General features: G+C 41.4%; 9 protein-coding genes across 20 annotated transcripts; 7 read left to right on the top strand and 2 right to left on the bottom strand.

Annotated features, from left to right (window-relative positions):
• Positions 1-35,771: 35,771 nt before the first annotated feature.
• Positions 35,772-43,797, top strand: TMED7 (transmembrane p24 trafficking protein 7). The gene is made up of 3 exons (XM_063320646.1): positions 35,772-36,113; positions 38,808-39,053; positions 41,398-43,797. The coding sequence occupies exons 1-3, from the start codon at positions 35,940-35,942 to the stop codon at positions 41,632-41,634; spliced, it is 657 nt and encodes a 218-aa protein (XP_063176716.1). The 5' UTR covers positions 35,772-35,939; the 3' UTR covers positions 41,635-43,797.
• A 13,533-nt stretch (positions 43,798-57,330) lies between these two features.
• On the top strand, positions 57,331-69,733 carry MARVELD2 (MARVEL domain containing 2). Its single transcript, XM_063320746.1, has 6 exons — positions 57,331-59,364; positions 61,505-61,537; positions 62,647-62,783; positions 63,630-63,801; positions 64,209-64,259; positions 65,996-69,733. The coding sequence occupies exons 1-6, from the start codon at positions 58,279-58,281 to the stop codon at positions 66,110-66,112; spliced, it is 1,596 nt and encodes a 531-aa protein (XP_063176816.1). The 5' UTR covers positions 57,331-58,278; the 3' UTR covers positions 66,113-69,733.
• A 3,503-nt stretch (positions 69,734-73,236) lies between these two features.
• On the top strand, positions 73,237-85,661 carry GTF2H2 (general transcription factor IIH subunit 2). 2 transcript variants are annotated; one of them, XM_063319312.1, is made up of 16 exons: positions 73,237-73,984; positions 74,073-74,150; positions 74,902-74,938; positions 75,566-75,652; positions 76,461-76,511; positions 76,981-77,035; positions 77,854-77,959; positions 79,296-79,386; positions 79,541-79,628; positions 80,178-80,285; positions 80,994-81,041; positions 81,461-81,524; positions 82,410-82,513; positions 84,473-84,575; positions 84,881-84,920; positions 85,334-85,661. In XM_063319312.1, the coding sequence occupies exons 1-16, from the start codon at positions 73,929-73,931 to the stop codon at positions 85,451-85,453; spliced, it is 1,236 nt and encodes a 411-aa protein (XP_063175382.1). In that variant the 5' UTR covers positions 73,237-73,928; the 3' UTR covers positions 85,454-85,661. The 2 variants fall into 2 exon arrangements, with proteins under 2 accessions (XP_063175382.1, XP_063175383.1); XM_063319313.1 differs by lacking the exon at positions 80,994-81,041 and having other exon boundaries at positions 73,246-73,984.
• Positions 85,662-85,790: 129 nt separating this feature from the next.
• On the top strand, positions 85,791-105,631 carry NAIP (NLR family apoptosis inhibitory protein). 2 transcript variants are annotated; one of them, XM_063319310.1, is made up of 15 exons: positions 85,791-87,739; positions 89,327-89,909; positions 91,786-91,885; positions 92,365-92,446; positions 93,344-93,395; positions 93,886-94,005; positions 94,539-94,638; positions 94,942-95,017; positions 96,205-96,262; positions 98,065-100,182; positions 100,827-100,994; positions 101,931-102,092; positions 102,221-102,307; positions 102,971-103,135; positions 104,275-105,631. In XM_063319310.1, exons 2-15 carry the CDS (start codon positions 89,330-89,332, stop codon positions 104,637-104,639), a joined length of 4,233 nt encoding a protein of 1,410 aa, XP_063175380.1. In that variant the 5' UTR covers positions 85,791-87,739; positions 89,327-89,329; the 3' UTR covers positions 104,640-105,631. The 2 variants fall into 2 exon arrangements, with proteins under 2 accessions (XP_063175380.1, XP_063175381.1); XM_063319311.1 differs by having other exon boundaries at positions 89,308-89,909.
• Positions 102,139-111,236, bottom strand: SMN2 (survival of motor neuron 2, centromeric). 5 transcript variants are annotated; one of them, XM_063319317.1, is made up of 9 exons: positions 111,085-111,235; positions 110,929-111,000; positions 110,716-110,841; positions 110,243-110,443; positions 109,715-109,858; positions 108,600-108,671; positions 107,973-108,083; positions 106,979-107,064; positions 102,139-103,122 (listed from the first exon to the last, which is right to left on the bottom strand). In XM_063319317.1, exons 1-8 carry the CDS (start codon positions 111,121-111,123, stop codon positions 107,008-107,010), a joined length of 822 nt encoding a protein of 273 aa, XP_063175387.1. In that variant the 5' UTR covers positions 111,124-111,235; the 3' UTR covers positions 102,139-103,122; positions 106,979-107,007. The 5 variants fall into 5 exon arrangements, with proteins under 5 accessions (XP_063175387.1, XP_063175386.1, XP_063175388.1 ...); XM_063319316.1 differs by lacking the exon at positions 102,139-103,122 and adding an exon at positions 105,646-106,249; XM_063319318.1 differs by lacking the exon at positions 102,139-103,122 and adding an exon at positions 105,646-106,245.
• An 890-nt stretch (positions 111,237-112,126) lies between these two features.
• SERF1B (small EDRK-rich factor 1B) lies at positions 112,127-118,136 on the bottom strand. The gene is made up of 3 exons (XM_063319320.1): positions 118,021-118,136; positions 113,164-113,272; positions 112,127-112,629 (listed from the first exon to the last, which is right to left on the bottom strand). Exons 1-3 carry the CDS (start codon positions 118,025-118,027, stop codon positions 112,557-112,559), a joined length of 189 nt encoding a protein of 62 aa, XP_063175390.1. The 5' UTR covers positions 118,028-118,136; the 3' UTR covers positions 112,127-112,556.
• Positions 118,137-118,138: 2 nt separating this feature from the next.
• BDP1 (B double prime 1, subunit of RNA polymerase III transcription initiation factor IIIB) lies at positions 118,139-171,458 on the top strand. 6 transcript variants are annotated; one of them, XM_063319309.1, is made up of 42 exons: positions 118,139-118,781; positions 122,821-123,373; positions 124,030-124,133; positions 125,139-125,198; positions 125,560-125,703; positions 126,565-126,698; positions 127,694-127,788; positions 129,595-129,649; positions 130,348-130,491; positions 132,144-132,428; positions 133,115-133,286; positions 134,285-134,444; positions 136,828-136,904; positions 137,299-137,440; positions 137,608-137,684; positions 138,259-138,418; positions 138,820-138,902; positions 139,683-139,908; positions 140,404-140,591; positions 141,324-141,540; positions 142,035-142,213; positions 142,776-142,986; positions 144,470-144,585; positions 145,280-145,499; positions 146,031-146,218; positions 148,802-149,018; positions 150,396-150,613; positions 151,627-152,023; positions 154,965-155,063; positions 155,350-155,386; positions 156,704-156,787; positions 157,449-157,680; positions 158,685-158,842; positions 159,479-159,620; positions 160,198-160,378; positions 161,536-161,596; positions 163,139-163,328; positions 164,752-164,968; positions 165,856-165,898; positions 166,806-167,094; positions 168,414-168,651; positions 169,001-171,458. In XM_063319309.1, the coding sequence occupies exons 1-42, from the start codon at positions 118,630-118,632 to the stop codon at positions 169,127-169,129; spliced, it is 7,074 nt and encodes a 2,357-aa protein (XP_063175379.1). In that variant the 5' UTR covers positions 118,139-118,629; the 3' UTR covers positions 169,130-171,458. The 6 variants fall into 6 exon arrangements, with proteins under 6 accessions (XP_063175379.1, XP_063175374.1, XP_063175377.1 ...); XM_063319304.1 differs by having other exon boundaries at positions 154,965-155,081; XM_063319307.1 differs by having other exon boundaries at positions 133,112-133,286.
• A 618-nt stretch (positions 171,459-172,076) lies between these two features.
• Positions 172,077-212,258, top strand: MCCC2 (methylcrotonyl-CoA carboxylase subunit 2). The gene is made up of 17 exons (XM_063320334.1): positions 172,077-172,278; positions 176,561-176,627; positions 179,629-179,713; positions 179,967-180,068; positions 180,643-180,770; positions 182,824-182,936; positions 187,958-188,071; positions 194,373-194,437; positions 195,378-195,477; positions 196,379-196,474; positions 197,736-197,808; positions 198,017-198,093; positions 199,814-199,880; positions 200,151-200,307; positions 201,113-201,227; positions 202,506-202,591; positions 211,160-212,258. The coding sequence occupies exons 1-17, from the start codon at positions 172,147-172,149 to the stop codon at positions 211,275-211,277; spliced, it is 1,695 nt and encodes a 564-aa protein (XP_063176404.1). The 5' UTR covers positions 172,077-172,146; the 3' UTR covers positions 211,278-212,258.
• A 7,609-nt stretch (positions 212,259-219,867) lies between these two features.
• On the top strand, positions 219,868-221,296 carry CARTPT (CART prepropeptide). The gene is made up of 3 exons (XM_063320434.1): positions 219,868-220,029; positions 220,128-220,211; positions 220,291-221,296. The coding sequence occupies exons 1-3, from the start codon at positions 219,883-219,885 to the stop codon at positions 220,396-220,398; spliced, it is 339 nt and encodes a 112-aa protein (XP_063176504.1). The 5' UTR covers positions 219,868-219,882; the 3' UTR covers positions 220,399-221,296.
• The last annotated feature ends 27,761 nt before the right edge of the window (positions 221,297-249,057 follow it).

The following is a 249,057-nucleotide window of genomic DNA, read 5'->3' as shown; positions in this document are numbered from 1 at the left end:
TTGGCATGGCTCAAGTAGTTGTGGGAGTGTTGCAGCACCAGAGATGAGCTGAGGCTGGCAGTCCGGCTGCCCTACTCATGCAGGGTCACCTGGAGCAGGTAGCTCAGGGCTATGTCCTCTTGGGTTTTGAGTATGTTTTGAGTATGGAGCCACCACCGCCTCTCCGGGCACACTATTCCAGTGTTTGACCACTCTCCCAGTAAAAGAGCCTTATGTTTGGACAAAATGTCTTGTATTTCAGTTTGCACTCACCACCTCTTGTCCTCCTCCCCCTTCTCACAGGACATGAGCCGTTTCACTTAACTTCAAATACAGCGTATTCATCATACCTTTGCTCCCTAGGTAAAATCAAAGGGCAGACCCTACAGCTTGTAGATCACAGGTTCAGTCAGGGCAGGGGAACTGAAAAGATCAGAGAGACAGCCAAGAAGCACGTCAGCAATGACAGCAGCTAGCTGTACCAAGATCCATTGATACAGAAACATAGGCAGTACTCCAGCTACTACGCACATCCCTAGCCAGTGAGGCAAAGAAAAGATAACAACTATCTACACAAATTGTCCAGACACTGTTTAGCCACAGTAAACATGGTATCATACACGGCATAGGATAATACAGGAATTTCAGTGTTTCGGAACAAGGTATGTGCCAGGTACTTTTGCCCTCAATACCAGAAACATAAGCAGGTAGCCTATCCAACATAAAGGTCACTGATACAGGGAAACTCAAGAAAAATGATTAATTGGGTTCAGAGTCCTTAGAAAACATACCATAGCCACTTCAAACCATACCTTTGCTACTTCCTAAGCACTAGCAATGCATCTTGTGCTCTGTATGGCACAAGCATAAAGCCAATACCAACGAAAAGCGATATTTATTCAATAAATATCAAGTGATATAATGAAAAAGAGAGTCACCTTTTCACTTACACAAACATGTTCACATAACCTGGGCTGGCTTAAAGCACAGAAACCAGTAACGACAAAATAGCATTTGCCCACTATTACGGCTGAAAAGCCAAGGCATTAAACTTTCTAGCATATGAAAGTACTTGAGCTTTGGAGTAGTGCTAACTGGCCAGCTGATGAGGTAGCAATATGCTGTAGGATGACAATTAGCTTTCATTGGGCAGTGAACAGATTTTTAGTGTTTCATATGCTTTCGACTGGGAAGGTGCTATTGATCAGTGTCACTGTAAATGGATGAGAGTTTAACATTTACTGGGGTTACAGCTAAGACCCTTAAGTGGTAAGAGATACTGCCCTAAACTATTAATACTAATAAATTATTCAGGCTGGCAACGGCAGGAGGAACTCAGTGTAACTATGGCTTGATGCATTAACTAAGATTTCAGTGAAGGAGCTTCAGCAGAAAGACACAGGGAGGGAAAGTAATGCCAGGAGGGGAGTGGAGGGCAATATTTACATGAATGCAGCAAATTGCAAGGGTTTGGTGGTTTTGTTGTTGTTGTGGAGAATCATTATTAGAAATTTTGCTAGAAAAGAAGTTGTTTATCAAAGACATGTTTTACATGGGAAGGCTCTGTAGCAAACAGTGCCTGGGAAGGCATATGCCATGTGCAATGGAAAAGCTGACAACAGGGGCTCTTCCAGGAATGGAATTTATATCCCTGTCTTTGTGTCTGTGGCTGACGAGGACTGGATTCACAGAAGCTCTGGACATGTGTTCTGGGGGGTTTCCACCTACGTATAACCAGCAGGTGAGCAGATCCTTTTCTTCTCGTGCTCAGGTGTGGGAGCTCTGAAGCCTCTAACAGGAATCGTTGCTGGGAAAGGGTTCCTTGCTGCGTAAACACAGTTTCTTAATGTTCTTGTGGATAATTGAGCCTAGAGTTGCTCTCTGTCTGACTACAAAATTTTAGCATACTTGAAGTAGTTTAATTTGTTATTTAAGCCTGAGTGACACTTAGTTAAGTCTGTTGATGGTTGAGCATTATTTGTCTTATTCTGTTGTTGATGTAGAGAGGAACAGAGCAGAATCAAAGTCCACCCTCTACATAACCCCGCTTCCATTACAGTTTTTTTCCGTAAACCACAAAGATACAACATGTGCTATTTTCTAGCTAATCCTTATAGTTTTTCGCACTCCTCTCATGGTCAAGAGAAAGCTGTGTTGCAAGAATATAGCCTTCCCAAGGTTAAAAGAGGTGACCTTACTTACAGTGACTCTGTTTGCAGAGACAAGCAGAATGACGTGAAGCTCAGTACTTCTCAACCATACTATATATTCTGCTCCTGCTGGTTTAGCTCATGAAAGACACTGCTGTTCTTAAATGTCAGACAGTCTTATGTTCCAAGCATGGGCTGTAGCTCCAGCCTCTCTGGATGGTGAAGGAAGCAAAACCACCATGGGCTGATTCTGCAGGCCTTCAAGACTAGTTTTGACCCTTGTGGCTCGTACAAAGATTTATTCAATAATTAGATCTCAAATCTTTGGATCCTGTGGGTACTTTACACTACATTGCATTTCTTCAGGGATGAATGACCCTCAAAATAGGGACAGACAAACTCTTCTAACATAACTGATGATTTCTGCGTGCTACACAAGAAATATTTGGATATTTTTAACAAATAAGGAAACATGTCTTTTCCAGACCTGTTTCCTCTTTGTTTTTACTCTCCAATTCACTAAAAACCTTTGGTACAGACAAATGAGTGCATTATTTTCTCCTAAAGCCTAACTTTTGAGATCTGAGGTGTGCCTCCTTTCTGCCTCATTGGAGGTTGAGAAGAACACATAATGTCAAAATCAGCTCTATTTGCATTTCATTTCCCAGTAGGAAAAATAAATCCTTTTCTGAACCACAAAGATAAAGTCCATTCGCTGTTCATGGGTTTGTGCTTTAGTTTATTTTTCATGCCCATCCTGCCCTTGGTTTTAGATTTATATTTTTTCAGGACCCTGTGCCCCCCCAGGTTTATTTTAGCCAGCGGTCTGACCTATGGCCAATGGTGGTGAAGAACATTTTAAAATGTGACAATTAAATGTGAATTAATGTATTTCTTAGGGGATGAAACTACATTAGCCTGCTTCCTTAACTCGTAGCCACTAGAGAAATGACATAAGAGGATTGTGTGGCATGAGCTACACCGTGTCCCTGAGATCTGGCCAGGGTCCTTGAGATCCACATGAATCACAAAGCTACCATGAGCAAAACATGTTCCCTGACCAGAAAGCAAAACTTCTGCTCCAAAAGGCAGCTACATCCTGTTGTCTGCTCCCACTCAGTGTTCAGATTCAGACCCTCTGTACCTCTGTTTTTTCAGTTTTGTTTGTTTTTTTCAATCACATAGTGATTAAAAAGTGTTTGATTTTCTTTGTGAGTCACTGCCTCAGGAAGCCCTGAGAGCAGCAGCCAGAAAAATGAACGTCCTCTTCTCTCCTTAACTGAAAAAGATGCCCCTACAACACATCACCTTTTTGCTATCAACACTCTGATCAAATAAGCATGATGAAAAATTTTTCTCCCACTGACTCCGTCTGCAGGCAGGCACAAAGCTTTGTCCTTAAGAGAACTGCAAAACAGCTGTGTGAGCGCTTGGCCCTACGTGCAGAAGCCTCCTGTCGATCGCTCGCTTCAAGGATGGCCCTGAAAGTGCATGTCCTAAGCATAAGAACAGACAAACCTGAGGAGCAGGAATAGCTCTGGAGATTAGAGAACTACTCTATAAATGCTAAGGGTCTGTTGCTACTGCAAAGACCAAGTTCATCTGAGGTCTGGTTACCTATGGTTATAGAAAACCTGGTTTGAACCTTACGTTGAAATATTGAACAACCTGCTGGGAGGCGTGTGGACCTGTGACATACAGCTATTCTTTTGTCATAACTAGGGCTCTGAATGGGCCTGGCATTGCTGATATGAGAATATTTACCGAACATATTCATAGGGAAGAAAACAGCATATGTAAAAACTTGCATCAAAGGAAATGTGCAAGATAGCCCTGTCTAAACTCAGAGGCTGGAGAAAGCCTTATCACCTTTTGGGGCTAGATCTTTATTCAACATAGGTTGGAATACCAATGCAGTCGTCAACTGACTTGCAATGCTTTGCATTGGCTGAAAAAACCAGTTCTTATTTTAAGCCTTTATTGCGACTCAGTGCTTAATTCTGCTTACATTTATCACCTGAGACTCCAAACCGTGGCCCTCCCTTAACATGGTACTTATGAGTGAAAAGGTACTCCCTCACTGCTTGAGAAAAGCAGTTTCATATCAACCAGGAGTATTCAGAATTAGACTCTCTGGACAAAAGGCAGACGTGAAAGGAAAAGCCTCTTCCCACATCAGTGCATCAGATAAAACAAATAGCACAGCTCCCTGCTTTTGCACTTCACTTCATTGCCTCATTGCAACATAAACTCAGATTAAGGAGGTCCTCTCATTTGTAGTCCCTACTTTGGGGTTCTGATATCTTGGGAAAATAAAACCCTTGGGCTAAGGTTTATGGTCTGAATTCTGGCCCCTGCTCTGTTGGCACAAAGCACTTGAAAAAACAGCTCAAGTCATCGTCAGGCTCCCCAGACTTAGAATTTTTGTTAACATAGTGGTTAGGGCATTTTGCAGAGCAGGGCAATGTTCCAATTGTAAACTTGGAAACCAGGCAGGAAAAGTACTCAAGGTTCTCAATGAAAATGAAATGTATAAGGTACAAGAATGTAAGTTACTGTTGTCTTCCTACATGCATTGTAATGTCAATAGTGCCATTCCTCTATGGATCATAGAAGTATGTTATAGGTATCAGAGAATTAGACTGATACACCAAATGAGTTAAATTGAGCTTAAGAAACTTGTATAGCTTCAACTGCAACAGCATCTGAGCTCCTAAAAATATTTATTCCTACTGTATCAAGTTTGTGGCAGGTGAGTAATATTAAGTTCTTTAATAATAAGGGAATTGAGGTGCAGTGAAATCGGTGACCGTCTGTCAGACAGAGCAGATGGCTCTACGAAAGTGTTGCAAACCTCATGCCAGTTTCCAATCCATTTAGCTAGTCTGTATTTCTGTTTCTGCCTAAAAAATTATCATCTCCAATGGAGAGCTAAAATATAAGGTGAGTAGATGTTCTTATAGAGCATTTATAATTCAGTTACCTTGCACTTCTATTGTAAGGCTAAAAAGTTGAACTAAGACCTAGAAATACCAAATGCTCCTTTACAGGGAAAGCCCACTCCCAAAGGACATAACACTAGGTATTTTGTAGCAATCTTTGACTGTGAAGTCACAATCATAACATTAAATACAACCATCTTTCGTAATCAAAAAGTCCCAAACACTTGTGCAGGTCTTTTCCACAGAGCTGAAAATGATTCAAAACAAATGGAAAATTCTTTCCATAGACTCATGCTAAAATAAAGGCGGGGTTTTGGAAACCAGTTAGTTCTAAACAAAACAAGACCCAAATGTTGACTTGCCTTTGGAATTCCCTTATTTGCACCTGCGGAACAGCCAGTAAGAGAATACCAAGTAAATGAGTGAGTCATGGAGTCACTGCAACATTAAATGCTTACCTTAATTATACGACATTTCTTTGATACGGTTGCTTCTCTCTATTATTTGAATAGCTGTAATGGATATCTCACTGTCAGTTGATAAAAATGAAGCAATTGCAAAGGACTGCATGTACACAGTACCACTAGCTCAGCCTTGCAAGCCCTGCTGAGAGCCAGCTACACCGTGTGACAGGGAGATTCCAAAGCTCAGGCTTTGCCACGGGCCGCAGGCTCCCTGGGATTAACTGTGTGAAAACATTTGTACAGCTCAGTGAGGCACACTCGGGACCAAGACTCACCAGTGATTTAAAATGGACAGGCCAAGCAGTCGCTCCCTGCAGCCATCTATCTGCCCGTCTATTTTCCAAATAGCCTCACAGCAGGCTCGAGCTGCTTCTGAGCCACCACAGTCTGCAGCTTTGCATATTAAGACACACAGAAATCAGCACCAGATTTGTTACATGCAGAGCAGTAAATTACCAAATTTCATGGGGAGCTACACTTACTTTCATAGAATCATAGAACGTGCTGGGTTGGAAGGGACCTTTAAAGGTCATCTCGTCCAACCCCCCTGCAGTCAGCAGGGACATCTTCAACTAGACCAGGTTGCTCAGAGCCTCATCAAGCCTGGCCTTGAATGTCTCCAGCGGTGGGGCCTCCACCACCTCTCTGGGCAACCTGTGCCAGTGTCTCACCACCCTCAGTGTAAAGAACTTCTTCCTAATGGCTCATCTAAACCTACCCAGCTCTAGTTTAAAACCAACCATTGCCCCTTGTTCTATCACTACATGCCCTTGCAAACAGCCCCTCCCCAGCTTTCCCGTAGGCCCCCTTCAGGTACTGGAAGGCCACTATAAGGTCTCCCCGGAGCCTTCTTGTCTCCAGGCTGAACAACCCCAACTCTCTCAGCCTGTCCTCATAGGAGAGGTGCTCCAGCCCTCTGATCATCTTCGTGGCCCTCCTCTGGACCCACTCCAATGGGTCCATGTCTTTCCTGTATTGAGGGCTCCAGAGCTGGACACAGTACTCCAGGTGGGGTCTCACGAGAGCAGAGTAGAGGGGGAGAATCACTTCCCTTGACCTGCTAGCCACGGTTCTTTTGATGCAGCCCAGGATGCAGCTGGCCTTCTGGGCTGCGAGCGCATATTGCTGGCTCATGTTGAGCTTCTCATCCACCCCTAAGTCCTTTTCTGCAGGGCTGCTGCTCTCTACCACGTCATCCCCCAGCCTGTCTTGATAACGAGGATTGTCCTTGGTGCAAGGTAGAAAGGAAAGTGTGGCCATCAGGTCACATTCAATAAACAGTGAAGCAGCAACCACTTCAACTGTCACCTACCTCCTTCAGATTAAGGATGGGAAGTAAGAAAACATTTTTGGGTTGTACCACCTCTACTCACTGACATGACCATTTGGAACTACTAGCGGTTGATTTAACCCTCTACACAGATTCTCTAACCTTGTTGTTAAATACAGTAGCCTGAAGCATCTTCAGCTTGGTTTCTCACACAGCACTAATGAAGAGCAGCAACGCATTAAGTTAGCACACAGATACACCTAGATACTGACCCACGCTCTGGGTTCATGGAAGTGATCCCATGTTCAAATAAACAGAATTTAAATAGCCATGCATGAGGAACCATGCAGCAAAGAAAGAAAAATTGTAACCTTGGACCAAGAAGTCCCACTAGCATTAATCAAGAGGTTCTAAGATTAGAGTTGCCTACACAAACCAGATCTCAAATAAATTTTTTATAGAAGTCTTCAATCAACTCACAGTCTTTGCTTCCTAAGATCCCATAAGATCTCCCCATGTAAAATTTCCTTGAGGACTCTTGGGAAACCATTCACAAAATCACAGAATGATAGGGGTTGGAAGGGACCTCTGGAGATCATCTAGTCCAACCTCCCTGCCAGAGCAGGCTCACCTAGAGCAGGTTGCACAGGAAGGCATACAGGTGGCTTCTGAATGTCTCCAGAGATGGAGACTCCACCACCTCTCTGGGGAGCCTGTTCCAGTGCTCTGCCACCCTCACAGGAAAGAAGTTCCTCCTCGTGTTGAGATGGAACTTCCTATGTTCAGGTTTGTGCCCGTTACCTCTTGTCCTGTCCCCGGGCACCACTGAAAAGAGCCTGGCCCCATGCTCCTGACACCCACCCTTTAAATATTTATAAGCGTTGATAAGATCCCCCCTCAGTCGTCTTTTTTACGACACAAATGCTTCAGCCTTTCCTCCTAAGAGAGATGTTCCAGTCCCCTCATCATCTTGGTAGCCCTTCGCTGTACCCTCTCCAGCAGTTCCCTGTCCTCTTTGAACTGGGGAGCCCAGAACTGGACACAGTACTCCAGATGTGGCCTCACCAGGGCAGAGGAGAGGGGGAGGATGACCTCCTTCGACGTGCTGGCCACACTCTTCTTGATGCACCCCAGGATGCCATTGGCCTTCTTGGCCACAAGGGCACATTGCTGACTCATGGTCATCCTGTTGTTCACCAGGACTCACAGATCTCTTTCCACAGAGCTGCTCTCCAGCAGGTCAGCCCCCAACCTGTACTGGTGCATGGGGTTATTCCTCCCCAGGTGCAGCACCCTACACTTGCCCTTTTTGATTTTCATAAGGTTTCTCTCCGCCCAGCTCTCCAGCCTGTCCAGGTCTCTCTGTATGGCTGCACAGCGTTTTGGTGTGTCAACCACCCCCCCAGCTTTGTGTCATCAGCTAACTTGCTGAGAGTGCACTCTCTCCCTTCACCCAGGTCATTGATGAAAGAGGACGGGACTCAGTACTGACCCCTGGAGAACACCACTTGTCACTGACCTCCAACTGGACTCCGTTCCCCCAGTCACGACCCTCTGAGCTATATCTTTCAACAAGTTTTCAATCCACCCTGCTGTGCATTCATCTAAGCCACACTTCCTAAGCTTTCCTATGAGGATGCTGTGGGAGACCATGTTGAAAGCTTTGCTGAAGTCAAGGTAGACAACATCCACTGCCCTCCCGCATCTATCCATCCAGTCACGCCATCATAGAAGGCTATCAGATTAGTCAGACATGATTTCCCCTTGGTGAATCCATGTTGACTACTTCTGACAACTTTCTTTTCCTCCACATGCTTTGAGATGATGCCCAGAACAAGGTGTTCCATCATCTTTCCAGTGATGGAGGTGAGGCTGACCGGCCTGTAGTTCCCTGGGTCCTCCTTCTTGCCCTTTTTGAAGACTGGAGTAACATTGGCTTTCCTCCAGTCCTCAGGCACCTCGCCTGTTCTCCAGGAACTTTCAAAGATGATGGAGAGCGGCCCAGCAATGACTTCCGCCAGCTCCCTCAGCACTCTCAGGTGTGTCCCATCAGGACCCATGGACTTGTGGATATCTGGTATACTTAACTAAACCCCAACTTGATCCTCAACCAAGGGGATTTCCCTTAGAAAAGATCTGGAATTATTGATTGGTGTAAGGGCAATGACTTAGCAGTTAAAAGCAGTGCTGATTTCTCAATGTTATTGCTACCCATGTTATTGTGATGCAAATAGCTAATACCAAACATTAAAAGCGCTGAGAAGAGATTTGTTTTTGTTTAGTTAAGTACATGAAGTTCCTATTAGGGGCCAAAGTACATGGCCTTGTCTACAAGGGTGGGGATATCATGTGTTATAGGAGCCAGTATCACTATCTCATTTGAATGAATCATGAATATATCCGGACTTGTTCTTTTTTGCTGATTGATAGAGATATGCTGCAGCACACTCACTGGACCACTGTTCTGGGGTACACACTGGGCTTTTAAGTGCTTTTGGGATGCTGCAGCTCTGTTGGCTTTTCTCCTAAGCACAGTTTCTCACAGGCCAGCTGCCTTCCCAGGTTCCTTCTCAGGTTCCTTCTCAGGTTACCACTGGCTCTTCCAGATTTGTCAGTATGTCCATGCACTCGTCTTTGGCATTGCACTTCTGGATGAGACACAAGGAAGGTAACTGATTTACAGACAATCATGGTGAGGGTCTTTGCGATAGGGTGGGTCTTGTTACTCATATTTATAATTCATAAGTTAGTAAGAATAATGCCCCAGAGACCTCTACAAAATAAAACATTACTTCTTTCCACAAGCATCATTAGACCAGCTAGTACAAATAGGAAAGATGGGCAAGTTTCAGGTACATACAACCTTTTTCTGCATGGACACAATGTGCACATATGATTTAATCCCAGAAGAAATTTGGAAAAACAGCAATCTGATGGTTTACAGGAAGGTTCCTGGCAAAGCTGGGATTCTTTAATAGAGTTCTTTAACAGAAGGCTAATATCAGCTCCCTCTTCCCCCCCGGAAAAGGCAATAAAATGTGATTTGCAAGATAAGACAATGGCTGATTTCAGAAAAGCTTTTCAGACAAGTGCTTTTGTAATAAATCTTGAGTTTTACCACTGACTCCCACGGAAGCAGAACTGGATTCGATGTTGTTGATCTGTATCCTAATGATGTAACAGTGAGTTTTTGCGGTTGTGGGGTTGGAAAGGGCAGCACCAGCGCAGCAATGTTCTTTATACCTGTTAGATCCCCTTCAGCAGAGGCAGCTATCATTTATAAATTCCTGTGAACTCTCCTGGGTCGAACAGGAGACAGACTGTTCTTCCAAGAGGTGGGTAGCCTGGGCTAGCTGGGATCTGAGACTCCATGAAGGTTTTTGTCATGTCCTGGCACCAAACCACTTGTTTTCTTTACTTTCCAATTACTTTTCATTGCAGGGCACAATGTTAGTTCATCTCACAGGAATCTGTTTACCGTTTTCCACTATTTCAAGACTCTTTCTTGGTTAGTTTTCAACTCAGACATTACCTTTTTCCACACAGACACATTTTTTCCCCTACAGTTCCAATTAGATGCTTTTCTTTTTTTCCGCTTTTTGCCTTACTCTGGTAAGTAGCACTACTACTCACTGAAGAACATTGGTTGGTCTGCAGCTCTATTTTTCAGTATGGATTAAGGTTTTCTCAAGTTAATAGGGTGTCATCTTTGCTGGATGCTGACCACTAATATCTCACTGGAGTAAAAGCAGTGAAAATAAGCCAGGCATTTTAAAGTCCAGTCTTGGTGTAGTTTGTACCTTACTTTTCACTAACTTGGGTCTGCGGGAATGTAGTATTAGCTCACAATTTGTTTTTATTTCCTCCTTTTTTCCTCTTTCCATCTTGTTTTCTCTCCTTTTTCCTCCTGCCTTTCTACCCTAGTTCCCCCCCAGCCCTGCCACCGCTTCCTTCATCTTATTTTGTACGCACCATGGCCTACAGCCAGGATAGGGAATTTAGTTATGTGTAGCGGCTCTGACAAAGCAGAATGGACGGCTTAAATGGACAGGCAAAGCAACACATCTAGTGTGGAAGATGTATAGATTTTTCTTCCGCTTTCCTAACATGTTATTTTCAAACATCTTCAAACTATACCTTATTTCAGGGCTTGAATATGCTAAATAAATGTAAGAAATTGACAGGACTCTCTGTCTTGCCTCTCTCCCTTCCAGTCCGTGGTGGTTATAACCAAGGCTAACAGGCCTCTGCACATTAGAGGTATGTGTTTTCTTAGGGATCTCATATTTACTAGTATTAAGGCTTCATGCTTTTAGTCAAATAGATAGGAAGCTGTGGTTACAATTGGGACATTGCAGGAGGAGGATATTGAAATAACAAAGAAATTGTCATTTCGGAATGAAGATTCAACATAATCTGCAGAACCTTTTCATGGGAGTCCTTTGAATTTTTAAGACCAAACTCTCAAAGGTTGTATATGGCTAAGGGAAGCATGGAGAGAGAATTCAAGATGCAGATCTGCTGTCTATGCAAACAAGATGCTCAGTACCTTTTGGGGGAGCCCTGGTAGACATCTTCGTTGCTGTGCCATGTTGACGATGCATCATCACACTAGTGTGACCAGGATGGAGTAGGGAAGTGGAGCCACACCCCACATTACCAGAACAGCTCAAGGTTAGATGTAAGATAAACCCCAGCAGCCAACAGGAAGTGATTTGCTGGTATATTGCACAGCAACAGCTGGAAGGCAGTTTTATTACTTCTGGCTCTTCGTCTACGCCTGGCTTGTTTAAGATCTGAGTGCTTCTCCTTTAGTAGTAAAGTATTTAAAATCATAATACAGTTTAAAATAGATCACATATTATGTCACACCATAATACACAATCTCCACCTTCACTTGGGAAGACCAAAACTTAAAAATTGTTCCATAATATGAGCCTGCGCTTCATACAGTCACCTTCCTAAGGGACAGCCAAGGCAGAGGGTGGAATGAAAACTGTGGTATTCTGGAAGGAGAAGATCCATTGTAGCCTGATGCCATGGCGGGCACAGACGAAACAGACAATGCAAAGCCAATTCAAGGCAACAGGAGCCTCAAAAGGGAAAATTCTCCTCTATTCAGTGGCAGAAGGACGGGAGAACGGTTTGGGTACTTTTCTCATGGATCCAACTGGAAGTGTCCAGTTCTCATCAGCACTTAAGAATAAAGATTGCTTGCTGTACGTTAAACTTGCACTCTGTAGTTGAGGTGACACGTTAGACTTAAATCCACCCATCAGTTTCTTCTCCTTCTGCAACTTTAACATCCGTTTTCTTAGCATGTCTCTTATTCCTTCAGATTTACTGTCTTGCACTCAGAATAATTAAAATACACTCTGATAAATTGTTGGGGTTTTTCATATTTTGTACAGCAAGGCCTTAATTTGGTTTACAACGATTTTCATTTCCTTGGACTGACGTTTATTTAAATAAAATTCTGTATCTTAAACATGAAATGCATTAATCAGTGATATGATGGCTTAAGTTGCACTTTATTACACTTAGGTGTAGCTGGTGAAATCACATGGTTATATTGATCCGAGATCAAATCAGGGTTCAGTTCTGACCTTCGGTACACTCACATAGAGGTCCTGCTGATTACAATGGGAGACAAGCATATGCTGCCAAGGCACAGTATTTGGCCTTTGGTCAGGATATGTGTTAGGTTTTGCTTTTCTTTAGATGTAGAGGATATGTCAAAAACATTGCCCATTTTAAGCTTGTTTTTCTTTTCTTTTGCTAGTCTAAAGTGAGGTGTCCATTCCCGTCGTCCGACCCCCAGTGAAAGTCACAGAGCTAACTTCTAACTTTGCCAGCTGGAGTTCTCCAAACTTGCCAGTACTTCTGCATCAATGCCGAGGACAGGTCACATCGCCCTGTTGACACAAAGGCATGCCTTTGCAGTGCAGCACAGGGATGACACAGGTGGCCCTGCCTCTCCGTTTCACAAGCAGAAGTATTACGTCAATTCTTACTGGAAATTCCCCCTAGCCAGGCACCTAATGAAAAACGGTGTTTTTGCTGTTTAGATGGTAACTAGCTATGTTTATACAGGAACTGTTAAACTAATTTAGCAATAACATATTTAAAACTACCATCCTGCACAATGAGAAAAAGCTGAAAACAGCCAAAATGTTAGCTTGAATGGCGTGAACAGAGCAGGCCAAATATTTTTAGCACTTATGTTAGTGTTATTCCACCAGATTGCACAAACAGTTGAAGGTGAGACAGAGTTTTCTCATTCTGGGTCCAGTCAAAGACACAGCAAGAAGCACCAGGAGCTTACAGTGTCTGAAGACAAAAATAGGAAAAGTTTTTGGGGAAAGGAAGTATTACGACACAGATTCTGAGACAAAAACCTTAGGCAAAGAAAGAAGAATTTTACTATTAATTTATGATGAATTTTTAAAGCTCTTGTACTGAATTTGGCAGCGTGCTTCTGACGTTACAATAGTCCTTCCCTGCAGCAACCTGGGAGTCAAGTCTTGGAATAGGCTGAATTTCAAGAAACCTTAGGGAAAACTGAATTTGAAAGAATGTTGATGCCTATACACACATCTAAGTATTTAGATACGTATGTAAAAGACTTAGATGCATATAAAGTGGAAAGAAAGGATCGTAAGGCAATATTCGTTTAAGGAGGTAAGGCTGGAAGCGGCTTCCTTTTATGTACAGGGAAAGAATTTCCTTTCTGAATTCTTAAGAAGTTTTGTGGGATTGCTTTTTTTTTTTTTTTTTTTTTCCCCAGTCTTGGGTTACTTCATGCACACAGGCTCTACCAAAGTGATGGCTGTGTAGCTTCAGGCAAAGCTCTCATTTCATTTTGGAAGTATCATTTCACTGATTTTCCTCTGAAAGCATTTAAAATAGTTCTACTTTATAAGATTTTTCTGGTTTAACTTTATGTAAGAAAAAGCTTAAAAGTTGAAGACAAAATTGCTATTTAAATCTATTCCTTCTATTCAAAGTTTTCTTCTACCATTGCACTCCCACAATCTTGTCCATAAGATGTGTGCAAATGGTCATCGATTTTTTTCAAGAGTGAAATCAATAATTGGAGAAATGTAGCCTTTAAGGTCATGCTAAAAGGTTGATAGAACAATATAGAATAGCAATTTCAAATGGAAGCTTGACAGTAAGGTTGCAAAGAGATCCATAGACATGCTGACTTTTGAGAGGCTGATGACAGAAGCAGCTTTACTGAAGTAATGGGAGAAAACACCTCCTTTATTAGGGGAGACTGTGTGAAAAGCCGATGTAAGGCTCCTCGGCCTGACTGCCACAGTCATTTTCTCTCTAATGTGCTTTGAAGTTTAAAAGAATGTGAAGCGTGAGAAAGTCTGTTGTGTGTCACATAATGGAGGAATACTCAAATAGGTGAAAATTCTTGAGATAAAGGCAACTCTCTTTCAGAGCTTACACACTTAGGAGTGTGGCAAAAGTACCGGGCACCCAGAGAGTAAAATCTCACACAAAATTTTGTCAAAATGCTGGGTAGGAAACATGCATTAATGAACAGCTTGCTATTCTCTTTTTGCTGCCTTTCTCCTCTTTTTACTGTCTTTCCCTCTTTTTAAAAATAATCATCCTCATATTTCTGTTGATTCAATTATTTAACATCGTTTGACGTGTCACAATATTCTGAAACATTAAATTACATAAAACTTTCTGGTGCCAGAGACACAATTCAAATGCTAATGTAGACGTAGACCTCTTATTCCTGGTATATTCTTACACTGTAGAATATTGGGGCAGATTCTGTCTCGCTTGCCATATAAGCTTTCAAAACGTCCACCTCTGAAATGGAAACTCTTCTAAGTATCTTGGCCCATGCAAATGACACGTTGTTTCCATGTGTTTGAAAGACAAAGTCCATCATGTTTGTCTCGCAATACTCAGATGAGTGTTTTAAAAGGGGAGATTTAAATATGAAAGATCAAAATATTAGAAAAAAGGTAAAAGTGGCAGCTGTTTTATGGCAACTTCAATGAATTTCTTTTAGTAGACAATTGTGTGTAAATACTGCTTAAAAACACTGAAGTCACTTTTTGTTAAAAGATGTGAAACCAAAAATACACATCTCCTTCTTCAGTTTTTAACTCATGCTTTGAAAAGGCAAAGAGTTTCCAGTAACAAGTGCAGAAAACAAGGTCTCATTACTTAACAAGGTCTAATTTTTCAGCTTTTCTTTTTTTTCTACCATAGATATTTTAAACTTGAGGACAGCCAGCATTTTTCACTTTGTCCTTCTTTCACTGAACTGATGTGGGAGGAAACAAAACACCTGAGAGAAGCTAACAACCTCTTGTCAGATGGCATGCTGATGAGGACAGTAGAAATAACTACCTTGAGTTCAGGGGTCAGAGTTGGACTCTGTAGCAATAAGCACAAGGAAAGAACTGAAAAAAAAGAATTATTTTCCTTTCTTGACTAGCTTTCTGAAACTTGGTACTCTTTCAACAAAAGGCCCTTTAGATTTGCAGATATTTGGGATTGAGGAAGAGGTGTTCGATTTCACTTTCGGCTCCCTCCAGCCAAAGCTACAATTCAGCAAGCTTTCACCAGCTTGCAGAAGAAGAGTTGTCAATCAACAGTTAAATACTGACATGAATAGTGCCTTTGTAAATACTTCTGTTGTGCCTTTGAAAGCGCACAAGCCAAAACAAAAAATCTTTTGACGGTGTGTGAAAAACAAAACTTGAAATGCTTCAACAGCCTTTCGCAGCTAGAAAGCTGGCCATATAAACTCTTTAAAATTGAATGCTCTTTGTCAGGCAGGGGAAAGCTTGTGTTCTGAGACTGGACCATCAGGCAGCCCAACAGTGCAGCTGTGTGCCTTAGGAAAGCGTTTCTTAGCTGTGTGAGTTGGTTGGTTGCATTTTTATTCACATTCATGAAGCATTTGCAGTCATCGTTGTATTCTTCTTGAGTGAGTTTCCCTTTTAAAGGCATTAGCAAGACACTGAGCAGTTTCCAGATCTTCAGTCAGATCTGACATATTTCACGTTATTCCAAATAAATCCCCAAGTTGAGTCACTTCCTTACCTGGAAGAATCAGGATTTGAGTTTGTGTTGTTTCCTTTTTTAAATGCTGATTGCGCTTGGTGTCACAGGCTCAGCCAGAACCTTTGGTAGCACGAGCAGAAAGCAGTAGGTTAAGTCAGGCTCGGATAAAGTCTATTTCTGTGTAACGGCCCAATTCAATTAAGTCATGTAAGCACATCCCTGATTTTAAATACAGGGACGATTGGAACTATTCACAGGTTTAAGGAGTGAAAAACAAATTGCTGAACTGCTGGCCAGCTTCTGAGATGTTTTGCTTGTCTTCCATGAGTGGCTCCACTGAGGGTGTTACTCCTGAATTAAAGTCTTTCTGAACATGAAATACAGATAGCTCTGATGGAGGCAAAGAAAGAGAAGCAATTTTTTTAAGAGGCAGCAGGAAGAGAGCCTTGCATACATAAAGAAAATACTTTTCATATGTATAAGTTTATACTCATCCATATAGGGTAGTCTCAATGACGTGCGTGGTGGAAAACATTGCAGGTGGTGACTAACTAAAGCACAGTGGGACAGAAGTGGAACAGTCATCCTGAGCTGCACAACCACACTTGCAAAATTGAATATTCAGACTTGTTTGCATCAAAGGGCACATTGGCTAAAGTTGCCAATTTATCTGCTGCTTTTATTGTAACTTGCCTTGGATTTTAACTTCCACCAGAGAAGGCAGGAGAATTCTCAGTACCTCATCCAATATCTAGCAGACTCAAGAGCAGCACCACTGCTGTCAGTCAGTCCAGAGGTGACTGTGAGTCCAAATTCTCTCATGAAAATTAAACCCAAGACTTTGTGTCCTAGGCCCTGTGTTTGTGGGAAAGTTTGGTTTTTTACAGGATAAACTGCTTCATGCTCATATTCAACAATTTTGGGGGTTTTAGTCATCTGGCGTCTTTTGCATACCAGCTAATCCCCTCTGGAAGGGTATAAATCTATTCCAGAATTGTTACATTTTCAGGAAAATAATTTTCACCAGTTACCTAAAGTTACATCAATAGTTCCTGCTTGGACAGTCATCCCATTGCTATGCCATTCTGCACACATTTACAGCTGAAATAACCTGTGTCTTTTATCTATAGGTCCTCTAAGGTCAGTTCAGCTGACTGTAACCTTCCACTCTAGATTTTAAAATTCAACTAGCCCCAGTAAAATTCCAGTTTCTGTACACTCAACAAGATTGCCTTTATAGCAGTCATGTTGCCTCCCTCCAGGTGCACTTGGTAGGAAGGTCTGCAATTTTTTGGTCTCTGGGAAAAGAAAGAAATTCTTTGAAATGCCAAGACCTAGCAGCACTGGAAATGCAGGACGTGGATGGAACCGCAGTATCTTTGAAAAATGGTGAATGGGGAAGGTATCTAAGTAACTGCAGGTGCCAAGAAAGGATCTTTTTCCCAAATAGAAAGAAGTTCTTCCAGGTAGATTCTGTTTCAGCATATCAATCTTCATTTGTAAATCGGATCTGGAAATTTAAGATACAAATGTGAGTGTTTAGGTGGAGAATTAGTCTGCAGCTTCTGCTGAGGGGAATACTGCTAGCTGGAATGCAGGCTGGGATAAACCTCCTTAAAATTATGAGGTATAACCTATGTTATTAATTTAAAGCAGATTGACACAAGATTTCTCAAGCAGGAGGAAATAAATGTAAAGTTCTGAGGCAGATATAACTTCTAAATACTGCCTGAGGTGAGAACACATGCATCCAGATAGATGGAGGGTTACATACAGAAACATCTAGTACCCAAAGGGAAGCCTAAGGTGTAGGATTTTGGCTCACATTCTGTGGAGCTGTGTGGGATGGAGCTGTTGTTTCCCATGGCTCTCACCTTGGCACCAGGGATCCTTCCTGTCAGTCCTTGCTAACGTAGTAAAACTAGAGGCTTGGAATGAAGAGCAGAAAATAGTTGGGTGGATCTTGCTATTTGTCCTGGCATAGTGTCCTTGTTGTAGTCCTTAAAATCTATCTTTGAGTTTTGAATTTGCAGTCAGTGCTTATAGCAAAATACTTTTTATCTAGATCTTCATCTGGGATGTGTAGTTATTTTGTCCACTGAAGTCAATGAAGTAACTGTGACCTAAATCACCTGAACCTTAATGCTATACATGGCTTGAAGCCCTGGCTCTTGGTGTTTCCCTCACGAGCTTTGCAGTAGCAGAAGAAAATGAATTAGAGAAGAGTGACATATCTGCTTTGAACCAGAGACCATTTCTTTTGCTTTGTTTTGCTTTGCTTTTTGTTTTGTGTTGTTTGTTTGGTTTTTTATTTGTTATCTTATTTATCAATTAGTCAACACCTACCAAAGGTGATACTCCATTTGAAAACCCTAGGGATAGTAACTGAATATCAGAAGGTCATTTGGGCTATGCATATATTGACAGGTAGAGTAAAACAGTAGGGGTGGATCTGTAGAGTAAAACAACTGGTGCTGAGGACTGTCTATTCCCAATATATTAATCTCAGTAGGTTTTACTTCAGGCTGGTTCTGATCTGACCTGTGAATAGAAAACTCATTAGTCATTGGAGCACTCCAAGCGCATGTCTTCTGGGTTAATGTTATCTACAGGTAATCCAGATAATATGTTTCAAGACCTCTCTGTGGCATGGTATGTGGGAAAAATCAGGTTTGCTTCAAAGTTCTGCTCTTGATCCACCTAAAAGGCAATGCAGAAGCATGGTTTTTCACTCTGTCCTGACGACAGGTTAACAGCTGTGCATCCTGCAATAAAAGTGTAGTCTCGGTACGGTCTTGTGAGTTCTTCCCTTGTTAAAAGGCTTCTTACTAGATTAAAGGTAAACTTGCTTGCAAAAGGATTATTTCTGAGCTGAAGTAAAACATATCTGGTGTATAGCATATAACCACGGGATAGTTTACACTCTTCTGAGGCTTGTCAGAGAACAGCTGTTTCTTATTTTTCAAGCGTAGTGAAAAGGAGACAGATCTGGCAGGAAAACTCAGACAGGAGGTGGTAATGGCTTAGAATTTGCGCTCCCTTCTTCGGGCAAGGTGTTTGACTCAAGGAACTTGAAACTGGACCTGGGGAACTTCCCTGAGGCAAGTACAGACACAAATGCTAAAGTGATTTCAACAACCAAAGATCTGACCAATAAATTTTTACCCGGAGAGGAAATTACTGAGTTATAAGCCTCACTACTGAAGTTTTAAACCTCTTGAGTCATATACTTTCATTTTTGGTGTGCCCAAGTGGCCAATGATGCTTTATTTTTCACAAAGTAATAACTCCACAGATCAGAGGGCAGACAATAGGAGAAAGATTTGGAGTCATTAAAGCAGTTCATCAGTATGCTTATTTGACAATAATGCTTCCTGAAATTAAATCTGAAACCACTTTAGCACCGCTATCGCAGCTGGTGAGAGCACTTTCCAGAGGGTAGCTGGAGGTGGCCCTGACAGCTGCTCTGAATTGTCATGTTGCACATTCCATGGTTTAAACAGTAATTTATTTTGCAATCTCTGCATCATCAATTCTGGGGTGTTTGTCTGTAATGTTTAATGTTTAAAGAGGTCAATATTTAAAGAGTTCTGTGACGGCAAATAAAGCCTCTAGGCTGCTTGAAAGTTAATATGTCACACACTCTGATGGTGATATAGAACAAGAACTGTCACTGACAAAGTGTCAGTGTATCTATTAAGACCAGAAATCAGGGTGCCAAGAGAATGACCAGTGAGAAAGACTATTTAAAACTTCTGACGCAGTCTCTGAGTATCTTAGTAAAGTTCACCGGAGCTTAAAGGAATAACTCTGTTAATCCTATTCAAGACATGCAGGGGAACAAACCAGCGTGAATAGTACAAAACAGGGTGTATAGGATTTGCCAATGTGGAGAAACGAACGTCCCTGCCACTCTGCCTCCTTCTTCGAGCCAGCGTGGGAAAATCCAGGCATGTGTATGGGCAGACTGTGGGATACAGGACTGCTCTCAGCAATGCCTGTAAGAGTTACCACGGTACCTTCCTGCAGGATCGCTGCTTTGAAGTAGCACGGTCGTGCTTGGCATTGAGGTTCCCAAAGTGATGCTGGAACAACCAAAGTAGCAAGTTTGTGGGTTGTTCCCAAAAGGGGAAGATGGTGGCAAGAAAAGCCGGTGCTACCGGCACCGAAATCAGTATACGTGGCTGTATGGTAATACAAGTAAAGCAGAAAAGAGCTGGTAGAATCCTTTCACATGCCAGTGACCTGAGGTTAGCAGGTTTTGCCTCTGCTAACCCTGCTGCTTCTAGATCACCCCCTCGGCCTGACAGGGCTTTCAGCAGCAAGGGTCTGCTGCAGCGATGCTGAGAAGCACAACCTGCCCTCCCTCTCCTCCCATGCTCAGTTCTGAGTGGGAGGAAGACTGCCGCCTTCAACAGCAGAGGAGCAAAAGACCTCTGAGCAAAATCTGTAATTATCAGAATCTCAGAGATACTTTTGCTCCTGTTAACCTAAACTTCTAGAAACAGGGTTATTTGATTAGTGAGAGAACTTTATACCATACATTATAGATATATATATATATAATATTTTCCTCTGATTTGGGTAAACTCACACCTGCAAGCACAAGGAAAATTATTCCACTGAATTTGAAAAGCACGCCTTGAATCTAAAATTACTTTGCTCGAAACATCAGTTCAAGCATCGTGATGTAGTGTGTTTGTTGTGCAAATGCAAACTAAATAATTAAACACGCTTATATTTTTACCTTTTCTAATTTTTTAACACCTGTGACCATTTGTTTCCAGATACCCTAAGCAGTTCTGATATTTCTGGGAGAGGGGAAGGTGTTAAAAAAATCCTGCCTCTTAACAAGAAAGTTTGACCTTTCAAGATGGAAAGATAGCTCACTTCCTGAAAATCACATCTGATAATATCTTTCCCTGACAAGAAATATTTTTTGTGTAAAGGGAGCACAAAATACAGTTTAATACTTCTAAACACCACTTTTAAAGAAATGGGGGATGTGGGTCTTCTCCCTAAACTGATCCTTGCGAGTTAGATCCTCCATAGTCCCAAAAGAGAAACAGAAACAAGACTTATAAAATCTTCTGAGGTCTCTGGTCTCTCTCCTTTTGCGCTCTCTCTCTCTCTCTGTGTCTCCAGCCCAAAAAATGCTGTGAAGTTGAGGCAAACTGCCAAGAGTTTCACACCCAGTGCTGAACTGGCATAAAGTCAGAGGTTGCTAGTTGCATGTGGATGCCAAAACATTAGCACAGCTCTCACTACTGGCTCTTACACATCCTTTTTCAAAGCTAGGTACTTTGCAATTTTTGCCTCTTATATAAGCTTTCATTGCTTGCTTTTCCAAGTTTTTCTCAAGCGCTGATCTTGCTGCTGGTAAGAAAGCATCTCGCATACTAAAAGCGTCCTCTTCGGTGGCAGCTGTTGAGGGAGGTCCCTCTCCTGCAATGGGAAGCACATGCAGCAAGTGTTGCACGCCCTGTATATATGTCTGCGGTACCAGTTCAGTGCAGTTCAAGCCTACTTGTGGTCCAGATTTGCCAGTCAGCCACACTGCGACCCCCAAACCCCCACCGAGAGGCTGCCTCAGCCTGAGCTGCGCAGGCGTGTTCAGAGGGGGACAGCCCACCCTTTCTGACAGACCCAAAATATGTCCAAACTTACACTCAGAAATGGATCGTGTTAAGTTTGAGTGCAATACTTCCCTGTTGGCGATATCCCAAGCCTGACCCTCGTTAGCACTGTACGAATGCACTCAATGACTATCCACCACAATTTGAACAGTTGCAGGCTGCAGCAGCTGGGACCTGCCCCAGAACCCTGGTCTTTACCCCACAACTAACGTCTGCCCTCAGAGGGTACCACACTGCAACAGCACCAGGTTAGATGCATAACTTGCAAGCATATTTTTGGGACATAGGCTTTAATTTGCTACATACCCTGGTAGGCACCAGCGTGCAACTAACAAATCATGGACTTCACTTCAAGCTCAGAAATGTTCACGCTGAACTCAGTGGGAACATTCATGTGTTAAATGCTCTGGGATCAGTCACCTGAGGCTGTAAGCTCCCAGATCCACCTAAAGTCCCTGGCTGTTATAAACATGTATGATTACCGAAACCTCTGACAAAACAGCAGATTGACACCCCTACAATATTTGGTGTTATAGCACTTTCAACCAAGGCTCTGTTGTCCAGGAAAAGCAAGGACTCCAACTGCAGAAAACTCTATGTAATGTTATTTCTTTGTGGATGTTCAAGTGGCTGGCAGAAGGAACCAATAAAACTGCACAGACGCCACCTTGCACCAGGGCAGAGTCAACTCCAGCATGGAGGGAAAACAACCGCAGCCTATAGGGAAGTATTTAATCTCTATTCTCCTGTGCAATTCTCAGCAGCACAGTAAAAGGAACACACGCTACAATTAATGATTTACATATTTATAACCCAATCCTCTTGACCTTTGTTAGCCAAAACACCTGTGTAAACCAATCTTAAATTTCTTGTAACAGCTGGGAATGTGGGAAATGTTGGTTTGGTTTTTTAAAAAAAAAAAAAAAAAGTGGGCAGGAAGGATAATAGTTTTGTTTTTTTAAGGTAAAAAAAGCAGGAATACAGAAATGGTAAGACGGAGTTTAACAATAAGACAACAAGTGGTAACTGCTGAAAACAGAATGTAAAAAAGCTGTTTTGTTTGTGCAGTTGCACACTTCAATTTTGCAACAATAAGGAGTCGCTTGTTTATCTCATCCAAGCAACCGTTCCCTCATTTCACATCACAGCAAATAGCTGACTAGGTGAAAAAGGTTGATCAGTAATTTTGAGGATTATAGCTAAATCATTGCACTGGTCTCAAGTTAATGGTCATAAAAATTTCATATTACCTTTGGAGCAGCTCTTTGGACAGAAAACAGTATTTTGACTATTTCCAATTCGTAGGATGGCAGGCACATCCTAAAGGAGTATTTTAAAAATATACGTACCCTTTTTGGTAACTACTTCTTTTGGCTTCATCCACCCAATGAAATGAATGAAATCTGAAAGTAAATTCTATGCCCTTGAACAAGGGCAGGATTCCTTTCCTGAGCATGTCTGACTGAAGCTCCTACAGCTTGCAGCTAGTGTTTTGTCTTGATCTGGGGCAGCCAGGGATGCTTGCCAATTTTGTAGTAACACGTGGCACAGTGATAATTTAGAAGCCTATTTGTGTCAGACTAGCGCGAAAAGGTTGTATGAAGAAGCAAAGTTATTAGGAGGAAGAATGCATCTCTTGCTCTCAGGAACTCAATGCTCTGTTAGTGCCAGTGAAGAAAGTCCTGCCTACCCTTAGCATTCTGCTTGAGAGGCCAGAAGTAAATCAGGATCCATAAGCACTGTGGATTCCTTTAGCTCTACCTAATGTCTGCAGTTGCCAGATCAAAGCTTTTAACTGAGTAAACCAATCTCTACTTCTGTATCTGAGTCAAACACGCTTGATTGTGCACACCCTGCTGATAAAAAATGGTGCTTAATCAGCATAAACGCACACTTTGTGTGCGACAGTACAGTGTTTTGTTGGAAAGAGCCTGCAGAGTTTTAGCTGGGGAAAATTACTGTTGTCCAGATCACCATCAGTTTGGAAGGTTGTTTTTGTGTGGATGTGTTAGGTACACATGGAGCACCAGAGGGGAATGACTGTTGGATGATATTACATCCATATGGCTGAGGAAGTGGTCACAAAATTAATTGTCAGAGAGGTTTTAAAATGGGAATGGAAGGATGTTTGTTATTCTGCCCTGAAAAGTTTAAGATATAAACACTGGACTTGGGATCTTGCTTATCAATTACTCAGAAGAAAAAAGGATATCACCCCAAGTACAGACGCAATATTGCTAAGTGTCTCTCCCTTCCCTCCTTCCCCAAAATTTTCATTACAATAATTTGTTACTGAAGAAAAACAACAATTAGTAAAGCAAACAAACAAAAAAATCCCTGACATTTTAAATAGCCTAACAAAGATTATTTTTCTCTTCCTAATTAAATTTTTGCTCTTCTCCATTGTGCAGTCACTATTTCTTATGTTCTTCATGCTCAGGACTCACAAAGTAAAGAGGATCTTAATTTCTGAAGTGAAATAATGCAGACGTAAGGCTAATTTACAAACACACTTTGCAGCTTCTCTCAAGCCTGGTGCTCTAGGACACAAGGATCTAGTGTTCTTCTTCACTTACAGGATAGAGAAGCACGAACAAAAAGTCTTTATTTTTACATACCTGTTACTTGTGTATTTCCTTAAATAGAAGGTAAGCAATCTAATCTAAAGTACTACAAAACCCCTTCCTTTAACCTTAATTGGCTGGCACAGGTGCAGCTATAGTACAGGTGATCCTTTGTTTGACAAGCAGATAAAATCAAAGTTTAAGACTTTTAACTAGCTCGGGTCTCAGTGCTGTGCTCCAATCTGTCCCTGCAATGCCGTAACTACTGCTTTGTTACTGCAGCGAGCACCTAGAGGTATTATGTCTCAACTTACCTACTGGGTGGGTATTTAGGGAGAAAATCTGGCCTAAGGGTATCAATGGGAATTTTGCTGCTGACTTAATTTACAGCCTGGATTTCACCCACAGCTTGTTGTATCACTGGGGGGTTTTTTTACTGAATTTTCCAAACTATGTGGTACTAGATAACCTTCATATTCTGTTTTCAGCACTATTGCTTTTTCTGAATCAGACATCTCTGTTGATGTGCCTGAACGGGCCTAAAGAAAAAGGGGGAGAACAAGGTTTTTAAAATTTTGAAAGAAAGCGTTGTACGTCTTTTCTAGGCATGGACCAAAAACTGGAAAAATGGTACCAACAGGACAGAGGAGCACCATTTCAGGAAGATGAGCAACTAAACCTTTGGAGGCCTTACACTTGATATGTTGGAAGAGCACCTGAATGATATAGCTAAACCATGGGGGAATTTCAGGAAGGTAAATGTTAACCTTGCATATTCAAATTCATGTTCCTTTCAAATACATCTCTTCACGGAGGAAATTATTTGCTTAAGTGAGTCTTGGAACAAGTGAACTTCTGTGTTTTTCCATTGAAGTAAATAAACATCCTGCTTTCCAGCTGTAGTAATGATTTCTGTTCCAAAAAGACAGTGGTTCTTTCTCTCTCTTTACTTTCTTAACATCAGGAGCAAACATATTAGTATGTTATAGCACAAATTAAGAAACAGACCTTCTTTAGGCACACCAGTCTATAAAATCACTGCTCCCAGTGACTTCGTTTTATTAGAAAAGAGCAGTGCAGGATCCTCCTTTGCCCAAACTCACCACGTCTCATTACATCTATTTCCCGGTCTTTTATTAGTATTTCCATTTTGCAAAGCAAGCATAAACCTGCTCCATTCTGCATTCCCTTTGCACAGTTGCAAATGATTTATTAATTGCGACCACGTATGTCCCATTATAAAACTGCGCATGCCTCCTGTTTTAATCAGTGTGGCAAATGACTGATTGTATAAATGTGCACCTTAAAAACATACTGATAAGAAAACAAGGTACAGCACGCCTTCACTCTTGAGATGCTACTACCTTCCGGCTGAATGGATCACATTCAGTGCTGTAGTTCATGTCTCTAATGACACTCTGCCCAGTTCGCTGGTTCACCTTTTTGGTCTCTAAGAAAAGTGCTGAGCTGTAGCGTTTGTACGTACTGTGGCAGTAATAAAGGACAGGACGCAATGCCCTCAGCCGGGTGGCCTGTAGGTGCAGGTGCACAGATGATCAGGCAGCTGCATGAGAGGTATTAGATACTGATCCATGGTAAACGTTTGGTATCACTGCACTCAACATGGTGATCCTTTTGGACTGGGGAGAACTGACCTCACGGTGAAAGAATTAGCTATTTCTAGAGGAAAAAAAAAAAAAGTTTATTTTCATTTATTTTCCCTGTTTGCATTCCTTTAATTTCATGGATAGATGAATTCAGGACTAAAGAGTCTCCTCTGCTCTCTGTGTAACACTGATAAAATAGAAAGGTCTTGCTGAAGACAGAAATGCTGGATTCGTCTTCTCCTTAAGTTACAGCTAATATTCTGAATAGACGAACACAAGGAAAAAATGGATATATGTCCTTTGGCACACACAGAAAGTTAAGAATGATCAACAATTAGTGATGATCTGCAGAGACACAGCAATATGTTTAAAAAGGAAAAGGATGTATGTACTGGGAAAAATCTGGTAATTTTACAAAGGTTCCCTCTCCGATTTGTAAACTTACTGTTTTGTACAGTATTACTCATAGTCTCAGTTTTATTTTTCTCACTTGTACAAGCCCAAAGTTGCTTCAAGAATGCAAATACATGACATGCCTACTATTCCAGGAAGGAAACAGAGTATTTTTATTTTCTCACATTCTCCCACTTTTTGCAACCACTAGTGTATTAAAAGTGTACATACTCAAAGGGTATCTGTGAATGAAAGAAACTACCTATTCTTTTTGTCACCAGAGCCACATGTATTGGTGTCCAGACTTTCAGACTGCAATAATTACGATTACTATAATTTTTGCAGGCGCAACCCTACAATTTAAAGTCCTCACTAGTTAGTAGGTCAACCTAGAGACATAAATTCTAACTTAGACAAATGAGCAGAATGTGTGCTCTGAGCACCGAAATTCCATAAATAAGCATGAAATCATTGCGACCTTCATACAGCCTCATTCTACAAAGCTCATTAATATCAACACCAATATTTTGCAATGTAATAACAGTCCTCTGGAATTAATATGTAGGCTCATGTGACTTTCAAAAATGGAATCAGCATTCTAAATTGAAATACTTCGTTTTCTCTGCAGTGTTTTTTCACGTCAGTTTTCTGGTTCATCTAATGTAGACAAAGCCCCTTGTAAAAACCCTGTCCATACCTTGGTGACTTATTAAGCAAATTAAAAACATATTATAACATTAAACCAGAATTTTGGGGGTTTATTTCTATATACAACTTTAATTATTACATACTTTTACATCATAGTCAGCTTTCAGTCTATCCTATTTTTGTACTGAAAATGTGTATCAGTAACCTAAGTGGTAAAAAGAAGTTGAAAAATGAACAACTGCAGCTCCTGGCACCACAAAGATCCACAAGCACTCAAGAATCTAGAATAAATACCTGTTCCAGAGGCTGCTGCAGCGTCTCATGCATTTTCAATAGTCTTTACCTTGCTTCTTCTACCCATAAGCAAACCTAATTGTTGAAGCAAACTTTTTAAGTTCTTGGTCTTGCTCCCCCGCCCCAGACAGTTTAACATCCTCCCCTATCTGCTTTAAAACGCCTGTATCACACTAGACCAGATTTGTCAAATTCTCTGTTTGGCACTTTCAACAGAAAAACAGATTAACTCTTTGCACTGAAAGAACCTGTGAGCTCCTGGAACACAAAATATGTCACAAAATTGCCAACAGAAGTCACTGGAAGGATCTTTGGAAGGCAGCCATGGGTATACATTTAATTTTGGAGCTTGGCATAAGTGTATCATCTTTCCAAATCTGTCGTTAAGTACCAGCCACCATCAAAGCTTTCGATACGCAATTCAAAACATAAGCATGGAGATGTCTCTTGTTTCATAGTCAGTGCTGGTATAAACCCTGGTTATCTGTTAACCTAGTGATGGCTACCTGTTTTACACCATTGTGATGGGTCCCATGGACTTCATAGTACCCCTTATCAAGACAGACAGTAAACAATTCAAGTTTAGGTGGATTATCTAAGCAAATACTTTGAAAATATCTTTTCAAGACCAGATGAGATGATTACCAGAGAAATTACGGGATGTTGAAACAGAAATTACGAGTGTGGAATAGAAGGGGAAGAAAGTGAGCAGGTTTTATTGTCCATCAATGTTATTATTTCCCTGTACTCAAGATACAGTAAAGAAGGGCAATAACAATGATCAATCCATAAAAACAAGGCATCAATCCATAAAAACAGGGCATCACCCTTGTTCTGCCTTTCCTTCAAAGAAAATTTCCCGCCATCTGCCTGCTGGATGTCCTCATTCATGCCAGCCTGTTAGTTTTTATGGCGGGACTTGTGTTACCGTTTTCGTCTAGCAGAACAGCAGGACTTGGCAAAGAGCGCGGCAGACGCTGATGGCAGTATCACCTCTAATACCAGCTGTTTCTCCACTTCCTTGCAGGTGTTTGTCTTTCACAGTGCTGGCAGCTGAATTCTGTTCAAAAAGGATGACTAAGGCTGCAATAGGTACAAAGCCAAGTTTCCTCTTGGATTCTCTTCTTCTTCCTGCTGTGCCTCATGTGGGCTGGCACAGCTTTGCCATTGTGGAACAGAGGTTGTTGGAAATAAATTCTTCTTAAGCAGACAGGCTTTTGTTCAGTTTTGACTCCAGGCTCCCAGCCCGAAGTCTTGAGCAATCTGCACTGAGAAAGCTCTGTGCGTCTGTGGTGAGGCTCTTTTTTAGAGGCGTCCAGTCTGAGCCAATCTGTAGTAAAGAGAACCGTTTTCTGAAAGACTGTGTTCTGGGTAGAGGGTCTTCATTATCAGTCTTGTCCTAGCGTGTTCTCTGAGATTTCCATCAAATTAGGCTTTGGATTTACATGCAGATAAGACCATTCTTAGGGATCTATATCTGTATTTCTTTATGCAGACTAGTTGTGGAACAAATCAGGGAGGCATACTGTATTCTTGTATCTCTTGCCTATTAATTAATTAATCCTTCGCTTTTTTCTACACAAATGGGTGAAAGAAACGGTGTCTGCACACATAAATTTTTCTTTCTGAAAAAGGAATGGCTTATTTTCTGTCACAACCACGATTTCACAACGTGAAATCCAAGGTTTTTCTGTGCTCTAAAATAGTCAGCACGTTACTCATCTTTCTGTGGACATGCAAGAGGCCAAATAATTCTGTGGGGTTTCCTGCTCCTTTTACAATTCTCCTGGTACCACTTCCAGAAGCCAGTGTCTGTGGTGTCTTTGCACAAATCTATAAACTGAGGCTCTATTCAGAACGAATATTTTTTGGATACACTCATATCAGCATAAGATTTGTGAAGCATTTTGTGTAACAGTTCAAAGAGCATCCCTCTCTCATTTTCTTCGTGACGATGGTAGACAACCCCTCCTGCCTATCAGTTAGAAGTTGTCATCACCTCTCACATGAGTTCTGAACATTTCTAGCCAGTCTTCACCTGCTAGCTATTTTTGTTGAATGCTTTGGTGAACCACAAAAAAATTTGTATAAGCGTGACTTTCACTGCAATGTGCAGTTTACAGATCCTTCACGTCTTTTGCGGCTAAAAATATGAGGACTGTAAAGAGTTCCCATGGTTCTTCACCTAACTGTAAGTCCCAAAATGCAAATTCACCTGATTGTATCCTGTTCTGCAGAACGGCAAGGCAATTTCACAACAGCTTTGAGCTCCTGGGTAGCAGCTTTGATGTTCTTATATTCAGGCCCACCCAAGATGCTTGTTTTCCCCATTCCTGTTCCACCTCAAGCAGCACATTTGATTCTCTCTTCTCCGTTATCTACATGTGACACTGCTACATGTTTTTTCTCCCTTGATTTATTTAATGAATGATTTTTGCCTAGACTTCATCTGTTACAAACGGCCGCATCGAGGCTTGGACTGATATTTATTGCTTTTCCAGATGTTTCTGTTTTCTGAAAGAATACCTGAATATGTCAAATATCTTAAAAGAAACAAAGCATACAGAACAAATGAGAAAAGCCACAGAACAAAATCCCAGCTGATTCACAGTGTACCTGATTATTTTGCTTTCCAGGATATTAACAACACTGTTGCTGTGTTGGCCATGTCTAAGATGAAATGTGGAAACTCCCTTTGGCTTAGAATACTGACGATGCTGAACAGACTAATGCTTATCTGGTATCTTTTAAATATTCAATCTCTTGTGTTCTTTTACCCAAGATTAAGACAGACGGTTTTTGAACTAACAGACTACATCTGGGTAGCCAGAGAGTGTACCATATGGGTATCATTATTCACTTACATGAAATTCTGTATCGCTTCCCTCAGGAAATATTAAAAGTAGCGTATTTATTAGAGAGCCAGGCACGCTAACGGCTTTATTTGTTCAATCGACTGCTGCTTTTAAGCAATAATTACAGCATGACAGAAGGTAACAGACCAACATACTCATTTTTCAGTGCGTAACTACAGCCTGAGCGTGAATAGCTGGGATTACCATAAATAGGGAAGAACCATTTAGAAATGTAACAGAAAAGAAAAATATATAAAATTATTTTGCATAAAGGTGTTATTGATCTTCTAAAACCACTTATGAGCCACAATATTTCTTAGAATTCTTCAATTGAAATTGTTTCTGTAGAGAGAACGATATCTTTTATTAGACTGACTACATTTAGTTGTAAAGAGTGGACTATTTTTATTAAGTGTTTTATAGCATATTCTAAGTAACTTAAAGCTGAGTGAATGGAAGTGCAGGTATGCAAGAATAAATCTTTCTTTCACTAGCTACATAACAACAGTATTATCAAAATTCAGCCATGGCTGGGAGAAGGAAACAAAACAAAACACAAGGTGAGCCACTGGGAGGAATGCTGTGGGAAGGATGCCTGGGTTCTTCAGAGTCTTCACTGAAAGTCTGTCCGGGGCATCGTTTGGGGTTCCTATCTACCTCAGTGCAGCCAATCTTTCATCGTCTGTCTCTCTGTGAGTTTTTTCAGCCCTTCCCCAGAACTCTGCCCATCACACAGTCTGCCGAAGTCCAGCTTCAGCCAGAGAGCAGATGGGAACCGGCCTTTCGCACATTCTGAGCCCTCCAGGTCCTAAAGAAATTGTATTCATGGGGATGGTCCCTACTGCCTCACCCCAGCGCTACATGGCATGTAAGAAGGCTGGTGCGGGCACCTGTCCCTGGAGAGGACGGGGAACTGGGAATGTCAATGGGAGATGAATTCCTGCCTATTGCCGAGAGCAGGCCATGTTTGACACCGATGCCAGAACACACTCACATTTCCCATGGGGCAACATTTCTACATTTCCCATGGAGCAGCTTTTGCAGCTCCCTGCTCAGGATGTGGTTGCTGGTGACTCTCACTGCTGGAGATCTCTGTATGTTGTATACAGGTAGTCCTGGTACCTAAAGTGACGCGTGGCTTTTGCTGCTGAACTGACCGATGTGCAAGCCTTGGGTGTTGTAACCCCTTCCTTAAAGCTATGTCTACGTTACGTATGGCTGAGATTGTAACATCATCATCATCATCGTTATTATTATTATTTTATTTAGTTTTCCAACATCCATTTATCACTGGATTGAAAGAGCCCATTTGAAGTAAGAAAAGCTCAGGCATGGAGTATGCTTTCAACAAAAATTGAAACGGGCAAAGGACAATTATTGTGACCAAGAGCTCCCTCTTGTGTATCCCAGCAAGAGCAGAAGGTCCATGCCTCCACAGGTCTCACCTCGGGGCCGTGCAACATGGGCAGCACCTGTGAAGCGAGGAAAAGAAAGGAAAAACCCCATGGAACTGACGTTTTTGAAACTAATTCTTATCGGTCTGACCTTCTTACTTAGGAATATCTATATTTTTTTTTTTAAAATGCTGAAAATCAAAGTACTATGTTTTCATGAACACAGTTCACAAATTCTTCTGGTCAGTAAGGCTTGAGGCCCTGCAAGAGTGCATGTGGGGTATTTCAGAAGGCAACAAGGGTCACAAATTTCCCAGTCATCTCCTTTCTTCCGAGTCCATCACAGCAACTCCTTGTACTGCAGCAGCTCTCAACCTCTTCCTCTGTGACGTTGTACATGTGGAAATACAGTAAATGCTTAATTTTGGGTGCAATTACATCTATTTTTCATCTAAAACACTTATTTAAATATGTTATTTTCTTGGGGTGTCCTGTCTGGATGTGTTTTGTCTTTTATGTAATCAACTATCACGAGCATAGGCAGTAGCGCGCTGACTTTAGACACAAACAAGCTCATTTCTTGTTCACTGCAGTTTTGAAAACATGAGAACAGAGGTTAGAAAATGCACTGAACCTTAAAAGAAGGGATAAGTTCAAGCAGTTTTAAGGTCTGGTGATTTTTTCCTCCACAGCATGACTTTGCACAAATCACACTGAAGCCGTGGGCTGAAACTGCGTTAGTAGTTAGTATACTTGACTGCCCTTCAAGTGTGTGCTGCTGCCAATGGTGTTCAGGGCAAGTTCTTCAAGTATGAAGGACAGTGAAAGGGAAGAATAATTTGTATTATAACCTATTATAATGGCTTAGTAATTTCAATCTATCCAAAATTGAGCACTGTACTGGCAATTAAGCAGAAATTAATATCTGGATATCTATTATTTATGTAAAATCTGACAAAGCAAGCCCAAAGCAAAGATTTTTAAAGCTGAGGTACTTAAAATGGCGAAGCTTTACCATGTTAGGTGAGTTTGAGTAGCAAGATGAAGCATATCGTGGAATGTATTTTCAGTGAGAATGAAATGAAAACAGTAAAGTGGAATTTTTTTAACTGTTATACGCAACTAGATTTCTGGAAAGGTATGATGGCCACACAGAGTAAAGAATTTTATGAAAACACCTTTCAAAACCTCCAGTAGGGAGGATTGCATATTAAAGACTGTAAAGGTGACTAACAGCTTTTTCTGTTTTACTACGCAAATAACAGGAAATGTTATTTCAGCCATAAGATCTATTTTATCTGCCTGAAACTACATCCACACCTACAGCCTCTAATGTGGGCAAAAGGTCTCTAACTATCTCAGGAGAAAAGATCTGGCATTTGTCTCAGCTACCAAGCAGAGACGAAGAAACACAGACACCTGAGTTTCCTCTGCTTTGCAGGTTTCTTCAGTCTTTCTGCAGCTGCTTCCATGTGTGTTTCTGAAGAAATGAACTACTTGTACCACTATCGTTCATTGGAATTCTTCAGGAGAGCATGTTTTAATTAATGCCTGGGCAAGAAACACTTGCCATTTGACAATTATTAATTTCCACAGACAGAAAGTGGCAAAATACATTTACAAACTTGAAGTCAAACGAATCTAACAGTAAAATGAATCCTTGTTTTTTCTAGTCTTTGACTGAAAACTGTTCTAACTTTACACATAAGGTAAAAAAGCACATTAATAAAATTATCTAGCTATTTGTGTATGTTTGGGGAAGGTTGTAATTCAGAATTCTGCTTGCAAATATTCTGTCATAATAGAAAAAAATTATAAAGATTTTTCTCAAGCAAGAACTATGCTGAAGAGCGTCTGAAACTGAGTCTCACTCTAGTTAAATAGTTGTCCAGTAGGAAAGGAAAACTCTTCATATGACTCCCTCTAAAGTTTATTTATTAAACTTATTTGGGGTTTAACATTCAAATATTATTTGTGCAGTAAGATAATAAAGACAACATGAAATTTTAGCATTTCACAAACAGAATGGTTACACGTGGAGATAGAACAACGGAAGCAGAGAAGAATCTGGTAACAGTAACAGCAGCACCAGCAACCTGGAAAACCAGCAACCTGATTAATTTTTTTTTTATTCCTTGTAAGGATTGCCAATTATTAACTGGCTAAATCAGGAAAAATTTTAACAAAATCAACAAATGCAAAGGCATATGCATTGCTCTTCTAAAACTGGAAAGCTCAGATCCTTAGTGTTAAAAAATTAAAGTATAATATATCCACATATCGTTTAGGGAACTGGATATCACTGTGACTGGGGTGTTTAGGAAATGCACAAATCAAGCCAGTTTCAAGCTTCAAAATAAGTACTGATTTTCATAAGCAATTCATGTTGCTAGTAGTTCTTAATCACTATCAATCATTATTGCTATGAGCTGTGAGCACACAACACGGCGGAGCCGGTGCTAGGTTGTCAGCGCCGGTGGCTGCACTCCTTGGTGGTCACTAATCCCCAGGGACAAGGTGATCAGGCCTGAGAGCTCCTCAGAGCAGGCAGTTTGCCATCTTTCTTCTTTACTCAGTTGATGTTTTATGCTCTCTGTCCTGGATCCAAAAGAAAAGGAAGTGATCTCATCTCCGCTTGATGACTTATTTTGGGGATTGAGACAAGTTCTGTGTTTTCCTTATCCTGCAGGTGCCACCACACACCTTTCTTGCCTGCTCTGCAGGATTATCTTGGCTTTACCAGGCACCTTTCGCCTTCTGCTTCATTGTTTGGTTATTTTGTGACAGGTTTCCAATTGTAATTTCTTAAGTAAGCTTGATTTTGCCTGTTTAGTGAGGCTTTCAGAAAATAGCTGGAAAGAGTGAACTAGGAAACTGTAACCTGTCCAGGATCACTTCAGGTGCTGTGAAAAATCACAGAGTGAGTCTTCCTGAAATGTATTTCTTGCCACACGAAGGAGAAGGTGATTGGGAACGCTCTGCACAGGCATACAGGTCCCACAAAGCTGTAGTCACCGATTTAAGTAAAATGGTTGAAGTTGCCTCCTATGGCACAGAGGTGTAACGTGCATTTGAGCCATCTCAGCTGTCAGCCAATACTTAAATACAATCTGAAATAAACCCAGTGTGTTTAAATGAAAACAGCGGAGATCCGTTTCAAGGCCAGGCTGGATGGGGCTTTGAGCAGCCTGGTCTAGTGGGAGGTGTCCCTGCCCAGGGCAGGGGGTTGGAACTAGACGGTCTTTAAGGTCCCTTCCAACCCAAACCATTCTGTGATTCTATGATCTGATGGTTAATTGTAGGTGGCTAACGGCTGCCTCAGAGGTGGGGTGGATACTTGGTAAAGTATCTGCCATTTCACTTTAATCCACACCTGTAAATCTGTCAGAGCCTTCAACATACGAACTTTGGGAACCTCTGTCCTGTGAAATCCGCAGTCCCCGAAGAGATGCCCAGGCTTCTCGTACAGCGCTGAGAATGAAATTCACAGGCTCCACCAGCTAACTCAGGAGTCGCCTCGCTGAGGCCGGGGGATTGCGAAGCAGCATCCCCATCTCCGGCATGCCTCTTTTGGCACCGGGTGCTCCATGCAGGTCAGACCCTTTTCCAGGGGAGCGGAATGGAACCCACCCCAACACAAGTCCCCTTTATACCTGTCATATGTGCTTATGTTTCTGCATACCCCAGGCCTGGCCTGGCCTCCCCTCCCCGAGCGCTTCCCCTCCTGCCTGCCACCTCCTTTACCTTCACCCCCAACACACGTGTGCACACAGATACTGCCTTTCTTCTTGGTACCCCTATTACAAGATACAGGCCCCCGGTAAGGTGGTAAGTGATGCCGACTCTCATGGGAAGGTGCCCAAGACACAGACAGAAATAGACGCTAGTCACTCTCTGCTGCCAGAACACGGCCCGCCTTTATGGTTTGGGCCATGGTCAAACCGTCGGAAGTTCATTCTCCTGCCTGAGAGACTGGAGCGGAGTTTCCTTTTTTTTTTTTTTCTATTTTTACTACTCAGCCTGATTTACCACAGAACCGAAAATTAGCAGAAGGAAGGAGGTTATCTTTGATTGCTTCTTCTCAATCTGTTTCACACTGTAAAAATAACTGTGTTTCCCGGAGTGCCACTTAAAGCCGACACTCCTGCAGTCAGCGTGAGCACTTGCATCCGTATTTCACCTCTCCGGAGCAACGAACGTTTACGGCCGGCGGAGCAGAGCTCCTCAGCTTCCTCCTCCTCCCTGCCTCCCCAGCGCCGGGAGGACGGGGAGCGCTGCGGCGGGGAGCGCCCGCCATGTCAGCTACGGGTCGTGCCTCGTGGGACCCGGGCGACCGTTTAACCCCCCACCCGGGGTGACGGCGTCCGACGAGTCACGGAGCCAAAAACCCCGCCGCGACCGGGGACCTGAACCGGAGACGCCAGACCCCGCGGCGCCACCGACTCCCCGGGCCCACGCACAGTTCCCCGCCCACCGCCACTAGACCACGCCCCTTCCGCCGCCGCACACCACGTCCGCACGCCTACCCGGAAGCGCTCCCGGAGGGCGGCGGCGCCTAGCGCGGGTACTTCCGGGTGGCAACGCGCTTCCCCCACCTCCGGCTCCGCCGCCACGCCGCCGCCTCCCGCCGGGTCGCCCGCTGCCTCCGCCCGGCTCACTCCGCCTCCCCCCCTCGCTCTCCTCTCCCCGCCCCGGGCCATGCCGCTGCGGGGCTCCCGGTCTGCGGGGCCGTCAGGGCGGCTGTTGCTTGTGGTGGCGCTGGCGGCCTGCGCCGCCCGGGCCTCCGAGATCACCTTCGAGCTGCCCGACAACGCCAAGCAGTGCTTCTACGAGGAGATCGCCCAGGGCACCAAGTGCACCCTCGAGTTTCAGGTAGCCGCCGCCTCCTCCTCCACACCCACCCCCACCCGCTGACGGAGCTGGGCCCCGGCCCGGCGAGCTGTGGCCGAGGGGCCTGTTGCCCCGCTGGGCCCTGCTGGGCTGCGCCGAGCAGTCCCGGGAGGCGCCTGTCGGGGGAGGCCGGTGCGGAGTTAACGTCTCGGGGGGAAGGAGGCGCCGGGCGCTGCAGTCGGCCCCGCGGATAACGCTGGGCCTGAAAGCCGGCGGCGTGTCTTGTCCCGATGGCTGCCGTGCAGGCTCCCTACCGTCTGAGCCCCTGCGGCGCCCCAGCCCAACGAGGTGCCGCTAAAGCGATTCCTTTGCGGCCTGAGAAGCGCTCGCGTGATGGGCGTCACACAGCTTGGGGAGCTAATGCTTCGTGTTTCAGAGCCAGGGTCACATTGCAAACAGTAAGAAAGCGGTGGAATAGGTTATGCAGTACTAGCAAAGTGTCCCGGGCATATAGCGAGACAGCAGAATTGCAAAAAAATAAAGCATGCAGGCAACTGACATCTTATTGAAGGCTGTGGTTAACAGGGACCTATTAAGTGAGGCTGCACAGTTTTTCTTACTTTTCCCGGTTTCTAACAGTTTGAACATGCAGCCATTGTGATAGGGCATGCTGTGCAGGTTTGAGATGTATTGAGCAAACATCCCTGACAGTTTTGTTGCCTTTGAGTGTATCAGCCTTTCTGTCTTTTCAGTCTTTTTTTCCCTAACCTTTCAGTCAGTCACTTCAGCTGGTGAAATCACTGACAGTACAGCAGCAGCGTGATAGAGAAATCACCCTTGATGATGGGAATCACAGTTACCTTTGGGGGTTTTTGAAGGGGCTATGTACTTTTGTGGTCCGGCTTTTCGTGTTGAAGTCCTGTGATTTTTTTTCTGTCCCAGCTGCTGTCCCATCTTTTGTATTTTGGGGAATGTTGCTGCTGTCAAATATCAAATCTTGTTACTCTGTCCTACATGTTCTAGTTCTTTCTTAGGTATATCTCTTTTCCTGCCCAAATGTTTCTTGGCCCTGCCTTTTACTTTCATAAAGTCTTTTCTGTGCAGGACTCTGCACCCCCCCCTGCACCCCTGCCAGTTTTGAGGTGGATATGATTGCAGGTTGCTGGACAGATAAGTCTGCTGTTGTCACTTTCGTCGGCAATCAGGACAGGAGTAGCATTGTTAAAAGTAAAGTTTGGATTTCACCAACTGCCAGTAGCTTGAAGTGCTTTGTGCATGTCCTTTGGCAATATGTCTCAAGAGCTGAGAGGAGGCTCAAGCAAGCTCTCTAGGAAGGAACCGTAGGAGAACTTCAAAGCTATGGCAAATCTTTACCGTGTATATGTAAACTGGCCCTTTCAGGGTGTGTGATATAACTGAATGTGAGTGACTTCCATGTAGCTGGTTAAAAGTGTGCCCTTGTCAAATCTGAGATCATACTTGAAAAATTAACTATCATTTCATTATAGAAAATCTTATATTTGTTTTTTCTTTAAACCAGGTAAGCATTTCTGTATGAAAGGCCCAAGTAGATGCAGGCATCCACGAAGAGATATCTAAGGATGCAGGCATCCAAAATTTTTTTGGCTCTTTGTATCCTGTCATCCCAGGAAAAACTGTGAAGATACTGCTTGCCAACTGACTATTTTAAAAATTCATGTTTATGGAGCAGCCACTGTTCAGATCTCATTTCAGTTGTACCATTAAAGTTACCATTTTAATGACTTAAAACCTGAATAAACTGATGTGAGTTTACATGCTATGTGAACTGAAGTGCATACTCGGATACTAAAATGTTTCAGTGATTTCTGCACACATAGAGGACATGCCTTTAGTCTCTTCCTCCTTCAGCATGCTTTTTCTTAAAAGCAAAATGTTTGGAGCAAGGATTAAGTGTAAAACTACTAGCCTAAGAGTCATCAGAACACCCAAGCTATGAATACTGAAGCTACCAATTAGCCTTTCTGTAGAGGTGGAACAGCTAGTCTACAGAGCAATATGCTGCAGACCAACAATAACTGAAGCCTGAAAAAACTGTGAGACAATCGTGTGAAGTTTTGAGTCACTTGTAGGCATTATCTGGATGTGGTGGTTTTGGGAAGAAATCCTGTGGCTGACCGCGCAGGAGGGAGGCACCAGACCCCCCCAGACCACTGCTCTGGTCACAAGCCCATGTGAAGAGGATGACTAGCCAGGTTGAAATACCTGTTCTACTGGTCGAATGCCATTCCTGTGGCCTAAAGCAGCTTGAGCTAATGGGATAGTTATGCTCTTTTGGCCAACATCTTCCTGCATGTTAGCAGTTTCCTCCATCGGAATCAATTCTATGGAGGATGTGTAGGTACACCAGATGGTTTATTTGTTACATTAATGTCTTTGCTGCCCTATCAAATCTCCTCTACTGTACCCTTGGCGGTTGTACAGCTATTTATAACAAAGTAACTGAAACTGCTCTCCTAAATGGTTTGAAAATTATAGTTGACATTACATATCCTGAACCTGAAGTATTTTGAATTTTTCCATAAGAAAATAATTTTGCAGACTTGCTGTGAAGGATTTTCAAATTAATGCATTATATTTTAAAATACTTGTTAAAGCAACAAATTTTTCAGTGTCACTTGACAAATCCTGTTTCTTAGAAGAAATGTATACATGTCTGTTTTATTAAAAAGGCAATTTCTTGTTTTTTATTCTCAGGTGATCACTGGAGGCCATTATGATGTTGACTGTCGATTGGAAGATCCTGATGGCACTGTATTGTACAAAGAGATGAAGAAACAATATGACAGCTTCACGTTTACTGCATCCAGAAATGGAACATACAAATTCTGCTTCAGCAACGAGTTCTCTACTTTCACGCACAAAACTGTGTACTTTGATTTCCAGGTTGGAGAAGATCCACCACTGTTTCCTAGTGAGAACAGAGTAACTGCACTTACCCAGGTAAAAAGCTGTTGTGTTTGACAGTAGCTGTTAGGCGGAGGCAATGTTTTTTTCAAGTTCAGCTGCATTAGATATCTGTGTCGCTTTTGAAAATCAATGGATTGGAGCTTTTAAAATCTGAATTATTGCAAATAAGCTTTCTTTCTGAAAGTAGGATTTGTAGAACTCGGAGCAGAGCTGAGAAGGAATCACCAAGTGCTTAAGAGAAAGTTAGGTAGTAACTTAAATCTTAAACTCAACTCCAGGCCACTATCTTCTTTTTTGCTGTTATTTTATTAAGGAAACTTCCTTTAAATATGATGCTTCTATGCCTCTTCAAGTGTGGTTTTCACAAACCATAAATGTCGGTGGAACAGGGTTTTCAACAATCCAAACTTTGGAGAAACTTTGAGAATTGTTTTTACATTTAACATCGTGGAGTTTTTGGGGGGAGGACATAAGCTGACCTCTCGCATAACTGCTGTTTTTAAAATGGAGAAGAAATTTCTAGCAAAACAAATGAAAAAAATTATCCATATTTATCTGGCTTCTAGATATTTGTCCTTTTATAAGACATTATGAAGTGTCAGAACATTATTATTATATTCTCAGGATTTTACAATTTTGTACCACCTCTGCCCAATCTAAATCCATCAAAACTTGCCTTGAAACATTTGCTTCATGAGTTCCTACTAATGTTCTTACGTTATAACCATCACCAAACCCCTCTTTAAACAACCATTAAAGAATGCTTGACACGGTTGCTATTTTGCTAGTCTGGACTCAACAGTATAAATAGTGCCTGCCAAATGTCAATGCCCGTTGAATTTACCTCACATGAGTCTGCAGTAGTTGAGATCTGTAAGAGTAGATGAGTTGCTGTGAATTCAGCTACAGCTCTTCCTCTTTCTTCTTGTCATTCCTCTGCTTTATTTTGCGTTCTGATTCTTGATCCTGTATTTTTCCATGTCTTTTCCTTACTTTAGTCTTGATTCTGTTCAGTCTGGGTGTCTATTATGTCTGTTTTTCCCTTTGCTATCTTGTCATCAGTGGAGGGATTTTGAGAACAGAGAAGACGCAGTTCAAGTTTATCGCTAGGTTGTAGCACACGCAATGCAAATAAGGTGTTTGGGAAGGAGAAAGTTAATTTTCAGAGTACAGCACATCTTTGATAAGAAGGTTCTTGTTGCAGTTGTCTTGAGCCTTCTGGCATGACCAGATTTCAGCAGCGTTTCACAGGGACAGTAAAATGTAAATCCCTAAAACTAGAGTAACTTTGTACTTAAATCCGTTGTGCAGACTAGGAGAGCTCTATAACTTACTAGTGAGACCAATGGCAGAACTTAGTTTGGAAAGCCTCCTCTAGAATTTCCTTGAGTAGAATTATCTTAGAGTTGTTCAAACACCGGTCTTGAAAGTTGTCAACTTGAAAAGATGGTCCTATCGGGATGTTAAATGTGGCCTTTTATAATAGGTTGTGTGGTCTGATCTTCAGGAAATACTAATTTTAAGCCATAAAACAGAAAACCAAACTGTGACTAGAAATAAGGTATTTTGAAGATCTATTGATTAATGTCTTGGTCATCAAAAGATAGTGAGGGGCTTTTACGTGCTAAATATAAACTGCAAGTGGAAGAAGCTTCCATGAAAAATGATCTACTGCTTGGAAAACTGGTAATACTTTTTTTTAGATGAAAAATGGCAATGAAGGTGGGCAGTTTAAGTCTTTGTCATATGATTATGTTATGGAGCATTCAGGAACACTGAAAGGTAATAGAATTGTACTTTCTCTAACCACTTCTTGTGTACATGACTAAAAGAGAAGTGTGTCTTGCCAAAAGAACACACTGAGTTCAGTAATGTAGATTTTTTTAGAATGTTGTACAACTTTAGTGGGAATTATGCAATGAAGAATGTCAAACTAATGAAACACAGGATCATTTGATACATACTATGTGCATCTTAATGTTATAAGCAACTGTTTGTTCTCCTGGTATGCGTGGAATTAACAACTGGGAGATCACCGACACTTCAAAAGTGTTTCTGATGTTCATTTTGAACCCAAATGTACATGAATTTAAGATTTGTTTAGTCGTTCTCAGAGCTCATTGCCTTTTATTACATCAGCGGTTTTACACGCTTCTGTATTTAATGGTCCGTTGCATTCCTGTGTATGGAGCTTGATCAATGTAAGTTAAATTTTACTGCATTTACAGTATTTTGGTCTGAGAATGGACTGAGTTAATCCTTAGCTTGCAAAGTTACATGAATCCTAATTTTAAATATCAAACCACAAAACTTCTGAGAGAAAAAGCACTAGAAGGGTTCTTAATTCAGATGGGTGTGTATTTGTTTGCTTTCCTAGATGGAGTCTGCATGTGTTTCAATTCACGAAGCTTTGAAGTCCGTCATCGATTATCAGACTCACTTCCGCTTGAGGGAAGCACAGGGCCGCAGCAGAGCGGAGGATTTAAACACCAGGGTGGCCTACTGGTCCATAGGGGAAGCGATCATTCTACTTGTCGTTAGTATTGGGCAGGTATTCCTCCTCAAAAGCTTCTTCTCGGATAAAAGAACCACAACAACCCGTGTTGGATCATAACTGGTACTGGTAAAGCTTCGGGTCATTGTGTGATACTCATCTGTAAAAATTACTGTTCTCCAATTAATTGCAGGTACAAAGGATCTGAGTATATGCAAAATTCAAATGTGTCTACCCCACATCCCATAAAAATCACAAAACAGACCCAAAATATTATGAAATATCTGAAATATTTTAAAAGTACTTCGGAACTTTACGGTTTTTTTATGATTCCTATTTTAAATATCTGGCAGTGACCAGCCTCTCTTCATTTCTACTGATTTTAATCCAAACTGAGTTTGATTTTTGCTGGTAAGATTATCCATCTGCAGTATAACACTTTAAAGTAACCCAACAGTCTAGTGTCTGATATGACAGCCAATATATATGAAAACTTGATTTGATTTTAATTTTCAGGCTGAATGTATTGGATCATAAAAAGGCAAATGTGATGAACTATAGTGCATTGTTTTGATTTGCTGTTAAAAAAAAAATCCAGTGATACACCTTGCTTATTTGTAAAATTGTTGCAAGCTTGATGCTACGTCACCATGCAAATTCTGCATCAGCCTGGTAAGTCTCCACTTTCAAATCTAGCTAAATTTTGTACTTAAGTATGTTTGCTTAAACATACATTATTCTATGATAAAATACATGCGTTTCCTCTTTTACTATGTTCGTTTCACTGAACAAATTGTAAGCTGAGACTACTCAGGAAATCCCCTTTCTGTATTCGAAAATCCAAATCTCCAAGTTTATTTTAAAAACATGCAATAAAATAGGGAGTCTTGTACTTTTGTCACTGAAACTGTACAGTTTCTGTACTCACATGCTGCTGCTGCTTTTTGGGTTTAAGACCAGAAGTAGCTTGGTTTGTTAAGCAGCACAGCACCAGCACTGGACGAGGTTATATTATGTGTTAGGCACATACAAAGCTTTTTACCAGATTGTTTTCCTATTAAGAGGCCAATTTGATATTGATACTGCATTGCACGAGTGCTGTAAATTTTACTTTCCTGTGTGTGGTGCACTGATACTTGATGGCCTTGTGCATCTAATTGCCACTCTTTTTTGCTAGTGGTCGGGAAATGTTTTAAATATTTCAGGTTATCTTTTTGGTAGAGTCATAGTTACATTGTTTCCACTTGTCTTTAGTAGCTTATGTACTGTAACGTCTTGTTTTATTTGGACGGGGAAGGTAGTAAATGTATATACCTACAAGGAGCTTGAATTGAGCTGGTCATAATAAGGCTCATAATAAACTCCTTCAAATCGCTCTGGAGGAATAGGCAGACTGACCAACTCTTAAGTGCACACAAACTAAGGCAAAAAGATTTGTCATATATTACTGGCTAATTCAAAAGATGCTTCTCAAGCAAGTTCTCAGTAAGCAGAGAAAGAAAGCTAAACCCTTACTAATTGCCCGTATTATTTCTAGCAAAAAATTTAAAATTACACGTACAGGTGACATTTGAGCAATCTGCAGAAGTGATCTAAGATGACTTGGTTTTAAAATCTTGTGACGGCTGAAAAAAAAACAAAAGGGCACCTACCGTCTGTTGTGAACTGAACTGAACGACTGCTCTCTTGGGCACTGAAGAAAAACCTCACAACAGCTCAAAAATTATTGAAAGGGTCATGGGGGTATTAAAAAGCCTACTATATGTAAAATGCAGGGTTATATGTAATGTTTTTCTATCCTGTACTGAACTTTAAATACTGCAGTACCGTTTGGGGATGTAAACTTCCCAGAAATAAACTTGTAAAGATCATAAAACAAAAAAACTAGGGCTTTCTCCTTAGAATACGAATCTGTGCCTGCACACAATATTCTTAATTGTACCTATATGCTTTATTCTTGTGTTTCAGCAACGGATATTTAGTACTTCTTGTGCTGCATTGCACACAATAATGAAGCAAGTGGTACACTTTGGGTGCAAGTGTTGGATGAAAACATTATTTAATTTTGCTAGCGTCCACTATTATCTTCTGGACTTTGAATATCACTTGTGTAGCTTTAATGGCAACAAAAGCATTTGTTTTAAAGGTTGAAACGTGTTGGTATTTTTCCCACTGAGTTGTTCTGTGTACTGTCAAAATTGGTAAACAATGGGATAAAACAGATAATGGTTGGCCATCACGTACATGTCTCATTCGTTCATGATGTTTGAATGTGTGAAGTGGGACAGTTCAGCTCAATATTACTCCCACTGCAGACGTTTAGTGGACTTGACTTTTGCATTGAACTTAGGTATCCAAACCAGTCCTCTGCTATCCTGCTGCATGATATGCAGCAATAGCTTCAAAATGCCTTTATTTTTGTGTTATTAAAAACATGGCACAAATACACATGTTTAAACGCAACTGTATATAGTTTTTAAAAGAAGTGACTGGATAGGATGTAATAAAACACATGCTAACATGCAGTGGGTGAAGAAATGCATTGTGACTTTTGGTTAAAGCTGCATTTTTTAATATATGAAAAGAATAGTTTGGGTAATGGTGTGACACACAAGTAAGCGCTCAGCGTTAATGGGGATATAACTGTTTTTAATTGCTAAAGGGCCTGGGTTTCAGCTACTCCTTGGATGTTTTATGTTTACAGAAGTTCTTTTCATGTCCTGAAACATCAGTTCTTGTTTTAGTTTGGGGGGCGGGGGAGGAGTTTAAGTCTGAACAAGACAAAAAGCAGACCCTGTGAATATTGTATGGGAAAATAAAAATTAATATATGAATGCGGTCTGATTGTTTTGTTTGCATGTGGGAATGGGGAGCATTATTCTTCAAAAAAGCTCAAATAATGGTTTGAGTAGTCAGCTTGTCTTTTAACACGTTGCAGTTAATCTGCCACTTGACACTTGGATCATCGCTTCTATTGCTGTACGTCAAGAAGCATACCTGTTCATATTTAGCTGTGCTTTCAGGTCGCTGGAAAAACTCAAGTTTCAGCAAGATAGTGTGGTTACTGGCTCTCCGCTCAGCACGTTTGCAGTGCAGGCAGTAATATTCGTAAATCTGTTCCTGTTGGAGTGGAATTCAAAGTATTTGACTGCAAATGCCAGGAATGATTCGGGACCTACTGCATCTTTTTGCATTAATTCTGTGGATAACAAGGTTAATACGGGATGAGCTAGACAGGTCCATCCAATTAGTGTTGTTTAATGATGGGCTATAAACTCCAAATGTTGTGTAGTATCTAAATGTGTGATTTTATTTTGTGTAGCTTCTTGCTGAATATTAGCACATACCGGTTAAGTTTTGAAAATCATATGGAGTAGGCATCATTGCTTCCTGTGGGCACCTTCGAAAATGGCTTTTTCTTGCCATTTGTGTTTTCTCCTATGTCAGTTGCTGTACATTCAAAATTTTTCAAGATTATTTACAGTACCTGGATTGAAAAAAGCTTTTGTCTGGAAGTATGGGTAAGTTCTGCGCTTTCAGTGGCCCATCACTGTTACAGTCACATAGTTGTCTGGGGTTATTTTAGGTATGTGGCACCCGGGATTTTAAAGTAGCTTAAGACAAGTTGTGGTCTGAAGTCATTTTCCACTGAAAGCTGATAATCTTACATGAAAAAAATTAGACGAAGTGGAAAGATGAGTCAGCGGATCAGCTGACTTGGATGATGATGATGATGATGGCTTTTATCAAGGAGGAAGCAGAAATGTGCTCTGGGCACCTGCAACCCATTAAACAGTTTCTTGGGCTGCCAGACTGATTGAGGACACAACTGCAGCAGGGACACCACAACCTGGATTTTGTATGACTTATGGAATGGCAACAATTATTGAATGAAATTTTTGAAGCCTGACACTGCCATTCAGCAGGGAGTTGTAGTGTAACACAGCAGTGTCAGATGCACGTTGTCTGACGCAGCTCTGGAGTCATTGCTGTTGACTTCAGAGGCTTTTGTGTGGATTTACCTTCAGGTACCATCAAAGCGTGTCTCCTAATTATTCTTAGTGTTGAAACATTTCATGCCTTTGCTTTCTGCCTAACTGGGCTCTTTACAGGAAGAAGGCATACTTATACTAATGGAGAAATCCAACAATAAGGGTAGCATCATCTAATGTCAATGTTTATTTAAAAGTAAGTCTTAGCAATCCTCACAACTTGGTAACGGTAATTTCCCTCAGACACCGAGTTAGTCTCTGTGCATTTATAACTGAGTGCTAATTCTACTTGTCGGTAAGACCATGAACATGCTCCTTGGAGTGATCGAGATCTTCCAACATCACCTGATTTCTCATTGTTAAAAACAGATTAAACTGGTTTTTCCTGTACAGACAGTGGAGAAGCAGTCCTCCAGGGTGAAATGAAACCAAGAGTTTAACGCCACCCTGAATGAGACAGAAGCAAAGTCTGTCTCTCTCACACCTCCCCTTGACTTCCATGGCTGTCAAATCAAGTTCCAGAAAAGTGAAGTCGTGGTGTGGACGCTGATGATCCCGACCCAGTAAGCGTTGAGAGACATGAGGGGAAGCGGCGACTCAGTTTAGGAAGGAGATACTCTGGTTACCTGACAGTAGCAGCTCTCAAAAGGTTCTTTATTTGTATTAAAAAGTCCATGTTACAAACCTCAGGGCAAGATTTCCCATAAGCGTAAGGTGATTTGACTTTGCCATGCTTCGAAGCAGATTGATTTGAGCCCCTCAATGCTGCCTGCCCCCCTGCTGACAAGAACCAGGACACAGGTGCCAGTGGTCTGCTCACATCACCGGTGTGCAACACAGCGATTCTGAGCAATTCGACTGCCTTTGCATCTGTTTTACGTTTCTTGGCGTTACAGGCTGTTTTGTTGGTGGGCTAAGAGGACAAGGAGTGACGCAGGGGGGATGCTGTAGCCTTATTGCCATCCTTGTGTTTTCAAGATGCAGAGTCCTCTGCTGATGAGTCGTCTGTGCTGTGGTTTTACCAGAGTGCAGAAACTCATCTTGATAGGAACGCCACATTCCTCAGTTCCACTGCTGTTGACGAGGTGTTTGGCTGTCAATAAAGGCCGCTGATCAGGACTTCCCAACCATTTCCGTAGCCTGTGTCTCACCCTGTGAGACACTGTCCAGATCGAGGTGCAGCGAGTGAGACGCGATGCAGCAGGATGCAATGGCATCAGTCATCAGCCTGCGCTGCTCAGGTACATGTTTCATAGCTGAATGCGTTTTGCTGGTGTGCTCTCCCAGGAAGGTTGTCATGACCTCCTGCCAGCCCTGTGTGACAGGCCATGGTCAGTGACCAGCTGCCTGCCTGAGAGGTCTCCAGTTGGTGGAGTATTCCCGGCTTAAGCAGGAACCTTCTTGTTAGGGATGTGATCAGTTCCTGTCCATGTCGTGGGTATTCTTCCCTAATTTTATGTACGCAGATTTTCCTGATGCCAAGAACAGCAGTTTTGTTCGTTCCTTACAGCAAATGAATATTCTTTATAAATTACCAAAAAGAAAGCATGTTGACATTTTTGATATGCAGGATATCAAGAACTGAGGAGCACTGTTTTCCTTCTGGAAGAAATCAAACATGAGGGAAAAGGCTTTGGGAATGTTAACGTACTGATATGAGATGAGCTTTTTTGGCACAGCTCTGACTTTTGCTCTGGTGTTTGGTGAACACAATACCACTGGGCATCAAGGAAGTATCTCAACAAGGACAGAAAGAAGGGAGAAAGAGAGGCAGAAGAGAGAGAGGGAAGATGAGGAGGAAAAGTGAGGGGGGAGGAAGAAAAGGAAGGAGGGAAGGACTGAAGGAGGGAAGAAAAAGAGGGCAGAGGGGAGAGAGCAGGGAGAGGAGCCTGTACGCTGGGCTTCGGAGGCTTGAGGAGCACCCAGCTTGCTCCCTATGGACAAGAGGTGCTCCCTCTCCTGGGGTGCCCCCAGCACAGGCGTGCAGTGCAATCTGCAGGTAGCAGCTGTAATTCACACCAGAATCCTCTCTCTCTACCACATACGGGCACACTCAAAATGAGGAATTCAATTAAAATTGCCCCAAGGGAAATTAGAAGAAACACTTTATCAAAGGTGGATGGAGGTTGGAAGACCAGTAGGCTGTTACGGAAAGGGAAGGTGATGAACAGAGTATGGCAGCAACCAGGAGGTGCTGTGACCTGTGAAACACTCTGCCTCACGTAACACCGGCCTTTAATCCCACTGATGCAAACAGAGAATGACTCTGCAGCTCTCAGCGTCATTGCTTGTCCTAAACTGACATAAGACAGTCAGCTGCCCACCCATTCTGCACATCCCCTTCCCTCATGGTCAAAGACGCGTAAGACCTTAAGGGCCTCACTTAGTACCCCACCACGCTTGCTCTTCTCTAGAACAAAATCCCCCCCACCCTGAAAATTCACAGGGCAGAAAATGAGGCCGTGTTCCATCACCTGTGCAGATCCTCGGGGGCCAAGCCCTCAGTGGAGGTGTGCAACAAGGGGAACTTCCACCCGCTTGCAAATCCCATCTCAGAAAGAAATTCCCTTGCATTTCAAAATACAGCCATGTATTTTGAAAAGCGCTGGAAAATAAGGTTTTTAGTGAAAGTATCTGGTGTGTGTCAGTCTAAATAGTGCAATTTAGTTTCTGCTATAAACTGTAATTCTTTACAATATACCAGAGCAGAGCACATGTCATCTGAAACAGTATATCGAAATGAAGTTCTACCTTGCCAGAATTTCCTTTTTGGAAACACTTTCCCTCAGATGACTATAATTGCACGTAAGAAGAATCAAAAACTGAAACCTCCCCTTAGTGATAACTGTAAAATCCCAAGAGCTGAAAGTTGAGTCTGTAGGCAGCCCAAAGTCCCACACCCACCGCCGTCAAGGGGAGAGGAGAACACCAGTGAGTGTCCTGGAAGGCCATGGCACCCAGCAGGGCTGGGCCTGGGGTATCTGTTTCTTTCCCATAATGTTTTCTCATGACCTTGTCTGCATGCACGACTGCAGTGATTTTACTGATGCCTGGAGAAGAGTGCGAAGGAGGAAGTACATCGAATGCACAGCGATCAAGAGACAGGATGAGTGGCACATGTCTGCAAGTGTAGGTCAATACGCTTCATGAATGCCAAGACAGGGATGCTGCCACTCACCTTCAATTCACGTGAAATGAGCATTTATTCCAGCAGGGCTCAAACAACATCCTCCAGCCACCACAGAGGGTGGGTGCCTTCCGCACTCAAGAGCAAGTGAACGGCCTGTCATAAAACACAAGCTCCCGAGTCTCCACGAGCATCCCACAGGCAACAGGCGACAGGGAAAATCCTTAGCAGATCTGAAACAAAGGTTGGTGATAGAAGATAAAGGGGAAACAAGGGAATTATGAAAGACTTAGAGCCATCACACCCCCAAAACTTGCACACTCAGGTAACTGGCACTGTACTGGGAATACCAGACCCTACACAGCTCTGCACGCAGATCTGCTCCTCCGTTCTTGCTTTGAGGGGAGTTTTGGGGCTGTCCTCACAGCAGACCAGCTGCTGGCCAAGGCTGAGCAAATCGGCGACAGTCATAGTGCTTCTGTGAGAACATGTTGAAGAAAGGGAAAAAAAGTTGCTGGGCAAGAGCAATTGCAGCAGGAGAGAGGGATGAGAATACGTGAGAGCAACAGCCCTGCAGACACCACGGTCAGTGAAGAAGGAGGGGGAGGAGGTGCTGCAGGCACCGGAGCAGAGATTCCCCTGCAGTCTGTGGTGAAGACCATGGTGAGGCAGACTGTGCCCCTGCAGCCCATAGAGATCCACGGTGGAGCAGACATCCACCTGCAGCCCCTGGAGGATCAGTGCTGGACCAGGTGGGTGCCCCAGAGGAGGCTGTGACCCCATGGAGAGCCCGTGCTGGAGCAGGCTCCTGGCAGGAACTGTGGACCAGTAGAGAGAGGACCCCACGCTGGAACAGGTTTGCTGGCGGGACTTGTGGCCCTGTGGGGGACCCACACTGGAGCAGTTCATGAAGAACTACAGCCCGTGGGAAGGACCCGCGTTGGAGAAGTTCATGGAGGACTGTCTCCCATGGAAGAAACCCCACACTGGAGCAGGGGGAGAGAACAAGGAGGAAGGAGCAGCAGAGACAGTGTATGATGAACTGACTGTAGCGCCCATTCCCTTGCACATTCCCCATTCCCAGTCCCCATTGGGAGTGAAGTTATGTCTGGGAAGAAGGGAGGGGGGGGGGGAAGTGTTTTTTAAGATTTGGGTTTATTTCTCATTATCCTATTCTGATGTGATTGGTAATAAATTAAATTAATCTCCCCACATCAAATCTGTTTTGCCTGTGACAGCAATTCCTGAGGATCTCTCTGTCCTTATCTCGACCCACAAGCCTTTTGAGGGGGGTGATAGTGTGGCTTTGGTGAGCACCTGGCATCCAGCCAGGGTCAACCCACCACACAAGGAAAGCCATGTCCATCACTGCCCTGTAAGCGAAATGTCTTTATCTTACGTCAGTCCTCTGCAAATTATGCCTTCCTCAGACTGCCTGAATTTCCTAGATGAGACCCACACCTGTTCACAGCTGTTCATATTTAGCTGTGCTTTCAGGTCGCTGGAAAAATGACCTGAAATCAGCTGGGATCACAGCGCACCTTGGAGGAGCAGAGAGCATAAAGGACAGCAAGAAGCAGCTGGTGCTGGCAGGAAATTCTCTTGGGGGGCCATGGCTGTGCCCCCCAGCAGGTTGGTGCCACCCGCCGTGGGCCGGGGGACAGGGAGAGGCACCAGGAGAAGGGTCAGAAAGCAGCACCCGGAGACCATGTCGGGGAAATAGGAATTTATTGCCTTTTTCTGTAATTAATACAAGCCGGAGCCTGGCTAGTGCTGTGGGCAGGGCGGCCTCTAGCTGGTCTGGGGAGAGTCCTGGGGGTCCTCCTCTTTGAGGGGCAGCCGGGACCCCCATGCAGAGTGGTCTGAGACATTCTGGGGGGGTCCTCCACGTTGGAGCCTGCAGGGCTGGTGGACGGGGCCGGGTGGGGGGTGGGAGTGGGATTCCCGCCTTGGGAAGTGGTGGGGCTGGAGATGCTGGACCTGGACCTGCTGGAGCTGGTGGAACTGGAGCCGCTGGAGATGCTGGAGCTGGTGGATCTGGCTGCAGGTCCATCGTCCACCCCTCCGGCAGTGAGGGAGTGCAGCAGCCTCCGGGCCTCCTCCCTGCACCGGCGCACAATGACATGGATGAGGATGGACCAGAATTGCTGCACATTCCTCCAGGGCAGGCTGCAGCCACCAGATCCCAGCATCCCCGTCCAGCCCACAGCAGCACAGGGCTTTTCTGCTCCCATGGCCCAACACCACTGTTCCTCAATCACTGCCTCCAGCTCCCGGCACAGCCAGGGCAGCACGGGGTCGAGGAGATGCTGGTTTTGCTGGAAGAGTTCTCCCCACACGTCAGGCAGGAGGACACCCAGGGTAGCCCTGGCCTCTGTCCTCGCATCCCTCTGCTCTTCTGGGAATGGCATTCCCTGTGGAGAGGATGGAGGGGATGCCATGGGGCCATGGGGGCTGCTGTTGGCTGGGTGTCTGGGAGACCTGCCTGCCTGATGGCTGTGGGTTGACATGCTCCAGGTAGTCACCTTCTCGCTGTGCAGAAAACTTGACCTTCTCCATGTGTCCTCTGCAGGGTGAGCAATTTGGTGTCCCTTTTCCCCAAAGCAGGACGCAGCCCGGGTAGAACTGGTGGAGATGGGGCATCACATGAGCAACGTCATCTCGAGCGTCGCGACAGATGGGGCAGCTCCACTCTGTCTCCATGGCCATGGTTGTTCTCCATGGCGGGCTGGAGCAAGCGGAGGACGAGGAGCTGCTCCTCCTTGCTGGCACCTGTGCTGCAAAACGCTGTTGTGCGCTGCAAAATGGAGAGAGGCTGCGGTCACTCGCTGTCCTGGGGGAGCGGAGGGGATAAGAAATGCCCAGCCCCTGGCGAAGGACACCCTGCTGGCTCCCCCAGCCCCACTGCCTGCCCCACAGCCACCGTGGGGGGACGTTCCCCCACAGCTCACCTATGCCGCTGCGAGCACATCCCGTGGTGCCCAGCTGCCTGAAGGAGGCAGGGCTGGGGAAACACAGCGGGTGGCTCTGGGACGGGCACCGAGAGCTGCCAATGGCAGCCCCCAAAGCACCACCCACCACCAGGAGAAGTCTTGCTCTGCGCTCCATACCTTGCAGGCACGCTCGGCAGGAGTCCGGGCGCAAGACAGGCTGGAGCAGGCTCTTCCGGCCACCCAAGATAAGCAGCCAGGGATGCGAGGTCACAACCTCTTTAAATTTCATTCCCTTTCGTCTTTCTTTTTTTCCGAAGAATTCCTGTTCCCCTACAAAGACTCTGGGTTTAACAGACTGAAATCTCTGATCTTCCTGCTTGCATCAAAGCAAAATCCAGTTGGAGGCTGTGAGGAAGGAGGGGGACTCTCCACTGATTCCTCTCCAAGAAAAAAGGGTATCATATTCCTTGAAAGATGGCAGACAGCGTAGTATTTTGAAAACAAGCCAGTATGGCTATTATTAATGGAATCAGCAAACCTGTTTAGATTTTTTTTTTTCTTCACTCAAGGGGATTCATTTGCAGTGTCCACATAAATGACCGTTCCCTTAGCACATAACAGTTCTTTATTTGAAATCTTAATTAAGCAGTCAGATTCCCTTTTCTATTTTTCACAGAGAGACAGTGTTCTCCATAACATAGAATAAAATCCACTATTGGGCAAAGGTTATTTTCTTTATCGTCTAGCTGAGATTTATTTCCTTGTAGGCTCCTAGCTCAAGGAAAATGTTCATCTCCAGACCATGCAATCCAATTTTAAAATGTCTTCTCATTTTTTGAGGCAGTGCCTGTGGAACAATATTCATGTTTGTTAGAAGTATTCCAGAAGTAGCTGGGGAAATAATGTTTTTAAGAGCTTCACAGAAGAGAGGCGGGCCTGTGCAAACCTCACAAAGTTCAACAAGGCCAAGTGCAAGGTCCTGCATGTGGGTCAGGGCAATCCCAAGCACAAATACAGGCTGGGCGGAGAATGGATTGGGAGCAGCCCTGAGGAGAAGGACTTGGGGGTGTTGGTGGATGAGAAGCCAACTTGATGAACTTCTACAATGAAATGAGTGGTCTGGTAGATGAGGGAAGAGCAGTGGACATTGTCTACCTGGACTTCAGTAAGGCCTTTGACACAGTGTCCCATAACATCCTCACAGAGAAGTTGTTGATGTATGGGATGGAGAAGCAGACAGTGAAGTGGACTGAAAACTGTCTGAACGGCTGGGCCCAGAGGGTGGTGATCAGTAGCGTGAAGTCTAGTCAGAGGCTAGTGACTAGCAGGGTACCCCAGGCAGGGGTCAGTACTGGCTCCAGCCTTGTTTAACATCCTCATTAACGATCTGGTGGATGGGGCAGAGTGTACCCTCAGCAAGTCTGCAGGTGACACAAAACTGGGGGAGTGGCTGATACACCAGGGAGTCACGCTGCCATCCAGAGGGACCTGGACAGGCTGGAGATATGGGCAGACAGGAACCTCAGGAAGTTCAACAAGGGGAAATGCAAAGTCCTGAATCTGGAGAGGAACAACCCCAGGCACCAGCACGTGCTGGCTGTTGTCCAGCTGGAAAGCAACTTTACAGAAAAGGACCTGGGGGTCCTGGTGAACATCAAGTTGAACATGAGCCAGCAATGTGTCCTTGCAGCAAAGAAAGCTAAGGGTACCCTGGGCATTAGGAGGAGTATTGCCAGCAGGTCAAGGGAGGGAATCTTTCCCCTCTGCTCAGCACTGGTGAGGCCACACCTGGAGCTTTGGGTCCAGTCGTGGGCTCCCCAGTACATGAAGAGACATGGCCACACTGGAGAGAGTCCAACAAAAGGCCACTAAGATGCTGAAGGGACTGGAGCGTCTCTCCTATGAGGAAAGGCTGAGAGAGTGGGGACTGTTCAGCTCCAAGAAGAGAGGGCTCAGGGGGATCTTATCACTGTACATAAATACCCGAAGGGAGGGTGTAGTGAAGATGGAGCCAGGCTCTTTGCAGTGGTGCCCAGGGACAGGACCAGAGGCAATGGGCACAAACTGAAACACAGGAGGTTCCCTCTGAACACTTTTTCACTGTGAGGGTGACCAAGCACTGGCACAGGTTGCCCAGAGAGGTGGTGGAGTCTCCACCCTTGGAGATGTTCAAAAGCCATCAGTAAGCATAATGACACATTTTTGTAATCCAAAATGTCAATACTTTTGCCTAACCACAAAACCTACATGTGGTATAGGCATATAGCTGGTACCTATATATGCTTCCAATCACATAGCCAAGACTCAAGCTCTCCTGTTAGGTTTGAAACAACAGCAAGAACATCTTTAAAACTTTAACTGAAAGAATTAAACCACTATCTGTCTTGCCAGAAGGGAGGCACATGTGATACTTTATAAATATGTAAATCAGGGTCCTCACGTTGCAGTATTTTAAATCCTTCTTCCCTTTTTGTACTGCTTGGATTTCAGGTATCCGCGTACGTTGAATTTTGTCATGTTATTGCCCCATCATTCAGTCTCATAAAGTCATGGCACAGCTCTTCTGACAGCCCACGTCCTTGCTAGCCTGTCTAACTTGGCATCGTCAGCAAAGTTGCTGGTTTCACTCTTCCCCCTCTTTTTTCACAGGGTTACATTTAGGGATGTAATGGGTAGCCCTGGTCCTAGCACTGGTCCCTGCAGAACTGTACTGGCAACTTTCCGCCATTGCAGGAGTTAACTATTAACTCATACTCCCCTCCCCCATTTCCTATCTGTTAATTATTTACCAGACTTTACTATTAAGTCATTCTTTTAGCCTTAAGGCTTCTCTTAAGGCTTAAGGTTTCTTTTAAAAGCCTTTAGGGGACTTGGTGAGAAGCCTTTTGGAAATCCTGTAAACTGTATGAACTAGATCTTCTTTGCTTACTGATCCCTTTAAAGTGACACCAACAGACTCAAAAAGTTTTACAAAGCTTTTTCCAGATAAAGTAAACAAAATGAAAGTTTGCGGTGCATTTAAAAAAATCTGTGTAACATGAGACAATGTGGTAGCAGGTGGTTACCAGTATGGTATGTATACCAAAAATCACTGTTCTTACAGATGGGTCACCTATGCTATGTTAATTACTTCTAATAAAAGAGTCTATGTCTTAACTAAGGCTTTACCATCTGGATTAATTAATTGTGCAGGCTATGTAATAATAACTCTACTTAATAAATACACAGTTGGCAGACACTATGGAGTTGTTATTCTGTGGAGGCAATCTGTAAGTTTCTTATGGTAATGTGATGAACATTTCAAATATATATAAACTGCTTTGGTACCCAAAATAATGCAAATATATACAGGACCACTTAACTAAACATATGAATTATTTATTTTCCAGTGTCTTTAATTCTATGTGTATTGTGATCTACCCAATACGATGCTCATGATTTTTTTCCTCAGCTCTGATTGCTTTTATCCATGATGTTGGGAAACTACCACTGAAAAGATGTTTTGGGAGTTAAAGTTGACATGTACTTTCTCTAAGAACACTTTCTTTCTTAATAACTTAATGAAAAAAATCCTTTCATACAGAAACAACTTCAGTGCACATTTGTAATCTGAGATTTTCCCTCACTTGCAGCATTATAATTTTATATTTTGGCTCTTAAAACTTTTTTTCAGTTCCAATCTACCTAGAATTACGATGTTAGTAGCAACAATTTAAATACAATTTTGTTTTTAACCCTTGTTTAGCTTTCTCTTCCCTTGTATCAAATATTAGTTCTCTGACCTAGGCATACGTCTGTTTGTCCAGTGCACAATCTGCATAAAATCTTTGGTTTTGAAAACAAAAATATTTAGTGAGAATAAAATTGAACTGAAACAAGGGGTGTGGTGCACTTTGCTCACTGTTTATCATGACAGAAAACATTAATCTGGAACTCTGACAAAACGGTTGTATTTACATGTAGTGTTAGTGAGAGCTGTAATAAAAAAGCTAGAGTGGGAAATCATTATTCTTTCCCTGGAAGCAGTTGTGTGCCTATGGAACCACAAAATATTTTAACAAGCACTTCTGAAATTAGATAGCACCACTGATTTTTATTTTGTGGAATTTTTGCCTATCAGACTGCTTAGGAAACAACTTTTTTTAGAATCAAGTTTTTCATAAAACTACAGCCACTGTAGTGCCTCTGTCATAGGTGTCAGAATGCTGAAAAAATACTAATTTTTTTTTCAGTTGTGAGGCTGTAGTGCTCTACCTACAGACTGTATAGTGCTAATGGGGTAACACAGCACGGCATGGTATACTGTGAAATTAGTGAGCCTTCTGAACCATTTGTACCAGCAGAGCCTCGGTTACATTTCCATAACCTTGATATCGCTGAAATTGAAAAAGAGACTTAATTGTGATGCTCTTTTCTAATAAAGGATTGTGATCACAGTTAGATGAAACAAGACTAACTTTTCTCAGCCAAGTGAAAGAGGTTGCCAGGGCATCTGACAAAGTATTTCCTATTTATCACTGTACTATTGCCGTCTGACTTTAGCTATGAAATACCAGCCTACAAGATTAAGTCTGTATTACCCCAGAACCACCCTGTTCCCCAATAGATGTATTAAACGCTGTTTTGGTCGCTAGTCAGGAAGAAAGGAAGGCAGCCCAAACAGGTGTGTTTCTTTGCAATCTCCCTAGTCTAAGCCAAAATGTTTATAACTTTACCAATTAATCGTAGACTTCCTTACAGCATTAATTTTGCCCACAGCACACATTTAAATACTGGTAAATCTTTTGTCTCTGCATTAGTAAGTTGGGTGTGTACTATTTCAAGCTTTATCTGACAGTAACTTCCACATATGCTGTGGGTTCTCATGTAAATTATGTAGTGTCGAGTTCTGGGTGCAAATACCTATAATTGAAAGACGTGCACAGGGCCATAATATGTAATACTGACGGTAGTGATGCAAGAAAAGAATGTGTATAGCTTGAATTAATGGTGGTGAATAGAGGTTATTACTGCCAGAATATTTGAAAGCTGCTGAGCATTGGTGAAGGGGAGAGACTTGTGCAGTGTGTGGGCAGCCCTTCACACTGCTGTTTCTGTGCCGAGAGAGCAGGAAACATTTTTTTCCACTGTAACTTACCCTTGGTATGACAATTTTACAGGTTAAAGTTTGAAATTATTCGTAAAGTTATTCATAAAAACCCTGGCATGCCAGAATTAAATGTTAGTTACGAGGGGGACCCTGATGATGTGAATGCTCTGGAGATGGTTGTACAGATGGAGAAATGCAGAAGGAACGAGAACAAATGGGATGGATTCCTTTTTCTTTCCAGCCAATGCAGTGGAAACGAACCTGTGTCAGCCTCTGTCTGGTGCCGCTCAAGCAACCAGAGAGGAAGATGGATTAAAAAACAGGGGAGTAGGATAGTGACTGAATATAGCGAAACATCAACCACTAACTCACCAGAATAGACTAATATGCTACAAAAACCTTTGCTAAAGAGGGCATAGTCTGCACAAAAGTACTCTTTTAGCTACGTAGGTGGGCTGGAAGGCTGGGTCAGCACCAAGACAAGTTTCCTCAGCTTCCCCTCAGCTTTGCAGGATCAGACCTGAGCTGAATACTAAATCACAAGCCATCCCCTGCCTGTTCTGAGCCATGGGAGTTATCCAGGTCTATAAAAAGAGGCAACAATAAAGACTAATACGAGTTAGAAAGGAATTGTAGGTAGTTAGTGTCACTCTTTATTTTTATATTTAACACATTTTTATTTACTTTGCATTTGTACAGCATGTTTCTGGAGTCTACATTTGACAAGTTGTCAGTATTGGAAGGTTTTACTAAAATTTATACCTTCAAAGAAAAAAAAAATGCTGTTTGTAAGTTTGAACCTTTGGGAAGAAGAGACTGTAGTGTACATGTAACAAGTTTTATATCCCATCTTGACGATTTAAATAAAACTCCTGGGGTATTAATGTTGTTTTGTACTCTGACGCATATATTTTACGTGAACACAAAGTATAGATATAAAATAGAACTAAAGTAGAAATAAAATAGAAATTAATAGAAATAAAATAGAAATAATTAATAGGAATAAAATATTTAAAAATACAAATGGAATACAAGTTGTATGATGGATTATTTTGGACTCAACACTTCCTTAGTTTATCGGTGGGGAAATTTAAGACTGGAAGTCTTCAGCCGAGGTCCTCCCGCCCTTTGCACGCTGCAGGAGCTGATGGTGCAGCGTCCCGCTTTTCTCCTTAAACCGGCGACAAGGGGCACGGCACAAGCGGCCGCCCCGTGTCCGCGCCTGCTGTCCCACCCTTCGGGGTTTCCCTCTCACCGGGCCGGTCCCTCCCGACACGGCGGGGCCCAGGCTGCGACCCCCCGCAAGCGGCCGCCTCCCCCGGCGCGGCCCGTCCGCCCCCGCCGGCTCTGGCCGCCCGGAAGCAGCCGCCCCCCGCGGCCGCCGCAGGTGAGGCCGCCCGGGCGGGGCGGCGCAGGTGCAGGCGCCGAGGGTGGCTGGGCCGGGATCGGAGCGGAGCGCCGGGTGTTCCCGGGCCGGGCAGCCCCTTTCCCGCCCCACGAACTCGCCGGCAGGATCGTCCCTTTTCCTGCCGCCCTTTGGACTCGGCTTCCTGCTGTCGGCGGGGGGTGAGAGGCGGCCGAGCTGGGCCGGGGAGCGCCCTGAGGCCGGGCCGAGCGCCAGCCATGTCGCGGAGCGCCGGCTCGGAGGGCGGGCGGCCCCGCGGGGTCAGTGCCGGCTCCCCGCTCGCCCGGGACGCGGAGCCGGGGGCCGCTGACCCCTCGCCGCCCCCGCTCCCCCTGCAGCCCCCCTTCGGCCCCGGCTCCTACCCCGGGGAGGGCCGCCCGGCCGAGCTCAAGCCGGTCCGGCGGTTCATCCCGGACTCGTGGAAGAACTTCTTCAAAGGGAGGCGCCGCAACGGCTCCAGCTGGGACAGCACGGCCTCCGACATCAGGTACATCTCCGACGGGGTCGAGTGCTCGCCGCCCTCCTCCCCGGCCCCTCGGCAGCCCCAGCCCCGCTCCGTGCCCGGCTCCTACAAGGATCCATACGGAGGGTCGGGCGGGAGCTACAACTCGCGGAAGGAGGCCGAAGCCATGCTGCCGGAGGACCCCTTTGGGTCGCTGGAGCACCGGGCAGCCACCGGCCAGACGTACAGCGAGCGTGTGGAGGCCTACAACCAGCGGTACGCCTACATGAAGTCCTGGGCCGGGTTGCTGAGGATCCTCTGCGTGGTGGAGCTGCTGCTGGGCGCTGCCGTCTTCGCCTGCGTCACGGCCTACGTCCACAAGGACAACGAGTGGTACAACATGTTTGGGTACTCGCAGCCCTACGGCTACGGGGCCGGTGGCGCCTATGGTGGCTACTCCTACAGCGGGCCCAAAACACCTTTCATCCTGGTGGTGGCGGGAATGGCGTGGATCGTCACGATAGTGCTGCTGGTGCTGGGCATGTCGATGTACTACCGGACCATCCTCCTCGACTCCAACTGGTGGCCCCTGACTGAGTTCGGAATTAACGTGGCCTTGTTCTTTCTGTATATGTCGGCTGCCATAGTATACGTAAACGATACCAACCGAGGAGGGCTCTGCTACTACCAGCTGTTTAAGACACCGATAAATGCATCTTTTTGCCGTGTAGAGGGAGGTCAGACAGCAGCAATCATCTTCTTGTTTGTCACGGTGATCATCTATCTAATTAGCGCAGTGGTTTCTCTAAAGTTATGGAGGCATGAAGGAGCCAGGAGGCACCGGGAATTAATGGAGCAGGAGGTAAGTCGCTAGTTATCACTTGGTATCTACTGGGTATGGAGTGATGGGGAGCAGCTGGTGATGGGGCGTAGCCAGCAGCTCAAGGGAGGTCATCCTGCCCCTTTACTCTGCTCTGGTGAGACCCCACCTGGAGTACCGTGTCCAGCTCTGGAGCCCCCTGCACAGGAAATACATGGACCTGTTGGAGCAGGCCGAGAGGAGGGCCTTGAAGATGATCAGAGGCTGGAGCACCTCTCCTAGGAGGACAGGCTGAGAGAGTTGGGGTTGTTCAGCCTGGAGAAGAGAAGGCTCTGGGGAGACATTATGTCAGCCTTCCACTACTTAAAGAGGGCCTCCAGGAAAGATGGGGACAAACTTTTTAGTAGGGTCTGTAGTGATAGGACAAGGGTAATGGCTTTAAACTAAAAGAGGACAGATTTCAAGTAGATATAAGGAAGAAATTTTTTATGATGAAGGGTGTCAAACAGTGGCACAGGTTGCCCAAAGAAGTGGTAGGTGCCCCATCCCTGGAAACGCTCAAGGTCAGATTGGACAAGGCTCTGAACAACCCGATCTAGTTGAAGATGTCCCTGCTCGTTGCAGGGGGGTTGGACTAGATGGCCTTTAAAGGTCCCTTCCAACCCAGCACATTCCCTGATTCTATGAGCTATAAGTTCTTTCCATGCTGTAGGTGAAGTCATATCAGGTGTCTTCTCCGCAGCCTTTGAGGGTGAACTTTCAGCAGTCTTAACAGTATTTGAGATCACCAAATAAAAGGCGTTTTTAGGATGTCTGATCCAAATTCTTGGATTTTTTTTTTTTTTTTTAAATTCACTTCAATAAGGAGCTGGCTCTGTTCCGTTTGTAATGCTCAGCTCTCTTCCTGCGTCAGCTGATGAACTACTTCCCGGTGTGTATTTTCCAAACAAAGGAAGAAATGAACAATGTGCTTGTTCAGCTGTTCAGCAGGGTTAGGCTTAAAGCCACCTAGCATTTATTTGAAGACTGTGCTTTCAGCACATTAAGTGCTAGCGTAAATGACCATAAGAACATGAAATACTTATTTTTACTTTCTAGGCAAAACTCCGAGCTAGTTCCTTATATCTTTTCAGCTTTCCTTACAAAAGTTACCAGAAAATAATAGTAGTAACAGAATTGGCTAGATTTTGGTGTCTCAAATTTCAATCAGCTTAATCTTTTTCACATCAAGTATTTTGCCTTGCTGCTGGCCATGCCCTTACTGAAAGCATTCAGTACTCGCCTGGTTAATAATAAAGTGTAATGGTGGAGACTTACCACTGTCAACTACAGAATTCAAAGTCGTTTGTGTAAAACTTCCTTCACATGAAAACACCACCAAAAACCCCTTTAGAAATTAATAAAACTTAACACAGCATAAAAAGTAATGAATGTGAAGCCTACATAAGCCTAAGGAGGAGTCAGCATTTAAGTGATTTTAGTAGGAGAGAGCGAGTTTCAAGTGGCATTTCCTCTGCTCTGTGACTGCAGTCTGATTTGCAGCATTTTCATTTAACACTGGTTTCCATTCCACCCTCTTCTGTAAAACTGAGACTCCCCTTTTCAAAAGTACATTGCAGCTCTTTGAGAAAAGCTTTTTAGCCAACATTTGGTATGCCCCACAAGAACAAGGTGACTGCTGGAATTATACACAAGGTGTTTCAGTCACTCTTCCCTGTTACTATCCATGTTCTGTTATTCCAGTTAGTATTTCTAAAGGCAATACTTCCATAATATAGGTTAGGCTCTGGAGAGTGCTGTGCAACACAGCTGCTGGTTGAGCTACTGGTTAGTGCACTAACGTGTTTTAGGCAAGGAATTAGGCAGCAGAGTGCCAGTGAGTCAATATGGGCTGGAATGTCAAATAATGAAGGAGGCTGGGAAGTGGATGGAGTATTTCCTGCAAGCTGTTCCTTACAGCTATGCTCTGGGAGATCCTGTTGTTATTCTGGGTTTAGTTGGTTGTTTTCATTCCACCGTTCTTAAATGGTCTTTAAATCAAGTGATCTGAAAATATTCCTTATGCTAAATGTCTTCATACCTAAATATAAATGTAATTCTCTGTACAGCATGATTTTGAAAAAGTTTAGATTTTAAAAGTCTACTGAAAATAAAACTTACTGTTCTTTATGTTTTTTAATAGATGAAAACACAGTCCTCTCTTCCAGAAAAGAAGGTAGGAAATAGGAATTTATTTTTCTGTTTACCTGTATTTCCAAATGGTTGTTCTTTTTCTTGTGACTATTTTGATTGACCTATCTATTTATTAACTTATTTGGCTTGGAAGAGATTAGGTTTAATTCTGTACTGTAGTCTGGACAACGTTCTCCTACCTAGAAGATTCAGAAGAAGCTTGTAAAGAAGTTACTGCTAGCTAGGCTAGGTTATAAAATTTACTGTAAAAAGTAAATCTGATGACTGCCTCCGTATGTGCTCTTAGCCTCTTTAATGAAGTGACAAGTTGTGTAGCATTTATCACAGAGTTGGGCAGACATAGTGAGAACAGCAGGTCATCTGATGCATTGTAGGTTTTAGGGACTCTTTCCTCCTGGCTGGCTGCTTAATTTGCAGGAGAGCCAGTGGAAGCACAGTGGTCGGTGCTCTGTGAGTTGAGGCCGTTCCTGTGTCTCTGCAACTGCTCCAAAGACCTCCCCTTACCAGTTTTGAAGTATCAGCAAATCACAAAGATGTGGTTGCATACTGTATATGCAAAGACTGTACAGGATCTTAACAGATGTTGATGATTCTTAGGTAATTTATGGTGTATTTATTTAGGTCTTAAAGCTCTCCTGTTAGCTACTGTGAATTTCCTACCACTGTTTTCTCTGTTGCTTCAGTACTGGATCAGGATCTTTTTTTATGTGCTCCAAAAAGACTCCACGTGCTTTAGCTTCCAGATCAGGTGATAAATAGTGCAATAGGAAACAAAGGGAGAAGGGAACCTGTCCATTCACAAATTAGATGGAATTCCAAGGAAACTTCCTTAAATTATTTTTTTAAGACATACAGAACAGCTCTTTCCAAGCCCCAAGAAGTATTTATTGTCACTGGTATCACTGTTAGGAGAAACTGAAGATGGATACTGTGTGCAAAACGTCACTGTAACTCTTTACTAATTTTCTAATTACAATAAGGGTTGTAAGAAATATCTATGATTTGCTCCTACTGCTGCTGAATCCTGCTATCTCTGTCTTCAAATTATTTGAGTATTTTGTGGTTCATGTACGTTGCATTTGAAGTAAAACTGACTTCATTAAGAACTTCTGTGTTTTTCTTTTAAAACAGTATGAAAGTGATGACAGACCAAGAGAAGAGGTCACTTATAGGCAACTTAAATCAGTGGAAAGAAAACCAGAACTACTTAATGGTCATATACCTGCAGGCCACATTCCTAAACCTATAGTGATGCCAGACTACTTAGCGTAAGTTACTTGTGTTTGATGAACAAACTTAAAGGAGAATACTTTTCACTCAGCATTTCTCATGTATACACTCAGTTTCTCTGCCATGCTTGTGCTATGAGAACTCATAATTCTTTATTAAGTTAATGTTAAAAATAGAGGGGATAGGGGGCTGGTACGAATGGCATAGAACCGGTAATATAAATAAAGAATCTTAAATTTAAAAAACCTACCCAAACCTCAAATGTTAAAGCAGAATGTTTTAATCTAGCAAGTACAATAACTGCTAAAGGAACAGTAGACCACCCCGCAGACAATTTAATAAAAAATAAAATACATAGGAAATTACTTGTATTTTTAGTCCCTGAAATTTCTCAACTCTTGTACTTTCTAAACGCTAAATCTATAACATGCTCCCTTTTAAAGGGTAAGCCTTTCCATGGTCAAAAATGAGATCATAAATTAATTTTTATACTATTTGCCATAGGCTAGGCACAAACTGAAACACAGGAGGTTCCACCTGAATAGTAGGAAAATCTTTTTCACAGTGATGGTTAGCACAGAGAGATGATGGTGTCTCTATCCTTGGAGATATTCAAAAGCTGTCTGGACACAGTCCTGGGCAACCAGCTCTAGGTGGCCCTGCTTGAGCAGGGGTGGTGGTCCATATGACCTCCAGAGGTCCCTTCCAACCTCAACCATTCTGTCATAGAATTAGTCTATGATTTCAATGCTTTACATACTTGCAAACTTCAGCAGGTTATGAGATTAGCAAACAATACAGAAACACTATCAAGGTGAAGGTTCCATGTGTTTGTTGAAGTCCTATCTCTAAAACTAGTCCTTGAAAACTTTTTTTTTTTTAAGGAAATACCCAGCAATTCAAACAAATGAAATGCGAGACCGGTATAAAGCAGTATTTAATGATCAGTTTGCTGAGTACAAAGAACTGTCTGTGGAAGTTCATGCTGTATTAAAAAAGTTTGATGAGCTGGATGCATTGATGAGACAGCTTCCTCACCATCCCGAAAGCATATATGTAAGTACCTGTGAAATAGCCTCAAGGAAAACAAGTGTGGTATTAGGCAGTCTCTGACTGTCTTTAGCTGGGGCACAAGTCTTGTAATGCTTGCAGTGACTTGGTGCGAGAGAATGTTTACCCAAATATGTTATTTCTTGTTTGGTCATCGCTCAAGAATACCAAGTTGCAATTAAGCTGTAGACATGTTTTGTTTGTGTGTTTGTTTTTCATGCTAGTAGCTTTCAAATTTGAGTGAGTTACAGTTAAAGTACTTTCACTATTTCTCAAGTACAAGATTTAGAACTAAAATGTTACAACTATAATTGATCAAATGAGAATTTTACTTCTGACGAGTGTTTTGTAGAATTAACATGAAGATATGGAGCACATTTAAAGTTTTTAAAATGTGTGGTCTTTCTCATTAGGAACAGGAAAGAATATCAAAAGTTCTGCAAGAATACAAGAAGAAGAAAAATGTGAGTGTTTTCAGCTTTACATTGCTAATGAATCTAATGAATAGCAGAGAGAGTATAAAGAGCCAACATGTCTGAGGCTAGGTGCAATTCGCTAGCTCAGGCTATCTGTAGCTACTACAAGGCTTTGTATATTTGTCTTTTAAAAGTTTGGCAAAGTTAGGAAACAACCCATTCCACTCATGCCAACAACCTGTTTTGAGAATAATGATTCCCTTAGTCAGATGTGGGGAAAAAAAACCCAACAGCTAAGCACTTTCACTTCTGAGACTATGTCTCATCTCAGCATTCTGTATTCAGAAGACTGGTTATTTTGGGGGATCCAGTTCACTCATATTAACTGACTGACACAGCCAGTGCGTAAGTTAACAACAGAAAACATAGTCTTACCCTTGAAAAGATGTTTTGTATTTTCTTTGTGGCATGAAACTTGACATGGCATGAAACAGACTCACAAAAGTAATTTTCAGTGTAATCTAGCAGGTTTCACTTTGTCATTTTCAATGCGGGCAGTAAATTTGTACCTGTGTTCTATTAAAAACAATACATAAAAACCGTGCAAATCTCATGTAGTTCAGCCAGGCCAAGTGCAAGGTCCTGGACCTGGGTCACAGCAATCCCAAGCATAAATACAAGTTGCGCAGAGAATGGATTGAGAGCAGCCCTGAGGCGAAGGACTTGGGGGTGTTGGTGGATGAGAAGCTCAATATGAGCCAGCAGTGTGCACTCACAGCCCAGAAGGCCAGCTGCATCCTCGGCTGCATCAAAAGAAGTGTGGCCAGCAGGTCAAGGGAGGTCATTCTGCCCCTCTACTCCGCTCTGGGGAGACCCCACCTGGAGTACTGTGTCCAGCTTTGGAGTTCCCAACATAAGAAAGACATGGACGTTTTGGAGCATATCCAGAGGACGGCCATGAAGATGAGAGGGCTGGAGCACCTCTGCTGTGAGGACAGGCTGAGAGAGTTGGGGTTGTTCAGCCTGAGGAAAAAAAGGCTCTGGGGAGACCTTGTAGCAACTTTCCAGTATCTGAAGGGGGGCTACAAGAAAGCTGGAGAGGGACTTTTTACAAGGGCATGTAGTAATAGGATGAAGGGTAATAGTTTTAAACTGAAAGGGGGTAGATTTAGATGAGATATTAGGAAGAAATTCTTTACTGTGAGAGTGGTGAGGCCCTGGAACAGGTTGCCCAGAGAAGCTGTGGATGCCCCATCCCTGGAAGTGTTCTGGATGGGGCTTTGAGCAACTGGTCTAGTGGGAGGTGTCCCTGCCCAGGGCAGGGGGGTTGGAACTACATGATTTTTAAGGTCCCGTAAACCATTCTATGATTCATTACAAATACCTTTTTCTTTCCTTTTTTTTTTTTTGTCACGGAATTCAAATTTTTTGTCCATGTTAGTTAAACTTGATTGCTTTTTTGGCAGAGGGGTTTATTAGATATACTACAACACACCTATAGAATCCAAATTATGTAGTAGGATGTCATTTATATTTGCAGTTTTCTGCTTAAACCTGCTCTGGTTTCTAAGTAACTACAGCATATGAAAGCAGAACCTCTTTTTCCAGCCTTTCATGAAGGAAAGGGAAGCAGGAAACAAGAAATTGTGACCAGGGAAAAAGAGTGTGATTGTGGAGAATATTTATATACTGTCCTTAATCAAAAATGTAATTGATAGTAGACTATTCTTGGAAGAGTCTGAAAGTGTAATATATTAATGTAAAGGTTGTTGTATTTTTGGCAGGATCCTGCATTTCTGGAGAAAAAGGAGCGTTGTGAATACCTGAAGAATAAGCTTTCTCACATAAAACAACGAATTCAGGACTATGATAAAGTTATGAATTGGAATGTAGAAACTTAGCTATGCCTTCACTTTGTGCATACTATTTTCTATTTTTTAAATTGAAATGCATATTTTAAACTATTTATTTACTCTCGGAACAGTACACCTATGGGGATTACTTAATCACTTTGTCACTTATTTAGGTGTACATTGCTGGTAGGTTTTGTATGCAGATCCAATTTTAAATCAATGTAATGAAGTTATCAGATGAGTTTAGAAAACCTGTGCTAACATTCTGCTTTTATTACGACAATGCACAGCCTGGCCTCTTAAAGATGCATACTTTGAAAATACTGTATTGGCAAACTTGCAGAGCCCACCAGAGAAAGTGGTTCTAAAGACTGCGTCAAAAGTTTGCACAGAAGTGCCATTAACAATTTCAGATTTCATTTATAGGTGGTATCTTAATGATATCAGAAAGAGTTGAACCGCTCTTTCTGGCTGGGGTTTGTTGGCATGCTTAATCGTATTGAGTAATTTTTGCAAATCAAAAATTAGTTTAGTAAGACTTCTTGTATTGTATTTCCAAATGCTCTGCTGTATGTCAGAAATTATCTGGAATTTCATCAAACAAGAGATACGAAATAACTTCCTATTTAAGCAACCATCGTAATGGGGGGCAGGAGGGGTTGTGTTGGGGTTTTGTTATTTGGGATTTTTTTTTTTATTCCCCCTCTTTAGAGGTCATGCAACAAATTTATACGTGGCCTTTAAGGAATAGAGGTACAGGATGAGACTCATGTTATGTTCCATTAGCGTTGCAATAGGTCAGTATGCTCTGTATAATTTTTCTGAGTCATCTTAGTAGGAGTCCATGGGTTTAAAGGCAAAGCACTTTACTCTTCATCAGCAAGTAACAGGTCGTTTTGTCTAGACAGCAGTTGTTTGCAAACTTGGCATTCAGAGAGTAAGCACAGCAAAATTAATTCTCACCCAAAGTATAAATTATTAGCATCCTTTATAAGGCCAGGTAAAATATTTTAATAGACATGCTTTCCAGAGCATATCGGTATACATTTTTATATTTTGTCATGGGGATAAGTTTGTATATGCAAATGTTTTCATAAGCCAGTAAATTTTCTCTTTGTATCCTTTTTCACATCTTTGTTTACTTTTTTTTACCTACTAAAATTGTTAGAAGCATTGATAGTTTCCTTGTACAGTTTTCTACAACTGCAATTTGTTTGTTCTGAAATATATTTTAATTTGGAAAAAAAATCACCACTGTAGCCATGTTATTCTATTGCTTATAAAGGCATTTTGTTCGAAAAAGGTGCTCTGATTAAGGTTATTTCAAATTTTTACAAGTGATCATTTTTTCTTTAAAAGAAAGTTTTTAACTTTTGCCATAACTGGAGGCAAGACATCAGGAAAGCTGTTTCCAGTTTAGAACAGTGATGGTAGTACTGTCTCTGTTCTTCAGTACTGGAAATGCATTAATATACCTCGCTCTGGCAGTTATATCCCATCTGATTTTTGAGCCCGTATCATTCACGCTGCAATCTTGATGTCTACAAACCCGCTTTCATATTTGTAAAGTTGACATTCCAATTTTATCAGCCACTTAACTCCAAGAGTTTTAGTGGATGAGGTAACACAAGACACCATGGGAACAATGAGAGAATTTGAAAACTTGGCACCTTTTCATTTGAAAGCCTTCACTCTCATCTACCTGGAAGGTGTCTCAATATTTTCTTTGGTCTGAAAGCAGATGACAGTCAGTGCTATCTGTCTCTCTCTCTCTCTGGTTCAGGCTTCTATTCTTTTCAAAGAAGAGGAAACCTCTCTACCTTACAAAGGAGCTGGGCCAAGTGTTTTATACTTACTGTGCTGTATACTTGTTAAGCTTTTCTTTGTAAGAGAGGCCCTTGTCCAAATGCCTGCAATCTGAACAACCTCTCACTGCACCCAGGTTTCTCATTTTTTCTTAGTGGGCGTTCTGGGTGTTGCATCTGTACCAGGAGAAGATTAATCCAACTGATTATTATATAAACTGATGTTTATAAGGTGCTAAAAAGAAGTTGACTTACTTCTTCTTTGGAAGACTCCCGGTCTGCACCTTTAATAGGTCTTCCTCCCATAAGGACACTGAGACCCAACTCCAGGCTGCCTTTGACAGTGGTCTGAGTTTCAGTCTCTGAGAAACTGTCTCCCAGCCCCTCAGAGAGTGCCTGCATAGCCTCTCAGAACCATCCTGCTTCTCCTTTCCTGGCAAGTTTCCAACAAATGGGTCGGGAAAAGGGGACACCATGCCTGTGGCTGGAACAAGGAAATAAACCAAATGGAGACAGCTGTGTGTGGATTCCTCCACATTTCCCAGCAAGGTGCCACAGGTGTGGCTGAGGGGATTTTCCAAGAACTGGGGAGAGAAGATGGGTAGGAATACTACTATCTGCCAGTCTTTTGGGTTTTAAATAGGATTAGTGCAATGCATGGCAGTGGGGCGTGCTGAGCATTGAGCCCCAGCAGAAGGCATTTACCTTTGCAGCTTAAGAAGTCCAGCAGGGCAACATGTTGCCACCATTACAGTAAATTACTTGCTCAGTCCTGGATCCATTAAGGACCTCAACACTGCTCAACAGGCACTTTTGGTGCATACAACTGGTGAGCTGGTTTTGCTCTAACCTATCAATGGAGAACTGAAAAGGGACCTGTCAACAGTGCTCTGAACAGACCAAAGAAAAAATATTAGTCCAAGAAACATTTTTCTCTCTCAGATAAATTGAGATTAGTGAAATAAGAATTAATGGCTGAGAGCTGAAGTCAAGTCAAATGCAAGACAGAAATTAGGAGGAAATTCAGTGAGAATTAGTTACAATCTGAACTATCAGGGAAAGTGGCCTCTTGATATCCTTAAAGAATAGAAGGTATACTTCAGGCAAAACTAAAATTATTAGATGATTATCACCTCGGTCTCTCTAGGCAGTCTCTCTAGTTCAGCTCTCTGAATCTACCTTGTTGCATGTATGTACAAAGAGTCTGCTGTGTGGTCTTACTCCTGTGACTGGGTTTTTGCAGAAAGTAGTCAACATTTGTTCCATTCTTACTAAGTAATGCTGCCCTACGTCAACGGGCATACAGCAGTCACTTTCAGTTACAGCCTTTCCTCAGACACTGAGTGCCTATAACGAGAACATTGATCCTTCAGTCTTCCTATTAGAAAATGGCTGCCTGGCTCCACAAATCTACGAAGGGAAACGTCCAAGAGACTTACAGTTTCCAGGAATATAATAGTTTTCAAACTGGACTTGAATAAATCAATGAAAGAGCTTTTTTTTTTTTTTGTCTTGATAAACAGCTGGATATCCTTGATCAAGACAACTGTGGCAACATCTGCATACTCTTTACTAATCGTACATTTTTGCAGGGCAGATAAAGCAGCACCTAACAAATGTAACCGCAAGTTTGTATTACATAGTAGTGTGGACTAGCTTTCATGACAGCGTATCAACTAAAAATAATCATGGCAATGAAAAACCTAATTGATTTAAAATTGTAGAAGAAGACATCCAATATTTAGTTTATTAATCTCAAAATTGTGGTGGGATTTGAAGCATTTGGGCAATAATGATGTACAAAATGACTGTATATCCTGTGTTCTTGTCCAGCACTGAAATTCTTGGCCTTGTCAATAAAAAATATTCCTGTTCTGAAAGAAGTCTCATTTCTCTCTTTTATTAAAATTGTCAGCTTGCAGACATTTTTCCATTTTGATGTTTTATAAATTGGACTTTTTCTTATTTAAGAAAGGATGGCACATGGTCTAATGGGAGCAGATCAAACTACAGCTTTATATTCAGTTCCTAGAAGCACATCCTGACTTCTTAAAGAATTCCCTTTCTTCTATCTTCAGTAATTTTAATTACTTTCCTTCAAAATATCTTGGATTTTTCCCAGGTATGCTTTAATTGAAAACTAATTCATTTCTCCTCTTGCTGTGGTTCGAGGGAAAACATTTTCTTTTCAGTAATTTTACTTTGCAGTTAAGCCTCTTCTACCCGACTGAAATTAATGGCGTATTTTTCAGACAGTGTCTGCTCCCAGAGTGGTAAGGCCTGATGGTTACAGTTGAATACCAAGGAATGGTGTGCGCGGAGGCTCTTGCTTGTACTCTCTGCTGTAAGAGCCAACGTCAGCTAACTTTGTTGTGTACCACTTTGGAGGGTCAGAGGTGGAAAAGCGTAGCGGGGTCGCACCTGTGGGGAGGAGCCATCGGGAAAGGGTATTCCGTCCCATCTGCATCCCTCTCAGTATAAAAGCTGAGGGATCAAACGGGTCAGCCTCTTTCTTCAATGGCCGGCATCTGAGGAGGACTCTGTTCATCTGCCTTTGATCCCCATTCCTGTGTTCCTTTATCCAGATTTGGAATCCAGTTCCCGTCTGTCACTGAGTCCAGTCTGGGACTTCCCCAGTGCCTGCCGGTGACGTGATGGTCATTCTGAGAGCTTGATACTGGTTTTGTGTATATTGTATATATTTCATTATTTTCTTATTAATATTATTGTCTTTTGGTAATATTATTTTTCTGTTAATATTTCATTAAAGTACTTTAGTACTTCTTTTCAACCCATAAGTCTCTCTCTGTCCCTCTCTGAAGGGAGAGAGGTTAAAGAGAGCATCTGTCAATTGTTTAGTGGCCAACCCAGCCCAGCCCAGCCCTAACCACCTCCATTTCCCCTGTATTTATAAATTGCTCGCAATAAATGCAACAGGCTGAAGGATACAGAAGCAGTAAGTTTTTCCCCACTCCTATTTAAGGAAACATTACTGCTGTTTAAATGTTTTCTTCCTCATTTATTGTCTTACTTGGATGTAGAGTAACACCCCTTAGAAACGGACGCTCAGCAACTTTCCTGTAATTCAAGAGGTCAAACCCAGCCTTGGCACACTTCCACTATACCCAGCAAAGTTATGATTGCTCTGTAGAGAAATTGGCTAAAACTAGCCTTATTGAGCAAATCCTCACTGTGATGCTTACGAAATGGAAACTGCTGAGGACGTGAGATGGATCAGTGCTGCCTGGAATTATTTTAGGTAGAAACAAAACATGATCACGTACCATCAAAAAACCTGAAACTAATTTGTTACCTCTTTTTGTATTTCGATGTTAATCTGAAAAGATCTCAAGCTCTTTCTGCACATGAAAGAATACACTTTTGCAGAGCGGCATTTTCTTTTTGCTTGCATTGTGGGAAAGCAAACATTTTAAAGCTTTTAAAATGACATGTAATTTTCATTCTAGCAAAATAATTTGAGACATTCATACAATTCTAGAATCTGCACTGTAATCCTGTTTAAATGCAGATAAAGACCTTGTGGAATTACCAGAACATGTAAAATGGCTATGATTGATGTATTCTTTCATCCTGACAGATTGCTTATTCCTTACTATTCCTAAAATATGGGAACTCTGTAGATGTCACTGGGTTTCTTCCTCTCTACCTATAATTGAGTAGATACAGCAATTTTCATTTTCTACCACTGTGTGTAGTGTTCTGTTCTGGAGATATATAAAAATTATATATAGGTGTGTGTAAATTATATGTAAATAATTTTTGTCTTTTTCACAGCAGATTTCAGATCTTGATAATTTTGAACATTTCATAGTTTTGATCCTGTTTTTCTATTAGTGAGTTTGTTCTGATAACAAATCTGTCCCTCTGTTCCCTTCTACGCTTATATTTGTATTTTTTCCCTGCTGCCTCATTCTCGCAACGGCCAGTTCATCCCATGGCAACATTTTGTCATCACATCATCTCAAGCACTCTGATGTTAATCCATACAACTGAAAATGCTTTTCTTGTGTTTAAACAAATCATCCTCTAGGTTTAACATGAACTAGTTGCTGTTGTAAACTCCGGAATGTAGGGACCATGTTGTTCTTCATTCAGCATCAACTGGTTTGATACTAGTGCAGAATTGTTTGTCAACTTCTGGGCATAGCAAAGTAAGAGTAACAGAGTAAAGTTATTGTTAAATAGTTAAATGTAGTTCTGTAATCTTTACTACAGTAGTTGTGAAAGGTGGTTAGTTAACATCTATAAATATAACAGTGCATTTTCAGTGTGAGAAGCACAACCTGTTTTCTGCCTGCATGTGAAGATAATCACTATTACAAGAGAGAACAATAAAAGCCCCTCCTGGACATATGTACCAGCCCAAACCCCAGTATTTCTACTGTGTGTTAAAACTGTAATCAGTTTTCTTCTTGATGCTTTCTTTTAGCATCTAGTCATTTTTGTGTACGCAAACAAAATAGCCTGTTGCCCTACTTTGAAAGGCAAGTGAAAAACTGTAGCTTCAGGAAGTTTTCACCTCTAAGCAATCCCTAAATTACATCTTCTAGCCTAGACTTGTGCTATTTTATAGACCAAAAATAAACTTTTTCAAAGCTGCATTGGCATGTACGGTTAGAACTCATCCAGCCCAGTATCTTGACCAGACACAGCTCTACTACATTAATCAATATTTCAAAATCTCTCTGCTGTAATCTGCAATGACAAGAGCTGCTGGATATGAGCTAGAGTCCTTCTTATATCTTTCCGGCCACTTTTAAAAGTAAATTGTATGCTTGCAAAGGAGACAAACAGTAAATTTAAAGATACGTGAAAAATGGAACCTACACAACAATTAGCAAAAAACTGCATTTCCTTTGGTCAGAGCAATTAGCACACTCACTCAATGGAGTAAGAAGCATCCCGAAGCACTTTTTAAATGTAATTGCCATTTAACTGTTCACAGCTTTGTAGTGATAGATTATTACAAGAAATCCCCAAAGAAAGCCATTGTAGTGAAAAAAAGAACCCCACAGGAAAGGGGAGATGCTGAATATGGTGACATTATTCTGTGTGTTTGCAAAAACTTGTATTACTCCCCTACTCAGTTTGCTCCTGTGAGTACACTAAAATCACAGAAAATATACCCAAAACCTCGCAGCAGTGAATGAATGCCAAGTTCTGTATTTCAGAACCACGCTAATATGCACTTTATTTTGTTAAGTAAGCGACGGATGTAATGATGCATTAAAATTCAGTGCCACCGTATTTGTAAATAACAGTCTTTTCCCAGACTCCAGGCTCCTGCATTCTTCTGCCAATTACTGAAATTACTTCACTTAATTACAGAAACACCACATAAACCAGGGCAGACAGTGCCTTAACCCTGTTGAACTGGTCCCTGAGACGATGGAAGGCTGGGTTGACCTGACAGAACTCACGGCCCGCACTACCGACGTATCCACGGCGACACTACCGTCCTTTTTTATAACTTAATCGGCGCATTTTGATGCCGTTGTGACAAATATCCTGTATTTAACTGCAGCGGCAGCGTTATTTCCCTCCGTCTAAGGTGCCCAGGAGGAGCCGCTGAGAGGCCGGGCCGGACAGCTTCGCCACCGCCCCGCCCCGCCGTTCCGTGTCCCGCTGAGACTGGGCCGGGAGGCTGCGGCTTCGGAGAGAATTTTTGGGGCAAATTAAACCCAGCATTACCGGTGACCGCTACCAGGCCCCGCCGCGCTCCCTCCTACCTCCCCGGAACGATCGCTCGGCGGCGCGGGCGGCAGCCGGGCGGGGTTGGGGGCGCACACAGGCGGATGCGGGCCGGCGCTAGCCCTTCCGGGTCAGGGCGACGGGGCTGGTGGCCGCTGCGGGTCCCCTTCCCCTCAGCCTTTCAGGTCGCCGGCGGCCCCCCTGGGCCGGTCCCTTCTCGCAGCCCCGTCAGCCGCCGTGCGGCACCGTAGCGGGGCTTCTCTTCAGGCGGCAGCTGGGCCTCCGGGGCCGGCGGCCTTCGGTCTAGTCAGGAGCGGGACCGCCCTCGGCGGAGCCGCGCCGTGGCCATGGATGAGGAACCCGAGCGGACCAAGCGCTGGGAAGGGGGCTATGAGAGAACATGGTAAGCTTTCCTCCTCCCTCCTCGCCTTCTTATTGGTGACAGACGAGAAAAATCTTCCTTCTGCTCAATAACTGTCTGTTTTGCGCAGGGAAATTCTTAAAGAAGATGAGTCCGGATCGCTGAAAGCCACCATCGAGGACATTCTTTTCAAGGCAAAGAGGAAAAGGTATTATGTGTTGCCACGAGCCCGCTAATAACACTGGCCTCGTCAGTTATAAGGACTTAATCATTACAAAACTGAGTTCTGTAGGCTGAGTAAGTGTATCGGCACGCCTGCAATATATTTATGTGTCCTTACCCCTTCAGAGCTCCAAGATGCATGCCTCTTGCCAGCTACTTACCAATTCTGCCAGAAAAAATAGTGAAATTTACTTTTCTTTTTAATCTTATGATTGGTTATATCCAGGCTAGGTACCCTCAATGTATGCTAGCTATGGAGGTGAGGTCTCAATCTGATAAAACATGGAGGTTTCGATCTGATAACACACAGTGCGGAGCCCTGCAATTGCAATTTGCACTGCTTAGAGAAAATCCCTCGACATTTTTTTTTTTAATACACAAATCATGCGTCAAGCTGGGTTTTGATATGGCACCAGGTTTGTGTTTCAAATCATGAGAAAAAATGCTAGATAAAACCTAGATTTTCTTTATTTTGGATTATGTTAGAATACTCAAACTTGGATAAAATTTTAAGGTTCCATTAAACCTGGTAGTAAGACATAGTTTTTGGTTGTTTGTTTTCCGAGAGGCATGAAATATCTTTGCAACTGAATTGTCTTTTTTTCAGTGTAGGTAAAGTGTCTGTCTGTTATTGCTTCCTATCTGCCAGAAGTCTAGTATTGAACTTGTTCTGGACTTTTGTTTAAGGAACCGTTAATTCTTTTGTATCTAACTTAAATCCTTTTGTGTCTTATTAGACTCTGTGAACACCATGGACAAGTTCGACTTGGAATGGTATGTTAATCTCTTAACCCTTGTCTGTCCTGAGTCCACAACTATTTGAATAGAGGTGGTATGCCTAACCTGAAATACACTTTTGCTGACTTAATGTGCTTGAGACCAAAGCTTACACTTTCCACCAGTTTGTTTTTGTTTTTTTTAAAACATTCTTTGTTCATTGGCAGTGTGGGATGTGAAGCGTGAGTATTCAGAGGTGAAGGTTTGGCATGTTCACTGTATCAGGGTGTGTTTTGCCACAGCAGTCATATTATGTGCACTTGCACTGTCAATTTTTCTTCATGAGAAAAATGGGCATAATTTAAATGAGTTGTAAATAATAACATTACTTTACACAACGCTGAGCTCTTCAGATGAAGAGATGAAGGTGCAGACTATGCATCTTTTAGCTTATTGTGAGAGGGAAAGAACAGTGCGCATTTTTCAAGATAGTCTTGTTTTTCATTTTCAAGGAAAAGGGGGAAAAATGCTTTACTTTTCAGTTGCTGTTGATTGCAGAGCTCAGTACACTGAATTTTACCAGTTTGAGGGAGGAAGTAGTTGCTCTTTAAAGTAAATGGAATAACGAACAGTTCATTAAAATATCTGTTCTCTGAGTGATTATCACTTATGGTGAAAATGCAGATGCGTCATCTTTATGTGGTTGTTGATGGATCAAGAACTATGGAGGACCAAGATTTGAAACCGAACAGACTTACTTGCACTTTGAAGGTATTTCTGTACTCAAAAGTTTTCTCTTATTAATCCACTGTTTCCCTGTAAACCAGTTCCATTTTGTATTTAAAAGAATGGCCGTCTCCTGTGACTAGATTACATGCATAGCGTCATCTCTCCTCTCATCCTTACGTTTTTTCCCTTGTTTCTGTTGCTAGTCTGTAATTTTCCTGGTTTTTGAGTAGTAAAACCTGTGTGATGTTAGTTTGCCTTCCACAAGTACTTCTGTACAGCAAAAATGCTTTGTAAGGACTTATTATGGAAGACACACTATGAAAAGTATGTGGAAATTAAGCCAAAGTATTGCCCATAGTAAGGGATGAAAGAAGAATAAGCATGCTTTCATTACACATCTAGGATTTTTTTTTTCTTAAAGTTGTGTTTTGATGAATTTTGATTTGAATGGATGCTAGATAGGAGTTTAATTGGATTGCCCCTTCAGACTATGGATCTATATGTCTTGTACTATATACGATCTTCTCTAACAACACTAAGCATTGAAATTGTGGGTTTTGGTGATTTTCTACAGATTAGTGTTTTTGGTGTATTGTAAACCGCCATTTGAACCAACAGTACTCTAGAACTTTAATGTATGAGGGTGGCTAGTTTCTGAAAGTTAGATTGCATTGGTAACATGGGAGGAAAGAGAAGGATGGAAGGGCTGGGGTGAAAGGAAAATGGAAAGGGTGGGCACATTCCCCCTTTTTTCCCAACGATACTGGATGTTTTGCAAGTACCACCTATTTAATGCATGTGGAATAAAACTGTATTTAGTTTTTAACAGTCTTAACTTTTTTCTTTGTAGTTATTGGAATATTTTGTTGAAGAATACTTTGACCAAAATCCCATTAGTCAGGTATGTAAAACCATGCAAGAAACAAGTAACTGAAAACTGTTTTAAAAGTTAGTTTTAGTTTTAACACTGTCTAGTAAACTGTTTTCAATTTATGTGTTCCTTCCCATCCCTTCCTCATCAGTCTGGTGAAATTCTTGTTTCTGCCTGAACTAATGAAAGTAAGAACCCATCTATTCCCTTTTTCCTAAGCATAAATTCTAACACAGAAGACTTGATTATATTTTTTTCAGGCATTTAGAATTTTGGAAGATTTCTTTTTGTAACTTATGACAAAAGTACTGGAAATAAATACAGGAATGTATGTTAAGTGATGCATAGTGCTGCTGTTGTTACACTTACAAGAAGACTTGTATAGTTAAGTAATTCTGATCCATAAAGAAGTATTAGGCAAAATATACCAAAAAACGGAAATTAACTTATTTTTAAAGTTGCTAAGAAAATTTTGCCTTTTTTTTTTTTCCTTCTGCAGATTGGCTTAATTGTAACCAAGAGTAAAAGAGCTGAAAAAATGACAGAACTTTCAGGTAGGGAGGTAGTTTGTTGTTGTTTTTTAAATTGGAGATGTTTTCATCTCTTGTGTTGGTGTTATAAGTTCTACCTCGATGATGCTGCTGAAAGTGAAGTAACTGTAACATAGTATTTTTAATTTAAAAGAGAAGTTATTGCAAGTTGTCTGAAAGCAGGGTCTTTATTTTGATCTGTTTTGATCTAGAATTGTCATCATGTGCTTGTCCATGATCCAGTCTTATCCAGATTGCCATTAAAATATGCTTTGTTTCCCCTATAGTTAATTTCTCACTCTGTAATTTTTGTATTTTATCACGTCTATGTGTTCTGTGAGATCTGTCTGAATGTTAAGAGACAGTTACTTTGGTTCCTGTCATCTGTAACTAGGGATCCCTGTGACTTCAGAGATGAAGTCTTAATTTTTTCTCTTTATTCACATGTAAAACTGGAGCAACTTTATTGAGGAATTTCAGGATCAATCAATCCTTGAACAGTACTTTGAGGAAACTAAACTCTGTTTCTGCTGAAACACTTTTGAGACACTTCACACGCATGTTAAGCACTTAATGATGCGCACCAGTGATTTTATTCTTTTTGACTTCTTAAAGGTTCTAACAATTGAGTGCCTGTAGAGCAAATGTCTTTTTGTTAATATGCTGTTTTATGGTTTTCTGCATTCTGATCAAGAGGTCAATTTCTTAGGAGAAACATAGAGTTACAAGTCACAGTTTGAAAACTGTTGTTGTACAAGTACACATATACATTAAGTATATAGTTTAAATATTGTTATTCTTTTAACTTGTTATTTCAGGTGAATTGTTTTTTTCACTTACAGGTAACTCAAAAAAGCACATAACTGCTCTGAAGAAAGCAGTGGATATGAACTGCAGTGGAGAGCCATCCCTATATAATTCCCTAAATTTGGCCATGCAGACTTTAAAGTTAGTATATACATGTAGTTTTTTTGTTTTCTTTGTTTTTCATAATCAGTATAATCTGATTGTGAATTTTTGGAGGGGCGGAGTCGGCATTTTTTACAAGTAGCATCTTGCATCGTGCTGACCTGAGTCTTTAAAAGGCAGCTTTATGTCCTCTTACAACACAAACTGTTAAGAAGTTAAATAAGCTAGTAGTGCAGAAATTATTTTTCTGACACAAGATGCTTCTATTTGGAGGTGTGCTGCTTTACAAAAAGCAACAATATTTTAAAACAAAGTAGATGATTTTATGCCTACAGGAAGGATGGGGAGGGGCTCTTTGTCAGGGAGTGTAACGATAGGACACAGGGTAACGGCCTCAAACTGAAAGAGGGGAGATTTAGATTGGATATCAGGAAGAAATTCTTTACTGTGAGGGTGGTGAGGCCCAGAACAGGTTGCCCAGGGAAGCTGTGGATGCCCCATCCCTGGAAGTGTTCAAGGCCAGGCTGGATGGGGCTTGGAGCAGCCTGGTCTAGTGGGAGGTGTCCCTGCCCAGGGCAGGGGGCTGGAACTAGATGATCTTTAAGGTCCCTTCCAACCCAAACCATTCTGTGATTCTGTAATGCGGTGGTGAAAGACCCCGCAATTATTTCTTACTAGAGGTATGAGAGAGGGCAGAGTTAGGGGTTAATAATGATAAGAGAACAGGAAAAGAAATAGCATTGAATCACAATAATCTAGTGGAGTTTTGGCACACTTCAGAAAGGTAAATGTTCAGGTAGGATAGATTTTAAAAAGGTTAAAAAACTTTTTTGCTCTGTGAGGTGTTGAGATGGGGTGAACATTTGTCGAAGACCATTTTAATAAAAAGTTATAGTCAAAACCACTGGTAGAGCAAAGCTGGTAGTCAGTGTCATAAAAAATATATGAATGACTAGTTGGAAGAGAGTTTTCCATTAAGAACTAAAAGACAGTAGTTAAAAGTAGTGGATGTACACCTATAAACTGATTGGAGATTTTTATTTTAAGAAGTCAGGAAGACTTACTACAGTGTTGCTAGTTTGAAGGTGAATTTTACCTGTAAGAGTACGGATAAGGTACAGGGATAACTTAAGCATTAGAGCAAACAATCAGATAACAACTACACAATCAAGTACTGTTATTTTAGACACTGGAAAGGTTTGGGTTTTGGAAGGTGAAATTCTGCTGCTCAGAGAAGGGTGTTAACAGCATCTTATGATTTGTAGGAGACTTCATATCATGTTGTCTCCTGACTTTAGTATGTTAAAGTCCTTGGAAGCTTTAGCGTACAAGTACCTTAGTGTACAGAAGTAAATGAACTATATACTTTCTTTAGGCACATGCCAGGACACACAAGCAGAGAGGTTTTGGTGGTCTTCAGCAGTCTGACGACATGTGATCCAGCCAACATCTATGATCTAATTAAGGTACAGAAGTGAAGTTTGATTGCTACATTGAACGACTAAGCTATTAGACTAAAACCAAAAAGTTGCAGTATCATTGCCAAGTAATTTTCATTTAAAACTTTGAAACTTTTTACTGTTTTCTGAATTTGAGTATACTTTCTTTTTCTATTTGAAGTGTTTAAAAGCAGTTAAGATCAGAGTGTCTGTCATCGGCCTAAGTGCTGAAGTTCGAGTTTGTACAGTACTTGCCCGAGAAACTGGTGGTATGTATCTGACATTCAGTAGTTACACTACTAATACAAGTTTAAAATCAAAATTTAGTAACTAATTTGTCATATATTCATTTATGCATTTTGATATTTAAGTATGAATATTCTGTTGTGCTGGCAGAAAATTTAAAGGTTCCCAAATCTACAAAATATTTAGTGAAATATTTTAAATTTAGTGAAATTATTACCAGCTGATAGGTGCAGCTGTAGAGAGAAGAAATATATACATGTAAAGCTGTGTGATGTGGAACTTAATTAATGTAACATGTTAATATCAATTACTACAGTGGTAACTCTTACAATATCATTACTACAGTGTCATGTTGGAGAAAAATCTATAGGCCTTCATATCTAATTAAACATTCTGGTGTTACTGATTTTAAAACTTATCATTTTCAGTAGCATTAACAGGACTGGTTTTTGGGAATGGGGTTGGCTAAATTATTTTTTTTTTACTTAAGTTTTTTTCTGTCATTTGGAGAATATGTTTGTATTCTTATCTGCCCGTAATCTGAGAGTGAGGTGTTTCTTTCTTTGTGACAGGAACATACCACGTTATTTTAGATGAAAGTCATTATAAGGAACTGCTGATGCATCATGTTAGTCCTCCACCTGCCAGTTCAAATTCTGAGTGCTCCCTTATTCGAATGGGTAAGATATGGTTTTGTTAAAGTCCTAGCACAAGATTTGTGGATCTTGTCTTTCTTTCTTAGCATCTTCTGTGTTAAAGCCATAAGAATAGTTAGAAGCATAATAAAGACATTGCATAGTAGTTTTTTTATTTTAACTTTTATTTTGCTAAATAGATATCAATTTTCTTAATGTTGTTCCTGCCAATTAGTCAACTTTTAATTAAAAGTTAAGAATTAAAACAAATAAGGCAATAAAATGGAATGATATTGCTTTTACAGTAATTGGTAATCAGTATAAATGTAATACTTAGAAACGAAGGATGAAAAACTTTGTTTCTCCCTCTGTTTTTTTCCCTGCAGAAGGCACCTGTTATAAGCTCTAAGAGCCATCTGTTTGGCCAGGTAGTGCGTGTTTGTTAGGGGCACTGTTGTGGTGGTCTTCCAAAGAATGGATTGGGTACCTTTTCTTCTGATGTATTTCTCAATAAATTTAAGCCTGGAGTTAAACTAGAATAGGAACTCTAATGCCATGAATTATAGTGTTGACTTCTCAGTTTCATCCACCTGTTTTCACAGATAAGAATGTGTGTATTTTCATGTGTAGATTTAAATACTGAAGAGATTTAATTGTTATAGCTGAAGCCTGAACAGCAGTTGGAAAAATTTAACTGCTCACTTGACATGAGCTGTAAAAAATAAGTGACAGAAAGAATGGTATCTGTTACAGCCTCCGTAAAGTGCTATGGTCTCATCTGTCATATACTGCACTTGGAAAGTGAGTAAACGCTTTGTGTCTGCATACAAAAATGGTTTCCCCTTAATTAGAAAACATTGTTCAAGTGAACATTCATGTCATGCTCTTTCTGCTTTCCTGCCATTGCACATCATTTTGGTTTTAGCTGTTCTTCAAAAATGGAGTTCTAGTAAGCTTCAGTTAATATGAAGTCTTTGAAAAGATTTTTTTTCAGTTGGGGGAAATACAGCAAGGGGTTTGTTGGTGGGTATAGGTAGAGACCTTTAGGAAGAATTTGATACCTAGTAAGAGTGTATTACTTCTCCTGTAATAACAAACAAACAAAAAAAGATGTAGGCCTTAATGTTTAAAATAATCTTTGGAACTTCTCCATTGAAGCCAAAAACTGAAAAATTACTTGCATGGTTAAAATTAGTAACATGGGATGTTTTTCTCTTCAGGTTTTCCTCAGCATACTGTTGCTTCTCTAGCTGATCAGGATGCAAAGCCATCCTTTAGCATGGCGTAAGTAGAGTTGATTAGAATTCAATGAGCTGATTATAATTCAATAATATTCATGTTTAGAAAATCTGCTTGTCAGTGACAATATTGCAAAATGACATGGGAAAAAAAGTAAATATTGTCTTGTGACTTCTCAGTAGAAATTTTATTTCCATTTGCACATCCAGTATGTGGCTGTAGTTACCTCTGTTAAATACGCTTTTTAAAATTGACATTTAAAATTGTTTGAAGGTATTAAGTGGCTTTTAGTTGTGTTGTGCAGTGATTAGAACACCAGGATGCTACGAGGTATTGAAGTAATAGCTACCCATTTTAGTTGACTGCCTTGATGAAGTATTTTTATCACTGTAAAGATAATGATGAGGATGAAGGGTATTATCTGGAATAAAGTATTTTTTATCTGTGTACTAATGTGACTTGAAAGGGAAGTTTAAAATAGAGGCCTAGTTTCATTAGTGTACCAGTGCTCTTCTCAATGGAAGGAATCGTAGTTTTCAGGGATGATAGGGGAATCGGAATTTTCAGACTGAAGCAGTGTTTACTGTTTGAAAAAAATAAGTACTAACGTGCATCTTAAAGTCAATACAGAATATTCATGTGTTTGTAAGTAGAAGTATTTATGTTGTTACCTTTCATAACTTTATTTTTTAAAGATATATTGGCTCCTTTATGTGGGAAATTTGGTCTTTGTTCTGTTTCTGTGGGAAAATGTGGTTACTGGTGTCTCACCCTATTGATTGCTTTCTGACACTTCCATACATGTGGAATGGTTGCATGGAAGCTACTGAAGATTTTTAAACTATTTGTTGTGAGCACTATGTAGTATTTGTAGTTATATAGTGCTATGTTGTTATCTCTTAGGTGTTAAATTGTCTCTCTCTCCTCTAGGCAATTGGAAAACAACAGTGAGCCGGGTCTTACACTGGGTGGGTATTTCTGTCCCCAGTGCAGAGCCAAATACTGTGAACTTCCTGTGGAATGCAAAATCTGTGGTGAGTAGCAAGAAAAGGTGAGCAGGTGAATTATGAATTAGTGGTAAGAGAATTAAGGGGTAGAAAAATTCTACCAGCTCTGCTTTTAAGGAATTAAAAGCTAGCTCTGCTTTTAAGAACCCTGCATTCCTGTGTCCTGCGATTTCAGCTTCGCACTAGGGACTTTCAGGACTATACCTGTAACAGTAACTCTGTATTGTATTCCTCCCTAGTATAATGTTATAAACTAACAGCCCTAAAGCAAAAGAGGGAAGAAGGGTGATTCACCTATGAATGATAATAATTTCCTCAAGAATCCTGATTTAACAGACACACCAATGTTTCAGATTTGTCAGTGCAAGCCCATGAAGATAAAAAGTGCTTTGGAGTATAAGGGGATAAGCAGTATCCCCTCACCGCTGGGACTATGTGGATGAAAGGTTTCAAAGTTGAACCCAAGGGCAGGCTGCACAGTGACACAAGAAAGTTGTAAATGGAAGTCCTTCCGTCTTGCAAATATTAATGACTATGCAACCAATTGTGCTCTCCCCCCGGCCCTTACTTAAGAGCAGGAGGGAGGATTAGCATTTTTTACAGTATTGTGTAAGTGACAGCTGTCCTCCTGTTAGCTTCTACAGGCATATGACTAAAACATGATAGGTATTATCAAGATGTGAGTATTTGGCAAGAGGATGGAATAATTCTAGTTTTGGGTCACCTTGTCCTAGTTTCATGTCAAAGTTTTCACGTTGACATGAGTTTCGTTTCAGCAAGGTAGTAGTGTAACTGGAGAAATCCTGTGCATCAGCCACAGATTCTTCACAGCTGCAGCTGTCAGCAGAACAAGACGTTTTGTCTTGTCGGACGTTTACATTGCACGTGAGGGAGTGATGAAGAAGTTTGTGGCAGCACATGCCTGAGCTAACACTAGCCTGTTGGTATCGTTCAGCCCTGGCAACTAAGACCCACACAGCCACTCATTCACTCCTGGATGTGGGAGAGAATCAGACGTGTAAAAGTGAGAAAACTCGTGGGTTGAGATAAAGACAGTTTAATAGGTAAAGCAAAAGCTGTGCACACAAGCCAAGCAAAGTAAGGAATTAATTTACTACTTCCCATCGGCAGTCATCTCCTGTAGAGCAGGGCTCCATCATGCTTAATGCTTACTTGAGAAGACAGATGCCGTAACTCTGAATGTCCTTCCCTTTCCGCGTTCTTCCCCTGGCTTTTATTGCAGAGCACAACATCATACGGTATGGAATATCCCTTTGGTCAGTTGGGGTCAGCTGTCCTGGCTGTGTCCCCTCCCAGCTTATTGTGCACCCCCAGCCTACCCACTGGTGGAGTGGTGTGAGGAGCAGAAATGGCCTTGACACTGTGTGAGGACTCCTCAGCAATGACTACAACATCCCCGTATTGTCAACACTGTTTCCAGCACAAGTCCAAACATATAGTTCCGGACTAGCTACTGTGAAGAAAATTAACTCTATCCCAGCCAAAACTGGCAGACCTGCGTTAGCTGAAAGGGCTGTGGCGTGGCTTCAGCAGTATTACAGCAGGCTGCAGTAGATCTTTGTAGTGGGCACCATTTTGACTGGTGATGTGAAACAGGAGAACCATCATTGCCAAAGAGGAGTTGTGCATTTAGATGCACATAAACAAAATGCAACCATAAAAAAAACTTGCTAACTTTAAAACTATGCATTATAGGTGTACATATAAAGACTGAGTTAAGCCTTTAAATTAGAAATTTGGGCAATTTGCTTGGTCTTTAATTTATATTTGGATTTGATTCTGGAAAGAATTAGAAGTTTGGATTATGGAAGCTAACGAACAAATAATTTTATGGTTTTTAATTCTTAAAAGCTCTAAACCACTAAGTAATTAAAAAAATCTTTTTTCCTTTTGCTTTGTTTAATACAGAAAAGATTTTTCAGGAAGTCTTCTCTTGTAATAATTTTGATGTCTCTTTATTTGCAGGTCTTACATTAGTGTCTGCACCTCACCTGGCTCGGTCGTACCATCACTTGTTTCCTTTGGATGCCTTTCAGGAAGTTCCCCTGGAAGAATATCAGGGGGAACGGTATGCAGATCATATTTGTGATAGTGAATGTACTTGGGGACCCTGTAAATTTTTTTTTTTGTCACAAAAGTAAGAATAGCTGGCAGCAGATTCTTTGCTGCTGGAGACACTGTTGAATGTTTGGGTGCTTTGGGCCACCTTTGGCAATCACAAATATTTGTAGTTCCCATTGACAGTTATCCTGTGTGTTCAGTTGAATAGCTGAAGTAATTGCCGTAAATTGTTACTACGTATGAGTTAGTGTTTAAACACTGTTTTACACAATCTTGACTTTTTTCAGCTAAAATACACAATTTTGCTTTTAGGTATTGTCAAGGCTGCCAGGGAGAAATGAAAGATCAAAATGTAAGTATGTTGAAGTGCATTGGAATTTGCATTGAGGGATATCAGAAGTAGTGATGATCCTTTAATATAGTCTTTTGAAGAACAGAAAAATATTTGTGGAGGTTTATCCCATGGTTAACCAGAATTCTCTGTTACAGAGTCACGCCTTTTAGACTTGCAAGGTCTATAAAAGTGTGGGAAGGGCATAAATAAGCTTCCACTCTTAGACACATGGAAGCATCTACAGTGACTCCAGCTCATCCCTTTGGGCATACTTGCTCTTAGAAACTTTAGTTCAGTTGGGTTTCTGTGATGTGAGCGATATATTTAGTCTATTTACACTGTCTTGAGGACAAAAGTATTGCCCTACTGTAGTGCTCTGATGGTGATAATTTTTTTCCAATTTAACTTGTTTTCCTGTCTTTTCCACGCAGGTTTACATCTGTAAAGTGTGTCAGAATGCATTCTGTGTGGAATGCGATTTGTTTATTCATGATTCTCTGCACTGCTGTCCTGGCTGTATTCACAAGCACACTGCTCCCGTACCTGTATGATGTCATCGCTTTTTAGAAATTGTCATAACTGTGACCTTCCTGCATAGGTCTATTTTTTTTTGCTCAGCCGTAACTTTCACCTAGACAGCTCAAAACAAGAAGGACCTAGATGATTACAGAAGGATGAAGAGTTGCTTGGGAGCAAACTAATTTTTAGCTAATGTGTTAATGATTTTGTTACTTCTAATATATTCTGGAATTATCTGTATCTGTTTTATTCTCTTTGCTCTTCTCTGAAAAGCTCTGGCTTTTTCTGAATTTTATTGAGTAACATGTATATTTGTAAATGTGGAAGTTATAAAACTGGTTTGTATAATAATGTGGTGATTCATCTTCGTTTCATTATTTGTTCAAAAAAGAAGCCCTGAAAATATATTTTATATGTAGATTATTACAAGCGCTGGTTTTTGGTGGATAGTGGAGTTCTATAGATCAAAATACTTTTTTGTAAGAATTTAACAAAGATGTTTTTGAGCAATTAGTTTTAAGTATTGTGGCTATTCACCTTGGCCTTCAGCAAGGCAATTCAAATAGAGCTGTTACAAATGTGCTGAAAACACATTTTAGATTTTAATGGTACAACTCAAAACTAACTGAATTCTATTACTACCGTGTCTGTAGTTGTGTGGTTTGAGTTTCACGTTCTTGTAGGAGTGTAAGGTTACTGGAAGGCACTGCATTTGCAAAGGTGTAAGACCTGAGTTTTTACAAACTGTTTGATGGCCACAGTATTGAAGACAGTGATGCTGAAGACAGTGATGCTATTTTGATTCTGGGGCTAGGATGAATTTCCAGAACAGCAACTGCATCTCCTTGGCTAAACCCCCCGAGCAACAGACAGTAAGGTGGGGGAGAAAAGGGGGAGCATGTGTCCTTATCTGAACATGGAAGAATGGAAATTGAGACAAATGCAAGACACTCTTTGCCACTTTACAGTGTCTGTACAAAGGGCGATTGCAATTTGAACTTGTGAGAATGCAACATGCTACACCTCAGTAAGAGGAGGTTGTGATGGTGCAGTGTCTAAAGCATCCGGTTTTATGAAGTCATCTTGCGATGTTTGTAATACATCCAGAGTAACTTAGTCGCTGATGTATCTGAATTTTTAAAATTGTGGGATTAGGAACAGCAATAATCTAGCCTAACCACTGAATCTTAAAAGTGCAAGCAAACAGGCAAAAAAGCAAACCCCTGTCTTGTTAGTTCCCTGTTTTTTGTGCTAACAACATACATGCTACTTTTCAGTTTTCAGAGGTAGTTTTCATTTCAAGTCCTTTAAATATGCAAATTCTCAATTGTTAACATAGCTCCTATGCTTTTTCTACTATTTATTCCTGCAGGCTGGCTGGAAAGCAGTAATTCTGCTGTGTTGGCAGAAAAATGGCTGTTTCAGCATCTGTGTTTCATTTTGTGCTGAATCAAACAATCCCTATAAACCCTGTGTGGTGTCAGGTGATTGCAGTGCGTGTTACTGTTAAGGGTGTCCTAAAAACAGCAGAAAAAGGACGTATTGATGGGGTTTGGTATGGTCTAGTAGGCTGTTCCATGCCAAAGAAATGCCCTAAGCATCTGGCTCTTAGATATTCTGATACGGGTGACAGTGTCTTGATACGGTGTTTTGTGATAATATTTTCATCTGCACAGTCAGCATTTCCTAATGGGAAAAAAGAAGGGGTTTGGCCAAACACTTCAAATCTGTTCTAGCTTTTTCTCTCGCTAGATACCAAAATAGCATACTTGGAGTAGAAGTTGTAACCGTGTACTCCATTATCTGCTTGTGGTCCGAGTAATAACTTGGCTTGTGCTTTTCTACCCTTCTCAGTGGACAGGAAGAACAGTTCAAAGTAGGTCCTGAAAAATTGCTGGGGGGGGGCAGCATTTCTCTGACGTGTAAAGAATTTCAGCTGTGGCCTTTGTATGTAAAGCAGCATGGAGGAGATGCTTCCTTCATCCTTACTGTTTGACTGGGATTCACTGGACCTGCTGTCTCCATTGCTTGTGGGAAGCTACAACCTGCTTAATTCTTGTTCTTGTATTTTCTTACTTACCGGCTCTGCCACAAGATTAGTCAATCAGTGAGGTTATTAGCAGGCCTGTGAGAAATTCTGCTTCCTGAAAATGTTGCATAACACGGTTTGGACATAAAGTGTCAAGGGAGGAGACAAAAAGACAAAAAACATGCTGCGGTGGGGGCTGAGGACACAACTGTGGCAAGAAGTTTGAGGCTGAAAGGCAGAGTGAGACTGGGAGCACCCAGCTGTGCGGAGCGAAGGGGACTTTGGAGAGGTGGGTGCCCTTGCTTTACTGTCCGCTTTATACTTTTCCTTGCAGGAATAAAAGCTACCGTCTGCATTAATGGTTGTATCTGATTTCTGAGACTGGAAGTGGTGAAAATCTGTTAATCAAAATATGCGTAAAAGAAACATCTGGATTTAGTTTTGCATAACGACTGCAGCCTCTGAAGAACTTAATGGCATCCTGGTCTGTCTCATGCAATACAAGGAACAGTTTTAAGAATAGATTGTGATGTAGCTAATGGATGAAAAAATACTGTAAAGTATGAACTCTGAGGCATTACTGGATTGCGCAGGCTCCTGGCTGGAAGAGTGAGAGTAGATTAATTTTATTTTTAAAGTCATCAAATTTGAACGAGAAGCACGCTTACACATTTAGGAAAAATAAGCGTGGTGCCCATAGTGCAATTCATGAAAGTCTTTTTTCAAAATATAATAGAACTTGAAGACTTTCACAACTTTTGCAGCACTTCTTGCCTTGGGATTTGAAAGCACTTAAATTGTTCAGCACACATTTTCCTATGAGAGGAGAATGTGGGTTTTGTAACCAGTGAAAAGTGTAAGAACAACGTGTTGGAGATTCTGGGTTCTGAATCACTTTCTTAAGGGTGAATTTTTTTGGTAAATGTAAATCTTTTAAGATCCCTCAATTATTTGGAAAAAAAAAAAAAAAAGCAAAGCTCTTTGTAGGCAGGGGGAGCAGAATTTAGCTATGTGGCGTTGAACTGTAGACATGTTTGCTGCATTCCAAATCATCACATAGCAAAATATTTCCTATGGTTGTCTTATCACAGTACTAGTAGCAACAGAAATTGTTACTTCTACGAGATAAGCCACATTTGAGAAGACTAGTGTAAATACATTTAATAAGTATTTAATAAAACCACTTTATTAGAAGTGTTGGCAGTATGAGTTTGGCAATAAATTTCATTGCCAAATTAATTTCATTTTGAGATGATATTCCTTTACATGCAATTCCTGATAGTTGCTACTTCCATTGAAAACAGTTGAAATTTTAAAAGACTGCAGTAAAACAATTGCTTGCTTTGCTTATTTTTTTTAAATCTCTTTCTCACTTCTGCTTCCCACCTTTCATTTGGCATTGTATGTTTTGCCACCTCTGTTTTTTCCCTAATTTAAGGAGAAATTCAAAGTGTGCTAGCAACAGTCATGGCTTTGAGATGGAGAACTGAGATGACAGAAGCGTGTTGGTTTGTCGAGACCGTTCTAGGTTTTCAGGCTGCAGGATCTGCCACTGATCTGTCTCATCTTGCTCAAATCTCACCTCTTTGTGTCTCTTCTTTCCTTCTATTTTGGTTTTGAAGGCTTCAGGATACTTGCTGTTGTCATGATAAGGGCAGTGATCAATCAGAGCTTGCAGAAGTCTCAATTTGGCTATTCGGATTTATAGTACACCTGTTTATATCAACGCTCCAGTTACCTTATCCCTTCTTAGGAAGATGAAATCAAGTGTTTACAACGTGTAGAAACCATGTTACTAAGGTAACAGAGGTGATGACTAAATGTTATATAAAAGATATGGGTAATACCATTTGGTAGTCTTCCTTGTTTTTTTTAGAAAATGTCTTCCAAAGAGGACCCTGCAGTGGAGACGGGTGACAATGAAATACATGAGCTCAATCCTTCCGCAGTGCAAGCTCTTCTCCCGCATGCAGGCATTGATTTTCACAAGCTTGTCAAAGACATGGAGGCAGAATTCCAGGAAATCCGTGGACAGCTGCAGAACAGTTACAACCCTACCATGAGAAACGAACACAACAGGTTGAAGTCCTTCTTGTCCTATAAGTCCTATTCATCATGGTCTTTGACGGAAATGGCAGCGGCTGGTTTTTATCACACGCTTGTTAAATCCAGCATACAGTGTTTTTGCTGTGGATTAGTTTTATTCACCACGAAGGTTAGGTGTACCCCATACGAACAGCACAAGAAATTTTGTCCCACTTGTGAATTTGTCCTGGGCAAAGAGGTGGGTAATATTTCGAAGTACGACATACGTGTTCAGAAGTCAGAGAAGAATCCAGCAGAAGACTCCTACAGGTACAGCACAGAGGACGCGAGGCTGCAGACCTTTGACGGATGGCCGTTCTATGCCAGAGGAACAAAGCCTGATTTGCTTGCCAGGGCTGGGTTTTTCTTTACAGGTAATTCCAGGCGATGCTTGGAGGGATGTCTGCTTTGATACATAACACGGTGCGAGTCTACTTACAATACTTGAATGGGTATAACGCCTTCTTTCATGCTACTCTTCCTTTTGTAAAGTACTGTATCCCCCATAAATGCTTTCTTTCCCAGGCTGAAGAACATAGGCAACTCAGCTGTTCCTCATGCGGAAGGTGTTCCGCGTTTTTGATCGCCCTTGCTGCTGTTCCCCACACCGTTTCCTGTTCTGATGCAGTATTTTCTGAGTTGAGAGGACCTCAGTCACATGCACTGTTTAAAATGTGGATTAATCGTGGGTTTGTACAGTGGCATAATTACAGTTCTTTTCTGCTTGTTTTTCTGTAACAGATGGCAGGCTTACAGATCTGATATCTCTTCTGCTCCCCCAAAGGTGCAGACTGCTTTTTAAATATTGGCGTTATGTTTTTTCCAGTCAGCCATAATCTATTGCGTAATTGCTTTCATTTTGGAGTCACCTTCTGCTGTATGGCCCCACTGGTTTAGACAACGGGAGTCTCCCTGAATTCTCCTGCAGTGAACATTAATGCAAATATTGCAGAGTATCACTTCAAGTGCTCTGCAACTGCGTTGTCCCCTTTTTAATGGTTCTTTTACAGCCAGTTGGCTCTATCAGCTCTCTTCACTGGCTTTTTGTTCTTGCTATCTGGACGAAGACTTAGATTTCTTTAGCTTGTTAGTTTGGACTTTCAGAGATTTTTTCCAGCCTGCCTGATTTATTTTTTTTTCCACATCTCATCTGCCAGAGCTTTTGAGCCTTCTATTTTCTTTGCTCAAAAGCTTCGGCTTTTTGAATGATGCTTTCTTAATTCTTGTGATCTGACTTATTTTCCTATATTGTACTCATTTCCTGTAACTTTTCACGAGTCTTTTCTAATAAATAGCGCATGCTGGTGTTGCACTTACAGTAAAACATCTTTCAGGAAATTCTCAAATGCCTGTAAGAGAGTTCTTGGGGCCTTTTTGTTTTGTGGGGTTCTTTTTGGTTGGTTGGTTTCGTTTTGTCAGCCATTTCAACTTCCTTAGCTTTACGTAGTTCCCGTTTTTGAAGTTTAAGAGGTTTAGGTTCCCTGTTTCTCTGGGTGAAGTTATAGCAAAATAAATTACAGTCATGGTTGCACAGTGACACTTCCACTATGAAACTTTGACTTCTTCCCAGTGGATTTCTCAATACCAAGTCACGTCATCTTGTAGACTTGCTAACCAGCTGCCCCACCAGATGATACCTGATAGTTCTCTAAAAAAAAAAGAAAGCCAACAGAGGCCTGAAATTCCAGTGTGTAGAAAATCTTTGCACTTCATTGGTTAGTTTGATTTTGGTTTAAGACATCATTAAGATCTGATATTCGTGTTCCTTCTAGCACTGTTTACTCAGTTTCCCCTGAATATTTTATATACCAGCATTACAGCATTTGACTGACCTGTCTCTCTTCCATCACATTTATGCTGACTATCAATATGTTAAATTAGGGACAGAAATTCTAGTTCTCCCATCAAAAAAAAAAAAAAGCCAACAAAAAAGACAAGTTTATTCTATCAAGCCTGTACAAATTCTCAGGTATTTATGAAGTTTTATTTTGATGGAAAGATCTACCTTATATTTTCACTCTTGGATCTGCACCAAGTTTAGACCCAGACTGACCCAACTAAAATTAGATGGACAGTTTAATAAGCTTGTTTAGTTTCAGATGCTATAATCTAAGAAAAAGGCTTCCCTTAGCTACAAATTTTGGACCAATGATACACACTGGTGTACTCATGATCGCCTGTCTGGAGTGTGAGCAAGTAAAACACAGAAATGTGTGATTACCTCTGAGATCTGTAACTCTCTACGTGCAGGCAAGAAAGATACAGTGCAGTGTTTTGCTTGTGGTGGATGTCTGGGAAATTGGGAAGATGGCGATGATCCTTGGAGAGAACATGCTAAATGGTTTCCTGAGTAAGTTGACCGACTGTCCTAGAAATATTTCTGTATGTATGAAAGGGTTGATTTGTTTTGATATCTCTTTTTTTCCTCAGGAACAATGCTGGAAAGCAAACAAAAAAAAACAAACACGTTTTTGTCTTTGAGGTTGTTACATTCATACAATTGATTTCAGCAGATCTTTATTTCTGACAACAACAGTATAACTCTGCTAACCTTAACCTCATAATTTTTCTATGTATATTGTTTCACATACTTTCTATAGACCTCCCATGGGCTTTTCATTGAGCAAAAGCCAGCTGATTATTCTCTCGGGTAGTCATGATGTTGCATGAACAATGCTGACACCACCAAAAAGTTTGCCTTTTTTTCATCATCTTTCTGTTGTGAAAGTTCCTGAGTATGTACCTCTTCATAACTGAAACACTGCTTCAAGAATTTTAGTTGGAATTAGTGCTTAGGAATAATGTTTGGTTTTGGGTTTTTTTTAATAGATGTGAATTCCTTCAAAGTAAGAAATCAAGTGAGGAAATTAAAAACTACATTGAAACCTACAGTGGATTTGTTGGAGTGGTGGTAATCTTGTAATCTATTTCTATCTTCCTTCTTTATCATGGAATACATCCCAAGGAGGCACTATCCAGGACTTGAAGATAGCCAAATTAGGCCTTGATTCTGATTTTCACCCTCTTTCTCCTAAAAAAAACCCAGCAACCCAAAAGCTGTGTATAATTGTATTTGTAATTAAGACTATGCACTCTAGGTGCAATTTTTTTCATGTAAGTTTATTTTGACTTGTGTGTCCAAGCTGCTTGCGTGGGCAGTGCCCAGGTGGTCCACTGATGAAAAGTGACATACCTCTAATTGGTATTTATCCTATTCGAAGGAGTATGGATGAATTAACTCCTCATGGCACCTATACATATTTATTGATTACTAAGAAGATCGTAGGCGAGCATGCTGAACTAAGAACTTCTGCATGGCCGAAGTCAGGTTAGGTGGACTCTGCCTTGCCAGCTCGTCTTGTATGGCTACATCTTTGTTCGTGGGGTTTGCTTTCATCAGAAAAAAATATAATATGTGTAAGATCTTTCATGATATTACAGATCAAACCCCTATGCCTCAAAAATGTCAAAAAATCTGGAAGCTAACCCCCCTAGCTGATGGAGGATGAGAGGACTGCAAGTATCTCTTGGAAAACACCATCTCAGATATCTTAAGAGCATCAGTGCTCTTTCTTTCTTTTGAGATGCTACTGTCTGAGGAGAGCCATTTCTTCTTGTTAATAGTAACCTGTCATTAGCCAATTCTGTTTCAGAAAGTTCTGTCTCTAAAACTGAAAGCCTTTAAAATGTTGATACTTGGTACTAGCCCTGTTTCTGCATCATAGTTATTTCTTGCGTTTAGCTAAAGAGTGAAATGAAAATAGAATGTATAATAAAAATAAGTATTAATTTTTAATTTTCTGCTTAGGGGAAGGATTTCACAGCTTCCTTTATCAAGGAGAATTTATCTACTGCAACAGGTAAAAAAAAAAATATACTGACTGTTAGCTTTTCGTTAGAAAATAATGCCTTCATATTTTTATTGTACATCACCATTAACAATGAAAGCTGCTCCAGACCATTGCTTTTTTTTCTGAAGCAAGATTACATGCGTAAAAGATTATTGCTTCTGTATTTCTGAAATTTTTAACCCAAGTAAAAATTTGTTTTCTATAGAAGCTAAATATAAAACATGCTGCTTAAGTAGATCTATCTCACTTGCATTTGCCTGTGTGAGAGAGAGATGAAAAATAAATGAAACCTGAAGACTTTGAAGGAAAAATATAGATTTTCATCTCCACTATAACTCAAGAATAAACGTTTATAACTGTCTGAAAGAAAAGGTTCTGTAGTTGTGTTTTTGCTTTGCTGTAAGCCTGAGGTGTTTGCCATCTAGCTCTGCTCCTGCTTTGGAGAGTCTGATAGCAGGCCAAACCTTTCCCGACTAATCAAATGTGCTTGGTTGCAAAGGTGATCTTGTCTTGAACATCTTTGAGGATGAAGGAGTTCGGCTGGACTCTTTTAAAACTTGGCCAGCAGAAGCCCGTGTTGAAGCCACCGCTCTCGCTAAAGCCGGGTTTTTTTATACAGGTTTGAACCAAGTTTGTTATCTGTATAAACACAGGACAAGTAAAAGATTCGCTTCCCAGTGCAGCTGGGACAGAGGTTGAGGCTAGTCCTGCTACCTAATTAAAATCTTGCTATAGCTTTCAGTAAGGAGAGTAATGTAGCTGCAAAATCAGAGTGGCTTTTGCAAAGCCAGAGAGAGGGAAGCAAAATGGAATAACTCTGCCTGGGGTGACAGCCAGAGCAAAGATCTGCAAGGAGGGTATGTTTCTAGAAAGGAGAAAGCATTTATCTGGGCATTTGTATATTCATTTGTCTGGTGTCACTTGAAGGACAACAATGGCACGTCTCTCGATTCTGTGGCGTTTTCTTTTCCTTGATTTAATTTCTATTATTCGTGATTTGAAAAGCATGTATTCCAGTAACAGATAGAGGTCACTGAAGTAAACTCATGAAACAACTGCATTGTTGCAGCTTTTATGCTGCTGACAGAATTAGTATAAGGAAAGAAATCATGTACGTGACCATTTTCAAGGTGCATAATTTATTGCTTGCAGGAGAAGGCGATACAGTACAGTGCTTCAACTGTGCACGTTGCTTAAAGAATTGGGAAGAAGGTGAAGATCCTATGGAAGAACATGCAAAATCGTTCCCAGAGTGAGTGACAGAGTGTCCTAAGACAATTTCCTGCTGTGCAATGAAAGTTGCCGTACACTTTTGTGGTTGTTTTTTTAATACTACTTTAAATGTATATAAATAACTTATATGTTTCTTGAGTGTATAGCACATTGCACTGCTGTGAAAACCTTTTTTTTTAAATTAATGTTTAAATACAGAAATACAGTAAAAGTTTCCAAACAAAAGGAATGTTTGTGAAATAGTTCCATCTTTCTGCCAAATGTAAGCAACTGAAGCAGTGCATTGTACTAACTGCTGTGTCTTTTGGAAACATCATTCTAGTTCCAACTGCTCAGAAGTACTTGGGAAGTCCCTGGAAGAGCAAGCAGAGAGCCTGTCGACACTGCAGGCTGCACAGGTTTGTGCTAGTCTGCAGTATTTGCTGTCACTGAAGGAATATTCGTGCTTTGCAATTGTTAATGATAGTTCCAGTTCCAGGGAGCCTCTGCGCGCGCGTGTGCAGAATGAGCAGCTTTTAGCAGTGCTTCATCCCGGGCAAGCTTTTGAAAGCACCACATTTCAGAGGTCACCGAACAGGTAGGGGGGTATGTGGCACTGTTATAGTTTGAGGAATCCACAACAATTTATTGTCGTTTAGACAATTATTCTCTCACTCAATGACCCCTCCACACCCGGGAAGGGTAATTGGGGAAAAAACAAGGAAAACCAAGGGTTGAAATATAAACAGATTTAATAGAATAAGACTAGATAATTAACATTAATAACACTAAAGAACCAATATTGATCCCGATACCAATATAAAATACACAGGGATTATACTCAGCCCATTCTACCAGCAGAAAGCTGTGCACTCCCAGCAGGGGACACTGTCCCACAAATGTGGGGCACTGCGAGCGCTGCGGCTTTGGGAGGAAGGGAAGGGCTCAGGGGTCCGGCCCCAGGGCAAGAAGTTCTCAGGATGGCAGCCATCAAGGGAGAGAGAGCTCCTCAGCAAACTTTCTAATTTGTATTGAATGTGCCATTCATGCCATGAAATAATCCCATTGGCCAGCCTGGGCCTAGTGCCTGGGTCTCACTCCTCCTCATCCCTGCAGCTGGCAAGGCTTGAAAACACTGAGACCTTGAAACCCACATACCACAGCTGGCTATAAAGCAAATATTTTCACAAATTCGGACACTAGAAGTGCAGTTTTCCCAAGCATTAGGAGAGACTGTAGCAGCACCTTCCCCGCATCTCTGCAGGCTGTCTCACGGCTTTCTCTCGACAGCCTGTGTCAAGGTGACGCGTCTGTGTCTCATCAGAGCTGGGCCTCGTGTCCTTGGTAGGTACGCAGCAAAACCCTGGGATGGAAGAAGCTTCCACAGAAGAGAAGGAGAGAGATGACAATAGAGGGACATTATGTCTGAGGCCCTGCTGCTGGGAGGATCAAAAGAGTTTTGCTAATGTTGAAAAATACAGAGCCAGTACTGCATATATTGTAAATTGTCCTTGTAGCTGCTGGTGCTTGCTGGTATGTAAGCAACTCAGTTTGAACTAAATAATACATATTTAAGGGAGTATAACTGGATTTATTTTTGTTCTAGAAAACTCCCTGTAAGGCAAATCTTGAAGAGAAAGTGACCCTACTTTCTATAGGAGCTGGTAAGTACTCTGCAGCCTCACTTGAAAGGATGGTGATGTTGAATTTACATTTGAGTTTGAGAGGATGTTTAAAGCTTTTCTGGATTTGGCCTTTACTTAGTAAGCCAAAATTTTCATTGAAGCAAGGACTGACTTAGGACTGATGGATTGCCCACATACAGGGACGGCAAATAGTAGAGAGTCTGTCAGCTACTGCTTGCTTTTTTAATGTGTGAATATAAACCAATCCCTTGGCAGGTGAAAGGCACTTCTGTGCAGATGAGGCATATAAGCAAACTAAATTATTTTGTAACAATACATTATGATTTTTTTTTTTCATTCATGTGTTGGAAAATTGCAACTGTATATCAGCTGCATACTACATATTACATGTTTGTGCTTTTAGATACAAAAGAAACTAGTTGAGATAACCTTCCACTATCTTTCGCTTCTGATGCTTCCTTTTTTCCAAACACTACGGCCGTTTCAAGGGAGTGGTTTTGTTGATACAGGCGTGTGGATTTCTGAGGGAAGAGTTCATACACCACGGAGTTTGCACTGGGTGGCCGCAGAGCATGCTGTACTGATGTGCAAACAGAGTTGATAACTCAAAAGTAAACTTGCTATAGTGGTACTGCCCAGATGCTCTCTTCAGCAGCCTTGTGCTAATCCGAAAATGACTACTACTGCCTCCCAGAAATGCCAAAATTATTTGGGATAATATGTATCAGATGGAGCAGTTTTGTAACTTTTGAAGGCACTAAAAGCACATTTTAGAGCTCTGAAAGCATAATAATAGTTTTCAACCTGTATCTCCATTTTACTGAAAGTGACTGGTGCTGTTTCAGGTAGGAAGTCCTAGTTCCCCAGGCTATGGCATAAATATACCCTGTCTTGTCTGAAATTCTTCAGAAAAGAACCTCTCTGGTGTTACCTCTCAGTGAAGTGCAGGAAGAGACAGTGAGCGTTCCTGGGGTTCATTGTATTTTTGTTGAATATGCAAAGAATAAAATGGTACTGCTTCACCTGAGATAACAGATTACCCGGGGGGTTTGGGCAATACATATACTGCATATCTGTATAATTACATCGGTGCAAAAGTACATTTACTTACCTCAGCTGTTCAGAAATACCAAAGTACAGCCCCCACACATTTAATTTGGGGCGGATTATCTATTTTGTGGATAAACTGTACTATGGGCGCAGACAACATAGCTGGCTCTATTGGTGCCACCGAATCAGTGCTCTATACCAGAATTCAGGAACCCTGGCAGAGCAACAGCTTTAGAGAATGTGGTGCAGAGATTCAGTGGCTCTGTAGGAAGATAATGCTGGTCCAGAAAGGATGTTTAGGTCAAGTTTAGCAATACTTTGTCTGCACGGTGCCGTATGAATATATCTTCACAACTCTGAGCCTGCTTGCGAGGCTGGCAATTCACGTTTTTATTGACACAGTGCTGAATCTATGCTACTTATTCTTTCCAGACTGTAGAAGGCTAAACTGTTGCACTGAGATACCAGCGAGTCCCTGCACAGAGCTAGGCCAGGTCCAGCAGAGCTTTTTAGCTCAAGTTTATCATTTGATTACTTGCTACATACAAACTAACCCTACATTAAACCAGATGGGTGCAAAGCGAACTGGGTAGGACAAAGAGAAAGTGTGGGAACTTGGTTTATCCAGAAGTAACACCATTTTTTTCCATTATCTAGAAAATTTCGGGTTCTTATTACTCCAATTTAAAGGACAGTTAACTATATTTGACTTTTGTGTACAGAATCAGCTGTTCACTAGGTTTTATTATTTAACATTGTCCCCTTTGCAGACATGACATCTGTTGAAGGTCAGTGTTTTCAAGAAGCAAGGAAATTGACTGAACAACTTACAAAGGTTTACAACGATAAAAGCTTCAGCAAATTGTTTTCCTTTGGGAACTCAAACCATTTGGCTATTGACTTGAAATCACTCTATGGGGACCTATCAGTTGTCTCAAAGGATATTAACGATCAGCCAATACAGCAGCTCTTTCTTCATGAAATCCTTGCGAACCTTAACTCTACCGTTGTGCTGGAAGGTGAAGCAGGAAGTGGGAAAACAGCATTGCTCAGGAAAATAGCCCTTCTTTGGGCTTCAGGCTGCTGCCCCATTCTGAGCAGGTTCAAGTTTGTATTTTATCTCTCCCTGGCTTATGCAAGATCAGATCAGAGTATGGCTGATATTATACGCAATCAACCGGTAGGATTTGTGGGACCATTAACAGAAAAAACTCTGAGAGACGTAATTCAGCCACTGAAAAACCAGGTGTTATTTCTTTTGGATGACTATAGTGAGATCAATTCAGTGCCCCAACCTGTAGAAGAACTTATACAAAGGAACCATCTCTACCAGCATTGTTTGGTTGTTGCTGTCCGTACCAACAGGACGAGAGAAATTCGCAAGTACGCAACCACCACGTTAAGCATTGCAGAGTTCCCTCTCTCCAGCACTCTGTATGTGCTAAAGAAATTGTTCTCCTACAATATTGACCTCGTGGACAGGCTTCTCTTACAGCTGCAGTTTAACAAGTCCATGCAGACCATTCTAAAGACACCACTTTTTGTGGTGTCTCTCGCTGCATATTGGGTACAGCACCCAAAGGGCAACATAATCAACAATACGGTTATTTTTAAAGCCTATCTGCTCTACCACTTACTAAAATACAGTGAAGAAAAAGAACATGTCCTGGCTATGCTTTCCTCGTGTGGTGAGCTTGCCTTAACCGGTCTTTTCAAGCCATCTTTTGATTTCACTGAGTATGATCTATCTGAAGCAGAAGTTGATGGAGATGAAGCTGTTAGGCTGGGTTTACTGAGCAAATTTACTGCCCAGAGGCTTCATCCAGTTTATAAATTCTTTCACCCCTTGTTTCAGGAGTTTCTTGCTGGAAGAAGACTGAGCGAGCTCCTGGTTTCTGATGAAAAAGAAAAACTGGAGCGAGGGCTGCAATACTTGCAGCAAATCAACACATTTAGAAAAGTTGCTGGGCGCTACAATTTTTTATTGTTTTACGCTTGCAGCTTCTCTTCCCAAGCAGTCCCCCAAATTATATCCTATTTATTTAAATTGATTGACTACAAGGAATCATTGGAAAGCCAGTCAGAAAATGATGAGCATCTGGAGCACCATTCAGACCTTTCAATAAGAATGTCCTTAATTGACCAGTTATGTTTTATTGATCCAAAAGCGCTTCTTCAAGTTTTCATTGAGTATTTACTGGACTTTGCTACTTCTGTAGTTTATGAAAGTAATACTGTCTCTGTGTGCGCCCCAATCATTTTTCAGTTCCTAAGAGGCAAAGATATTTCGTTCAGTTGTTTTTCACCACAAAAATCTAAGCTGCGCTTTTTCCAGGATTACCCAGAATCGCTATCTCTACCCAGTAGTTTTCAGGTTGCAGTACAAGGAAGTGAGCACAAACAAGGACTTAATATGTCTCAAATAGGTGCTTGCTATTCTTCACTGGAGATGCCAACAATTGACCGGGATTATGCTCCTGCGTTTACACGCTTGAATGACATGGCACAAAAAGTGAAAAATGAAGAAGAAGAAAATAATAGATTTATTTCACTGATAAGAAGACATCTACCAGACTCCATCGTGTGTCCTTTCCTACTTACAAAAGGGAAGATGCCGCTTTTAAAGTGTATGTTCAGAAACATCAGTTCCTTTCAGGAAGCTGACCTCAGAAATTTGATGACACTGTTTTCTGCTTCGGATTATATTGAACTTCATCTGAATAACAGTCCTGGATTCATAGAAGTCATCCGACCTGCTATTGAACAGTACAAGGAACATTTTAAAAAATGTAGCCTACATCATCTTAACTTGAGCCAAACCGAGCAAGAATTACTTCTCTCGATGTCTTTTGTGGAATGTCTTGAGATAGACGAAAAAGAAATGCCAGGTACAGCATACTGAATTTTGGCAGAATGTAATTTTTCTCCCTAGTTTCCTTTCTCTCCCCTTGGTGCCTGACAACCGAGCAGCTCCATATCCACGAATAATGGATATGAAATAGCTGTCTTCTACTGTATGCATTTCAGGGGATAGGCAGCCATCCTGTGTTAGCAGATTTCCATCCTGTCCCCTAATTTCAGACCATGACCTCAATACCGGTTTTTGATCTAAGAGGTGTATGTCACTAGAGAGGCAGAACTGCACTTCAGCAGAGGATATAGCGCAGCAAGGAGGACATGCTAGCAGGCACCGACAGATGTGCATTTTCTGCTTGCGGTCAATCTGAGTGGGTCTGCGCCGGGCTTTCAAAAGAAAGAAGAATATTGGACACGGCAGGTGTATTTATGGGATCCTGCCAGGCGTATGCTTAGGCTGCAAGCAGCAGAAGCCTCAGTGAAGGATGGGTTGGCAGGGAAGGGCAATGGTAGAAGGAGGATAGGAAGCAGCAGTCAAGAGAAGGGAAGCCAAAGATGTTAGGATGTCAGATAGTGAAGTTAAGCTACAAAAACCCTGGAAAATTGTCAGAAGAACAGAGGCATTAAGTAGATCAACCCAGTCTCATGGTACGTTTGTCTGGCTTTCATCATTCAGAACTACTTTTTTCAAATTTGGACAAATTCATCTGCCTGGAGGAACTGTCAGTGAGTCGATGTGAGAACCGCAATGTATTTGATACAATACCTGACGGCTTCAAAAATCTCCGTAACATGAAGAAATTGTTGATAAGAAGAATGAAACTTGAAAACACCTCTAGGCTGGGTAAGGTCCACTTTAAAACTTTAGGTACTGTATTCCACTAGAACTTGTCAATACTGAGTAGCTGTCCTGCAGTTTTAATTTCTCCTTTAATTGGCATGTAGCATCTCTGAGTTGTCTTCCCATTGCTTCTGCCCTACAGCTTCTACCTTAAGTTTACCACCCCCACAAAAAAAAAGATGAGCAGAACCTTTCAGTGCTGTAAATTTACAGACCTCCATAAGTTCGTATGGAGGAATGAGCAGAACCGTGCTCTTTCTTTTCCTGAGGCGAGTATTTTCCCTTCTCACCACTCACAGTCCACTGGGAGGAAGAAGAGAGGCAGCACAATTGGCAACCGAGTCCAGATCATGTGTACAGCTGCTCTGACAGGTCAATGAGTGGGTTGTGACGTCTCTTTTAGCTGCCTTATTCCAGCAAGAACCTTAATCTTCAGTCCAGGGCCCCTAGATAACTAATTTTTCACACACCATGATAATGATTACCCAGCTTGTACCGTAAGAAACAACATTCGGTGAACTGTACCCTCGGTATCTGGCCGTTGGATACGGTTTTACAATGTACCTAAAACTAGTAACTTTAGGGGGAAGGAGTTCAAAAAGTTTCAGTCCCGCTAAATGAAAAACTAGAATATTTTTCACATCTGAAAGAAGCCAGAAAATAATCTATAGCAAAATTGGCTTGCATTTTAAGGCCAGAATGATCCATCATGATTATAGTTATAAAATAAGACACAAGCCATCTGATTTTAACAGGTAAACAGATTAATCAAGCTGCTGCTCCCGTTCATCTTATTATCTGTCTCACTTGCTTTTGCTGTGGTAGAAGATGCTTCCCTTTACAGTAAAGTTCACCAATGGAGCTAGGAGAACCTTCTTGATTTTTGACCATTGTTCACTAGATAATGAATCTCCAGTGTTGCAACACTTTGTTTTGCAGTTGAATTTATTAAGAGCTTCCAAGACCTCTCTGTTTTTCACCTGGACTGCTCCAGCTACTTCAATTCTGAATCCCTTCTGGCAGCAATTTCTTCATGCAAGAAAATAACAGAAATCAAGTTAACTGGGTCATTTTTGAGAGATGGAGATTTGCTTTCTTTAGGTAGGATTTTATTTTTTAATACAGGAAACTCACTTTTAAAAACTTAGTAGTTGAGAGAAACTGATAATTTTAAGTTCCAAGAATGACAATGTATAGTTTTCTTTTTTTTTTTTTTTCTTTCCTCCTAGGTGCTGCTCTGACCAATTTTGTCTCTCTCAAAGTGCTGGATCTTAATGGGCAACATTCTGATGACAAGGAAGCTTGTGAAATCTTTGGTTTGTACTTGTCTTCCCTTTTGGCTGATCTCATTTGTTACATGTGACAATTATTTTGTTTCAGGTTCTTTTGGAGACCTTAAGACATAACTTGAACAGCTTAAATACCACCTGAGATACAGCAGAGTATCTAGAACTAGAATGTTAAATCGGGTCTCACAAAGCAGTTTGTGATGAAGGGCATGTGTTCACCTCCTGAGAGGGATGAGCCGAGTGAGATGGATGGCTGTCCTCAACTATGGAATCAGATGTTTCAAGTGTTCTGAAAGCCAAGATGGTCCTCCTGAAAAAGCCATGTCTAGAGGGAACAGGGAAAGGTTGAAAAGGCTTGCATTCTGGGAAGGGAGAATTACCCTCATTTCTTTTCCGTGGGTCCCTTGAGTTTGGCCGCATGGAAGATTCCTTTTGTCTCCGGAGGACTTGTGAGACCTCTTAGACCCTTTGTGGAGTAGTTCTGCCTTTTCTGTTAATGACCTTTTCAAGCTGTTGTGTTACAGAGTGAACAATGGCAGGGGCAAACCTGAGGAAAGAAAGCTGATAGTAACCGATTGCCAGAATCTAAATTTAAATATTTTTTTACTTGGCTCTGCTGCTGTCGCTCACTGGCATTGAAAGATTTGTACTTGTTTAGTCTTAACAAGAAAGGTCGTCTTCTCTCTGCAGCATGCAATTTAGGTGTTCTTCTTAACCTGGAGGAGCTCATCCTTCCTGCAGGGAAGGGAATAAAGTCTGCAGGCAAACTGATTGTTCAGCAGTGTCTACACCTGCTGCACCTCAGACGCTTCTCATTTACCCGATGTCTGGATGATGGCAGCCTGTTGGAAATAGGTGAGTTTAAAAGAGAGAACTTCAGATATGAAATAACATTTCTGAGTAGAGCAGATACTGCTTCAGGATACATTACACTTCTGTTTGTATACATAACAACAATTGCAAATTATTTGTAATTTTTGATGGGTATAATTTCTTCCTATTTATTTGTTCTATATACAGCCCAAAATATTTCTTGCTCATCAAAGTGTATTCAGACTGCTTATGTACTAGACTTTGCTGAAACCTCTTTTGAAATGCCTCCTTAGTTCCCCTTGTCTTTTACAAAGCAATGTAAATTACAAGAAAAATAGTCATTGGGAAAAAAGACTGACTTAAAAGACAGCTTCATAACTACACGCTACTTATATTAGCTTATATGCCCTAGCTGCTAAAACTGCGTATTACCAAAATAATTCTTAAATTTAATACCTAGTTAGTATAGTCTTAGAACTACCACTTCACATATAGGGTAGAGAAAATGTCTTCTTTTGTAAGCAAATGCTAAGTCTGTCATATCATCTTTGTTTAACATACATTTTAGTATATATAGTGACTTGATGACAAGATTCCCATCTTGTAAGTAGGCTGACCAAAAGGCACAACTGAAGAACACATGTGATGGTACACAGGCATGGAAGAGAGGATTGGTAAACTCGGTATCTTGCATCTGTGAAAAGTTGATCTGGTGTCTGACCTCAAGTGGTTGCATACGCTGGTGGTGTATTTGCTTTGCTCTGTAACAGTGGTATCCAAACACTCATAAACACACCAGTATCTTATTCTACTAGGCATTTACTAGGCATCTACTACAACCTGAGGTATTTAAAAGACGGGTAGACATAGTGCTTAGAGATACAGTTTAGTGATGGTTTTTGTCAGAGTTAGGCTGATGGTTGGACTAGATGATCTGAAAGGTCCCTTCCAACCTAGGCAACTAACGTGCCTGCTAAAGTATCCCCTATTTTATCAGTCTCCTCAGTCTGAGGTATTAAAATGCTAAAACAAGTTGAGTTCAAAGTTCTACTTTTTTCAACCTAATAACAGCAGCTTTATTTTTAATGTACAATACCTCAGCTTCACTGAATTTTCATTCGTTTCATACAGGTTTGGAGCATCTATAAATCCTTACTGATGCCTGTTTGGTTTTTTTGCAGCAAAAGTTGCAAATTCTGGAGGTTTCCAGAAGCTTGAACAGCTCTCACTGTCAGTAAATCACGATGTTACAGAAACTGGTTGGAGAAACTTCTTCAAAACGCTTAATAACATGCCTGCCTTAAAAGAGCTGGACATTAGCCGGATGTTCACACATCAGATCAAAGCCAGTGCATCAACAGTGACGGCTTTTGTCCAGTGTGTTTCTCGACTGCCTGATCTTGTGACAATAGTAATGCTGGGATGGCTCCTTGATGCAGAGGACCTTAAAATGTTTGATATCATGAAGGAGCAGCATCCCCAGTCCAGGAGCTTAAAATTATCTTGGCAATGGGTTTTGCCACTTTCACCAATTATTCAAGACTAGAAATGTTTCAAAGTGTTAGGGTTTGGGGTTTCTTCTCTTCCTTCTTGTATTACGAATTATATACCTGCATTGCAAATAAACACGTATTTTAAAATTTTTACCAGGATGAAACATGCCACTCTTTTCTACAGCAGGGTTAGGTTAATGTAAAAGGATCAAGGAACAGGAAACAGGATTAATGTAACTCTAAAAGCTTGACTTTCTTTGAAAATATGGTTATAGATTGTATCTAAGTGGTATCTTCCAAAGAAAAATGAATTTTGCTTAAAGCCCACTTAAAATAAATTATTTCTACTCAGTTGTTTTTCTTGCAATGAAATCAATTACACGAATCACTTCTGAAATAAAAGTTATAAAACCCTTTATGGTCAGGACCGCGCTAAAGATAATACTGGATGCTAGATTCTACTAGTGTCAAAAACCAATAAAGGCCACTTTTTATAACGCCAGATACTAACACAGGACTAGCTGACTGAGGCAGGTACAAGTTGTGCCTCTTTAGCAATGAAGAGTTGCTGAACAGCTGATTTAGCAGCTTTGCATCACTGCAAGCAAATTAATTTACTTCAGCTAGACAATTAAGGAAAAGGCTTCAAAGTGGCTTCGGGAAGTTAAGACTATGTCCTTCTCTTTTTGCTCAATTACTTGTGGGAAACTTGTGATTTTTCTGACACTCAACCACAGCAGGAAAAGGAACTAAATGCAGCAAAAATTCAGGCCCCTATTTGGCTAGTTTCCCTGAAAATAAACACACCGTCATAAATAAATTAGTCTAGTTTTGTGGCTGCAGTCTCTACCCTACACGAGTTAAAATTATAAGGGCTGAAATCTAAGTCCATACTTACCATGACCTTTCCCTACTCTGCATTTTCTAATTTGCTTTTAGTAATGGCACTCAGAAAAAGACCACACAGCACAACCTTCCGGCGTATTTCAGTCATTCATCCAACAGACAGATGTCTACAGAAGCTAAAAATAAAAAACACCCCAAAACAAACCACATTCCTAGATTCAAAGTTTGCAAAGTAGACCTTTATTAACAAGCATTTGAAACAAAAAACGAGCTTTCTTGTATCCAGCTGTTATATTCAGGATTCTTATCAGACCCATAAGGTATCTCTCTTAATATGGTGGTATACCCTTTTCCAGGCCATTGACACCAGTGGCCACTGTAACATACACTGCTGCCACAGCTGACTCCTTAAAAAACATACTCTACGCGCTAGCTCTGGTGTTGTCATTCAGATAAAAAAGTCTGATGAATCCAAGAGGTGTTAAAATGAGAGCGACATGAAATCTATCAATCACATGCAGTTAGAAGATTTAAATCTATCATGTGGTAAAAATACTTAAAGTTGTTTCAAGGAAGTAAAAAATATTTTATTGCTGCAGTGCTTTCTAAACACATTTGACTAGAGGTCTTAAAGAAACAGCTGATTTCAATGCACATGTAATTCCTAGTCTCAAGTTATTTGTTTACTTGTTACCAGGGGGAGCTCAGTGTTAAGGAAATGTTAAGATTAATTGCCTCGATAAAATTCTGATCTTCACCATCAACCATCAGTGCACAAGTGATATGCACCTCTCAGTGGGAAAGATTTGTTACCTGGCTTTAAAAAAGAAGCAAAAATTAGTACACAAGAGCTTTTTGTTTTTAAACAAACAAACAAACAAGAATTACTCAAATGCACACAAATTACATGTTGTCACAGAAAATCAGAAAAAAAAGTGCTCATGAGCATACAGTTTTGTTCTATAAGGAACCCAATGATACACTGGAGAATTCTAAACAAAGGATTTCAAATAAAAGCACAGGCACTGAAGTAATGAAAAAAGAATTGATCAACAATATCAAACTGAAACATCGATCGTGTCCTGAAAACAAAATCTAGCTGCACATCCTGCTATCCCATCTGTATAAAGCAGCAGTCGCTTCCAAAGATGTGTACATAGATGCAAAAACTGCATTTCACTTAAGAACCTTTTATTTTCAAAATAGCCCATAAAAAAATAAGGTAACTCTTCATAGTTCAAGTAAGCTGTGGTGTTAATCCTGATGTAGAGAGATGCTGTAGTTAAACCTCTCATCAGAGCAATAAAATACTTTCCTTCATTCTAACCAAGAAAATACTATTCCATGGCTGCTAAGCAAAGAAGGGATTTATACTGGCAGAAGTGGTTTTTGTAGAGAGCCATAAGAGCAGATGGAAGTCCTGAAGCTCACAGTTTTTTGCACAGAATTCAAAACTTGTTGAGAGCTTGTAAAATGAACCGTAGTTCCAAACAAATTTTGTCAAGCAACACTGTATCTTCATTTAGCACAAAATTACAATACTTACAATCCTTCAAAACAATGGTGGATATTCAGTTATTTTGTGTGTGTTTCCCTCTCCAGTGCTGCTTCCATTCGACTTTGTTTTAAACCCTACAGGACACAATTTAGTAAAATCTTGTTCTTACTAACACAGACATAAAAGCTTCAGTCACACGACAAAAGCATTTTTTGACAATTATTTTTTTTTTAGTGTTTTACAAATCAAGAATAGCTTTTAACTCTTTGGGGAAATCAGAATGGGCAGTTTCAAAAGGACAAAAGCCAAACTACATGTCTTCTTTATCATCAGTGGTTCTAAAGAATAATTTCACATATTTACTTATTGTTCAATTAGGAAGAAATTAAAGCAATCCACCGTTACGTATAATCTGCAGCAAGAAACTCCAAAATTAGTCTTTTGAAGATACCCTGTGGCACCAAAACCCCCTTTTCCAACTTCCAAAATGCAAAGACTTTAATTCCTCCTGTAATTTTCTTTCTTCATAAGTGTACAAAGGAAAATTGGAATCAATACTCCATGTAACAGATTTTTCACGACTATGCTGACAGCTCCTGCTGGACCTTCACCATCACCTGAAGCAATTACTGACAAATAGTGTCTGCAAAAATGCCAAATCTGATCCTAAATGTGATACTACCACTCATACTCAAAGAAAGCACATAGAAGACTACCGAATAATAAACATAGTCAGATTTACTCCATCTGTCTACAAAGACAAAACTGGTTGTTTCAGAATGGCTATAAAAGTACGTAATGGGACTCCCCCAGTGGAACAAAGAATTAAACTAACATTGAGTATACATATATGCTGGCTCGTGTGACTCCTACTCAAGGACAGAAATACTTACAGAATATAAAATACCCTTAACTTTAGCTATCATAAATGAGAGTAAGAGATCTAAAAAGCAGCCCACCCTGTCTAACTTCTAGCTGAAAACAGCAGCAGCGACACAAAAGCAAAATTACAAAGACATTTCAAGACAAAAGAGGCACATACCAGGTAATACCCAGTGTGATAACCACTCATGTACCAGGCTATCAACATGCTCCCCAACGCTTCATCGTCCTCGGGAGAGTCTGGTCTCATAGGTGGTGGAGGAGGAATCAACTAAGAAATCACAAAGGAAATGTCTGTGTTTCAACAGGGTATATCTCAGGTTAGATAGCAACTAATTCTAAAAGATATAAAACTGAAAAATAGGAACGTATCCTCAATACATTCTCTGAAAGGAGTCAAATTTTCTGAGAACGAGTAATTTCCAAAAGCTGGGAGAAATAGTATTCCAGCAGCTTGACTGTACACAAAAACTTTCATTACGGGAAAATGTTTATCTGCATCAGGGAAATGCTGTTAATCAAATGTAAGGTGTAGTTTCTTCAAATATTTTTTCTCTTTGTATTCTTACCAACAGCTTCACTGTCACAAAAATGAGTGCAGACCAGACCTTGTGCATTAGATTCTTGTAATATTTGTAACTGAATGCATTATCAAATACCTGGAAAATACAGACTCTAACACAGAAACATGTTCTAAAAACACGGGTGGTGAGTACATTCAGATAGAAACCCTGAGATCACTAATACTCATCTCTGACACTTTCTTCCTCATTCTTCTATCACTTACCGGTGGTCCTGCGGGGAAGGGCGGGGGCCAGCAAGACAAAAATGATGGAGGTGTCCTGAATTTTGATCCAGGCTACATTGAAAAAATTGAATAGTGCAAATTAAGAAGAAGTTTCAGGCATTACAATTTGATTTGAGAAAATTATTTGAAGCAATCCACAAGCCTCAAACTAAAGGCAACACATCCCAGCACTTTAATGAAACTGTAGTAACAACACACAGTAGTTATTTCTGTGGAGCATTCCATGACTAGAAAAGTAAAACTTACATTACACATGTCACTGAGGTAAACAGTGCTGAAAGAGAGTTCTGATTAATACAAGTGCTTTAAAAAGTTTTTTTCTAAATACAAGTCAATAGTTGCACTCTTACATCAAGAAACATCTCTAATACTACCCACAGGCAAACAGATAATTTCCCTGCTCCTGTGCGGCTGGGGCACTTCCTAACTAAATTCCATTATGCTTGTGAATATCATTAAAATGAGCTTAGACACAAATCTGTTGATACTCAAGAAAAAAGATAAAAGAAAACCTTATAAAGAAATCTTCCACAAACAGTAATATTTAGAAAAAAACCACTGCATTCAACTGCACTATTATTTAGATTCCTACAGAACAGAAAAACTGCAAAGTGTATCAATATCCCAGCCCTCATATAAATAAAGAAGCTACAGCTGAGAGCTTCTATGACATCAGGACATCACTTTTGCTGCCTTCAATGTCCTATGCAGTGAAATGCACCAATTGGCTAAAAAAGTATAACCTTAAAACATCAACAGTGCTATCATTAACAGCACTATCACAGTCCAGGGAACAGCATCCCTCTTTTAAGTTAAAAGGCAATTGCAAAGCAAGTGTTAGCTAGGGAGAAGGCTTTCCTCACTAGACTGTAGCACTGCACAAGGCTGTGTCTGCTAAACTGTGGCCAGGAAAGTGTGGCCATATTATTAAAATTACATACCAACAGGTTCTAACATGCATATCCATATATATCAATTCTCAAAATGCTATTATTTGCTTTCTAGACAATGATAAATACCATCCTATTGTCTCAGAATTTGAACACCAGGCTTAACAATCGTCTATGAATTATTTCAGATAAGGCCAAGCTTACCCTTCCCAGGCCTGGGGCTGCTGGTGGTATGGGAAAACGTAGGTTTTGAGGGGAGCATCTTGCTTTTGTGCAATTGTTTTTGTTTCGAGATGACCGGGAAGATTTTTCGCTTTCATCTGTTGAATACGGAGTCTCATTTTCATTCTAGAAGACCAAGACACTTTTATAAAATGCAGTAAACAGGAGTTTATAGCAAACAATTTTAGTGTGATAAAGCCTGGCAAGCCCCATCCGCATCCTTCCCTCTCTCTAGCCCTCCCAGTCCTATTCAAGAAAGATCTTATAACCTTGCAATTTTATCTGCTCGCCATTTTAGCTATGTTATATTTCACTTGTGAATTTCTTGTTGTCCCCTCCCTTTACTCCATGCTAAGTTCAAGAAGTAACGGAATGCTTTCATATGTCTGTTCACAATGGAACTGTGTATCGATTCTCACTGTGAACACCACAGTGGTACCAGAAATACTGAAGAAGTTGACTCTCCCACTTTTTCCTTCCCCTTCAGAAGAACAAAAAAGTGTCCCTCACCTCCCCGGAATTCCCCATCCCATTTACTGTTTCATCGCTGGTTGGAGGAAGTAGATCAGACAGGTTCTGCTCCTCCTGATTTCCATATCCCGTGTAAGTAACAACACACGTGCCTGTCTTCTGGTTGATGGAGGCAATAGTTGCTAGGTACATATTACCATCCTCAGACCAAACAGCGTTACAGCTGTCACCAACCTTCCACTGTAACAGAGGCAAGAAGATATCTACACCAATGATCAGAGAGAAAGATGCTTTTTTCTACACTACCTTTTGTCCCAACCATGAGAAAGATGACTCACACCCAAAAAGTTTGTCCTTTGTAAGTAGCGAAATTGCTCAAATAAGGTTTATAACATTATTATCCCCCCTCTCCCAGAATGTTACTCTCAAGGTGATGGAAAAGCTACTTTTGAGTACGACAGAGAAGTACAACATGCAGTATGAGCATCACTAGCATTCGCAGGCGAGGAGACCTGTTTCAAAGGCACTGTGTTGCTCTTCTTTCTATTTCTGTTCTTTTTATTGTTTTTCCTCTTCATCGCCAGGCGCTGCTCCGCTTTGTCTGAAGGCTCCGAACACTCTCCATTCTTCAAAGCGTTCTGCGGGAGAAGAAAGGAGGAAAACAATAAAAGGCCATCCAGCATCCTCGGCCCAGGGTCCAGCCACGCCCGGGCCGCCCCCCTTACCTTGAAGGAGGCCACCGCCTTGTCGTACGCCTTGATGAGGGCCGTGTCGTCCCACACGTCCGAGTCGTCGCTCTGCGGAGGCCACAAACAGCTTTATCGCCGCTCCCGAGCCCCGCTCCCGCCGCCCCGACCCCACCCGCCCCCGTCGTCGCCCACCTGCCCGGTGCCCCGCCGGAAAAGCACCCGGTCCGCCATGGCCGAGGCTGGCCCCCGGCCCCGCGCGGCCGCCGGCTGCGCAGGCGTCGTGTCGTCAGTTCCGGCGCGCAGCAGCCCCGCCCCTCCGTCGGTAGCGGCGGGCCCCGGCCCCAGCGCTTCCGTCGGGCTGGCGGGACGGGATTGGCGGTCCCGTGAGGCTCATCCCGTCCGCCGTGCTGGGTGCCCTCCGGGAGGCGCCGCGCAGCAAGCTAGGGAAGCGCCCGACTTCAGATTGAACGGCGCGGGTCAGTCAGGCCGCGCTGGGCCTCCCTCAGGGTTTGGCTGTGGAAACGCCCCGGGCTCACAGCGTGAAACGCACAGCGAGAAGCCCGGCAGAGAGCGGGAACTGAGACCCAGACAGCTGACAGCAAGCAAAAAAAAAAAAAATCTGCTTCATTTCTCACCACCTGCGGGTATTGCATTGCAAAAACGAGCCATGTTTTCCTTCAAACTCTCCTCAGGCTGTGCCAAGGGCCTGCTAACAATAACTGCAGTTAACTGTAACTGTATAACCCTTAGAGCTTTTATACAAGCAGAGGCTTCAAAGTTCTCTTCTTCCAGTTTCACCTCAATCAATATTCAACCCACTCAAGCACATCTGTACCACATCTGTAGAGCGAGGGTTGTGTTTTCTCACACCAAGTTTTATTCTTGAGGCTAGTTTAAGCATCGATTTTAAATCATGTGAGTGACACAGCAATTCCAAACTCTGCATACACTTGCAGCTCAGTAACTTCAAGCCTGCATCTTCTCTAAAGCTAGTGTCTACTAGATTCACAGTCAGTTACAGACACCAATGAAGTCTGCAGCTCCACAGGCATCTTCTTCTATAGTGCAGACTTACCACTGCATATTATATTGCTTCTAATATGCATTTCTCATATTACAAAATTAACTTATATTGTACTTGCATACTTACATTGCATTTCTCCACAATTATGTTCTTGGCAACTTCTTAGAAATCAATTCATTATCAAGCATAACCACTTCAGATTAGACAGTATTGCATGCAACATTTTATTGTAAAAAATAATTTCAGATTTACAGTTCAGACCTCTGTAAGGTTAAGCACATTTTACAACGTGTTCCATTCTGCATGAAGCTGTACTTCAAGAATTAGGACAAGAAAATCTGGTCTAACCGTAGATTCAGAAATTCATTGTTACTGGAACCATTAAGTGAAACCAACAAATGCAGCAAAAGTTACAGTAAAACTATTGCTTGGTACTTTTATTCACATGCATGCAGAACAGTGTAGTCAGTTTTGAAATAGCACTCCAGACAACTAAGCCTATGCTAACCAGAAAAGACTAAACTAATTGCACAACTCTGCAAGGTAGACATTTAATCGTTTAACGGCCGGACACTTTTATGAATGATCTTCTAGGCCCTTTTGCTTCATTGGTGCACTCTATCTTCTCCATATAGGCAGCTCATTTTGCTCCTGCCTGCATAGATTTCCTTTCATTAGCCGCTTTTTGTTTTTGCTGCATAATTTCAGAGTCTCTGTGAAGAAAAAAAAGTTGGATTTAAGATACAGACTCACTGTTTTTCTAAGCAGTCTTTTCCAGCTTGTTTTTGCCCTTTAGCAACCCCGATTTCAAGAAGGGAAAAAGATTAGTACAAAACTTCGCAGTTATCCATGAACACACTGCTTCTATTATCCTGTTTTTTCCAGTACCATACCCCATGATGTAGACAAGTTACAAGATTAGTAGACCTTATGTAATTCTGTTAGTTTTATAAGTAAAGGACAACAATGGATCAAACATCTTGAAGAAAGTATTACACAATCTTTCCCTGTTCCTACCAGGCAAAAAGCTGATCAAAAGAAATAGAAGCTTTACAAGTCTTAACAAAAATAGAGCTGTTTAACAGCAGAAAGAGTAAAACCTACATCCACCATTTATGCTCTGGCAAGTGAATGGACCATGAATCAAGGCAAAGTACTTAAATGCTGTTTCAGCTGAGATACCAGATTCTTTCTGACCCACTTTCCCCTCCTGTTTTGCCCAACCATTTCACTCAACTAGATCTTACCTCTGTTTTCTCTGAGAAGCAGACAAGCTATCCTCTTTCCTTTTCCCTTTGTGGATTTCCTGAGTCTTCTTCAGGTTCTTCTGGCGGGCGAGCTCACGTTGGTTCCCACCTGTAAGATAATATACAGTTTATACAGACAGGTACTACCACTTTTTACACACAGTTTACCTGGGTAGAAATCTATTATAAAGGTGGTAAGGTTTGGCTCAATCTATAGGGTTCATATGGCAGTATTTTCCACCACAGTCTTCCCCTCCAGTGCACAATAGGAGGCTTGAAAACCTGTTAGTTCTCACATTTACATTTCTACAGGTCACTACCAAGAGATCACCAAAATCCATTCCAACATTCCTTTCAGAAACGTAATGCAGTTTCCCATAAAGACTGAAGGGAGACCATCCCATCAATATCCCGAGCAAAACGACAACAGTAACTCATCCAAACAGCAGCCATCCTGTCTATCTCAAACAGATTCCAGCATCCCATATAGCTTGCAAATTAATTTTAGACTGAAAGCACAGCATTAAAATGAGGGCAGCCTAAAAGAGTTTATAAACTTCCTCAAACTCTTCCCAAGGCCCTCTAAGAAATCAAAAAGCAAATGGCTGTTTGGAATCCAGAACCATCCACCTGCTTTCAGTCTGTACTGCTGTCACACAAAGTCACTGATGGATTTCATCACATCCCACGGTTAAGCACCATAAACTTTCTAAGTCTTGCTCATACTTAGTTATGGCCCATATATGTATTTGTAGGAAGAATACACTTCTGCAGATATCACTAAGAAGATGACTAGTATAGTTAATACATGAACTTTGGCTTTACTTCTTACTGGATAAAGTCTCCAAATCTACTTAACACAGGATTCATAATGTGTTATTGAGCAATCATATCCCAGAAGCTCAGCTACTGTTATCAAATGCTAAAGTTGCCTTACTCTGGGAACCATGAAAGCAGAGATGAACACATAATACCCAAGCAACTACATGTAGGTTTAATTCATTTTTGCTCCAAGGGAGCTGACACGTATGCAGTATGAGGCTAAGGCAGCTATGGAGCTTCATCCCAAGATTTTGTTTACCTACCAGGTACCACAGACCCCCTTGCAAAAGAAGTGGGGCTGACAAAGCTGACGTTAACACACAACCAAAACTCCAGTTCCTCATCAAGACAGCTTGTTCAGAATAAAGCGACTCATCACATTCCCAAAATAAGTGCATGCACATGTCCCTGCACAGAGTGGACAACCGTAATGCTGTCCATATGCAAGAGTATTTTCATGCTATTGAAGGAATTACCAAACGAGCATTCAGGAAGGTTCCTTCTATGCACTGTTACGGGCTTCTGTTCATAGCATTCTTTCCTGTGCATGATTTTTAGATTTCACCGTAAACCAACATCTGTATTTTTCAGTCTTCCTCTTCAATCTTCCTCATTATATGAGTTTCTTTATGTAGGTGTTCCCTTAACTTCTCAGTAAGCGCACAGTTACAGTTGTTCTACTTACTTTGCTTGTGATGGACTGTTGATACATTCAGTTAATTACACTCAAATGCTATTAAAGAGGTGACCTCAAAAGATTTTTACTTGAAATCAAGCACAACAGTTAAGCATGGCCTTAGCAAGTGCTTAGTCTAACTTCAAACGAAAGTGAGAACAGTAACATTAAATATAAAGACAAAACCACATCACTGTTGCCAGTATAGAGGACACCTCTCCCCAGGACTACCAATCCCCTGAACTGATGGCAAGTCAGGCATGCAATCTTTTTGATCAGACAATATTCCTGAGGGCATGACATCAAAACCAGCACAACGCAATTGCTGCTCAGAGCAGATGCAACACTCCATCTAAATACCCAGTGTCTTCTAGGGAACGGCCGCAGCCATCACACACACAAACTCTTCTCCATTAGTTGACAATCATTGCTTAGTATCCACCTCCTCACGGCAGTTCTAGTCTGCTCTAACCTGTCAGAGCTGGTTCAGTTGCTTGGTATTTCTTCTTGCCCTGCTTCTTTTGGTCTCAAAGTGTTCCAGATAAGCTAGGCATAATCACTTGTGCTGTTAAACAAACATGATCCCATTCTTCTATGATGAAAAATTAAAACTCCATCTCGCCGTAATCTCTGTTGTGCCTCTTTTCAGTCTCTCTCCAGTCTTAAAACTACCTATGCCATCTTCCAATCTTGAAGACAGAGATCTAGCCAATCTTCAGGTGCCTGTAATTTCAGGCAGAAATGGAAGCAGTTTAGGACTAGGTATCTGCCATGTCAACAAGTAGACAAGAGCAACCCTGCAGAAGCAGGGTTCTGTGCATTCTTCATACCAGTATGTGTACTGTCTGGCAAGAGGTGCCAAAAGCCCAAATGAAAACATCGCATTATGACTGCTATTTCCCAAGGGATGCTTCTGCCTTGGAAGATACACTTCATCTGTGACACAACATCAAGTACTACCTTTTAAAAAAGCTAAGAGAACTCCTGCTCCATCCTTCTCACCCACATTCATTGAGATCCTGTCCCCAAAGTCCACGTAGAAGAAGGGCTACTTTTTTCAGAAACTGAAGTAAAACAGCTATCTATCTCTGGCTGTACTGGTGTTGATTAGAACCTGATGACTCATGAGCAGATGATACATTCCAGGCTATAAACAGTTCTTGAGTTTTGTGGTGCTCAGGAGGCATGGAATGTGGTATGAACAAGCTAGCAGCAACGAAACAACTCTTCTGTGGTGCTTAAAGAAATGAAGTATCTTCTTTTATCACAAAGAAAAAGAGGCAAGAAGTCAAAACACACTGCTATAGTCAGAATTCACGTAACAGTTATCCTCCACCCTTCGACCCGGTGCAGTTCCTTCCTTTCCAAGCAAACATTGTGCAGGGTGTCTGCAGTGTTATTCTGTACACATGGTAAGACTGTAAATTTAAGAACGAAACTGAATGGCATCACTGCAAAAGCTTGGCTGCCACTTCTACACAGCAAAGCAGAGCAGGTAGAAAAGTAACACAATACAGTATGCACACAAGGCATACGGAGCCAAACAACTATTTGAAAAGAAACCTACTTGTACCTGCTCCCAAGTAAACATTGTTTAGGACTGTTTGGCCTTGATACTTCACCTACAATGCAGAATGAGTATCCCTAGTTCCAAGGGAGACGGTGCTGCTTTCTACCTTCTGTAACATCAACCTAAATCTTCCATGAAGTGTGGTCCAATCCTGACAGAAGACAATTGAGCTTCCTGTAATGTGAAATTCAAGCATGAACAGCCACATAAAGGCCAGTACACCCTTCCTGCTTATACCTATGCTTGAACATCCCCATCCTTGCCTGCCTCTGCAAGACAGATGCCTTAGTTCCACCTGTCCCTGCTCTTCGAACTCCAACATCCAATATCTTGAAGAGAAAGATAAGCAGAAGACCTCTGAATAGCATTGGAACAAGTGGTAATCATCTATAGAGTAAGAAGGTCAAAGAAAATGGCAGTAAATATTGGCTACTGAGGTCATCATCCCTGGAGTTCTTTCTGAGCAGTAAAGGATATATAATCACATGTCAGAACTTAAAGCAGTAAAGGGCCTGCCAAGTGCCACCAAAAATAGAAAGCAAAAGTAAACACAGCCGTTCTATGCAAGAACAACGCAATAATGGAAAACAAGCAATAAAACCCCACTCCAATTCAGCTAGTCACCACCATCTTCACAAATCTATTCAGTTTTCAGGTACCCTGAAATTAGGCAGTACAACAGGTACCATGAATTTATGAACTCAGAAGCAGAGTAAGTAGTTGCTGATAAGCAATCCATTCTTCCTCTATTTTACTATATGTCCATTTGAAACCACAGGCTCTAGAGTCCAGGTCTGATTGATAACGAAACACTGAACTCTGGAAACATGTACTAAAGCAAAGACTAGACTGTATGGTTGAACACCACAACTTCCATACCTCTAGTATTTCAAATACTGTATTAAACTACGTCATCCTGAAATGAAATGTTATGATTCTGCTATGCTCAGGTGTGGGATGCTGTACCTCTTTTTAACCTTAAGCTATGTTTATTTTAGAATCATGCAGAACAGGGGAAAAAAGTCAACAAAAGCCATAAACCTTGCTCACATTCAAGGTCTGATCTGTGCACAAACTGTTTACGATGCAGGTTTTCATCTGCTCTTCCAGCAGTACGGTGGCTTTGAAGGTATGTACTTTTAAGTGTGAATGTAAAAGCACCTCAGTTAAACAGAGTTAGTTTCTGTATTGCCAAGCATAATATGCAGAAGCCAAACCAGCAATCCCACCAGGGTTAGGTGAGCCAGAGTGTTATAGGTTTGGTTCACATTTTTCTGCCATTTTAGAGTAGATCTACCAGCGTTACTCCTAAATAAGGTGATGGTTAGCAAGTCCTGCTGCCCTTTCCTACGACTGCCTTAACCACCACCATAACTTAAGCAAGACAGCATTAAGCATTCGTCAGGGATATGAGCCCTTTATTTGCACGCTGGACGACAGCCAGGGCTGAAACTGAGAGTTACTGCTGTTCCAGCAGATCACCATCTTCCTTCCCCCGCTCCGGCCCAGCTGCGCCAGGGGACGGGGATGTTGCCGCTCCAAGCCCAAGACGGCGGCGGCAGGTCTCAGCCCCAGCGGCCCACGCACCCGCCGAGGGACTACGCCAAGTCCACAAGGACCGAGACCCGACAGCGGCACCACAGCGCGGCCGACCCCCGCCCCCGGACCGGCCGCCGGGCTGCCTGCCCAGGCCGCACTTGCCCGGAGCCGAACGGCCTAAGGCCCACCGCCCGCTCCGCTCCCCGGCGGCGCCCCGGCGCAGCCCCCCCTGAGGCCCACCGGCACTCACGGGTCATGGCGAGTCTCTCGGGCCGCGCACCGCCGCTGCCGCCACCCACCACACCCCAACGGCTCCCAGAACCTTCCACCCGCTCCGCCCGCCGGCGGCGCCCCTTATAAAGTCTCACCGCCCCCTGACGTCACTGCGGCACACGGCCCGCAGACCTGCGCCAATCAGCGGGCTGCGTGGCTGGGGGGCGGGGCCAGTGGCCCCTGAGGGGCGGGGCGGCGGAGTCCGCTCCGCGCGCCCGCGCCAGGCGGCATGGCTGGGGGTCAGCAGCCACGCAGAAAAATAAATCGCTAAGAAGAGTTAAGGAAAAAACCCCCAACAAACAAATCCAAAGCCCAATTTGCTTTGCTGCTTTCTTCCGGCTTCACGCCCTGACGCTACACGCGCGCTCCCTCCGTCAGAGGAAGCCTTATTTTTAACGCTGCGCCTCGCCCCGCCTCTTCCTGCCGCCGCGCGCTGATGACGTTCCGGACGGGGGGAGGTTTCCACCGGGTGTCATGCCGTGAGGCGGCCTCGCTCGCGGCGTTACCGGGCCGCGCGCGCCGCTGACGCTGAGCTCGCGGGCGGGCGAGCGGTCGCGTGCTTCTGCCCCAGCGAGCTGCCGGCGCTATGTTCCGCCGGGCCCGCCTCAATGTGCGGCCTAATGTGCGGCCTGGCGGCAGGGCCGGTGGCGCGGCGGACCCAGAGCCTCAGGGCTCGGGCTCCCCGGCGGCTGCCGGAGCAGAGGCGGCGGCGGCGGCCGAGTCCCCGCGGTCCGAGAGGTGAGTCCCAGTAGGGCCCCGCGGTAGCCCAGGGTGTGGGAAGGAACGGGTGGGCCGTGCCGCCGGGCTCCCCCAGCGGGGTCTTGGCCGGGCCGCGGCCGCTGCCCCTGCCAGGCCGTGGATCCCTGGGAGTGGGACAGGCGTGGGGACCTGTCCCCGCCGCCCTTGGGAAGCCCCCGGGGACGTAGTGGCGGCAAGTCCCAAGTCCCCAAGTAATGCTTGTTGTCACGGCCTGTCACCTCCTGGCTGTTCCTGCTGTGGTTTGGAGTCGTCTCAACTTGGAGACCTCCTGAAATTGCGGCCTGCGCTGCCCTGTGGTCGGTGCCTTGTGGCAGCTTTCCGTGTGACGGTCGGACAACGACGCCTGGGTGCTTGACGCATTTGCAGTCTAAGCAAAACCTGCATTTCTTTACTGCGGTTGCACTGCAGGTGCTTGAAATAATACATAAGGGAAGACTGCAAAGGAGGGGCCTAGTGTGGTCCGATACTCAGATTTTTTGGCACCGCAGCAGCAGGGAGCTCCAGTTTGCTGTGGGTGGCAAAAATTCTTTGCACTCTGTAACTGAAGGACTTTGATTTTACATTCTTACAGTGCTTCCTGTTTTCTGTTCACTTCTTCATGTATTATCAAGGGAGAACTTTCTGGCATTTTCCTTTTTGATGGATTGGTTTTTTAATTGCAGTGGAAGTGCACAGTAAGGTTGGTCCTAGGACCAGTCCTTCAGGGCCTCCGTGTTGTAGGTTGATCCCGGCTGGCCACAAAGTCCCGTACAGCTGCTTGCTCGCTCTCCCTGGGTTGGATGGGCAAAGAATCAAAGGGCAAAAGTGCAAAAGCTTGTGGGTTGAGATAAAGACAGTTTAATAGATAAAGCAAAAGCTATACATGCAAGTAAAGCAAAATCGTGAATTCATTCACTACTTCCCATCGGCAGGCAGGCGTTCAGCCATCTCCAGGAAAGCAGGGCTTCATGCATGTAGTAGTTACTTGGGAAGACAAACGCCGTCACTGTGAATGTCCTCCTTTCTTTCTTCTTCCCCCAGCTTTTATTGCTGAGCATGACACCAGGTGCTATAGAATATCCCTTTGGTCACTTGGGGTCAGCTGTCCCAGCTGTGTCCCCTCCCAGCTTCTTCTGCACCCCCAGCCTCCTTGCTGACAGGGCAGCATGAGAAAAGGCTTTGATGCTGTGTGAGTGCTGCTCAGCCATAGCTGAAACATGAGTGTGCTGTCAGCACTGTTTTGGTCACAGATCTGAAACATCGCACCATATGAGCTACTGTGAAGAAAATTAACTCTATCCCTGCCAAAAGCAGTACAGACCAGTTTTTCAGGACATTTCCTCAGTCTGGAATTGTTCTTCAGAACAACTTTTCAGTTCTTTTAACTGTTTGGTTCTGCATCTTCCATGAATACTTCTATTCTTTTAGCTGAAGCTTTTTCTTTATGATATAAGGACTAGAAATTCAGGTGTCAGACTAGTTCGCATGGTACGTCTTTAGTAAATCTGTGCTGCCGTTTATTCAACTTGTGTCTTACATCTTTTGTACCTGTTTTGCATTGTGCTGTAAGGATGTTTTTTCTTTCAAATTTTATTTATAAAATTTATGTGTTACAGAGATCAGGTTACTGGTTCTTTTGTTATCCAATACTTTTTTCTTAAATGATGATATAGTTGCTGTTTTTCAATTATGTGGTACTGTTGCTGACTCAAGATTTTTTAAAGATTTTTGTGTTTGTAATTTACTGGGTGCTTCAGCGTAATCTAATGGTGAGTTTCAAAACTAGACACCAATGTCATTCTGAAAGGGAGAATATTCTAAGGGTGGCTTCATGTGGCTTGAAAAATAAACCCTTACAATGTAAGTAACAGGCTCATCAAATGTTTTCCTCAATAAATGTGGAAAATATCCAAGCGTACAAATCCACAAAACCACATCCTGCTGTTTTAAAGAAAAAGTAGAGTACTTTTAAGAAAAATAAAGCTTGTTTGTGATGGAAGTTGTTCATGTTGAATGAGGTCTACAAGCCTCTTCCATTTGCCACTGCAGTGAAATGTGTGAGACGTGGAGAAGTGCAGATTTGCTTGGAAAATGATGCATTTATTAGAAGAGACACATGGACCACTGCAGTTCTGTGGTGGGTTCCACAGCTCAGCTGGAGGGAGAAGGTAGTATTCAACATAAAACTTCTGGGAGACTCTCAGGGGACTTTTAGTCCTGGGACCAAGTAGAAAAGGCACAGGTGAGAGCTCCTTCCTTCTTGCCCAATTTGGTCAACCTGAATTCCACTGAATAGCTAGTTTTTAAAGTTTTTAGTTGCTTTTGAAGGTGTATAGGCATCAAATAAGAGAGAGCAGGCCCAGGGATTTATTGCAGTGTAGGCAGTACTAGCATCTTGGAGAGCTGTCTCACTAGATGATGCATTTTAAAGATTGGCCACCTGGATGTCTCTGGAGATTCATGAAGAGTGGATTGAGGGAGGTCAGACAATTTGATTTCCTGAGCGCAGTAATTGGTGACGTACAGCACAATGTGTTCATTTTGTGGTCTGCAAGAAAAGTAAAGGCAAATGTGAGAATGTCTTGCATGTTTTATCCCTCCAACCTAAAGGCATTCCTTCATAGCTGCTCAAACCTGTATATGTGGTGTCAATTCCTCTCCTTTGTTTTGTTTTCTAAGTGCTAAATCGTTGATTTGTTTTGTTGATGTTTTGTTGATTATCAGGGAAGTGAAAATTCTCTGAGCATAAGACTTTTTTTTTTTTAAAAAATACAGTTTCTGCTAAATTATATTTAATTATTCATAAATCTGGTGTGGCTCTGATTTAAAAACTCCACAAAACACAGGTGGCGTGGGCAAGATGAATGACGAATTGCTTTCCACTGTCTCTTGCTATACAAAAACCAGAGGATGTTGAATGGAACTTGCAAGTATCTAATTCAAAACACACAGACAGGCATCATGTATTAAGGCTGCTGAACTCCTTGCTGAGGAGTATGTATGTATATGAACTCACAGTGTGGGACAAATTGATTCAGAAAAGTCTGTGAGACTATTAAATAACAAAACATCATCTGTAGCATTTGCCTGAGTCACAGATAGTAGCTGGAGAGGATTTGGAAAAGTTTCATTGTATGTTTCTGCTTTTCTTGTATTGTTTCAAAGGCATTTTTTTCTGACTGATTTTGAAGATGGCTAAGTGAACCATGGGTGTGGTTGTCTTTATGTACGGAAACAAGGCATAGTTCCAATGTAAAATAAAAAAAACCTCTTTATGACTCACTCGTAATTCTGCTGCAGTCTTACTATGAGCAACATCCAAGGAGCCAAATACTGCAGGAGTCTGCAGATTTAGGATGATCATAATGGTTGGCAATTTTGCTTGCACTTTGAAAATTATTTCTGTGTAATGGATGGAAAAAATATATAAATAGAAAGCTTTCCAAGGAAGCTAAAAGTTGTTGCTTCTAAAAGGCTACTTCTGATGTAAGCATGAGCAGTAGAAAAACAGCAGCCCATTTCACTGCTGAGTTTTTTTTTGGAATTCACAGTTTACATATCATCTATTTGCAAACGTGCAAGAGGAATGTTCAAATTGGTTGTAATAAAAATCATCAAACTACTAGTTGCATATAGCTTTATTAAAATGCTTTTAATATATCACCTATGTTATGTGGGTTATTTTTTATAAAGATTTATTGTATCATCATGGTTGGTATTCTCAGCTGAAAGTACAGAGCCTTCGACAAAAGCAGGGTGGTGGGGAAGGAACATGTGAGGTAAGCATTATTGGTCAACTAGCTTGTAACAGTAAAATAATAGTAATTAATATTAGAAAATAATATACCAGTTCTTATAGCTGTTTAGTTTATGAGGAAATACCAGCTGCAGGTTGGTTCTAGCGTGGCTTCTTGTATATAACTGTATTTTTCTGTAGCACTACAAGTATATTGATTGGTGCATAAATGTACCAAAAGTAAGTAAGAGTCACAAATCTGTCACTGTGAAGTATTTCAGTATGACCTTTTAAATTTTCCAGCGATGACAAGACCGACAGCTCAAATGATGCTGGAGAAGCTAGTAAACCTGCAGAGATGCCTACACAGAGAAGAAAACGGATTTCCACCATGCCCAATCTTGTCAAACCCAGAGCTGGACCTTCATCTGCTCAGCATTGTGTATCAAAACCACAAAGGCGAGCATCCCAGGCTCCTGATGGCAGTGCTTCACTTCAGAAGGATTCCTCTCCGTCAGAAAAGAGTAATGTTGAAAGCTCTTTAAAGTCTCCCATGCTGCCTGAAAAGAAAACACCTGTGCCACAAGTGCCACAGTTTTCCCCACTGAAAAAGTCAGTGAACAAAGAGCAAACTGTAGGTGTAGCTGCTCAAAAAAACGATGATACCTTGCAGAAGAATGTACCCTCCCCACTCAAGGAGAGACCAACACAGGGAAGATCAGGAACACAGGAGGAAAAGTTGCCTAAAAAACCTGCTCCCATAAAAGAGAAACGAACCTGTTCTGACCGTGAAAGGATACTCAAAGCCCGGAAATTAAGAGAAATGCTTAAAGAAGAGCTGAAGAAAGAGCGGATGGTAGGCCTGTGTTGAGCAGTGCTGATCTGTGAAGGGCAAAGACATGTGATTCACCTAACATACATTATCTCTTTGCAGTGGTGTTTTCTGATGATCATCAGCCACTTACTGCTGGTAGTCTGTGACACCTCATAACTCTGTATGGGTTTAGCCTGTTTATAAGCAGTAGTAGCACTGTGTGTTCCCTCATAATACAGATTTCATGAGAAATTGTCTGTCTTTTCATTTGATTAGACCCACAAGCCTTTTTGACATGAGACCTGCTATTATATTATAGTCAACATTTCAATTTGAAAAGTTCCGCATTTCATAATACAATGGGGAAGCTTGCTGTAAAAAGCTTAGGATTTTGTGTTTCATATATCTTGTCAACTTGATTGTTGACTGAGTTCTCTGATTTTGAATAACTTTTCACTTTTACTTGTGCCAAGTATTGAATTTCTCTGAGAGGGTAGTCACTTAATGGTCTGTGGTGTCCTCTCTGACAAAAGAACACTTTTAAGATAAACTTAACTTCAGTTGTTGGGGGCAGGGGATGGAAACAACAAAAATCCCCAAATGGGGCACTTCATAAACAAAGCAGAATATTAATTTGTGAAATATAAAGTACTTTCAGGGTGAATTTAAGGGGTTTATTTCTTTTTATATGGAAACAGTTGAAACACAGGCCTCCAATAATTGAAGGGCGTTCTCCACCAGATCGTTCTAAAATGACCATGAGAGACTTGATATACTATCTGCCAGAAAACAATCCTATGAAGTAAGTATGACTCTTTTTCTCTCTCCTTACATTAAATTATTTTTCTACCAGTTTAATAATTGTGAAAATGAGAATGCTTAGATCTGGAGTAGTAGCACAGATGCAGTATTGTTGCAATGGTAACAAAAGCTTCTAGACATTTTCACATCTACTCAGTCTTCATACAGAAATGAGAATGGAGATTAGTGTGGTTGTTGAAATACAGAAACATGACCCTGTCCCCAGCATTGATTTATCTTTACTAATGCAGAATAATAGAAAATCTTTTTCTTTTTTTTTTTTTAAACTAGCTCCTGTTAAATTTTTCGTTATGACTGCCTGCCAAATCTGGTGGACTGTAGGAAGCTAAGCATTTCTCCTTCCTGGGTACTGAAGTGCAAAATGCACTGCAAGACCCAGGACGTCTGTCCACTGCAGCTGGGTGCATGTAGTTGCTACTATTGCCTTTACAGATTTCACCAGTAGTGAGTCTGAGTGAGCATCCCAGATATGTACATACACAGGGAACACTAACGCAGCTGGCTGTACAGGCCAGCAGCCTTTTTTCTGCAAATACCAAACCCAATCACATAAACAAAAGTACAGCTATCCAAGTCCTGTTCTTCCTCTCAGTAGCAGATGAGTTTTCTTTCATTGTCTGTTCTCACCTCTGTGTTAATGTTTGTTTGCTTGTGTGTTTTATCTGTCACTTTCCCTGTTACTTCTTTTACACTGAACAGTCCTTAAGCAGGTAACAAACCAGATGCTCTAATATTCCCTGTACCCTGACAATCGATTACTGCTTGAAATATCTTTTTTTTGTCCTTGCTTATACAAAAAAAAAGAAGGCAAAATTCATTAAGCAGTGCTGGTTATCAGTTAGACTCAAGTCTAGATGTGGTACAAAGAATTGAAAAAAACCTTTCTGGTTTTTTTTTTGTCCTATATCTAAAAAGCAGGTTTTATGTAATGAAGAAGAAATTTTTCTGTACAAACGTTAATCTCTAGCTTTCTATAAAATTCTAGGTCTTCATTGGCAGAAGAAAAGAGAACAGAAAAAAATTCTGCACTGGGTCAAATGAAAGAGTAAGTGTTGGTGAGGGGAGTACTTATAATGAAAAAGTTTTCTGATGTTGGTAGAAACCATGTTTGTGTGGTAATACTAACAGTGTAGGTCTCTTACTGTTTCAATATTACAGCCCTTATAATGAATTGTAGTTTGGGAGAGGAATGTGGTTAAAGAGCACTTTGTTTTCAATATTATATTTTTGGATTTGTCCATTTTATGATAGAATGAAAAGCAGATTCCAGAGTGTAGGTATTGAGTAACTTGCTGGTGGGTTGCATTGCTGAGTAGTTCATTAAGTTGTTGAATGTCTGGCATACAGAGCAGCAATTCAAAGCACTAACAAAAGTAATATTTTTCCTTGGTGTCTTAAAATTGTAGACAAGAAGAAAAAAGTAGTCCTGATCCTGAACAGGAAGATGAGGAGGAAGAAGCAGAGAACGGGGAGGAGAGTCAGGATGGTCCACTTCTAGTTCCTCGTGTGAAAGTAGCAGAAGATGGTTCAATTATTCTGGATGAAGAAAGGTAACAAATTCTGTGCCTGGCTCATGGACAATGTATACTACATGGCTGCTTAGTTTGGGAGTAGAGAACAGTTACTTTGGACAGGGGCAAACTTGAGTGTATTTATGTGTTGAGAATTGAGCTATCCTAACTTAGGAAACGGTGCAAATACATGGCAAAAAATGAGCAGCATCTTCATCTCAGTAGTGGCAAACTTTCTCTATGAGAAATGTTTCTGGAGAATGAGATAGAGAGGAAGTTGTCATATTTTATTACAGTGAATGAATACTGAGTATTTGTGAAACTTCCAAATGTCTTCTATTTAATTGACTTCTTTTGTGAAGTTGCTTATGTAACAGTTGCATGTGTTGGCTCAGTTGTCAGTATGATTTGCTCCAGCTTTGCATCTTGTGCTTTATTCAGCTGTCATTGTTTTTAGTAACTCTTAAAGTATTAGATTATGAAATTATTGAGTTCCCCAAATATATTATTAGCATGGAATTTAGACCAACGTGTAAGAATGGAGCAGCTCTGGTAAAAGAACTTGACAGTGTTCTGAAAGGATATGGAGAGGCTCTTGTGGTTTTGCAAAATAATTTTCTTGATTTTTTTTTTTTTTTTTTAAGATATTTAATTATGTCTGTCTGTACTGTATCTTATAAAATGGGAAAAACAAATTTACTTGCACAGGCTGAGCAGGATAATGATTTCTTGCTGCATTCTTCCATTAAAATACAAGTTAAAGTAATTATTAAACCTGATTACACAGTACAAACTCTGTCTTGCGGCAAGAAAAATCTGAATAGCTGGCTTATAAACATCTACTGTGTGTCTTGTTAGCAATATCTTCAGATTGGTCTTTTTGTGTGTTTGCTTTTCCAGTTTAACTGTAGAAGTTCTAAGAACAAAAGGTCCATGTGTTGTAGAAGAAAATGATCCCATCTTTGAGCGTGGCTCTACAACTACATATTCCAGCTTCAGGAAAAGTTTTTACACGAAACCATGGTCAAATAAGGGTGAGTATGTTTTTGGTTTCAGGTTTTGAGTCTGCAGAAGAATCTTGGTTATCCATCTGTGCTTTGTACTCAATAAATTTTATTTCCAGTGGAGTAAATGGATCTGCTTATGTGTGATGTAGTCTCAACCCTCCAAACACTTGCAACAAGCAGAGCCGTGATGTTTACTGTGAAAGTCAGCATTTTTAAAAAATTCAGTGCCTTATGATACACAGGCTACCTGTGAATTTTTTGTCATGGATGCTTAGATGCTGTGGAAATGCTAGTCTGCCTTATCAAAAGTGTAATTTTGGATTCTGGTGTCCAGATATTTGTGCTCTATATGGAACATTTCTTAAAAGCTTCTTTACTTGGTTCTTCCAGCATGGGCAGGAATAACTTCTATAAGCCATCTCTATGTAGGCTGATTTCAATGCATGTGGACAGCTGTGTTTTTATGAGTGGGTGATTGGTTTTTTTTGTTACGCCTGCTGTGAATTGATTATTATCTCTAAGCTGACAACACTGCAATACTTTTTACAATTGGAAATGTTTTTTTACAACCTTAGAGGGAAGAATTAGCTTCAAAATTCACTGTGCTGCTTTTGGAATGCACTCTTTTCCTGTCAACAAATAATGATGGAGATGGTATTTTTACACAGGCATTTTTCTGATTTCTGTATGTCCTTGTGTTCGTAATAAAAGTGAACATTGGCAATTTGGAGGTGGTTAAGTTTGATTTATTAGCTTACAAAAGGTATTTCACATTCTGCAGTTTTATATTAGATTAGACAGTTCTCTCTGTTGATAGTTCGTTCAGCAAATGTTATTAGAGGTACTTAGGTGAAATAACACACATACTCCAGCCTAGCTGAACTTTTGCAGACACAGTAGATAACCTTAAAGTTATTTATCTCATTGCATTAAGTTTGAAAGGTGTTTTTATTTTAGATACAAGAAGGATGGTTAGTTAAATAGTTAAGTGTGCGTAATTTTTTTTTCCCCTTCGCTTCCAGAAACAGACATGTTCTTTTTAGCTATCAGTATGGTAGGAACAGACTTCTCCTTGATTGGACGGCTGTTTCCTCATAGAGCCAGAGCAGAAATTAAGGTAAAAATCTAAGCACTGTGTGAAGCAATTAAAATCTGTTTTCACTTTTCTGTTTCTCATTTGCTATTCCTCTGCTTCCTCTGTTAGTGTTGATAATTTTGATGCTAACTGGTCCTGTAGCAATACTTTTTTAATAGCTTTCCAAGAGGTAGTAAGTATGTGAAACATGCTGGGTTGAATTCTGCATAACATATCTAGTAAATCTGTCATAGCTCAACACAGTTTGTCTTTATTTTATTTTAATTGAAGAATGCTGTTAAGCAGAGAATCATAGAATGGTTAGAGTTGGAAGGGACCTCAAAGATCACCTAGTTCCAGCCCCCCTGCCATGGGCAGGGACACCTCCCACTAGACCAGGTTGCTCAAAGCCCCATCCAGCCTGGCCTTGGAAAGCTTCCAGGGATGGGACATCCACAACTTCCCTGGGCAACCTGTTGTGGTGCCTCACCACCCTTACAGTAAAGAATTCCTTCCTAATATCTAAATCTGCCTTCTTTCAGTTTAAAACCATTACCCCCTCGTCCTATCATTACACTCCCTGATAAAGAGTCCCTCCCCATCTTTCCTGCAGGCCCCCTTTAGGTACTGAAAGGCTGCTATAAGGTCTCCCCAGAACCTTCTCCAGGCTGAACAAACCCAACTCTCTCAGCCTGTCTCCAGCCCTTTGATCATCTTCGTGGCCCTCCTCTGGACCCACTCCAACAGGTCTGTGTCCTCTTGTGCTGAGGGCTCCAGAGCTGGACACGGTACTCTAGGTGGGCTGTCACCAGAGCAGAGCAGAGGGGGAGAATCACCTCTCTTGATCTGCTGGCCACGCTTCTTTTGATGCAGCCCAGGATGCACCTGGCCTTCTAGGCTGCAAACACACATTGCTGGCTCGTGTTGAGCTTCTCGTCCACCAACACCCCAAGTCCTTTTCCCTGGGGCTGCCCTCCATCCATTCTCTGCCCAGCCTGTATTTGTGCTTGGGATTGCCATTGTGAGGTTTGCATGGGCCGACCTGTCCAGGTCTGTCTGGATGGCATCCATTCCCTCCGACGTGTCAACCACACCACACAGCTTGGTGTCATTGGCAAACTTGCTGAGGGTGCACTCAATCCGACTGTCGTGTCACTGACAAAGATGTTAAGCAGCACCAGTCTCAGTACCGACCCCTGAGGAATGCCACTTGTCACTGGTCACCACTTGGACACCAGGCCATTGGCCACAACTCTTTGAGTGCCACCATCCAGCCAATTCGTTGTCCACTGAGTGATCCGTCAGTCAAATCCATGTCTCTCCAATTTAGAGACAAGGATGTCTTGTGGGATAGCGTTACACACTTGCACAGTTCCAGGTAGATGACGTCAGTTGCTTTTCCCTTATTGACCAGCACTGTAGCTTCGTCATAGAAGACCACCAAATTTGGCAGGCACGATTTGCCCTTAGTCAAGCTGTGTTGGCTGTCACCAGTCGCCTCCTTAACATCCATAAGTGGATGTTTGGTGAGAGTCTTCTGTGTTGCCTCTTTCACGGTATCCAGCTGGGAAGATACTCAGTATTTCAGACCCTGCTTAGTTTGGAAGTAAGGCCAAAGATGTTGAAAATAATAAAAAATTATGACTGGTGGTATCTATTGGAGACAGATTTTATATTTAAAAATTAAGTACACTCTTGCGTTCTGTGGGTGTGTTTGTAAGTTTTAACAACTTTAGTTGGTAGAAGATTGTGTTGTATTCAAGAAGGTTTATCTTGAACTGCCATTTTCTACAATATATTGTTTAGTTTCTTGCTTACTGAAAAAGGCAACTGTACCTTTGCTTTCAGAACAAGTTCAAACGTGAGGAAAAAGCTAATGGATGGAGGATAGACAAAGCTTTCAGTAAGTAAAGTAAACGTACCCCACCCTACAATGAGTCATTAAATAGTAGTCGTCTTTTTTCATGGTAATTTTTGTCCTTTACCATGCTTGAATTGATTATAAAGAAAAGTTTCTGCTCATAGGTGAGTTCAGAAGCTGGGGTATCTTAGGGTTTTATGACAAACATTGTCCACAGTAAAGATCTTTAGCTTTAATTTCTGGCTTTTCTATATGTCTGATAAATGAGATTAATATAAACTTTCCTTTATGTATATTCAGTTGAAGATTATTCTGATTCATGGGAATTTGTAGCACAGTTACTTATGGTAAACTGCCTTGAGAATCCTTAAAGGCTTTGTGTGTTATTTGAATGGCTATGTAAGTCCTAGAGCAGCATGTTAATACATTATTTGATACTATGGTACAATTCATGTATTTGTCAATTATTAAATTTTCTAAACTACTAAGTACTGTAACCTTTTTACTATTTGTTTTTTAAAACCAAGCTACCATAATCTGTATAGGTGTCAACTCAAGTGTTTATATGTGTTCCTGCTCAAGTGATACAGAAAGTGTTTGCAAAAACAATTATCTGTTTAAATTTATATAATCTTTGCTTTTTAATATCATAACATACACCAATGACTATTTACAAAGCAGAAACTTGGAAAAATTATCAAATTAGAAATCTTTTCTATTTTTTTGCTTTAATCTGATAGAAGAAAAGCGTCCCTTTGATTTTGAATTCTTTGCCCAGCTGCTTGAGAAGGTCTTAGCAGATGAGGAAAAGAGGAAGCAAAAAACTGTTAAAAGCCAGAAGCCAAAGGAAAAGAAGCCATCAAGACCTCGGAAGAAACCAAAAGGTACTTCAAAAGAATGCCTGATTTATTGTTACTGAGCAGTGGTCAGTAATGTGTTGCTAGCAGAGGAAAAATTGTGTAGGGAATCTTTTCCTTCCCTGTTCCAGGCAGGGCAAGAGGGTCTTGGCTTGATAGCATAACTATTTCAGACGTAGTTTACTGATATGTGGGATGGCAATAATTGGTAGCGGCCAGTTTCCTGAGGTGTGTTTTCTCTGGGCAGGAGTGAGAGACCACACTGAGATTAGTGATTTTCCACAGTCTGAAGCACTGATATGGTAGAGGGGATATTCTAATTTAATAGTTGAAAAGTATCTCCATGAGTTGGTAACAAAATTCACTTTTAGAATCCTTGGGCCAAACCCATATTTTTGGCAACCTCTTCTGTAACTTTTAATTTAAATTTTTCTTACGTTTCAAATCCCTTTCTTTTAGGGTTTTCTTAACTATAGGGTTCTTTTCCTCCTTTAATTATTGTTAGACTCCTCAAGGGTGCGACTCTTTGCAGGGATCTTGTAAAAGTTGTCTTCGTTTTCTGATCTATTTAAAATAAAGAATAAAGATTGTGTTTAATTACTATTGATCACCGTAGTGTCTTTTAACTTCATTACCAATAAAAGAACCTTTCACAGATTAAGAATGGTTATACTGACACCACTTCATAAATTCCCTGCTAATTCTGTTGGGTTGTTCACTTATTTGTTCCACAAGAATACATTTTCTTGTAAGTGGTACTGTGGAACAAACAAGCAAACAACCTTTTTAAAGGGGATGCTAGTTAGGAAGCAACATCGATGTTTAATTCTTAAAATTGGCATAGTTGCCGCTTTTCTATAGCCTTGATTTCATATCTGATTAAGTAAGATGTCCCACCTATTAGGACTTATGGATACATATAGACATTCTGTGCGTAGACTTTAATGGTAGATTAAAAGTACTTTACCTTTAAAGTAATGTGAGTATGCATTTCTACTTCTCTGGCATTTTGGATTTCTTAACTATAGGGGAACAAGTTCATTAAGAATAATAAAAAACCAGGGAAAGGTTTGTGGTGGTTGATATTCTGTATAAATACAAGATCAAGACAAAATGTCTTGAAAAGGGGAGAGAGGAGAATTTTAGAAACTCATTAAGCCCAGAAAAGAACTTGATAATTATTAGCTAGATAATAATTTCGCTTTCTTATGTAAATAAGCGTGATTAACTACAGTACATCTATTAATCAAAATTACTTCTCCGTGCCGTACTTTCTGCAACCATCACCTTTTTCTACAGAGATATAATAATTCTTTTCAGCAATAGCAATGCCTATTTTTCCTGTATCCAAAAGTGACTGTGTAACCCACTAAAAAGTAGAGGAACAAGAACATTTACTAAATTGCATCCTAGACTAAATTACATCCTGTATTGACTTTCCCCTGGTGAAGTGTTGTCCCACGTACAGAATGTGTTTTGCATTTAGTGTTGAAGTTAATCTATGCTGAAGCTTTCCTCTTAAGTCACTGACTGACTTCTCATGATCCTGCTCATGTGCCTGGCAGTGTATTGGCAGTGATGTATGAATTCACAAGACATTGCTTGTGGAAATATCTTTGCTATTTATGGCTCCTAATACTCCACCAGTCTATTAACCAGGAACCATATTGTCTCAATAGTAAAAGCTGCCAGCACAGAAGCTGCTAACGATCAAGATAATCTTCAGGAAGCTAGAATTTCTGATGCAGAAATGGAAGCAGATACTGTGATGGCTGAGAAAGAAAATGAAGAATCTTTGGGCATTTCTGACCAGGCAGAAGAACAGGTTGCATTAGAGCCAGGGTTAGCAAAAAAGAAGAGAAAGAAGAAGAGAAAAGATGATCTTGAACAGGAAGTGGAGAATCTTTCAGAAGAAACGTCAGTCCCTTCAAATGTGGTGGAAGAAGATAAATCCTCTAAGAAAAGTAAGAGGCAAAAATGCTCACTGTCAAATGTTCAAATGTCTTAGCATCACAGAATGGTTAGAGTTGGAAGGGACCTTAAAGATCATCTAGTTCCAACCCCTATGCTGTAGGCAGGGACACCTCCCACTAGACCAGGCTGCTCAAAGCCCCATCCAGCCTGGCCTTGAACACTTCCAGGGATGGGGCATCCACAACTTCCCTGGGCAACCTGTGCCAGTGCCTCAACACCCTCATACTGGAACCTTTCTTCCTGATGTTTAATCTAAATCTACCCTCTTCTAGTTTGAAGCCATTAGCCCTCGTCCTATCATTACATGCCCTTATAAGAAGTCCCTCTCCAGCTTTCTTGTAGTCCTCTCCGGCTTTCTTGTAAGTTTCTTTATATAAAATATAAATTTTATTTAAAGACTTTGAAAACTTAAAATTGAGAACTTGGGTTTTGATTTATGTCACTGGACTGCCTTGGGAGCTTGTGGAACGATGCCTTCCAAAATCAGCTTTCATACTAAGTCTAAACATTTTATTTTTGCTGAGAATAGAGCTCATAAATCTTAATACTTAGGCATTTTCTACTGTGATTTTTGTTTTAAATTGAGTCTTTCTTCGCTGTAGCTAGGATGTGAGAATTGGAATTCTAAGATGTTGCCCAGAATGTCCAAATTGATTTAATTCTTATTCGTTAGCAGAAAAAAAAATGGTATGTGATGCAAACGATGGTCATACTACCTGTAGGGAAGAACTGGATAGTGTTATTGAAGGCAAACAAGATGAGACTGCTGTTACAGAGGAAGAGATATCAGCATCCTGTTTATCAGCAGATGACATAATGGAGGGAGAAAGTGATGTCAATTTATGCAGGTAATGTTTACAATGGAAAGCTTAGGCAAAATGAAAAATAGTTTAATGTTTTAGTATTGGTTTTGTTTATTTATGCTTACCATCATGTTAACTGGCACAGAATGGGCAGGATTTTGGTTTCTGAGGACTGTCCTGTGTTTTAGTAAGCTGTTCTTAATTTACAGTCTCAATAAATTCTCTGCCCTGATGCCTGCCCTTGCAGCGTTAATTTACATTAATACTAAAATCCTATCCAAAACAGCTTTCACTTTTTTTAGGGTGTTAATGAACGCTATTGTCTTACCATAATTCCTAATATTTCTCTCAAAGCACTGCTTGGTGATGTTGCTAAGTCATGTTCTATGCACTTACATTTGTTTTTTAGTAAGATGGTTCTTGTGGGAAAGAAAAGTTCTTTGGACTTTATTTGTGCAGAACCTGTGTGGGAGGCAAGCTTTTGGTTTTGGGCATTCTTTTACTACAGAGAAAACGAATGTTTTATTAAACTTGTTATACAAGAAAGTGGTAAATCTAAAAAAGTCATGTTGCTGGTGCTACTTCAGAATTTTGTATCTTAATTATTGTATTTAGCTGTATTGTAATTGTTTGTTATTTAATACATATTCACATAATTTTTATGTGCTTTAATACCTCTTTGGAAGCATATGAAGGAACAGCATTAGTCTTAGAACTCAACATAGATTGTTACAGAAGATCAGGGGAAAAAAAAGCTTCTGCGTACAGTGTTTATATTAGTAAAGTCTGTTTAAAAAAAAAAAAGCTAGTCTAGAATATTCAGATGGGATTTTAACATCTTGTAATAGCATTGCAAAAGTTGTTTTAAAGCTTACATCCTGCAAATATCACTAAAACTTGTCAGAATCTCTGAAACGCATGTAGTTATTTCATGTCAAAATTGCATTAATTTTTCTGTGCAACTTGATCTATCTGTAAACAATAATAGCTTTTTTATTAAAACACACTAATACAATGTTTTTGTGTGCTTTTATTGACTTCAGCTTTGAAGGTAGCAATGATGTTATACTAGAAACGGAATCTGCTAAACTGAGAACCCTAGATATTAGAGATGATACATCACAGGAAAGCCTGATTTCAGAGTTACCTGTTTCAAAGATTAGAAGCAAAGAAAGACAATCTGAAGAAACTAGAGAAACAAAGGTATTTTTATTTCTTATGTAACTCTTACTTCTTAAGATCTTCCTCTTTACTATTAAAAGTGTTTTTGTAAATCAAAGCCAATTTTTGGTTGGTTTTGTGATGTTTTTACTGCTAGGTGGAAAAAAGGCAGCAAGCCTGAGAAGATCACCAAAACTTAAATGCTTTCAATTTGGCTTGCTTTAGTAGGTTGTCTGTTATACTATATTTATTTAGAGAGCATTCTGTGCATGCTTGGCTTACCTCATAGACAATTTAAACAGCTGAACAGTTGAATTATTCAAAAGTGAAGCAGTACAATATCAACAGTAAAATCTTGGAGCGAGATTTTTTGCTGGCGTAGGCTTACTAGCACAATGTTAGAAACTGATTTGAGCAGAATGATCATTGGGTTGTTTGTGCTGCCTCAGAATGGAAACCTGTGTAAACTCTTGTCCACGGGTACTGGCTGCCATGAGGTGTTTCAGGAAAGATGCAAGGAACTGGACCAAGATTGAATGATCTTTCTTCGGGTATGTTCTAATCAGGTCCAGCAGTTTAGAAACTTCATGCGGTTGTGTCTGGCTTCTTTTGAAGCCCTTGATGCATCTCTTACTCATGTCAGCTACTTTTTTGCATCTATCTGTACCTTTGTCATGAATTGCATACTACATCTGAGAGTTCATTCCTTTAATTAGTCACTTAATTTTAAAAGTATATTATTTGGATTTTCAGCCTGATGCCTGATCGTTTGATATGCATTGTACTTCTGTTGTTCTGTTCCCGTTCATCTTTGTGATGTTCCTGTTCATCTTCTCCAAGCTATTCCTGTTTATAATGACAGTTTTTCCTCTCTCCAACAATATTTTTTTTTCAAGCTGAAGAGTTCTAGTCTTACACTTCTCATATAAAGTTCATTCCTCTGATCATCCTTCTATCCTTGCATCATTGTCATCTTTGGAACTTAATCTCATACTGTGTAAAGTCTGATGAACTGAACAGGACGATGTGCTATATACACCAGCCTATCATAGTGGTGTCAGTAGCCTGAGTAGCTAAGCTATCTGTCTGATTAATTATGGCTCTTCGACTTGCAGCATAATAACCTCTAAAACTGGTAATTTCAAAAGACCTTTTATGTCAGTTCTAATTCTCTTGGCCTGCTATGGTTAATTTTCTTTAAAAGTATGTAAACATGATCACTGACCTAAAACTAGAAATGCTCAGCTAACCACTGGCGTGAAACATTATTTTATTAATATTATTAAAGAGACAAATAAAGTAGAGAAATGTTTTTGTGCAGTAGCCTTTTACCATAATTCACTGAATAGGTTCCATAAAATCTTTTCTGTAATTGTGATTAGTTTGCTGTGTTGTCAAATTTTTCTTTTCTTTTTCAGAGTGGTGGTCAGTGCTCTCTAGGAAAATGATTTAAATACTAGACGTGGAAAGTAACGATAGCTGATACTTCCTAAGGAGTGTGTTATCAGCTTCATCTAATTAAAAGACAAAGAAATAGGCTTACGGGAACCTCATGAAGTTCAGCAAGGGGAAGTGCAAAGTCCTGCACGTGGGGAGGAACAACCCCAGGCACCAGTATGTGCTGGGAGACACCCAGGTGGAAAGCAGCTTTGCAGAAAGCAAAGCTGGTCCTGGTGTCCTGGTGGACACCAAATTGAACATGAGCCAACAATATGCCCTGGCTGTAAAAAAAAGGTTAATGGTATCCTGGGCTGCATTAGGAGAAGCATTGCCAGCAGTTTGAGGGAGGTTATCCTACCCTGCCTATTCAGCACTGGTGAGGCCACAGGTGTAGTACTGTGGCCAGTTCTGGGCTCCCTGGTGTAAGAGACATGGACATGCTGGAGATAGCCCATGAAAGGGCCGTGAAGATGGTGAAGGGACTGAAGCATCTTCCCTATTAGGAAAGGCTGAAAAGAGCTGCGACAGTTCAGCCTGGAGAAGAGAAGTCTCAGGGCCATCTCTTCTATCTCTATATAAAATCCTAAAGCGAGGGTACAAAGAGGACGGAGCCAGGCTCTTTGCAGTGGTGCCCAGTGACAGGACAAGAGGCAATGGGCACAAACTGAAACACAGGAGGTTCCCTCTGAACATCAGGAAACAGTTTTTCACGGAGAGGGTGATGGAGCGCTGGCACAGGTTATCCAGAGAGACACTGGAGTCTCCATCCTTGACAATATTCAGAAGTCATCTGGATGCAGTCCTGGGTGACCAGCTCTAGGTGGCCCTGCTTGAGCACAGGGGTTGATCCAAATGACCTCTGGAGGTCCCTTCCAACCTGAATCATTCTCTGAATCTTGTTCTTTTTTCTGCTTTTGTCTACATTACAGCAAAGAGTTCTACCTTTATTGTGTCATTTCTACAATGTTTTTTTTTCCTTACTCAGAAAAAAGACATACATGACTTACATAGACCAGATGAAAAGCAGAGTGCAACAGAAAGTGATTCTCAGTCTGAAAGCACGTAAGTAGAATTATTTTACCTTGCAGTTGTTCTTGAGCTAAACCTATACTTACTTAATTTGGGTATAATTCTGATTTGCCATAGTAGGTTGGACTACATGGTGGACATGGTAACTTTTTTCCATATTTAGTGAAGCTTTTTGATAGAAATTTTGGTCACTAAGGAGCAATGATTTGGCTAAGATTTAAAATGTTATGTGGAAGATTTAACTAAGCTTAGAAAAAAGCTAGCCCCTCTACAGTGAGTAAGAATGAGAAACTTCTCTGAAGATGTTCTGTCATTTCGTGGGTGAACATTGGTTGTGAAAATTGCTCTTCAAATACATCTTGGACCATGTAAGACTTTTAAGTTTCTCTTTGGTAATAACATATACCACCTCTTTTTATATCTTAAGGAAAACTGAAAAGCCAGCAGACAGAGGGAGCTTGCAAAGACCTAAACCCCATTTAGTGAGATCATCTGGAAGGAGAGAAATAGCAACCCAAGAGAAAATGGAGGCTGAGACTTCTCCAAACCTTGTGAATACAGATGATAAGGTTAGAAGGAGGCACGTTGCTTAATATGCTATGGTCTTGATGCTGTATCCATTTTGACCAATGCTGATACTGTGGACCAGCTGCAGTCTAATAAGTAGTATTCTGAGAATTGCCTGTGAGGTATCTGTACACTTGTCCAAGAGTAATATTCATTGCCTCAATTCCAGTGCTCTGAGGAAGACAGTATAAGAAACAGAAATGAAGGCATGGAAGTAGAGAACACGGGTTTGGATACTAAATCTGAGTAAGTATTGAGATTGCTTTTCCAGTCCACTGGAATCAACTGACTATGATTGTTAATTTATCCTATGTAGTGCTATTATAAAAAGACAACAGTAATTGTGAAATTTTAACATAAATCTTAAATTTGACTTTGCTATTTTTTTTATGGTATCAGATGGTACTATTACAGAAGGTATGTACTTCTTTTCTGGGAAGTTGAGGAAAGCATTACTTTATGAAGTACCATCTATGCTTGTAATTTGGGAGGGGGAAGGAAGGGAAGTGAAAACTGTGGCTTTGCTTTCTTCCCACCCTCGGTTTCCAGCTAATGGCTCTGCTGACGCTGGCAGAAACAAGTATTGTATGCAGTCTAGTTAGGTTCTTCCCCTGTGTGATAGCTTCATATCTTTTTAATAGGTAGATAAATGGAGTTTCCACACTCTGTAAGGCTAAACAAAGTTTAGTTTTCTTGTTAAAAAAACTTGCATAAGTTTGTGCAAATCCTTCCAAAGACAACCCAATTCCAGTAAAGATTGCATATTACATAGGCTTGAATATTATGCAGTAAATGTTGCTGTTGTGCATACTTTGTGCAGAGAACATGAAAAGACTGTTACTGCAAAGGCAATAGTTAGAGGATGTCGGCAGAGATTTAAGCCTAATGTTACGAGAGCATCTGGAAGGAAAGAAGAGCCTGGAAAAGATGCAGGAAACGATAAAATGTCCCATCCACAGCCTAAGAGCGAAACTGAAAAGGTATTTAATAGAGTAAGGTAACTGGAGAAAATGTGTTAGCTACAAACGTGCTGGATGCAACAGCAATGTTTATTGTTTCCGAGTATGACCAGGAGTCAGCCATTTGCTTTACCTGCAGTGACATTGTGATATTGCTTAGAGGCCTCAGCTGAGCTGGGAGCTTGTCACACAAACAGTAGATGCCAGTAATCTTTTGTGTCCTGCGGTGAATACAGCTTTAGTTGTTACTTCTAGATTTTACTGCACCTTTCTGGCCATGTGAAATGTACCCTGTAAATGCTTGTGTCTGTCATAAGCAATCCATTTTGTATTCTGTTCTGGACAGTTCCCTGGTCTGTTAGGTAATGCTGTACTTTATAAATGTAAGAGACTTAATGTCTTAATATTCTATTTCTGTTCAGAATACTGATCAAAGTTATAGGTCCAATGCTACCTGTGAAGAAGCTGCAGAGAAAGATGATAAAGTCCTGGAGACAGTGTCTCAGTAAGTATGTGAAAAATGAGAAGACATGGGCTGCTCTCCAGCAATTTGCCATGCCTCTCACTTCTGGTAGTATTACATAGTGTGGTAATTACAGAAAAAAGGAAAAAACAAAACAAAACCAAAAAACAAAAAAGGCACCCTACCCTTCAAAAAAAACCCCAAACCCAAAGCAAAGCAGAACAGTAACAAAAAAACCAAAACCAACCCAAACTTTTTTTTTAAAGGGGGACGGTTGAAGAGGATGGAGAGAGGTAAACTGGGTTTGATAACCTGGCAGAAAAATACTTCAGAAGTTATTTATTTCATTAACGTGTTATGTAGCTTGATGCTCAGTTAAGAAAGCATAGAAGAATCAAGCAGTTGTAATGTGCATCTGATATTCTTACATTAGTGAGATTGTGAAGTTATTTATGTATTTTTATGAATGTTTGTGATTTTTAACCCTTCATTATTTTAGGTCCATCTGCCTCTAGACCAGATAGGAATACAAGAAGAGCACTTAAGGGTCAGAGAAAGGTCTGTCTAGTGTGGTATCCTGCCTCCAGTGGGAAAAGAAAAAGAACAGGGCAAATATAAGTTTAAACTCGTCAGGTACTTGCTCAGTCTCTAGCAGATACACTTCTAACTTTGTTGTTCATGAATTTAGTAATGCATAGCTCCATTTTAGATAAGTGTGTGTTAATAACTGTTTAAAAAAAGAGAAGAAAAAACACCACTTCTCCAAGACTCCTCCCACTTTCAGATGTGGTGTGTACTTATGTATCTTATGTACTTTTCCAGGTCTAATGAAACAGCTGGTTTACAAAAAGATGTCAAACAGAGTGTGCTGAAACCAACACCTCTAAAGAGAGGCAGAGTGCAAAGACCAAAACCAAATCTCGTAAGAAGTGTTGCAAGGCAAAAAGACCTGACAGACGAAAAAGATCCTGAAGAGGAGAAAACAGAAGTTGGAGAAGTAGAAAAAGGTGTCATACAAGATGAAAACAACTATCCATGCCTCAAAAATGTAAGTTTATTGAGCAGTTGCTTAGGCACACTGTTCTGCCAGGTCCTAAGTAGAAGTCTTTAGTAACAAAGATCTAGGTAGATACCACATCATTTGTAAGTATAGCCTTTGCATGCTTCATTATTGTTTCAGAATAAACTGAATTGTTTTAAAATTTCCTCATGCTTGCACTTAGGTTCTCTTTTCCATGGATAGATGGGTTGTCTCTGACTTTGTTATGATTACTTATTGGGATACCAGATCTGAAGAGAGAAGTGCAGAGAAAAAAGGTCTCTTGAAAAAAAACCAAAACAGTTCAGATAGAAAGTAGGTAGAAAAATACCAAACTTTTAAAGTAGCTACTGATACTAGTTGGATGCACAGGAAGCAAGAGAGATCTTTTTGAGTGTTTTTTCTAAGAGATGCTAAAATAAACTTTCTTTCTCCCCTGTTTTTCTAAAAGAGAGGTCAAACAAATCTTTCATCTTAATAGAATGAAACTTTTATTCCTTTTAGGATGTGATGGTTCATGAAGGCACTCAGCCATGCAATGTGATGTTAGAAGGGGGTGTTTCTACAGATTCTGAGATGAACTCAATACATACAAGGGAGTGTTCCCAAGAAAAGTCATCAGAAGCAGAAAGCTATGAAAGTGAAAAGGGATCTTCAGATGTCTTGAAACAGGTTTCAGATTTCAACACAGGGTAAGGTTATTTTTCAAATGAGAGAAGGGAGGGTTCAAAACCATCAATATCTCTAGGTAGCTACACTTCTACATTCAACTCCAGCATTAAATCTAAGTTTTATATCCATAATAAGATGTTTAATCAAGACAACAATAGACTTACACAGACAAAACCCCAAGAGCTCGAAAGCACTAAATTTTTATGCTGTTGGATGTTTAATTTGATCTTTGGACTGTGAGCCCAGTTTTCAAATTAATACGTTTTTCTGATGCTCAGTTCCTTTGGTTGTCTTCTCCATGTTGGTCCTAACAGTGCATCCCTATGTGCTTACATAAATCTGTGAGTTTAGGGTCTGGTTTCCTATTAAAGTCTCCTCTAAAAAACCTCAAACAACTGCATTGTAAATCTATTGGGTAGTTTTAAGCATGACTGGGCAACAAAAGGCATTTGTGAAATGTTTATATTCTTCTCAAAGTGTGACTGGAAGTTGCAGTTATCCTGAAATGGCATCTTTTTTTAACTTATTTTTGCTCACCTATTTATAAGACACACCAGGTTTTTGGTGGTGTTTGATGTGTTTTTATTGTATCTTTTTCACAATGTCAGTAACTTTGTTATTGCTCTGAGAAAGCTAAGGATTTTTATAGTTGGCTATTGTATTGAACAGAGCTACATATAAGTATGTCATGCATGACTTGGAAAACTGCTGTTGTCCCATGCCTTTGATTGTTCTTTTGTTTGTTTTTGTAGGGAGTCTGGTCCTCAGAAGGAAGAGGAGAAAACTGTTGTATCATCAGCTCGGCTACTGAGGGGTCGATTCCAGAGACCAAAGCCAAATTTAAGAATGACAACTAGTAGGAAGGAAGTGCTGGATGTAAATAATAGAGATGTATCACAGAAAGATACAAAAAAGGAAGAAAGTTTGACACAGTGTGACAGTGACTGTAGCATCCTTCCTGATACAGATGTAAGGCTTTTTTTTTCTTTAGTTATATTTGAGCTTTTAGGTTTGTGAAATTAAATACTGATTATTTAAAAAATATGAAGTTAATCTTTTCTTAAGCAATTTTTTCAAAAGCTAAAATTTTCTACATGAAAACTCCTCTGCTTTCCACTTGGTTGTATGTGGGGAGAAAAAGATTCTCTGTTCTGTATCTCTTGTTAGACATCTGTGTCCAGATGTCTTTCTGACCTGAGGTGGCCTTGTAGAGTTGACAGTGAAGAAAGAGAAGCATTAATAGAAGATAGCAAAGAAGAAATGTAGATTTCAAGCTATTTTGTTTAAGATAAAAGAGTATGTGTTTGTCGTGGCAAGACTAGGAAATTGTTAGTGAGCAGTTACAGAGAGGTTTTTGGAGGAAATATTTCAGAGTGATTAGTAGCAGACTTTGTGGACATCATGATGTCTCCTTTTGGTTTAGTATTATGACTTTTTCTGGTTCTCGTGTTTATATTTTTCAGAAAGCAGGAAAGTATGAAGTCTTGAAACCATTGGAATCCTTAGGAGAGAAGTCTTTTGGCTCTCAGGAAGTTTCTGAGAGGCCAAAGTCCCCAAAGACATTTTCAGGATCAGAGGATGGTGAACTCAAGTTTTGTCAACCTGAAATGAACCAAGATGACACCTCAACTACTAATGCAGGGTGAGGGCTTAGCTACTTTTGTTTCTTGACTGTAACAATGAAAGTATTTTAAAGGAAATCGTTGTGCCAATGAATTGCTAACTGGCAAAGAAAATCTAAGAAAAATACTGAACAAAATCGCAGTTCTCATGGTTTTGACACTAGTGATACTAAGATTCTAGTTACTTCTATGCCAAGCATTAAATTAGCAAGCATTCATTTTACAACTGTTTCATTGTCTGAAACACTAGATTCATTTTATGTAAGCAGAGGAATACTAGTTTGCTTATCAGAGAAACCATGTGAAAATTGCTTTAGTTTTATAATAATGAGCAGACAGTAGGTTAAGGCCTCCCGCGAGTTAGTTAACTCTGTTGTGAAAGTAGTTAGGAGACCACTGCTTTGAAATTTTTCCTGAAGCAAAGTTTTGTGTTTGTAGCTTAAACTCAGCAGAACTTCTATGTTTACATGGTTTCTTTTAAAAACTCAGCTGTTTTTTATAGGTAAATGTAATGAACCTGTGTTCGTAAATGACATACTCCTGTATTAAGTTTTGGAATATTTTTTTTTCTGTCTGACTTAGCATTGATAGCAAAAATACCACTGAAGAAGGAAGTAAACAAACACCTCTTCAACCTGTTCAGTTAGTGAGGAGCAGATTCCAGAGGTTCAAGCCAAACTTGGGAAGAGCAGTTGGAAAGAAGGAATTACAAGTATCAGAAAATGAGAGGGACAAAAAGCCTGAAGCAGAGCAGTTGGTATTGCAAAAAGATGAGTCTGCCAATACTGCCACTGTAAGTCTAATAAGAATAAGTGCTTTGCCTTCAAAAGTATGGATCCAAGTTGCAAGTTCTATTTCATGAAGTTAAATTAGAACATTTAAGTTGAATTCCCTGAAGCTGAGACACCATACTAGATGAAAAAAATTCCCAAACCCTGTTCTGGTATGTTGAGGTATTGCAGGTATGAAATCAGTGAAGTCTACAACTTGTACTATTAATGCCTTCTGGAAAATGGGGATCTGATTTTGATTGGATTGCCCAATAGAAAAAAGAATTCTGCACATTTAAGGCAAACTGTAGCATAAAAATGTGGTTTGTATTGCAATGCATAAAAATTAGCACTTTTTTCTCATCTTTCCTTACTTGGATTTGTCAAGTCTGTGTTGAGGAATCTAGTATAGAGTATCAAGGGAAGGCAAAGGATAGCTGTTTTTCTGTGGAAAAGAAAAAAAAGGTCTTACTAATTTGTTAAGCTTTCACTGGCTTTAGCACTACAGTGCCTGACACTCGTCTACACAGGTAAACTGAGTCATTCACCAACACTGTGTATCCCCACAGACGTTTTACTAGGCACTGTAGAAGGTATTGAAATCCTCAAAAGCCATTACCGTATGATGAACTCTGAGTAACCATTTTGCGGGTTGCTCATGGATGTAGGCATGGCTGTGTCAACGTGCCTTAGATCTCAAACATAGCTAAGCTTTGTAAAAGTGATTAATTTTTTGGAGTGGTTATACCTGGTTTTGTTCTTGAAGGTGTTTAGAGTTAGCTTGGAGTACTTGTGTACTGCATTCCCAGAGAGGAGCTCAAGTGCATTGCATCTGTAGTCTCCCTCTCAGTGCCATGATGTCAGCTCATCCCTAGCTGAGATAGTTGCTTGCAGTTCAGCTTTGACTATTCTAGACCTGTGGCCTGTCAACCATGCACTGTGCTGCGCAAATCTGTAGAACCATAGCAGGTCTGATGCTCCTCTGTACTAATAAAGCTGTCACAGACGTGGAGCGCTGAGGGATGTGTTTGAGTGGCTTCTTTGTGCAACCAGTGCCGTAAATACAGAAGTAAAACTAATAAACCCTTCTGAATCTGAGGTTATGTTATAGCGGCTTGGGTGTGTCTGCGCTGTGCTCTGCAGTGTCCAGTTTTCAAAGTTTTTTCCATTTGCCAAAGTATTTTTGTTTCTGTAGTGCTCCGTGTAATAGAGAGTTGATTGAATGCTAAATAGAAAAGTGTTACCCATAATGCTTGGGTGTGTGTAGTATTTAAGAGCCTAACTCTTGGTAGCCCAGGACTATGGAGACTCCTGTTCCTGCTTGCCTATAAATTGAATTATGTGTTTGGGCAGATTACTCGTAGTAAATATAATGTGATTCTTTTCTTGATTCAGATTGGGAAGATAACACAGAGATCTGTAGTTTTATATTCTTTTTATGAAATACACTTCTGTTTTAAAAACTTGCTTGATTATCTTCTTTTTTTTTTTAATTGCAAATTAAAGGGTGAAAATGAAGCCATGTTGTGTCAAGCAGATGTATCGAGCAAAGAGGAACAGGAACAGCAAGAGGCACCTCAGCTGCCCTGTATTTCTGAAAACATATTGTGTGAACAAAGCAGGTGAGGTTAGAGTTTAGCAAAACTGCATTTGAAAAGCTTTCATCTGGTGTGTAATGAGACACCTTTGCAAGTTTCAATTCTTTTGTTCCTTGTTACCTCACTTTCCCCAGTGTTTAATTTTCAGTGCCTACGGGCAGCTTCTTCCCATGCTTTCAGAGCACATTTTTAGTTGAGCTGAACTACTTGTTACTGTTTATCTGGTTGGTACTTGATCTGTATGAGCTCACAGCGCTTTTTGACCAAGCTTTTCTATTATTGGGTTTGTATTTGCATATACAGCAATCACATGCAACATGTAAATTTTGCAAATGTCAGAGATCTGTCTTTTCATTGATCCCAGTGTGCTCTTCTATTTTACTCCTCCTCTTGTTAAAATAAGATCTTAAGCATGTGTTAGACTGCAGATATTTAGATGTTGTTATGGTTAGCAACACAACCTTTTTCTTGGTGTTAAAAAGGCCGTGACAAAGAATTCTTGTTATTCCTTCTCACATGTTATCCATAAATGCCCAAAATGTGAGACATGTATTCGAAAAGATGATTTTCTTGATTTTAAGCAAAACACTATATCAGTCTCTAACCCTCTTATATAAGTGTTGATTCAAAACTTAATGCAGAATTGCTTTTTTTCCCCTTCCAGCTAAAGTCAAGTAACATCTTTGTTTGTTTTGTTTGTTTGCTTTTAATTCACTAGTGCTGAAAAATCCACTTCCCAAGAAGGCAAACTGGGTGCTCTGAAACCAGGACAATTCATAATGAATGGATCTCCAAGAACTAGACCAAACGTAGAAAGGGCACATAGTGAAAAAGAATCTCCAGCGGCACAAAAAATTGCTGCTCCAGTTCAGGAAGAAGCACATAAAAGAGAGAATCTGCCTGTGGCAGAAGAATCTGAGGAACCTCTTTCCTCAAAAGTAAGAATTCTGTTCAGATATTTCTGACTATACTTTCTGATGCTTGGTTCTGCACCAGGTGTTTTTAAGACACTTAAATAAGCTGTTTTAAATGCATAAATTAATTTGGACTAGTCGGAATTACATTCTTGTTTAATATTTTCACGTAATATGAGGTCTTCTAAAATTCTGTTAATGACACATTGATAACATCTAGACTTCTGTTAACAAATCTAAAGACTTCACTTAGACTTCGAAATTTCAGTCATGTTCATCATACATGGATGGTTGCCTGCATGCCATGTTTCAGTTGCTGGGTTTCTTCTGAATTCTTTGGTGGTTGCTCATGAAAGACTCTCTTCATTATAGTATCTGTTTTTATTAGATAAATACCTCTCTAAAGGAACAGTGATGGGTGTCATAAACTACTTCAAAGTTTTTAAGCAAAGTTTTTTCTCAGGTTAACATCTTGCTCATAACTTGCAATGCTTTATTTTACAGGTGATGTATTTTGTGCTAATATTGTTGTTTTTTTTTTTCCTCAAATCTAAGGATGACATGGAAGTATTATTGTTTGTGGGGGATTTGGCCAAGAATGACAATCTAGACATAAATCCAAAAAGTATGAAGTCAGAAACACTCTCTTCCTCTAAAAAATCACGTAACTGCCACAGCAAGGGAGAACAAGAAGAATGTCTATCTACAGATGCTATAGGAAGCACTCAGGGTACCACAGAAAGGTAAATTTCCCTGTTGACAAAGTAAAAAAGCTCTTTAAAAACTTTCTGTATTTGTTCAGTTGTTTTCGTACAGCACTTGCTTTTTGAAGTGTAGGATCTGAGCTGTATTAGTTTTTATATGCTATATGCTGTGGAGGTCACTAGGTGGCATCCTTAGGTAATACAAGAGTTTTTAACGGAATTTTTCTCAAGGCTGTTTTCCTTTTTTAGAAGGTGCTTTGCAGGTGAGAGTAGAAACAAATAATTAAGAGTTTAGCTGTCTGAAATTCTCAATATTACATTTGTAGGATGCAGTGCACTATGAATGTGGACTGTTGAAAGGAAGACTGAGCAGTACCATTCAAACTCACTTATAATTGAGAAGTGGACAGGTAGAGTAACATAAAATGAACTTGCTGTTTTAGATGTATTCTGAGTCTCTTCACTTTTTCCTTCCAGCAGGAGAAGTTCATGCAATGATGTGCAGTGTCCTCGTTCTTTGGTGGAAGGAATGCTTTTTATGTATGTGCAGTATGAGGCAGATAGTGCCATTTATGTGTAACAGTTATGGATTATGTTATAAGCTACCTTTTGCTCAGTCTTAACTGATACAGAGCAGACTCAAATCAATTTACTTTTGCTGTTTTCTAAAATTAGCTTCTGGTTCCCGTCTGTCTCTGAGCCTCTGCTTAAAATCTTTTCCATAACTTACATTGAAATCATATCCCAGAGTCTTTGTGCTAAGAAGAAAAGGGCCTTACCTTATGGTCTTCTTGGCTTCTGTGATGGTGGACTTTCACAGAATCACAGAAAGGTTGATGGTGGAAAGGACTTCCAGAGGTCACCTGGACCAGCCCACCTAGGTGCTCTAGCAGGGCCACCTAGAGCTGGTTGCCTAGGACTGTGTCCAGACAACTTTTGAATATTGCCAAGGATGGAGATTCCACAGTCTCTCTGGATAACCTGTGCCAGTGCTCCATCACCCTCTCCGTGAAAAACTGTTTCCTGATGTTCAGAGGGAACCTCCTGTGTTTCAGTTTGTGCCCATTGCCTCTTGTCCTGTCACTGGGCACCACTGCAAAGACACCTCGAAGGTGTCTTTACACCTTCCTTTCAGGTATTTATATACATTGATGAGATTTCCTCACCCACCCTGACCAAGCCTTCTCTTTCTCCAGGCTGAACTGTCCCAGCTCTTTTCAGGCTTTCCTCATAGGAGAGATGCTTCAGTCCCTTCACCTTTGATAGGCCTTTGCTGGACTCTCTCCAGTATGTCCGTGAGTCTCTTGTGACCAGTTCTGGGCGCTCCAGTACATTAGTCCAGGTGTGGCCTCAGCAGCACTGAATGGGGAGGAGAGGCAACACTACTCCTAATGCATACCAGGATACCATTAACCTTTTTTTACAGCCAGGGCACGTTGTTGGCTCATTTTCACCTTGATGTCCACCCAGGTTCTTTTCTGCAAAGCTGTTTTCTGTCTGGGTGACTCCCAGTATGTACTGGTGTCTGAGGTTGTTCCTCCCCATGTGCAGGACTTTGCACTTCCCTATGCTGAACTTTGTGAGGTACCTGTCAGCCCGTTTCTCCAGCTGGTCCAGGTCCCTGTGGATGGATCAGCCACTCCTCACAGTTCTGTATCATGTGCAAACTTGCTGAGGGTACAGCCTGCCCCATCATCCAGATCATTAATCAAGATGTTGAACAGGATTGGACACAGTATTGACTGTTTACAGTAGGGTGCACTCCTAGTTACTGGCCTCCAATTAGACTTTGTGCCATTGATCACCAGCCTCTGAATCTGGCCATACAATCAGTTTTCAGTGCAGCTCCTTGTCTGCTCATCCAGCGCATGCTTCATCAGCTCCTCTGTAAGGATGTTAGGGGAGATAGTGTTCGAAGTCTTACTGAAGTCAAGGCAGACATTGTCCGCTGCTCTCCCTTCATTTATCAAGCTAGTCATTTCACTGTAAAAGGTTATCAAGTTGGTTCAGTGTGACTTCCCCATGGTGAATCCATGCTGACTGTTCCAAGTCACCTTCTTGTTTTTTATGTGTCTGGAAGTGGTTTCCGGGATTAGTTGTTCCATCACTCTCCCAGGGACTGAGGTGAGGCTGACTGGCCTGTAGTTCTCTGGATCCTCCTTCTTGCCCTTTGCCGAGACATGAGTTTCAAAGACCAGGTTTTCTGTCTTACTGATTTGAATGTGCTTGAATAGATGTAAGAATTTCATCCTATTTAAAAGCAGTAGTACCTTGAGCACTGGAATTAATATAGTGTTCTATGGTTGCTTAACTCTTGGGACCTGTGGTGGTAGAGCTGAAACTTTCTGCTCTACGTGACTTCTTAATGTTGGTGTCCTTCCAAAAGACTTTTCCAAAAGTAATCAGAAAGGTCCACTACTGCAGAAAAGCCAATTATTTCCCTTTCACATTGGTTTTTTTTTCTTCCCTTATTTTTTTAAAACTTCACCAACTAACTAAATAAAAATGCAGAACACTTAAGTTCATTTCTAGCTGGACGTACTAAATATTTGATAGTAAACCAAGCTTGTAGAGTGTATTTTGTACTTCCTGAGAAGTAAAAGTTGAAAAATGTTTTTCTAGGTCCAATGATAAATTAAGTTCTGGAGAAGAAAGTAAACACAGTGGTACAAAACCTTTGCATCAAGCAAGGGAATCCCTCTGGAGGGCAAGGCCAAACCTAGTGGGAGTTACTAGAAAAAGAGATTATCCTGAAGAAGGTGAAAACAGAGAAGAAGACAGTGCTGAGAGCAGAAATGCAGAAGTGTGTTTGGTTTTAGAAAAAACAGGTGTATTGATGGTAAGTGCTGGTCATGCTTTTTGAGCCAATTTATACCTCAGTTCTTGTGTTTAAGTTCTTAGGACCATAGATGGCACAGAAATACAGTCTATGGCTGTGAAAGGTTAATGTGATTTTTTTTTTTTCTTTTTTCTCCCTTTTTCTCCCCCCTTTTTCTCCCCCCTTTTTCTCCCCCCTTTTTCTCCCCCCTTTTTCTCCCCCCTTTTTCTCCCCCCTTTTTCTCCCCCCTTTTTCTCCCCCCTTTTTCTCCCCCCTTTTTCTCCCCCCTTTTTCTCCCCCCTTTTTCTCCCCCCTTTTTCTCCCCCCTTTTTCTCCCCCCTTTTTCTCCCCCCTTTTTCTCCCCCCTTTTTCTCCCCCCTTTTTCTCCCCCCTTTTTCTCCCCCCTTTTTCTCCCCCCTTTTTCTCCCCCCTTTTTCTCCCCCCTTTTTCTCCCCCCTTTTTCTCCCCCCTCTCTTCTTTTCTCCCTTCTCTCTTCTTTTCTTTTCTTTTTTTTTTTTTTTAATTTGCTGTTGGAAATGATGCTGAATAAATGGACTTAGAATCTAAAAACTGTGGGCATATTTACAGTTTTACGTTTAAGTCTGCATTATCATAAATACATGCTGACACTGTTACCAATTAATGTCTATTATTAATTGAACAATGGAAATTAAAGCAGCTGTCTGACATCAGATACTAGTTAAAATCCATATAAGTATACTTATAAGTTGAAATGTATGTGAACAAGTTCGGACCACCTTCTGCTTAAATTCGCTTAACAGGCCTAAACTAGCCTAGACTATTTCCTTCTCTGTCTAAAGTTGTGATGCCTGAATCAATTTTATCTGGCGTTCCTTATTTTCTAGATGGATCACTAAAACATTTCCGTTAGTATATTATTTTAGTCAAGCATCCATAGTTGACAGAACTGTGCTTACTGATGTTTTTTATGTTCTGGGATACATTTCGGTGTGTGTTGAATAATATTTAAATGCTGTTCTGTAAACTATTGTAGTTTTTTTGTCCTAGTTTGTTCTCAGGGCAGAAAAAAATAATTTTCCTTCCCTCAAATTGTTCTTTAAATTAGTAGGTGGTTTTAGAAAATTATTCATCTTTCCCGCTTCTGAAGAGTTGCTGCTCTTAAGTTGAACATGGTCTTGGTCTATTAACTAGTAGCAGCACTGGGAACTCGGGTATCATAGATAATACTATCTAATGACACTTTTGCTATAGACCCTAAAATTAAAGAAAATGGGGGAAAATGTCCTAAGCTATCAGAGGTGACAGCTGGACATGTTTTCCAGAACCCCAAACTTCAGTCCTTTAAATCTTTTTGTCACAAAATCAGTTAAAAATGTTTGGTGCTTAATATGATAGTTAATTGTGTTCTCTGTTCAGCAAAACTCCAGTAACGTTGTGGAAGCTACATCCTTCTCAGACGAAACAAGAAAACACAATTTTACAGACCCTGTTGAAGAACCATCTTGTAAAAGAATCGGGCACGATAGTAGACTCCAGTCTCCAGAGATATCATCAGAAAGTGAGAGTCAAGTAGAACAAGAAGATGATTCTCAGCTTTCTACCTCTCAGGACAAAAATTCAGACAACGTCACAAGGTAAAACAACTAATACTGTGTAATTACTGACTTGTAAGCTCAACTAATACCATGTAATTACTGAGTTGTAAGCTCAACTGATTGCTTTTGGCATTTGTTTTAAAACTGTAATTATTAGCCATAGTTCTGCAGTATGTTATGTGAGCACATGCACGATGTCAGTCCTTGTGTCTTCCATCTGAACTCTACCAGGTGCATGCAGATGTCTCTTACCTTGCCTGCACTCTCATGAAATGAACACAATGAGCACTCTCACCAACCCATGCCAGGGTCAACCTTTGATTTCAATAGGAATTCCTGATTTTAAAGGGGAGGATTTTGAAGCACTCATATTGAGGGCTCAGGGATTATGGGATTAACCTAAACAGAAACTCTGCGCTGCAAGTGTCCTTTGCTGCTATGTGTTTCCCCTCACCATCAGTTTGCCAAGAATGACATGTTTGGGGGGAAGTTTAGAATTACTTTTAGTACCTAAAGTGGTCATGCCCATCACTTGAGGAGGGAAATAGTAAGCAGCTGATTATCGAAGAGATTGCTGTCTGAGAAACCAAGCAGATAATTAGTTATCGTCTGAGAGTTCTAGTTTCTAGATATTAGTCTGATCAACTAAAGTATCACAGTTTGGGGCTTCTAGCATAGCTTTAGCAAAAGAGAACTGGAAATGTTGCCTTGACGTAAAAAGCGTGTGACTTCCATATCCCTCAAAATGAAAATTAATTCAACTTTTTCTAATCGAAGAATTCTGCACGTTTAATTGTGCAGCTTTCTAACACTCTGAAACTGCTTAATAGACATTTACAATCAGTACTTTGTGCATACATGAAGAAATTAGGATTTCTGGTTAAATGGTATTCGGATGCATTTTTATCACTATACGTTAGGAAGTAAATAGATTGTATTGATGGTCACAATGATCCTCTTATTTATTGAGTTTGTTTTGATTTGTGTAACCCCTTTTTTGGAATGTCTTAGAGATCATTGCTTTTTAAACATGCTTTTGTTCTGTACTTTAGAAAGCAGTCCAGAAGGTCATCAAAACGGATAGCACTGGCAAAACATGTCTCAGAGCTAAGAACTGCTGCTTCTTCTGCCTCTGAATGTGAGGCTGATGGCAGTGAGAAGGGGAGTCAAAGGCAAGAAGTTAAACCGAGTGCTACTAGAGGCAAAAGTTTGAAAACTACACATAGAAAGAAATCGGGGAAGGAGCACAGAAGTTCAAAGATAACCTTGGTGACCCTACGGGCTTCTCAAGAGGAGGAAGAGGAGGAGGAGGAGACAGATGACTTTGAGCCTGATGATGAAGATGAATGCTTTGCACCAGAGGAAGTAAACAAAGCTCCAGTGTTTGTTCCTATAGGTCTTCGATCTCCAAAACCTGTTCCTGTTCAGATAGAGGAAACCATGGAGGAGGTATCATGTAGCTGAATTCTGCACGTGTATTTTTGTTTTGATTACTTAAACAGATTTTATTCTAATTGCATCTCCGAATATTTGGGTTTTATCTCAATTGAGTTTAATTTGTTAAGAATGACGTTGAGAGTAGTAGGCATATGTTACTTGGAAATGTACTTGGTTTTGAACAAAATACTACATCAGTCTAAGGTCCCGTTATGTTTACAACCTGTATATAGGGCTGCAGGGTGCTCACTAGTTTATTGTGATTGAACATAGGCATAGACTACCATACTTACAACGTGTTTAGAGGCCTAAGATGGAACAAACAAGCATTTCAATTTTACATTTGAATATTAGGAAATAAGGGAGTGAGGGAGATGTCTCTGTATATGGTGTCCCCTTCACCCAGAAACTTTGCGTGTTGGGCTGACCCTGACTAGCAGCCAGGCACATACACAGTTTCTTGCTCACTCCCCTCTCCTGTGGGACAAGGAGAAGATAGAAGGAAGGTAAGAAGACTTATGGATTGATATAAAGGTAATTTAATAGATGAAGCAAATACTGTGTGTGAAAGCAAAGCAAAATAAGGAATTTATTCACTACTTTCCATTGGCAGGCCACTTCCTAGAAAGCAGGGCCTCAGCCTGTAAGAGTCACTCTGAAAGACAAACACCATAACCCCAAATGCCCTCCTCTTCCTCCTCCCTTCCCCAAGCTTTTATTGCTGAGCATGATATCATATGATACGGAATATCCCTTTGAGTCAAACTGACCCAAATGCTAGGTCAGTATTTCCCAGTTTGGGTCAGCTGTCCCAGCTGTGAGCTCTCCTGACCTCTTTCCCACTCCCAGCCTACTTGCTGGGGCGCTGAGTGTGAAAACAAAAGCTTTGACATTGTGCAGTCAGTATTCAGCAATAGCAAAAACACTGGTGTGTTATCAACACTGTTGTAGTCATAAATCCAAAACACAGCACCATGTAGGTTGCTATGAAGAAAACTAACTTCATCCCAGCCATGCACAGTACAATGCTCACCCTTTATTTCATCTGTTTGTATCACGTTCAGGTCCTGCACTACCCAGTACATTGTTACCAACCACAGCTACTTTTCCTGTCCTTTGATATATACATGGATATCATTCCCTTGGTCTGTGAGCCACCCCTTAAAATATCCATCAAATGTCCTTTTTTTTTATTTAGTCCATGCCTTGGACTCCATGTATTATGTGGTTGTTCAGGAGAGGTGGCATGTTATGTTGAGTTTTTGGGCATCAAAGCCAGCTCAGGTTGGTCATGACTGCACTTGCCTGGTTTCTTCTGAGGCTTGTCTTCGCTTGATTCATGTTTTTCTTGCTATAGTACTTATTATAGCATACAACTCAAATAATGGGTTCAAAAAAAGTTTAAACGTGTATCATTAAAATCTCCAGCCCTTGTCCCTTTGGTTCAGGCTGTAGAGTTTGACATTGCTGGTGCTCCAGCATGGGCCCTCCATCGGCTGCAGTCCATCCATGGACCTCAGTCTCTGCTGCTGTCAGTGAGAGACCATCTACATCTTTGTCTATTTTTTTCAAAAGCTGTAATTTTTGACTCTTCCATAGACGATTTGTAGAGTTTGAAACTTTATGCCTAGAGCACAGGCCTATGTTTTAATTGTACTCTTAGACTAGAATAAATCTCAAGACTGTAGAAGACTTGATATCATATCTACTAAGACCAGTCACTTAGAGAGGGAAGTGGCATACTTTTTTGTTCTCAGGGAGCTGTGGAGGTTTGGGAATAGTGACTCTTTTCAAGACCTTGAAAGGGATTGTGCTCAAAGGCTTAGACATTTTTATAATTTTTTTCCCCCTATCATTCAACATGACTTCTTTGCTTTTTTTGTTCCTTCTAACCCATCTTATCTCAGTTATGTGTCTTCACTGCTCTTTTTTTCCTTTCTTTTCACTTTGTTCCAAATTTATCTGACCTGTTCCATTCATGTCTCAGATCTTTATCACTACTTCTTTCCATTCACTCCAGTTCTTTTTGCTTACTATTACTTGTCATCTTCCTCTCTTCTCCCATTGAAATCCTGCTTTTTTGTCTCATTAATTAATCATACGGTATTTTCTCTGGGTGAAACAGCAAGAAAATTTAGAGCTCAGTCAAAACACGAAGGGAAACTCTAGAACAATAATGGACAGGCATGTTGTTGCACTGAAGGTTTTGCTGAATCCCTTCATTTCAAAGATGGGGAATATATTATTTACGGGGATGATGATCAAGTTTCCTGGTTTAACACACAGGAGCCATGAGTACTAGTAAGGGATATGGTCAGATACCTGAGGACTGAGCTGTTGTCAAATTTAAATAGAACAGTGGAAAGTATCTATAAAAGTGCAAGCCTTTGAAAGCTACCCAGATTGAGCAGTGTTTTTCATAAGAATCTCACTGGAAATATTGTAATCTTTCTGCCCAATTTCAAGTGCTCGTTTCTGAGAATGTCAAATGTCTGAAGTTCTCAGTGAAAACACAGCGTTAAAGAAGAAGGGGAAAAAAAATTGGTAAAATGGCAGGTGGGTGTGTACTCTGTAGCCTTACTTTGGAAAAAGGCTGAATGCTTTTTCTTTCCTGAAGATGTAAAAAGCAGAAAAAGTGTGAAAACTAACAAAACCCATTTGAGGTAAACAGCCACCATGAACGATCTCAGACATATAACTTAGTTTGGTGGAGTAATAAGCAATTGGAAACAAGTTTTAAATTGTCTGATGCTTCTGTTTAGTTACAAGCAGCACTGCCAGTTCATACAACTGCTGCCTTATTAGAAAGTATGTAGTATAAGACTTGATTTTTGGGAAGGATCCCACTAAATGTTTGAGATTTGGTAAGTATATGTGGTTTATAAAAATATGCATTTGATAGATTTTCTCGTGAGGCTGACGAACTGAAATACTTTTAAAATTATTTTTACAGCTGGAAATATCTGTGAATATACCAGATGTGCAGGTGGTTACTGATGTTGAAAGTCTCTCTCATGCATCTGTCCAGCCGGTGGTACTGGAGGAGGAAAGAGTAAGCACCTTAACAGCTGTAAGAATGTCCTTACATACAAAGCTATATGGTCAGTGTCTGGTTGCCATGTCTGCTTGTAACAGTATAACTTATACTCTTACCTGTCCCACACAGATATGAGGGACACAGCTGTGGGAAAACTATGAAAGTAAATAGTGTCAGCCTTTAAAATACCCTTTCAAAGCCAGGGTAGCCTTTGGGCAGAGAATTTACCTGTAAGCATTAAATTCAAATTATGGACTCATTTTTTTATAGAACTTTGATACCGTTTTTCTTTTTATTTAAGGAAACAGCCATACGTGAAAATCCAGAGGGGGACAAAGGTATATATGAACCAGTCTTGTCCATATCTTTCCTGTTAACTTGCTACCAATATGTAGTTATTCTTGCTGTAAGTTGGGAGGTTTGTGTATCTTATAAAAAAACCTCTCATGAGATACTGGATGCTTTTATGTTTTGGAGGAGATTTAAACTGTTTTCTTTCTTACTGTCCTCTATCAAGTAGGGTGACCAGGCATTGCAAGGTTCTGTTTTCCAGGGTCAGAATGTGCCCTTTGTGTCCTGTCTGTCACTTTCCAATGCTGTGGTTAGTTGTACCGGGAGAAGAGGAAACTTCACAAGTGCTTACCTGCAGCTTGCTTGATGCCCACCAGCTGCTTGATGCACATCCATCAACAGGATGAGGGGTGAAAATAAAATAAAATGGAAATGCTTCTAGGTTGAGATGAAGACAAGGAGATCACTTACAAAACAGGCTCAAATTGGGGAAGTCTGATTTAATCCATTGACAAATAAAAGAGTAGGATGGTGAGAAACAAAGACAAAACCTAAAACACATTCCCCTCCCCACCTTCATAGGCTCAACTTCATTTCATGCTTTGCCTCCTCCCCCTAAGCGGCACAGGGGGACAGGGAGTGGGGGTTGCAGTCAGTTCCCAGCACCTCATCTCTGCTGATTCTTCCTCTTGACATTCTTCCCCTGCTCCAGTGTCGGGTCCTTTCCATGGGATATAGTCCTTCACAAACTGCTACAGTGCGGGGTCCTTCCGATGTGGTATAATCTGTCAGGATAAGTCCACTTCACCATGGGTCCTCTACAGGGTGCAATTTCTTCAGGGAATATCTACCTGCTCCATCAAGGTCAACTCCATAGGTTGCAGGGGAATCTCTGCTCCCACACATGGAGCACCTCCTCCCCCTCCTTCCTTACCAACCTTGGTGTTTGCAGAGTTGTTTCTGACACTTTTTCCCTCACTTTTCACTGCTGTGCAACATTTTCCCCTTTCTTAAATATGTTTCCCAGAAGTGCCACCATCTTGACGAACAGGATCAACTGTCCTGCAGTGGGTCGGTTGGAACCGGCCGTGTCCAGGGCAGTCTCCCTGCTGCCAATGCCTTGCCAGCTGTACCCAGTACACCATTAAAGGGAATAATGTTGCTGCTCAGTGTTTTTAAAATAGTTTTAATTAGTGGATGAGAATTGCTGTCTGTTTACAAGTGTCTTGAGCCATGAATGGCAACAATTTTAAAAATACATACTTCACTATACTGATGTTTATATCAGATGCTTTTTGAATACAGATAAGTGGATTTCTGGTTAATGCGCTTGTGACTTTTAACGTGTGTGAACAACTTCGCAGGAATTAATGACGGAAGCACTGAAGCTGCCATGACTTTACTTGCAATGGGTGATCCAATGTTCCAGTTAAAAACAAGCACTGAAGGTATGATCTGATTTATGGGACGAAGCCTTACTTGTACTTTCAGGGTCCACCTAAGGAGGGATGGAGCAGTGGCTGCAAAGCTTTTCCATATGCTGCTGTATAGCAGGAGATCAAGAGTTTTTTATGCTTTTAGTCCTGCTGAATTGTAATGCATAGTGAGACTAGGTAATGCAAGTTGGCTGGAAAAAGTAAAGCATCTTATTAGATACTGCCAACCACATCACTGTGCTACAAAGATGTTTCTGAGACCTGTTTTAGGGAGGACAAGTTTGAATTAATCAGGTCGCTTAAATTGGACTAAAAGAAAGGAATCAGCCTTAAATAATCATAACTACTAGTGGTCTTTTCATGCCTTTAACCTGAAGCATAGCTTTTTCCACCCAGCTAGCTACAACCTGAAATTACCTGGGTTTATTTTGGTTTTTGATAGACTTTGATTTAGAACTTATTATCAGCTTTAATTGATTGAATGTTAGTTTCTGCATTCTTACGATCAAAAGTGGGATCTTAGGACTGCATTTACCTAGGATTTGAATCTTTGGAGAATGCAGACTTTGCTAAATGAAGTTTGAAGTTGAACATCTGTAAAATAGCTTTATGTATCTGCCCAACCTGATTCTTTTAAATTATGCTTTTCTATTCTGTTTATTGTTTTAACCAGAATGGACACACACGTTACCCGCTCAAGATGAGTTGGACATGGGCAGTAGCCTTGTAACCCACGCCTACTCGAAACAAAATAGAACTCCTAGTCAGTACTTACTTTCTTCAGACACTTCTACCAAGGAATTGGTCCCTTCTGAGGATGGAAGCAACATTAATGTAGAGGATCAAAGCACTGACACAAGAATAGGTGTCAAAGAATATTTTGAGAAAAATGCTACAGATACCAGGTTAAAATACTACTTATTTTTCTTTAGGGAAAGAGGTCCTCTGACACTGCTTACTCTTGCTAGGTTCTTTCTGGCATTTTTATAGAATTGCAATCAGCCTTGCTCTAGCGAAGGTTTCTCAGTTTATGTAGTTTGGTATGTAATCTGGAAAACCCCTCTTGTCTTTTTCTTATGACTTTTATGAGATGTTGGTGTATAATTTTGGGGATGTGGAACTTGTTCTTCACTCCTGAAGTTAAGTTTACCCTGGTGGGGGAAAAAAGAATATTGGAATTTAGTCAGTATGGATCACCGTTAATTACCAAGCTTGTTTTCCCAAAGTACTTTACAGCTAATTAGGCCAAGGCAAATTGCTTAATTTCACTGCAGCTATGGGATGTAGATCAAAGATTTAGAGTAAAGGGATGATGAGGAACCAGTTGATCTTCTATCATTTATTTTTTTTAATGCTTTATGTTTTTTAATTTTGTTTAGACATTTGTGGATGTTGAAACAGCTTGATGAACACCATTTCAGAATAAATCTGCTGGTGATCAAGTTATATTATTTGGAAGACTATTTCACTTGTCGATTGCTCGAATAAACTATCGGATTATACTCCCCTGAAAAATTATAATCAAAGATATTTTACGTTAAGTCCAGTGGTTCTTTTATTATGTTTTTAACCAGAACTTACTACTATGTGATCAGTGTTAGATTTCTGATCTTCTCATGTTTTTTAAATATTTCAATTATTCTTTTTTTTTTTTTCTGGAGGTAGGGAGCATACTAGTTTCCATCCTGTTCTGATTCCCAGATGATCTTTATTTTTTGTTCTGCCAAATAGTCTTCTGTCTCCTCAGCCAGATGCAGCCTGCATTTCAGCTCTTCATTGTCTCATCTACTCCATCTCTCTTATCTCTTCTTTGCACAATGATCTTTGGCTGGAAATACAAGTTTCATCTCACAACTAACTGTCAAAAATCAAGAACTATATTGATGGCATTGTTCCTTTTTACTTGCAGTGATAGCTCTTTGCCTACCGTGAATAGTATGAGACTGATAAGAGGCAGACTCTTGAAGCCTGAGCCAGGCTTTGGAGTACTGAAATCCAATGAAAACATAATTCAAAAGTCACTTCATACAAATGTACCTGTGGAACAACTAAAACACGTTCAAACTGGTAAGCCTGTTTCTTATCCTAGGGTTCTGAAAATGGTTTCTTCTGATGGGTTCACATCTCTTTATGCAATGAAACTAAGCTGAAAGTAGTCTTTCACTTTCATCTTCATGTTCACAGAAGATGCATCACCACTGTAATGCGGGGCATCCATTTATGGTATAGTTTTATACATAAGTATACCTTTGAGTATAAAATTAAATGAAATCTGAATAGCAGATTTTCTGTGCAGGTCTTAAATTATCTGGAAAGCCCTTAAATTACTGAACTGCCTATTACAGAAATACAGTGCAATACAGTGTAGTCTTTTCTATTATTACCATTTTTTCCTTCTATTAAAACCAGAAGGGGAGATACGCAAAACTGTTTTGGTATTCTTAAAGCAGTTACAAAAAAAAAGGTGCTCTTCAGACTCTTAATTATCTTCATGTCACTGGCAAAATGCACAACATACCACAGGCAAGATGAGATATGTGTATACGTCTCGTTTATATAAGACGTGTGGACATATTCAGCAAAATTGTTAATAATTTTATAGTGTGTTTATATATACACATCTACACATACATACATTTTAATATACAAAAGCTTATATATACACACATACATTATTTTAATTTTTATTTTTATGTATCTTAGAGGCTACAACCCTGAGAGGTACTGCAGAAATGCAAAAGGTGGAACTAGAAGAGTTCAGACCAGCTGCAGGTGATTCGTCAGTTCTTCATGATTTTGCAACTGGAAGTATGGAATTTATCAAGCAAGTAGATGAAACTGAGAGGTAGGAAGAATCATCAGTTAATATTGACTTTATTCTTAAAGTCTCTTAAAATACATAGCTGAAGTACATGTGTAGTATGCATCTGTGATGGAAACAGTGTCATTACAGATATTGTGTGTGTTTATGCACATAAGTGTACAGTTTAGACTTCTATTTTTAAGGTTTTTCTCTCTTGCATGTTGTCGTATGGCTTTTGGAGGTAAAACATTAACTTATGTTTGCTGTTTCAGAATTTAGTACTTGCTGCTTAATTACATCCCATGAAACTGCATCTGAAAGGAAATGTTAAGGAGTTGATCAATTTGGAAATGTTAATGAGCTTGTAAGGCTTCCTGCTTGGTCATACGTTTAGTAGTAAAGTCTCAATTAGTGGTGTTAGGGAGGCTTTTTCCTGAAATACTTTATGTAGACTTGTTCAAAGATAATGCCTTTTGTTTAGCAGACTGATGTAGTTTTTTAAATAGGTGCTCTGTTTCTCTGTAACTACATAAGCTTCGTATTAAATAATTATAAAGAATCTACCCAATGTACGGGTATCTTCACTTGGTTTCAAATTAACTAGATACATACTTTACAGAACAGAGAAGAAAAATCCTTGTGGAAATTCAGAGGATTTAAGACAGGTAACTGCATCACCGCCACCTGAAAAATCTCACTCTGGACTACAGGATTATCCAAATCAATGTTCTGTGGATGGGCTTCCTGAGCAAAATGCTTGTCTTCCTGAGAAAAATGTGTGCACAATCAACTTTACTCAGGTAAAGAACTTAATTTAATTACAGTCTAGAAGTGCACAGTTTCTGAAATTCTGTAAAGGAAGAGGTTTTCAGTGTAAATGTACTCACCCATTTTAAAGACCTGCTACTTCAGCTAGTGAATGAAACTTTCTTTTTTGCAAAGGCATAACCAAACCTCATCTTTCAGGCAAACTTAATCTTTGCAAGCCTCAGTTTATAGCATTTCAGCAATTAGTGATAAATATTTCAGCAAAATTTTGACCAATTTTTTAAAGAGTTTTGATGGAAGAAGTTACCCAGGTCTCATGTATTCATTCAGTCTGACCTCATAATCTTACATCTGTTAAAATTAAAATGAAAATGCCACTGCTGGATGCAGCATTTTCATTGACATCTTCATTTGCTTTGTTTAAAACAAACTTTATCCTTTGCTATACTCTTTCCCATTTATTTAAAAACACAATGAAGAGTTTTACATGTATATTATCATGGACAAAGTGTCTTTCACATTCATTCCTTTGTGTATCTTCTTCCTTCATGAGAGAAAGGTTCATTCTCAGTTCCCTCAGGTTTTTTAGTGTTGCGTGAGATCAATGTACTTGTAGTTACAGTGGAACAGCTGATGGGTAGTAGCTTGTTTCCCCAGTGCAGCCTGTTGATGTGTCAAGGCTGATCTCATGTTAGAACAAGGTACAAGAAGGATTTGGCTCTTACGGGACTGGCAGAGTGTGAGAAGAGGCAACTTGCAGTGGAGTATTCCTGGTTTTAGCAAAGGTACATGCCATGAAAGCAAAGGGATAGATGAGTTGTAGAGCTTGGTGTTTTTCTTTGGCACTTGGTGGTTTTGTAATGGTTGGGGGAATTTGTGTTCTTAGTGCCACTGAGAAATTTATTACGTGAGTCATCTCTGACAGAGTTGTGCTGTAGGAAGTATAAATTTATTTTGACAAATCATCAATACAGACAATGGGCAGCATATAAATTTTATATTCCCCAAGTGTTTCTTGTCCATGTCAGGCTGATATCCTTCAACCTAGAATAGCTAGAAGTAGAAGCTGACAAAATGCAATTATGATTATGTGATTAGATTTTTTTGGCTCTTTACCTTTTTTCTTTCCTGTTTTCTATTTATTTCTCAGATTAATTAACTTGTTTTATTTCAAATGTGTTATTTCTAGAAGGAAGCTTGTGCTCAGGATTCTCGACAGCAATGTGTAAGCAGCACAGAAGAGACTTCAGGTATAATGTTCTAATATTCTAAGTTAGCAAAAGCCCACACTTGTGTATCTTGCAATTACGCAAAGATGAATAAAAAAATTTAACATGTTTTCATTGACATGATTAATCAGTATATTTCATTAAAAAAATAATGACCCACAGCACAGTGCCATTCCCCTCCCTGGCCTCTTACCATTACATTTCACTAACACAAACTAGACTTGGGAACTTTTTGAATGACACTTCATTAAGTTTAAATATCAGTGGAAGGGAAACTACTTACTCTCTCCTCCCTGCTGTGGGTTGCTGCTGCTTACCTCGTGCTAGGTTCAGCAGTTGTTAGAGTCTTTTATGAGTCTCTGACGCACTTATTCGTCAAAAATTGAACGTGACAAAGGGAGAGAACCTGTGTAGTTTTCCACTGGCTTAGTGAGCTATACTGGCTCATGAAATTGTCAAGTGAATGCCAGTGTCAGAGTGGTGTGAGTAGGAGGGCTGGACTGTGCAAGTATGCAGCAGGGCAGAAAGGAGAAGAGGGGAAGAAAAAGGAAGAAAACAACCAGACTTCCCTCTTTAGCTCTAGTGAGTCAGCAAATTAACGCCTAACTGATTAGATGTGATGAAAGGCATGAAGGTAATGGCTGCTTTTCCTTAAAACACATTGAAATGGAGCTGGTTTGGAACCAGTACTTGTCTCGGGTATGGGAAAATCACGGCATCAGAAGCACGGAATACTTACTTTACGTGGAAGCTGCAGTCCAAAGTTGTAACTCCTGGGCATGTGCAAAAGATAGGGCTAATACTTCTTGGACATCTGTTGTTGCAAGGATCTTGGGACAGAGCATCTTAAATCATCTTTAATTAGATACAGAACCGAAGTGAGTTGAGGTTGAAATAATAGCAGCTTCACATCATCAAGAATGAGAGCAATGGAGCGGCACTGTTGTTTTCCATCTTTTGAAAACTTTGCAAATGTTCTCTCCTTAAATTCATTCTAACGGATGGCAGTTGGCAGTTATCTGTTAATGTCCATCTGTAGACTAAATTATTTATATTTTTCATTTATTAAATTCTAGACTATACTTCTCAGGTCCTCTTCTGCAAGTCTACAGTGAGAGGAAAAATCCTTGTGTTTACTTGTCAAAATAGTAGACTTCTGCCATTTAAAGAAGTACCTCTTAATACTTGACAGTTGCAATTAAAAAAAAGAGGACCATTTGACCATGGTTACACAAGATTATTAAACTGCAAATTGTTCTTTACTGCTAGAACACCCATTTAGAAAGCTCCATCCCTACTAGGCATTTTTAATATTCTTAATTCTGAATGGTAATTAGGACTCCACTGCAATGAATAGGCTCCAGGGGGTGATGATGTGTATCTCTTCTAAGAAGAAAGGAAGCATATTGTCTCAAGAATATCCCTGGTGCCTTTTTCCATGGAGATATGAGTGCCTAAAATTTAATTACTCAAAGTAGGGAGGGCATGAAGAGAACAGTGTAATTTCAAACTTGACTAATAGATTTTTGTTATTTATTTATTTCTCTGAAAAAAAAATTCTAGTAGTGAACAATGATCATAGATGTCCGGAGGAGGAACAGACATTCATTTTAACGTTGGTGGAAATCCCAGCTGACTCAAAAGATTTTGATGCATCTCTTTTGCTGGAACAAACTTCAGAACCGTTACTACCAGCCCCAATACTTATCAGCCCAATAAATACAAGTGAAACAAGCGTGACTGAAGTGGAGAGGTAAATGCTTTATATTTGAGCAAAGTGAAACACTTTTTGTGAACCTTGATTGTTCCCTGAATGCGCGTTACAGATTAGAACTTATCAAAAGAAGGAATGGAAGAGGAAATAATTTTGGCAGACTGGTCAGAGAATTAAGAAAGTGAAAAGGGCTCTAATCAGGTTTGAGAAAGACCTCATTAGTGGTTTAAAGTTAGTGGTTTAGTTAGCTGGGATTTTGGTGTCAACCTTAGTTACAATTTACCCTTTAAAGCAAGTCTTCCTTTTTAGTAGAAGTCATTTGTCCAGCCTGAGTCTATTCTGCCATGGATACTTAGAATGAAAATGAATTGAAATGAAAAATCTAAGCATATTTGCATTTTTACAGTACTTTAAGAGTTTTGTAAAGTAGCTGTTTATTAATTGCTCTTCCAAATTTTTAGTGTAGATGGACTTTGGAGAACATGATTAACAGTGGACATTAATTCATATATCATTCTCTTGAGTTTATGCCATGTTCAAAAGGCAGAAGAGCTGAAAAAACCAAACAAACTACTCAACAGAATAACAGCTAATTTGCAGTACTGTGATACAAAGGGTTTGAGTTTCCATTACAAGGAATACTCCTCAATGCGATGTAACAAAATTTTTATTTCAACTTTACAGTTGAACTAAATCTCCTGGTCAGTTTGGCAGGAAAAAGCCCAACAGTCAAAGGAAAAAGACATTCTGAAGAATAGGAAGTGTTGCAAAGTTGTGAAAAAAAATAATTATTACTGTAAGTCCTCAGATCATAACTGGAGGTGTGATGCAATTCCACATCACTGTGGAGGACCTTGTCCTGTAACATCAGATGTTAATGTCGTTCCCTTAGTTACTGAAAGGATAGGTCTTTGGCTACACAATGAATTTTGGCTACACAATGTAAGAATTCTAACTCCTGTGGAGCTACTGATAATAGGCAGAATTGCTGACAGGCAGAGTTAGGGTACATCTTCTGTCTCACTGTCCCTTGCTGCTTTACTCTGTTTCCCTAGTCTCTGCGGCTTCCTTAGATGTCTTGCTGTCTTTTGAGATCATACTGCAGGGGGTAGAAGGGTGTGGGGATGAAGATTCAACTGCACGTATAAGTAGTATTGTATTTTAGGATTTTCTAGAGCAGTTAATCAGTTGTCATATTTTTATACTTTACGAAAATACCAAGTGGAGTTCAAACAGAACAGTTTCTAAAGTAACTAGATTCAGTTACAACTAGAAAATTCTCTAACTCAAGATAGCACAGCAAAATGTTTCTTGGTAGTAAATAGTACATTTGAAATTAATATTGACATTAAGTAAGAAAGAGTATTACCATAGATTTATATGTAATATCCATACAGAAATGTTATACAGGGTAAATTTTGGCTTCTTGTACGGTCGTAATAATTACTTTATGTATGAACAGTATTGGATCCTTGACAACTGCAGCTGATGAATTTGCTGCACCTTTAAACAGCAGTATGGAAATCAAACAAATAGAGAGTGCGTCGTTAGAGCCCATTCGAAATTTGCAGACAACTCAAAAAAGGTCAGCTGCTGAGCTTGAAGAGAATGATTTTCCTCCTGCCAAGAAAACTCTGTCTGCTGTTGCAGTGGAAGGTAACTTGGAAACCACTTATAAGGTGAGATGGTGATTTGGTGAGTGAGTCTTTTTGCATAGTGTAGATTCATAACACTTAAGAGAACATTTTAATTATGTTTTTTGTTTAATGGTGTCACTTGCTTAACAATGTATTGCCTGTACAACTTAAAAGCAGTCTATGGGTATTGATTTTCCTTTTTATTTTGAACTCTACAACAGTTTTTGTTATTTAGTTTTGATATTAAGTATTATTTTTTTTTGGAGAATCTGTAGGCTTTCAGGTTTTTTTATTATGCAGACTGGTAATAGGTCTTACTTGGTTCACTCACCACAGCGTTTACAACAATGACATAGCAGGAGGGGAAACTCTGGCTGTATTTTGGATTACTGGCAGGCTGTCCAGGTTCAGTGAATGGTGTTATGATTCCTCATGGTGTCTGTTACATGGAGAATTTGTTAGATATGTTCATACCATTTTTTAACATAGCAGGTATTAGTTTAAAAGAACAGACTGCCAATAAAAACTGGCCAGCATGTTTCTGGCTTCTCTCTGTGCTTTTAGAATGTGACCAAGCTTGTGGCAGTGACTACCATTTGTTTTTTGAGTAGGCTAAAATTGTTTAGTGTGTCTGGGTGAGGGAAGGGGTGATAATTCCTCGCATGATTCAGAGAGCTTTTCTAGGAAGGTCTGGATAACAGTCCTCTCTTACCTCTCATCTTGACATCTGTGTCTTGATTCATTTGTCATAAGAACACCTTGAGAAGCCTCCTAAGGAAATGAGTTAAGTGATGAATGATAGTGTACTGAAGATGTATCGCTCCTGTTTTTAGAACTGTACATGCATGATACAACTTTATCAACATTCATTTTCTCTTCTATATTGACAGAAATAGAGAAATAACTTTTTTTTTCTTTTTTAAATACAGGGTTATTCGATTAAATCCACAAGTGCCCCAATGGTAGCTTCTGGTAGGTAAATTTAAACTTGTAAAACAAAGTGTGATGAATGTAAATGCATAATACATCAATACTGATTGTTGTGCTTAATAGTCCTGTCTGAGGCTATGTAACATAAAAGTAGAAACAAATTTTCCCAGTAATACCCTAATACCACCATTTCATGTTTTCTGGTATAAGCTGGATGTGTTGGTTTACATAACTGGCTGTTTATTTGATAATGGTTCCAAAGGCATCGCTATAGCTTGTCTACTTGTGAAATTTGGGAGGATTTTTGGACTAAACATGATACCTTCTCTTAAGCAAGTATTTCCACCTGTTGGAGAGCACTAATAACCAAAGGTATTAGCTGGTATTTTAACCACACTATGCCAAAACATTTTTTAATTTTATTTTGTATTTGTCCTTTAATAAAATACATACACAGTCTAATTGTCTGAAAGCTTAATCCGCCTCTGAAGGATCAGAGGGAAAGCAGAATTGCTGACAATGCAATCTTCAGTGATCTGAGCCTGTGAAGGGTTTGGAGAACTACTTTTTAGGCCTGAAAAAGACTTTAAAGGGAAATTGTGGAAACTTAAATAGCTAGATGACTTGAATAAGTTCTATGGTGTGCTGTAAAGGATGGGGCCAGGTCGGGGCGGGGGGGGTGCTGTGCTGTAAAACCACATTGCTACCAGCTTTTCCAGCTTTCCCCCATAACATGTGTAAGGTCTTCCAGACTTTAAAAGTAGACTGTGAACTTTTAATTTTTAGTGGTGACTTCGAAAAATAAAATGACCCAAAAAATTGAAGAAAAATTCAGTTCTTCCATTGTAGTGGTGCAAGCCATCTTAACATCATGCTTTTCTTTTGGGCTGTTGTGTTATCACTGAAGTTAAATAACAAGTCTTTGAATGACTTTCAACACCTTTTACAGAGAATCCCTTTCGAAAAACAGAGTCTTCAGCAAAGGAAAAAGTGCTTATATCTGCATCGGTGTCTGAGTCTATGTCACCACTGGCTGAGAGAAGCCAGCTTGAGACTTTGGAGAACTCAGGGAAAGCACCATTTGAGAATCTGGCATCCAAACAGGAAGAGGAGGTGATGTCCAGATTAACCTCTAACAGAAAAGCAAGTGGACAAGGAAACCAGGGGGATGTGCATGAATCTGGACAGTTGGAACATGCTGCAAGCTTGGCATCATCTTCAAAAACTCCATTACTCAGGTATTTATGCAATAATGTTTTGTCAGCCTTTTCTGTAAAAAAGACCTTGTTTCCATGTTGAGGCTTTTATATCCTTTTTCCACTTAATATTACAAGAAGGGCAGTACCATTGTTTGAGACCTATATGGCTAAGAGTTACAGTGCCTGTCCTCTTCAGCAAATTAGAAAGGATCAATCTGTCTGCTTTGAAATTTGAATTATTTTATTTATTACATGAGCAGATTGACCAAGGGACACTACTGATGTATGGTATGTCTATTTAGACACTGACTGATGCCTCTCGTGAGGCAGATATGTCAGCTATGATAAAGAGTTAGGGTAATTGTTGTTTTCCTTAGCTTAGTCTAATGGTTTGATATATACACCCATCCACTTGTTTTGATTTTTGTCCTTCTGCCAATAAGATTTGTTACTGGTGTAGTACTTGGCACGCTGGATTTTTAGGACAAACTTAAGATGTGTCATTTCCCCAAAGGAGTTTCAATCTTGACAGCTCAGAGGATATTCCTCTTATCTATCCGACTGTGGGTTTTTCAGTATACCTCTCTATAATGTTTAAGTGTTTGAGTCCCTTATCTCTATTGCTCTTGCACTAACTGATTTTGATTGTGGTGCTCCACTGATCTCTTCTGATACTGTAATCTACACTTTCATTGCGCTTTTGTGAGTACCAAAACTGGTTATTTGTACCTGGGACATCCGCAGCAATTGGGTAATGATGCATGAACATCAAAATCCTTGCCTTAAAGTTTACTTTCTAAGTTGTAAACTCTTAATGACATGAAAAGTTGATACTCTCCATACCTCCCTCATCACTGTGATTTCCGTAAATTCACCGGTAGTAGGTATGGTGCTGTCAACAGGCTGAAACCCTGCAGCAGATAGTCTTCTTTCTGGTGTTTAAGATAATCTGTTGTGGGCCCATCCTTGGGAATCAGGTTTCTTTTTCCATTGATTACATGAAGGATGTTCTTCTCAGTTCATTCTTTAGGAGTATGGCTGCATTCCTCTTGGAATCTCTTTCTGAAGATATGATAGCTTGTTACAGGCTCTGGCTTAGTAGCAAATAGTAGGTTCCTGTTCTCAGGGTTAGAGATTGTCAAGAGTCTCTGTAACTCTTTGAAAAACTCTTGTACCAGAATATTCAGTAATACAAAAGCCTTTCTCAGAATGACTTTGGTTTTTTTTCTTAAAATTTTCATAGATCTCAGAGTTGTGTGTTTATTTCCTATGTAATGAATTCGATTCCTGTAATACAATTTACATCTTCCTTTTATGGAGCAATCCTATGACATCCTGACTGTACTTGTTTTCAACAGGGGTGGACGAAAACCGTTGGGATTTTTATCTTTAATTTGCAAAAAAAGTAGTTCTGAGTCTGCAGAAGATACCAAAGGGAATAGAGGGAAGATCCAAAAGCCTCGGATTGTGACTCCAAAACGAAGTCTAAAAAAACTCACTCCATCCACTAAGGGTGATGGGGAATCTTGTTCCCTTCCCTCTACAAGCACATCATCTGTGGAGTATAAGAATGTAGCTGCTGATGCTGCAGTTATGGTATGTGTTTACTTTTGAATGGTGTTGCATTTTTGACATGTGCAGAAGAGAGAATGAATTGTTTCAGGAGTGGGTAGGTGGGTATGTAGTGTTTTGAGAGAGATATCTGCTCCAGTGAATAACTCCTGGCTTGTGCATGTCTAGGAAATACACAAAGGAGCTTGTGATTTTTCTCTGCATATGGATCTACTTATGCCCTGTTTTCAGTAAACTCTCAATTTTTTGGCTAAACTTCTTACCTAAATTGGAAGCTCAAGTGCATATATATACACACACATAAACATATACGCACACTCAGACACAGAAACAGATTAAGACTGTTATGAGCAGCCTTTTCTTTTTCTATTAGGTTCCAAGTAATGAGCCATCTGAGAAGCCACCCCTTTGCGCTAAGGATCAAGAGAAGGAAGAAGAGCCAACCAGAATCTCTGAGTATTTTTTTAGTGACATCTTTATGGAAGTGGATGATTCAGAATAGCAAATTTGCTTTATAAAAACCTGGGATCTGAAAGCTTGATGCAACAAGAAAAGAGTATTTTTAAAAAGTTCTGATTTGTTCTGATGTTCATTATGCCAGACTTACTGTCAGCCAAGCTGTTGACAATAAATTCCATAAAGATGAAACAGATTCCTTCTGAAGCAACCTAGATACTTTGAAAATGTTGACATCTGAACCACTACATTGATCTCACTGGACCAGACCACTGTCTGCTGGCTTATAGTTTCACTGGTTTAGAGGCTGATAATGGGTGCGTGACTATCTTCCAGAAAAGTGCAATGAAAAAATGCTTAATCTTGTGACAAGTATCCTTTTGAATTTTAATGCTAAGCCTTGTGGTACTGGTTATACAAGTTCTTTACTTCTTTTTGTGAAGTACGTTATATCAATGTGTTAGAAGGAGGAATAAACCTTTTATGTATAGTGTAATCTCTGTAGATCGGGACACAAATACTGGAAGTAGTGTAGTAAACACATAGATATGTTCAGCACTGCAGGTATTTGTATTAGCATCTCCAAATGACATATTTTTGTACGAGTTTTTTGATTACATAAATTAAAAGATCCTAGCCTGAAAAGCCAAATGGGTTTAGTTCCTTAAAAATGTATTGAGAACAACTGAAAAAACAGAACTTACTAAAAGATGCTACACAGTGTTAATCTTTGGAACTGTGTTATTGGAGTGGGAGGAAGAGGTTAATGTTTACTACTGTAAATGCTAATTTCCTTCTAAAGTTGAAAACAAGGGGATAGTTACTGTTTCTTTTCCTTGGCTTTATGTGTAGGTGTTTGTATCTCTGCTGACTTCCTTAGCTTCCCTGGTGCAAAGTAGCACAAAGAGATTGGATGTAAACCATGACTATACAGTGTGGTTGCTTTGAGGGTTTGCTGCTTTGAAGCAGTTGAATTTGAATGGTTTTCCTCATGTTGCATGTCTGCTTGTACTGTAACTTGCTATAAAATGCTGGTGTAGCTTTAGATTTTAGTATAATTTTTTACTTGCCTCATCAAGAATATTGGCTTGATGAGGTAACAAGGTTCATGCAGTCTCAAAGTCAGGTGGTCACTGAAAGATTCAATATTTATTGTAAAACTCCTTATTACACAAAAATGAGTGTGTAGGTTTAAGTAGTCTAAATTTTTCTCCTGTTACTTAATACCAGGAGGTACTTTTGCAAAACAAATTATTTATTATGAACGTGAAACTGATGTTTAAATGATATTGTTATGCTCTCAAGAAACATATCTTCAGCTTTGGACCGGATAATCATTTACTGGCAAATATTTTCATATAAATATCTAATTAATTTTGAGGTACTTGGTGCAGTTTGAGAATGTTTGCCTTTTCAGAAGTTATTGGCAAGGCTTCTGAAGGAGCCTTTAAAATTTTGTCAATAAGGAAAAATACACAGATAAGCTACTGTTATTGCAAATTGCTACATTAGCAGGCCTCTGTCAATCAAGTGTCGCTAGCAGCAGCATCTTCTTGAGGTGATGAAAAGGGACCAACAGTCCCAGTGTAAAGTAACTTACTTGAAAGCATACTGTCAGCTCCTCTCCACCCCAAAAAAACACCAAACACCATCACCAACAACAGTTTCTGTTCAGACAGTATCTTGTGCTTTGCCTAATCCATTTAACTTGAAATGTTTATCTAAATATTGTCTTACCATAAACCTTATGAAACAGAATAATCTATACATAAAGCTCCATGTATTGTTTATCTTGTAGATATTATTTTATGTATGCAAGTGTTTAGTTCCTGATACATGTGGCATGTTTAAATCACTTGCACTGATAGAGACTAAAAATAGATTTGTGGGGATTGGCTATAAAATAATTGCCCTAAGTATTTTCTGAGGTGATAACTATTCTACATTTAGTTGCATACATTTTAGCTTGCATTAATATTACAAGGAAAAAAGACTCCACAACTCTTTCATTATGAAGATTTAAGGTGCCTTATCTACCTTGTTAATTGGGGCTACACATTTTTTTCCCTGCAGTAAATCACATGCACTTTGTTAGAGGAATTTTTTTTTAAAGAACAAATTTAATTTGCATAGGAATAAGACAACTTTGTGTTCTGTTTTGTGTATGAAAGTTTTATAATGGTGAAGAATGTAAGAAAAGATGGGTGAAATCTCAACGCCTGTTAGTTTAGCATTTTTACGAAGATGTGGCATAAGACTGCTTTGCTTAAGAGTTGTCTGGCACCCTGTATCATCGCATACAAGCTTTCTGTTTCAAAGAAAGTAGTTGTATTCTGTATGTAAATTATGTGAATAAATTATTTTATATTACCTGTGTTTCCTGTTTCTTAGAATATCAGTTGCTGTTTCTAAATGCTCATAGGTGTAGTGAGCTAACGGAGGTGTGGGCTGAAGGAATGGCTGGAGTTCTGGCTTTCACAAGGGCTCTGCTGTCGTGTGTGTGGGTTTGTTGTAGAAAACAGGGCCGAATTGGTATCTGACCTCCCGGTGTTACCTCTTTGTAAATGCTGTAGCCGTGTTCAAAAACAAAGCAAAACCGGGATGCTGGAAAACTGCAAAGCTTTCTGACGAGGAAGCAACTCGAGCAAAGAGGTCAGGATTTTTAAAAATCTGCCCCTGTAGCATCTCTGCAGTTAATGACAGAACATTCCTAAGAAGGGCAAGGGCTTTTCTGAGTGATCCTGTCCAAAAAGTGAAGCATATGAACAAAATTCTTCCAAAAGGCGTTACCTGGCTCCTGGGGCCGCGGGGACCCAATGGAGCACGCAGTTGCAGGACAGGCTTTTTTTTTTTCTTTTTTTTTGTTTTTCCTTTTGCATTTTACGAGTTTAATCCTCAAAGTCACAGGCAGGACGAGGGAGGCAGGGGCCGTCAAGGCCGCGGCTGCCCGGCCCGGCCCAGCCCCGCCGCCCGAGCCCCGCTCTGCCCATTGGCTACGGCGAGGGGAGTGGCGGCGCGGGGCGCCTGGCTCGGGACGGCTCGGCTGGGCTCGGCGGGGCCGCCATGCTGCTGCTGGGCCCGCGGCGGCTGCTGGGCCGCTGGCGGTTGCTGTGCCGCGCCGCCGCCCGTCCCTACCATGGCGAGGCGGTGGCGGCGGTGGGCTCGCGTCCCGATGCGGGCTCCACGCTCTACCAGGTAGGCCGGGCCGCCGGGCCCGGCTCCGGCTCCCTCCGCCCGACGGGCCCCAAGGCCGCGGAGGGGAGGGAGGGAGGATCCGGCGGGCGGGGTCTGGGGGCGGGCAGCGGTGCCGAGCCCCCGGCAGCTGGGGCTGTCCGGGCCGCGGCGGCGCCGTGGCCTCCCTCCGCTTCCAGGCCTTAGTTGTGAGGGATGCCGCCGGTTGTTGAGGGGAGGCCCCGGCCCTGAGGGCTCGGGGTGGCTGTGGGACCTGGGCCCGGCGCGGGAGACCACGAACCCGGGTGACGTCGGCTCTGAGTGAAAGTCAGTCAGCGCCATTTAATAACTAATATTACAGCAGGCATTTAATACGCTGGTACGTGGTAAACGTGGGCCTCTGAGCTGGCCCGAGGTCACCGTGCGCTCAGGCCAAGTCTCCCCCAGTCACGCTTCTTAAATGCCAAGTTCTGTTTATTTCATTGAGGTACCGCATAAAAAGAACGTCGGTTTGTACCATCACCTGCCTTATTATAGATTTTTTTTTTTACACCTTTTTTTTTTTTTTTAAATCAGAATGCCACCTTTTACTGTGTTTCAGTATTGAAGAGCTGATCTATATTGCACTAATGAAGCGGAGACAGGGAGTTTGTGGGCGGTTGGAGGTGGTGTCTGATGATTTCAAAATTGGAAATGTTCTTGTATTTGCAAATTGATTCCCGAGTTGAAGACAGGTGGAACGGTTTTAGAAAGTCATGGGCATGCCTTCAGAAAACGGGATACCAGGAGAAAGAATCATCTTTTGAGGAGGGTTAAGTGGAATTACAGTTATCTTTACAGAGAGAACAGTAATTGTATCTGGTGTAATATGTTTTATTTTTAATGGACCACTATTAGTGTCATCACATTCAAGATAAAAATCCTGTTTACAGTTAGGCTGAGAAAAACAGAGTTTTGGGTGTGGATCAAAACTGGTTGGAGGGCATGTGTTTGTTTTCAAATTTGTTCCAAGTAAAATATCACCCAGCAATTGAAGCAACAAGATGTGTTCTTATTGAAATAGTTCCGTTGGTTCTGTGTTTGGTTTTGCAGAAACGAAATTTTGGGTCAGAAGTTAGGTGACTGAAACATCTGTGAAATTTTAGTATGTGTACATATATACACACGTACAAAGCTTGTGTGTATGAAGTGTGTATATGTATGTGTATGTTCATATTTTGCATACCAAAACCCCAAAGAGTAATATTTTAATAAATGTGTTTACTCAGCTAAGCTGTTGTGAGATTTGCATTTGTTTCTGTGTACCTTTCAATCTCAAAAAAAAAAGGCAAGGCTTGGTAAAATAGCTAATAGTGTTAGTATTTGTTAGAAATAATTTATAGAGCACTGTAAGTGGATGTAGTGCTTTACAGACACAAAGAGCTGAGGTCCCTGCTGTAAGGCACTTAACCATCTGAAATAAAAGCAATACAGGGAGTAGCAGTGCAAACACAAGAAGGCATAATGATACGTGATGAAGGTCTTGCCTTCTTTAGCTAATGTTTGCCTTTCTGGCTGTGAATTTAGCTAGACAGGCTGGCCTTCATAATGTAAACTGTCTTTCAAACCAGACACGTAAAAATGTAATTTAAAAATGAGTGAGTGTAAATTCTGGAAAATAAAGGAAAATCTGTGTAAAGATTCCAATGATTAGCTCTTATGGCCACTTTGCTTGTGTAGCAGTAATTCAGTTAGCTCATGCAGTAACTGTAGGATTAGTCTGTAGAGTTTGCCTCTTGATTTTGCTTTAAAGTTCATAGAAGCCCTCTTATTAATAATAGGATTTTATGGAACTTAATGGTGCAAGGGCCAGTTTCCAGGAAGAACTTGTGTCACTTCACTGGCCTTTGTGTCTTTAATTAATGAAGAGCCCACGAATGGTGTGTTACAACTCGGACATACGGTTCTGAGAGGAGCCTTTTCTGTGCGTATTCAAAACCTACAGTAAGATCTCAAGGCGTCTTTACTTTTCCTTTGTGAAGTATAATGATGATGTGTTCTGATTAGAGGCATGAAAGATAAGGACAGAAAATAAGTGAATTTAAGCAACTCACATATTTGCGTACAATATTTTTTATAGGTTATCTAAAAAGTCCTTTCACAATTTTTCATGTAGAGTAGCTAAAGAAGCTACAGTGAGTTATTAATTCAGGATCTGATAAACAAGCTTATGATGGTGATTGCTCTGCCCCTTTTAATTTCCTCTGCCATTTTTAGTTACCTTTTTTTCCTATGTTAAAGGTGAGGTTTTAAGCTCAGTACTGTGTGCAAAAGGTGAATATATTTAGAGAAAACAGACTGTCTGAACAAGGAGAAATGGGGAAAATATGTTTATGTTTTTAATGCTGCAAAATGAGCCAGCTGGACAAGCTGAACGCTCACACATGCAATAAAATTGGGTGTTGTGACAACTGCAGATTTTTAAAAGTATGGAATGACAATGTCCGTTTTACAGATTTTTCACAGGGGAGAAAAGTGGACTTGTAAATAGGGTCTTTTGGAAAGGCTTAAAAGCAGGTTTTGTTTTCTTCAGTGCTGGCTGGGGTAGTGTGGCTGCAGTTACTGTTCATAGTCTCTCCTAGGACCAGCAGAGTCAAATTAACAAGACATGGCTTGTTCTGTTCTTGTTCTTTTGGGATGCTGTGACAGTGGTAAAACTGCCAGTGGGTGGGTCATTGCAGTGTGATTTCACATGTTAGGAGGAAGAAAAACAGTCATAGAGGTAGGTGTTGGAGCTGTGCTTGTGGGTAGGGCAGGGAGACGGAGGATTAAGGTATCAAAAGAAATAGTCTGAAAGGGGAATAATGTGGTGGACATACTGATAGACCCTTACAAGGGAGGGAGGAGATGCAGAAGTCTGGTGATCTCCTGTGCCACAGTAGTCGGGGGCTGTGAGATAGCACCACACATCAGAGAGACTTAGTTAACCAAGATCAGTATCTTGAGATGTGTTAGCTGTTGGCTAGCAATTGGGTAGTACAAAATTCATACAAGTGCAGGCTGTGAGCCATTTTGCAGATGGCACATGGTTAGAACATGGGGAATCCTTCCCAAGAGTTAGCAGAGGCTCAGGAATTGCACTTGGTGTTTCAGTGTGTCACCTTGATCTTGCTGGATGACCTCTAAATGCTCACCTTATAAAGGGAACTGTGTATACGAGCTGATAAAATTGCTAAGACCTGTTTTTACCTTCAATAGCGTATTTTTAATATATTTGTAGCAATTACAAAGGGGGTGAAATGTGTTCTTTTGAAAGTCTTACTGTGCGGCTAAAACAGTTTGAATGCGAGGTGCCTGTGTACGTTTTTATTTTCTTCCTGCTTTGCATCAGTGACTGAGACAGAGCTGAACAAATTGAACTGCAACACTTGTTGCTTCTAGGGGAAACCTTAATTCTGAGTCTTCAAGTCCAAATATAACGAGTCACCAGATTTTTTTTTCTGTCAAAGTAGACTAACATCTTTTAAATACAAATTAAACACGGCAGTATGATTTTTTTTTTTTATGCAGCGGTTATCATGTTCTTCTATTGCAGTTACACTTTTCAAAGAGGTAACATAGCTCTTAATGTGTCTGAAAAAAACTAAGCTTGACTAATATCTTTTAATTCCTAAGAAATGGCAAAAAAACTACTGTAGTGAACACACAGAGTTTTGGATAATTCTGATAGAAATTATAAGCTCACTACTATATCACTCATATTCAAAACTGAGAGTCTTTGTCTAAGAGGGCTGTTGGCAAGAAGACCAGAGTTCTTATTTCTTAAAAGCTTTGTTTTATCTTTATTTTCTACCTAAACAACAAGAATGTAGAAAGTGTTTGCCAAATTCTGGTTGGTCTAGGTCATTCATCTTCTGGTACAAGAGAGATAGCTGCACTTAATTTGAATCTGTGTGATGTTTTTTACAAAATTAGATTAAAAAAGCAAACAAACCTGTAACAAAAATTAACAAAACCTGAAAAATAGCACTTCAACTCTGTAATGACTAATTTTATTTTTGTTTATTAAATTTGGTACTAGTCTTTTACAATCCTAATGCACTCAGAGTTTTTGTGAAGCTTGTTCATTAAATGCTTTGGGATGCTTGAGGAAAGCCAGTGCAGAGGTAGAAATGTTATTACTTAAAAGACAATACAGAACCAGTATTTAATAAGGTAAAAATGGAATTTGGAAGGGAAATAAATCTTGTACTTTCTGTGTTTGTTTAGTAAAAATAATACTGTCACTCTTGGTTAAACTTAAAATGCTGTTTTGTTCCCCACTTAGGAAAACTATGAACGAATGAAAGCACTGGTAACCGAACTCCAAGAGCAAGCAGAAAAAATCAGATTAGGTAAGTGTAATAGTCTAGATTTTAAAACACTTTTTAAATTTGATCCAAAAACCAGTTTTGTTCTTTGAATTTTTTTCCCCTTTAATCAGTTCATTCAGATACGACATATTTGCTGGATTATAGTAGACATACTGAAATGTTAGCTTATCTGTTCAAACCTAGATTTAGCGTCTTCTGCTAGTAGTAAATCTTAAAAGATTTACATCCAAGCTACTGGTTCAAAATTTAGGGTTTTTTTTAAGTAACTCAGGCTAGCTAGAAAAAATTTCTTTGTTTACCACAGTATCTAGTGTGTTAACATACTTTTTGTTTGCCAGTTGAATATCAGAGCAATATCCTAATGCAAGCAAATCCATAAATTACTGGAAGCAGACATAAATGAAAGCAAAGCTGATTTAGTCAAACAGAAGATTAATTTCATTGCCAGAGAGGCAAAAAGTAAGCAAGTAGATAACAAAAACTGGGTATTCAGAGTCAGTTAATTTTTAATCAGTTAAGATCTTTGTAATCAATAGAATGTATGTTTCTAATGGCAATGTGTTTTAAAGTAGATAGGATTATTAATAAAAGGCTTTTACTGATACACTTTCCACTTCACCTGCTTCCTTGCTTCATGCACTGCTGCCTGCTTTTATAATAAATTGGTTTGGCAAATGTGCATCTGTTCAAGTTGCATGTTAGTCTCTTCATGTGCCAAGAGAATTTTCAGAGACCCTAGCTGCAGTTGTGCTGGCAAACAAAAGCAATTCTGTAATAGTTTAAAAGATTGAAGTCTGTGTTTCATCTTCTTGACTTGTAAGACTACCTGAATTAATTACAGTTGACTATAATTGATGGGGGCAATAAAATGAAAATGGTTTATAAACGCTTAATTGTGCTGGCAGAGGTTTAGCATGCAGCTTTAATTCTCCACTTCTTGCCCATCATGATACTGTTTGTCTCTTCATATACTGTTTCTTACATAGTGCAGTTTCTTTCACAGCTTTGGAATGGAACACAGTGAAGGTTTTGTGCATAGTGTTTTTTCTTGCTTGCTGTGAAAAAAAGCTCCGAGATTTCCCGAGGAGATGCTGAAACCCATGAACGCTGTGTCTTTTACAGGTGTAGAGGCTGTTCAGCAGTTCCCTATTTGACTCATGAACTAGTGATCATGGCCTTCTTCATTGCTACACGTGTTCCTGTTCTTGCCCATTACATGATAACAGGACAAGAACATGGCCCTCATCTTTCCTCCATCTCAGGGAGCTCTACCAGGATGTTAATACATCATTTTGAGTGATACCGATTGAGATTGCTTTGCCTGTCATTTAAGTATATGAGAATAATTAGGTACTTATGTTGAATACTTTTTAAGGATAAGTACAACATCATCTTCTTTGTAAGAGCTGTCTTTCAGAGGATGAGCTCTTGCTTGAGGTCTTTGTAAGGCATACTTCATTCTTGATCTGTTACTTCAGTGGGGAGGGCTTTTGTGGACCCATATCCCATTTACCAAGTAATCCCCATCTGTGCAACAGGAAGATGGTCCCTGCCCGAAAGAATGTACAGGCTATGATAAATTACAACAGATGGATTTCTGATAGCAAGCACAAGAAGCAACAGAGGTACTTTTAGTGTCTGTGACTGGCAGCAATCATAGCACATCAGCAGTTACAGTGAGGTTTGCGTAGACATTACTGTAAAGGAGAAATTAAGAAGGGATTTCAAATTAAATGCCTCCAGGTTTGTTTCATTGTCAGGGATGGTGCTTCTCACAGTCTACAGAATGGAGGCTCGTGTAGGATAAGGCAAACATCTTGATCTTGGAAGACAAACGTTCAGTAGAATGGCAACAAGGCCTGGAGGGCAAGCATTTGCGATTTGTGTGTGAAGAGGGGGTGTGCACAGAGATGACAAAAGTCACAGGATGGAAAATTGTTTGTGCAGCATTAGTCTGGGTGTAAATGAGAAAGGCAAGATGGAGGTCAGAGAAAATGTTGTAGTTATCATGATGTGGGATATTGAGAACTTGGATGAGAGTATTAGCTCTGTGGGTGCATGTAAGAGGTTGTATCTTAAGAAACTTGTACAGAAGGAATTTGCAAGATTTAGACTTAGGCTGGATATACAGACCTAATGAACAGGCTGAATCAGAAATAAATTGTGTGCTTTCTGGCATACCTAACAGGTAGGAAATGATGCGCATAGTGATCAAGGAAGGGGGTGAGAGAAAGGGCTTGAAAGGTGGGCTTAAAAGATCTGTTTCAGTGATGCTTAGCTGACAAAGAAATCTTGAGATTTTGGGAGAAATGTCAGCAAAATAGCAGCTTCTTTATTTTGGACAGGGAAGACAATTTTAGAATGATGAGGTGGATCAGTGATCTGTCTACACAGAGAGACAATGTTTGTATAAGCTGTTGTTATAAAGAGGCTGAGTGTGTCAACAAATCTTACATATTGAATGACACAAAGCTCTAGAGAGCAAAAGATATGATTTAGAATGACCTCAAGTAAAGGGCTGAAGTGAAGTAAAGATAAACTTGATATTAAATGCTATGTGTCTGAACTCTGCTTACAGTTTCGGAGTGATCTGAGGGAATGAATCCAGATTGTGTTGTCTTTCAAGATTGGATTCAGCATACCTATTTTGAAACAAATTTGGGGAATAGTATTTTTTGTAGTTCTTACCGCTGTGCTTTTGTCTGTATGTTTGTGCTTTGAGCCTTTCTGTCCATTGCCAAGCAGTGGAGGAAAGTTTCAGACAACTGTGTTTATTAAAGTCTTTACCTCAAGACTAACTATAAAAATGAGGAGGAAAATGGAGTAGATTCTGAAAAGCAAGTGTTTTTATCAATACCTTAAATCTGTTTGAAGTGGAAACCATTATTTATTAAATTCATTATTAAGATCCATACTTCAAAAACTGGAAACTCATCAGTGCTTCCATTCTAAGTTTTAATATAAGTGGTGATTTATCTATCTGTGTCCACAGTAAATCTAGCAATTTACTATTGTATTACAGGAGGTGGAGAAAAAGCTCGTAAGCTTCACACATCAAGAGGAAAGCTGTTACCCAGAGAGAGAATTGACAGGCTTATTGATCCCGGGTAGGTACTTTTGTTTTTAAAAAACACTTCAGGTTCTCTTTTGTGGGTAATTACTGCAGCAGGCTTCTCCGCTCTTTAGTTTCCATAAATGCTGGCAAATAACACAGTTGAAATTTTACAGAAGCGTTCTTCGAAATGCTCATGTCTCTTAAAAAAAAAATCTCATTTTTAAAAATTTAACCTTCTAAATGAGATTCAGTAGCAAATATGGCCAGTTCCTTTTTTAAACTGTGTTATATTTGTCATTATTCAGGTCTCCCTTCTTGGAGTTCTCCCAGTTTGCAGGTTACCAGCTGTATGGTAATGAAGAGGTACCGGCAGGAGGCATTATCACAGGCATTGGACGAGTATCTGGGTGAGAGTTACCAATGATCTACATTACTGATGATATGAAAAGGAAGAAGGTATCTTTTTTTTCAGTTTCTAGTGTTAAGCTGTTAGCATTTTTAGTGTTTAATTTCTGACACCCAAAAAATCAACAAAGTTGGTATCTTAATTTGTTCAGTCTTAGCTAAAATGAAGTGACTTTACGTATTTTTTTGGCTAGTGTGTCCCATATTAAAGCAGAATACACATAGAGTTTCTGCTGTCCGATGAAGGAAAGAGATTAGTGCACCTGTAAGGCAATTTTCAAGAAATAGGACAGCATTCTAGGCTAAGAATTAGTTTTGCTCACTAAAAGTACCTCCAAGATTATTGTTGGAATTAAATATGATGCTATACAGCATTATTTTAGGGAGTTAAGGGACTGAAACAGGACATCGTAGTGCTGAGAATGCTGTTGCAATGTGCGTTGAAGGAGTGCTGGTGAGGAGGGGTCTTCTTGAGCATCAGGGCTTTGAGTCCTTGGCATGTTCTAGTTCTTAACCAACAAACATGCTTCCTCATTAGCAATACTTCTCTCTCTCATAAACTTGTTTTATTTTTAGGGTGGAATGCTTGATTGTCGCTAATGATGCAACTGTCAAAGGTGGTACCTATTATCCCATCACAGTTAAGAAACATTTACGTGCTCAAGAAATTGCAATGCAAAATCATCTCCCTTGCCTATATTTGGGTAAGTCCCACTGCAGAAACAGCAAATGTCCTGTGTTAAAGGCAGCTCAGGATCTCTACATAAGACACTGTTTCTTTAAATAAATGTTGCTGAGACTGATGTGTCCCCAGATTTGACTAACCAGGTATGTATTTTAGACACACATATTCAAATGAATTTTCATCAATACTGTGTTAGATCTACAGATTGGTGGCAATTCTTAACCTAGAGGGTACCTATAGCTTCTCAGCACCATCTTCTGCAGTGCTGTAGGGCTCAGTTCATAAGAAACAGATACAACTGTGCCATTGTATCACTTCTTTCTTATTGCTTTCCCTTCTGTCATGCTTGAGCAATCCATCCTATAGTCTCAACCAGTCTTAATTCAAATTACAGTTTAAAACAAAAAAAAAAAGACTTCCTTTGCCTTTTGGTGGAGTATGTAGCTGTATGAGAGACCATACCAAAGAAATAAAAAAAGTGTCAGTGCCAAAAGCGTCAATAATAGTTTGGATCAATAGATTTTTACAATTTGTGATGAATTTTACTGAAGCAGAAATTTCTTTGTGTATTATTTTGCATTTTGAGTTTAGTCTATTAAATCAGTATTTTGTGAGATCTTCATGTAAGTTTTACTTATGTATACTTTTATTAAAGATTAAGATCAGACAGCCAAATGTCTTTAGTACATTAGAGGTAGTATTTTCTTAGCCTGATTTTGTAAAAATACAAGAGCTTTCTGCCAGTGTCTACCTTTTAGCCTCAATTCCCAATAACTTTTGAATCCATTAACAAATTTCAGCCAGTTTTGACAGAGGGATTTAAGAGAGTGTGTATTCCTGTGGATTTTGTTTAAGTTAACATCAGAGGAGAAAGACCCTTCTACTGTCTCCATTTAAAAAATAGGGTGGGTTAGTCCTCGTTTGTTCTGCTTGGCAGCTTACATAGCAGCTGAGAGGCATTAGTTGGTTTGCGGGTCAGGATGGTTGTGCTAGTTAAATAGTTAACATAATTGTAGGTCCTGGCCAGCATAAGCATTTGTAATTTCTTGCCCTGCTGGCAGGCCAAACATGCAAAGAATACCAAGAGAAGGATTAGGAGAAATGTGAACTTGAAAGTATTGGTGGAGTGAATACAGGGATGGTGTGGTGAGGACTTTGTGGGATTGTCATACTGCAATGGAAGGAGTCTTGGAGGCAAGGGAATGGCTAGGTTTTATCTTAGTTATAATAAACAGAAGAAACTTAGCTTTGCTGTTTGCAAAACAACTGTATGATTTTTTTAGTCTGAATTATCAGCAAATTCTATCTGTTCAGACAACGCTTATTTTTTTAGTAAGTTATCAGTGAGCAATTGCATGTGATTCTACTGTTTTAAGATCTTACGGAATGAGGAACTGTGGGACATAGATATGCCTTTGAAACAAAAGTTTAATTTTTTATTCAACCTTTGAGAAGTATACTCCCTGTATATACACTGCTCATCACTCAAACCTGGTGAGTTATTTTACCTTTGCAACTTCTGTACCTGGGCTTGTTTCAGTTCGTTTCAGTTCATTTCAGTCGTGTGATCAAGAGGGAGTGTTTTGTAGTCAGTCAGCACTTTGCTGATGTAATTTTCATGCCATTTGAACTGCCTTTTCCCTCAGTGATAGCCGCCTAGGTGTTAATTTTGATGTGGATACCTGGGGCCCTTTCTCACCGAGTCAGTGGACATTTTCTCTTGTGTTCAGGGATGGCTCATTTCACCACACCAGGTTGGAGTTTGTCTAGTTGCTGGAGTTGATGCTGTTTTGGGAGAGCGGTTCTGCAAGGGCAGGGGAAAGAATCAAAACCCTGCTTCACAGGAGGGCAGCATGGACATTTTCAAATTTCAAATTTTCACTTTTTTTTTTCCAGAAGAATATCCTAATATACCTAAAGTCATGGAAATACATATAGTGTTAGTGATAGCAGTTGCTGTATATTTTAAGTAATGTGCAGATACTTTACCAACAACTTAAGTATATCACAAGTTCACAGTTAAGTATATTAACAAGTTCAAAGACATGTTAATACATTTTCATTCACTCCAGTTGATTCAGGAGGAGCAAATTTGCCTCGGCAAGCAGAAGTATTTCCAGATCGAGATCATTTTGGCCGTATTTTCTACAATCAAGCAGTCATGTCCTCACAAGGAATTCCACAGGTAATTTCCTTTTACTTAAGAATGAAATGTACTAATTAGTTTTTTTTTGTTTTCTGCCTTTATCTGGCTTCGAGGCTTGTACCTATGCTTTGTTTTTGACAGCAGTGGGTTGTGTTGACCCGATGGCCCAGTCTGGGAGTTGGAGGCACTGTAAACACAGTTAACTGTCCACAAAAAGTCATTATAGTTTAGAAGAAGCTGTCTTATTTCTTGGCCCTCGTGTTAATAACATGACCTACCTGCTCCTGTCTTGGAGTGGGAGAAGAAGGGACTTGACAACATAGTATGTAGGGCCACGTGAGGAAGTGCTAGGAAATCTCTTGGAACAGTTGATTATTCTGCATCAGTGTTGTAAATGTGAGGACCCACTTGATGATGGCTAGTAAATGAGATGTGCTTTCTATTAACAGGTGTATGCGTATATTTATATATCCATTTTGTACATTGATGTTCTGTATGGTAAAAGTGCCCTGACAGTGAGGTTATTTTCTAATGCATTAATGATGCATAGAATTACTGTTAGTCACAGTTCCTGGATTTAGAAGTGGTTTTGTGTTTCGGGAGTGCGTTGGGGTCAGTTTTTTGACGCAGGTGGCATGCTAGGGGAGGTGCACTTCTGGATCTGTTACTCATGAAGAATGAGCACGTGACTGCTGATGGCGGCTTTGGCTGCAGTGAAAGTGGAAGGCAGAGTATAAGGTCTCAATGGAGGTGAGCAAGGCAGGTAGCAGGATAAAGACCCTGGTCTTCAGGAGAGTAGTCTTGGGCTTGCTAAGGGAATTGTCAGCAGGGACCTGTGAGAGCCTCCCAGGGAGCGCAGAGTCATCCGTGGTCTATGAAGATAACCTCCAAATAAAGGAACGTTCTGGGAAAGCAGACAACCACGTCATTCTTGCAGAATTGCTGTCTAGTCAGTCAGCTCCCAGCCTCTTCGTATGGTTACATAGCCCTCTGCTATGTCTGTCGCTTTCTACCCTTGGCAGGCCAAAGAATTCAAACTTACTTAGCTGTTCTTCCTACAGAAAGTGTTCCATATCTTTGATGGTCCTACTTTATCTTCTGTAAACTTTTCCAAGGTCTTGTTATATATTTTTTGAGATCAGGGAGCCTGACTGCACTACTCAATATGTCATCTGGTGATTGATATATATATATATATATATATAAAAATAGCATAATGGTATACATTATTCTCTTTTCTATTGCTTTGGTGGTAGTTACTAATGTTTTAATTTTTTTGACTTCTGGGCTGGTGATTTTCACTGAATTATCTTAATTTCAAGACCCTGCTGCTGGGTGTAGTTGTCAGTTCAATGCCTATCACTTTAAATTGGCTGGATGAAAGAAGGTGAAGGAAATTTTCAGGATATTCTACCTGAGAAGAAAAATTGGTTTGAACAGTAGGCTTGGAAGTAGGTGTTGGAACCTCAAGCAGAGTAAGTGTTTAGCTTACTTGCTGTTTCATCTGAGTACTGTCATGGAAGTATTTCATCACTGTATTGTTTTGACATACTTGACTGTTGAACTCATCATTAATGTAAAGTGGAAATAGTTTATTTTCTTCATTCTTACCAACATCTGTCATTGAGAGGCATGGTTGGGCTGAAACCAGTGCTATTTATTCTCTGTGAGAAGCTGTGCTTGTTTGAATCTCCTAGTCCAAAGGGAGGATGCGGAAGCTAATACTTCCTTCCACTGTGCAGCAGATGCACTGGTCAAGGATACGGTATTCCACGTGACTCCTACTTACATGGCAGACATTGGCTTTGCATGATTTCTGAGGAAACATTTGTTACCTTGATACCTTTCTGGCACATTTTGGAAGCAAGTCAGGCTTCAAATCTTCAACCATCTTTTCAATACCAAAGAATCCTGAAATCCATGGCCTCTAGAGAAATCCAAGGCTGAAGATTCCAACAACACACTAAATCCTTTTAGAAAGTCTGCCATAGTTTAACTTCTGCAGTTCTTTCCAACATAAAAGTGGAGCAATTGTAGTGATTAGCTAGGTCTCCAGAGGAAAATCACTGTTTAGTTAGAACAAAAATGTTTAGGAAAAAAGACTGTTCATAAGCTGGCCATCCAGTGGAGTCACTGATAGGTCTAGGTTGTACTTTAGATTTACATGTGTTGTCGTGGTTTGGCCTCAGCCGGCAACAAAGAGCCACGTGCCGCTCACTCGGGCCTTCCCGATACAGGAAGAATCAGAAGAAAAAGGCAAAGCTCGTGGGTTGGGACAAAGGCAGTTTAACAGAACAGCAAAGGGAACAGGCAAACAACAACAATAACACGGACAGAGGCATATACAAACACGATTACGGGACCGCCGCTCCCCGACCGGACCCGGGACGCCCCAGCCCGCTCCGAGCGGCGACTTCCTGCCCCCTCCCCTGGCAGCTCAGGGCGGGCATGGCTCACAGGGCATGGAATACCAGGGAAAATTAACCCTATCCCCGCCGGAACCAGGACATGTGTGAATAAAATTGGTTCCAGCATTTTTGTTGAACAGCAAGTGTCAAAGGAGACAGTCACTGGGCTGTTTTGCTGAATTATCTTTTTAGGAGAAGTTTTGGTAAACCTTATTTTTCCTAGAGCCTCCAATCATTATCTGGTATGGGAGTAGTGATTTTTAGATGTTATGTAATGATGAATATGTAAACTCAGTTTGCAAGGCTGAAATTACTGTCATTAGGCAGGACGTTTCTAGATATGCCTGTCTCTGAAGTCATGCAGGTGTTTTCCTGAATATCTTGAAACAACTTTAATGTATTTGTAAAGTTCCTTATAAAGTTGATTTTTTTTTTTAATTTCGATTACCATATAGTCTTAAGAGTAGCATTGTACTCCTATACAATAAAAACTAAGTGTAGGAAAGATTTTTCCTTTTAATAAAACACAGTTTTGCTTGGTATGACACTGGTGAAAGTTTAGCTTTCTTAAAATATTTATGGTAGACTGGGAAAAACATTTACTGAAGTACTTCCTTCATTTAAAGGTTTTAATACAGGTGTACTTTGTTTGGGAGGTGTTTCTATCCTTCGTGTCATTTCAAAAAGACACTATTAACATCTGTAAATCTGTGCTAACAGACTGTGGTAGCAAGAATCATGTTCCCTGTTTGAGAGGGTGTTTCATTAGGAAATGGTGTTAGGAAATTATGCTTCCTCTGATTTCCATTCTGGTTAATTTTTCTGAAATGGGAGTCTGTGTGCTGCTAGTTTTTTACCTGCTATTCTGTGTTATGGCCAGCCTGAAGGTCTGTTTCAGCAGCTCATCAGCCCTTCTCAATTTTGCCCTTAAAGTGTTTGCTTTTTTGTTTGCGCTTTTTTTTTTCTCCAGTTGCCTATGTTGCTTTTAATTTCCCCCTCCACTTTTACCTGTGACTAATTTATTATACTCCTACTGCAGCTTTAAATTGCGTTGATGTCTGTATGGCTGTGAATCAGAAAGCTGTGATTAGCTTCTAATTAGTCGTTTCCTAAGCTCTTTCACACTCATATGCTGCATGGATACAATGGAGAGCTGATCAGTGGGTATGAAATACTGTATGTGCATTCAGAAATGTTGGGTTTTATTGCACTGTTGAGTAATTTCCTATGCAGTTATTCAAAGAATCGAGTCAGGAAGTAGGACATTAGTTGGGAATTTTAGGTTGTACTATTTGACAGGTAAATTTTGGTTTTTCCAGTATATACATATTCCAATCTATGTATTGGAAAAAGTAACACCCAAGTTAAAGTTTAAATGCAGGCCCATTTTTCAGAATAAGCATGGTAAAATTAAGAGTAGGAAAACCCCACAAATCATGGGGAAAAAAATCAAATTAACTTTTTCTGCAAGTTTCTCCCATTTCTAGAGGCTTATGTTATCTTTGTATTTACCAGGAGGTATTTTATTAAATGCACAACAGAAATGCTGCAGATTAATCATGTGACTCTGAATATAGTTTAAGAAACTGAAAACTGTTTGCTGAAAAAGCTGTTTGATTTGATGATAGCAGGTTGGCGTAGTTCATCTACTCCTGCTTTAGATACAGGTAATGTGATTTGAAAATTTTACTTCTGTGTGCTGTTTTCTATTAAGAGAAAAAATGAAATGATCATTTAACACAGAACACTACTCGATGTAGCTTTAGAAATATTTCCCAACAAATATAACACTAAATTATTTTGTGCGGATCTTTTTTTGTAATTGTGAAAGAAAGTGTTTCCTCTTGGCTGCCTTTTTTATATGAGTATTCCATTTCTTCTGCATTACAAGCTGTTTTGAAAGGGTCTTTGGAAGAGCTCCCCTGGAGGAGAAGTTAAGTGAGAAACTTCACTTTCAGGAACATATACTACTACAGTATTGATCATATCTGGGGTCAAGTCAGTTCTGTAAAAGTGTCACCAAAATATTACTGATAGAATATTTTCATTGGGTAGATGTTCATCTCAAAATTAGGCAAAACGGTGAGGCAGAGATTATTCATGCTAAAGCCTATAACGAGATACTCAGCACACCTTGAAGGGGCAGAGTTAATTAGTTGATCCATTGAAAAACTGAGGTTACATACTAGTAGATGTGAGGAATTATCTTCAAAGGATTAATACATGGGTGAAATTATGCCAATAAGCAATAACTCTGACTTAAGGGTAAATACCAGGAGCAACCTCTAGGTTTCAGATTTTTTCCATTCATGGGTAAAAATTAATTTAATGGCAGAACGTGCGCCTCTTCAAACATTTCACCTATGTAGCTCATGGTACTGTATATATGAATTTTCGTGCAGGGTCCTGTGCACGTTCTATGATCCTGAAGATCATAGTTTAAGAGACTGTTGAAAACTAGAGAGATTCCCTATTTTTTTGAAGAAAAACTAAAACATAAATAAAAAATTTTCTCTGTCAGGCAAAAATAATCTTGCAGTGCTGTCCCAGAACCTATATTAAAATCAGTATAATATATAATAGTAGCACGTGCATTTGCTATTTTTAAGATTTGGACAATTCATTAACGTGTGGTTTTTGTTTTCCTTATAGATAGCAGTAGTAATGGGATCCTGTACAGCAGGAGGAGCGTACGTACCTGCAATGGCTGATGAAAGTATTATTGTTCGCAAACAGGGAACAATATTCTTGGGAGGGCCACCACTGGTAAGGATATTGAAGTTTCTAGTAACATAGCCCCCAAAAAAATTGTGCTGCTGACAATTGTACAGCTTAAACTATTGAGACCTTTCTTGATGAGGTATTTCCAGATATTCTGTAGATTAGTTTTCATTTTTTAAGTGTATCTGAATGTTTATATCCTAAATTACATCTTTTTCTGTCTGTTAGAGGTGCATATATGTCAGACTTTATTAAGGTGTTTATATAGTACTGCTTTTAGATTGCCATGCACATTTTAAATTAAAAAATGCTTTATATATTCAATTATGTAGTCTCTAGGTTTGACGTGAAATGGAAAAGAAAATTACAAGCATGTATACTATATCTCAGAGTCAAGATCAGAGAACTTCAGAAGTAGGACTGATCTGCTATATTTTATGTCAGTTTACAGACAAGAGAGATGCACTTACAAGGGAGTTTGTCATCATTTCCTTACTTTCGTAGTAAGGAAATTTTTTCTAAGGAAACTGACCTGAAAAGCTCCTGTGAATTAAAACTTGCTTTATTGTGGAACTCATAATGGAATTTGTGACTGTGCAAAATATTGCAGCATAAGACAGCTTTAAAATCACAGTAGCTTGGCTCCAACAGAAAAGGGAGTGCTTGAGTGGGATTTTTTTTTTTTTTTTTAAAAAAGAGCTATATCAGTGTATGTTGTAGTGTAGGCTCAGTTTTATACCAATACAAATGATAATCTCTGGTGACAAAGATTACTTTACTTGACACAAGCTTCATAAGAAGAAAGGAATTTCCAGTAGTAAATGTTACGTTAGTGCTAGAGCTAACAGGGCAGCACCTAGCACAACTATTCTAGTCTTAATGAATTCTGACTGGATAAACTTGCTTTTTTGAAATAGTCAAATATTTGCCTCATTGAACAAACTGTTATGAGGCAGCACGTTTGCTCTGTTTTGGTTATAGTCTTTTGGGAGCTTTTAGGCATGCTTCCTGTGACAAAACCAAGTGTAAATCAAATGTCTCAGAAAAGTCCTTTCAACTTGAGCAGGCTTAAATGGAGAAATCAATTTGTACCAGCATTGTTAATGAAGATACTGCTCCACTTAATTTCTGTAGTAACAGAGGAGGGAAATCACTGCAAATGACTTCTTTCAACCACTTAAGATACTCCGAAAATGTAGCAGGTCCTAGAAACAATGGGAAGACAACCACTGACAGATTTTTGTTGTTGACCAGTTCCTAAGGCATGAGTGTGTTTATTTCCTTAAAAGCATCAATAACTTACCCCATGATGTCATTTATTGTTTACTTGTATAGCACTGCTCTTGTTTCCACAGCATGTTTTTGCATTTCATTCTTTTGCTTTAGGGTGTTCTTTTCCCCACTGTGTCATCTTGATGCTAGAAGCGGATTTAGCATTTTATACCCTTCTTTTCTTCCAAAGTTCAATGTATAGATGGATTTTAAATTCTTGTGCAGCTTAAAAAAAAATAAAAAATTCTTACCATTTATACAGACATACTTTTCGATGGCTGGTAAATGCTAATTGCTGTTCCAGAACATTCAGAATGTAACTGGCATATCTAAAGCAGCGGCAGAGGACGCACACCTATAAGTACAAGGATACTTTGGTGTTTGCCATAATAAAATAATGCATTTAGCTTGAAGTATTTTATTATTTCAGTGGAGGCTTTCTGAGATGACAAGTAATCAGGAAAAGCAGATGAAGTAATTAATAGCAACTATGTCATTTAGTGCTCATTTATTTTCTGCGTATTAGAATTTAGAGTTCTAGGAGTTCTTTGTCTGTTGAAATTTCTTTGGCAGTAATTGTTTCAAACGTCTTACCTAGGTCTCTGTTCCTTTTATTTTGTATTAGTCTTTTTCAGCTTGTTGTGTATAGATAAACAAAGACAAATCCTCCCTCAAAATTAGGCAATTTTCTGTAAATTTGTCACTGTAATTTAGGTATTAGGAGTTTCTTGGTGAAAAGTGGCATGAATATGAATGAAGATATTAGTTGATAGTAATACCAGTTGAATGACTAACATTGGGTGATTCATACATCTTTTTACTGAGATAAGGAAATGAGTACGATGAAAGAAATGAACTTTTACATCAGACACTTATTAGCGTGGTTATTGTGTTACAAATAACAGTCCTAGTTGCAGGAACACCTGAGCTGTCCAAATACAAAACCTTTCTAGGTCCAGCACAGTTCATTACCTTAGAGCCAGTGGCATATAAAATGCCAGTACTGCCTCTGGGGCTTGCTCAACTTCAGTGTAATTTGTTGCAGAAGCTCTGCTAGTAAATCAGAAAGCCCTGAGCAAACTCAGCTCTTCTGACATGGCATTTCCAGTGGCCAGAGTCCTGGGGAATGCTCTGCACCTTGAGTGATTCTGCTTGGAGCTATGTTAGAGCAGAAGAGGTTCATCGGACCTTGGGAAACCCCTTGGGTGCACTGAGAGAGTTTACTTAAAGCCAGTTTCTTTCGAGTTCCAGCATTAAGCAGGTAAAAATAAGACAGCTATTATTCAGTATTACCCAGGAAGCTGAAAAAAAGGGAACCAGACTCTCTTGTTCTAAGAGGATGGTAAACATCACAAGGGAATTTATGTCATACATGTATATCACTGAGACGTAGTTTAGGAGACTTTTGCCAGGATAAGCAGCCGAAAAAGTGGTGGGCTGAGTCAAGTCTGAAGGGAAGACTTGGCTAGGCAAGTCAGTGACTGCAAGGATGTTAAGTTAGAAAGGATGAAAAGTTTTTACCACTTCCAGAGGAAGATTTCACAACTATCCTCCAATTTAATTTGTTCCTTAGCAACCTGCAGATGTAATGATCCTTATTGTTGTGCGTATAGATCAAACTTTAATATCACTACCTGTCAGCTTTTCAGTTTGGTAGAGCTTTTCATATTCTCACTGAAAATACTTTGCTTGCGTTTCTCTAAGCATCAAAATTACTTCAGACTCCCATAGAAACTTCCATTCCATGTTGTAGCAGATATTGTAGCCATTACTGTGTATGCTCTGTTCCCCAAAATGTCTTTCCTATATGAAGAAAATTGGATTGGATTTTATCCCTCACCTGCCTAAAACAAAACATCCTAAGGAAGTGAAAGAAAATACCTGATGTTAGTTATAAGTAGTGATGGGATGTGTATACTAAAAAAAAGTTAATTGCAGGTACAGTCTGAAGACTAAAGTGCAAGTTTCCTTAGCCTTTGTTTTAGAAAGGTGAGTAGTGATGACTTCGTGAACAGAAGGATCTCCATAGTAAGAGGAAAAGTCGCAGGAGTAGTAACGATCTAGGGCCATTCTTCTGCACTCCTGCAAGCTGAGGAATCTATATCCTCACCTGTGGCAATACTGTTTGGTATCTCAGGATTTCTTGTTGACCTATAGACTTCTCCATCCCATTCCAGAAACTTTTGATTCTCTCTTCCTGGGGAAAATTTTCTACTTTCTGTGCTCAGCAGTGAAGGAAAGTCTGGTAAAAAGGGATAAGTTTGTCAAATTTGCATATATTTATGTGCTGGGGACTCTTCTACATTTCAGCATGATTCATTGTGGGAAATGCACATTTTATCTAAAGTTTATGTTCATTTTCCCTGATGATTGCTAGCTGAAGTGGCTTGAACAGGTGTTTCTTTGAAAATGCTCACATATCTTGTCAAGACTCTATTTGCAGTCTGTTAGAATTTAATGAACTTTAAGAAAGTTACTACTATTTAAACAACAGTTTGTAGAATGCTCTGTTGCACCACAGTACCTGGGAAGCTGATGGAGCAAATAATTCTAGCTATTTCCAAAAATACTACAGACAAAAAGGTGACCATGAGTAGTCGGCACAGATTTACAATGGGGAGATCAGGCCTGACCAAACTGATGGCCCTCTATGCTGAGATGACTGGCTCAGGGGACGCAGAGAGAGCGGTGCATGTTTATGTTGACTTTGACAAGGCTTTTGACATGTCTTCCATAACATCCTCAACATACTGATGAAGTACGGACTGACTAAATGGGCTGTGAGGTAGTCTGAGAACTGGCTAAACTGCTGGGCTCAAGCTGGAGGTCAATCAGTAGTGTGTACCCCAGAGGTCAGTAGTGGGACCAATACTGTTTAACATCTTCATTGATGACCTGGACAGTGGTCCAAAGTTCACCATCAGCAGACTTGCAGATGATAAAAACTTGCGAGGAGTGGTTCATTGAGCAGATGATTGTGGTGCCTTTCAGAGGGACCTCAACAGGCTGGAGAAAGGGGCTGAATGGAACCTTTTGAAGTTAAACAGAGCAGGCAGGTGCTGCTTGGAAGGAATAATCATGGGCACCAAAACAGGCTGGTGAACAACCAGTTGGGAAGATTCTTGGCAGAAAACTCGCTGCAGGTCCCGGTGGACACCAAATTGAACATGAGCCAGCAATGTGCCCTTGCAGCAAAGGCAGCCAGCAACATCCTGGGCAGGGATTAGGGAGAGTGTTTCCAGCAAGTCAACAGTAGTGACCTTCCCATCTGCTCAGGGCTTGTAAGACATATTTGGGGTGCTAGGTCCATCTCTGGATTCTCCGGACCAAGACAGACTTGAACATAATCAAGTGACACTGAAGGTCCATGAAGATGATGAAGGGACTGGGGCATCTGTGATATGAGGAGAAGCCGAGAGAGCTGGGACTTCTCAGTCTGGTGAAGACATGGCTCAGGGGAAATCTATCCATATGTATGAATACCTTGCAGGGGGGAGTAAAGATAGTAGAGCTAGACTTCTCATTGGTGCCCAGTGACAGGTCAGGAGGGTACGGGGCACAAACTATAATACAGGAAGTTCTATTGAGATGTAAGCAAACACCTTTTTACTGTAAGGGTGGTCATGCCAAACCAAGTTGTCCAGAGTGGTTGTGGAGTCTCCAGCCTTGGAGATACTCAAAACTTGACTGTTAGGTGGTCAGGAGGAACCTCCTCTGATTGACCCTGCAGGGAAGCAGGGCAGTTAAACTAGACAATCTCCCAGGGTGGCTGACAGGCCCCACAACTCTGATTCTTTGATATGGAGAAGGAAGGCTTCACCTCTGTAGAAGAGGAAAAAAGCAATTTTTGTAAAGTTTATTAAAATTAGTGTCTAGATTTCTGTGCTAATAGAAATCAGCGCTCTGTTCAGATTTGTTCAGAGTTCTGCAGTAGTCACAGAATGACAATATGTTATAACTGCATACAGTGCCAGATGCTTAAAGAGAGATGTATAGAAGTATTTCATAAAATTATAGAATCATTTAGGTTGGAATATACCCCTAAGATCATCGAGTCCAACTGTAAACTTAACACTGCCAAGTTCACCACTAAACCATGTCCCTAAGCGCTAAGTGTACATGTCTCCAGGGGGGTGACTCAACCACTTCCCTGGGCAGCCTGTTCCAGTGCTTGACAACCCTTTTGATGAAGAATTTTTTCCTAATTTCTATGTTCTTACGTTTGTTATTTAATGAAGATTCAAGTTAATTATGTCTTTGACAGAAGCTTTTCATTAATTAGTATCGGAATGCCACACCTTTGTATTACACGCGTAGCCATTAAAATTTAAAGGCAAAAATCCTCCCAGTGAAGAAATACCTATACTTCACAATCTTAACAGTTTGGAGGAGTGTGTGTGTGTAGATATTTCTTTATATATTTAGCGTGCTTCGGTTTTAGGCACAAGATTTGGAAACTGAAAGCTGTTTTGGAAGTGATGATAGTTTTCTCTTCCCTTGTCTCTAATGCTACGTTTCACCAGCTTGCAAGGAATCCTTTTCGAAACAGTTACAGTAGAGTGGAAATACACAATAGTTGGTTTTTTTACCATAAAGCAGTAAATGATACTGCGTTATTTTAAGAAGGAGTTCACTCACTCTCAAATTAACCTGTCAGGTCTAAGATTTGACAGATCTAGGATTTAGATTGTGCATTCCAGGTATTTTTATGAAGACATCATACTTGATCCAAACAGTTTATGCTTAGTAAATTATTGTGTTAATGATTGTTTTACGGTTAATATTTAAATAAGTAAGCTAAAATTCACAGAAGGAGAGTTTGTGTTAAGAAAGTGAAGTGGAAGAATGCTGAGGTATTGTTTGAAACAATGCAGGAAAGTATCACATTGGAAATTGCTTGTAAACTGCTAAAAAAAGTTTTGTGAGAATGTATATTTATAAATCTAAAGGCTGTGTAAGTATACTTGCACTAATAATGGACACAGCAATAAATACAACAGTAAGTAAAGAATTTTTCTTACTAAAAATACATATTAATCCTAGAATAAAGCTCATTTTCCTTTTATTGTGGTAGGTTAAAGCAGCAACAGGTGAAGAGGTATCATCAGAGGATCTTGGAGGGGCAGATCTTCACTGCAGGTTTGAACAAATACCTTGCTAGAGTTTATTATGTCCTTTAGACTTCAGTACGGTGTCTTCCCCCTTCCCCCTTCTTCATTTATTTGCTATTGAGATCTTTTTTAAACTATATTAAGATTTTGAAAATTAAGATTTTCTGTGTCCTTATCTGGTGCTGTGGAATTATTTTATTGTTAGAGTAGCATAGTTACCTTATGTTACTCTAGTTAGAATCTTGTTTCCTTCATTTACTACTTTAAAATACATGTCTAATCTACTGCAGCACCATACGTAATATGGAAGACTTTTCTATACTGTTTAATGCTGAATGTTAATAGAATAATACACATTGAGAAAAGTAATACATTTTGCAGATTTGTAGCTTTCTTACTGTCAATTAGAACTTACTACAAACAAGATCAAAATAACTTCTGTTTTTTGTAAGAGAATACTTGTTATTGAAACAAAGATTACTATGCACTTTCTAGTTCTAAAATGCAAAGAATAGTAAACAAAGTTAGGTGTTACTGTACAATAAGTTATTACTGTACTATAAATGCTTAATTTTTACTTCAGATTACTGAAATAAATAATTATTTTTAAGAGCAGTTCATAACGTTTTTGTATAGATACTTTTCCCTTATAATTTCAGATGAATTTTCATTTTCATTTGAAAAATGTGTGTCATCTTTTATATTGTCCTTTAGATGTTTTTACTTTGTGGAGTTGCTATTTTATGTCATGTCTGATAACTTGAATGTACTGTTTCAAAGAAAGGTTCATGGCATGGGTTTGATTTTGAAAGTAATTTCATTACAAAACATGAAGAGCTGTATTGAAGCATCTATCTTTTAAAGATAAACATAAAACTTTTAAAGTCTTAAAAGTTTTAAAACCTCACACTTTCATTGTCAAATTATTTTTTTTAAGTTATCCTATTGCTATTGTTATTTTTATACAGAAAATCTGGTGTAACAGATCATTATGCTTTGGATGACAGTCATGCACTTCATCTAGCAAGGAAGGCTGTAAGAAGTTTAAATCTCCGAAAGAAAGTAGATGTAAGTGTATAGAATTTGAAAACACTGCACTGTTTAAATTAGGAATGTTTTTCTTTGCCTGATTTGTACAACACATTTTTTGTCTCTGACTTAGACACTTTGAAAATGGAAGCTATGATTTTTGTCCTTAAAGATTTCTCTAATGTTTGAGTTCTGCAATTACATTCCTACTGCATTATTCCTAATAAAATCACTGGTATTACATGCAAGAATGAAGCAACTAGAACAGTGCTTCAGAATTGCAGAACTGTACTGTAAGATTAACCCAGTCTTGCAAGGTGTTTAATTTAAGTCCACATAATCATTCCCATGGACTTAGAATTAGATACATTCTAAAGCATCTTTTTGAATACACATTTTATATGATTATTAATGAGAGGTATAAAACTGAGGGGATAGACCTAAATCATGTGATTGTATTGTATTGATTTAAAAATCCCTTGTAGAAAACAGGATGGATAGCATATGAGGGAGGAAGTGCCCTAACTTCTTTTGGCAGGAGACGTGAAAGCGTGCTAAAGCTCAGCAGCTGAAGGAAGGCAAGATGTTGCATTCAGTTGCATGGAAAAAATCTTCATTGTTTTGTCATAATACTAACTGCCTAATAAAGCATAGGGAAAGTAAGCAAATGGGAAGACATGCTTAATTTTTGATAACATGGAAGAAGTGGAGCATGTTTGGAGGTATACACAGGAGTAGAAACAAAGGTAACAGTAAGTGAGAAAATGTTGTCAACCGTCAGTTTAAGGAACTTGACCTTTTTGCAAAATGAGGACAAGCCAGTACAAGCATTTTGATGTACTCAAAGCAGTTGGTAAATAAATTGTTGTTTGTTTTTTTAAGTCACAATGTGGACTAATAATTCCTTTGTTATGTACACTGTTTTGTTAAATTGCTACAGGTGACTATAGAACCGTCAGAAGAGCCTTTATTTCCTGCTGATGAAATATATGGAATAGTTGGCGACCAGCTAAAAAGAAACTTTGATGTCAAAGAGGTATGAATTTAAGTGCAAGATCCACATGCCCATACATGCCTGCACACAGGTTTCTTGCACGAAATCACTCTTTATATCATCATAGTTTGTCTACAGAAATCTGATTTGGGATATATAGTGAATATTTAAATTTCATAAAATCTTTTAATATATTCTTTACATTTTTGTTCAGCGGATACATTGCAATAGCAATGACATGTTGAAAATGCAGCGCTTTTTGGTTATATGTCTAAGAAGTAGGAGCAAGGACTAGGGATCAATAACATTCTAAAAAACTCGCCAGGAAATAGGGAACTTTGGATTGGCAAAGCATTCTGTAGACTTGCCAAGTGATATGATAGCTTGCTTTTTCTGTCAGTCCTGTAAAAGTAAAGACCCAATATTTAAAGATGGTGGAGTATAAGCACCCTAAACATTGCAGAGCTCTCCCAACCACATATGGAGACTATTGTACTCTACTGCAGGTCAAGTGTTGTTATTTGCCTCAGTACTTTCACCCGAGACCATATCCTTCCTCATATTTTGTGTAGATCCCATATTCAGAGCTTTTTTCACTACCAAGGAAGTATTTACTTTAGGAAGAGTCTTAGTGTGTACCTTTCTTAAAATACTTTGTTAGAAGTTACTGGATTTGCTTTGCATTAAGGGAAGAAAAAAGATGAACACTTCTGTTGAGTCTCACACTGCACTCTCGAAAGTTATAATAGCTTGGATTTATGTTCTTTTAAAGTTGAAATAAATATCTTCTGGCAAATGTCTTGCTAGCAATAGATCTATGTTTATATAAAATAGGTCCTCTGCATCTCAGAGAAACCTCAGAACAGATCTTCATTATTTTTGTGTGTCACAAACTTAAGCAAAGCTGAAAATAGACTTATCTGTAAGAAAGTGACTCATGGCTTTATATGTTTTTCTGTTTATAAATGTGAATCTATTGATTAATGTTTAATATAACCAGAGGTAGCAGTTTTTCTTTGAAATTTAAATAATCAGGAAAATGTTGTTCCTGTATAATTTAAACTGTTTGGTTAGAATATTCTTAATATTGAAATTCCATTTTTTTATAAACATGTAGTTAAATCACACTTTCAAAAGTAAATGGGTTTTGACTAACATTCGGACTATTTATATGGTGGGCTACTTGGTGTTCTCCAAATGGAAAACATTTATTTTAAGTTATATGTTAGCATGGTCTTTCTAAACAAATTATAAACTATGAGGAATTAGGAATTTCATTTTATTTTTCTATTTTTTTCTTAAGGTCATTGCTAGAATTGTAGATGGAAGTAAATTTGATGAATTCAAAGCCTTGTATGGGGATACTTTAATTACAGGTATTTAGAAATATATTATTATTATTACATATATGTTCCCACTGGTATTATAGTTGGATTAAGTCTGTTTGGCTCACCCATTAATATTTTTAATAATGTTTTTCTTCAAAAGAATAGCAGTTTTTGTTGCCAAGAGAAAGCATTACCTTTATATGCTATGGTAAAATAAATCTATGTGAAAATTTACGAATTTATCTTTCTCCTTCAGGATTTGCAAGAATATTTGGTTATCCAGTAGGAATTATTGGAAACAATGGGGTTCTTTTCTCAGAGTCAGCAAAAAAGGTAAATAAATAGATGATGAGCTTCTTTGCCATTGAAAAACAAAAATTCTGGTAGACAAGTTGGTCTTGAAATGAGGAAGTTTTTTAAATAATGAAAGGGACTGGACCTGGTTTCTAGTAGTCAATTCATTGGCTTACCAGAGATTTAATTTTCATACTTCACTGCAGCAGCTCCTGGCTTAGACTAATGAGTGAAAACATGTGCAGTCTCATAATAGCTGTGGTCTAAAATAGCTGTTTTGTGAATTAAAGGCCGTCTTTGATGGAGTATAGTGATTGCGTTACAGTTAAAAGCACTTTACAGATCGGGCTTGAGGGATTGGTGGTGATAAAGACTTTCTGGGTATGACAGAGTGGTTACTTACCTTGTTCTATGTGTAGTTTGGTTCAGTTCTTTATTTTTTCAAGAAACTACTGTCAGTTGAATTTTGTAATAGCAACTATATATGGTAGTTTTGTTCTAGCAGGCTTCTCAAACTAATGATGAGGAAATCAGTATTGAAAATCTGTAGGACAAAGGAAGCCTTTATGAGAGATTTGGAGAAAGGAAGTAATTCTACTTGCTTTATTGCTGTAATAAAATAATACATGAAATTGAGTTTCATGTACTGAAGGAATACTTTCAACTTGTAGCACTGCAGTTACATGATGCTGGTTTTGGCTAGCATTTAACACAGTTATTTCCAAGTTTAAAACAACTCTTTTGGTACTTCTAATACTTTAACTAGTTTTCTGGTAATTTAGTGCTGCAACTTTTTTCCTACCAATGAAAAAAAAATGTACGGTATCTTCCTCTGCTGACTTTTTCTGGCGTATCAATACTGTAAAAGGAGATGGTCAAGTTTCACTTCTAGAGAGACCTTTATCCATGAGGTTGCTTCTGTAAGCATCACAATCTACAGTGTTCCTTTCTTTTTGTTTTGCATTTTTTCAATGAGTTGTGACACATCTTTTTTCCATGATCATCACTATGCTTTTTTTTTGAAGTGCTTCTCTGAAAAAGCTAGCTAAAGATTATGCTTTATGATTTTTCTCTCTTTTCAGTTTTCATAAATTTTGCTGGTTTTGTGTTGTGAAGAGGTTAGACCTTTTTTTCAGTTGCTGTGCCTACATACCTTTTTTTTTTTCCTTACCAGCAGTGTGTAAATAACCTGAGGAGCTTTATTGATTTATTATTTCTAGTTGAAACAGAAGTTTGGAATCTGCTATTTGTATCTTTGAGAGGAAAATAGTCTTTTCCTAGAAAATGGGGAGAGGTTATCTGCCATGAGAAAGAGGAAAAAGTGTTACAGCAATTGGCAGGGCCATGAGCAGAGCATTTCTCAATTTCAGAGAAGAATTTTCTTTTGTACAGGAAATGGGGAGATATTGTTTTCTGATTGGCTGTTTTAATTTCCATGACACCGTTTTACAAATCTCCATGTCAGGTGCCACACTGTGAAGTTGTCTGTGGTTTAACTACATATTGGCTGAGTTGGCTTTACCCTTGGACTCAAACATTTTTGGTGTCGTCTTCTGCCAGAGTGAATGCACGTTTTGCAGTTGACTTTGGGTGAAGCAGAGGTAGTACGGCAACTCATGATGCAAATACTCCCACGGACTTCAGTGGAAGGACATTTGTCAGACTTCACAGTGCTGGTAGTGGTAGCTTCACTGATCCAACTTCTAACGGCTTACTTTTTTTTTTTTTCCATTTCTTTTTTTTTCTTTTCTCTCTACAGGGTACACATTTTATCCAGTTGTGTTGCCAGAGAAATATTCCGATTGTGTTTTTGCAGAATATTACAGGTGAATGAGATCAATATTTTGAAGTTTCACTATGTTGTAGGCTTTGCTGTTAACTGTTAAGGCTGTGACTTTTAGACAGCATCTTCTATGCTTTGTTTTACCTGTATCTCCAGCCTATTCTGAAATCAGCCTGTCAGCAGCTGGTGAAGGCCTTGCCTTATGATTTATTCTTCAGTTTCTTCTGCATGTGCTGTATAATGCACATAGTATGACATATAGCACGGTATAATAATATAAAGTTACTGAGCCTTTTCTTCATGTTGTAATTAGGTTTCATGGTTGGTAGAGAATATGAAGCTGGTGGGATAGCAAAAGATGGTGCCAAGATGGTAACTGCTGTGGCTTGTGCCAATGTGCCTAAAATAACCGTGATTATTGGAGGTTCTTATGGAGCTGGAAACTATGGGATGTGTGGAAGAGCGTATAGGTAGGTGTTACTTCAGATGATGACAGAACACTAAGTTAAGGGAACATAACTTTGAAGTACCGTTCTGAAAACTAAACTAAACTCTGTGGTAAGATGTGCCATTTGGAAAACAAAACAGTTCTCACTGAATACAGTCACAAGTAAATGACAACCTGACAAACTGTAGAGATTGTTAGGCTCATGATTAACCTTGAATTAGGTAATGGAGGAGATCTTCTAACATCTAAATAAATGTGCTGACATGCTTTTCTCCCATTTATCTGTTGGAGGAAAAATTGTACAATCCTGAACAATCATTAGGCAGCATGGGCTGGTCCTTTATTCTGCATTTATATGAAGAGTATCAGCTTGTGTAAAAAATCCTTATTCACTTTAATGAGCCTGTTTTTATGAGTAACGTTTGCAGAACCTGTAAGGATTTATTTTTTTTTTAACCTTTGGACATGAATCACATACTTTTTTTTTTTTTTTTTTTTTCATTTTTCAAGGTCCCTGATACTTTTGAAGTTTTTGGTGATTTTTTTTTTTTTTTTAAGAGAAAAATGCCTGGGGGTGTGTGAGATGAAGAGACTCAAGAAAGAGAGAAATAAATTTTTAAGGTGCTTGAATATAGGAAATTAGCGGAATTTTTGCATTTTCAAGCATAATGCTGCAAGCCTTGAAATATGTTAATTTTAATTCTTTAAAAACCAATAGATTGTAAGATGTTCGTGCATAAAAATGAATTCTTAGCTAAGTGAGAATTGGTTCTTTACTAGGAAATACAGCAATGTCTTATTTTAGTATTTAATATGGTTTTTTTCAGTCCAAGATTTCTTTACGTGTGGCCAAATGCTCGCATATCAGTGATGGGAGGGGAACAAGCTGCAACTGTTCTCGCTACAATAGCTAAGGACCAAAAAGCAAGGGAGGGAAAACAGGTACATCTTTCTTTCATTTGCAGTAATGTCATTGTCATTTACTCTTTCACTGGAGTTACTCACTTTATGAGGTAGAAAAGGATGTTGCAGAGTGAGACACCAATGAACTATGGTTCTCCCAATGCCATGTAGTGTATTGGCAAACATGAAGCATTTCTGAAATGTTATTGTTTATGTCTTCTAAATGTGAAGAGTATTTATGACACTTCTTGCCTTTGCTTAAAAGAGGTGTATTTCCCGTATCATCTTTTTTGTATTTTATGCACCCGGTCATTAGTTCTGCCTAAGATGAGCAGCCAGGGATCCTCTCTGATTTGGGAGTATGAGGAGGAATATGTGGCAACAAAGTGTTTTTCCAATTATTTTTGAAGTAGACAGTTTTATAGAAAGCCAGTGACTGGCTATAGAAAGACCAGTTATTCAGTGACTGAGAAGTATGAAACTTATAACAGCAGAAGTCTGTAGAGGTGTGGAAAAGTTTTTGACTCATTTCAACATTTTAATTGAAAATTAGTGGTATTTTGTTTAATAATATTTTCTAGTTTCTCTGTACACTCTTTTCTGCTGTGTTTTTTAAATTACACGGTTTATGTTTATATTGGTGTTTTGGTCCCATAAGAAGTGATTTTATTGTGGTGTCTTAAAATTGCTTGTATTTATCATGAGTAGTTCAGCATAATGAAGCAGTATGTACATGTTATCTCAAGAGTTATTTTTTCTACACTTCACTTGGGCTTTCTATGAATAGAATATATTCACCCTCATCTCTCCTTGTCTTGATTTCGCAAATCCTTAAGATGGACAGGATGATGCCCAGAAAGATGTTTGAGAAAAATAATTGTAGTTAATGTCACTAAAATGTGTTAGAAACTTGAACATTTTCTAATTTACCGCAGTGACCACTCTGGATCGTAGAGAAACTCAGTTTTAGAGTAGCACAGACTTGTTTTATTAAAAAATCTTGCCAAAGGCAACTCAGAACGGGGTTTATTCAGTGCAGTAGCTTCAGTAATTTTTCTGATGATACTCCCCAATTATTATTATACTCAGTAAAGTATATTTTTATTGTCCTTTTCCCACCCACACTTTTTGAAAAGTGGTATTTTAATTTTATTGTCAAATATACTAAATTGATAATTGCGTGTAAAAAAGGAGAAGAACTTTGAGGAGATTAAGTAAGTAGTTTCTTCTAGTGTTATGCTGCATATAAAGCTTTGTTGTGGAAGAGAACACTAAAGAATAGCTTACCTATATTTGTTTATTTGCCTGTTTTTTTAGTTATCAGAGGCAGACGAAGCAGCTTTGAAGGAGCCCATCATTAGGAGGTTTGAGGAGGAAGGAAACCCTTATTATTCCAGTGCCAGGTAACATATAAATTACTTTCCCAAAACTTAGTTGAAATCATAGAACGTAACAGTAACATCTAAATCTTGGTGTTGAAGAACAGCACAACAGAGCAATCTGGAACAAAGATTGTGTTTGGTGTGCAGGTGTACAACACAACAGGGTTCAAATCAATGTTTTGTCTGTCTTGTCTCTGAGACTTTGTAGTATGCACTGTTTCAGAAGAAGGCATGCACTTGCAGGAATTATTCTATGGGTTCTGTAAGTAATGATATGGTAGCGTGGAGTTTATATTCTGTGCATTTTGTTCTGAATGTTTTATATGATTCTCTCCAGTGTAGTATCTCATCACCTTTCTAAAGCCCATTGAACAGTGTAATTAGTGGCTGCATGCATGTTAGGAATAATTAATTTTAGTGCAATTCTGCAAGTAGAAGAGGCCAGTGGTAAAGGACAAGCTTCAGGGAGACCTGAAGCCATTTGCAAATCTCAGGTCATGATCTTGTCAGGTGACTCTATTGGATGATGGCAGTTTGGATAGGGGATTAGCTGATGGGTGCAGCGTATTCATGTTTGTTGAGAAGTCCTTTGCAGCATTTTGAGATCACGTTTATGGAACATTAGTAAATGCCCGAAAGGTGGCATCCTGGACTGTTACCTGGAAACTACATTGGAGGCTTTCTTGGCCTCCGTTACTCTATGTTAGTTTTCATCCTGTTTGTACTGACCTTCCTGCACATGTTTCTCCTTGCAGTCTCCAAAAGCTAATTCTCCACAGGCTCTCAGCTGCTAATGATGGTAGAGGGGTAGCAAATAATAACAGGACTTTATTGTGTCTCTGTGGCTTCTTATTTTGCAGAAAGAATATTGGTCTCATACAGCTGCGGAGTCTGCTGTATGTATGTCTTTGTGTAGCTGAGTAAGAATTACTGATGGTTTTCTTACTTGCAAGCTGGGAAGTCTGGAAACAAGCGAGTACAGAGTGGTTGGGATATGATGAATTTTGATGTGGGCATCATGGGCAGAAATTATGTGAACAGGTGGGTGCAAGGTACTCTGTCAGTATTATAGAGATGCCAATAAGAGAAGGAGTTTGGGGGCCTTTTTGTCTAACTTGATACCTGCTTAATCTCATGTACGACAAGTTTGGTACAGCAGCAACAGCAGCAGCATAGCATCACAGTGAGCTCCTTTATGAATTGTTTATCATGATGTGAAGGAAGATATAAAATGAATGGTAGCTTTTCTCTGTTTTCTGCTGTGATAGTGAAGTGAACTTAACTGAAATAATCATACCTGGGGGATCCATGTTGTTTTTAATGTTTAATCAAGTAGAGTGCCTTCAGCAAATGGAAGCCCTTGCCATTTTTCCCTGGCTGGTGCTGTGATGGGATAAGAATTCTCAGTAGGAGATGTAGCCCAGGGTTTGTGGTGTCACCTAGGCATATTTCAGTGCTACAGTTGCATAGCATGTGGGTCATGGATTTAGGGAGGATTTTAGTCTCATCACTGTTTGGTCTGTGCTTCTGGCAGAGGCCTATGTGGTCATGTTGCAGAGAGTCAGATGTTCTCAACCTCTCGATGTTTTATGCCTGTGTACAACCCCCACAGCTACTAACTTGCAGTTTATTGGGGGTTTTACCTATCAGCAGTGAGGATACTTTTGTAAAATACTGAATTGTTATTGACATGGACTTTCTGTTGGCACGCTGGTTTTGATTTTTTTTTAAATCTTTTTAATTGATTTAAATTTTATAGGTGTTTCCCCAAATTGAGAGATGGTGTCAACTGTTAAAAGCTTTTGTGCTATCTCTTTCAGTACCCCTTAAAGATCAAGCCTGGTACCTGTGTCACAAAGTCTTGTGCCCTGAGGCAAGAAGAAAAAATGAAGACACATATTCTCCTCTTTTATAACTGGATTTTAAGGATCATTTTCCACTGATAAAATAATTTTTAAAACATGAGTCAAACTGTCTATATTTAAAACTAATCCCCTACCATGGAGAAGAAGATGAACGGTTTGATATTTTTTTTACATTTGCTTTTTTTCCTACGTTCATTGGAAACACAGTCAATAGTCTCTTTGTACTCATGATTGAAAAGAACTGTATTTATTTAACATTCAATATATTCAGTATATTAGCAATATAAAAACTTGCCCTCTTCCAAAAACCAACAGACCGTTGTCTGTTTTTACAGACAGTGCTTTAGAAGACAGTGCTTTTAATGTATTTACAACATTAAGTTACTAATCTGCAAGAAAGTAGTTTTACGTGTAGGATTAAGGTTATAATTTTAAAAAGTCATATTCTAAATTTTTAATAATGTCCAGTGATTTTTAGTAATGAAACTTGAGTATTTAACACCAGCTTTGTGCCTCTCTACTGCACAACTTTTACCAGTTTATATTTCCAGAAAATCTGTCCATTTTGTGAAGTTAGGTTGCAAATCCAGAAGGCACCTCAGTAAATAGCCTAAGTTTGCCTAGCCTAGGGGTTTGGAAGAGCTCTTAATGCTAGGTGTCCTGTCTGTCATTTAAAAAAGCAGGGTGGTTATGTACTTCTTATTGTGCCTGTATCTTGGAAGGGCAACTTAACATGCACAGATGTGAGCTGGCTGAGAACTAGCCTGAGCCTGAGTTGCGTGTGGTTGGGTTCATGTGATGCTTCACTCAAGCTAATAAGCCCAGCTGAGACATGAAATACAGTGTCAGAGCTGAAATCCCACTGAAGGTCATCTAGCTAAAAGCAATGAAAATGAAATGCCCCTTTTCACTGAGGAGTGCTTGCGAGAACAGTGTGTGACTGGCTCAGGTCAAGACAGTGCAGGCTGCTTTCTCTCTCTCATAGGTGTGGTCTGTGTTCTCTAGGAGCTCTTAATTGCTCTCTGCTGTCTTATAGAGATAATTGGGTATGTCAGTAGATATTCGTATGTTTTCTGCTCTGCTTTCATGCCTTCCTGCCAGTATTATCACATGTGCCTTGTTACTTCATGTATTGCTAATTCCTAAGCAAGATCTCAGACTGATAGCTCAGAAGTTTTAATTACTGTGGAGTAAGTAGGCTGCCCAAGCAATGAGATGAAGTAAGATTACAGTCTTTGCAGCAAGCCATGTATGTGCTACAAAGGCAGGGATTTAGCCACCTTGCACCTTGGAGACAACCCATTTGTTAGCCAACATCAGCAGCTGCTTATTGGCAAGCATTCACTGTAGGTCAGGGAGAAGTAACCTTTTGCCTTTGCTCTAAAGGATGCTTCCTGCCTGGTCCCAAGCCAAAAAACCAGTTGACCATCAGCCAAATGTCAGGGTGCTGTATTGAAATGCAATCTGAGCAGCCTTGTTTTTTTCAGATGCTACCTAGATCCCTCCACCAAAAAGACCAACAAGAAAATTCCAAAAAACAGCTTTGCATTACTGAGAGGAAAGAATGACAGATGGGCAGAAGGACTGCTGTCTGTATTGCTGCTCAGGTGCAGCCAGTGTGGGGGTTCCCTCACACTGTCCTCTTGCTAAGATATCGGGACCAGTCTGCCTCACCCCTAGTGTCCATTGAGATTGATGTGACCCTTCCAGTTGACTTCATTAGGCTTTGAATCAAGCTTTTAGCAGTCATAATGAGAGGGAAGGAAAATGCCCTAATGATCTTAAAATACAAGCAAATTTCCCTATTTACTCTGCTTATATAATTTTGCTTATGAATTATAACTTGTTACATGTACAGGATGTCAATACTGTTCCCTGCAGTTGCATTTTCTAATCAAACTTTAATCAATTATTTGATTAGAACCTTTCACAGTGAGCAGTCTTAATTAACGGCAGTCATTAGGCAGCACCCTTTTTAATGAGTTATATTAATCTGCTTACAGGTTTCTAAAAGGATTTCAGCAGTTTGCATCTTAACAAATTATATGAGCATTTTAGTTTTGGGCACCTCATTTCTCTTACTCACAGTGTCTCTCTTACAAATATTTTATGAGTGTAGATGTGACTCAGGTTCTAGCAATGGTGTTTTAATAGATAGTTTAATTATTAATGTTACATCCCAGTAGAGAATGTAGTTTTCTTTAAACAGAGAGAAGCAGAAGCCAGAGGTGACCACAGGAAAACAGCTTGACTTCCATTTAACACAAAATCTTTGTGGTTGTCAATATAAGTTAATATAAGTTAATTGCGTTGTTACAGAAAAACAAATCTGCCATTAAAATTTGCTTCATGTTTGGAAGTGTTTATTACAGTGGTAGTCACTATGAAGTTGCATCTTGGAAGGTAATGCATTAAGTTGGTGATTCTTTTTGATTCATTTCATCCCTGCCCTTCCCAGGCCCTTAGCAGATTTATTAAACACTTGGAAGTATGAATTCATTCATTCAATTTCAGTGCTTCATAAATCAAAAAGTTAATTGCAAGTGTTCATTTAAAAAGTTGATCTGCAGAGCAAACAAACACATGGCAGTCAAAAAAACCCCAAATTTGCTTAAAAGTGGAAATTACCATATTTGAGGTTGTTCTTACAGTTATTTTTTTCACAGTCTGTCACGGTTTAATCCCAGCTGGCAACTAAGCACCACACAGCTGCTCGCTCACTGTCCCCGAGTGGGATGGGGGAAAGAATCAAAGGAGTAAAAGTGAGAAAACTTGTGGGCTGAGATAAAGACAGCTTAATAGATAAAGCAAAAGCTGCGCACGCCAGCAAAGCAAAACAAGGAATTCATTCACCACTTCCCATGGGCAGGCAAGTGTGCAGTCATCTCCAGGAAAGCAGGGCTCCATCACGCGTAACGGTTACTTGGAAAGAAAAATGCCATAACTCTGAAGGTACCCCCCTTCCTTCTTCCCCCAGCTTTATATACTGAACATGACGTGATACGGTATGGAATATCCCTTTGATCAGTTGGGGTCAGCTGTCCCAGCTGAATTCCCTCACAGCTTCTTGTGAACCCCCACCCCCCTCGCTAGTGGGGTGGTGTGAGGAGCAGAAAAGGCCTGGACACTGTATGAGCTTGGCAATAACAAAACCATTCCTATATTATCAAAACTGTTTCCAGCATAAATCCAAGCCACAGACCCGTACTAGCTGCTATGAAGAAAATTACCCCAGCCAAAACCAGCACACAGTCGTTAGAAAACAAAGGGATTGTGCTTGATTTGACCTCACAAAACTACTTTGATTTTCACTATTAATTGGGATCTTTGTCGTCTCTTCTGTGGATTAATCTGGCTATATTCATCAAAACTAAATCAACATCTAAAATACAAGGAGGAAGGAAAAGCATATGCATTAAACTTTGGTAGTGCATACTTCATGATGTTGCAAGTATACGAAATGTTCTGTCTTGGCCATTCTGTCATGATAGATTACATGACCAGGTATAACCACTATCTTGGGGAAAAACAAAATAATTCAGATGACTCTCTAAGTAACTCTCAGTAAAACCAAGTAGTACTTGGTCCTTTGGTTGTTTTGAACAAAAAGACTTCTAACTGGTTTTGCTGTATGGTAAGAAGCACTTACTCTTAGTCTCTTTTAAGTGGAGTATTGTTAAAATATGCTAAAATATTTTAATGAGTTATTACTTACAAATTAAAGCTACAGTTAGGGAAGGAGTTAGTCACAGGAACCAGACAGCAAGAGCTTATACCGTGCACTTTATCTAGAATATGATATAGACAATTCTGTGTGTATTCTGCAACAGAATTTTCTGTTTGTACCACTTCTGTGCAGATGCAAGTGGGGCTGTTACAATATTCCAACGCAGAACTTACTAGCCCACTAGAAAGGAGATTCTCACAGAGAATCTGAAAATGAGAACAGATTAGATACAGCTATAGTTTCTTTATATTTGTTATTTGGGTTTATGGCATTTTATTTTCCCTTGAAAGAAGTTGTTCTTTTTACGGACTTGTTTCTATGCTGGTTGGGACCTGTCAGCCAGGTCAGTGAGCGCCACAGCTACTGTGGTGTAAAATCTCTTTCATCAAGCTTTTGTTTTCAGTCCCAAAAAAGAAAGTGTAGTTTTGCCCAATTAACAGCAAAGTATTCCCTACTCCAAACCCCTTTCTCCTTTTGCCCTTCAGCTGTGTTCTGGTGCCCCGTTTAGGGTAAGAGTCTCCTCTACTTGGGGAGCTGCACCATGATAAGATACACTTCTAGTAGAACCTGCTTTCTGAGTTGGGGCTCATTGTTCTTCTCTCTCTCCTAGTTGGAGCACAGGCTCCTAAGGTGAGTCTGAACCCTCGTGACTCATCTTGTTACAGGTGTCCTTTATTGCAGTTCCACTTTGTGCATCCTAGGATAGATACGTGTATTTGTTGTAAACCAAAAAGCATACGTTGTCAGTCTCTTAATATTTTTATCTGATTTGATGAGTATTACTTTCACAGCAAATGGTGAAATAAAGCAAAGGTGGAAAACACTCAGAAGTGGCTGCTGTTGCCTTGAGCTTATCAGCATGTATTTTATGTACAATTTGCAGTCCTCTTTCTTCTGGGGGTGAGGTTGGCACATTTAGTATTGAGAGAAGAGTGCAAAATATATTGTTTCCTGTCTAATTAGATTTTTGTCACTTAATCTTCTAGCAGCAGGAAATTTGCATCTGGAAACTTCAGCTAGAAAGGAGTGGCTGTGCTTTCTCTTGGTAGAGTCAGCCTTAGCTCCCTATTTATCACCCTTTCTTGTGTTTTCAAATTTTCCACAGACAAAGAATTAGACATCAGCCAACACTGAAGCGAGTTCAAAAAAGAATGCAAATAAGTCTCTCTAGGGAAAGGTGGGATGGAGGAAGAGTATTGCTGTCTTAACCAAAGATATTGTGCATATGTTTTGCAGACACTGACTAAAAAGCATGCTTATTTAAGCGAGACTTGGGTTGCAATGTGCAGTGTGGTATCTTGTTTCAGTGTCTTGCTGGGGAATCATAGAATCATAGAATCATAGGGTTGGAAGGGACCTCTGGAGATCATCTAGTCCAACCCCCCTGCCAGAGCAGGGTCACCTAGAGCAGGTTACACAGGAACACGTCCAGGTGGGTTTTGAATGTCTCCAGAGATGGAGACTCCACCACCTCTCTGGGCAGCCTGTTCCAGTGCTCTGCCACCCTCAGGGTAAAGAAGTTCCTTCTCATGTTTAGGTGGAACTTCCTATGTTCCAGTTTGTGCCCATTGCCTCTTGTCCTGTCCCCGGGCACCACTGAAAAGAGCCTCGCCCCATCGTCCTGACACCCACCCTTTAAGTATTTATAAGCGTTGATAAGGTCACCCCTCAGACGTCTTTTTTCCAGACTGAAGAGACCCAAATCCCTCAGCCTTTCCTCATAAGAGAGGTGTTCCAGTCCCCTCATCATCCTCGTAGCCCTCCGCTGCACCCTTTCCAGCAGTTCCCTGTCCCTCTTGAACCGGGGAGCCCAGAACTGGACACAGTACTCCAGGTGCGGCCTCACCAAGGCAGAGTAGAGGGGGAGGATGACCTCCCTTGACCTGCTGGCCACGCTCCTCTTGATGCACCCCAGGATGCCATTGGCCTTCTTGGCCACAAGGGCACATTGCTGACTCATGGTCATCCTGTTGTCCACCAGGACTCCCAGGTCTCTTTCCACAGAGCTGCTCTCCAGCAGGTCAGCCCCCAACCTGTACTGGTGCATGGGGTTGTTCCTCCCCAGGTGCAGCACCCTACACTTGCCCTTGTTGAACTTCATAAGGTTTCTCTCTGCCCAGATCTCCAACCTGTCCAGGTCTCTCTGTATGGCGGCACAGCCTTCCAGTGTGTCAGCCACCCCAGGTACTACCTACCCCAGGGAGGTAGTAGTTATACACTACTTAAAGTTTCATGGCCTGCTGTGGGTTTTGACAAGGATTTTGTTTTGGGTGGAGTGGAGCTGTTGTTGGAAACTGATGCCAGAAGTACTTTAAGTTTGGGATAATATCAAAGGGACCATTTACAAGTGTTTGTGAGTTTGGGCACTTAGGAATTTGGTATTTGCTCATTCATAATTTAATTGCCTTCAGGGCTGGATTAAGGAGGGTATTACCTTACAGTTGTTTAGAAATGGGCTTCAGAAATAATAAATACAACAAATACTGGAAGTACTTGAAACTTACGCGGGTTCTTTTAATGTTGAAAGAAGGAACTCTTGTATCATCCTCATCTGGCAGCTGAACTAACCCGAATAACGTAAATAATGATATGACATTAAAATACTTAAAATACTAGCATTCTTAATAGAAGAGAGAGGTCATTGACAGAAGGTCATTTTCCATGTGAATATTAAAAAACAGAAGGTCTCTTTTCTCTAAGGCAATGACTTCATACTAAAAATAAGTATGAAGAATCTGATTTAAAGTATGTAAATCTGATCTTGTTCATTCATACAAAATGTATATTTTGTTCTAGAAGACAAATTCCACAGAGTAATTCAAGCCAGTCTATTGCATTGACAGTTAAAGTGAATTAACTCCATGTGTTCAAGTATAATTTAGCTCTTTAATCCACTTTCTTTAGTGTAGCTATTTTGAGTTCCATGTGCTTTAAAATCTGCTCACTGTATATGATAATTGCCTTTAACTATTATTGTTTGCCTTCTTTTTTCTCTAGATTATGGGATGACGGAATTATTGATCCAGCTGACACAAGACTGGTTTTGGGCCTCAGTCTCAGCGCAGCATTAAATGCACCTACAAAGAAGACAGAATTTGGGGTTTTCAGGATGTAAACTTAAACATACACGTCAGAATTACCTCTGTATATTTTAATTGGGGCCGGAGAGCAAACTAAATACAGTGTTGAGGTGTTTGAAAATAAAAATGGTATTTTTAATGGAAATGTCCTAATTATTTATTTTCTCTGAGTAATCATCACACAGTGCTTCAGCATTTTGATACTGATTTGAGATAGGTCACTTACAGTGCTTGTATAACACTGCATTGGATGAATAAACTGCAACTTCTAGCATTATGTTTGACCAGAAACCTTTGATCCTATCTCTTACATAAATAAATCTGCAAAATAAGCTACATATTTGGTGCTTCTCAGCTCCTTTATTTCTTTTAATTCTTCTTTGTATGTCTCCTATAAATGTAAAATATTCTTGCAATCCAACAAAAAAAAATAATCCACATTTGCTAGTAAATAATTTTTGCAAAAGAGAAGTGCTCTAAGGGCAGCCAGGGAGTTCAACACAGCATGAAATTATAGATTTCACACAGTTGTTGGCATTTTGGCTGTTTTCTGGCTTTCATCCAAAAAAACCATTGCTCTTCTGTACAGTTCCCTGAAGTCAAAACAAGAAGAGAACCTGATGGATGCGCAGTGTTTTCTGGAAGAGCTGGGGAGCGTGTGCTGGTATCTGTGGGAGCTGTGGGTTGCCAGCAGCGCTGCTGAAGATGAGGGTTGGCTGCAGAGGTGTTTCAGTGCCCTACTGTGCCGTCCTTCTGGCAATTGAAGTTTCATGAAGAGAGAGCCTTCTCCCTCCCCGCGTGGATCGATGCTTCACCCAGAACACACGCCTGAATCCCACTGACTAGGGCTGGAGTGCTTTGGCTAATCATCTTATTTATTGTAGCTTGTTGCAATGTATTGTTTCTCAAGAACTCAGTGTCTGTCATTTCATTTTTTTCTATTTAGAAATATTGCACCTTGCAGAAACTAAATGCTTGGCATGTAGTGTGTCTAGAATAAAGAGGCAAATACTGTGCTGGCTGGTACTGGGAAGGTGATTTTATCTAGTTTTGCCCTACAGGTGCTGAGTTAACCATTAGAAGACTGCTAAATGGCAGAAATATTCTTGAGTGGGAATCAAATCCAAGAAAAGTTAATGTACGTGGATGGAGGCCCTCTCCTGTGCTGGCCTGTGGCGAGAAGAAAGATTGCTAATGGTAGTGATCATCCTGGGTAACACACTAGCTGTAGTCTTCTTAGGCTTGTGTGGCAGAGGCGTTCCTCGTGGAGCCAGGAGGGAGAAGGACAGTTTGCTCGCAACCAGGCCTCTCGGTTGTGTCTCGGGCAGGTGCAAAAGAGAAAATGAAAGAATTCTTTGGAATGGGCATTTTTGGTGTAGAATACAGAGAGCCCAGTACATGTTGAGCTGTGGGGTCTCTGGTATGCCTCTACATGGCACTAAAAGACCAGTTTTCTCTCCTTTTACTGAGAAGAAATCTGTCCAAATGCTGGTGTGTTCTGCACCACTGGAAAGATCACTTCTGTCGGTCTGCACACATGTAATCTCACCGTCGTGCTCACATGCATGTTCTTACTGTATTAAATACGTATTTAACGGGGACTAATAGTTTTAAATACTGCCATAAATGGCAACAAGGCACAAAGCTGTGCTTTTGTGCCACTGATTCTTGTTCTTGTCTCACTACATGAATTTGTAAACACATTGGGCATGGCGCCGGGATTTCTTTATCCTAAAAGTGCAGTGACATTATTTATGGCTGCTAAAATGCCTTTAAAAATACCCTACTTTTAAACTTGTATATATGAGGTATAGCCAGGGAGATCAAAAGTTTCACACCCTGAAATGATTGCTTTTAAGGGCTTACAATAAAAAGAAACACTCCATACTTTCTCCTACTACGGTTGAGTAACCGGTTAAGGCACCAGTTTCTGCTCTAAATTATGGGGGTTGCTTTCCCCATAGCCATAAGGAGTACTGCCTTTTTCTGCCACGAGAACTGATCACTTTGGAGTAATATTTTTGCTTTGAATATATTTGTTCAATGAGACTGGTAACGAAATCATTCTGAGTTGGAGACAGTAACAGATAATCCTGGGATACAGATAATGGAGGCAGATACATTTGGGAGGATTCATGCTTCTGAGAATAATCACTCAATATGTCTGAAAGGGCAGTTATTTACGGATATCAAAATTTCTTCCTCTAAATATGCGTGCAAGCCAAGTCAAAACACGTCTCTGAATAAATAAGAATGTTCTGCCTTGATAATATTTATCTTTGGAAGCTTATTTAACAAATGAAATTCATCAGCGCGGGCCTAGCATCCTATCAGCATGTTCTGGTGAGGGGAGGTTACAGGGCAGGACCTTCACTGCAGACGAATGATTCAAAGAATCACTAGGGAATTATCAGTCCCCAATGCACAGTAGCCTGTTCTGGAAAAGCTTTTGCAGGTTAACGGGCTGTGCTTCACATGTGGGCACCACCTGTAGGCAACGTGCGCTGTGCGTGGTGGCACTCCGATGGCAGAGATGGCCTCTTGCTGCCCAGAGGTTTGATGAAGAACCTGGTCCTCGGTGGACCCACCAGGAGTGAGGAGTTGGACCCCATGCCCACCTCACGTTTGGCGATGTTGGTAGATATGTTCGTGCTGGGGCATTACTCCGTTACATAGTTACTCTCACTTCCCATTGCCATTGCTCTAGCAGTAGGATCTCTTTTGGATGTTTAGTGAAAGGAAATGTTAAATAAGCCTTTAAGACATTGAGGTGCTGGAGCGACTCCAGAGAAGGGCAACGAACCTGGTGAAGGGTCTAGAGCACAAGTCTTATAAGAAGCGGCTGAGGGAGCTGGGGTTGTTCAGCCTGGAGAAAAGGAGGCTGAGGGGAGACCTCGTTGCTCTCTACAGCTACCACTTGAAAGGAGGTTGTAGCCAGGTGGAGGTCAGTCTCTTCTTCCATGTAAGAGGAAATAGGACCAAGAGGAAATGGCCTCAAGTTGCACCAGAGGAGGTTCAGGGTGGATATTAGGAAAAATTTCTTCACCGAAAGGGTTATCAAGCGTTGGAACAGGCTGTCCAGGGAAGTGGTGGAGTTGCCATCCCTGGAGGTATTTAAAAGACAGGTAGACGTGGTGCTTAGAGACATGGTTTAGTGGTGGTTTTTGGCAGCGTTAGGTTGATGGTTGGACCCAATGATCTTAAAGGTCCCTTCCAACCTAGACGATTCTATGAGTCTATGATTCTAACCTAACTAAAAAGTAGCTGCCACTGCAAGGGCATAAGATCCTGACAGCAGAGGCGACGTAAGAGCTGTGGGTGACTATTTCAACACTTGTCCTACCCATCTCTAGTGTGCGTCCCCTATTCACTGTAGTATTGGAGCAGCTCACAGCCATTAATCTCTTTACTTACTGGAAAGGATGATACTTAGGACGACACCGATTTTTAAGATGGAAGTTGAGGAACAAGGGAAATGGCTTTGCAATATCAAGTGCACAAGCTGTGGTGGACCAGGACCTCGAACTGGGTGCCTAGGGTTCCGGGGGACCTTTCTGCTCCTATCTGGTCTCACCATCCCTGAGAAGGGCAGGGATTGCTCTTCTCAGCTGTATGCCTTCCTCCTGCCTTAGAGCTGTGGCAAGGCCAAGAGGTTACCTAGTTCCACCTCTCTGGTAGCTGAGAAGAGAAATCAACATTTTGAGTACAAGGAATTTGAAACAGACAATACTGTGACCTTGAGGGTGTTTCAAACACCTCTGCAGAAGGAAGTGGAAAGCTGTGAATGAGGGGGGCTAAGCAGCTCGTCGTGTCCCAGGGACTGCTGTGGCAGCCAAGGGTACTTCTCAAATTACCTAGGCTGAGATGGCGAGTTCAGGGTGGATCATAAAAACCTACCCATTGCCATTTTCCTTTTTATTCTCATGGCACCTAGGAACGTGCTGGGAACCACTGGGAGCTGCGATGTGGTCACCAACCAAAATAGGTGGCCTCTGGGACACACTCATTGTGAGGCTTGCACGCCTGCTTCCACAGCTGAAGCGAGACGTGGGCACAGCCTCTGCCATGGCTCTGCCTGCAGAAATGGAGAAGCTATAAAGGTGATACCTGAGAAGCCACTGGGTGCCTGTTACCACCCCTCTTACACCCATTTTGGGGTTCCTTTAGTGGGGAGTTTGTAGCCTCAGTGCTTGTGTTGGCATTTGTGTATGTGCTGTTCTTGTGAGAACCCATCTTTTTTTTAGATGGCATTTTTCCAATCTCTTACTCATCAAGATTAATCGGTATCTCCCTCTGAAACAGATGTTATCTTTCAAGTGTGCCTCTGGACTCTATTATTACTTCAAATGTGGCAGAACCCTAATTTATCTTGGATGTTCCTTGCTGTTCCAGATTTCAGCCTAAGAAATGTCTTGATTCAGAAGCCCAACAATGGTATATTATATAAACTTTTTTAAACTGAGGTTTATAAATTAAGGCAATTCAACACAGCACTTACAAAAGCCCGCTGCTTTTCAGCAAAGCCTTAAAGCACCCACTTAAAGCCCGATGTCCACTTTCATGTCTCTGTTTCAGTAGAGCACTTGAACAAATGCTTCACACTAATCTCTACGGTCTCGTAGTCATAAAATCCACCCACCTCTGTGTCTATGTCAAGCCAAAACTAGAATACGTAAATGCATCAGAACTGCTCAGTGCTCCATTATTTTGACACCAGCCTCAACAGAAACCTCGGTTTTTTCACCCGCTTTTAGAAGTACATTTGATTAATTCATCACGATGGAAGAGTGTGATTACAAAAAGCACATACCATGTGCAACTTCAAAAATTACACATTCGATATACAGATGTTAATGCCCACTGGCTGCGTCCTGTTTGTCTCATCTGCAATAACAGATGCAGGTGTTTCTCCATACTTTCTCGTATGAAGAAAGTATGAGAACTTTGAGAAGCTTGAGTTAATGCGCGGCTACAGCGGAGCTGTCGGTCTCCGCGGTCTGAGGGCATTTCGTGCAGGTTACGCAGAGCTGAGCTCTGCAGTGCCACACGCTCCCTAATTCCATAGCCCGTTCTCTCACAACTGGCTACTGATGCCGTTGTCAAAAAGTACCTGCCTTTTTGTGGCTGCAAACAGTGATTTTGTGTCTTCATGCCGTGACCCTGTTCTGCTCCTTGGCACAGTATCTTCTGGCACTCCTGTTTAATCTTTAGCTGTCTGGTGTCCTATGGCTTTTTTTACCCCGTAGTGCTGGAGACAAAGTCTACAAGAGCGGCTGAATAGGGAGCAGGGGACAGTGACGTTGGCAGAGACAGCGTGATACAGGCAGTAACAAGCACATAAATGTACAGTTCCCTGGGTGTCTGTAGCCAGACAGATACGACGACTTCTGGAAACAGAAATTTTTAATTGCCTCCACGTTCAACAATAATAATTTTGCAGGGTGAACTAACAAATGCAGCTTTTTACATGGCAGCACAAGCTGGGGAGAAAACGGTGATGTTTTCTGAGCGTCCCTGTGGTGTTTTCAACACTGCATGAGTAATCCTCACGCTATAAAATATGGCTTGAATATGGCCAGGCTTCACCGACGCTGCTTTTGAAGTTGAATAGGACATATATCTGCCTCTCCATATGAAGGGTGGCGTTTTTCTTAGCCTCTGTTGTTTCTCTCTCTCTGTCTAAACTTTACTTCGGCAGACCCATCATTTCCAGTACGTCACACAGCTGCGTTTTCACTCCAGCCTGGGACGTGGGATTCGCTGCGAGTGGTTCACTGCCAGCCTGATGCCTGACATCTTTGCCTTTCCTGTGGCAAAAATGAGGCTGGAGGATTCATGCAGACACGCAGAGGATCTCTACTCCCAACAGCAATTACAAATGAGACCTTTGCTGGATGTGATGATCAATAGGCGCGTGTGGGAGGAGGTAGCAGCAAGAGGTGAACATGCAGCTCTGGAGGCAAGAAACATGATAGTCGGAGAGATTGGCGTCTTTTTATTGCCTCAGAAAAAAATGGTGCTGTTGAAAATTACTTGTTAAGACACAATCTTCTCGGTCCCTTTAAACACTGCCTTCCTGTTTGGAGAAATATGTCCCTGGGCCTGTTTAATTTTCTTTAAACAACTTTTCTTTTTTTTCTCACATTGCTTTTGCCTTTTCAGGCTGTTCCTAGCTATCCTACAAATAAACAGATAGCAGAGCTTTGTTAACGCGTTTTCCCAAATTCCTCCTTCTCCAGATGGTCCTCCTTCCACCCAGGGAGACCCAGCCCAGCTCCTGCTGCCGTGGGCTGGAGGGCAGGAACGTCCCCATGCCACCAAAGAGCTGGGAGCGGAGCCTCCCTGCGGGCAGACCCTGCTCACTGCCTCCTTGTCCCCACAGCCATCATGACAGAGGGCCAAATATCTCATGGCCAATTGCATCCTGGGCTGCATCAAAAGAAGTGTGGCCAGCAGGTCAAGGGAGGTGATTCTTCCCCTCTACTCCGCTCTGGGGAGACCCCACCTGGAGTACTGCGTCCAGCTCTGGAGCCCTCAGTACAAGAAGGACATGGACCTGTTGGAGCGGGTCCAGAGGAGGGCCACGAAGATGATCCAAGGGCTGGAGCACTTCTGCCATGAGGACAGGCTGAGAGAGTTGGGGTTGTTCATACTGCAGGAGAGAAGGCTCCGGGGAGACTTATAGCAGCCTTCCAGTACCTGAAGGGGGCCTACAGGAAAGCTGGGGAGGGGCTGTTTGTAAGGGCATGTAGCGATAGGACGAGGGGCAATGGTTTTAAACTAGAGCTGGGTAGGTTTAGATTAGCCATTAGGAAGAAGTTCTTTACACTGAGGGTGGTGAGACACTGGCACAGGTTGCCCAGAGAGGTGGTGGAGGCCCCATCCCTGGAGACATTCAAGGCCAGGCTTGATGAGGCTCTGAGCAACCTGGTCTAGTTGAAGATGTCCCTGCTGACTGCAGGGGGGTTGGACTAGATGACATTTAAAGGTCCCTTCCAACCCAGCATGTTCTATGATTCTATGGCAGCAAAGCTGCTGTCAGCTCCCCGCTGTTTTGCCCCAGCCCTGGCCCACAGGGGTGAACCTGGAGAGGGCTGAGCACTGCCCCTCATCTTGCATGCTCTCCTTGCCACCCCACTGCTTCTCTTAGTGGGAGGAAGCTGCTTCTGTCTTCTTCCTGCCCTCACCATGACCATGAGGCTTTGGCAGGTTTGGGGAACTTTTCAGCCATGACATTGATGAACATGAAGCCACTGAGCTTGCAGAGCCAAGCGTCATCAGAAAGGTCTGAATGGAGATGAGTGCATGGATGCTGGGTCTCCTTTTGGCAACTGTGCTTCTTCTCTCTCCAAAAAGGGTGGCCTCATGTCACATGCAGGATGGATGACGCTCACTGAGCACCTGCTGAGTAACACGGTATTTGGCCTCAAGCACTTTTTCACAGTTCCGCTCCAAGTACGCAGCGATTACGTTTACCAAGGGCTGCTTTTGATGCTGCTTCTCACCTTGCTCTCCGTGGCCCTGAGCCTTCCCACCGTGTTGGCAGCGCCACCTGTCCTCATTCAACGATCCCATCCTCACCAGCTGGTTGCTCAGCATCTTTACCTTCCCCTTGCTCCCCGACTCCTTCGGGTTAATCCTCCCATCCTGGCTTTTCCTCCCATCACACCGCGCTTTCTCATAGCCCATGGGCTACTAACTCTCCCTCCTCTTGGATCCCTCTGTTGACTTCCAAGCCTGGTCTCCCTGATGGCCCAACCTCTACTTGCTTCTCCGGGTATCCTGGTGGACACCCTCTCCTCTCCCTCTTTCCTCCACCTTCCCTCTCCACCTTTTCTCTCCCTCCACCTTCCCAACCCCACGGGGGAGGGAAGAGCCTTCCACTCTTCTCACGCTGTGTCCCCTTGGCCGTGGAGAAGACACAAGGGTGTGTGAGCAGGCAGCTTTCCCTGCATTGGCTTTCAGCGGTGGCTTGGCTGTTGGCCTTGAGCCCCCCACCATAGGGGGCAATTCCTGGCCAACACTTGGGTGGCCAGGAGGTGGGGGGCACTGAGCCAAGCCGAGACAAACCAAACTGAGCTGGGCCGGACTGAACCGAGCTGAGACAAGCCGGGCTGAGCTGAGCTGGGCTGAGCTGGGCTGAGCCAAAACAAGCTGGGCTGAACTGAGCTGGGCCAAGCCAAGCCAAGCCAAGCTGAACCGAGCTGAGCTGAGCTGAGCTGAGCTGAGCCGGGCTCGGCCAAACCAAGCCAGGCCGAACTGAGCCAAGCTGAGCCGAGCTGAGCTGAGCCAAGTTGGGCCAGGCTGGGCCAAACCGAAAGCGGGCCAAATCGAGCGGGGTCGAGCTGAGCCGAGCCGAGCTGAGCCGAGCCGAAGGGGGCCGAGGCAGGGCGAGCTGAGCAGAGCCGGGGCGAACCGAGCTGAGCCGGGCTGAACCGATCCGAGCCGGGCCAAGCAGGGCCGAGCCGAAGCGAGCCGGGCTGCACAAAGCCGATGCGAGCCGATGCGGCCGGGTCGGGTCGGGTCGGGTCCGGTGCGGGGCGCGGCGCAGCGCGGCGGCGGGGGGCGCTGACGCACGGCGGGGCGGGCGCGGCGCTATAAAGGCGGCGTCGGCGGCGGGCGGCGGCGGGCGTCGGCACCATGGAGAGCTGCCGGGCGCTGGCGCTCTGCGCCGTGGCGGCCGCGCTGCTGCTGGGCGCCCGCGGGCAGGGGCCCACCCCGCTGCGCCGCGGACGCGACCTGGGCGTCCCCGGCGGCGGCGGCGGCGCCTCCCGAGAGAAAGAGCTGGTGGGGCGGGGGGCCGGGGCTGGGGCCGGGGCCGGGTCGGGTCGGGGGGCGGCGGGCGGGCGCGGCCTGACGGGGTCTGCGTGTGGGTCTCTCGGCAGATCGAGGCGCTGCAGGAGGTGCTGGAGAAGCTGAAGAGCAAGCGGGTGCCGCACTACGAGAAGAAGTTCGGGCAGGTGCCCATGGTGAGTGCCCCGGCGGGACGGGACGGGACGGGATGGGACGGGACCGGGCCTCCCCCTCACCGCCCGCCGCCGCCCGCAGTGCGACGCCGGGGAGCAGTGCGCCGTGAGGAAGGGGGCCCGCATCGGGAAGCTCTGCGACTGCCCCCGGGGCACTTCGTGCAACTCCTTCCTCCTCAAGTGCCTGTAAGCGGGGCCGCCCCGGGACGAGCCGCCGGCAGCGCCAGGCACTCACCACCTCTCCCCGCCCCGACCGTCCGGCCCGGGGCCCCGGCGGAGACTTCTCGCGGCTCGTCCGGCCGAGAAGCCCCCGCGCAGCCCGTGTAACGCCGTCCGTGACATCCGACATCCGTGGAGCTGTCTTCTTTCTCTCCTCCCCTCCCCGCTCCCTGCACCCTTCCCTTCCCTCTCCTTCACCCTTCCCCGTTTGATTTTGTCCGTCCAGGAAAAATTCCAGCCCGTGCCTTGCCGAGCAGAGGTGCCGGTACCGGGGGTTGCAGTGCCGCACCGGTGCAGAGCCCAGTCGCCGTGCCCGGGAGCGGGGCTGGCCCCGTGCCGTGCCCTGGGGTGCCCGGCTCCTTCCCCGAGGCGGAGAACACCCACCCGCCGCCGGACGGAGGGGCCGGGGCCAGGGCATCCCCTGGGGGGATGGCGTGGGGGGATGTCTTCAAACCGCCCTCACCCTCTTCTTCTCGCCCCGCAGTGGAGAGGGCCCGGCTCGGAACACCCCGGAGGGAGCGGAGGGGTTTGACCCGCACCGGTGGGGTTTGACCCGCACGGGCAGTTTCAGGCCGAGTCCAACCACGCTCACGCCACGCAGGAGAAAGTCCCGCATGAGATACCGGTGGCGTTCAGGGGACCGGCACTAGCCTGGCTGGGGGGGGGCTGGGGGGAAATCGGTTGCTTTACCGGAGCCACCACGGAGAGAAAGCTGTCTGGATCCGTTGCAAACTACCAGGGGATATCCTAGTCATCTAGACCAAATTGCTCACGTTTCTACAATGAACTGATGTATATAAATAGGTCTGTCCTCCACAGGTACACTGTGCGTTTCAGCAAACTCATAACATGTTTTAATCCTTTGTTTGTCTCTGTTAATAAAGTCACTGTTCTGATGACGGTGTTTTGGAAGAATTTTTAATTTCCCGCACGGGAGTCCCTCGCACTCGGAAGGAGAGGCTGAGGGTTACTCCAAAATTACTTCATCGCTGTGTGCTTCAGCCAGGCTGTCAGACCGGTGGGGACAGGGCTGGAAACTCAGGTTCATGCCTTCTGGCGCTGTGCTCCCTGCCCCACAGGTGCCCAGAGGGACTGTGCCAAGCACAGCACTTCAGACCTCAGGTTTTCCCTTGGGAGAGGACAGGGTTTATCCCAGCTGCAGGGACTGGGCCGGGGGGGCAATGCAGGAGGGGCAGCCACCATGGGCTGCATCATCTTGGCTGCGTTGCATTTTATTCCCATGAAAGAGACCACTGAAGGAGCTTCTTTGGGTTGCAACTGGGTAGCAACTCATCTGTGTGTGCCAGAATCAGCTCTTATTTCTACCAGCAGGGAGAGGAGGGGCTGCATGGGCCAAGGCAGACATGGGGGGAAAAGCACTTCTCCAAACAGGTCTCGTATTTGGTGCTGTAGAGAGCACAAGTTTTGATGAGAAACCCAGAGGCTGGCGAGAAAGAAGAGATTTCTGTAAGGCGCTTCTTGCCTCCTGAAGAGTAAGAGCACATAAGCAAGCCTGGCTGAAACAGGTACAGAAAAACTGACTGCAAAAAAAGACATGTCATTGTTTGATTTATTATCGTTATTGCTATGATTATTATTACTATTGTTGTTGCATTTTGTGATTGGGGGTTTTTTGTTGTTTCTTTGTTTTGGGGTGTTTGTGGTTTCTTTTTCCCAGGACAGGGATGAGCTCTTCTTAGCCCAGAGATAGAGAAGCTAAACGGCAGCTGGAAACATCCAGAGAGAGTGTGGAGCAGATGGGGCTGGGGGATGCTGTGCACAGCCAAGATAGTACCGTTCTGGGGGGCTGTGTATGCTGGGGGGGCCGGGAAGGGAGTGTTAAAGTCAGGCAGGAGCCATGATGCAAACAATGGGAACACTGTTCAGGGAGGGCTTCACAAAGAGAAAGGGATAAGAAGTGAGCAAGGACGGAGCAGTGGGATTTTCCAGGCAGAGGTGGCGACTAGCTGTGACTGCAATTTTTGTGCCCGTGGGTGGGTGCTGGCCTGCGGGGGAGAGGTGTGACAGTGCGTTCACGGGGCTGGAGGCGAGCGTGAGGTTTGTAAATTGGTAACTGTGCTTGTGGATGTCTTCCTGGTATTCCCTAGGGACACTGTAGAGGCATTTTCTCTTCATTTCTTGTGGAATAATGAAATAATTTTGTAGCATCTGGGTTTGGTGTCCCCCCTCCCCAATAAAAAGGACTTATATTTAGGTGCCGGATGCTTTCAGGCATGGAGCAGATAGGCTGGCTGTTTGGTGGTCCCCTCAGCACTGTGTCCAGCCCCAGGTACCACAGCCAACTCAGTGAACTGAGACCTGTGTAGATTGTCTCATCAGGTAACATTTTTACTGAAGGTTTATTTGCACAAAATTGGACTGAAACATGAAATACTGGACTAAAATACATCATGAATGATTCAGCTTGTGTGTTAATTTCATAGTTTTTGTTTTGCCTGATCATAGTGCTCAAAATTATAAACGTGGGTTAAATAAAGATCAAAATTATAAATCTAAAACCTAACTTAAGGAAACTGGGATTTATGGTTCACCTGCATGACGCTGTCATTTTGAGAATACTGTTTGCAATATTGTGTGTGCCAGCCTGAGGGCTCTGATCACGTTGATTATGCTCATAGCCACTTACATTTCATTACAGTTACTTCTATTGTACAGGTTGAAAAAAAGCAGGTGAGGAGAGAAACCTGTGCTGTAACAGTCAGGAGAAAGTTGGCATTTGCATATTTTTCACTCCTAAAATCAATGACATGAGATGACACCTTTTTTCATTTAAAAGACCTTTTGATTTCACATTTTCTTTTGAGGGGTTTGGTCACACTGTCATGGTGTTTTAGAAGCAGATGAATGCCTATACCTCTGGGGGTCTCCACTGTCCTTTGAACAAAAGGTTTTAACGTCCTTAAGGGCAACCATGGGCCTCAAGGGACATTCCTGCCCTCCTAGGTCTTCTCCCCACCCTGCCCATTGCCCGGGACCCCGTTTCAGCCCTACCTGGGGCCCTCAGCCCATGCCCCACTGATGCCCTAGGGTGCCGGTCCCCAGCTCCCTGTAGCACTGTCCTGCTCAGCCATGGGCCCATGGGCTGATATGCCAGCCTGGCCTTGGCCCATCCCCATCCCGGTCCCTGGGGGTGTGCCTGATGCCCGCTGGCCTGCCCTGCTCCCTCTCTGTGGGGTGGGATGGGGCTGGCTGTGAGGGTCTGCCTTGCCACCTGGACATCTGGAAGGCAGTAGTTAGTGGTGTGCCCCAGGGGCAACACTGGTATCAACACCGTTTTACATGTTCACTAATGACCTGGATGACGGTCCTGATGCAGGGAATTGCCTCTGGGGGGGAATAGCCCCATGCACCAGGATGGGGTCTTTTGGCCCAAGTAGGAGAGTTGGGTCCTACCACATAGCTGAGGACCATGCAGCTCAACAGCAACTTAAAAGTGGCCTCGCAGCAGTCTCAGCTTCACATCTTATTTGCAAAGGGTTCTGGGTTCTGCAAGTACCACTTTTTTACCAACCAAAAAGAAAGAGAGAAGGGGCAGAGCAGCTCCTACCATATTTTCTGTGGGCATTGATCCAGAGTACAAGGTCAGTGATGAGATCAACATCATGGACACATTCCTCAACAGATTGCAGGATGAAACAGGAAGACAGTCTTGCAGACAGCAGAGACCAAATGCCTATTGCCACGGTCCTGACCTGTTGTGGAAAGGCTATTCAGGAATAAACCCTTCTTGGACTAGCCTGTGTCTCTGCTGACTCTGTATTCTGCAGAAAAGCTAATAGAGTCCTGTGGCTGGATTGGGGCACCTATGAGAGCAGGAAGCGAGGCTGTCTTCGTCAACATCAGTGAGGGGGCCAGGGAACGTACTAACACTTCCAAGGTGTGCCCTATGCCCTATACACAACTTAGCTGAGTGCCCAAAACAAGCACCACAGCTTTTGAGGGTTCACCTTGTGTTTAGACAGCAGAGAGGGCTGCAAGAAAGTTTGGACTCAATCCTACAGTTCAGAAATAATGTGTTTATTGAGTATGAAGTAAAAAAAAACCAGCTGCCTCAAGTGTCAGCCCATTAGGACTCAGCCATGGTAATTCTGCTTGCCTGCTGGCAACTCCATTTTGAGAGCATAATTTTCTTTTTACTGGATCTTCTAGCTGGAAAGAGAGGTGAAAACTACTCCTGACAGACTGGCTGGCAGGTCCCTTCTTTCTGCACGGTGCGTTGACCAGCAGCTTCTGCTGGCCCCACTGTCCAGGGGATCGCTGCTGTGGGCCTGGGCTCCTCATCAGCTCCTGGGGCTTCTGGCAGCTCCCAGGCACCTGGGTCTGTCTGAACACATTACACCCCTTCTCAACAACTGCACACACCAAGACTGAAACACAAAGAGACATCATGAAAAGGCATAGCAAAAAAGTGTTAATTCAAGGTGGTGTTGTTTATCACTGATCTCTAAATCTGCCTGAAAGAAAAAAAAAAGTACAGTGCTAGAAGCCAAAGAACCCATGCAGAAAACCCATCTCTGTCACTAGTCTAACACCAACCAAATGAGCTAGTAGAATGGCAAGCAGCGGGACAAAGTGGCCCAGCTAAATTGTGCTGTTTGTCTCTTCTCCTTTTTTTCTGAGGGCTTTTCCCATGTTTTACCTGCTAGCACCTTCTCCTGGTCCACTGTCTTCTAGGGCATGCTGAACCTCTTCCCAGAAATCACCTAGTCAGAAACTCACAAAGACGACCAACTTATATTGCTCTTCTACAACCACATCTTCTCCAGGAGGTTTCCACACAATCTACAGACTTGGTGTCCCTGGTGGCAGCAGAGCAGCATCAGGAAAATGTACACCTTTGGGCGGCAGCGTCTGGGGTAGAAGATGGGGCAAGTACTGAGAGGACAATTGAGATTCACATCAGGAGAAGTCTCAGAGTCTGGAGATAACATTGCATGGACACAGTACATTTCACACTCCCTGGGAAAATCCCATGACATTTTCTGCGGGGGTGCTGCTGCTGCTTGGCTTCTGGGGTTTTTTGTTCATTGGTTGTTTCTTTCGGTACCTCATTCTTTGAGTTACCAGAGAAAACAATTATGCAACAATTGTTTACCACCTTTGGAAGAAGGGACAGGCAACTCAGGAGGAGTACAGAGATCTCGTTAGGTTATACAGAGAGAAAATTAGGAAGGCAAAAGCCCAGCTGGAGCTCAACTTGGCCACTAACATTAAGGACAACAAAAAAAGCTTTTATAAATACATCAACAAAAAGAAAGCCAGGGAGAATCTCCATCTCTTCCTGGATGCAGGGAGGAAAGTTGCAACCAAAGATGAGGAGAAGGCTGAGATACTTAATGCCTACTTTGCCTCCATCTTCAATAGTCAGACCAGCTATCCCCAGGGTGCTCAGCCTCCTGAGCTGGAAGATAAGGATGGAGAGCAGAACAACCCACCCATAATCCAGGAGGAAGTAGTCAATGATCTGCTTCTGCACCTAGACGCACATAAGTCTATGGGACCAGGTGGGATTCACCCAAGAGTACTCAGGGAGCTGGTGGGAGAGCTCACCAAGCCTCTCTCCATCATTTATCAACAATCCTGGTCAACAGGGCAGGTATCAGATGACTGGAAGGTGGCTAATGTGACGCCCATCTACAAGAATGGTCGGAAGGAGGATCCGTGGAACTACAGGCCTGTCAGGCTGACCTCGGTACCAGGAAAAATCATGGAGAGGATCATCTTGAGTGAGCTCTCACGGCAAGTGCAGGATGGCCAAGGGACCAGGGCCAGCCAGCATGGGTTTAGGAGAGGGATGTCCTGCCTAACCAACCTGATCTCTTTCTATGACCATGTGACCTGCCTTCTGGATGCGGCGAAGGCTGTGGATGTTGTCTGTCTGGACTTTGGTAAGGCCTTTGACATTCTCCTGGAGAAGCTGGCGAATCACGGCATAGACAAGTGTACTCTTTGCTGGGTTAAAAACTGTCTGGATGGCTGTGCCCAGAGAGTTGTGATTAACGGGGTGAAATCCTCTTGGTGGCCGGTCACCAGTGGTGTCCCTCAGGGCTCAGTTTTGGGGCCAGTTTTGTTTAATATCTTCATCAATGATCTGGATGAGGGGATTGAGTGCACCCTCAGTAAGTTTGCAGGTGACACCAAGCTAGGTGGGAGTGTTGATCTGCTTGAGGGTAGGAAGGCTCTACAGAGGGACCTGGACAGGCTGGATCGATGGGCCAAGGCCAACTGTATGAGGTTTAATAAGGCCAAGGGCCGGGTCCTGCATTTTGGTCACAACAGCCCCAAGCAACACTACAGGCTTGGGGAAGAGTGGCTGGAAAGCTGCCCAGCTGAAAAGCACCTGGGGGTGGTGGTGGACGGCCAGCTTAACATGAGCCAGCAGTGTGCCCAGGTGGCCAAGGCGGCCAACAGCATTCTGGCTTGTCTCAGGAATAGCGTGGCCAGCAGGAGCAGGGAAGTGATGGTGCCTCTGTACTCGGCACTGGTGAGGCCTCACCTCGAGTACTGTGTTCAGCTCTGGGCCCCGCTGCACAAGAGGGACTTTGAAGTGCTGGAGCGTGTCCAGAGGAGAGCTACCAGGCTGGTGAGGGGTCTGGAGACCAGGTCATATGAGGAGAGGCTGAGGGAACTGGGCATGTTTAGCTTGGAGAAGCGGAGGCTGAGGGGAGACCTCATTGCCCTCTACAACTACCTGAAAGGAGGTTGGAGAGAGGTGGGTGTTGGCCTCTTCTCCCAGGTGAATAATGACAGGACCAGAAGAAATGGTCTGAAGTTGCGGCAGGGGAGGTTTAGGTTAGATACTAGGAGGAATTACTTTATTGAAAGAGTGGTGAGGCACTGGAACAGTCTGCCCAGGGAGGTGGTTGAGTCACCATCCCTAGAGGTGTTTAAGAAACGTCTAGATGTGGCACTTCAGGGCATGCTCTAGTGGCAGAGATTGTAGGTTGTTTGGTTGGACTCGATGATCTCAAAGGTCCTTTCCAAGCATGAAGACTCTATGATTACCGACATAATGTGTCTGTGGATGTTTTCAGGCTTTCTACCTGTTTGTAACCTGTATGGAATTAAATGATGTTGCACCCACTCAGTTGCTATTCCCTGTAAATTCAACAGAAGTAGTGGGGGCTTTATGCCTTTGTGCTGGTGGTGGATCCACCACAGGCTGGAGCTGGGCAAAATGAAATCTGCAGATGAACAAGAGGTGGCAGTGTTGTAATGGAATAAAATTCTCAGCAAGCAGCTGTCTCTGTTCTAAATGAGTGTGTTTTAACTGTGTTGAATGCAAGGCTGGATTATTCAGTTTTTGGGATCGGATATTTTTTTTTATAAAGTAAGCCGGAGCACACAGCTATTTGCCTGGCTAGAGGATCTGTGACCCCTTACAACCCGCAGCAAGTCACCTTTAAACCTAGATCTCTGCAAGGTATGACGACACCCCCTGCACAAAAAGGGAGGCAGGGACCTGAGCAGACTTACCTGGGGCCTTCACACCCCCCTCCCCAATCCCTCACCACACCTGTGGGCCCCATTTCAGATCAGGCGTGGGCCTTCAGGCTCCAGCCCTGTCTCCTGGAGGCAGCTCAGACCTATGCTGTAGGCATCTTGTCTCCTACATGGATGCCTCGTCCGGATGTTGTAGCTTGTCTCCAGTCCCATCTCCAGCCCCATCTCCTCTGACCACACTCCCCAGGTGGATTCTGGACCTGACTTATCGCTTGCCTTCTCTGGGACTGGTGATGGACCATGTTACCAGCAGCCAGCTGTACCTCATTGGTGAGGGCACTGCCTGTGCCAGGGACCACCTTGGCTCCCAGCTCATCTTCCCCTGGGGAGCAGACAACCATTGCTGCAATGATGTTTGGGCACAGCACTTACACGCAAATGAAAAAGGGGTTCTGCGGCCATGGGAGACTTAAGGTTGCTCCGCCTTAAGTCTCACTCCTGTTTGCTCTTGAGTAAGAAACAAGCTGCCCCCATGCCATGCCATGGCAAGCAGGGGCTTGGGGACCCTGCTCTGCCACAGCTGGTGGGGGTGTTCATTTGTTGAGGACCTAAAAGACAAGGCCATGCATGCCCAGGGGAACTCAGTGCTTCTCACACAGTGCCGTTACCTGGGAAATAGCCTGGCAGCCCTGGATAGCCACTTGGAGGAGATGCCCATTTGTGCCCTTCCTCTTGCAGCTGGTGGCTGTACCCATGATTTTGGCAAGACTGCGCAGAAGGTGTGTGGGACCTGCCTCGAGCCCTTCCATGTGGTCTGTCTGCAGTGGCAGCTGTAATGAGATCGGGAATGAAAACAAGTACTGGTTAAGAGTTCAAGTATTGCCCTTTTAATTGCTCCCTAGTAAATGGCAAATACTGTTTTGTATGCGGTAATTGACTTGATGGGAGGGATCCTGCCTGTTTTGCATGGCAGGGCAATGTCTTCTCCCCTGCAGGCACTCCGGGGAGCAACAGAAAGACTACAAATCAGCCAGACTTTGTCCCAGAAGTCCTTCCCCTCTTCTGGTCCACTGTCATTGGCTGGTAGGACCCTACGGGATTCCCAAAAATGCTCACGCCAACCCAAAGAACCAGTTGATGGGTCTGTGAACCACACATGACATTTCAAGGTGTGGCACAGACAGGGCAGATGGTGGCAGGGAGCTCCTTTTGCCAGTGGTTCTGGTGGATCTTACAACAACCTGTAAGACTATGAGAGGGTGCAGGCTGATGCTCTATGTGCTTCCTGTAAGGTTGGTGACCCTACTGAACATTTCAGAAAAACTCTGGTTGTCAGCCTGAGCATGGAGAACTCAGAAGCATTCCACAACCTGCTGGTGTTCCTGTCCAAGCCAGCAGCAGCCAAAAAAAAAGAACAGGTATGGAAGTGACAGTGGCGTTCAATGGCAAAAAGGGAAAAAGCCTGGAGAACTCTGACTGGCAACCAGCTCCCCTCACACCCTGTTAAACTTTCTCTATATTTGTGATAAAGTTTAGTCCAGTGTTACATTTTGTACATGTTTATTAGTGGCATGTTGGTAGACATGCCTACACCACCACTTCTGTTAAAAGACATTTATGATGTTCTTGAGGAGGTGGGAAGCTGTGGCGGTATAAATGCCCTTTTTGAAGCTGCTAAAAGGAGATTTGCCAATTTGAAGAGAAGCCTGACTTGCAAACCAGGACTCGTGCAGCTTACACAAAGCAGCAAGAAAACACTTTAAAAGAATTAAGGTAATTGTGGCAGAGGTGGATGCACGGTGGCAGGCAGACTTGGTGGATGTGCAACAGTCTTCCAAACACAACAGCAGTGCAACTTAATGGTAACAGACATATTATCCAAGCATGCCTAAGCCATTGGTCTGCAAGGCAAAACAGGCTCTGAAATAGCTGGGGCTTTTACAACAATTTTTATCAGGGAGCACTATCCTCAGAAATTACAGATCAACTCAACACAAGAATTTTTAAACCAACCTTTAAATAAGCTGTTAAAGCAGTGTAATAGTCACCTTTTTTTTTTTTGGCAAATAATGAAGTAAAAGTCTCTGTCACAGACCATTTTATCAGGGTGCTCAAAACCAAGAGGTGGAGGGCCCTGATGAGACACACCTGAGAGTGCTGAGAGAGCTGGCAGGTGTTATTGCTTGGCCACTCTCCATCATCTTTGAAAGGTCCTGGAGAACAGGCAAGGTGCCTGAGGACTGGAGGAAGGCAAATGTCACTCCAGTCTTTAAAAAGGGCAGGAAGGAGGACCCAGGTAACTACAGACCGGTTAGTCTCACCTCCGTCCCTGGGAAGGTAATGGAGCGACTCATTCTGGATGCGATATCCAAGCACGTTCAGGAGCGGGAAGTTATTGGAAGTGGTCAACATGGATTTATCAAGGGTAAATCATGCTTCACCAATCTCGTAGCCTTCTATGACGCTGTAACTGGTTGTCTGGATGAGGGCAGAGCGGTCAACATGGATTTATCAAGTGTAAATCACGCTTCACCAATCTCGTAGCCTTCTATGATGCTGTAACTGGTTGTCTGGATGAGGGCAGAGCAGTAGATGTCATCTATCTTGACTTCAGCAAAGCTTTTGACACTGTCTCTCATAACATCCTCCTTAGGAAACTGAGGAAGTGTGGACTAAACGAGGGGACAGTGAGGTGGATTGAGAGCTGGCTGTGTGACAGGACTCAGAGGGCTGTGATTAATGGAGCAGGGTTGAGTTGGAGGCCTGTAACCAGTGGTGTCCCCCAGGGGTCAATACTTGGACCAGTATTGTTTAACATGTTCATCAACGACCTGGATGAGGGGATAGAGTGTATCCTCAGCAACTTTGCTGATGATAACAACTGGGTGGGGTGGCTGACACCCCAGAGGGCCATGCTGCCATCCAGTGTGACCTAGACAGGCTGGAAAGCTGGGCAGAGGAGAACCTAATGAGGTTCAACAAGGACAAGTGTAGGGTCTTGCACCTGGGGACGAAGAATGTCAGGCATCAGTATAGGTTAGGGGTGGACCTGCTGGAAAGCAGCTCTGAAGAAAAGGATCTGGGGGTCTTGGTAGACAGTAAATTATCCATGAGACAGCAATGTGCCCTTGTCGCCAAGAAGGCCAACGGAATTCTGGGCTGCATAGGGAAGAGTATGGCCAGCAGGTCAAGGGAGGTCATTCTCCCCCTCTACTCTGCACTGGTGAGGCCACAACTGGAATACTGTGTCCAGTTTTGGGCTCCCCAGTTCAAGAGAGACAGGAAACTACTGGAGAGAGTCCAGCGTAGGGCAACCAAGATGACTGAGGGATTGGAGCACCTCCCTTATGAGGAAAGGCTGAGAGAGCTGGGACTCTTTAGCCCGGAGAAGGTTGAGGGGAGACATTAATGTTTATAAGTATCTAAAGGATGGGTTTAAGGAGGATGGAGCCAGACTCCTTTCAGTGGTTCCCAGTAACAGGACGAGGGGTAACGGGCACAACCTGGAACATAGGAAGGTACTATCAAATATGAGGAAAAACTTCTTTTCGGTGAGGGTGACAGAGCACTGGAAGAGGCTGCCCAGGGAGGCTGTGGAGTCCCCTTCTCTGGAGACTTTCAAGATCCGTCTGGATGCAGTCCTGAGTAATGTGCTCTAGGCAATCCTGCTTTACCAGGGGAGCTGGACTAGATGATCTCTAGAGGTCTCTTCCAACTCTGATATTCTGTGATTCCATGATTCTGTGAGATATTTTAGAGCATGCAACTGTTTTTGCTGCAATGATGTGTTGTCAGCATTTATAAGGAACGACAGTCATAACGTCTGCAGAGTGATCAGAGCGCAACATGCGGGCATGAATGCTTCAAACCCTCCATTGGGGTGTGTTTAAAATTAAAGAACCTGTGCCTCTGCTCGAAAAGGGAGACCATAACAAGGTGTCTAGAATGAAAGAAAGATCTGAGAAAGGTTTTAACCCATCCATGTACATGTATTATTATAAAGCCCAGGCTGGCAGTGCACTCCCTGGTTTTCAAGGCGTCCCTGTGGTTTATGTGCAGGTGTTACAAGTATATTCTGCAGCTTGTGTCAAAATTCTCCAAAAAAACTTTGGGGTGCCCAAATGGGTATTGTTCTGTTGATGAAGGGATAGAGGCTAGTAAAATGACAGCAGTATAGCTTTTCATCGGGAGGTGCTTTGTAATACAGAAAAATGGCATTTAAGCTGCTACCAAAAAGCACATCTTTGGGGATCAACAGTGTAGGCAGATTGGTCCTGGCTAAGCACTCTGCAAGCTCCCCATCTCATTTTGTCACATCAACTCACTCATGTGCCCACAAAGGTGTTAAAATACGTTCTCTTTAGGTGGTCCTTTTCAGTAGTTTTGAAAAAACGGGGTACATAACCTTTACAGCTCTTGATACCCAAAGGGTGGGGGAGGTTGCTTGGTTTTGTGGGTAAAAGATTTAAAGACTCTATGAAACATATTATGTAGGCTGGGTACACATCTACACATGACTTTACTGCCTTGGGTGATTAATTGCACATCCATTTTTTCCTTCAGAAGCTGACTAAAATAAAGTAGCCATCAAAGCCTTTGGCATTGTGCACTAGGAAAGTGTAGCCCCGAACTCTGTGTCAATAAACAACTGAATAAAGTGCACGAGATGTGTCCCCTTTTAACTATCATTTTCTTTCAGTTTTCTTTTCTGCCTTTTCTTCAGCCAAAGGGTCATCCAGGGCTATCTTCCTGTAAAAATGTAGTTTGGGAAATGTGTCGCAGATTCCTGCATGTGTTCCATGCCACAGACAATATAACCCTGCCCTGCTCCTGGATTTTTGATCATGGGCATGATTTACAGTTGGACTCAATGATCTTAAAGGCCTTTTACAACCCAAATAATACTATGATTTTTGATCACTTATGTTTGTTTATATTCTAGATTTGTTCCTAGCATGTTGCACACTTCCAGCCTTTACATTCATGATGTTTTTATACAGACCTTACATGTCTCTCAGAAAATTACAGCCAAACAATCATTTTGGTTTTTAATAGCCAGGGCCTTGTGCCTCTGTAAGAACTCCCCTGGACACAGCAGCCTGCATCCGGAGCATCTTATCCTTGTGCCCAAGTTAACTGCACAGTCATGCGATAACAGAGACAGCAATAATATTTACAGCTATGGCAAAAGTTATATAGTGTATGACAAAGCCCACAAAGCCTTCTTACCTCAAATCCTTTCCTGCCATCCTTAACGCCATAACAATGTCATTGTCTAAAAGGAGAAAACTGCTCTTGGCATATCTGGGCTGTTGTTTGGCTTGAAGACCTCCCAACACTTTTTCCCCCTGGAGCAGAGGGTGATGCATATATTAACTCCTGGGGTCACCTTCTGCACCAGTGTGAGACACCAACTGGCCCACCATGTGGGCCAATCTGTACCTAAGGATCCTTTTGTCTCCATAACCCCCTGCCAACATGCTTGAAGCGAGGTAATATTCATTTAGCTTTCCCAAATAGCACTTTGTTGTAGCAGTTTTCCTGTTTTGCTGACCTGTAAGCCAGGGCCCCAGAAGTAAAAGCCCCCAGCCCTGTTACCACCAGCATCCTGCTCCCCCATGCCCCAAAATAATCATGGTTGACCTAGGGGTTGACCTGCTGGAAAGCAGCTCTGCAGAAAGGGACCTGGGAGTCCTGGTGGAGAACAAGTTGACCATGAAGCATGCCTTGTGGCCAAGAAAACCAATGGTCTCTTGAGGTGCATTAAAAAGATTGTGGCATGTAGGTTGAGGGAGGTCATCCTCGCCTTCTGCTCTGCACTGGTGAGGCCACGTCTGGAGTCCTGTATCCAGTTCTGGGGTCCCCAGTTCAAGAAGGACAGGGAGCTGCTGCAGAGAGTCCAGTGGAGGGCTACAAAGACGATCAAGGGAATAGAGCATCTCTCTTGTAAGAAAAGGCTGAGAGACCTGAGTCTATTTAGCCTGGAGGGGAGAAGACTGAGAGGGGATCTCATCAATGCTTACAAATATCTAAAGGGTGGGTGTCAAGAGGATAGGGCCACTCTTCAGTAGTGCCCAGCAACAGGACAAGGGGCAACGGGCACAAACTGGAACACAGGAAAGTCTATCTGAATGTGATGCAAAACTTCTTTTCTTTGAGGGTGCCAGACCACTGGAACAGGCTGCCCTCAGAAGTTGTGGAGTCTCCTTCTCTGTAGACATTCAAAACCCGCCTGGGCGTGTTCCTGTGCAACCTGCTCTAGGTGAACCTGCTTTGGACTAGATGATCTCCGAAGGTCCCTTCCAACTCCTACCATTCTGTGATTCTGTGATGTGGTCTGAGATGGAAAGCTCTGCAACACCCCGGCGCTGCTACCGATCCACAGGGCAGCCTTGGTGGGCTCCTTGGAGGGGTCTGGGCCCTTTCTCCCGCTGCCCCCTGATGTGCTGGCACTCCGCCGGCGGCCACGCTCTGCGCACGCCTGTGGGGAGGGCGAACCTGCGTGTGCTTTCCTGCCCTTACCATTCATTCCCGTTGAAATTTTATTATTCACTCCACTGGCCATTAGTAAAAGACCTTTTGTCTGCTTCACACCTATGCTTTGACAGAGATATATGTATTTAATTTCTGTATCTTTAGAAATGCATATATACATACACCAATATATAAGTATATAGATGTAGGCACACACATATATATATATAAAAACCAGTGTATCTATGTATAAATAAATAAAATATCTACTTCTACACATTTGTACACGCCTTTATCTCTTCATCCACATTGCCAGCACTGTAAATGACTGCACACCTCTCCCACCCTGAGCACTTCCTGGCCCGCAGGGAGCCAATCAGAGGGAGGCCGAGGGGCACGTGGGTAGAGCAGCAGCCAGCCAATCGCAGGGCAAGACACTGGCAGCACCTTGCCATAAAATGGTGGCTGGAACAAAATGGCCGCTGGAACAAAATGGCGGCTCCCTGCGCAGAGAGATGGGGGTGGGGATTCCTGTTTTGAGGTACCACCGGGGAAAGTGGAAGGGGCGGCTTGTCCTGGCAGCAGGGAGAGACAGAGCTGAGCCCTCGGAGGGTCCCTCCCATCCAGGCAACCTCTCTCCCTTGTGCTCAGCGGCAGGGAGTACAGTGCTTGGAGATACAAGCGGTGTCTTCCTCAGCTCTGGGCCTCAGAGCCAGGTGGGTCCATGTTCCTCAGCAGAAGGAGCTGTGCTTACTTCTCCCAGGAGTGCTGCAACAGAGGTCTGGCACCCCAAGTGAGGATGTTTCCTGCAAAAGCAAGGAAGCCTTGTCAGCAGTGGCTGAACTTGTTTCTCTGAGCACACACAGCCCCCGCTGATGTCGACACCCTGGAGAAGAGCATCAGCAGGGGCAGGGTGAGATCTGGGACAGTCTGTCATGGCGTACTCCCTTTGAGGAGCCACAGCCACTGTTGAGTCTGAGCTGTGGTTTCAAGTGTTTGCCCCTGCTTTTCCTGCTGCACTGCGTAGGACTGCGGGGCACACAGGAGAGGTTAGGAGAGCATGCACCTATTCTTTTCTAAACTGATTTTTGTTTTTGTTTGCAGGAGGAGAAGCAACAAAGAGAAGGAAGGTGCTGCCTGCTCTGCGACAGACCTCTACTGCTGCAGATGTGCCAGGGCAATTGGGATCTAGCTGCAGAAGGGCATCCTTTGTCCAGCTTCTGGTAGCTGTCACGAAGGTGATCCAGGCAAGCAAGCCTGGTGAGGGAGTACCAATCCCTCGGGATTCTCCTGAGAAGCAGCATTCCTAGGAAAGATACCATTGACCTCAGGAGTGATTTGCCTGTTTTCCTCCCAGCGCACACTTCTGCAGGTTAGGTTGCAGCCTAAACATGGCAGGAGCCACATCTGGGCATGGTTCTGGCCCAGGTGATTTCTGTTAGAAGAAAGCTCCAGGGGAGAAAACCCAGGGCTGTGAATAAGAGTAGGAGATTCGGTCTTTTGCATGAATCTTTGTGGTCTCACAGAAATCCTTCAAATAACTCTTCTCAGCATCAGAAACCTCCAGGGATTTCTGTGTTCCCAGAAAAAAAAGTTAGCAATAGGCTAGCACTGACCATAGCTGAATGCTGTCTTTGGTCTAACAAGGTTCTTGGACAGTTTCCCCACAGGATGTTTTTCCCAAAGACAGGCTTTTTACCCCTTTTAAGCAGTCTCTGCACATCCTGGCTTGGTTGAGTGGGAAGGGACAGGGAGAGATTTGGACATGAAGAATGGCCCGTGCCCTGTTTCCCTCTAGGAAGAAAGCAGGACTGTCTTCATGGCAGAGGGGAGTTCACCAGCACAAAATTATTTCTGTGATGGCAGAACATGAGCCTTCTCCCGCTGTGATCTCCCTGGAGCAACATCTAGATCACATCTCAGTGAAAGCAGAGTGCGCCTCCCCATCCAAACCTGCTTCTGTCTCTAAGAGAGGTTTACATGCCACAGGGTGTATCTTCATCAACGTCCCCGTTCTCCCATCCTGGCCCATGTTTCCCACAGGAGCTCCTGGTTATATTGTATGTGAAAGGGTCATCAGCTGAGGGGATATTCGGACCAGCTGCCAGGAAGAAAGCAGACTGAGAACTGAAGGAGGCCCTAGACGCAAGAGAGGATGTTGACCGGGAAAGCCAAACTGTGCACCTGCTGGCAGTGATTGTGAAGGTCAATTCTTATCATGTCAAGCTGCAGGAGCTCCCTGCTACGCTGCAGGTCCCTCTTCAGTGACTGGCTTTGACCTAGCCAGGAGCCCGTGCAAAAGCCACAGTGTAGCCAAACTCTGTTTCTCAGACTTACAATTCTAAGTTTGGTGTTTTTCTTCTCAGTCTCCTTTTCTGTTCCTTTTGTTCTGCCCCTGTTTTCTAGTATGTCCGTGGGAAACTCACTTCATGCTCTTCCTCAGTGTTCTCCTCTGGGGGCAGACTGAGATTAGGGGAGAGCAGAGGGCAGAGAAGAGTGGGGAGTCCTGTTAGCAGGCTAGTGTGAGTTTGTTTGGCCCATACCCCGGCAGCTTCCTGCTGTGTCAGCATTGGTAGGTAGCTGAGAGGAAGTCACTGAAACCAGCCTGCCTCCTCCAAGCCAGGGTCACTGGGATGTTCCCTGTGATATCAGAAGGAGAGCTCAAAGCCTTATCTGAAGCTCTTGGCATTGCAGAACTTAATCTGAAACATCTCGTTGAAACTCTTGCTGGCTGACCTGTATCAAGGACTGGATGTGACCCTTGGAGAAGATGAGCAAGGAGGATAGACTGGGAGAACTGAAAGAGTAAGCTTTGCAAGTAGTGCCGCTGGTATGGAGGGACTGGTAGAGGCCTGGGACTTCATTGCAAATTGAGAGTTTCCTGTAAAATCCTGTTGGTTCTGATGGCTGATTATGTCTGCTGTGGAGTGGGATTTAGGGGGAAAGTGGCACAGAAAAGCATTTCTTTAGTCATAACACTTCCTTAAGGCACTTGAGATTGTTTCACAAAATTACTCTCAGCAGTTGCAGTGTGTTAGTGGAGGTGGTCCTTCTGCTGTCAGTCAGGCATGGACAACAAGTCTTCCTTTGAGGGGTCTTGAGTGAAACCAGGAGCTGGCGAACACCACCATGCTTCCTTCCTGAAAAGTAGATTTGGAAGCTGGCTTAGAGTACCTTGAAAGCTGCACAACACAACTGCAGGCTTTCATCTGCCTTAGGAAAGCCTGCAGTGTTTTCTCTTGACAACATATGATTTATTAATGTTGTCAATCTACTCAAAGACATGGGCTTCAGTAATGCTAGCATGTCAGTGCAGATCTTACAGTTAACCCACTACTGAGCTGCTGGTGGTGATCTTTGAATGTTAGTGCTGCTAAGTCATGGAAAAGGCTTGTTTTCCTCTCTTTAGAAGGCATGTCATTTCTACGAGTTTAATTGAAATATATGCTTTTAAAGAAGTAGCAGCCACTGAAGTGGTGTTACATTATGTTCATGTTCCCTTAGGATGCCTGACAGATTCCTAGAGCCAATCTCCTCATCCTCAAGCAGTTCCTTCTCTACTGCATCATCAGGCAAAACTCATCAACAAGCAGGATGGACTCCAGTAGTCTTGCCATCTGCATTGCATCAAATATGTTAAGTGAGGAGAAGCAGCTCCCACTGGAGGTGCTGATAGAGGTAAAACACAAGATTTGCTGAATTTACCAATCTGGGCCAGTCAGAGCATTCCTGTTGAGACGTACCTTGCTGTCTCCTCTCTTGAATGCTTGTGAAGGAGCGTGTAAGAGTGGTGACATGGCTGCACTTTCTGCACATAAGAAAGGGTCAGGAGTCAGAAAGGCTGTTTGATGCGTTTTCTGCCCCTTGGATTGAAATCAATGGTCTTATGTGTACAGGTGAAAGTGCTGGTGGAATTCGTTATTAACAATTGCATGGAAGTATTTGGAAAGGAGATTGCTTGCCTTCTAAATCCCTCAGTTGAGGAGTCACCAGTGCCCATAGGCAACTCCAGAGGTATGGAGTTGGACAGAGGACCATCACAGGCTGGGGCTGCTGGTGCTTTGGCCTTAAAGTGTTACTGCATCTGTGAAAAGCCAAAGAGTTTCTGAGTGCTCAAGACACTATGACAGTGTTTTCCTACTGGAAGACTTCCCAGAAGTTCAGTGACAAAATTCACAAAATTCACAGGAGATGTTAACCATCTGTCCTCCATATGCACAAGTAGCACAGGCTTTGAGAGTGATGCTCTTAGCTGAAGGGCATTTCTGGTGGGGCTGGAAACAACGTCACTCAACCCAGCTTATCCCACAGTCTGTGTTTTGCCATGGCCCCTCAGGACAAACATGAAATGAAGAAAAATGCTTTTTGGTAACACCTGGTGGTGGAAATGCTGTCAGTGTCCTGTTTTGCACTTGTGTTATCACAGTTAACTCTGTCCAGAACTGTTCACTCTTCAAGGTGAGCTGAAACCTTACCGTCTAGACTGACTTCTGAAATACACTGAATGAGATGTAATTTTCCAAAGCATTTCCCATTAGTGCAGCAGACATTACAGAGAACATGATATCAGAACAGGGCCTAGAAGAAAACTGATATAGGGTTTGAGGTGGGATTTGCTTCTGGTTTTATTGCTTCTGAGAAGTCAAGTCACTGCACTTGCTTGAGCTGTGTTCAGAAGAGTGTAGTGACCACAAAATAGTGTCAGATGATACACAGTGTCTGACAGATGCATTTCTGGGTAGACCACTCTCTCTGCTCTTACTCCTCCCAGACTCAGGGGCAGATTTGGTCATGGAAATGGAAAAAGGATGGCTACACCAGGTCCACAAACACTGCAGTGAAGTGTGTCATTTATGGAGGAGTGTCCTGATGCAAAACTGAGGCAAAAATGTGTACTGTCATCTTCTCACAAGGAGAGAATGAATCTCCAGCCTCTGCTTCAGAGCACAATAGGGCCTCCTGTATACAGGCACTGTCTACCTCTGGGTGAAGGGTTTGCCAAGGAAGAGGAGCAGTTGCTTATCGTGCCTGTTTCTGTGAATCCTGGCCTCCTGGGTCTGGGCAAAGCCAGCTGTTGACAGGCATCCCTCTGCAAGCTTCCTGTCAAAGAGCCCTTCTTTTTGATAGATCACACCTCTTGTCCTCAAAAGTCGTTTTCTTCAGTTCTTTAGACTACCTTTCTAAAGATACAGCATTATGAATGTATCCTTTGATTACTCAGTTTAGATTAACATATACTAGTTGTGGCTTTTTCCTGTACTGCTTTTTGACCTTTGAAAACAAAATTTATGATGCTAAATAACAGAGGACTGGGGCATAAAGTAGGTACTTTGGAAATCATCTTCTAATTACAGATTAACTTGAAGGAATGAAGAGGGTGATTTTTTTTTCAGGTGTAGTTAATATAGCCAGGCATATTTTTTCCACTTCAGTAAAAGGAAAAAAAATTCTCACTGCCTTTAAACAAGAGATGGTGGCACTTAGATATGACACAGAGAACTTGCTTTGCGCTATATAAATCAGAGCTAAGAACTTACGTGGAAAAAATCCTAGATGTTGCACATTTGTTAGAGATCCACTTAGTTCCTCTAAATTTATGTTGGCTTAGATTCCTTAAAGGTTCTTTGGTTTGATTTTTGGCCTTGTCTTGGTTTAATGGCAAAAAATGGTATTTTAGGAGCGTTGATGAATATTTTTTTCTTGAACTGTCATCAGCTCTTTTGATCTCCAAATTAAGAAAGTAAATCACCCTTTAAGAATGTCAAAGTAGACAAACAAACCTGTGGTCTAGCAAAATGAGACCTGATGAGATGCATCCAGAGTTCTGAGGGAACTGGCTGATATAGTTGCCAAGCCACTCTCCATGATATTTGAAAAGTCATGGCAGTTATGTGATGTCTCCAGAGACTGGAAAAAGGGAAACTGCACCCATTTTTTTAACAGGGTAGGAAGGAGGACTCTGGGAACTACCAACACCTCACCTCTATGCTGAGGAAGATCATGGAACAGATTCTGCTAGGAGCTGTGCTAAGGCACATGGAGGACAGGGAGGTGATTTGAGACAGCCAGCATGGCTTCACCAAGGTCAAGTCCTGCCTGACCAACCTAGCAGCCTTCTATGATGGAGCGATCACGTCAGTGGACAAGAGAAGAGCCATGGCTGTCCTCTCCTAGACAGGCTGAAAGAGTTGTGGCTGTTCAGCCTGGAGAAGCGAAGGCTCTGGGGAGACCTTATAGCAGCCTTTCAGTACTTAAAAGTGGCTTATAAGAAAGATGGGGACAGACTTTTTAGCAGGCCTGTAGCGATAGGACAACGGGTAATGTTTTTAGGCTAAAAGAGGGTAGATTTGGATTAGATATAGGGAAGAAATTTTTAATGGTGGGGGTGGTGAAACACTGGCACAAGTTGCCCAGAGAGGTGGTGGATGCCCCATCCCTGGAAATGGGTTGGACAGGGCTCTGAGCAACTTGATCTAGTTGAAGATGCCCCTGCTTATTGCAGAGGGGTTGGACTAGATGACCTTTAAAGGTCCCTTCCAACCCAAACAATTGATTCTGTGATTCTATGAAAACCCATTATACCCTACCATTCTTCACCACAGTCCTACTCACGCTAGAGGTCACACTATATGTGCTAATTTTCCCCTTTCTGGAGCTGGAAATCTGGCATGACTATTTGCACTGATCTTGTCAAGGTACTTTTCCCCTGACTGAATTTCCAGAGTATTTAGAGTTAATGGCGTGTGATTTTCAGGTACACTCTTCTGTGTTGTATCCAAAAAGATCTGTAGAGCAGTTATGCATTTGTTCAGTTTGGGGTTTTTTGTTTTGGTTTGGTTTGGTTTGGTTTTTGTTTTTTTTTTTTGTTTTGTTTTTGTTTTGTTGTGGGTTTTTTTGTTTTGTTTTTTACCTTCAGAATAGTGAGTTTAGGAATATTTGCAACAAGATTTTCAAACTCTTCTTTACAGGTTTGCCACTTTTTTCTTTTTGTTGCCTTTTCATAACACCTATAAGGACTTAAAAAAAAACACCTCACAGAGTCAATTGAGAAATGTAATAACTAAGCATTAAATGGTCTGCCTCAGTATCTTCCAGGCCAAGACAAAGCCTTTGTTAATCCACAGAATTGTTTAAAGTATAATTGAATTGTGGTTGAGATGACATTGGCAGTTTTTGTCTGCTTTTATTTACACATAAAACAGGTAACACTTTAGACCAATGTGCCATTCTTGCTAAATAAAGATCACTGAAATTAGACTAATGATGACAATGGGCTGATGTATTAAACAAAATGCAACTAAAATTAAGTGTATAATGAAAAGCATGAAGACAAATGAGAGATTATAATTTTTTTTGCACCATATCCATGGAGGATGATGTAGAAGCTGTAATTTTATTATAACCTCACCTCTCGTTTGTATTTATGAAATTAACAAAGTCTTAACAAATCTTACAAAGTCCAGCAGAGGGGGATATTTTTCTGCATTTGAGCACAGATATTTTTATTTTTTTTAAAAGTGTATTACTAAACTCACCTGAAGAACAGACCAGTAAGTCTGGGTGTCACATTATTCGAGCTACTTTTTGTAGGCAAAAGATGGTGATTCTAAGTCTTCTTAAAAGTGCTGAATCAAAGATGGATTCGCTCATTTATTTGTAGCAGTAGGTATGACACCAAATAAAAAGTGGGACTTTTTTTCTTCTGACAGTATTTTATAAACACTAGTGGTGCAGGTAGTGCTCCATAATACACCAGTGGAGGCTCGTGGATGTGAAGGCAGACCACCTAAATTGGGTGCACTATCACCCACCTAGACTGCAAGAGCAGGCTGCCTGCTGCTCATCGCTTCATACCCACACATTTCTGTATTCCCGATATGCATTGGATGACAGAAATTTGGAATATGGCACGCCCTCATTTGAGCTGTCTAGCAGTTTTTAGCATGTAGTATTTCACCCATATCATATACATAAGGAACACTGTGGTTCAGGACTCAAAGCTGGTTTTTTGAGCTGCTTTAGTAATTTTGATGGTAATCATGAAACAGTGCCAGGCCCACACATCTGCTTGAAGTCTCTTCCCTGGTGCTGAATTAACTATTGTGGCCAGAAGTATTTATTTCTTTAAATATATCTTCACGAGTGCATTCAGCACTATTGTTGCTTCTCATTCTTCAAAATATATTTTATACATAATCAACTCACCTGCTACAAACTCTTATGCATCTTTTTATACCTGGCACCTTGTGAATTTAAATTGGATTCAGATTTTACCTAGTTATACCAATATCCCTATGTGGAAAAGTTATTCAAAACTCAAGATGACAAAAATCTACATAGATAATACAATCATGATAAATCATGATATGGCTACATTAATGTGCAAAATACTTGGACTGACTTTGTTCATTGTGAAACATGTAGATTTAAACAGAAAATGGTGATCATACTGGAGGATTCTTGAAGAATCAGTGCTGTGCAATAAGAACAGTATATGCTACATAATCACGTAGGAGGATGTGCTGGTTTTGGCTGAGGTAGTTAATTTTCTTCATAGTAGCTAGCGCGGGTCTGTGGTTTGGATTTGTGCTGGAAACAGTGTTGATAATAGAGGGATGGTTTCTTGTTGCTGAGCAGCGCTTACACAGAGTCCAGGCCTTTTCTGCTCCTCACGCCAGTGAGTAGGCTGGGGGGGGCACAAGAAGCTAGGAAGGGACACAGCTGGGACAGCTGACCCCAACTGACCACAGGGTTATTCCATACCATATGTCATGCTCAGTATATAAAGCTGGGTGAAAAAGAAGGAAAGGGGGAACATTCAGGGTGATGGCTTTTGTCTTCCCAAGTAACCATTATGCATGATGGAGTCCTCCTTTCATGGGGATGGCTGAACACCTGCCTGCTGATGCGTGGTCGTGAACAAATTCCTTGTTTTGCTTTGCTGGCGTGCACAGCTTTTGCTTTACCTGTTAAACTGTCTTTATCTCAGCCCACAAGTTTTCTCACTTTTACTCCTCCGATTCTTTCCCCATCCCATTGAGGTGGGTAGTGAGCAAGCGGCTGTGTGGTGCTTAGTTGCCAGATGAGGTTAAACCAGGACAGAGGATTTTGAAAAGCGGCAAAAATATGTAGTTCTCTATTAAACTCTACAACAAGTTGTTGAGTAGTTTCTACAGAGAGCTGTTTACAAACTATATGCAGCTTTGATTTTCTGTACGAAGTAATCTGACCAGAAAAAAAAAGTCTTTGCTATATGGACAGTTTAGGGGCTGGCAGTCCTTTTTATTTTTTACAAGAGAACTGGTCCACTGGTAGTTCCATCAATTGTGCTTTTATTTAGATACAAGTGCTGTACCCTAGCCAAACTGTGTGTGGATCTACTTTGTCATGTCATTGCTATTGCACTATTTCTTGCACAATTTACAAAGTGCTGGAGATTTGAAGGCCTGTCGAGGATGTTCTGCCTTCTGTTGAAGACATGGTGAAAACTGTTTTTTGAGAAACTTCCATGCTTCCTGGATGCTAGCTCCAAAGAAATACTGAGGCAAAAGTTGTTCAGATTGAAAATTTCTGATGGTGTTTGTGCAAATTAACATATGAGGTACGTATAGCTGTGATAATCACTGCTCTCCTGTCTGGGCAATAGCAAGTTATTGGAGGAACACCTGTGAGTCTTCACATTCCTGCTGTCACATCAGATTTGGGGCAGGGGAAGGTGCTCTGAGCATTGAATGTAGTTCTGGAGTTATCCAGTTACCTGAGCAGGGTTTGGCCTCTGCGCACCATGAACACAAGAGGGTGCTGGTTATTCTGTGGAGACTTGCTTTTGGAAATAACTTTGTTCCAGTTTTGGAATGGAAAGGCCAGAGGGAAATATGCTGCCCTGAAGAACTATATGCTGGGAACTAAAGAGACATGATCAAGGTAAGCAGTATGCATGAAATAATAAGCTTTTAAACAGTATTGAAGTTATGGATATTATGTCTTTACTGTTTGCATCCTTCATCCTTTCTTTACCCCGTCTAAGTGAAAAATAGTAGTATTAAAAAAGAATGCAGTCTTGTAGCATCATTACAGCAGGGCTGGATGTTTGGATAAAGCAGCTGCAGAACTCTCCCAGATGAGGCTTTTGGAAAGTCACCCCCTGCTCAGAAGTAACACTGCTCTGGAGACCTTTCATGCCACTCAAATTCTGTATGAGCTTTTCTACTCCCTTGTGACCTGCTTTATGACCCACCCCATCATGAGAATATGCTCATCCAAGCACTGTAATATGTATATATATATATATACACACACAGATGAATTATTGCTTCCTGTTCTATAAACTCAGCAGAAGATGGAAGCAGTGGAGCGTGCATCGTGTTTCTTGGGCTATTTTTGGAGAACAGTTTAGCCACTGGTAAAGTAATGATCACATCAATTTGCTATATTATGTATATTGTGCCAGAGAATGGGATAGCTGCATAAGTGAGTAGCCACGGGCCCAGATTAGCAACCATCCAGCTGACGGTTACTTCAGTGGACCCAGTACCTTGCCTGAAGAGGCACCACCTTAATTAAAATTAGTCCAGATGCACACTTTGAGAAGAACAATAGGCATTTAGAGATAGACATGAGCAATTTCTTGTGGTCTTAATGATAATTTCTTATGAATCATATGAATGTATTTACCAGCTTTCTGACTGTAAAACAGGGGTGTAAGAAATGTTGACTTTATTCATGGAAATTGTAGCTACTCCTTTTTGTGCTGTGTTAGGGAATGAAAGAGATGTTTATTTGTGTTTGTGCTTTTTTGTGTTTATTGTGGTTCAAGAAAGACCAATTTAGAGGTGGAAAATTTAACTAAAGCATGACTTGGTGCTGTGTTAATTTTACAATACATTAAGTAGACCCTCACCAAGATATTTCAGAATTGCTACTATGCACACACATACTTACCCAGCTATGAATCAGTCAATAAATTTTTCTGTATACACACATGCACACAGGTCAGCAGCAGATATAAGCAAGTTTCATCAGGTGATAGAAAAGGAGGGAAGAGCTTTTAAATAGTTTTCCTTCTGTACCTGCCAAATTTCCTCCATTTCCTTCTTGTTCTTGAGCAAACAGAACTACTTTCTTTAGTACCATTATTAACATTGCCTTGTTTTTCCCAAGTAAGCCTACTGTTTCCTCCTTTCATTCCATTTCATTCCAGTTCCATTCCATTTCCTACTCAATTAAGTCCATTTTCCTTTTCCTTACTCTCCAGTTAGGCATGTGTTTCAGTACTGGAAAACTTTTCCGCTCTAAAAGAACACAAATGCAGCAGTGAATATAAAAACTGAGCTCCTACAACTGAAAAGGTAATCTTAGTTAAAAGTGTAGAAACCATCTATAAAAAATAATGCAAGTTATCCCTGAGTGATTAAAGATCAGACATGCTCTATGGAGCTGGCAGAAGCCATGAATGAAACTGCTTCTAAGTACATCCGAAATACTTAATGCTAGGGAACATTTGTCAATGCAGCTATCGAAAACTGAGTATTCTCCAAGTACTGGCATGTGTATGCTCTTGGATACAGTGTGAAAGGGCTTGGTTATGAAAGGGAGTATTTTAGGAAAACGTTACCAACAGGAACCCAGATTCAAACTGATTTATCTAATTGTGTAACTTCACCATGCCATCTTTTATACTTCCAATTGCACCCATTATGGCAGGCCAGCAAAATCTTTGTCATTTACTGAACAAATTTACAAGGTAAAGAAGCAAACAATGGTTGACAAATGGCTTCCAGTACAGCGCTTTGTTTGAGGAGCATTTCCTGTTTTGACTGATGCGGTAGGTCTATGTGTGCTATGAGAGAACAGTTATAATTTCCCTCTGGAGGAGAAGTTTTGCAGTTGATCTGGGTGAGGATAGACCTTCGTCTTCCTGAACAGTTTGACAGCTGCTCTTCAGGTAAGTCAACAGACTGAGACAAGCAGTGTGGTTATATTTGTGCCATGATCACAAAAGTATGAAAGAAAGAACAGTGTCCTGGTTTCCGCTGAGGTAGAGTTAATTTTCTTCCTAGTAGCTGGTGTAGTGCTGTGTTTTGGATTTAGGGTGAGAATAATGTTGATAACATGCGGGTGTTTCAGTTGTGGCTGAGCAGTGCTTACACTAAGTCAAGGACTTTTCAGCTTCTCATACTGCCCTGCCAGGGAGGAGGCTGGAGGTGCACAAGACGCCGGTTCAGCTGACCCCAGCTGGCCAAAGGGCTATTCCATACCATATGACATCGTGGTGAACAGTAGAACTGGGGGAGTTGTCTGGGCGGAGGTGGCCACTGCTCGGGGACTGGCTGGGCATGGGTCAGCAGATGGTGAGCAACCGCACTGTGCATCACTTGTTTTGTATATTCTTTTATCATTATGATTATTTTCCCTTCCTTTTCAGGCCTATTAAACTGTCTTTATCGCAACCCACAAGTGTCACCTTTTTTTCTGATTCTCTCCCCAGCGAACTGAGGGTGGGAGAGAATGGCTGTGTGGTGTTTAGCTGCCTGCCAGGTTAAACCACAACAAACACAAACCTTTATTCTGTGCCTTTTCTTGCCCCGCTGCATGTCGTAATGGTGGTAGCAGCTACCAAGTAGCAGGGGAGAGTAAAAGCAATGCCATATACAACATGGACAAATCCAGTCCAGAGGATAATGGCATCACTGGAGATACAAAGATACAAAGTCTCTTTGCTTCCTCTTCCACTTATCTCTGAAGACACTTTGTGTCACTAGTTTTCAATTACCATCTCTCTCTCTTTTTTTTTTTTTTCCCCCCTGCAGTACTGTTTTCCTATTTTGGACAACCTTTGTGCTATATTTACAGTATATTTCCATGATCACAGGAGCCAAGCTTCCCAGCTGCTGTTGAATCTTGCTGACTAATGAAGGTCACCCACTGGTCTGCCTGATGGAGTTGCTTATGTGTTGCATTCCCCATCTCCCTCCTGCACGAATTCTCTCCTTCCCTGGCAACACAGAGGCCTCCAAGTTCCCCCTACTGCTGTGTCAGAGAGGGAGCAGCGTATATAAGTGCTAGTAACAAGGAATATCTATTAAGATGATCAGTGAGGCACAGTACTGGAACATTTTTAAAGACTGTAGTTCGTAGAAGTCATAAAACAGACTTTGCTAACAGCAAACTTAATTCCATGGCTGTATCTTCATCCTAAACAAGGATGGAACAGTAGTTATGCTGACAGCAGCAAGGTCAGAATCTCACCCCAGGCCCTTGCCTTCCCCTTCCTTGTAATTCTGCCCAGTCTTGTACTTGGCAAGAAAGATATGGATCATTTTCTTTGTTCTTGTTCAGCTCTTTCCTGCACCGTTTATCATTCTTCTGAATATATCGGACCACCTTTAACATAAATTTTAAATCTATACTCACAGAAAACAAGTGAACCAGTTATCCTTTACTTGAAGTACACTTATTGAGAATATGTTTATTATGATATAGTAGATACGATTTGCAGTATCTATAGTATAGTACACATACTGTTTCTACAGCACAGTTGTTTCTACAGAAATAATAATATTTTGCAGTAATTCTTCTTCCCTCACAGAATGTGCTGATTTCTTTGTAGTTTGTTGATACTGCTCAGTATTGTCTAGGCTCTACAGGTGTATTACTAAAACACTGCAATGTGTTAAGTTGGAGCTGAAATAAACAGTTTCAATGCAGCCGAAATACCATTTTTCAGAAATGCCAAGACAGAACTTTTCAGAATTTAAAAAAAAATTTTACTTCTCGGCCCAGTCCAGCAAACCTCAGAAAATTCCGAATACTTCACAACATGCAAGTTTTGCTTTCCAATCCATTCTTACTTAAATGAAATCCAGGTTAAAGCCAGCAGACATAAGGAATTGCATAACACACTAAAATAAATACCTAAGCAGTTGCATCTTCTAATAAACTCTGGGAATTTCTAATATTATATAATGTCAGATTATCATCGAAAACATCCTATATCATGCTGTCTTTTGCAATGAATGCTGCTACATTCTGTCTAGTTAACTGGTTTACTTTAGTCAGTTCAGTCAATACCCACACCAAAACTTCTTCAAGATCTACTGTTGAAATGCTTATTTTTCGGAGTGAAGAGTATAAGAAAACTATAGTCTGCGTGTCAGTACAGATCCAGGTATGTCTTGCCTGCATTGTTTTACCTGGAATCACCTTTTCTAACACCTTGAAGTTAAAGGCAGGAGTAACATGTTTGCATTATGACAATGACATTTATTTGTGAGGAGGGTCATACAAAGTGTATTTGATTCATGGAGTGGTGTTGGTTTCTTTAAAAAATATGACTCCAGATTTGGAAAGAAAAAGCTCACCTGTCTTTCTTTGGCCTGTCAAACACTTGAGGAGTCTCAAATGGAATTATGTCAATTTTTTCCTTTTAAAATTGGAATTGCCATTTTCTGGGGATTTGGGTTTGGTTGGGGTTTTCTGAGACCAATTCTGATTTACTTGGTTCAGGAGGTGACACACAACAGACTTAAGGCTCTGAGGCAGTTTTGGGAAGGAAGAAGGCTGCCTGCCCACAACTGCAAGACTACTCTGAGGCTCACCGCTCCATCATAATACAGACTACACAATGCAGCGATATAATCATAAAGAGAGCTCAAAACAAAAGAGATGCCATGAAACACCTATGAAATATTAG

Source organism: Chroicocephalus ridibundus, chromosome Z (assembly GCF_963924245.1).
Source record: "Chroicocephalus ridibundus chromosome Z, bChrRid1.1, whole genome shotgun sequence".
Classification (NCBI taxonomy): domain Eukaryota; kingdom Metazoa; phylum Chordata; class Aves; order Charadriiformes; family Laridae; genus Chroicocephalus; species Chroicocephalus ridibundus.
The sequence above is the reverse complement of the archived record's forward strand: the minus strand, read 5'-3'. Positions and strand labels throughout refer to the sequence as shown.

Bases quoted from the DNA above. Each gene is read 5' to 3' on its own strand.
- TMED7 (XM_063320646.1), top strand. From the start codon at position 35,940: ATGCCGCTGCGGGGCTCCCGGTCTGCGGGGCCGTCAGGGCGGCTGTTG. The intron at 36,114-38,807 runs GTAGCCGCCGCC...TTTTATTCTCAG, and splicing joins AGTGCACCCTCGAGTTTCAG to GTGATCACTGGAGGCCATTA. The intron at 39,054-41,397 runs GTAAAAAGCTGT...TTGCTTTCCTAG, and splicing joins GAGTAACTGCACTTACCCAG to ATGGAGTCTGCATGTGTTTC.
- MARVELD2 (XM_063320746.1), top strand. From the start codon at position 58,279: ATGTCGCGGAGCGCCGGCTCGGAGGGCGGGCGGCCCCGCGGGGTCAGT. The intron at 61,538-62,646 runs GTAGGAAATAGG...CTTTTAAAACAG, and splicing joins CCTCTCTTCCAGAAAAGAAG to TATGAAAGTGATGACAGACC. The intron at 63,802-64,208 runs GTAAGTACCTGT...CTTTCTCATTAG, and splicing joins ACCATCCCGAAAGCATATAT to GAACAGGAAAGAATATCAAA.
- GTF2H2 (XM_063319312.1), top strand. From the start codon at position 73,929: ATGGATGAGGAACCCGAGCGGACCAAGCGCTGGGAAGGGGGCTATGAG. The intron at 75,653-76,460 runs GTATTTCTGTAC...TTTTCTTTGTAG, and splicing joins GACTTACTTGCACTTTGAAG to TTATTGGAATATTTTGTTGA. The intron at 79,387-79,540 runs GTACAGAAGTGA...TTCTATTTGAAG, and splicing joins ACATCTATGATCTAATTAAG to TGTTTAAAAGCAGTTAAGAT.
- NAIP (XM_063319310.1), top strand. From the start codon at position 89,330: ATGTCTTCCAAAGAGGACCCTGCAGTGGAGACGGGTGACAATGAAATA. The intron at 96,263-98,064 runs GTAAGTACTCTG...TCCCCTTTGCAG, and splicing joins CCTACTTTCTATAGGAGCTG to ACATGACATCTGTTGAAGGT. The intron at 100,183-100,826 runs GTACAGCATACT...TTCATCATTCAG, and splicing joins AGACGAAAAAGAAATGCCAG to AACTACTTTTTTCAAATTTG.
- SMN2 (XM_063319314.1), bottom strand. From the start codon at position 111,123: ATGGCGGACCGGGTGCTTTTCCGGCGGGGCACCGGGCAG. The intron at 111,001-111,084 runs GTGGGCGACGAC...TGGCCTCCGCAG, and splicing joins TCCGGCGGGGCACCGGGCAG to AGCGACGACTCGGACGTGTG. The intron at 110,444-110,715 runs GTCTCCTCGCCT...CCTCTGTTACAG, and splicing joins ACACAGTGCCTTTGAAACAG to TGGAAGGTTGGTGACAGCTG.
- SERF1B (XM_063319320.1), bottom strand. The intron at 112,630-113,163 runs GTAAGATCTAGT...TTTTCTTCACAG, and splicing joins GCTTCTCAGAGAAAACAGAG to AGACTCTGAAATTATGCAGC.
- BDP1 (XM_063319303.1), top strand. From the start codon at position 118,630: ATGTTCCGCCGGGCCCGCCTCAATGTGCGGCCTAATGTGCGGCCTGGC. The intron at 126,699-127,693 runs GTGAGTATGTTT...CTTCGCTTCCAG, and splicing joins GAAACCATGGTCAAATAAGG to AAACAGACATGTTCTTTTTA. The intron at 168,652-169,000 runs GTATGTGTTTAC...TTTTTCTATTAG, and splicing joins CTGCTGATGCTGCAGTTATG to GTTCCAAGTAATGAGCCATC.
- MCCC2 (XM_063320334.1), top strand. From the start codon at position 172,147: ATGCTGCTGCTGGGCCCGCGGCGGCTGCTGGGCCGCTGGCGGTTGCTG. The intron at 176,628-179,628 runs GTAAGTGTAATA...ATTGTATTACAG, and splicing joins AGCAGAAAAAATCAGATTAG to GAGGTGGAGAAAAAGCTCGT. The intron at 202,592-211,159 runs GTAACATATAAA...TTTTTTCTCTAG, and splicing joins CCTTATTATTCCAGTGCCAG to ATTATGGGATGACGGAATTA.
- CARTPT (XM_063320434.1), top strand. From the start codon at position 219,883: ATGGAGAGCTGCCGGGCGCTGGCGCTCTGCGCCGTGGCGGCCGCGCTG. The intron at 220,030-220,127 runs GTGGGGCGGGGG...GTCTCTCGGCAG, and splicing joins CCTCCCGAGAGAAAGAGCTG to ATCGAGGCGCTGCAGGAGGT. The intron at 220,212-220,290 runs GTGAGTGCCCCG...CGCCGCCCGCAG, and splicing joins AGTTCGGGCAGGTGCCCATG to TGCGACGCCGGGGAGCAGTG.